Source organism: Aquila chrysaetos, chromosome 4 (assembly GCF_900496995.4).
Source record: "Aquila chrysaetos chrysaetos chromosome 4, bAquChr1.4, whole genome shotgun sequence".
NCBI classification, from domain to species: Eukaryota; Metazoa; Chordata; class Aves; order Accipitriformes; family Accipitridae; genus Aquila; species Aquila chrysaetos.
The window spans coordinates 60338554-60626911 of record NC_044007.1 but is presented as its reverse complement, the minus strand read 5'-3'; the positions used below and the strand labels follow the sequence as shown (position 1 = coordinate 60626911).

At 36.6% G+C, this 288358-nt stretch overlaps 1 protein-coding gene and 1 long non-coding RNA gene across 9 annotated transcripts; both read left to right on the top strand.

Annotated features, from left to right (window-relative positions):
* Positions 1 to 26125: 26125 nt before the first annotated feature.
* LOC115340679 lies at positions 26126 to 39999 on the top strand. The gene is made up of 3 exons (XR_003923127.1): positions 26126 to 26146; positions 29173 to 29281; positions 39858 to 39999. It is a non-coding gene; the product is annotated as an uncharacterized LOC115340679 (long non-coding RNA).
* An 82288-nt stretch (positions 40000 to 122287) lies between these two features.
* On the top strand, positions 122288 to 242696 carry CDH19 (cadherin 19). 8 transcript variants are annotated; one of them, XM_030012407.2, is made up of 14 exons: positions 169766 to 169977; positions 180609 to 180700; positions 189266 to 189335; positions 201670 to 201896; positions 204507 to 204801; positions 212220 to 212339; positions 212985 to 213149; positions 213893 to 214077; positions 215332 to 215585; positions 218599 to 218735; positions 226847 to 226968; positions 234860 to 234977; positions 237090 to 237341; positions 241600 to 242696. In XM_030012407.2, exons 4-14 carry the CDS (start codon positions 201699 to 201701, stop codon positions 242088 to 242090), a joined length of 2337 nt encoding a protein of 778 aa, XP_029868267.1. In that variant the 5' UTR covers positions 169766 to 169977; positions 180609 to 180700; positions 189266 to 189335; positions 201670 to 201698; the 3' UTR covers positions 242091 to 242696. The 8 variants fall into 8 exon arrangements, 7 of the variants coding, with proteins under 7 accessions (XP_029868266.1, XP_029868270.1, XP_029868269.1 ...); XM_030012406.2 differs by lacking the exons at positions 169766 to 169977; positions 189266 to 189335 and adding an exon at positions 122288 to 122392; XM_030012409.2 differs by lacking the exons at positions 189266 to 189335; positions 241600 to 242696 and adding an exon at positions 239731 to 241367 and having other exon boundaries at positions 169763 to 169977.
* Positions 242697 to 288358: the final 45662 nt, after the last annotated feature.

The following is a 288358-nucleotide window of genomic DNA, read 5'->3' as shown; positions in this document are numbered from 1 at the left end:
TAATTAAGCATATATATATATATATATGCTATTACAAATTACTATCAGCAACCAATAATACAGTATCAATCAGTGGTATGGCAGTGATCAATCATACAGCAACAACCAAGTAGGTACATACTATTACAGGTTACTACAAACTTATCATTAGTGAAGCAACTTATCAACAATGTAACAGCAGATATATTTATGATAGATTACTTATGTGGATATAAAATAGCAGTATCAAGCATATTAGATTTTAGAAGAAGCCAAACCATCCCAGAGGAGAGGACAAACCAATTTCAAAGGGGGACCCAACCATCCCAGACGTGGAAGGACAAGCCAAACTAACCATGACCCATGCCATAGAGTCTCGATTCAGCCAGGCATTCCTGATGAGAGTCCATGATCTTGTAAAAAGTTTGTGAGAAATTCAGCCTGTTTAGGTCAGGAAAGGTATGTGCAGCATGGGAAGCTCTCAGAGAGAGAAGCTCTATTTTGGATAAAAATTAAGTCCTTTTCATATCATGAAGACATAAGAGGGCATAAGACACTAGCACTTCGAGCAGGCAATAGATGCTGTTAATGCCTTTTTTTTTTTTTTTTTACCTCTAACAGCCAATAGGTGATTATGATTTCTGTTCTTTCAGATCAATTTTTTTCCCCAGACTGTTTCCACCTCCACAGATGATAAGTTGTCATTACAGTCCCTCGAGTTTTGTGCTTACCTATGATATCTCAGGATGCCTCTGGTTTCTAGGAACCCCAGCTATACTTCAAGGATGTCAGCTGCACTTTTCAAGGATGTTTTTGGTTCCCAGGCCTAGTTCCCAGGCTGGCAGGCATTTTCTCTGTCAGTATTTTTCAGCAGACTTTTTCTTTTGTTCAGTAACTTTCCCCTTCTAACCAGGCCACCTTTATGGCTGCTTGTATCACTTATTAACAAATCCAAATCACTAGTACACTGGAACGGTGCATCTCCAGAGGGTGAAAAAATCCTAGGCTGTATCTGATATATTGTCAGACTGCCAATAAGTCTGAAGGAAGCTTTAAAAAAAAGTACAGGGACACATTTAGCTGTTTGTAGATGAGGAACAATCAGTAAATATTATGTCCGCTATGTTTCTGTTTACAATACTGTTTAAAAAAAGGGAAAAAAACCCAAACTCTAAGGCAACAGGAAACAGTAAGATAAACTTTTCTTGTTGTTCTTGATCACTTTCAAACACACTTGTAAACTAATACTTTCTTAGAAAAGTCTGGGTTTTCTTTCTTCTTACGAGCCAAAGCAACTAAAATGTAGAAGTGAAAATTTTTCCACAGGAGTTTCTGTGTTATTTCATCAAGTAGTTTTACTTCACTTTTAGAGAAAAAGCCAAACTCTTGAATGTAAAGGCTTCATAATATGTGCACATTAGTTAGCATAGTAATCCAGACTAATCTATAAAACAATATTGTGGTTTAGAAAAAAACCTTAACAGCTGGAGCCTAGTGATAGATGCTTTCAGGAAGCCTCTGCAATGAGCACGACTGTGGTGGGCTTGTGTCACGTCCCCTTTTCTCAGGATGACGACCCAGGTTCGCCAATTCCCAGGTCCGGGTTAAGGTGAAACGACGCCAGGGATCCTCTGACTCACAAAACTTCTAGTCGCTCACAACAGGAGTTGGCGGGAAACCACCTCAGCAAACGGTGTCACCACACGCGCTAACCGCACGTCACCCAGCACGCCCCACGAGCCCTGCTTCTCTGGGGACCAGCTGAGGGGAGAAGCTCCGGAGATCCCTCCCGCCGCGTCAGGAGGGTCAGAGCGGAGCCCCCCGCGCTCCAGGCTCCTTCTCAGAGAGGAGCCCGGGGGCGGCTGGACCCGCTCCCCGCCCCAGGCTCGGTCAGCGGGTCCGTCTCGAAAGGGGCGAGCTGTGGGGGCTACGGGCAAAAAGAGGGAGAAAACAGAGAAAAGAGGACGACTTCTCCCGCCGCCCGCCCAGCGCTCCACCGCCGGAGAGCGGGCGCCCTCAGGGGGGCCTCCGCTCGCGCCCTTTCCTCCTCTCCGTGCCCCTCCGTCGGGCGGGCCCTCCGGCTCACGAGGCTAATCAGGCGTCCCGGCGGTTCGCGCTCCCGGAGCCTTCGGGAGAGGGGCGGGCGGGCCCGGGGGTCCTCTGGGGAGTCCCTTCTCCCTCCCTGCAGGCGGGACCCCGGTTTGAGCTCCGGCCGTAGCCGGGGAGCTGCCCCGCTCCGCCTGTCAGCAGAGGGAACTGCGCATGCTCCCTGCTCCGGCCTCCGCGCCCTGCCGCTGCTGCTGAGCGGCCTCTGCCCGGCGGTTCGGCCGGGCCCGGCGGGCGCCGGCTTTGGGGCCTTGGCGCTTTCTGTCCCTCGCAGCTTGTGAGGGGTGAAGTACAAGGGAAAACAGGAGAAAGAAGAGTACCACTGAGCTGTTCCTTAATTTTCGTAAGAGTTTTTATTTTATTGTGAGAAAGAGCTGGTCATGATAGAGGCAGTACATGAAATCAGGCCTGCCCTGACTAGTTATTAAAAGGGCTGCTTGGTTCCTTCTGGCAATGTACAAGCTGCAGAGAACAACAAACAGTCTCATCTCATTGCTTCCAGTAAACTCAAAATAATGTTGCATATTTTTGTGTGCAGATATATAACTATTTTTGCAGAGAAAAAATATTTTAGTAAACTGATGGACTGTTGACATACACAGACACCTCTATCTTGGATAGATTTTTTTTCTATAATAATTAATATTGCCTACTTCAGTGGAGCCTTACGGGCAGGCATGAAAGTTAAGGCTGCACACCTGGGAGGAAATATTTCCTAGGCATTACATAGAGGAGAGAAAAGCAGAGGAGATGCTGGAGAATGGGACTTAAGTACTCTATCCTTCACCTGAATAAGCAAATGAAAAACTAAAGGTGGATTTCTTTTGTAGGCAACTTTGCTCCAGTAACAAACTACAAATATAATCTTGGGAAAGGGCAACTCAAAGTATCAAAAAACATGAAGGACAGTATATATTTTTATCTTAAGAAAATACTTATTTTTTTTATAAAATAAAGAACAAAGCTGAACTGTGTTTTCATCATTTTTTCATTTATGCTCATTAAGAGACATGAGAGTATAGGATTTCAGCACTGGAAAGTTCTTCTGAAAATTAAGTAAACTCTTACAAATGGGATAAAATCAGTGTGTTGTCATAACATTTAAGTTCCAAGTAATCAGCCTTTTTTTGATGAAAACCCAGATTTATGGGAAAATTTTAGGTGATTGCCACTGAATATATCATCATGTAGAGAAATACAGTGTACCTCCCAGCTCCCTGAGAACACAGCTCACTTCTTCCTCAGCAAGACTAGCTATTAAACCACAAAGGGCAATACCATACTGAGATCTTAGTTTGTAAAATTTGCATTCTTTAGTTACTACTTAAAAAAAGTTCTCTTTATTTGATTATTGTCAATAATTACTTTCTTGTCAGTTGCACTATAAACAAAGATTAATAACAGTTAAGACAAAAATCACAGAACTTATGAATTTGAAGGAGATAATTGCACCTGCAAGCAATCATGCTTTACATTTGTGAAGCCATTTCAATTCAAAGATCTTAAAGACATGTGAAAACATTCATTAATCCAGCCTCACAATCCTCCCGAGAAATAGATCTTGGAAGTAAATTTCAGGTATCACTGTCAGAAGTTCTACACTAGTAAGAGTTTTGTTGTGGCAGACTCAAGCTATGTACTCCCCTATGGCTGCAGAGAAAAATGTAGAGTAAATGAGGAGACACTGACTTTGCTACTGGGAGCATTCAGGAGAATAGCAAGTTACTAAAGATTGCACAACAGAACACGCAGAGAGATCACATGATGAGTTAGTGCCAGAATAAAAACTAGAAGAGTGGGAAGTCCGAGACACGACTAGGCTGGAAATTTAATATTAAAGTGGAGTTTGTGGTAAATTTGATATTTGTGCTAGTATTTAGGAATGTATGAAATTATTTGTGTCACATAAAAGCATTACTGGGATTTTTTTTTTTTTTTAAATCTTTTTTACTTTACTATCCAGTCTCAACTGTGTGCTTAGTATTTTCATAGATACATAGGAAGGCCATTTAGAAATTAAGTACATCTCTTTATATTTGTATGTTTCCACTTTTTTGCCTGCCAATCTATACTAACTTATTTCTAAGATTTTTATAAAAGTAAGGCTATGATTTGTTATTGATTTTACCCTCTTCTTGATCACTGTCCTATCTTTTGTTGTAGAGTTACGTCACTATTGGATGCAATCATCTGTAGTGCACAAATATAAAATACAAAGTTGAAAAAATCACTCTGAACTAAAAAATACAAAGATAAAAAAATACAAAAATACAAAAATACTAAAATACAAAGCAGACACACTGATTCATGAAGAAAAACATTTGGCTTATTAAATCCAGTGACTGTGCTTTTAAACTAAATATACTTGAAATCATAGTCATGTCTATCTAGCAAAGATTTTAAGAAAACACCACTGACAAAGGAAATATTTTAAACATGAATCACAGCAAATATCCTAATAAACAAAACCAACACATAGCATTTTAGCATAAGAAAATGTTCTTATGGACATACTACAAAAAGTTTGAGTTCTTCTTTGGGGACCTGTCCTCACCAAGATTATTTTGAAGGACAAGAGAAAAACACATTGTTTTGGGTACACAGAAATTTCCTTTATAATCATAGTCTTACTAGCAAAGTTTTTTCAATATGTGGCTTTTTCCTTTTCTGAAATTGAAGGACCTGACCAGTCATACATGAGGAGCATGTAACTTCATCTTAAGAAATGCTATGACAGTCTCCCCTGCGTCTACTAGCTTTGCATGGGATTTTGGGTCTGTACATTGTGATTCTTCCCAGGATTTCCCCCTCTTATGCTGTGACTGTGTTATTTCACTTAAATCGGGCACCATTAATGGGCATGGCTGCAGATTTTATTTAATGCAGGTGTGGTTTTGCACAGCATATGTGCATAAAAACATCCACCTGTTCATTAACAGAAGATTTAAATATGTTTTGATACTTGTTTTCAGCTTAACAAGTTAATTGAGAATCCAATACTGATGCTGTGCCAGCGTGGTCTGAATGAAATACTGAACACATGATATCACTCTTGTTCTTGCCAACAGTGTCAACAGAGTTTATTAATGATCCAGTGATAACCTTGACACCTGGACAACTGCTGAACAAAAATGGAAATGCAATTATGCCTGAGAGATGTGCTTACAAAACAATATTTCTGACAAGACGGTAGTTTTCTCACACAGCTGTGATTGGTGCCCTGCTTGAACTAGTCTTCTGGAGCTACACAGGAGTTTCTTTTCTTCATACTGCATTCTTTTTTGTTGTTGGTTTTGGTTTTGGTTTTTCCAATCAGCTTGGTAGATATATAAATACATTTAAAACATTAATTTGCAAATAATGTATATTTCACTTACAATTAAGCCCATTTCCACATATGACCTCTTCCCATTATGACTGACAGCAATTGGCCACGGATTTACTTCATGCATATTTCACTGTTTCTCTTTATGGTTTCAAGGGCTGAAGGAAAAAGATACACTTAGTTTGGGTTGTTAGCACAAACTGAAAATGAGTATGCACAGTACTAAAACCTTTACTACTTCTATTAGCTAAGTACAGCTGCCATACTGGGTGGATGACAGACCTGTATTGGTCTGTTTAAGCCAGAATGCTTCACTGTGAGAAGGTTCATTCGTATTTGCTTTTTCAAGCTGTTCCCTGAACTGGAGGACTGCAGAGAATCTGTATTTTTTCAGCTGTGGTTTGAAAAGGGAGTGTCCTCAAATTGTACCTTGAGGTTTTCCTGTCAGAAGTTTTGTACAAATTGACTGCTGGAGGTTGTGTCAGAGGAATGACAGGTTCAAAGGTGGTGACTCAAAAAATATGAGAGCACGCTAAAACATATTTCTGCAATTTCTCTTAGCACAGGTCAGGAGAGTGAAAGAAAATTAAATACAGATTCACATACCATCACATAGAAAAAGTAATTTTAATAGCAGCTTTTCCTTTCAGAAGAAATTTCCCCAAAGTCATGAGAAGATAATGTTCTAATGTAATGTCTCTATTTATTTCTAGTTACAAGTTTTCCTCCCCTTTTGGAAGCTGTCGGTTACATGTGTCTCACTCTGCCATTTCTCCTAACATTTTTCTCCTGAAGTCACTGTTCAGCAATGACCTTACAATGAATAAAAGGCATTCTCTAGTGAAATGCAGCATTTATACTTTACAGACAGGTCTTCCGACCTGCTGCTTGGACATCAAATGGTTACAGCAACAATAGCTACTTAGAAAAGCATATCAAACCATTATCAGTTGTTGTGGTATCCTGTGGCTAGTGGCCAAAACCTGATACCTTGGAGCAGGAAACTGTATAGTGCATTTTTTTTGCTCTCAGTAATGAACCTGGGTATTGAGTAAAGGGAAAAATGAGACAGTATTTCTTGACAACTTTACAGTAAAAGTTTGGAAAGGTACACCTTCCAAAACCATTTTTAGTATGAAAATTGTTACTTGATTTTTCTGGAGTGAGAGGAGCTTCAGCACTTCAGACATATTCTGGCACTTTTAACATTATGGGTAAAATATATCCAGGACCAAATGAATTGGCAGATAACCCCAGCTTAGCACTCTTAGTGATTCCACTTTGTGATGACAGATGTCTGTGTCTCCTTTACAGGGACAGCTTTTTGTGCCCTTTGCCTCTCCTCCTGCCACTGGGCATTGAACAGAAGAGTCTGGCTCTGTCTTGTTTATTCCCTCCAGTCAGGTATTTATGCACATGGATAAGATCCCCCCTTAGCCTTCTCTTCTCTAGGTTAAAAAGTCCTGGCTCTCTCAGCTTCTCCTCATATGACAAATACTTCAAGCTCTCAGTTGTCTTTGTTTGTTGGACTCACTTCAGCAGGAAGGATAACCTCCCTCAGCCTCCTGGTAACACTTGTCCTAATGCAAGCCCAGAGTACTGATGGCTGCCTTTGCCAGGAGGGCACATTGCTGACTCACGGTCAGCTTGTTGCCCACCAGGATGCTGGGCGCCTTTTCTGCAAAATGGAAAATCCCTTGGGAGCAGTCTGAGTATGGTCCAGATGGACCCTGTTCTAAAGAGCTCTTTATGGCAGTTTGGCTTCTTGGGAACAGGGCCTTGAATCTGTATTTTCCACATCATGGATTTCCTAACCCCATGCTATTGGTTATTTTAGGATGAATTTACTTGTGTAATTAATTACGGTTTTCTTCATCCTAGAAGACTGCTTTAATCACTGACCAATTCTTTCCCTGTCTTTTGGCATTGATCACCAATGGTGTTTGGTAAGTTATGTCATACGAAATTTCAAGCTTCTGCTTCCTGTTTCCACACTAGAAAGGAATCTGTAATATCCACTGTTCTGAAGTCCCTTCTGGGCCAACGGTGTAGCTACAACATTATCTTTCAGATCCATTAATTACCTGGGAATTACCTCAGTTCCTTTGGGAATCCAGCCTTTAATTAGTAGCATGCTCTGTTTGCAACACAAAGTGGGAATATCCAGCAATTTTATGAGCTATTCCACTGATTAACTAAGATAGTGACCCTGACAGCTTTACTGAGTTTCCCAGCTTGTACAGGTTTGAATGCATGCTACTTCCTCTGCCAGCTCCAATGGAGAAAGGAAGTGATAAATACTATAGCTTATTTGTATATATGCCATGGGTGATTTCTCTGTTACATTCTCATTGGGAGAAAACTGTACACTCGCGTAACAGACATGTGGGATCTTTATCTTTGTTTCCAACATACACATCACATGCATTACTGTTTATGAAAAAGAAGACGAAGATGTATCTTTTGCAACAATGCAAATGATGCCATGTATTTAAATGGCCTGCATTTCCTACACAAGTTAGTTGCACATCCTTTGATTGTCTTTTCCTAGACAGTTCTTCCTCTCCAAATTTCTTCATATTTTTCAATTAAAAAATCAAGTAGGGAAACTTTGTCATCTTCTCCTGCAATCCCCATCATCTCTCCAGAGACATGTAGAGTTAATTAACTTTAGTCTTTAATTTTACATTTAAGGAACATTTCTCAGGTGTGTAGTCCATCATGCCTCAAAGCTAAGAATCAAAATTAACCATATACATGCATTGTTTCCTGTTCAGCAGAGGGGATTAACATTCTGAAGAAGAAAAAAAAAGTCTTTTTGTAGTAAGAAAAGAAATTTATATTTATCTTGTTATTTTATTCATGCTGACAGTTAAAGAAAACACATTATGTATTATACTGTATATGTGTATATGTTCAGCAGTTTTAAGGAGAATAGCTAAAATGAAGGATAAAGTATGGCCAGGGAAATAGTAGTGAAGAAAAACGGCACATTTATCAACATTTTTGCAGGGAACTTTTGAAAGCAAAGTTATGGAATGGGCAAAAATTGTGTGATAAACAAACACAGAAATGTCCCAACTCTTCAGTCATTCTGTTTTTATAACAAACAAAATGTTAATTTTATCTTCTAGTACACCTAACTTCAGCATTACTTTATATTTGGATTTCAGAAACATTCCAAGAAAGGTATTCAGTTCCCACCTAATGACACATAATTCAGAAAGGGGGTGGATTAGACTACACTATTACATTCTTGAAAGTACTGTTCCTGTCACCTTTTAAATAAATGCCATGTAAAATATATCCTACTGTCAGAAAATCTAAAAAGATATAAATTTTTTACACACACACACACACAAAGTAAAAAACACGAAATCCATCAGATAGATAGCCAACATAATGAAAATCACAATTCACTGTGCACTATCTGCAAAAAGTGGAGAAATGTGCAGGGATGTGAAATTACTGCCCATGAACCCTTGAATTCTAGGAAAGCATCTGACTACTGATGCATTAAATGTTATTTTCAGCTCTTCCTTCTTGCTACTTTTAGTTAGCTACTTTATAAGAATAAAAAGCTGGTTTATAAGAATAAAAAGCTGGTCTTGCTTTAGCAGAACTAACTTTAGGCATGCTTTGTTGGTAGGCAAACTCATTTCTTAAGTGCAAATATTGTCTTATATTTTATCTCTTTTAATTCTTAGTCGTATTGAAGTCCATTAGGTTAATTTATCTTGTGTGTATGAAAAAGAATGCTGTGAACAAGAGTAGCTTTATATGAGAACAAATGATTTATAGTAACAATTTCAAAATCAGTCTGGTTAAAAAAGTCAGTGATGGGAAGTTTTGTCTAGTTTTTTGGGAAAAAAAGCAAGCTCATTTTCATAAAATCAATTTGAAATGAATGAGCTGATGATTGTGGCATGACTAGCTACAGCTAAGAAAGTCATTACAAAAAATTCTATGGTGGATGGTGCCATCATCCTTGTACATCTTTTGCCTTTGAAGAGATTATAGATTTTTCAGATTTCAAATTATGATTTTTTTACAAACTGTTCAAGAAGTATTGTTCTGGGTATCATTATTTAAGGTATTGATTATGTCAGTTAACGAGATGTGTGGCCTATAACCAAAATTATAAGAAGTGTTGTGATCTAAGTGTATTGTATGATGTACGTCTCTCCATTGGAATACATTGACCAACACAGATCTGAAAGACATTTTCAATTGTAACTTTCCTCTACACAATTTGCTACAATGCAAATGGTTTAGTAGTGAATTTATGAAAAATTTCTGAATCAATTAATTCAGTTTATCACTGCTCATATGAACTGCTCAATGCTGCCCATGTAATTCCAGTTCAGGAAATCCAAACAACACACTGAGACTTCTGTGCTATGTTAACTTGCAAGATACTTTTTTATTTATGAGCCAGAATTTCCTCTGCGTGCCAATCTTTTTGCATCACTCTGACAATAAAAAGAGGCAGGAAAATCTCTGTGCACTTTATGGCCAGTTTAGAATCCATCATGCAGATTTGGTACACGTATCAGAGCTACCCTTCTGCGTACAGTGAAATGATCCAGGTGAAGATCTCTGTCTTTGCTGCAAAATTATTTGGCAATAAAAAAATCAATTTGATTTTGTATGAGAAATAGTATTTGCAAATATTTTTATATGGATCTGCTTTCTTAGGAGGATATTAAGTAACTTAGGCTAAGCCCAGATTAATTTGAATAAAGTGTCACATTCACCATTCTACTTGTACATGTGTGAAAATTCAACACCAGGTATTGGATCATCAACACTGTGTGTATTATTATATAACTACAAACCCTTATACAATCTTTAAATCTTCTTGACCAAAAAAAACCCCAAACCAAAAAAACAAAGCAGGTAATTCAAGCAACATTAACTGAACCATGTAAATCTTTTGCTGTAGCTTGAAATAGACTTTGTTGTTGTTCTCTCTCTTCTCAGAATATAATGAAGATTGCAAAGATATAAAGAAGCATATATATCTCCTTATCAGATGATTTTTTTAGGTTCATATCTTTCAGAAATTTGCATATATACTATTATCCATCAAGATGTCCCACTTAATAAGTCAGCATGAAGCATGTGTTACACAGTTTTAGTTCTTCAGGGAATGGTAAGACAAGAAATAAAGGAGAAAACAAATGACCATTGTTAAATATAAAAAAGCAGATCATTTCCATTCTTTAAATAACTGTTTTGAAGTTGTCTAAAATAAGAAGCTGATATACATAATCATGTCTTTATAAAGAACTCTGTGTGTGATGTTCCTGAAAAATGATGGGATTATTTCTTCCCATCACAGAATCACTGTGATCGAGAAGATTAAAAGAAATAGAAGATTAAAAGAAATACATACATACATATAGTTCAATGTTGATCTTGAAAAATTGTGACCTGCCAGCAAGCTACAGTGTATCATATTCATAATAACACAGTTAAAAAGAAATATGCCTTTCAGATAGCTTTAGGAAACAACAGACTTAATCTGTGGTACACAGAGGAGGCAAACATCAGAAATTAAATATTTGCTCTTCAATTGATTGTTAGCAGCCACTCCTTGTGTATCTCTAGTGATTACTAACTTGAACTCCCCAGCTTTGCTCACTGCAAATAGATGTGTTTTCCTAGGATCTAATAATATCATGAGTATAGATCAGAATCATCACCTTGGAGTGAACGTGAAAACTTACAGTACATACTCTGGACAATTAGCATGACCTTGCCTTTTGAGATTACAATGATAACTGTTAGAAAAAAAACACAACAGAGACCCAAACCCAACAAACCTTTCAGTTAATAAGAACCATGAAGAACTCCTGTTTTGAAAAGTAAGATAAATGGAATAAATCTAGAAAGCACGTATAAGGAGTAAACAAAATGTGTCATTTCTTAATGTGCCTTTTGAGTGAAGACTGATCTAGGAAGCTACTGTATAGTCAATGCACTGCTAAGTGGTGAACAATGAAAGGAGGGCTGGTGGGCTAACAGCATCTATAATTCTGTAAAAAAAGGGAGGGGATGCTATCTACTTGTTGTGGTTTCATTATGATGTCAATCAGTGTCATGATTTAACCCTAGCCAGCAACTAGCACCTTGCAGCTGCACTCCATCCCCCTCCGCCCCCCGGTGGGATGGGGAGGAGAATTGAAAAGAAGTAAAACTCGTGGGTTGAGATAAGAACATTTTAATAATTGAAATTAAATAAATAAATAAATAAAAAGATACTAACCCCTTTGGCTGGTTCAGGTCAGCTGTCCTGGCCGTGCTCCCTCCCAGCTTCTTGTGCACCTCCTCACTGGCAGAGCATGGGAAAGTGAAACATCCTTAAGATAAACACTACTTAGCAACAACTAAAAACATCAATGTGTTACCAACATTGCTCTCACACTAAATCGAAAACATAGCACTGTACCAGCTACTAGGAAGAAAATTGACCCTATCCCAGCTGAAACCAGGACAATGAGGTATTCAGAGTAATATTAAATCAGTCACAAATTTACCTAGTGGGTCACGTCTAGTTGTTAGAATACATCATGGGAGTGAGAATATCCTGGACTTGTGGATCAGATAAAAACATAGGCCAGATTGTTTTGTCAACAAGATAATTCTATCAAAACTGGTATTGTGGGGTAAGAACTGATACATTTCTATAATAGCCCTGTTTATTTACAAAGTCCTAGGATGAGCAGGAAGAGAAAATGGGGCCAGTGCAATGTAAGGTTCAGTCACACATATAAAGGCAATACATGGAAACATACACCATAGCTGACTGTCATGTATTTGTTCTTACAATTCTGCTTCCCATAACTGTTTATTTGGACATTTTTATAAAGAACAGGGTGTAATCTTAATGCCTTATGATTTTGAATTAACTTTCAGATATGAGGATCAGTCTTGCATTCCTTCTAAGTTTCACTGATGTAAGTGCATAAATAGGCAACATTACCTGTCAGAACGTGCAACATTAAAGGTAAAAATTGCTTCATTATGCCTGTGTGCTGTATTTATTTACAGATTAGAATGTCAGGATTTTACATCTCCAACTGCAAGACCTGGCTTCAGATGTCCTAGAAGAAAATTAGGACTGAGCTCTGAAAGCACCTGAAAACTTGAAAACAGCTTGATTTTACAAGTCTGGGATGTGTTTTCCTCTGAGGTACATGGTACTCAGCATGGAAGGTAATTTCTGAATCTACCACCAGGATCCCCTGTGCCCCATATAATTTCTTCTCTTTAATTCCACAAACAGTGTTTCTGGAATCCATGGAAACCTCTAAGCAATGGCAACTTTTGGACATGAGTTATCTGGGCTACCTTGGGTAATTCTGTTCTGAAGGAGTGAAGGCTTTCAGCAGTAGCAATGCAATCTCATCATTACTTGATTTTCATTTGCCATGGAAAGGAGTGATTCTCTCTCAGCTACAAATCACCTGCATGACATTTTTGTCCCAAGAAAGAGTTAGGAGGGAAACTTTTCTGTACTATTCATCATGAGACTTCCTGTAGTGTAAGAACACAACCACCTCTTCAGGAGTCATTAACTGCTTTCAAAATTATAATTTTGAAATTAAATGTGGGTATTTTTATGGAAGAGGTAAGCTTTTCCATCCTGCTGGACCCACATGACAAAACCACCATTCTACATTTGTGTGTGGGTTTGTATATATGTACACATATATATTTTAAATGTTTGAACTCCAGAAAGTTAGGAATTATGATTCAGAGCCATCTGGGTCAGGGACTACTGCATCATTACTAATCGGGATTTCTAGAATATGGTCAAATGCTAAATTCTCCATATTTCATACTGTTGTGTGTTCTTTCAAGTTTAGTTATATGTATATATATTTTTTTTTCCCCTGCTTGGAAATGTCATGTACATATTGTATTCAACACATTATTTGTGCCTTGCTGGTAAAGTGACCGACTGGCCTGGCTAATTGTGACATAGCAAACATTATTTTGTCTTTTTCTGCAGTTGTTCTTTATGCTGGAGTGCAGATTCTCGCATTGACATATCCACAACATTTCACATTTCATTAATTATAACATTTAATAAGGTGGGACTGGTAGCGGTAATTATTTGGTTACCAATAATGTCAGAATAAAAATAGATGTTTGCACACACATTAATTTATCTTGACTTTACAACTATCTCTTATGCTTGTATGTTATTTTTCCTTTATTTGTTCTTTTTTTGTCTTGGATTTGGTTTTAAATTTTAGGAGCATCCAAAGGCCTGGCAACATGTGATGACACTTTCAGACACAATCATCTCAGTTATAAACATGTTCATCTTCATTGTCACTTCACCATCAACATTTTTTCTGCAGTAATTTGTCCAAGGAGCTATACAGACATGCTACCAGCTGACTGCTTTCTAAGGTGGAAGGGGTTTTGTTTGTTTGCTTGTTTTTTATATTTACTGTGTAAATTAGTCTGAGGTGGGTTCTCCTCTGAGGTATATAGAGTTCAGCATGGAAGCTAAATTCTTAATCTTATCACCAGGACCTGCAAAGAATTTATTCTTTTTGAGTAATAAACATTATATTAATCATATCTCCATATATGTTCTGTCTTTTGCCCTAAACATTTCCAATTCTTTACCTAGTTCTGAGTTATCAATTTATACCTGAGTCTGCATATCTTCTGAACTATCAGGAATATATTGCACATCGATGAATCATTGCATGCTTGACTTATAAAAACAGAATTTTCAAATTCAGGATAAGATGCTCCTCATAATATGTCTCATGTTCTATCTTATGATTTTTAAAGTAGATGTATGTAACCTGGAATTTATCATAAACAGAATTAAATGACATTTAACAATTAGCAAAGCAGCGGGGGTGGGGGGTGAGGGAAGTTTAGTGGTTTTGAAGTAAATTACTAAAAACCCAAGAGATATTTTTCTTTTTAGAAAACCAAAAAGTAAACACAACAATTCAAGTAAACACAAAGAATTTTCTGATAACTTTCCCTTTAGCAATAGATTGTGACAGTAAGGTGCATTGAAAGTGTTTCAAAAGGTGGATGCATTTCTTTTTTTTAAATATCTAAGATCAAGAACTTAAACTAAGTTAATTTCTAGGGTCCTTCCACCAAACAGAAAGAGCGAACATGTAGAAGGAGATTTTCTCATCTTAAGGCAAGGAGTATGGGAGAGAGAAGATGAATCATCAGCTAAAAATTCTAGTTCCTCACTATTGACTGCAGTGGAAACCTAGATATTTGCTGTCACTAAATGCTCAACTTTTAGACTGCTATAATTTAGGAGAATTGAATGTCATAGAAAGTGTCTTGCAAATCCTAAACCACCACATCTCAGTTTTAAGTATTGTGCAACTATGCCATGCAAATGACTGCCTAGGTTTACAGCATCCAGTGACTGTGATTTCTGCAACACAGTTCTCTCATCTCTACTGATACTTGTTTCACAGGCAACACAAAAGCACTGCACTGAAAAAGACTGTTTGAAGAACAATCCCTAGAGAAGCTGCAGGTAAGGTTAACTGTTTCAGTTGATCTCATCCTTCTTACACCTACCCAGCCATGACTTCTGTCTCCAAAGACACTTGTAAAAGTACTTGGCAGTATGTACGGCACTAATAATTTTACATTCCAAATCAAATACATAAGACACCATGCAGTTATAATGAACACCATTTTTATCCATAATAATCTATTAATAGTCTGATAGTCCCTTGTAAACAAACAAACAAACAAAGAAACAAACAAAAGCAGAACATGGAACAAAATGAGAGGAACAATGGGTTCTAGGGAACACAATCTTTGTGTGTTGAAACCCTTTGAAATATGAATGGTTTCTATACCAGCTAAATTTCATCGGCAAAGAAGAGTAAAAGACAACCCATAGGGGATCTGATTACTGGGGTTTCTTTGAAAACTAACAAGATTAGAGTTTTTACCCAACTTGATTATTTTACACACTCCCTCCCTCCCTTCCTCCCTCCCTCCCTACCAGTATGAAACATTAATTTAACTCTTTTTGAGATTTCTTGTCTCTTGAGTAGCACTGTTATCCATTTTTCTAGACTTCAGAATCTATACACCTTGATTTTTTTCTTCCCTTATGACTATACTCACAATGTCAGATTGATTTTGAGATGAGACCACACTGACAGAAAGATAATCCTTTCCAGTACCTTTGCAGGGTTAAGTTCTTAATCTCTTTGTATGTAATAATACTGACCTATTTTTGCTTCTGAAATGTCTAAAAGTTAAAAGACTTAGTTTTTCTCCTGAGTATGAACCAGTTTTCTACTGAGAACAGTACTTTCTAACAAGTTTTCCCATTCTTCACACAACCAGCCATTGAAAGAACAGCAAGAAAAGAATTATGTCGTATTACAGTTTTCATAGCTAAAATGCCATCCCTGAAGTGAAGTCTGGGAAAATCACAAATCAGGAAAAAAAAGTTTGCGTGAAAAGTTTTGAACATAAAAACAGTAAGTTTGGAGCAATGACTTGGATTAAATCCTACTTTATCCAACAAGTTCACTGAATTTGAGACATATCTGTCTTACAGAAGTACAACATAACTATGATTAATCATATATGATATTTCCTAGGTCTATGGTAACAATTTCATTTATTTTTTTATAAACTCTCACTTGAAGGTAGGTACTTCTATTTATTTTAGTTCTGAAAAGAAAATCAGGCAGTAGATGGTCCTTTACGTTTTGTTTTCCTTTGGCAAAATGTAATAGAAATACCTTAATCCATTCTTCCCTTATAAGTAGCATTGATTTCAAAGAGGAATCCACATGGATGTGAAGATCGGTCCTGGCAGCTCCCTTGGCATAGGAGGAACTCCCAAGGGTTTGGCTGCCTAAGCTCAGGGCCTTTGCAAGAGGAAAGCCCAACACTGGAGAGAGGAGAACAAGTTTTTCTGTTAAATATCAAATTTTCATAAGAACTGAGTTCTGATAAAACTGAAAATATTTCTGAATTTGTAAAATATGGAAAAACAGTAGAAAAAATTAGAAGGGACAATGTCAAAGCACTTCTTCATTTCTAAATCTAATAGTTTTGTTTTGGGTGTGGCCTTCTTTCCTCCTTAGCCACATTTCTTATTTAACAATTGAGACAAATTTAAAGAAAAAAAGTTAAAACAAAAGGATTAAACAACCCTGAACCTAAAATAAAATGCCTTGTGCTTCAAGTTGAATAAAAAGTTTCAGACAGCAGTAACAACTTGGAAGTCTCTCTACGGAGTTATTTCATCTGAATAAAACAAACTGGGTTTCTGATCCTTGTATTTGGCCATAATCAGAGGAACCGTGTTCTGGCATTCTGTTACCTGAAGCTGTTCTCCAGACATCTCATTTACCCATATGAGCAAATGACCTGATTTGATCAAGCTTGTTCCAAAACCAAAAGGGAATTCCCATTCACATTGAGATTCTCCCATGCACTGAAGACCCACTTAAAAATCAATCAGGACTCAGTCAGAAGATATTTGTCGTTGACTGATATTTCTCCTGGTTGACAATCTAGCTATATTAAATCCCTCTGTTTACCACTTCTCCCAGTAATCTGTGTCCTTCAACACTGTATGATATTTTGTGAGTGTTAGAAGAAGTTTATTTGTGCTAAAAATGCAGCTGACCCACAAAACAACCCTAATGCTTGGAAGTCTACTTAAAACCTGAGTTATAAATTATGTTCTGACGCTGTTCTCTTGCTCTGCCTGAAAACCTACTTAAAAAAACCAAAACCAAAACCTGTAGGATAGAGCTGTTTTGTAAAGTAAAAGAAAGACATAAAGCTCTCTAACATATTAAGTAGATTTTAAAAAGTTTAATTTTATTTTGCAAATTCAATGAATTTAGGCTACCCTTAACATATGTATGAATTTCTCTTTCAATTACATTCTCTTTGTCTCTTTTATGTCAGTAATTAGGTACTATCTCTTGTAACTTTTACAGAGAAACATAGCAGTCTGTTAGGATTTCCTCTGAAAGTTAAAGGAAGACATCTTCAGGTTTTATGAATAAATCAATTTCTGCCAATTTATCTTAATCTATTTCACCATAAATCAACAGAACTTAAGTGCTTAGAAATAAGATCTTGATGTAGGAAACTATGAGATAGATTAGTGTTCAATTTTCTCTGTGTTGTATGTCACTTTCGCCATCTCTGAGGTGAAAAATGAGTAATCTCTGGTGTATAGTTATTTTTAACTAACTATTCAAACAGGCCTTTTAGCTAAATACCCAGTTGTACCCAATTTTTAATTAATTTATGCAGGTTTTATGATCTGGGTCACAACAGTGTCATTGAAAACTCAGACTCCATTTGCAATCAATCTAGATTAAGTTGTTCATTGTAATAATTGACCTTTTATTCCTATACAGACCGTATGAGTCTCAAAGGATCTCCACATTCTTATCATCTTACAACTGGGAAATATTTTAAAAGCAACCAACCATTTTTTTTGTTCATTCTGATATCCCATTTTTGTGGTCCAGAAATTCAACAGTGATACTGGGTGAAGATAGTGGATATAACAACTTACTGGCTACATATCAACTCACAGAAAGTTGGAATTCCAGGGTGGATCATATACCACTTTGTCCTGTACTCTTTCCTAACTACAAGCTAACACGTATCAATCGCTACAGATCCCATACAAGGTACATGTTTCTACAGTTATTTCTGTAATTAACTTATAAAAATATTTAATCATTTTCTGTTCCTTAAACAACAAAATATTGCATATCTTACAATGATTTTCTTTAATACAGCAGTATATGTCCTTGTCTTCATGCCTTCATTTATTTCAGAGAGAAAACTTCTGGCTTTTCTGCTGTTGCCCTTTGATGCCAACTGCGCAACAAGCTAGGAGAAAATTCAGGGATTTGGCACATGTATTTGAAGCTGAAATTTAGCATAAACTGAGTCAATGTGAAGAATACAAACAAATATACCATAATACAGAGCAGGAACATAAACCTAGGATTTGTAAGTATGTAATACTGCAGGCATGATAAACTTCACAACTGTCAAAAATAAGACCTTTCTTTTGTGGAGAAAAAGAGACGGAAATGGAAAACAGTGCACGTGTGAAATTTGCCTATATTTTGATTTAATTGCAACTTAAAATTGCCATCAGCTTACATGCAATAAAAAGCAAACCTAAAAATAAGTACACAAACAGACAGAGGCATGGGTCTGAAAACTTCATGTGAGAAACAATAGGTTCAAGTTCACACTCCAAATCTGGCAGGTTCTTGACTATGTGCCTTTTTATTGCAGACCAGCACCCTGAACGCTGGGAGAGTCCCATCACTCTCCAACTTCACTTAAAATATTATAACCCTCCCTCCTTCTTCTAGAGGAAGCCCAGTAAAAGTGCCTATTTGATCTAGCACTGATTAACCCCTAGAAACTTCAGAACTTTTGGGAAAAAACATAATAGCCAGTATACAAAGTGGTAAAATTTTGTTGATCTATCAGAGGGTAAATGAAGGAAGCAGCACAGTAGGATAACTGGACTTTACCCTAATTAGAACACATGAAGGCAACAAATGTCAAACTGAAAATTGAAAATATTCCTGTATACGCTGTATAAATGAGCTGTGAAATTCACCATCAAAGTCTGTAGGTTAGATCGAAGCTTGGTGGGACACAAAGGGAGACTAGATTTTTAAAATGAAACACCATCATTTACTTTGGCTAGACCAAAGCACTGATAAAGAATATGTTCCGCAATATGCCAGAGGGGAAGCAAAAAGTGTGATTATATGGAAATGCCACTGCTTAAGAATTGCTTTATGACATAGTTTTGGACCATGACAGGAGACAGCTACTATATTTCTCATCATTTGCTTTTTATTCATAAAGATTTTCACACTTTCAATAGGAAGGGGACAATTAACAAATAACATTTGGAACCACACTGTGAAAGCAATGAGATTTCATCCTCCCTCCCTCTCCTCCTCCCACCTCCACTAAGAATTTGCTCGGAGAAGTTCACAATTTCAGGGGGACAACACTGAACCTCTGTCATTTTAGTTGCTATCCAAATTAGGGAATAAGGCATTTTTCTTATATATGGCCTTTTTAAATTGAAACAAGTATATGATAAACATCACTGTATTCCTTGCATATGAATCGAGGCTTTGGTTTTATGGCTATATCAGTTTATTGTCTGTGACCTGGTTCACTACCCTGACTGTAATATGACTCTGCTTGTTCTTTACCTTCATATATACCTAAGAGTTTGAATTATATACTGTAGATTCATTGCTGGGGTAGTAATTAAATGATGCCAAATGTTTTTGTCCAACAAACCTTTCTAATCTTATTATTCTAAAATATAACATCAATAGCATCCTAAGGGTTCTGTGTTTTTTCCAGCTGTCTCTAGCTTTACAAGTATCTCACAAAAAACTAGGACTGTAAACTAGACTAATGCTCTCCTTACTTTCTAGTGCATAAGATGCAGAATCTTTTATTCTATTGCAGAGGATGGAGCCAGGCTAGAGAGCTGAACAGAAACATTGCAGCTATTTTAATATGCTGTAGATAGAGAGACAGAAAAGATAAAGAAACATGTTTTTTACCTTCCTGACCTCTCTGCTCCTTCCTAAAAATATGTAAGTGACAATTTTAGGTAGAAACAACTTCCCTGTCACTTAAAGGTTCTTCACACCACAATGCATCTTCATACCATTCTCAGTCAGAATGCTGACTTTAGAGACTGACCTATGACCTTCTGTCTGTATTTTTATGCTTTTGTGGAAGTCAGCCCGTTCTAACCTGAAACATATCTTAACGTTTACAAAGCTGTGTCCAGATTTATACAGAATGTTGGTTTCCGGAGTAGTGTTTCCAATTGATTTTCTCCTAAATTCATAGAGTAGATAGAAGAATTTTCTGAAGTTTCTGAGCAAGATTCCATACTAGATGAATATAGGAAGACTGTGGGCAGACATTAGCACTACCAAGAAAAGACGTACCTTAAAGATATCTCCTTAAGGAAAAGAGAAATAGCTCTTTGATTACAAGAAAATCAATAGTAAATATGATCCACTATCAGTAGGAAAGTTAGTTCTGAATAAGGTAAGTGTTTGCTAAATAAGACAGTTGGTAAGTATACCTGAAGATTTCAGATACTGCTTTAAAAAGACAGGTGTTAAATTTTTCACAGGAACATCCCATCAATGTTTCCGTAAACATGAGAACCATTGAAAGAATTTTTGTAATAGTTGCTATTTCCTGCTGCTCTTCAAAAAATTGTCTTATCTATTGTTACTCAGCTTCTTTTGTTAAGAAATCTTAATGTGCAACACTATATAGAAATTATTATTTATATATACTGTATAACATACTTAGAAATAACTTCTATCATTCATAAATTTGCTACTTCCAATACTGAATGATATTTCATAGAGCTGACGCTGACTAGCCCAATTTTGTGTAATTACTATAAATTTGATACAAGAAGCAAATAGACATTTCAGGTGAAAACAAGTTCCTTGCAATTCCCCGCACATGCAATAAATCTAAATTATGCAAACCACCTGGGAAGACATATCAAAATATTTTCTACTTATTGCAAAGACTGAATATTTCAGGACTTGAATTTTACAACTTTCATATGCTAAATATGGCAGCAACTTTTTAACAGTAACAGCATTTACCATCCCCAAGCGCTCTGCATTAGGTAACAATACGTAATGCAATCTTCTTGGATATATCTGTCACAACCCTTGGTACTTCTGTCTGCATTGCACCTGCGAATTGACTTATTACACAGTCTCACCGAGCCTAGTCGGCATGTAATCTGTGCCACTCCAGATCCACAAAATATCAGCTATTGCAGTTGCAAAAGTTTAGCTGCAGCTTCAAGAGGCAAGTCAAATGTTATGTTCTTTCCTTTGGTCCATCACTTGCTCCCATACCACCTTTGCACTGCTGGCCAGTCATTAGTGTCACGATAGAAGTGTGTAAATGAAAATATCCATACATTCTATTTGTGTCACTCCTCGTTCCAACCATGGTTCACCCATAGGCTCCAACACAGAGCAAACAATGAGTCCTCTGGGCAAGGAACCTTTCGTCCTCCAGTGCCCACTTGCAATATCCCCACCTGAGGGTATAAAATGATCTGGAGAAGAAGAGATGCTCTCTGCCGGCATTACTGGCCACCTACAGTGCTGAAGTCAGGCAGGACTAAACTGTTCGACCAACTGAAAATTACATCCTGGTCACTAGATTAGGGCAGAGATCCTGTCTTTGTCCATCTATTAACTTCTCACTAAGATAGAAAGAAAAATTACAGATTGTCAGCAGCTCTGTCTGTCTATCTATCCGTCTATCTATTTTTACTCTTGAGCAGCCTAGTGATGCAGATACCCTCAGTCAGGCAAAGAAGTTTTATCTAGCCTTGCAGCTTCATCTGGCCTTGTAGCCAGGCTCATAAGTGAGTTTTTAATGAATTAATTAATACATTTCATAAATAAAATAATATCTATTTCATACCATGATCAAAATCTATTCAATATTTCATGCCGCTCTTCTTTAATTTACTGTAGTCCAGCTTCTGCCAGTCTAATTCAAATTGACAGTACTCAAAGGCTGACCCTATTTTTACTATATTTTGAATATAGTTGTAGCTAAAATTCAGTCTGAAAGAGAACCATAGTTTCCACAAATTCTATAGCTTATACTTTCCTAGTATGCATTTTATTTTCTTCCTTTTCTTAAAGGAATACATACACAGATTATGATCCTTCTAGTTCTCTTTTTTCCTTTTTTCTTTTTCTCCTAACAAATTATACTATGAAAATAGAAAGGATGCATAGCTGTGCAGACTTAGGAACTTAATTCCTGTGTCTTTGAAAACTTCCCAAGTGATCACTGGTATTTGTGATGCAGTAGGGAAATTCACCACTGATAGCTGAACACCTTAACACCCTTACTGACATTAAATGTAATATATATGTCTACAGCTGCAAGTGTCTGTGCTATATTACTGGCCTGCACAGGTGACCATAAAACTCTTCTGAAAGCCTTCTTAAATTTCGTAGCATTCAGGTGTATAAACAAGATATTTATCATTAGAATTACTATGGGATATTTATTGTTTTATTAGTAGGAAGTCAGAATGTTTTTGATAAAGTAAATATATGCATAGGAAGATCCACTGAACTGGTTTAAGCAGGAATATACAGAAAATAATCAAGAGTTAAGAAACATCACAGTCCAAACATAAGTGTACAGTCCTATGCAATTATGCAACACCATACTTATAAAAGCAAAGAGCATAGAATACACAATGTCAATTTATTTATGTAAGTACAAACGGCTTATGTCATGAAAGCTAAAACTCCACAGTTTAAAAGTAGTGAAAATTCAATCCAGTTGATACCAATTTATTAAAACAGTGTGTTAAACAGCAGTTGAAAGAAATGGACTTTCTTGATAAAATTCTTCTACCAAAACCACTGCAAAGGGATATGCTCATTAAAGAAAGAAAACATAAGCTAATATTAGTATGCATGAGGATAACTTGGAGGTGTATGACCGCTAACATGTGTATTGATCTTAGTTGAAAGCCTTTTCATTATTTTCTGAAATTTCACTGATATAGAAGGTTTCAAAAGTCAAATACAAGTGCTGTGTCTAACTACCACATGCTGTCAAAAGGAGAGAAACCATAATGTCCAAAGGTACTTTTGACAATTTTACCCAGTTCAAACTGAAAATCAGTGCAACATACCTAAGAATTAAGCTACTTAAATGTACTTGAAATTAGCATGCGTCTTAATTAAAGAAATCCCATTCATGTATGTATCACAGGTAATGGCAACCAAAAGAGTACTTATGGTATGTTTATAAATGGAAAATCTTGTTCTATTCCAGTCAGTTATCAGCTGCTTTGTGCCCTAAAGCTTGATGGTTTATTCCTATTATCTTAATTTTTCTGCAGGAAAAAATACCTGTCCGTGTATGTTTATGTTAACCATTTTGGCTGACATTGTCCAAAGAGCCTAAGGGAGCTGAATTCAATCAGAGATGAGTGTCTAATGCCTTTAAATCCTTTTGCAAACCCTATTTTTAAATGTCTAGTCCTTTTGCTGAATATAACTCTTGACCTACTGGTATCCTGTGGTAAGAATTTTTCATATGTTCCTTTCTTCATCGTCTTTCTCAAAATAGTATAACACGTATATGTAAATATAATATACATATATATTAAATTCTAGTAGAAGAGAAAGGTGAAAAGATTTCCATGGCAAACAAAGAAAAAAAAAAAGAAGTTTGGTACCAAATACTTTGTATTTATATTTGAGTCTAATGGACAGTGTTTCCCTTATCAAGTCAAGAGAAGAAAAAAACAAAGAAAATACTATGAAGGCAAAATGATACATGTTTTACTCCTTCTTATTAAGTTTAGACATACAAAGTTGCCATGGCGACCTCTTTGCTTTTGCATTAGGCATGATAGGTTTGAATGTAATAGAAAGTAGATGACAACAGCCAAAGCAATTGTCAGGTATTCAGGTGATGGTGTGTCATTTGGAAAGAGTTACTGTATATAGTCCAGATACGTTCTTCATTTCTCCTGACAAGAACTGCTGAAAGGAGCAACCCGTCCTTGGGCGGTCAGACTGGAACAGGGCACTGTTTGCTAGCCTTAGAGCTGAAATGACAGCGTGCCTTTTTAATATGAGTGTTAAAGAACACACATTTTATTTAAGGGGTTTCATGTGGGTGCATACATCCGTATACAGGCAAAAAGAATGTGTCTTACTTTAAAACCTGGGAGCACGCAAATTGGCATGCCAAATTAGCTTCTGTTGTGACCTTGTTCATTCCTATTAGCTGGATACTAGACAAGAATCCCATGCCACCTTGACAAGGGCTTTTGTTTCTATTATGCTGTTATTGAATCCTATACAAGTGATGGATGAAAACAGTACATGTCTGTGTAAGCAGGGGGAATCACCCTAATGAATTCTTTTCTGCATTGCAATACGCCATGGATGAAATGACTTACCCATTCCATATTAACTGATGTGACCGCTTCATTTCAACTACTTTTCATAGCTGCCATCGCTCAGAAAGGTTGGTGTTTACGGCTCTCACAGGAGGAATATTTATCTGACAAACTGTGTTGAAGGTATGAAACTTAATGGTAACAAAGCAGAGCCATAAGAATGTGCATATCAGTAAAACACAGCCCTGGGATCCTATTAAGATTCCAACTTTTCTTCATGTTTGAATTTATTTGTTTCTGTTTTATTTTTCCTTAGGTCAAATCAGCTCACTGCAGCATCTTATTAACAATCACAGCCTATTAGATTTAGTCAGATAGTCTAACTGGACTCATTCTTATACTCCCAAAGATTTTCTGGTCACCTTAATCCCATTTTAATACTGATGCTTATTTTGTCATATATTATGTGTCTTAAACTATAAACAAGCTTGGGATTTTTTTGTTTTGTGGATTTTTTTTCTTTAAAATCATATTTGTTTACAAGCAATTTATTCTGCAAACACATTTTATTTCCTGTGATCTAAGCCTATCTTTCCCTGTGTGTTTGCAGTCTGTTTTTCAATATGCTGTCCCTGTTTGCACATTTCCCTCTCTGTTGACAATTAACTCTGTTGTCAACAAAGTGAAATAGTCCTTTTGATGTAAATTATTTACAAATCTCAGTTAAACCCCCCAAAATCACTCATGGCTTGTCAACATTGTATGGGGTTTGCAAGAAGACAATTATTTGAAAAATATTCTACAAAAATTCATTTTTAAAAATGGAACACAAATGGATTTTAAACAGAAGGCAGCAAAGATTTGAGGAATGATTTGTGTATTTAAAGAACAGTTGGAAATAATAAGAAAAAATGACAGTATGCCCTAAATTATATACGCATATAGCCATTTAATGATAATTTAGGTCTCACCAGAGTCTTGTGACACATTGCTGAGCTAGGCTATCTCAAGGCAATGCTGGGCACCCCAGCCAAAAGAAGAAGAGGAAGTCATTAGTTAAATCCACACCTGATATAAGATGGCACAGCTCCATTGACTTTGATGAGACTTCACCCTTCACATTGACTGAACTTTTAGTGTACTTGTGAAGAGTTAGTCATTCTCTGGATAAGAAGGAATGCAATATCCAGTTCTCCTGTATGGTCACCATGTCCTTAACAGGAAAAAAAGTTTGACAGACAATACAAAACAGGAATGGAGTCAAGAGATCCTTACAGATAAAGTTTTAAAATCATGCCAACGGCTATAAGTTTTGGTGTAGGTTTTTTAGAAGATCCTAAAAATATCCTACACTAGGAACTTTGTTCTCTCTGTGATCAACAAGGTGCTTAAAAAAAAACGTATTCAAACATCTCTGAATTCTGTAGAATCTCTGTTCAAGACAGACATACCATAAGGACATTGTGGACATTAACATTGCGCAGGCACACCTTTCATGGAGCTAGTCATAACTGTAGTCAGAAACACCGCACTTTTCATCTCCTATCAATGAGAAAAAGAATCCTTGACATTAGGGTGGGAGTGTTATTTGCCCCCCATTGTTCATTATGCACTATTTTATTTTTATTACTTTTTATTTAGTGCAACACAAGAAATAAATGCATTCCATTAACTTGTTATTTTACACTTTTTTTCTGGAAGAAAAGGTGTGCTGCTTCTAGGTCAGTACTTAATTTTTATGTTCTGAACTTGAATTGATCCCTGTCTACTTTATACCCACATGAGTCCCAGTGCTGTGAAAAACTGTGTGGTAACTGTCGTGTATGTTTGAACAGTAGGAGAGTTCCTTTAGTGCATTCTTTTGGAAATTATTTGTACATAAGCATCTCACCATTTTACTGGATACAGCCTACCTTGAAATCCCTTTTCTTTCAGAAATTACCTATTGAAAATCACATGCAAAAACTTCTAATATCTGACTGTCTGCTGTTAATTTGTGCCTGGTAGCCTGCTGAGTTGGAAGTGCTTCCATTGAATAGTCAAGACCGCAGAATTATTCATCTAAGCATGCCATGACATGTAAATAAGGCAGCCCAGTAGAAGGAATTCTAGTGCTGATTCATCAGAAATCTTGAGATTACTAGTTCGACCTAAATTTTAGAGCCTATACCCATTCAGTTGAAGGAGTTTAGTGGTATCACAAATAAGTATAAAATTGTAATGGAGATATAAACGCCCTTAGCTGAACTTTCTGTTTAAGTGAGAAAGAAGAAACCAATAACTCTGTCAGTACTAGATAAACTATTCCAGAAGGTGAAGATACAGTTCTGATTTGGAGAGAAAATGCAATTATGAGGAGATTCAGTAAAGATTTTCATACCTGCTGTTACGGTGGTGCTCTTACAAGAATTTGCTGCTGGCTGCCAAGTACAGAAATCACTGAAGATTTAGATTCTGTCCTGTCCTGCAGGCTACTGTGGAGTCATGGAAAGGAAATGGAAGTGCTCTAACTGCTGGAAAAATGTGCCGCTGGAATAAAAAGAGGCTTCTTAGAACTTGAGAACAAAATAGCAATATCGTTTGTATGCAATGATAGCAAGAACAATGGTATGCAAATACATTGTGGAAAAATTAGGTAATTTTCATAAGAATTTGAACACCTTGTAACTCAACCATTTTGGAAACATGTCCATTTCTATCCTTCTTCAACTTTGTACCCTCAACTTCTTGAAGGCTAAGTTAATCTGTTTACTAAGCCATATATTTTGTGAAAGTTATGTCATGTTCTACACGAGCCACACACTGTAAAATTATATTGCAACCGTGAAAATGCCAAAAATCAAATACTTATTTCATTACAGATGAGCACCACTAAAATACTACAATTCACATACATATTGTCTTAAAGTATTAGAGCATTCATGGTGAAGCCCTTCAATATTTGCACAAAGCCTTTCCTAGTTATTATGGTTTGGAGAGCTATTATAACACAATAATAACTTATTACCAGGATAATTTGCTGTCCTGCCTCTGACTCCTCCCTTCTCCTCCTACTAGAAACAGACAGACAGAGTAACATCCTCAAAACCAGCGTACAGCACAGAATCAAAAATTGACAAACCTTAAATTTGGGGGAACAAAAGTAAAAAACAACCGAGAGAGAGCCATATTTTTCATTTAGTTGAGAAGGAATTTTGCTTTGATATCGCTGAGATCTGAAACATTTGGTAATTATTCTTTAATTACAATGTAAATTCATGTTTCTAGATTTTTAATGTGTATATTGAATTATATTAGAATTAAAACAGAGTTTTAAAAGGTGAAATTTGAGTTCCTAATTGGAAGACCATATTTGCTCATATTTTAGCTTTAACTAGAAATGAATATTGGCATTTGCTTAAAGGCAGATTTGTCCATTTTAAGTTTATTGATTTCAGCTTGGTAAGCATAGGTTTCATTATGACCTAAAAGAAGCAGCAGAGGACAATACCAGAGTATAGCAGGATATGAGACACATCAGTGTATCCAGATCTTTCAGTACAGAATGCTTTTAAATTAAAACAAAAAAGTACTAAGATAATTGGTTAAATATACAATATCAATATTAAATATTACAAATAAATAATTACAATTAAACAACAACAAAACCAGAAACAAACAAACAGAAAACATAACCCAAGAATGTTCTCTAAGCCTTCTCTTTTCCTTTCCATCAACCATCAGGAAAGTTCACTCAGTTTTCGAAGTTCATATTCTCTGTTTTATTGATTGCTGTTGTTTCAATTATCTTTTTTTCTTTTTTAATTGAATTAAATTAAATCTGCAATTAAGTTTTATAAACAATCATATATGAGTTGTTATTTGTTATTTCACAATAATTATGAAATCAATACAATTAGATGATGGCAGCATTATCTATAGTATTTTTGTAATACTGTAACAAGAAATTAGGAGTTTAGACCAGAAAACATTTTCCCCATCTCCTTTATTTTAGTCTTTGGTAAAATCAGCTGTGTCCAAAGAACTCTCATGCAAAGCAACCCATAGCTGCTCAGCATTTAAGCCACTCACAGAGTATGTGCGGTTTCTGTTACAATAATGGACACAGCTGTGATAACTTCTTACTAAATCAGTATGTGGAGTTCAAATCAGAAAAAAAAACAGTCTTTATTTCTATCATCATAGAAAGTTATTGTTTCCCAAGCTTAAGAACTAGCAATGTGGCAACAAAACAGTATTAGTGAAGTATTTGACTGAAAACTCTGTTAAACTGATGTCATTCATCACATCTAGGTTAAAAACAAAACAGAGATACAGAGAAACTCTTTTCCATGAGCCACAACATATTTTTGCAAGACATAGCAAAAGAAGATGTGTTAAGACACCTTCATCTTTCTTCACAGCAGCTAATATGTATGCTAATTCACAGGCGACCAGACCATGCCTGGTCAATTCTCACCATAAGGAAACTCATAGTGAGATTAGGATTAATTTTAGTTGACTAAAGGCTGAAGTGGGACATTGTATGAGCACATACATTTGTTTTTAATATGCCCGTGCAGTGCAAGTGTAGAATCAATATTTACTGAAGCTGACAGTCTAGTGCATGTGTTGACAATTTGACTTAAACTGTTTGTGTTGTGAAAACTGAAATCCTTGAGCAGTAGTGTTTTGAATACCCCCCCCCCCCCAAAAAAAAAAAAAAATCAATGCAGGGCCACCTTCTCTCTTCTTATACCGTTCACAGGAGGAGGAAGGCAGCGAGTCAAGGAATGTCCCATTTTTCAACCACTGACCTTTTTAAGGAAATGAGTGGGGATACAGGTGCAGAAATGGAGAAGAGTGCAGCCTCTGAGGTAAGAGGCTAATTGAAAAGTAAACTTTTTCCTTTGAAAGTCTGTACTTCTCTGTACCTGATCTCCCTTGACTGCACAAACTTCTTTTTTCCTATTACCTTTGCAGCAACACAGAAGAAACACAGCAATCTAGGGAAGACATAGCAATGGGGATTTCCACTTATTTTTCTGATTCCACTCTCCTGAAGTCGGGACCAGGCTTATGTTGCGAAACACGCACACATTTCACTCAGCCACGTCCACTCCCTTAGCCCTGAGCAAATGATTTTGGGATGGAGCTTCCAGCAAATGGAGAGCCCTTCTCAAAAGTCAGCGCTTCCCTGTTTACATTTCTCAGGGCTTTTGTATCTTTTGTTCTTTCCCTTGAATCCCATGGGACAAGAGCAAAGGTTCCAGTTACAACAAAGAGAAACAAGCAGCAGTTACCAGAATTTGTCTAAAAAGATAGGCTGTTCCTATTGTGTCAGGGAGTAACTCCTCTCAGTGAAAATTTGGGAGAAAACACCAAGTTGTTTTGGGGGATGAGGGAAAGCTGTACGTTCATTTTAGATGTTAAACTTGTCTGAACATATTACTGTTCTGTTAAAGAAATTTAAGTATAGAAAAAAGTCATCCATGTGACTGAATTGCAAACATTATCTTCTAAATTTTTTCCATGTTTTATATTCATATGAATTAATTATTTTCAACATAATATGCAAGCTAATTCCAGAACCAAATCGTTAGGGAAATTTGATGTTAATGCATACGTGTTAATAGACATATTTCATCAATTACTTGGTGAGTGTTTTATTACACATATAAGCTTGAAAACAAAATGTTCTACAGGACCAAGCTGTTCTGAACTAACACTATAAAAAGTGATGCAAATGTAAATCTGTCTGCTTTTGGCTAGCAATACTTTTCTCTACTTTTTCTTCTATTTTGTTCTACTTTTTTATAAACTAAGAAATCAAATTTCAGCTGAGAAGTGCTTCATCAAGCATGAGTTATGCTGAATTTCTTTTCAGCAATATAAGGTAATATAGAGCCAATATATTGTAGAGCAAAAAGACATAACTTTTCAGCAGAACTACTGTGCAGCAGAAAACCAGAAATTTGTCTTAGTACTTTTTGGTTTCCAGCTACTTTTTCTATTTCTCAACTACTTTTTTAAAATGCTCAATAAAGTAGATACCGTATAGGAATAGGGCATACAAAGTGAGTCCATGTTCTTTCATTTTGTCACCTTATCTATTCATTCCAGGAATAGTATTCTCAGTATAGTCAGGAGCATTTTATGCAATATTTCCCAAAATTAACCATTACAAGTATGCAAGCTTTTTACAGATTGCTAGGTGGATAGCCGCCACCATTTCCATAAGCTGGCTGTGTACAATTTCAAAGCAAATTTTATAGCCAAAGCAGAACTGATACACTGCTACTGTTAATATCATACCTGCTGCCATCAAAATTGCCTACATTATGACTACTATAAACTTGACACATTAGTGAGATTAAATTATGTTTCTATCAACAGTACTGATAGAAATTTGGGAGAATGTTGCATCTTTATAATGCAATATGCTATGACATTTGTATGACCCCTATAGAGCTTTGAGAAGTCTAGTTACCACAGTGGCCAACTGTCAGAATGTTATTTGGAAAAAAAAAAATTAAAAAAGAAGAAAAGAAAGTTAAATAACAGAGGTGAACCACATACAACAGAGTACTATATATATTTTGTAGACATCAGAAAGTGATTTCTTAGCCTGATTATCAAATTTCTATCAATATTCCTGATATTTCAGGCTCATAAAGAGAAAAATATGTACAACTTCAATTTTTATACTGAATTCATCAGTGTAGGATTTTGCTTCAATCACATCAGGGCCCAGACCTTACAGTAAAGACAAATGCTTGTACCATTTTTATTTCTGATTTGCCATTTCTTCCCATTCTTTCCTCCTTTCTCTTCTGAGATAACATATGGTCTGTCACTCTGAGATTCACTTGCTTTTCCTAAGTAACAACACCACCTCATTCATATAAATTTAATTTTTTTGTTCATCTGCATGGGTTTTTTTGTTCTGTGTTTACAAGTTGCTGTGATTTAACCTGGGTAGGCAGCTCAGCCCCACACAGCTGCTCGCTCACTCCTCCCCAGTGGGATGGGGGAGAGAATCCAAAGGGTAAAAGTGAGAAAAACTGTGGGTTGAGATGAAGACAGTTTAATAGGTAAAGCAAAAGCCATGCATGCAAGCAAAGCAAAACAAGGAATTCCTTCCCCACTTCCCACAGGCAGGCAGGTGTTCAGCCATCTCTGGGAAAGCAGGGCTCCATCACGCCTAACGGTGACTTGGGAAGACAAATGCCATCACTCCGAATGTCCCCCCGGCCTCCTTCTTCTTCCCCCAGCTTTATATGCTGAGCATGACGTCATATCGTCTGGCATATCGCTTGGGTCAGTTGGGGTCAGCTGTCCCGGCTGTGTCCCCTCCCAACTGCTTGTGCCCCCCCAGCCTCCTCGCTGGTGGGGTGGGGTGAGAAGCAGAACAGCCCTTGGCTCTGGGTAAGCACTGCTCAGCAACAGCGAACACATCCCTGTGTTATCAGCACTGTTCTCAGCACAGATCCAAAACACAGCCCCGTACTAGCTACTGTGAAGAAAATTAACTCTATCACCTCAGCCAAAATCATCAGGCAAGTGCAGTCATATTTAAAATGAAGTGTAAAAGAATACAGTGCGTTCTCATTTTACTGTCAGTTTAATAGCAGATATCAAAGTAAATGTGGTACTCGTGTATGGGCAAACATAGGAGATGACGCTAGGTTAAGTATATATCAATTTAGTACATGTTGGCCCACCTCCTTAGCATCTAATAAAATCTCAAAGATCTTTAGAATTTCCTGTGTTAAGCATACTGTATTGCATTTTTTTCACCCAGAAACTAGAATAGTCTCACTTACAGCCAATGCTAACCTGCTTCCAAGCCCCACGATAAAGGATTTTTTTTAAAGCTTTTTTTCCTAATTTTGGCACTAGATGGCAGTAAAAGCGCAACTCTGAACATTTCCAGGCAAAGTCCATAAACTTAAGGCGAAATCCGAGGCAGGAGAAAGGCTATCACTGTAAGACAGCTTGCCTTCAAAGGTTAGCCAGAAGCAGGATATGGAATATCGTGCAGAATCGCTACATAACATAACATAAAAAAAAGAAAAAAAATCCAATAGCTAAACAAAAATAGCATTAAAGAGGGCAGAGTAATGGGAAGCTTTAAGTAATTTGAAATACCAGGAGAAACTGACTTAATATGGTTTGCTTAAATCTGCCAAAACAGCAGATCAGTGATCTGCAAAAGTAAGATATAAAGGCAAGTGTCCTACCAGTGTGCCAAAAACATGATTCATCTCCACGAAAAGCTCTAAGAAAGGAGCAGGAGAAAAGCAATCTGTACCAGATTTTTTTATTCATTACCACATGGAATTGTATTAAATCTCTGAAATTAATGCTGTGAAGAGTTGTATTCCATTACTTTTAAAGTGATTGGGTCCATACACTTGGTAAGAATGCACTATTAAAAAGAGGAACAAGTTTTCTGCCTTCCTTTTTTTTGAGACTGGAAAATTATATCCCTTCCAGCAGAATGTATAAAGCTGTCTTCTGGGGGTTCAGCCTGACAGAACCCACTTGCAGGCTCCGGTTTCTTGCTGCAGTGCTGTAATACTTCAAGCTTTGTAATAGACTGCTTTGTAAGCACCTAAATCTGTAATGCACAGGGAGAAAAAAAAAAGTAGAATTATATAGAGAAATTTCTATTTAAGATCTTCCTATGGGGACACTTCCTAACTATTGGAAATATGCCAAAGAAATCACTGGCAGTGGCATCCAGTTCAAGTAAGCTTAAACTAAAGCTTTAATGGCTCTCATCTTGTTGCACATAGAATCAACAGAGTGAATTGGATTTAGAACTACAAACTAAAACTGATTCAGGCTCTTATAGCAGTTTTATAATCATTATTTTTAGTGACCTAAAAGTGACTGGTGCTATGCTGGGATACTTATTACAGAAAAAGGAAGCACATTTTCCATCTTCAATCCTATTCAAGATATACAAAATATTTTAGAAGACATTCCAAAGCCTTTACAGCTCCAAGATGCAGATAATATCCATCTATCTCAGAGGCTGAAGGTACGAAGAACTTCTTGAGATCCTGCTGACTGTAAAAATAAACCTATAGGTAAAAATCAGAAAGCTCAAAATTAAATCCTGGTAGGAGAGTTTGCGTTTATTTTTTGTTCTGTATGATATCTTATTGTCTTAGAAACTTCTCTCAAAGAAAGTGCCACTTTTTATTACTTCAGTTGAAATTTTCTTTCTTTGAACATAATGTCAAACTTTTTTTAGGATATATTCACATACTGTAACACTATATGGCTCTGGGTTTGATGGAAGCAAACATGCATAAGTTAAAGTTTTGAAGTTTCTAAGTATTGAAATATTTAGGGTCTAAACACAAGTAAATGCACTGAATGTTTATATTATCTCTTCTGGGAAAAAAGCTCCTTGTTCTACCAAACATTAGAAAAGAGAAGCTGTGCTATCAGAATGCTTTTAGACACCTTTTCCATCTTTTTTTACACATCATTTCTTTATGATACCAAAAATATTGCCCCAAGAAAGTACTTGTATTTTATACTCAACCCTCCACACATATGGTTTCCTTAAGGGAATACCTTAAGTAGCCAAAGAGAACACCAACTTTCTTTGTTGCCTATCACCAAATTGATGTATGACCTTTGGCTCCTACCGGATACACTCTCACCCTGGTCACAAAAAACCCAATATTGGTGAAAATACCTCCTTCCATCATCTTCTAGGCAGGGGAATGGAACTGTTCATTTCTGAGAGCAGAACATAAGTGACTCATCCATCACCACCAGACCACTTCTGGGTACTCTGTGTGGTGAAAGCTAAGCAGATGTATGTCTGATAGAATCTTTTGGACAAGAAAGGCTTTAGAAAAAAGTTTATTCTGGGTCTAGAAATTCTTCCATCCATTTTATTTTATTGTTTGTGGTGGTGTTGGGGTAGTATCCCACACATAATGCTGTAAAATCAAATTATTCTCACAAAGCAACGGGTTCTCATTTACAATCTTCTGTTGCTACATAAAAGTCTTCCAGATAGTCTAATCCAAGAGATTTATGAATAAATGTGCACCTTAAAATGAACTGATCACAAAACAGGAAATAATCTCTATGTTTTGGAGCACATTATCCATCAAGGTTAGTTAGGAAACTTAATTCTGTCTTAGTATTATTTCATGTTGGACATGTGCCAATAGATTCATCAGGCAGAAAAGGTAAAAATGAGGCTCTGGACTTGATTAATCTTAGTCTTCTTGCTGCAGGACTCCATTTTGCCAAAGAAATCAGATTTAATTATCCTCCAAAACCTTTTGCAAGCCTTCGCTTCTCCTGACTCTCGCTGAGTCATTTCTACAGTTTCCGTGAGCTGTCACCCTTACTGTGTGCTACACGTCTGTCTAGGCAAACTCATATCACTTTTGGAAAAAATATTTCCTGAAAATTCAGAGGCTTAAACTGCAGCCATGTATCCTAAACATCAGTGTTTCTTTAGGCAGTGAGTGCATGAGCATTTTGTAGCATTAAGAGCTCATTGTAGGCAATAATGACATTAGTATTTACTTATTATTGTATCTCCTCCCCTATGTATAAAATCAAATTATTATTGTCACATACTGTAAATATGCACTATTTTCAAAAGAAACTCAGCATTTAAAACTGCTGTTTGGTTTGTTAGTTTCCCTTTTACATCTAGAATAATTATTAAAAAAAAGAAAAGAAAAGAAAAAAATATTTTAGCTTATCATTTTTGAAACTGGGAATTTTGCCCTTGCAGTAGAGTTTGTTTGCAGAGGAATATCTGCACTTTTCTTGGTTTCTTCTCCAGGACTGAGTGAAATAATAAGTATAAATGCTGAGTTTCCACTATTAGAGCACCAGTAGTAACTTCTGATTACTAAACTCAAGCTTCAAACACCTCTCAAACCAGCCTTCTCTTTCTCTTCCTCTGTCTTCTGGTCATTGGCAATATTTCTTCTAAACCAGGATATCCTCCCTCCAGAGCCTTACATTATGGGTGTGCTGCGATCTTTGACTGTATGTGCTGGAGCATAAGCATAAAGAAATCTGTAATTAGACAGGGGCACCGTTGCCCTGTCTGTGCAGGAGAAACTGGAGGATTTTCATGGCACGCTCCCTATGGTGAGATACAATTGCTGTCACAGGAGATCACTCTCCATTAAATGTAGTTTACAAAAGCAAAGTAAACACAGGCGACCCAAATGACTGCCATCCTTGTGTGCTCAATAAATTACTGGCTTTACTGACTGGATTAACATAAGCCTTCAGGTACAGGGGAGAAAAAAAAAAAAAAAAAAAAAAAGTCATTGAATCTCCCTGAAAATCTTGCATTGCAGGGATTTTACATTTGAGCCCAGGATGCTCTCCAAAAGTCTTACTAGGATGATTGTTAACGTCTCTGGAGAGAGAACCTTTTACTTGTTTTAGTGGAAGAGTAGTCCTATTCTTCTGCTAGTAAAACTTTTGTAAACATAGGATTTCACAATAGAAAAGCATTCTTGATCTCCAGAGAATTCTGAGTATCACCAGCAGCTTTTGCTTTTATTCTCTGTTGAGGTATCTTCACCTAAGCCTCTGAAAAGCCTGTGTTAACAGTTAACCCCCTACCTGTAGATAACTATGAATATAAGCATTCAGTATTTAGGCTAAAGAAAGTGATTTTCTTGATTTTGGGGTGGTTTTCTTTTGGTTGTTTATTTTTGTTGCTGTTGTTTGTTAGGTTTTTTCCAAGCTATACTGTGGCAGAAAATTGTTCGGTTGATATGTCTTTGGAATTAGGGTTTTCTTATTTCAAAAATAGCACTTATATAAAGCAGAGCAGAATGAACAGCTGGTATAATGTTTATTTGAACCTCTATATTCTTCCAGAAAACTGTTATCTATTATATTTGAAACAAATAAAATATGATTTAGCTGATAAAATTTGAGCACTATGAAAATGAAAACATTTTGAATAAAGCATCTTCCACAACACAGGTTTTCACATGTATTGCAGATCTACTTTGACAGATCTATGATCTGCCATTATATGCTAAAGCTTTATTTGAAGTTTTTTTTAGGGTAAGATATTTTGCAGGCTACAGCAGACCAAATGATGGATATCAAATACCTCTGCATATGTTATGTCTAGAGCACTCAGACAGCAATCCATCAAGAATGTAGTAAAAAAATAAGGAGGGAATACAGTCAGTGTGCTCAGGCATTTCAAACTTCAGCCTACTTTTCATGTAAGTATAAGCCCAATTTTTTTTTTACATTTTGAAAAGTTGAGGTGTAGTCATCAGTACCAATTTTGAAATGGCTCCAGACTGACTGAACTGCCAAGGCCCAAATGGTCTTTAAGAACATGTAAATATATAGAAATTGCTATAATGAGTCAAGCCTCTGTCTATTTATTTCATCGTCAATAGCCAGGATTGAATACATCAGAAAAAGACACTAAAATCTCCATTGAAAAATCTGCCTACAGGGAAAATTTCTTCTGAATTCTTATTAGATAGTGCCTAGCTTATATCTGAATGCATGAAGATTTATAGCCCTCACTTTTTAATCCAAACTAATGTAACTTGACTCCTACTTAACTCTTGGCCTCGCTTATGCCTTGGGGCAGTAAGTTCAATGGGTTTATTATGCAGTAGGTAAAACTTTTTTCCTTTTATTATTTTTAGATTTGTTAAATAGAAAATGAAAATGTTGCCATGAATCTCCATTTCCCCTACTCTGAGACTTCCTCAGATTTATACTAATCTGGTCACTTAGCTAGTTGTACCGTAACAATATTTTATGGTCCAAAGCTATAAATTTCAGAAATTTCACAAATTTCACACCTCTCTGTAATGAATAATGAAATACTATTTTCCTATTATCTTCCTTCATTGAATTTAAGGGGCTTCAATACTGAAAAAAATGACAGGTGGCAGCCACTGTAAAGAGAGGTGTGATACCGTCTTTTCTCTGTAGCGATCCAAACTCAAAGCTAAAACTGGGAATACTCCCAGCTACCCTGGTTCAGAACTTGAGAGACTAAAAGGGACAAGTGAGTGTCTCTGTAATTAAGACCATGCCCAAGCTCAACTGTAGGCTTACTAGTTAGCCTGTCTTTAAGGCTAACTGAAAGACCAGAAGTCTGACATCAAAAGCATTATGCTTCCTAAACCAGCTAAGAAAAACTGGGCACATTGTTCTTAACTGAGTATGTACTGACACTTTGAAATGCTGTCATATACAAGTCCAGATATATAATTTCTCTCTAATAATTCCAAATATTTTACAGCTCCTTTAAATTTCTGTATAAAAAATCTAGAAAACTTAAACACTGACAAAAGAAGAGTTGGTTGTACTTCAACAGCTGGACACTCCACTACTTAGCCTTGCATGAATAATGTTTATGTTTGTATTGTTCTGGCTCCAGTTGTGAGACAAGATTCACAAGTCTTTCTTTTGAAGAAAGATGGGAGCATGTCTTTTTGCAACTGATTTAATCAAAAAGACAAGCAACATACTCCTTCATGTATACAAAGAATAAAAACAGTAGATAACTTCCCCAGTTAAGTTCAGTGCTAAGTTCTACTTCTCATCAGCTTTCCTGGATATCATCACTGTCTTTGGCTCTATGACAAGTACATCACTTTTGAACTCTCTGAGTTCTCTGCGCTCTGATATTTCAAAGAAGACAAAGGCCAGTCAAACACTGCTGCTGAACACTTACTCTGCCTACTGCATGTTTAGGACCAAAGCCACTATTGCATCAGTAGCTACTAAGGCAATATGTAAATAATTTTATTTTGTTTAAATGCTGAGAATTTAGGATATGCTTATGTCGCAGCCAAATATAAGAACAATATGTTGTTTCTGAGTATATTCTTCTGCCATCTTTTCTCTAATTGTTGTCTTCTCCCTAAAAACTCCCTGTGTGTTTTGTACAACATATAGCAAAAAGGGGTCTTAGTGACTGCAGTAAGACAAACAAAGAACATGATGGATACACAAATCAGTGCAAGATAAAAAATTAGGTCCTAGCTTCTAAAGCTTCACTGCTCAGTATATGATGAGATGTAGGGTAAAGCAACAATTTAAATAAGGCTTTTATGGTTTAACTATGAGCACTAGTGACCCCAACAGAACATGAAAAATGGAAGAGTAGCTTCTTTCAGTAATCCAAATACATGTTTTATATCCTTCCAAACCAGACTTTTAGTTTTAATTTTTCTCTTTTTTTCTGTTTCCTTTTATACATCTTCAGTAGCTTGGGTTTGCATACACACACATACATGCGCATATAGTTAACAAAGCAAGAGAGCGCAAGGTAGGGTGATTGTTCAATACACTTTTTTTCTGCCTTTTACCAGAACCTGTGGCAGGTGATGCTAAAACTTGCAATACTTCCTTCCCTGTCTCTGAGGGGTATTGAGCAGATTAATTAGTTCATGTCTGTACAGCACTTTGAAAGCACTCAGTGCTATATAATTAGTCCTATATATTACTAGGATAGCCTTGAATATCTTCAGTGACTCTGCTTCACCAATTTCCCTTGGCAAATTATGTCACTCTCTAATTGACCTTGGTCTTTGAAGTATTTTCTTAATGTCTAATTTAATTTTCACATTTCCTGGATTTTGTCCGCAACACAATGGTTGGCTGAAAAATTTCACCTGTTTGAAAGATATTTTTCAAGCGAGAAATACGCACAGAACAACTGATTAACCTTAGCCAGTAGGAACTTAAATAGCAATTTTAAAAAGTTCCTATTATAGCAAGTATCAAAATCACCTTAAATATAGATTTTAAAAAGTAGACATAAGAGATACTCTGAATAATTTATTAAAAATCTAACACTCTTATGAAATTCAAGGTCTACCACACTTTTACCAAACTGCCTGCAAGTTACAGAAGGTTAGCTTCACTCCCATACCTTGAGATGCTTCCTCAGCATTTTTTTTTTCCTTCCCCAACGTACTTATTAATCCTCTTACTATGCAAGTACTTAATCACCCACACCTACTCGTTTGATAATTTGAGGCATTCTTTTTGGTGGAAATGTCTTTATGATCCTTACATATATTGCATGTTTATATGCAAATAGAAATGTAAATATTTATACAGTCAAATAAGTTTGCAGTCATTTAGTATTGGATTAAAGAAATGTGACAATTTATTGGCTGAAAATTTGGCTGGCATTGAGATGGGTCATCTCAAAAAGGCAGAAGAGTTGAAGAAGCAGCCCCAGACTGGCATGCAAGACGGAGAGGAGGGAAAGACATGGCTGCCCCCTTTATTTCTCATCTTGTCCTTGGTGCAAAGGTGTGTACCAGTGCCCTCCCCTCACATCTGTGAATGCAAGAAGCGGCCAAAAGAGTAATCACTGCTCTCTGGTCTGTTACCAGGACAAGACATCTGACCTGGGAAGTTATCTTTTTCCATTTCCAGGGAGAAGGACTTCTGGAGCCATCAGGGACAGGCTGGAAAACAGGCTTGGAGGTTTTCTCATGGACCTGCAGCTGTCACTTGAGTATTTCCTGCTACTTGCTGACTGCCGGCCTGAATGAAAATCCTCCGCGTGAGCTTTCTCTGCCTGTAAAACCTGATGCTTTCTACAATCCTCTACTCTCTCCTCCAGCTTTTTCCCTAACATTATTTCCTGTCAATCTTTCCTGTCAATCTTCCCTGTGTTTCTTCAGCTAACCACTTCCCATCAAAATCTCCCTGAGAAATAAAGACAAAGTGAGTAAACAGAGGCATTAAGATTTTTTCCCCTATGTGATTACTGTACTTTCTTTTCTTCTTATTTCTCTTTGCTTTTAGAAGCACTTTATAGTTCTTGTCCTCATAGATTTCTTATTTCTCGGTGTTTGTAATCATGCATACTACAAGAAGGGAGGAATTTCATCACTAGCCTCAGGCAAATTATAAATGGTACTGCTAAAGAACTGCAGTATGGGACAATCCTCAGCCGCATAGGAACATGCAGACAGAGAAATGTGATCTAACTACAATTATGAGGTACAAGTCAATGCTTTTATCCAGGGAAGGCACCACAATCTTCCTGGAATTTCTGCACATCCTTCTTCATTTTAATAAAGCTCTAGAAAAGATAACAGAAAATAGTACAGTCATCCTAACCCTTTGTCCAGTCCTTGAAATGACCCTCACCAAAAAGGAATATATTTTCAATTTCAGTTCAGTTAAAGATTTCCACTGTAACTGCAAATAATATATTGTGTCTCTCATAGCACAGGCAATCTGTGTTTCCCAGTAACTGGGCTTCACACAAGTTACTGAGGTTGTGGACAGAGAAAAGATCTAGACCTTTCAAATAGAGCAGCTGTTCAAATGTACTACCTTATTTCTCAGCTTGAGTGCTGCTGAGATAGAAAGAGCCAGTGAAGCTATAACAGATAAGTTCATGTGTAATGGAATTTGATGGGGCTTTTCAAAAGGTAATGAAACTAAAACTGTTACAAATTCACACTCTAAATGGGAAAAATATAAGTACAATAATAGAAATTTTTTTGACGTTTTCCTGAATTGCTTGATGTGTGAACTAGTATTCATAAACACAAGCAGCTGATTTTGCTAAGTTACAACCCTCTAATCTAAGAGGGTTTGCTGGTTTTTTTCACTTCCCTTTTTTTCCCTGGTGCTTTTATTAAGGTGAAGTTTTGAATTATGGTCACCTGAGAACTGCATTGTTTGCAGGGAGGTTGGCTCTTAGCCTGACATCTCCCAGGTACTCCTTCCCTCCTGTACCTCTCAGTGTTCATCTTGCACTGTAGCACTCTGACACCGATTCTTTACTGTCTTCTTGCTTCAGATATTTGAGGTCACTTGGCAAGTCATGCTGAGCATTGTATTGTCTCTGTTTCAGACAGGTACACAAGGGTCTGTTTTTAAACATAGATATAAATGCACTGACATTGCATCCTTAACAGTTTCTTCAGCAGAAATTTTGTTTGCTCTGTTGCTTTAATTTGTGACAACAGAGGGTTTCCTTGTAAACATGGTTGTTTGCAAGCTCTTTCTCCCATGTTCAGTCATGCTCCCTCCCTTCCAAATATCTGTTTAGTATGATCTCAAATAGTTCAAGTTCCCAAATTACTTAAGTAGAAAAAAAATATTAGAGAAATACATAGTTTTTCATAAACAGGGAACACAAAAATCATGACATAACAACCAAAACCAAACATGCCTTGGAGAAGAGCTTACTTTGAAAATCTGTTCCTCTGACAGTATCCTATGAACAAATGAAAAAAAAAAAAAGGGGGGGGGTTGGAGTTATGCATGTATTAATAGATGTGGTGAGCTCATTCCCAGAAAAATTTCAGAGATCTGTGGAAATAAGAGTGCCTGCTGGATTTCCCCAGCAGTGCAGGAATGCTCCCTAGAGGACAGTGTCTACTGCTTTCCTCAGATAAGTTTTATAATTTTTCAAAGGATGTCAGACTGCGGCACTAAGCTTCACCTAATTGTGTCCGTAAAGTGGCAGTGTGCAGCCTCTAGCTCAAAAGTTGGAAGAGACCCGGCGGGCATATTGCTTCCAAAAAATATAATGTTTGGAGGTGGAGTCCCCTGTGATCGATGAACATGTCTGGACTCTCTCTGCTCCCACTTCTAGAGCAGTTTGGCTGTGCCCAGGGGAATGACATACGACTTCAGGCCTACCAAAAGTTATCCACTCTCAGCAGCTATGACAGGGACAAGGTGCCATTTTCCACGCTTGCCTGAATGCCTCATCTCGGTGTCCATTTGTGTCAGGATTGATGGCTTTGTGAGTGAGTGCAAAGATCAAACTGTTTCATAGTGCTGTGTCAGTAAATTCTCAAACTTTAGCACCATTCTGAGCTGGGGATGTGCCCTTGGTGAGTGTCCCCACTAAAATAAAAGCCAAACAGAAGAATACAGAGCCCTACACATCCCTCCATTATTCACTTTAACATTCTCTGGGGAAGAAAAGAAACAGAGACAGATTGTCTTCAAAATCTGTCTGAATTCAGCAGTTATCAATAGAACAACTTAAGATGTTTAAGGATGATATAACTCCTGAAACGTTAGATTATCAGGAAAGATGTGTTTCATTAGTCCTTAGACATTTAACATTTCATATAGGAAATGGTAATTAGCACAAAGATAGTCTTTAGTCCCACGAGAAGGTGTTGGCCTTCACATAACCAATAGCTGTGCCAAGCAAAGGTTACGGTTATTTATTGCACTGCTTTCTGTCTTCAGTAAGGTTTTACTCAATAAAAATTAACAAGATCGCTTTTCCTGGTACGTATTTTGCATCTTGAAATCAATTAATTGAAAATACATGGTAAGTTGTCTGCTCAAGACTAAAAAGGCTGTCTTACCTTAAGGTATATGTTCTGCTCTGTAGTGTGCTGAGCTTGTTTAAAGCAATAAATATGTTGCTTACCCTGCAACACTGCTTAGTCAAAGAATCGCTTGGGAGCTAAGAGTAGGAGAAAGGGCTAATTACTTCTAATCTACATCTAACCAGAGTATTGCCTGGTAGCGTGTAATACAAAACATCTCTACTAGGTCTACAAATGTTGATAGACAGCACTGTTTGAGTGCTAGCTCTCGAGCTTCTCCTTTGAGCATATTGTGCAGTTTTCTGCAGAGGATGGAAGTGGAAGGAGGGGAGATGAAAGGTTGTCTGCTAAAAAAAGTCCTCTAACATAGGCAAACAGGTGCTTTTATCTTTTTTTGTTTGCCTGTGTGAGACCATTCTAGTGTATCACATCTGTTGGGGGTTTCACTTATTTTCCATACGGACATGGGGTATATCCTGGGATACCAAAGTATAAAATCCATAACTTTAATTATTCTCGTGTGGAGGTATGTTATGGATGCACAACTAACCAAATCCAATAGGTGTTAAGACTCAGATTTATTCTTCAGCAAAAGTTAGTTAGAAGTCCGGTAACATTTTATAAAACCACAGGCTCAATGATGTAAAGAGAATTAATACTACACGGCCAACTTAAGAATCCCCAAGATTTAAAGTGATGGCTCAAAACGCGCGTCTCACTCACCTAAATCTGAGGGGTCTCTCCCTCGAGGAGTTACCTCAGGCAGTGCCCCGACCCGAGGGGGAGTCCCCGACTGCAGACCCGCTGCTCCGAGGAGGACTGCCAACGCGTCCTCCAGCAGGACGCTGTTTTATACCCCTGTCGAATCTGACCTGTGGTCATTTAATTCTATTGGCCAGGAGGGTCACTTCAGCGTACCTGGTGCGTCTCAATTGGCCAGTTCAAATTTCAATCATCTGCAGCCTCCAGGGTTTCCTTCCCCTTCTCCCTTCCTGGAGAAGTTTCGTTTCCTGCTGGCGGGACATGGGGCGGGGGGGGGGGGGGGGGGGGGGAATGTACTGCCACAAGGTACCTCACTGGGATAGTTGTGAAATTAAGTGCAAGAAGTCTGGATTCTTTGCTTTAGAAGTTTCAGCCTCAGTTGCTGTGTGCTGACCCATGGGAAAAAAAACCCCAAAAACAACAACAAAAAAAACCCAACATCCAAAACCTGAGATTATTAAAGACTGGAGGTTAGTTGGGAAATTTATTTCCAGGTATGATTTTCTTTCAGCATCAGCTGTGTTGTTAAATTTTCCATATTTGTGCCAGGAAAGAATAACATGAACAACAAAGATCTTGGACGCAGGGCCTCATTTTTGCACTGCAGTATCTGAATGGCATGTTTAAAATAAGATCTCCTTTCTTATTCCTCATAAAACCACTGCCATATTGCTATTGTATTGGGGTATTTCCACAAAACAAATGCTGATAATGCCTGAGACCTTGAGAGTGTTTATCAGCCAGTTTGGTGTGTTTTAGTTGGTTGCTAGTCTTGAGAAGATAAATCTAATGGAAACTTCTGGCAATATAAAGTTAATATCTTTAATACAGCTATACCTGGCATAAAATTAAACAAATTGAGCATAGAAATATGTGAAATGACATAAACAGTCAGAATATTTTTAAATGCCTGTCAGTCACAGTGTGATTGGAAGTGATTCAATTATTTATACTTTCATTTCACTGGTGTTTTGACAAATCATAGAAAATTTGCTACATTTCAAATTGCTATTCCTTCTCTTAAAATATATTTTTTTAAATGTGAGTCTATGGGGGGGGGGGGGTGTCCATCAGTAAATATAGTCATTTTTTCTGTTGATAATAAGATAGAAAAGAAAAGCCTTTTGTTTCTAGACATTTACAGATAGACTAGTCACATCAAGTAAATTTATTATACAGATTTAAATTGAGGACTGAGAAGCATTTAGGAAAAGATTATAGCTATGATTAAGTATTTCAGAAATCTTGTATGAGGTTCCCCGTACAGAATACTTGAGACAAAAATATATGATGAGTTTGAAGCAGAAAGCTAGCTTTAATAGAGTTGTCCACATGTTAAATAAAGTTAGATCATAATGAATTGGGGCCTGGATTAGAAGGTGAATTTCAGGGGAGTGCTCAGATCCTTCTCAGTGATTTCTCATGTCCCTTGGGGCCAGTGTGTTATAATCTGATTTGCATTTTGTACTCCAAATTTCACAGCAAATTTCACTATTCATAAGATGGAAAGATTCCAATGTTCAATTCAGGTCCAACATACAGAATGCAGAAGTTCTACTGCTGCTACAAGTTTCCAAGCCGCAGGTATAAGAAGTTTGTAATTTCTGTTGCTGACAATTTCAGAAAAGAAATTAGAAATTAGGGGTTTGATAACTGCCTCCTATAAAACCCAAGAGGTGCAAGAGAAAAAGAGTCAAAAAGTTGAAGAAAGGATCATGAATTGCTGAGCACTGTCAATTCCTTTGGAAAGTTGATGCACTATCCAAAAAACCTGTTTGTTCTGTGCACAGGATTGAGCCAGTTCTTGCTGCGGAATGGAGTAATTTAGTCATGCACAGCAGTGTTACTCTTTAATAGTACTGTAATTGATTAGAATAAAACCATACAATAGTCATCTAATAATAGTTATCGATCAGCTATTGCTGTAAAAAGCAAGGATAAGTATTATTCATGCTGGGAAATAAAACTAAGAGTAAATTAACCTGCTTTAATTAGAAAATAAATCAAGATCTAGTCCAACGTATTAAAGCCTATCTATAAGTATTCATCTAAATCTTTTTTTAATATGCTATATATGAATTCCATGCCTCTGAAAGAACTTTAGTTTTCTAACATCCACAAGGAAAATAACCTCTTTGTTTTAGTTTATATCTATAATTTGTACTTGGACAAAAATATCTAGAAACATTACAGGCTTTATATAGATAGATAGTAACTACTCATTAATTCCCCCTTCCCCAAGTTTATAATGTCAAAATATCCACATAGAAATTATAGATTTCTTTATTTGTATGAAAGTATGCTAAAAGATAACATTCAGTTCTGGAGCACTGCTCTGAATCTAAAAGATTTAGTCTTTCACACCATTTTTCTAACAAACTTGTCTGTAGTGGCTGTCAAACCACTGGAGTAAACTACACAATATTCACACAATCTAAGATTATACCTTTAAAAGATAAAAAATGACAATAAAAATTCCTAGAATAAGTTACAAATAGGTCAGTCAATTCTGACTTAATCCAATGATATGTGGAGAGCAAAATAAATATTCATTTTGAATTAGCCACTAATTATAAATATTACCTGCACATCACAGATATCCAGATCACTAATCTGTAAACTAATTAAGCAGCAGCATCTACATACAAATTAGCATGTGTGCTGTAGGAAACAAAGAAATAAAGTGTTAGCCAATTTCTGTAGCACTCAGTGAATAAATACAGAATTATAAATAGGGTTTATCTGATGTTTATTTTCATCTCAGCATACATTGTACATGTATGGACACATATGTTGATAAACCTAAATATCCACAAGCCTATGGAAATAACATTCAAACACTTGTTTAAACAAATGTGGTATGGCTCACATCCTGTGATTCACTACTGTGAATCCAAATAAGTCAGATATTGGGAAACTCAGAGCTGTAACATAACCAGGCTACAGGAAGGATCAATTCACCAAGAGAATAATGCAACACTCTCACAAATGCTGGCAATTTAATTTTGCCCTTAAGGACAGTGAAGTGTCCTCAGTTACTGAATTTTAGTTGCTTTGAAGTAGGAACTCCAAAATAGAGACTCAAGGATGGGCTTAGGGGGTTCTACGCACTCCTTTACTTATAAATAAACAAATAAATAAATAAATAAAACTTAGACTAAACAAACCATAAGGATTAATTGATTTTCAACAAATTCCCATTACTTAATGTGAGATCAATCAATACTAAACAAATCCAACACCATAGCTACCCATTGACACATCTCCCTCTACTTTAACTGTTTCTCCAGTGGAAGCTCCCAAGTGACGAGGGAATAATCAGTCATGCCTTCAACTCAATCAAACTTTAATGATGGATACATCTATTATAAGACTTGATGCAAGTGCAGCACTCCTCATGGAGCATAGGCCATCCTTCAGAAGCAATTAATTTTCTTCAGTGACTGTCATGGGGATCACCCGAAACTTGGCTGATTTAACATATTCATGACTGTGATAGTTACCTTTGTGTTTTCATGAATGTCAAAATCAACCTGCAATTTTCTAATGGCTTCAATAAGCCCATTTCTACAGAATCTGAACTTTGGCATATTTTTCTTTAGATGTGAACCAGTCATCCTCTTCCGTGCAGCTGAAGCCAATGCTTTCAGGTGTCAAGCTAGATAAACATGCTCTATGTCCTTTTAAATCTTTATGAAGGTCATCATTCCCAGTTCCAGGAAATTATGTTTATGATCCAAACACACTTCTGTCTCCAAGTTAGCTTGTGTGCCATCCTGTCTTATTTTCTAGTAGGAGCTATCATTGAGCCTCACTGTTTTATTCTTATTTGGGAATATATGTGTAATGAAGCTGGGTGACAAAAAAAGTTCTATGTTTGTGTCCATGTATAAGAGCAGGTGGTATTACTCTTGCTCATCCATTTGTCACAAAACAATGCATTTGCACTAGGTAAACAGGCATGCTTAGAACAAGCTAAGTATGTCACTGAGTCCCTTTTCCTCCTTTCCGTTATTTGTAGGAGCAGCATTGCACATATGCACAGCTCTATCAACAGCACCTGAAACTCTTTCACGTGAGAAATTGTTTACATAGGATACCGGAGTCAATGATCTGACTCATTAAACCTGATAGAGACAAAAAAGCTTACATATAAGCTAATACTCCACCAAATGGCAATGGTGAAAGCTAGCACCTGTTTGGGATGGCAGAACTTCATACTTTATCTGAAAGTTTAACACTAGCTTGATGTAACAGTTTGAATTGTCTTTGGGAGTTGTCTTGAACCTTCACCTCAGCCTCAAGCTTTTAAGTTGAAGTTATACTAGAGAAAGACCAACCAGTAATGTGCTTTTTGCACTGTTTCTCTATATTGATCTTTATACAGTACCTTATTTATTAAACTGTGTCTTCCGATATGAAAAATGCACTTTATCTTTTTCTTAAAATGTCAGGTGCATGCATGGCTGCTGAAGATCCCAGTGCCCTGTGTGCCAACCCTAAGTGGGAGTCTGCCAAAAGTCATCAAAGCTCTTCTTCGCTGTGCTCAAAGGCAGGTTTCGGAAGTTGAGAATGCATATTGTTGGTTAGAGGAAGAAGTTAGCCAGATGGCGGTGAGAGCAGATGTCATCCGTAGCTTCTTAGCATGCATCAAGAATATTAGGGAGAAATCTGGAACACTGGGGTCTGCTGGGAACAGATTCCTCAAGGGAGAGTCACCGGAGCATTTCTTCAGTTCATTGACAGCTTGCAAAACTTTTATGTTGATCACAAAAATTGTCTCATGTAGCTTTTATGCCACTCAATGGCCACAAAGCTCTGTTTTCCACAGGGCTCTGCTACTTTCTCTAAACTTGTTTATGACTGTCTCAGGCCTTCCATCAGCTCCTGTTCACAAAGTTGTGTTTTACAGTATATCAGTTCCACACGCTGAGCCAGATGATATCCTTCCATCCTATCTTACTGTCATGGTTGTCTTGATCTGTAAAGTTAATCTTGTAATGGAAATTTGGAAGCTATCACACTTGAGATTTTAATGAAGGCGTATTGGTCAAAAAGAGCTTTAGAGACTGATTCAGTATGAAGACTAGAGTTTTCAATTATTCAAAAAGGAGCAAATAATTTGGATATGTCAGAAGATTTTGTTCATATCATTTAAACAAGTTTTTAATTTCTATATTAAACCAGTCATGTTACAAAATAGTTTTTCTACTGTTCTCTGAGCATGAATATTGATAAAAGAGTTTTTAAACATTTTATTTAGTTTGGTATCATCCACAGTCTTTGAATTAAATGAAAATTTTATATCTTTGCATTTTTAAAAATTTCACTAAGAATAACCTTTCCTGAGCTTGGCTACCCTTTACAGCTGTTCTTTGGATTAGCCAAAGAGTATATGTTTTTCCTAAATATAATCAAAATATTTGCCATACTTTATGCATAATCTGTGAAGTGTGAAACTGTAAAAAACAATGAAACTGAAGAGTGGTCAAGGTCAGCATTAATAATCCCACTCTCCCTTTGAAACCTACTGTACAACCTCAGTAAAACTATATAAACATATGTTGAAAAACATTAAAATTAAGAAAGAGTAATGAAAAACTATTATCAGTGTAGCTTTTTTCTGGGGCTCAAGGAATTTGTTTCAGCACTTTCAAAATGGTTTAATATACTTGCTACAAAAACTTAAGCACATTTATTTAAAAAATGTTTAAAAAACAATCCTGCAATTTCTTTCCTCTCAATGTAAAGAACATATATATTTAATATATATATTTATATGTATATAAATAGGTTTACATCTATATATACAGATAAGTGATCCCTAGATTTCTATACATACAGCTGAATGATAAGTTTTTATTTCAATTCTAGTTTCTGTTCAGCTTTCAGTTTACCACACTGGGATTTTTTAGTACTTCATGTTTTTTAATTTACTAGACCCCCATTTTATGTTATAAATTAATTATTGTGAAGTAATTTATTCTTAATGTTTTAGATTTAAAATAATATTATAAAATAATTATTTTATCTATTTTAGTTTCTTTTCTCACTTTAACTGCCACTCTTAACATCAGAATGCAGAACAACTTTGAATAAAGTAAACAACCAATTTTCAGGTCTTTATTTTCTTTTGTTTTTCATGAAAGACTCTCTAGGTTTGGTTTTTTTTCATATAAGAGTAATTGTTTAGGAAAGGCAAATCTAAAGAAATAGGTCTTTTTAAGCCTAGTAGAAGAATGAAAGGACCCTAAGGCTCTAAACATAAAGTCAATACTTTATTTAGGATGCTGAACACACAGACTCTTTAGCTGTCCTGAACTATCAGTTATGAATTGATGACGCTTAGTGCTTCTGAGCAGTGTTTTGCATTAATTGGACTGATTGCAAGTTACTTCATTGTTTGGATGAGGTGCAGGCTTTGTTGTTCATGGAATGAGTACCCAGACAGGACTTGCGAAGATGATTCTGCTTTAGTTCAATGTAGAACTGGAGGGCTTTCTTGCCTTTCTGGCTAGAACAGGTTGGAGTATATTCCAGTAAAGCTTCTGACTACAAAAAACAGGCAATAACAGAAGTCTCTTTCAACATGTTCATTGTGATTTTCTGATTTGGGTCCATATTTCTCATGGATTGATTCTTATGTTTTGGAAGATTTCCCATAACACCCAATTATGGTGTCTATAGACAGTGATATTTTAACGGACACAGGAAAATAAAGGTATGTTTATATGTACAGAATACAGACCTTCTGATGCTCAAGTTAAAAGAGGGAATTTACTGCCACAGTAAAGAGTACCCACCAAAGATCCTGTAGCAAGAAGAAGTAGATGCAAAACCTTTCTCTACAACTTAGTACCTCTCAATAACTTACACACACAAGCTCACTAACATCCATGTCATTGATATTCCTAGGTTTTTTAACAAAGAATCCAACTTGACAGGGGTTGGGGGAGAAGTATCTGTTTGTTCTTAAATTTTTACACTCTTTCCAACTGGCAAATGCTTCTGTTATTGTGATGACAAGAGCCAGATATGAGTAAAAAGATAAATAGATTAGTTTTTTTAAAAATTTAAGTATTTTGACTTTGCAGTTAATAATTATTGGATCACTCACTGAATGATACCTGTAAACCATCAACATTTTCTACAGTACTTGTGCCTGTACTCCTAACTCTACCGCCTTTCCCTTTAAGCTTCTCAACACTGAAATTCTGCTGTGTCCATCCTCTGTAGGGCAGATGGAAGGAAACTATCAGTTGTGAGTAGTTCTTCAAATCTCTTGGTTTGGAAAGAGCAGCCTTGACCTTCAGAAATAAAACAGGTTATATAAGTGTGTTCTCAGTGGCTTTGGGGAAAGAACTTTTCTATCTCACCCCAAAATAATGAAAGAAAGCACTGAAGAGAAGGGTTACTGATCTGTAAATTACTATTGATGCCAATTTTGGTATTATTTTGTATCATTTCTATTCAGTCCTTCCACCTCTGATATCTCTGGGCCAGTATTCTTGCTCTGTTGTTGGAACAGTGGAAACTTAGTGATAAAGCAGTGTTGTGCTGAGACTGCTATTAGAGGTGACTAATGAGATAAGGTCCCAGTTAGTCAGAGGCAGACTTTGCTATAGTTGGTATTAGCAGCAACTAACAAATAGGCTGGGGTGAGCAGTAGTGGGTCAAGGTCTTGAAAAGTTCCAATAGTGGTCAACAGGAGACAATCATCTGAAATAATTCAGGTAATGCATATTACTTTTTATCTCCCAGATGACAAACAAATCTTTTCATGGAGTAGATTTGTTTTCAATGATAAGACCACAAAGATGAAAGTCTAGCAGGAGTTCCTCAGAAGGACAGTCAGTTTTGGTCTGATTATTTCCAAATTAGCACAAGTGCCTAGTAAGGGACCAGGCAAACCCCCTCACCTCCTTCCCTCAGTCTCTGAAACTGCAGCTGGCGCTCAGGGTTAGATTATGAGACAAGGACCTGGGAAAGGGCCGATGAAACAGAGACATCATTCTAACAATACTTCTGTGTGGGTCTTGCACATTAATATTAAATTGTTACTAAACCTGGAAAAACATACAGTTCTAATTGGAAAAGGAGATAAAGCATGACTTTTTTGCTGACTTCAAGATCATAGAGTATGAAAACTGCAAATAATTATTTTTAGTCAATTTGCAAAGCCATAATAAACCATGTCTGGTATTACTGAATACTAATAATTACCCTGAAATTATTCAGTAATAATGTCAGTAATATAATATACTATAACTTATACAATTTTGATGTTTTTAACCAGCCATAGATGTGCATTCTTTTAGCAGTTACTGAGGTTAAAATATGGATCTGTTTTTTTCAAAAGGAAACTTACTTCTTGATAAATTAGCTGGGTAATTGAGAAGGTAATTTGAAGGTCATCCATTAGCATGCTAACTGACAATAGACATTCTTCAGCAGGTTTTTTTATAATAATGTATTTTAGAATATGTAACCATTTCCAGAGATTTTCCTTATTTTTTCTGAATTCCTACCAAGTTGAAGAACTGCAGGCACCTCCAGCTTTATTTTTCTGCAAATACCCTTTCTGGGTTTTGTTGGGTTTGTTTTTGGTTTTGGTTTTGGTTTTTTTTTTATTTTATGTAAGACCCATCTCATGCACAGCACTTTAAAGCTCTTTCTGTTTCATAAGAAAAAACATTCTAATAACAACTTTTGCTATCTCTTAATTATACATTTGTTCATGTCAGAATTTTGCTGTTTTATGATAACAAAGCTGTGCCCTAGAAAATGGAAAAGCAATTTGGAAAACCAACCCTCAGAAATGCCAGCTGGGAAATTCCCATGGACATCATCAGTGAAGATGAGAACAAAGTGTGGGGTTCAGGTTATCTATAGGAATACTGGCATTTATGCCAGCTGATGACTGGCTGCTTAGGTAGGCAGTTTACTTCTCCAAAACAAATGTTGCACAATTCTTGTTCTGTTTGTTTGCTTTTTAACAAAGAAGAATATTTCTTATTCAGGAACAGCTCTTGGGTAGATTGTCATAACACCACCATGGAAAAAGAAATACTATTCCAGCGAGAGGTCCCAGAAACTCTGTGTCTACAAAGAACTGTTATCAGGGATGTCATGGATGAGTGATACGAGGAATGATGATGGATATGAAGATGAGGAATGCAGCTAAGGAAGACCAGTGCCCTTTTAGTAAGTTACTTCCACTATTTGAACTACACTGATGGAACAACCTCTAAAGTCTCTGAGAAATTGCTGTAGCACTGCTTAATTCAATGGACTAGATGACATGTAACCACATAAAGAGACACGTGGACTCTACATTCTGTGTAGAGAGCTGTGATTTTCTACAAGAGGAGGATTTTTATTATTCCTCCACTTGCCTTACTTCTACGTGTTTGAATGTAATTTGAAACAAAGTTTTAGCAATTATCAAATCCTATTTTTTCCTTAAATAAGAAAGTATGCATATGCTCATACTGTGTAAAATTACATTGTCAGTCTTGTGACTCAAATTTGAACATTATTTGCCAACATCTGTCCAACCAAAACACTGATTCAGAGAACCATTATCTGAGATGTAATTATAGTAAACTCCACCTCAGCTAAATGCAAAGTTAATTTGTCCTTGAGTTGTCACAGTCCTTTTGCATATGTAATGACCCTGCAAAATTACTTTACAAATTACCTACCTAACCATACTTATCATGATAATACAGAAAATAAAATAAAATAATAATAATAATTAAAAAAAAAACCACCAGCTGATTTATTTTTCATATGCCTGGCTCTGATAGTGTCTTTTTGCTGCTCTGCACCTTAGTTTTCCTTGCTCTAAAATGAGTACTAAACTCCTTCGTAAAGTAAGTGCTCTGCAATCTCCTAAAATTGTTCTGTAAGAGTATGATATTATACAGCTTTATTATTGTTTACCTCAACTGTTAAAAAAATCCTCTCATAACAGAATCAAGTCTTCTGTAAGGATTGATGAAGGCAGTTAAGGAGAAATTCAATATTTGGTTCAGAGTGCATAGAAGACCAAAAGAAACTATGTAGTAAACCCCTATAAAAGCAATCTGATGCAATCATATTTAGCTGTTTGGTACAAGACTGTTTTGTTTTTTGGTTTTTTTCCTTTTTGTTTTGAATTCAGGCTATCAAAATGGTTAATACTTCATGAAAAGGCAAACTGGACAGAAAAAAAAAAGCAAGAGTAATTATTAGAATAATTGCAAGGTGGCTGCAAGGAGCAAACTGTATAAAAGATATTACGGCTGAATACAGATGCGACATTCCTTAAAAATGTTACTAAAGGTTTTTCAAGCTCTCACCTTGAGTCCCTGGAGATGCGTGGGGGGTATGTTTGCTCTTACTCTGTTTAATCTCTGTTTTTTCTGTTTAAATTGGGTAGTTCAGAAACCCAGTCTGTCAACAATCCTCCATTATTTGGATGATTTTCCTTTTCTTGCCACAGAGTGCCAGAAAGCACATCCATAAATCAAGACTCCCTTTGAGCACAAGAAATCAAATAATTTAGAAGTTACTGTAGAAAGCAAAGATATTGCTGATGTTAAGGCACAAAAATGGGGAGTCAGGACGTGGATACGGGTGCTATTTATAGTTCAGCTCACAATCCATGAGTAATGTGGAACGTAATCCCTCAGGGTCTCAGTTTGCAGCTAAATATCACAAGGATAAAAATAACAGCAAATTTTATTGAGGCTTGGGGAGATCAAACCCATGAATGTTGATAGCAGCTATGGGGTTGAGTGATAAAGGAACTAGAGAAATAGGAAGAGGTGAATAAAAAGGAAGGAACAATTTATTTGCTGCAGAGAACACCTCTTTAAAAACTCCATTTCCACATTCTTAAACTGTTCTTCAGGCCTTGGTAAAGCCTCCAGAATGGAGTTCTGCAACGGAGCTTTTAAAAAGACACCTTCTTAAAAAAGGAGAAATCCAATTTCCACTGAATTCCAGTATATTCTCAGTGCCTAACTTGATACTTCTTGAAAATCCTGTCTCAAATGCTTCGCTTTTTAAAAAGTGAAGGGACTGTCTTCATGGGTCTCCCTTGGCTGCTTGAAGAAAAGCTCTAGTGAAACTCCTACCATAGGTAAATTCAGTACAGCTAGTACATGTTACAGCTGATCCATGTTTGTATTGTGTTCACTTTTAAGATATGGAGCTTTAAGGACTATAGACCTTAGTTCTGAACCATTTCTCCACCTTGAGCATTCAGCTTGATTTGACATAGCTTTTTCCTTGTTTTTACCTGACTGATGTACAAAGAGGGCAGCTCTAGCTTCTTCAAATATGCATCCAAAGGATAAAGAATCTTGTGTCACAACTGCATATATTTGGAGTTCTGCCCTCATTAGTCCCTAAATAAAGGAGTGGTATCAAGAACCATGATACCATTGTTTCAGCAGTCTGCAGCAGGATATTAGCTGGAGTATTCTGTTAGTACCACCTGCCTTAGTCCAAAAAATAGAGGAGAACACAGCCTAGAGATGAAGTCAAAAGACTTGTGGATTTCAGGAATTATTTTTTCACTGACAAACTCCTTGAGCAATGACCTTGAGCAAGTCATTTAATCTCTTTGTTCCAGATCCTCAAAGGTGCTTAGGTATATAATTGCCATTAATTTCTGTCAGACTAGTGAGGATCTATGTGCCCCAGTACTCTATGTGAAAAATAGAGCTTCTGCTTCTGTACGTCACAGAAGTCTTCTGTGTATCTTGTCAAAATGTGTTCATTAATGTACTTAGTTACTCTAGTGATGATGGTTCTGCCTAAGACAAAGTGATTTAATTCACTAATTGCCACATAATACCACTGAGACCAAGAGCTGGAAATTACTCAAAAGGTAGAAATATACATAGATAAGAAAAAAGAAAAAAAACCCAAGAATTTTTACAGTAAAAAAATGCTTTTCTTTCAAATGTTGAAAAAAGTTTTTCATCTCAGAAAGTGCAAGACCACTGCTAGCTGGTGGAGAAAAGGTAGGGGGGTTTCCTCTGGGTGAGTTTTTCCAGAACTGCTCTCTCCAGAGGCTATTGCATCTTCCTGTGTAGTATCTATCTAATAGTCGCTGTTAGAATCAGAGTATCAGTCCCAACAGAATCCACTTAAAATAAATGCCCTCTTTTTCCCCCAGACATCAAGTAGGAGCTGAAAGGATAATTGATGCACTGTTTTTTTAAAAAGGAGGGTATTTAAGATGGGATTTTTCAAAGAATACAGGAAAGTGCTGAGACCTTTTTGGAATTCAACAGAAATCAGATTTTTTTACTCCCTTAAAATGCCTTGGAGAAGTTCAGTTGCAGAAACTCTATTTTGAAGCCCTTGGTGATGCAGAATACACAGAAAAGTTCCATGGTTAAGGGTCTTAAGGACTGTATCTATATGGGCTGATAACTTTAACCAGCATGTGTTGACCTGAGAACTGTTCCATGCATGAAAACGCCAGCAGTGCAATGAAGATGTAGATTTTATTGGAGGCACAGTGGGCTCTGCTCCACTTCAAAGTGGGGGTTAATACTGAACACTGGTTCCCAAATTCAGAAAAGCCAAGCTTAACAGCATGTGTGCTGTTCACTCTTAGCATGGATCAATAGTCAATTTTGAACACTGCTTGGAAAGTATTCAGAAGGCAATTGTATGATTGCAGAAAGGTGGGAGATTACTGCAGACAACTTAGTATGACTGCTCTTCGGCTGAAGAATTTGGAGAATTTCAGGCAGTGTCACGTAGTCAGCAAATTTGAGGGCAGTAGCTAAATTACAAAAGAATTCTACTGTTCTTGAGAGTTTGTTTTTTAGTGGAAGAAAAGACTAATTGTACCATACTGCTTTGAATTAAATACCTTGTATTTACTGGGGATTTAGCACAGTTTTGGGGGTCTAAGAATACGGAGCTGAAAGAGCTAGAATAAGCTAGAAAAGAAGCCAGGTTAATAGCTTAGTGTTTTCCTTAAAAAATTTACTGAAATCGCAAAAATGGATGCATAGACCAATATTTGGACAGTGATTCCTCAGCGAGATCAAGGTACTAATTATAGGAAATAACAGGGCTTTACAAATGTAAACAAGAACCCTCTGTCCTAAATCATTACAAGCTCCCGTTCATTTCAACAGAAGACTCTATATCATTTATGTTAATTCATTGCCTGGATGAAGGAGTGTTAACAATGCCTTCTAACCTTTCGAGGATGGGTGACCTAACTAAGAGCTAAAGATCTTCCTGAAGAAATTGCTAAGAGAACAGTTTCTGAACCATACTGAAAAAGCAATTGGTACCATGTTAAACTGTATCTGGAACGTTCCTTTCTCTTGTTTCAAACATACTATTAAAGTCCTATGAGTTTCTGTCTTCAAACTAACATTGATTAGTGTTGATAGTACAGTTAGAAAATGATATCAAGTCTTATAAGTCTAGTGCTTTATATTTAACTTTAAAAATGCATGGAGAAGGTTTATCTCCAAATTTCAGTTAAGCACATAAACAGAATTCATAAAGGTTTAAGGTAGTGGAAGCATACAGTGATCAACTTTTTCATGAGCACTAATTCTGCAAATACATTATAGTGGTGATGATTCTTCAGCTGACTGTGAGTGGAAAAGGAGTATGGGAATGGAAGGTTATTAAACAACAGAAAACTCAACTGTGTGGTATTATTAACTTCTTTTCATTACTATTTTTTATTATTATTTTGACTTGTGGAGATTAAGGAGTAGCCTTCACTTTCAATAAATCATAAAGATGTAAGCTAATAGCTTCAAAGCACTCATTTAAAGGATGAAGAATTTTAAACAAAGTGCTCACATACTTCATTCTCGTTGAAGTTCTTAACTTATTTAATGTAACTTCAATATTTTACAAAAATAGCTATGTATCCACACTTTTTTTCCCCTAAGACAACTTCTTTGACAATGAAGAAGCTTTGCAATAGCTGTATTTTTTTTTTTTCTTGCTTGCTTTCTTCAATTTTCTATAGAATGGTAGAAAAGTAAAGTACATCTTGTTGCTTTAAGTAAGGCGTGTTTGTGATTATTCATTTATCTAGCATAGTAATTTCAGATATACCTGTTTAGAGTGCGTGAGTGAATATCCAAAGGACAGCTAAAGGTACCATTTAGCAAAATACTCATGAATAAATGCAAAATCAGATCTATCAAGATAAATTATATGTGAATTATATAAAAAAAAAAAGAAAGAAATATCAGATCCCTATTTGAAAATTATGAAAATACAATCAAGTTACTGTTTGTGGATCTGCTATTGATACAACTGATATTAGATTTAAATTCTGCCATTATTGTCATGGCTGGTTCTGCTTTCTTGTGGATTTCTATAAAAATGTATATTCAAAGAATATTAATTCTCTTTGGACTTGTGGTTGAGTATTATCTTACAGTAAAGTCTGCAGGAAGTCTATGCATGCAATCTGTAATCTTTGCATTTTGATAAGATAAAAAAAGGAGCAGAAGTTTATATTATCTAAAAATTTTAAGTCATTGTGCAATGAATTGTATTTAAATCATACTGAAACAGTATTTAATTTGGCTTTTCAGAGTCTGGGAACGCTGTTAAGTTATTTATCTCCTTGACTTTTAAATCAGACAAATTATTTAAATTCATTGTCCTCTTTAAAGTAAAAGCAAAACTAAAATGGAACTAATTTCATCTTCTTAATTATTTTTTCTAAGAAATTGAGATTGTTTTATGTAAAAATCTGTTTTCTGATAACAAATTTTGTAAAATCACCTCGTAGGAGCTGAAATTTGTCTTATACTACAACATAGTTTCTGCTATCCTATTGCAAGGATTTCAGCAGTAAACCAAGGATGGTAGGTACTCTGACTGGAAGAATGAATTCTCTTAATTATTTCAAAAAAAGGGATCTTTTCATAGAGTTGAAGGAGACTATCCCTTTTCTGTTAGTTTGAGGAGTACCAAAACCAACTGAAGGTGTTATATTGCCTACATGGAATATTTGCCTTATCCCAATAAAATGACGGATAATCTGTGTCATAAACACAGAAGAAGGAACAGTTTATAGCACCTCTGGGCAAAAAAAAATTGATGTGGTAGAGTCCAACATTGTGTGCAACATCCTGCAGCAGTTTTCTTTTCATACCAGCAAAGCTATGCATAGCAGTGACAATACACATGTATCAAAATTCAAAGTCCCACAGCCTATTCTGGAGGAGAAGCAATGATCCTAAAAAGAAGCTGATACTGAGTCAGACTTGATAGCCCATATACTTAACATAAGAAATGGATCATATCCCACCTGTAAACGGCATAAGGCTAGAAAGGTTTCTCAAGCAAATTTTCAAAATGGCATCCTCAGAGCTATCCCTTTGGAGTGCATCTCTTGACAAAGAATGAAATGTTATTATTAGTCCCAGAAAGGCAATGGGCTGAAGTATTTCTATTGCCTTTCCTGATAAAACCTCCTCTTAATAGAGACTGATGAGATTTGACATACAAGGCTGGCATCTCTCAATCACTGGCACCCATGAGTTTTCACTAGTGGACCTCACATTATTGTCACACAGAACCTCATGTTTGAACCTGGCTTCCTCGTTCTCCTGGCTGCACCTCTGTGCTCAGGTCTCAGTTTATCTTTGGACATGTGCTGCTGGAGTTTGGACACAACTCAGTAATCAAAATATACATCTAGATCACTGCTACCCAAATGCCACAGTATGTACTTATTTCTTGTGGATTCTTAAATACCTCTCTTTCATTTCTCTATGATTATGTTTTAATTATAGCAGCTTAGAACATGTTTTGTTTTCACTTTAGATAACAAGAACCAGCTCAAACCTGAGTCTGCTAACTCTTGACCCTGTTAGTAAATTTACAGTGGTGCTCATTTTGGTTCTGCGTCAGATTAATAGAGTATGTAGGTATTCTTAGATTTTACAAAAATGAAATATCACAAATAACATGTTTGATTTTCTTCTCAAGCTGAAGCTTTGCACAAGGTTAAAGTCAAGTATCTGGGAGGTGAAGCTCTTTCATGCTTATATTTCTTCTATTATGACTATTACTGGGACATATCCTTAAGTCCTGGTTCTAACAATTGTGTAGCATTTTTCCCGAAGTCATTTTGTGTACTATTAATTGTATATGCCTTTTCCATCAAGATCATAGGACTGGGAAAAAACAAAAAACCACCTCATGGCTTTGATCACAGGAAATGAGAAGTACGTTAGCATTTATTTTATGAGTTTTTAAATTTGCTCTATTCATTGACATTTCCTTTCATTCAAACGAAGGAAGTGGGGTAGGAATCACACTGTAGCTAAAGGAAGAGGTAAATAATATCTTGATTGTTTATGTATGTCTTAGACCCCCATTCAGCTAGACTATCACAAACTAATAGAGTCTGCTTCTTCATCTCCCTCACATCCAGCAGCCAAGGATTTTAAAGCACTTCCAATGCAAGCAAAGAAAATAAAGAGAAACATTTTTCCAAATTCCCAAAAGGTTTTGCTCCAAAAGACTCCTGCTTCCAATTTGCTGCCAAAAGATTAATGTCCCCTGTATGAAATTCCTTTTATAATTTCTTGACCTTACTAACTTCAGTTGCAGACTGCTTCAGCTTACTGACTCAGCCCATCTGGCACTAGAACAGTTTAATCCCCTCTCTTTCACTCTCTTCTCTCTATCGTCTCTACTTCCCTTCCCCAAGTCCTATGAGAATCTGATCAAAATGAAACTACTGATGAATTAGACAATATGATGTATTCTGATTCTGAGCTTAAACTCTCACATGCCCACGAGAAAGCAAAGTAATAGCTGAAGAATTTCGGAGGTAACTAAGCAGTGAAAATTTATTTACTGAAAATTAATCCTGAGTAACTTTCTTTATTTGCTTTATGTGGTGAAGTGCTGCATATATGATAAATTACTAGAAAGAGAGGGAGGACAAAACAGACTGATACACAGCAATGGACACAAAATACACCACAGAAACTTGAATATGCAGTAAAAAAAAAAAGCTAAAAAGCTCTTTACTCCATAAGCATGTCACTCTTGCTATGCATTTTGAATGCAGTGCAGCAACTTTCATACATTTTTTTTCAGGATTATTTGAAAATTGTGGAGCGTGGACCAAGACAAATAACACATGTTGCCCATACCTTTAGCCTAGGCCCTGTTAAGTTATCTAACGTTAGGGATACCATCATGTGACAGCTGGGAGGAAATCATCATCTCATGATGGCAAATACTCTTTCATTCATGGTGGGACTATATTACTCTTACTTATAAGCATAAATTTATTACCTTAATTTAAAAATATTTTTGCATGGGCTGGATTCTCTGATTAATAAAGAAAAGAAGCTGTTTTTCTGAAACCATATTGAAGACCAAGGGGGGAGAGGCAGGAAAACAGGAAGGAGAAACATAACATGAATGATATTTTTATCTGTGTCTCTAGTTCTTTATCAAAACTTATGTTACAGTATTTTTTCCTCTGACATCCACCACTAGGAGTAAACATATCAAAGGTTAATTTAAGATTTTTATTCTGCTTTTTCTTTCTGCTTTCCTTCACAAGGACATACCCTTTTATGTTTGCATTTAGTCATATAACACTATATTCTAGACTCTGGCCTCAAGAGGAATTGTAGTTCACCCTTAGAAGTTGTTGCCTAAGGTGCTTACTGTAGCTGGATTCCAGGACTGTTTATTTAATTACTCTTCCTTGGTGTACTGCCAGTACACAATGAACAATAATGTAGTCTGTCTTTCACTTTGCTCCATGCACCTACTGTCTTGTAACTAACAAGCTGAACTAAACTTGAAAAAAAAGAAAAAGGAGCACAAGAAAACACTTCCAATTAAAAATGGATGAAGTCTATGCCCCCAAAATACATGTTCTGTGGAAAATAAAAAAAAAGTTAAGTAAATAAAGCTTTATTTGAGCTGAAACTAGGATTATCTGGAACTAGGATTTAGTTAACCCAAAATAGAGTTTAAATTAAATAGGTCCAGTAGTGCAATCCAAAACCTCCTTGTTCAACATTATCTCCCTTACTCTGAAGGTGCCTTGAGGCATTGTTGCTTGACAGAATTTTTGCCCTTGCATATTATTCTGTTTTTGCATGTGTTCAAACCTTCCCCAGTCTTAAAAGTGTAGCAGCTACTCACAACCTAAGCTTAGGCAGGAGCTTAGCTCTTCTCAGTAGGGTCCGCTAAGGATCTCCATCTAATGAATATTCTCTGATCACACCAAATACATGGCAGTTATAAAAGACTCTTCATAAATGTATAGATGAGGTTACTCTTTTATTATAGGTCTGTTAAAGGAAGAGATGGTTGCTAGAAGATACATCCAAACTGATGTGTAATGCTCTGACTTTTATGCAGCAGCTTGAATATTAACATGGCATTCAGTCCATCAGAATTCAAACCCCCACCTATCTGGGAAGGATTTGAATATGTAGCTCCTATCTATTGAGACACAGAGACTTGTTGTAATGGAGCTCTTCTAATCTATCCAACAAAAACATTTCTGACTAAAAAATTTTTATGTCATAGAGAGAGCTTAAGAGTAATCCTATATCTCTATGATTAGATCACTCTTTTCATGAAAGCGATTTAGTAATCCATGGTTCTTTTAATGCTGACATTTTTATATGAAATGCACAGCCAGGTCTTGAAGTCCTTTTTATGATTTAGAACCTATTGAAACACATGTAACAGAAATTGTAGTGCTGATATAAAACTAGTAGGAGGAAGCATTTCCTACTGCTCAAATTCATAAGCTAGGTCTATGGGAGTCTTTTTGTTAATGCTTCCTACTGTTACACATAATGTACTGAAAAACAGTAGGTATTAGCTTAGTAAAGCTATTGTGAAGTATTGCCAATGACTAAATGGAAACAGGTATAGAACTTCCCTCATAATGGCATTATACCAAGTTCTACATGGCTTTGTTCCTTTGCATAACCTTCTTCAATTCAGTGGAGCTATCCAGATATAAATATAGGGAAAGGCTTGTGTATAGTAAGGCTGCCCTGAAGAAATACAGATACTCTAGCTGAATACCAAAGCATTTGCAAGGAATGAGAGTCACAGAATTAAAGGTTACTTTGTTCTTTAAGGGATAGGAAAATAAAGGAAAATTGTTTTATTGTTACTGACTTTTTTCTCTCCCCCCAATTCTGAATCCATTTTTAAAGCTTATGGATTCCCTTAGAGTACCCCCAAATCCTGCTATACTGTGAGAGATTAAAAATGTATGGAACTAATTGGTAGAAAGCTCTTAATTAAAATAAGTTTCTTCCAGACTGGTACAAAAAAAGGTCAGAATGCCCTGCCAATTGCAAAGTTTTAATCAACAATGACAGCAAATGCACCATACATAGGAATGAAAGAGCACAGAACAGATGTGTGGACAACTAAGGCATTGTCTTGAGCATGACTTATAGGACTGGGTGGGAGGGGCTGACTGGTAAGACAACGCAGAAAATGCAAATATCATGCTTAAGGAAAAATGCCACTAAAATGCCAGCAAGACTAGCTCAGACATGTCAGTGTCACCGTCTGCTACTGCTAATGATGCCTGGACACTTTTCATGTACAAAGTCTTTTACAAAAAAAAAGTTGCAGGGACCTCGATTTACATATCTTTCAGAATTAAACTTTTTTCACCTTTTTTTTTTCTTGCTCTTCTCCCTGTGATTTACACAGGTTTAGTATTTTAACAGCCTAGGAAATGCATTACCTTTGACAGCTAAGATAAAGATTGATCCTGTGAAGAGCTGAATGCCCTCGACTCCTCTTGACAGCAAACACTTCATTGGAGGGGGACCAGAGGTGTTACTGTTGAAGAATAAACTACAGAACCAGCATTTTATTTATAGCAAGGGATATAAAGTAGAGATGAAATAGAAGAAGATAACAAAGACTGCATGGAAAGAAAAAGTAAAAAAAATAAATCAGCTTCCTATGAATACATATGTCAAGACCATGAATAGAGCTAGAGCTGAATGAGAAAATATTCCCCATTGATATAGATTGCATATTCAGGATGAAATTTATGTCCAAAGGTTTAGACAAAAAATTTCACGTCACTCTGAGGGATTTACTGAACTTTCATGGAAGGTCAACGAAGGCTGATCACCTAATTTCTGAAGCCACCTTTTGCCAGCCCTTGGCAGGATTTTAATAACTTATTCTCTGAGACTCTTGTTATGATCTTTGTCCGACTCTGAGGCTAGCCTTCAGGTTATTCTGTAGATTTTTGTTTCAGCCAAATTAAAAAATGTTGCAACACAGGATTCTGTCATAAATGTCAAAAACCCATCAAGGAAGGTGCTGATCGTCACAGAAGATGAATAGCATTTTACTTTGTGAATTGATTCACAAAAAGGACACTAAGATTGAGTTTTTGCAGTTATATTTTGCATTGGGCACCAGGCTTAGATTTGGAAGTATATGAAAAATAAGGCTAAAATTTTCACTCCAGTCTGATTCTTTGATGGAACATGAGTTTCTGAATGAAATAAATTTTTAAGGTAATGTTTTATGTTCATGTTCCTTTTTTCTTCCCTGTAGTCCTTGCTTCTTATCCTTTGTGGTAAACAAAAGTGACACAAATCTCTATGGTCACCTCAGCTCTCACTAAGAGGGTAGTTTGCTAGAAATTGCAATCCAAACGGGAAGCTGACACCTGTAGAACATGGGATATATGAACTACAACTCTCTTGAAATACTGCAGTAGTCTGATATGAAATAGGAGCTTTTGGTGGTTTGGTGAAGCAATTTCTTATTTAAAAAAAATTGTTATTTTTTCACTAAATCATACTTTTTTTTTCATTAAAGGTAAAGGAAAATAAAGCTTTTGTTTGTTTTGTTGTCATTCCTCAAGCCTTTGTATAGTGTAAAGGTTTTATCTGCATGGTTTTTTTAGTTTTGTTCGTTTTCCCAAAGCAGGTGGCCTCAACTTACTATCACCTTAATTAAAGTTAATCACTAGCCAAAAATTATTTCCTCCTCCTCTTCAAGAATTACGTACAAGGTAGGAAACTTTCTAGCCTATGCTGTACCCAAACTAAGCTCATTTTTGTAGCCAGTGTTCTAGAGATTTGGGGCAATTTTTTCACAATTATTCATTTTCTGTTCCAGGGATAATGTCATGGTACAGGTCTGGGGTACCTGCATCCTGGTTGGGGTAGCCCTGTCAGGAATGGAGATAAGTCTTCACTATTACTCATTACAAGGGGTTCACAGTCTACTTCAGAGACTAGTATTTTGCACTTCTGAAAAAGTACATACTACTTCAGCCATAGTGAAGAGAAAGATCTCAGTCTTCGTATTTGGGTATGGATGAATGAAGCCTTGGGATGATTTATTTCATTACCAAAGGGAGGAAAACAGATGATGTCTAGACTTTGAGTATGCAGGTGATAACAATATCTGTCGGTAAGCAGACCTGTCACAAAGACTTCAGTGTGAATTTATTTCCACATGAATATGCTATTCAATATACTTAGCAACTCTAAAATATCATATCAATTTAATTCCCCTAAAATGGGAACCTTTTTTTCTTTTTCTCGTCTGTACAACTGCAATTACAGGATATTGCTCTGGTGGAGAGATTTTTGGCAACCATGCTAAGACAGATCAATACTATATCAAGCTCATTGTAGTGTAAACACTAATTGAAAGAGTGAACATGTTTCTTGCAAATGCTTCTTATCAGTAATCTTGGAAGTCAGACAAAAAGCTGACATCTGATATATCAGATGACTACTAACTATGCTAGATTATAAAATACTTGCTAATTCATGTAGTTTTCATTGGAAAAGAATAATAATTAATTAATTATTAGGAAGGATATTATCACCAAGACAAAAATTTGCTGCTCTATAATGACATGGTAACATCAATACTTGCAGAATAATCTCAGCTGTTGTGGAAGCCACTAGGAAATAAGTCTGAGCTCCTGCCAGGAGACACTGTAAACCCTGTTACATCAAACTGGATGGATATGTCTCTAATGTGAAGTAAAAGAGGACCTGAGATATGTCCCCATCACAGAGGTCAAGTGACATATATTGACTCATGTCCACACCGTTCGACTCTTCTCCTTTCTACTCTACAAAATTCTGGAGGATGATGGACAGTGGAGGAAGCCACAAGATACCAGAAGTGAGTGAGATACAAGGTGATTGGTGCAACAGCCCCAAGTGAGAGTAAACTGAAATGTAACAGCTAGCTGAACCGGTTCGAAACAGAGTCAGAGGGTAAGCCATTTAGCACTGTGGATGACCACGGGTTCATTGCAAGCTCAGTTCCTGGCCCTTTTTTCAGATATATCCTATTTTTTTGGAAAGTACAAGCACAAACACCATGTATCCCATAGAAGCCAAACCTTCAAGACACATCTAACGTATATGAATCTGTTGCTGACCACAGAAGCAAAAAGGCCTGAAGGACTTTATCAGACTTGATGTTGGAAAAATTGAGCATGAAGAGGGCATTTGCAGACTCCCACACAATAAGAAACAAATTTTATTTTGTAAGCTACAAGTAAGCTTTAGTTTTTCACTTGTAAATTGCTGATCTAAGTAACTAGAAATATAAATTGATTCCCAAGTTATTTTTATTTTGGAAGGCATAAAAAGTTAGGCATAGGGGGGGAAAGGAGGAATGAGGAAGCAAGGTGTTACCAGTCTGGATGTCTAGTATGTGCTGTATTCTACAGAGCATCTTAAAAAAAATGCTATGCTATTTCAGATAAGGTGTAACTCTCCCACCTTTCTCCCAGCAGTCTCTAGTTTCCATATTCTTAGTTCTTTACATAGGAGAGTACTGGATGATAGAAGGAAGAGCCTCTTTCACCTGTATATTCTTTTTTACAGAGGAAAATTCTTAGCTATTTTTTAGCTTAGCTGTTGATTACTTTGCAGACACAGATTTATATTTTATTTATACATTTTCTGTCTTAAAATAAGGGGAGTTAGTGGCAAATGATTCAAATACAGTTATGATTAAACAAAATTATATTAAAAGCTATAAGCATTATTCAACATTCAGAAGAATCACTGATGATAAGGATGTGTCAGCTAAAAATGCTTTTCAATATTTTTCATAGTAATACTGCGGGATCCTGGGAACTACCTTTCTCTGATGGAATTGCATAAAGGTGCTGGATACATCTGTCTTGATTTACTTTCCCTGTACTGCTACACACATACTGTGACTTCATAAGACTCTTTGTTGAGAATTTAATAGCCTTCACTTTCTCCCTTAATCTTCTTGTAATGGTCATGTATCATTTAGGAACTAAAATATTTCATATTTTAGAATGCTCTCAGTTTATGAAATGACTGTGTTTTAGCATTGTGAGGGAGGCATACAATTCTAAGGGGAAGAGAGAAAGGTAAGAGGGTTCAGTAAAAGAATTTTTTAGATGAGTGTAAGAATGGAATACAGAAATGGAAAACATTAGTCTGAATGTTTGAGAAGGACAAAAAGAGGGGAAAAGAAAAATAGGTTTTGGAGTACATTGCAGCAGATATTGATCAGAAATTTCAAGCTTTGGGAATCTAAACAGTGAATTAATGTAAACCGGTACTTGACCAAGATGTCCAAATTGCATTGTAGAAAACAGGCTTTCACCAGACATGACTATAGTATTCAGCGGAGAACAATAACAGGGATGTTTGTTTGTTTGTTTAATTGAATATTTGAATTGGTTCTTTGAATTTAATATTGCTTTGAATAACCAATTCACTGTAAGCAACTGTGTTTCTGCTCAGAGACAGCCCTGTTTTCCCAGCAGAAGCATTGGATCCAGCACAGAGGTAGTAACGAAGGTCCAGAAGCTGTATAGCTCGAGTTGCACAGGATTTATTATCTCAGGCTTAAATATTCCAGTTTATACTTTTACATTGTCTCTTACTCTCCGGCACTCTCTAGCTCTGTTGCTCCCAGTTCTGGAAAAAAAAAATAAATCAGTAGACGGATGTTACAGAGGTCATGCATTGCATTTCATGGTGCTAATGTTTCTACTTTCAGGGGACTAAATACTGGGATCCTGAAGTGACTGCTCTTTCAGTCATTGTGCAGGCAGCATGTTTGCTACAGTAGAAGGGTTCAGTAATCTCTGTTGCCTCGAGTTACAACCCAGGTCTGTTTTTATGGAGGGAGGATGGGCTGTTGAGACAAAATTCAACAGCCGTGATGTTACATCTGTAATTTCAGGCACTTATGTGAGGCAATGTTTAAGTTAAAGTTGTGGTAAACTCAAGGCAAATGGGAAAAATTAAGAAATGTAGTCTAATATCTAGCTAGGCATTGTTTAAAATTGTGCCTACAAAGTCTGCAAATATTTATTGACAAGAATGAATCTTTATCATACAGGAAGTGAAATTTTGTTTCTGTTAGATTTCTGTCACTGAAGTCCCTGCAATGAAGTTATGTGAGTGCAATTGAGTGAAAAGTATGGACAGCTGCTTGTCTGAGCACACATTTACATGTGCAATGGTTAGGTGCCACACACAAATAAAGTATCCTTTCTGAACCAATAACCAATATAATCTGTACTGCATTCAAGCAAAAATGCAAGAAGAAAAAGCTTATATAAACCCCAGCTTCTCAAAAGTACAGGAATACAGATTGGTATACAACTAAATAAATTGTACAAAATCACATAGTCTTCACTGTTAAAAATGTAAAGGAAAAAGGAAAGGATTAAAAAATAAGTTTTCTTTGATTGTGAATTTCATAAACTAAGCACACTTAGCAAAATCCTTGTGGTTTTCTGTCATGATAAGTAGTAAGCTCAGCAACAGTTCATCACATTTTGCTATGTTTCATGTGAGCTATTCATAGTCATCTCCCAGGAATATGTCTTTGTGACTAAGTGGATATCATGTTCAGACCAGAGATATGAAAAACTTCCTATATTTGTACTCTCAAAATACAAAATACTTTGTATTTGTGCATTATTTCCTTCTAGGGGATTATGTTTCCTCATTTAATATTGTGATATTCAAGTATCATTTTGTACTTCTTGGGCAAGATTTTTTTTCCAAATGGTGGGTTAGTTTAATATGAAATAATTTTCTTTTATATATACATATATTTTGCCCCCTCTCCCCGTAGGGACATATTTGCATTTGAGAAATTGCAACTTTTCTCGGAACCAGGAATTTGACATTAGCAGGGTGGTCTATTAATTTCCATGTCTGTGATGCAGACTTGATTCAGCCCTCTTCCTCTGTAATTTGTATCCATAGCATTAACTACAGTGCCAGTAATGCAGTAGAAAGCGGTAAGTACACTTGAAGCTTGTGCAGAATTCATGCTATAAAGATGATAAGAGCCTCCAAGGGAATAAATGCCTCACTACAGGGAGTGCAAATTGTTTGGCATCTGGTCTTTGTGTTGTCCTTCGCTTTCTTGCAACCAGTTGACATCAGTACACATTAACAGCAAAACTGGTCAGCTGCAGAGCCAACAGTTTCATAGTCATTCATTTTCTTCCTAAACATATTAATAGTAAAATAACTGAATGGCTCGCAGAGTACTAATGGGATATAGAGCATTTGCATTCAAGTACTCAATGTACATTCTAGTCTAGGTTTTAGGAACATGTTTAGAATATTTCTTCAAACAGTTTCTATTATTTCAGTGAATGTTTATTTCAGAAGTATCTATATTGAAATAGCTTCTGCATCAGAACAACGTGCTATAATCCTTTAAATATATTTGGGAAACTCAAAGCAACTGCTTACTAGAAAATACTAAGTTTATGAAATAAAACCACAGAAAGCAAAATTAAAGAAAAAAAGAAGGGAAGGGAAGGGAAGGGAAGGGAAGGGAAGGGAAGGGAAGGGAAGGGAAGGGAAGGGAAAGGAAATTGTATGATCTGTTGGCTGTCACTGACTGTGTTATTGAATGGTATTACTATAATGGCAGCTCAATGACTCCTGCAATAAGATTACATTCTGTAACCTTCAGAACTCCTATTGTCCTATTTATAGTTTGGTTTGAAAAAGCAACCTATTTTTTAACTGAAAAGATTTATAGGTATTGTAACTATCTACATATACATATGTGTGTAGGATTGTGTGTGTTTAGTGATCTCTCAATATGAAGAAAATTGTACCCATCCAAAAGGTATCAAAGCTTTCTAAAATCTCTTCACTTCACTGAGATTTGCCTCATTTCTACCAAAACCCCTCCTACCTCAGCTATGGGTTCCTGCAATTGTTTCATACCAGTAAACTTCTACCAAGACATAAATCTCACTGAAAATAAATACTTTTAAGCACTGAAGTCATGCAACAAGACAGAAAATGAAATTTAAGTGAAAGACTATATGAAAGATACTATCCTTGCCAATTTTTCCACTGTGTGCCATATGAGGATGTTTATGATGTGCATCCTCAAATGTGTACATCAATTCTGTAAACATGAAGTAAGTGTTATGCTACCACGTGGGATGAATGTTTAATATGCCACTGTAGTAGCAGCAGTTAAATGCCAGTGGAGTGCTGTTACTTTACCCAAACTCATAAAGCTGAGGAACAGAAATCTGGAATCTTCCCCTTCCTGTAACCACATATCAATGGCATCTCTATGCAGAAGAAAAGGAGATTGAATTGGAGTTTTCATCAACAAGTATATTCCTGACCAGATGTACTATTTTATTGCAGCCCTAATCATAATTTAAGCTAGCAATTCAAAAAGTATTTTCAGCTAATGGTATAATAATACATGGGCAACTTCAGGGTAGCATATGTATTAAAAGAAAGAAGAAAAGTTTTGTTAGTTTAATTTAATTAGGTATTTGAATACTTAAGCTTGCAGTCTGCCAATGCATGGAGTTTGAATTAACATCAAGTTCCTTCCAGTTCCCTTTCTTCGTCGCTCACTTATGTTCCTCACCATGAGATACCAGCACCCTCAATTGTGTCTACAAAAGAGTTGCTTTTGTAGATTGCCTGTCTGCATTCAAACCCATAACAACTAAACCCAAGCCCAAGCATGGACAGACTGGATGTTGCTAGATATTCATAAGTGTAAATTGTAAGTGTTCTGATCATTACAGTATTTATCACTATGTACTGGTAAATTATAACTAATATCCATTGCCATCCCTCTTTAAGTAATTGCTGTGTAACAGACTACACAAAATTGGTAACAAAGAAAGAAAGGTTAAAGAAAATGCGTAAAGGAAATGAAACCAAAAGTACTAGGAACATTTTTAAGTGATCTGTTCATCAGCTTTAACAGCCAGTCCTCAATGGTGGGTAACCAGAGCAAACTCAGTCAGCAAAGCCTTACACCAAATACTAAGCTACAGTTTCCTTCAGTGACAACAAGAGAGTACATGTGCATGTAACAGTAGAGTACAGGATATGAGTGATCATTTCTGCAGAACAAAGTCCAAAGAAGTGACACCAACATAACTAGCTGTTTTCATTGCAGACCTTTCTGTACTTTTAAAGCCATTTCCATTAGGGCTGGCAGAATGAGCAGCTTCATTAGCTCATTATGCAGTTCTGCACCAGTAGCTGGCCATTTGTGTAAACATATGGTATCTGGTGTGACCTTGCTCCTGTAGACTTTCAAGATCTTTGGTTTATATCCTTTGATGGAGGGTTGCAGGTGAAGTTGCTGTGGTCTTATGATCATTCACTTTTACATAATTGTTTTTCCAAAGTCCTTGATGTGTTATTGGTATGGGGTAGAATTTGGTTCTTTTCAAGTTATAACAGATCCTTGCATTCAATAATATGCTAATTATTACCGCCTTTGGAAAACCGAAGTAGCAACATTATTGTTAGTCTTTACTAGTCTAGTTTAGTCTTTTGTTAGTCTTTTATTATTGTTAGTCTACCATTCCAGCATTTAATTTACACTTCTATTAAATTAAAACTCTACTAAGTTGCGTTTGTCTAAGTGCTTTAGTAGTTATTTGACAGCTTTTGAGTTAGGGTATGAATGCTGGTAAAGCTGAGAACTGAGAGTTCTTTGCAGGAAAAACAGGAAAGGAAAACTTTGTCATGCTGAGGAAGAGCTGTGAGAAAATTGACAACTTAAATATTTAATAATGATGGACAATAATTGAACAGTGTTAGAGCACAGCTCCCAGAGTGCAGTTAACAGAGGCAGCCAACAGATGCAGATGCAGCAGTTTGCGCAGCAGCCTCTGGGTTCTGCTTTGGGAGCTTCTGGACCTTTTGGGGACAAGGTCCAGGAGCATTGGGGAATGCCTGGAAACCTGAGAAACTTGAGAGAGTGCCTGATGCTGCTAGGTAACGATGAGGTGGGGAGAGCTACAAGGGTGGGAGCCTGAGGAAGCTCTAGTCACTTCTAACAAGCTCGATCAGCTGCCCTTAACCCAGGGTGACTGGAGCCTTCATTGCAGCTGCCCTCTGATTAGGGAGAGTCAAGTACCCTTTTAGCCAGTGCTCAGGAGAGGCCTATATGAGAGCCAGGTCCAGAGCACAGCCAACAGACGTAGCAGTTTGTGCACGAGGAAAGGGCTGCCTCAGGTAGTGGAAGCCGCTGTCCAGGTCCCAGGCTGCCTGAGGCCTCTCTCTGGTGCCAGGAGACATGGTCCTATGTCCTTCAGGAGGTGTGCTGTCTTGATGGAGCTGTGCCACTAAGTGGAGGAGTTATGGGAAGAAGTATGCAGGCTGCCCAGCATCAGAGAAGATGAAAGGGAGATAAGCAAGATCTCCTCTGTTACTCAGCAGCCTGAAGATCCCTGGACCTGAGCTGCAGTAGAGATGCAGGCAGTGTCCACCCTAGCTTGATAAACTTCTATGATTAAATGATTGGCTTAATAGATGAGGGTAGAACAGTGGATATCGTCTACCTAGGCTTCAGGAAGGCTTTTGACACTATCTCCCATAAGATCCTCATAGACAAGCTGATGAAGTATGGGCTGGGTGAGCAGACAGTGAGGTGGACTGAAAACAGGCTGAACAGCTGGGCCCAAGGGAGGTGATCAGTGGCACAAAGTCTAGTTGGAGGACAGTAACTGTCAGTGTACCCCAGAGGTCAATACTGTGAGTAATCCTGTTAAAGATCTTCGTTAATGGTCTGGATGATGGGACAGAGTGCACCCTCAGCAAATTTGCTGATGACACAAAACTGGGAGGAATGGCTGATACACCAGAGGGTCGTGCTGCCATCCAGAGGGGCCTCGACAGGCTGGAGAAATGATCTGACAGGAACCTTGTGCAGTTCAGCAAGGGGAAGTGCAAAGTCCTGCACCTGAGGAGGAGCAACCCCAGGCAGCAATATATGCTGGGGTTCACCAAGCTGGAAGGTAGCTTTGCAGAAAAAGACCTAGGGGTCCTGGTGGACACCAAGTTGAACATGAGACAGCAATGTGCCTTTGCAGCAAAGGCGGCTAATGGTGTCCTGCACTGCATTAGGAGTATTGCCCACAGGTTGAGGCAAGTGATCCTTCCCTTCCGTTCAGTACTGGTGAGGCCACACCTGGAGTGCTGTGTCCGCACTTCGCACCACTAAGATGATGAAAGACTGGAGCATCTTTCCTATGAGGAAAGGCTGAGAGAGCTGGGATTGGTAAGTCTGGAGAAAAGAAGGCTCAGAGCGGGGATCGTATCAATGTGTACAAGTAGCTGAAAGGAGGGTATAAAAAAGATGGAACCAGCTTCTTTCCAGTGGTGCTCAGTGACAGGACCGGAGGCAATGGGCATGCACTGAAACACAGGAGGTTCTCTCTGAACATCAGGAAACACTTGTTTACTGTGAGGGTGACTGAGCACTGGCACAGGTTGCCCAGAGAGGTTGTGGAGTCTCTATCCTTGGAGATACTCATAGCTGCCTGGAAATGGTCCTAAGCACCTGCCTCCAGGTGTCCCTGCATGAGCAAGGGGATTAGAACAGGTGACCTCCAGAGCTCCCTTCCAACCTCAACTATTCTGTGAGTCTGTGAACTTAAAATAGATAAATCTTAGTCTACTCAATTTTAACCTTGTAAGAACTGAAAGCAAGCTTGTCCTGAGGGGAAATCCCTGCCCAGAACAACTCTGGCCCAGGCTTGAGACTTCATAGTTTCAGTGTCAACTTGATTAGACATTAAATCCAGGTTTTCAACCCAAGCATCCTATTCCACTCATATCTTACAGATGATTCTGGATATATCTACACATGAATTCCAACCTGGCAGATACAAGCAAGCTCCCATAAAAAATTATACACCAGATTGCTCATAGTGCTTAAGCCATGGCAAATATAATCCTGCCTCTTATCTAATATACCCAATGTTAATAAGGTACTTTGATTTTGCATGGTTCACAGTATGCTTTGTCAGCAAATATGCAAGAAATGTTTAAAAGTTATGATTTGTTTCAAAAAGTCTTGTTTGAAGACATCTATTTTGAAGTAAGAGTCATATGGATGTATGTATGCTATTTTGTATGCAGAGCATTATATTTTTGGTACTTGTTTCCATTACAGGAATGACAATACATCAGTTACTCAAAGGCATTTCTTTTCGGTATCATACAGTCTCTTATATAGTGGTCTAATAATTTTTTTTTTTTTCCCCAATTCTTAAATAATGAACATAGGACTAGGGAAGTGATTGTCCCCCTGTACTGAGCACTGGTGAGGCTGCACCTCAAATACTGTGTTCAGTTTTGGGCCCCTCACTACAAGAAAGACATTGAGGTGCTGGAGCACGTCCAAAGGAGAGGAACAAAGCTGGTGAAGGGTCTACAGAACAAGTCTTATGAGGGAACAGGGGCTGTTTAGCCTGCAGAAAAGGAGGCTCAGGGGAGAGGTGGTAGCGAAGTGGGTGTTGGTCTCTTGTCCTATGTAACAAGCGATTGGACAAGAAGAAATGGTCTTAGGTTGCGCCGGGGGAGGTTTAGATTGGATATTAGGAAAAATTTCTTCACCAAAAGGGTTATCAAGCACTGGAACAGGCTGCCCAGGGAAGTGATTGAGTCACCATCCCTGGAAATATTTGAAAGACGTGTAGATGTGGTGCTTAGGGACATGGTTTAGTGGTGGATTTGGCAGTACTAGGTTAATGGTTGTACGTGATGATCTTAAAGGTCTTTTCCAACTTAAATGATTCTATGATTCTATAATTTACTTTCAAGGAAATATGAAACTTCTGAAAGTGAAGAAAGACATTTCCTGGATATTTTGTAGGTCTTTGCAAAAAAGCATTGCAAGTTTTCAATGTTTTATAATTGCACTTTAAATAAAAGTGTGATGGCAGTTTCTAACTGATACTGGATAATTCATTAGCTGTGAATAAATATGCATCTTACTGGAGAATTTTAGAGTTCAAAATATACAATTAATTTTTTTTCCTATGTCTTAGTTTCTCATAAGATTTAGGAAAAAGGCATTTGTGTTTAGAAAGAGATTCACTGGGAGTAAAAGCAGTGAAAAAAGAAAAAAAAAAAGAAAAACTGCAGAGACATCTTAAAATTCTGATTTTATGTAACTCAGCATGTTGTCCTACAAATGGGGTCTGTTTACCTGGTGTGCAAGCCAATAACACACAGAATTGAGGTAGTTTTAAATTAATTTTATTGAAGTGCATGAATGGGTGTCTTACCTAGACAGCACACCTTTGTTTAAAAAATTCCCACATTTATATACTTAAGTAATAAATATTCATTATTATTTCCCTTAATGATTGGTTCTTTCTTCTTTGTCTCTCATGTAAATTAGTACGCAGACTCTGTCTTCTTGGATTGGGACACTCGTGTAAATTAGTGCGCAGACTCTATCTTCCTCCATTGTCTTCTTTTGAGTAGGTAGTATCATTTGAGTGGGTGGTGTTGTGGTTTAACCCCAGCCAGCAACTAAGCACCACGCAGCTGCTCACTCACTTCCCCCCCTGCCCCCCCCCGTGGGATGGGGGAGAGAATCAGGGGAAAAAAAAGTAAAACTCATGGGTTGAGATAAGAACAGTTTAATAGAACAGAAAAGAAGAAACTAATAATGATAATGATAACACTAATAAAAGGACAGTAGTAATAATAAAAGGATTGGAATATACAAATGATGCACAATGCAATTGCTCACTACCTGCCGATTGACACCCAGTTAGTCCCCCAGCAGCGATTCCCCGCCCCCACTCCCCCAGTTTACACACTAGATGTGACGTCACATGGTATGGAATACCCCGTTGGCCAGTTTGGGTCAGCTGCCCTGGCTGTGTCCTGTGCCAACTTCTTGTGCCCCTCCAGCTTTCTTGCTGGCTGGGCATGAGAAGCTGAAAAATCCTTGACTTTAGTCTAAACACTACTGAGCAACAACTGAAAACATCGGTGTTATCAACATTCTTCTCATACTGAACTCAAAACATAGCACCGTACCAGCTACTAGGAAGACAATTAACTCTATCCCAGCTGAAACCAGGACAGTAGCCAATGAGTCGGTGGTTGCAATCTCCCCCCTGTAGGAATTACCTTTTACCTACTTCTTACTCTGTCTGGGCCGTTCCAAGCAGTTCTTCAAGCTTGGTTGATCAGACCACAATCCATTACCTTTTTTGACATAAGCATTCCACCTATTTACAAAACCCCGTTGTCTAGTAGTTTGTTCCTAAACCCTAAATCATATCTAGTTATTGTTTCCCTATTTTAAATATTAACTGATGGGGGGGTGCATTGTGCACAGGACTTCAGCATCTCCCTGGTTGTTTCAATCATATTATACATATTAATTTATAACAAGCACTGCAGAATAATAATCACAGTCTATAGGTACAAGGGTGAATAAAGAATATGAAAAAGCTTTTCGGTAAATAGATACAATCCTTACTTAAGCACTACTCGGCAATGGACTATTTTTCAAGGGTTCAGTTCACTGAATTCAATAACAAAACATTATGGTTCATTATAAATGCAAGTCCAATATTTAAACCTCTAAAGGTCCTTGGGTTGAAAAAATAGAAAATTATGTTAAAAAATAAGCTCTATCTTGAGTCTTTATATAGTTAGTCTAGTCATATCTGTTCAAGGTGATTTGCATCTGAATATTATTTTATCTGTGTTGCTACTCTGCCCAGCAACACAAAGCATTTGACTGAAAAATTAGACAGTTTTCTAAATTATAAAGAACGTCTAGCTGTCTTTATCCATTTCTTGTGCACTCTGTCTGAAACTGTTCCAGGTTATTCAACTGGGAAACATTTTGAAAGTCACCCCCTGAAGAAAATGTTGTTCTTATCATACTGGCACCAAACATTCCATTCCTAGCTGTTATAAAACTCACTTGCTACTTTTGGCAAATTCAAGGGATTAAGGATAAAATATTATAGATAAAAACATTGATATTTTCTCTCTTAAAATGTAGTTTAACTGAGTTTTTCTATTTCTGTGTACCAAAATGACATAAACTTATCTAGCCTTCTCCAAGCCTCCTAAGTTCCAGCTGATTGCTTTTAATAATATTTATTCATCCAAAGATATGCTTATATTCTCTTTCACCACAAAAGCCTCCTCTTGTCAGCCTTTTGAGAACTGCATTTAAGAAGGGTCATGTAGAAAACATAATTTTACTTCTGTGAGAACCCATATTAGAATCCCATTTTTAATTCTGAATGTTGTTTTTAATAACCCAAAAGAACAAAGTCTCCAAGTTTTTGATTTCACATAGCATACATACATACAAGCATGTGAAATATATGGTTTTTATGTATATGTATGCATTTCTATAAATACACATATAATTTAAAATATTTATTTGTGATTAACCTCATGGCTGCAAAAAATAATAATTACATACTAACTTTTATACTTAGATATTACTTTTCATTGGTCTTCACCTTGTGCAGTCAGTTATAAACTTATGGACTCACAACTATACAGTTAATACAAGGAACTTACCAAACATGATCACAGTGGAGTGGCAATTTCATGACATACATATGCTGGAAAATCAGGGCCATAAATAAATTATCATTAGACAAAAAAAAAAAAAAACCAAACAAACTAGTATATGTCAGTAAAGTTATTTTATGGATTGATTAAAAAGTCCATATATGCAGAAGAGTTATAGCAATCTCTGGAGATGGATATCTTTTATTCATTGATGCTTACCATCAAATAATTTTACTTTATGATCACCTGTGTAATAAAAAAATCATTTTCTCCATAGTCATAAGGTCATCTCAAATGATCTGATCCATTTTGTTGTCTGAGTTTTTAACAAAACCCCTCAAAACACATTTAGGAAAAATAATATATATTACAGTACCCTGAAAAATTAATGTTTTTACATTTATCATAACCAGTGTTTAAGACCTTGAGAATTCTGAGTACAAGACAGCAGCAAAATGAATTTACAAAATACAAAATAGTATTGAGCTTTTTCATCTCATGTTTTTAATTTGATCTGAACTTTATTATAGCTTCATTATCTGTACACGCACAAGTAAATCTAAGTGCTCCTCTGAAGCTCAAGCAATGTGTTCATATTTCATGTAAAGCAGTATTTCCCCACTGAACTGCTCCTGCATTAATAATGCACAGGTTCACTAACCTGTCAAGGCCTGCTAGTATCATAAGCTCAATATCATTCAGCTGTGTTGGTTGATACAACTTCATACATAAAGCATTTTATCTTGCAGATATCAACTGATTAGTCTTGTTGCATTTTATACAGCAGTAGGCTAAAGGGGAACACATTTCCAAGAAAAAAACTGAACAAACAGAACAGAAGCATTAGCTTGATATCTTTACTAAAGGAACAAATAAAACAATTTCTGCATAAAGATGATGAATTCACCTTACTCTCTATACTTTCAAATAAGAATGCCACCATTTGGTGATTATTCCAGAACTACCATAATACTCCTGATTATTTTACATCATTCTTAGATAGTGATATCTAGCTTTAAATATACTTTCATCATACTAATTTTCCTTCTGATACTTGATAGCTGCTAGATTCTAGCTCTCTTTTTGCAGGACTTTTTTTTTTATTAAATATGTTTTAACTGGACAGAAAAATATAAAAATATATATTTAAAAGCAGAAAGCTGTATCTACTTAGATAGTTTTAGACACAGACATCATAAAGCGGAAAAATTGTATCATTTGCATTGTAGGAGATGAAATGCATGTTAAAATTATAGTCTTCAGTCTCAACGTATTGAGTCTGAAAACAATTTATGTTCATAGGCATCTGGACAGGTAATTATTATTCTCTTACCAAAAGTAATTTACTGTACTGGTCAAAATCAATGAATTTTTAAAAAAACACAAACAATAGTGTAATTTTTTGTTCCTTGACCAATATAATGATAAGAACAGAAAAGCACAAATTTTAGGAATACTTACAGATTTTTCACTTAAATTTCTAATCCCAGTCATCTAGGTTTCTAAACTTCATGGTGAAATAGACCAAAAATCTAAAATCATACCTATATTCTACATAATATCAGACATCTGAAACTTAAAACATTTGTAAAAACTAATTGCATTCAGAAAATGTAAATAATCTAATACAGCTCATTGTGATAATATTTAAAATGAGATTTACATTACTTAAAAGAGATTCTATTTCTTTAAATATTTCTTGCATGTTGCATTATTATAATATGACATATAGTATAGATTTTTACTAATTTTCCTTTGTTTAGCTGTTTGTTGAATTTTTTTTTTTAATTCTTATACAACATTAAAAAAACCCCACAAACTGAAAATATTTGTAAAAAGCTTTTTTTTAATCTATGAAACTTGAGCCACCTTTTAGCTTAAAATATCATGCTACAAACACACAAGCACATCTGTAATGACAGTGTTTGAAATTCAGGGGAAATAAACAAGGTACTCAAGGCTTTGCGGGGGCAGGGGGAAACTGCTCTGCACATTCACAGTCTCTCACCTTGCAGTCACAAGTTATCAGGTGTCAGCTGCAGTAAAAGGAAACTGCTGTGAATTGTCCTATGCATAAGCATTTGCCATTTAGTACCCTCAGCACTGTGAAATAGACTGTGACCCCAGATCTTCATGGCAGTCAGTTTCACATGATTTACAGTATTATGGGAAAAGTTTGCTTTTATTTGTGTGGAGGGAAAAAAAAAGGTCTGACACCTAATCGAGGTGCTTCATAAGTGCTATAACTAACACATTTTCACTCCACAAATTTCCTTAAGTTTTAAAACACACAGGATGACCATTAACCAGTAACACAATAGTGGCATCAACAACAGGTAAAGCCTCAAGATCTGAATTTAGGACCTAGTTTTGCCTACTTTAGGTACGATTATCCATGAGTATCAGAAAACAGAATTAAATCTATTCAAAAGTAAAATGAAACAAGCAATTTTCAATTTAAAAATACTGCAATTGTTATGAACTATATGGGCAATAGATCCCATAAGCAGAATATTTTTCATTTTAAATTTAAAATATACTATTGATGTTCTGAACATTAAAAATCAAGATTAAAAACAATATTCCTAATTTTAAAAATGACTTTTTTTTTAGCTTTAAGCTGTAAAACTGCTGGGAGTGTGATCACACATTAGTATTGTTAAATAAGAAAAGCCAATAGTGGAGATTAACATAAAAAGGAATAAAAGTTGAGATGATACAAGTCAGACAGACAGTCAGTACTTGTAATGCATTAGCAGCTTAAAATATAGCAATTTGACTGTATAGAAGTGTAAAATGTGGTCTCCATCTACATGGCTAAATTCAGAAGTGATGTTAGCTGGTTCTCTATGGAAAAAGGTCAATGGATATTTGGTGGGAAGGCTTTGAACTATTTCTACAATAAAGATGACTAAAATTTTCAGTGTCACATTTGAGGACTCTAACACCATAGGAGAGACAGCAAAAGGAACAACAAGGCAGGCAGGAGTAAGAAAAGAAATTTTTTAGAAAGAGAAATGTGAGGATTAATAGCTGTAAGAGGTGGATGCATGCCAAACCGCTGTCTTAAAATGAAGGCTTTGTGTTAAGGTACCTACTGAATTGCCCTATCATAAATATCTTTAGTTCCAGCACAGAATATCTGAAGATACTAAGTCTGGAGGTTTACTATACATAAATTATCCAGGGACCACACTTTTCCCTGATGTCCATGTGATCAAGTAGTTCTGCAATTTTTCAAATATAGGATGTTCATTTGGATTTCTCCTGAAGTCTATTGGACATCAATAGCACAGGATCTATTCATGAAATGAGGGGGAAACAAAATCATGTCCATAGGACACAGGTCACCTCAGCTGCTTTTAAAGCCTGCAGTCTTTCCTCTAAAAATGATCCAATGTATTTTAATGCTACAGGAATTTAATTGTGTTGATCATTGTGTCGATGTAAAAATAACCTTAGATTTACTTAGAGAATACTTAACTTTGTTACCTGAATAAGTCTTAGCAGTTTCCTAAATTTTATTTCATGAAAAAATATGCATCAGGAGCAATTTTTATTCCTTTTCTCAATTCTTATTCAATTCTTATCACAACTTTCAGTGGTTATTGGATAATACTGTAAAAAGTGTAAACACTAAGTCCCTGTAATCAGGACAGTCTTTGCATTTGTGTACTAACTCTGTGGAACTCTAACATGAGCTTAATGCTAAGTATGCATTGAAGTGCTCCATAACCAGTAATGTATTTCTGAATGAAAAGTAAAGTGAAATAAGTGAGAGCTCCATCGTATCTGAATAAAATTAAACTAATGCATCTTGCTAAAATCAAATGGAAATAAATTTCATAGACCTAGAATGCAATAACTAATTGAATAAAAATAGTATCTAGAACTGAAAAACAATACTCAGCTAAACTCTAAAGAGGAATGACAGGTACCTTTAAATAATCTGAACAAGTAACTTGTAAATTAATACCAATTAGAAGCTAAGAGAAGATAGTAATTCTTTTGGGGAAAGCATATGCATTCCTCAGTGTTAGTGCCTTGGAAAATTCCTTCAAGAAAAAATAATAAACATGCTGACAACTTTAAGTAGAAATTGTAATTTATGATTACCATTTTGTGCATGAGAGCAAAATAAATATACAGACAGGAACAGGATGTTGCTGTAACTGAATGAAGTTTTTCAAAGACACTAAGTATAGGTTAATGATAAGATTCGTTTGCTTCCTTAGAGTTTCTGACTATTCAAAATGCTAGAATAAAACCAGCATTTAAAGGATGAAGTATTCTTTTGCTACTGTTGGAATATTGTTAGTGTTCATCTACTTCTGAGCTCTGCATGCTCCACATAGCTTTGAAGTCTTCTGTTTGCAGACTAGGTAGGGTCTCAAAAGTTTAGTTCATAATAAATAAGAGAGCTCATATTAATTTTCATCTAGATGTTACTGACAACCTGATGGCACTTGCTCATCTCATGAGACCTCCAATAGTTTCTCATTCCTTGCTCAGCATTTCTTTGGATTTTTCAATTAATTCATATCCCATCCAAATTGTTACCAAACCTTTCATGGCAAGGATCATTTTCTCTACTGCCACTGTGCTAAGGTGAAATGAGCAAAAAGAGCTTTTCCAAAGAAAATTCTGCTCTGGTATTCTCTATCCTCTTTCTTGGTTTTAAATTAATGTATCAAGCTATTTCCTGCTAAGGATAAATTATCATCTTAAACTACCTGATTTAAATATTTAAAATCCTTACCAATTTTGAATGTAATAGACTTTTAATCTTTTGTTCTTTCTTCACTGATTCTATATAAAGCTATAACAAGATGTCCTTTCTCACATACGCTATCTATCAGTTATTTGTAAAATTTCTCAATTTTACTTAGTGATATATTAAGTAAATGTACAGGATTTTATTTGTTATTTTTAAAATGCTACACAAAATGTCTGTCTTGGGTGCAGGTGCCCAGGCGCTGGCAGTGGGGGCTGCAGGGCGGTCTCTGTGAGGAGAGGCCGGGGCTGCCCTGTGCCTCAGCCAAGATGGTCACCTCTGAGAAAGCATATGTCAGATAGGATAAAAAATGCCATGCAGCAGTGAGAGGAGTGAGGAAAAAATGTGAGAAAAACAGCCCTGCAGACCCCAAGGTGAGAGAAGGAGGGGGAGGAGGTGCTGCAGGCACTGGAGCAGAGATTCCCCTGCAGCCAGTGGAGAAGACCATGCTGGAGCAGGTGGATATTTCCTGAAGGTAACTGCAGCCTGTGGAGAGCCCATGCTGAGCAGGTTTATCCTGAAGGACTGCAGTCCATGGGAAGGACCCATCCTAAAGCAGGGAAGAAGTGTGACGAGGAAGAAGAGGCAGAGACAAAGTGTTATGGACTGATGGCAACCCCCATTCCCTGTCCCCCTGCACTGCTTGGGGTAGGCGGAAGTAGATGAGCTGGGAATGAGTGAGGAGTCAGGATTGAAAGCTGAACCTGGGAAAAGGGGGTGAGGTGGGGGGAAGGTGGTGTTTCAATTTGTGTCTCATCATCCAAATCTATTTTAATTGGCAATAAATTAAATTAACTTTCCCCAAATCAAGTCTGTTTTTCCCCTGATGGTAATTGGTAAGTGATTTCCCTGTCTTTATCTCAGCCCATGAGCTTTTTCATCGCCCTGTCACTTGAGGAAGTGGAGTGAGAGAGTGACTGGGTGGGCATCTGACAGCTAGCTAAGGTCAACCCACCACAGCATCATAGTATAAACATGTATAATGAAGCTTCAGATTAATTGAATATGTCTTCCCTGTAAAATAAGACATCTGTATAGAAGCCCTCAATAATAGGAGTACCAGCTATAGGATACCCTGATGAGTCTTCTTTCCATGAGCTAATCTAACACATCACTAGAAATTCTCATTCAGAATGTTTTCAGTGTAATAGCTGAATTCCCCCTTCTGCTTGTCTAAGACTCACAGCATAGATAACAATATTCAAGGAGGAAAAAAAACAGACAATACTTTTCAACTGAAAACAAACTTGTACCTCTTCTTTTTTTTACCTCCTAGGAAAATCTGTGTAGCAAAAGACTCATTAATATCTTTCACAAAATTATCCACAAAGCAAATTCAGTTGGTGAAACAAAAGTGGGTACACAAGGTTATGATTCTCTTGCTTCAGGTTTTTTACTGATAGACAGGAAAATAGTAATGAATTACCAGTCACTTTTATTAGCTACTTGACTTCAAAATCATTAGAGAACATTATTTTCATTATAATAACAGTTTATCATTCATCTTTTACATTGTGTGAAGGAAATGCTCTTCCAAACACTAAAAAAAATCCTCTCTATGAACTATGCAATAAAGGAATACCTAAGAATGTACTGTTCTTTTTTTCACTACTGATACGTAACGATTACAGAAAAATGGAAAAGTAAAATGAACCTCTGATCTATAATATCCTTTCCTTGAGACAGATTATTAGCAGCAGCTTTCTCTTTGTCCCATATATCTGTGTTCTCTATTGTCACCTACTGTATTGAAGTTCAAGTACTTCTGTAAATCCCCTCTATAGTCTGTCTCTTTATACCTTCAGGCTACAAAGTGATTGGCTGAGTGCCTGGACAGTGATGCCAAACTTGAAATATCTTCTAGGACTGTTAACTGCAACACACTTGTTTCCATTGCTGGAGGAATGCTTACATGTTGCCAAAAGGCAGTGTTTTCCCCTTTTTCAGAGGAACAGCACAGCTCTTACATTTTTGCAAATCCATGCTATGAACAAGAACTAAAAAATAGGTATCTGGAGTCTAACCATTACTTATTTTGATGAAGAACTGAAAAAGAGACAAAAATATTTTGGCAAATTGCCATTGCTTCAGTCACCTGAAAAAGAATGACCTTTGAGGCAAACTGTACCAGAATCACTAATTAATTTGCTCTGTATGTTGTAAATCTAAAGCACTTGACTGTGTAAAATATTACTTATTAATGTGCAAAAGCCTTTTTGAAAACAAAGATTGCCCCCGCATGAGTGTAATCATTGAAAGTCAAAAGCATGCACAGCCATTTTTTTGAAACAGCTTGCTTGCACCAAATGGAAATGAAGCTGTTCTTGTCCTATAATGTTGTCAATAGGCCAAATGTCACTTAAACCACTCCAAACATAGCTCAAGATTTCAGTGTGAATTTAATTCTCTTTTTTCTCACCCAAAGATTAGCTGCTTCTGCTTAAGTCCCCTCCTTTTAATCTTTCTTTTTTTATGGTCGTTCTGTTTTGGTTTTTTTTTTCCCCAGTTTCTTTTGAATTGAGAAGATGTAACCTTTGAGAAGAGGGTTGCTCTGTCTTTCAAAATATTATGCTAATAATATAAGATTGGAGAAACTTTCCAGTAAGGATTCAGTGATAAAAAGTTTACTGATGGTGTAATATAGTTCAAGGTCAGCTTCACATTATTTACATGATTCTTGGATGCAATTCTCTTTAAAAAGTAAAAACCTTTAAAAAAATGAAGAACTGATACCAGAGAATTATATTTGTTTGGAAGTGGTACTCAGTATCAGTATGAGGGTCCTTACTGTTATGTGAGCTGAGCTGATGAAAGAAAAGCTGACAGTAGAAGGCTGCTGTCTTATGCAGACTAATGCTCAGAAAGGAATGAAAAAAGCAGTGAGGAATGTATTTGTTAGAGAACCTTTTCTGGCAGAAAATTAACGTAGGATCTCATGACTTTGCAATCAGTTGCAGCTGTAGGTGGGAATAGGCCAAATGAAAAAACCATACCTCTACCCCTACTTTTCCTGTTTTATCTTCATATAATCCTATTTTCCTTCAATCCCTTCTTCTGTCATTCTCTTGAACTCCTTGGATAAAAATTCGTCTTTTGTCCTGTGTCTACACTAATGCATTTTTGAATTCCCTATCAGCAAATAGCTTTCCTCCCTACTGATTCAGCCATTCTACTTCTCTCTCAGATAACACAGTACTCTTTACACCTACTTCTTATTCACCATGCTCTCATTTGTCCCACAAATTCTCTATCTTCTATGTCCTCATTCTTTCCTCACTGTCCTGAAGCTTTCAGGAAAGGAATTAAATCAAGAAGAAACATATGTCTCATTTTTCAAGCCTGTGCTCATTAGTCCATCACATGAAGCAGTAGAAGTTCAGGTCAGTTCTGGCTATGGCTGATTACTTCTTTGTGGGTTCAGAGTTGTTCAGAAAATAGAAATTGTATGTCCTCACTGGACCACATGCAACTCAGCTTCAGAGTTTAGCAGCAAATCTTTAACAGGTCTCTTCTGAATGTATGTCAATTATGTCATTGGATTTGAAGCATGTGATAGAAGCATGGAGTGGCATTTTTTTTAATAAGCAGAACTGGCAGGAAAGTTGAAAAGCGGTAAAAACAGTCTGAGAAGAAGGACTGTCTGTTTCAAAGACCTCATTCAAATTATAGACATGCTACTATCTCTTAAGAAGAGGCATTCATACCCCTCTTTCTACACAAACAAAGAACATATTTTTCTTTTTCTTTTTCTTTTTTTTCTATCTTTTTTCCTATTTTTCCCTCTAAACACATTTTTGGAGATTGTAGATCCATTTATGTCAAAATTTGTAATCAAGGTGATGCAGCATGTACGATTCACTCCAAATGCCTAAAGTTTGGCAAAATTATCAATAGCTGAGAACAGCTTCAGAATAGGAAGCATTAGCCAGCCTGCATTCTATGAGTTAGTATCTGCACCAACTATAATTACGATCTGTAGCGTATAAATTTTATATGAAGCACCATCAGGAGCTATATGACCTTCTAGACACTTTTTTTTCAAATCCAGTTATTTCAATACTCTGTCCTTCACATACCCACAAATATGACTAAGTGGTCTATTCTGAGCACTCCTACATTAACCAGGGCCAAGATGTGTGTTAAGAAAAACCATTCATAATAGCAAATGCCTGTCTACAAATTTTAGTGAATATTTTGGACAGAAAGGAATCATTTGCCTGCAACTAATGTTTATGCATTTTTGGAATTGTTAGCTAAATTTGTAGGCCCCAGAAGTATTCTGACACATGCCAGGGGTAATGATCGAGGAAAATTGAAAAATGTGATACTGATTAGGCAAATGAAAAAAGATATCTCTACTCTGCATGAATCATTACCAAAAGGTTTGATAATGTACTCAAAGCATTATTCAGCGACAGACATTTTCCAATGGACATTTAGAAGGATAAAAATAGAGGAACAAACAGAGCTCATAGTTTTATAAAAGTAGTGATAAGTTTCCTACTGAAGCAATAATAAAGGAAATAAATCTGCCATCTTGCAATCTCACTGAAGTGGATAACCCTTTCATTGAAGGAAGATGTAAACAGAAAATTATATTTATACTGAAGAAGCTGTGAGTTTCAAAGACTAAAATGAAAACTGACTTTCCATTTTGGCAATAACTTCATTGGAGTCAACATCTTTCTCCACCCTTGCTGTCTGTAGTTCAGTTGCTACCTAGTTACCTGCAGCTAACTAGCAGCAAAATAAGATAAAAAAATCTCATGCAGATAATTGAGTATCTTGTGAAGAATGGAAGGGTACAGGCATTACTGTATACTGTGACCAATTTCCCCAATTGTAGACAGTACTCTAGCAAACATTTTCTTGATTCTTTCTAGAAGGCTGAGTGAAGGAGCAGTGAAGAAAAAGATAGGATAGGATAGGATAGGATAGGATAGGATAGGATAGGATAGGACAAGACAGGATAGGATAGGAAGCATAACTTGTAAGGAGTAATATCTTCTTAAAACAGAGATGGAGAGGAAAAATTCCCATAAATTGGGGAAAATAATTCTTCAAACATAAGTGGAAGAAAATCTAAATGATCAATGAATCAAGTTTGGGATAATGTAATTATAGTCAATATAAGCTTCTAAAAGTATTAAAACATGACAAAGCAAAGTCACTAGCAGTAACTTATAACTTTATTAATTAGATGAATTTATCTTTGAAACCCATTAGAAACATTAATTTTACTTCAAGTATACCATTTTCTGTTACCAACTCACCTCATGTGAGGCTTAGAATAATTCTGTAGCAAGTGCATTAACATTATTGCCACATGTAGATTTTGTCTTCCAGCTTCAAATGAACATTACCTAACCAACTCTGTGGGGAAAATGTTTCTTTTGAAAGTCGTGGCTCTGTAAGCACTGTCATTGGCAGTGTTGTTGCATTGCAAAGTACTGAAATAAAATTATATTGCTGTTTCGGAAACAGTTATTTAGGGTGTGTTTCCAGAGAGATGTTTTATTATGGCAGGATGACAGCTTAAAAGAAAGGTAGGGGTGCAGAATCTAGGCATTCCCACAACTCATTATCCTGCAAATACATGGATTACCACAGCACGAAAGAAGCAACTGTATTCATGAACAGTCAACAAATCTCTGTGTGAATAGTTACTGTGAGAGGCTTGAAATGAGGAAAGTTGAAAGCGACTTTTGTGCTGCTCAAAGACTCATTCAGGCATGTAGGGGGTGAAGCTTCATCTCTCCAGTTTAATAAACTGGTTCATTTTTAATTAAGAAATAAGGTATGGTAGGGCATAAACTGTACTGCATTAATTCATAGTTAGTGTGCTGCTGCTAGCCATGAGCCTGAAGGATAAGTCACCATCAAGGCAACTAGGCATGAATTACCACCACTGAGTGTTCATTTTGGAGTGTCTTATGGCCACTGTAAAAATGTTATTATTTTGAAAATTATATTGTTAATTAAAGGTGTGCACAAATACAGTTTTCTTTTAAACCATGCCCAGTTTATTCTATTTTTTAAAGTCTGTAAGTTTCTTTAGCAAGGGAGGAATTCACCTCTCCCTGCACAAAGCCCATTTACAATGAAATAAGTGGCAATAGGGGAAGGGAATAATAACTATTGTTTTCTGTTCTGTTATTCATTGTTCTGTTATTCCAGCAGCTTCAGTTCCTTTCTGAAGGGTTTGTATGAAGAATTATCACAAATGTGAAATAAAAAGCTAGTGATTAAAAAAAGAGTTTAGATAAATCTTGGAAGCTGAAGATTCTTTTTCCTGTTTTGCTGCTGTAAATACCGAGTAAATCCCTTGCAGTGCAGCAGAATAAGTCCCTTTACTTCAGGGAGCTGCTATGTATTCAAGTAACAGACCATTCTGTCCTAATGACTCTAACTAGAATATAATGAATTTTACAGGGCATTTGCCTGCTCCTTGCCTGTTCACCTATTGGAGATTTCATGTGTGTCACATAGTGGAACCACAAACAAGCTCCCATAAGATATGCCACACACAAGCTCCCACCAGCCCCACTCTGAGTTAAATCTCAGCCGGCTTTGGTCCAACAGTACTGTGGTCCCATCACCATGGGAGAAAAATGAAAATCGACATTTAATAACGTAGAAAAAGGCATAATGTCCTTAGCATTCTTTCAATAAAGCCCTTACATTTTATTTTAAAATACAGACATGCTTTACTAAAACCAGAATTTCAATGTAGATTAATGATGCAGATGCACAGACAACAACATACTAACAGGACAAACAAAAATGTTAAATAAAACTTTAAATATCTTTCATCCATTCTTACAAGTTCTATACTAATTATAGTTCCTTTCATTACTGTTCTTCCTTTCCTTGTGTCATTTTTAACATGGTTACTACCCAGTGAAAGAATTTCTGGCTTATTCTTCATTTTGAAGAGGGCACGTTAGCACCAAGATAGGTCCTAATAATATAAGCTGGCAACAAGTTCTGTGTATATTATCATCAAAAGTCAATTTCTCTAATAATATGAGACCAAGTGTATGGTTTATGCTGCATTTGGAGCACATTGCATGATTAGATTTCTTTATGCTGCTGAAAACCAATTAGCAACACAATAGGATATGATACAATGCAACCACCCCATCTTGTAACAAAGTAATTATTGCATCTTTTCCAAACATTACTTCAGGATTTTCTTCTCCATATGGTATATGAAAGACAGTCATTGGCAGTGTTGAGTTGCTATGTCTGCCAAAAGTGCTCTTTGGTAAGCAGTAATTCAAGGAGCAAATAAGTTTTCATGTATGATTAGCAAATTGAATGACCATGTGAATTAGGTAAATTTTATTATTCATAAATAATTCATATCTGTGAATATACTGTTGCTATTAGTTTTGTACAAAGTACTGTTTTTTGAGATAATTAAGAAAGATAGGTATCCTATTTATTAATAGTGCCAAAGTGTAGAAAACAGTATAGAAGTGCCACAATGGCTACTGGCAGTACCAAGGTTTCATATGGCCTGAAAACTGCATGTCGTGTTGTGCACTCTCAGGGGTTAAGCAATCCATTTTATCTTCACAGAAGATAGTAGCAACTAGAAGTAGGAACTTCATTAAGGTAAGAACACTTATGCGCTCTCTCAGGATCACCTGGGCTGGAAGTGTCACTTATCACTAGAGCTCTCATTCATAGTGTGAGTTTGATGTGTTGACCCAATTTTAAATAAACACTGGATTTTAACTAAGGCACAAATACACTGGACTTTTAAATGATTAAATATCCTTTCAGGGAAAAGGAAGGACATTGATGATTTTATTCTATCTTCTAAGAATCTTTCAAAAGAACCAACAAAATTTCTGCATAGCTCAGAAATGGTCAAAAGCTAAACTGACTTCACATAGTCCTTAACAACCTAGTCATCATTAATTTCTCCTTGTCTTAACTGAAACTTTAAAAACCCCCAAAAGCAATTGTTTTTCTTTTTCTGTATAAACAGCTTTAATACTCAGCAGCAGCAAGGAATGACACACCAATAATGGGTCTATATTTTATTGAGAAACAGTTGCATTTTACTGATAAAGGCCAATTTATCCTTTAATATTTTATGAATATGTGTACAGTACAGTGAAAGGCATCAGTACATCTCAACTGTGTGATTCTCACATGGTCAACACACTAATGTTGATAATTACTTCTAGTCATAAGCAGAATACACAACAGTTACCTTTCTAAGTTAACTTAAAATTACTATTAGAACCTCTGATGCATTTTATTACTGATAGACTGATAGGAAATTTTGTGTCAGTTTAACAATTTCAGATGCAGGGGTTTATTTTAAAAAGTAAACAAAAATATTTTGGTTTGAGCTAAAATCTAAATGTGGTTTGTAAAGAAGGCATATAAGCAGATACACAAGTAATGTTCAGCTAAATATGCTGAACATAACATACTTTTCATCCTGGTTAGTGTAGATATTTTAGACTCTAGAAACTTCAGAGATAAAGAAAAAATCTAAAGAAATAAATTACAATTTATATGTTTGAAGAACAGGTTAATAATCTCTAGTTCGGCCTGCTATTATAGTTCATATCTCATTCTCAGATTTTTTATCAAATTCATTTGCCAGTATCACTAACAGAAAGTCAGAACAGTTTTCCTGAGAATATTTTTGTGCCATTGTCACACAAATCTAAGATAGTTCTACCACCTATATCTCTGTACTTCTAACTTTGTGAATTTTTAATAAGCTTGACTGGCGCTCAGGCAATTTGTTTATAGCCATAACAAGGTTTGACTTGGTTTCTTTGTTTGAGAAGCGTAACAATGTGGAGAAAAACAATCATTGATAACCAGCCTTGTAATGACAGTGGCCCAAATAGATATTTGAAAATCAGACCTTTCTTTTTATTATCTATGGTCTTTTTATGCCTGACATAAGACAAAATGTTTATGAAAGAATACTAGATTAATCATACCTTGTGATTGCAAGAAGAGAAAAGTAAGGGGGAAGGAGATAGAACTGAAAACAAAAGAAACCCTTTGGAATTCTGAAACAATCACGTAAATTTTAATAAAGGTGCAGAGAGTCTAATGTGGCAGAGATGCTTCACAGACTCTTCACAGACAAATTTGCCAATGCATGCAGCATGGTACACTTCTGAAAGGCTGCAGAATAGCCACATTAACATCCCAACATCTTTAAAATAAAAAAATCTGCAAAATTATTCACTTGCCATGCATATTGAATATTAATGACATTTAATACTGCAGTTTATTAACCTTTTACATTAGTGGTCAGAAATGAAACACGCTGGGAACAAATGCATGACAGAAGGGAAAAATGTTTCTGACGGCTATTGGGCTCCATTTGACAGTTAATAAAAACCATCAAGTCCATATTATGTTAGATTAACCAAGATCTGGATTCCACTTGACAAGTCATTATTATTAAAGGCAAGTGGAGGGTATTTTCAAATACACCCTGGAGTGATGCATGTTAAAATATGTATGGCAAACTCTTGAATGTCAAGGACATTTTGTGCAGTGTATAATGGAAAACTGCATGTAATGTGCAGTTTGGGAACTATTTTATGTACCTCTGAAGACCTCAAAGCATCACAATGAATGTTTTATTGAAAGCTGTCATACTCGGTGCTGGGACCAACTGTATTGCAGATATTTATGAACAGCCATCAGTTTGGTAACTCAGTGCTTCTGCTAAAGAAGAAAAAGAGCAGAATATGTCTAAATGGCCCACCTCTGCTTTCTGCTTACTGTTCATTTCATCACCTGTGTTATTCTAACATGTTAATTTAGGACTGTGACTTTCCCCTTAATATTCTTGGTTTTAAATACACCAAAAGCTTTCTAATTTTGGTCTCAGTGTTGTCCAAAGACGCTATTTTCCAAAAGCCTAGTGGTCTCATCATCTATTTTCTGGTCTATCTCTAGGGGTTTTTTTTATTGAAGTGAGTTATTTTTATTTTGCCATTCCTTTCCACTACTGTTTAAAGTCAGGCTAGGATTTAGGGAGATATTTATTGGTGAATCTAAAATTAAAGAGCAAAGGCTATGTTGCAATAGTCTAGGATCTGTAAAGTTATACAGAAAAAACTGATTCAGCTTTGTAGTCAGCGTCTTGAACAGAGAATCTCCTTCATATTCATTCGAACGGTTCTGTTTTATCAAAGGAACAGTATTACCTCAAACGTAATTGTTTTTACTATACTGAAAGCAAGTTTGCAACACATGATCTCCTGTGATGTGCCCACTGCCTCTGACTCTCCTCTCAATATAAAAGTAACATCATTCCTCTGTAAGTGGTAAAATAGCAATGAAAAAAAATCCACAGATTATTCTACAACACAGCAGTATTTGATGTCGATTTTTATATTTTTCAGTTTCCTTTTTAATTCCACATGTTTTAACCTTTATCAGTCTCCAACTCACTGTGATGTAACAAAGTTTGTCAGGAGAGGATGTTCATTTTTGAATGAACCTTTGTACTTTTGGTGCCAAATGTCATCAGTGTATGCTTAGACTAGGACATACTGAAATTTAAAAAGTGATGAGCAGACTAAAGACCGCAAGTAAAAATGATTGTGAATTAATGTGCATCTGGTGGCTTCTATGTCTGCTAGAAGTAATAAAGGTGGCAAGGCAGAGCACAGAAAAGTGCTTCCTCTGCGTGAAAAATGTGAGATTGTAATGATGATTTTTCAACATGTCCACAGCTAATTCTTGCTTTTATCCCACCTTTTATCATGTCTAGAGATGGATCATTAAAAGGACATTAATATTATCCTTTCTGTGTATGGTAGTGTCGTCATACCTAAATTTAGATTATTTCCTGTAATTTGCCACAAATTCTGCAAAGCTGTTATACCAAGCTTATTGATCTCTGTTACAATCATGAAAAGATCACCTTATCTGTGTAATGGGAGAGGAATTAAAAAAAAATTCAAATGTTTTATACTCACTATTGTGGTAACAAAGTAATTGCCTTACTGCACTTATTCTATTCAGTTTAGGATTTACAGAAAACCTATCTATGATACAATTTACTATACTGATAGGAAAAAGTACCACACTGAATGGCAGCTCTTCTTGAATCAATTTATTCAGTGAAATTTAATTTGGTATATAAAAGACAATGGCACACATTAGCCAATAGGAAATTATGTAACTTTATTGAAATAAATGTGCTTGTGCCAATTCAGCACGACCTGAAAATGCAGAGTGGTATCATACTTCATACAGAGTTCTCATAAAATTGGTAGAAATGCTGGTGAATAAAGAATCTAGATTCTCCTACTGAGCAAGCCTTGTAGGCCTAAATTTCTCATTCTATGAATAAGGCCAGTGGAGCTGCTTTGCTCTGACAGCTCTTAAGCATAACCATTATCAACTGGTCCTAATAATGTTTACTGACACCTGACTTTGCTGTTGCCCAGGTGTAGGAAAGAACTGAAGGTGTACTAGGAATGATGGACACTCAGTCTTGCCTTTCTAACTTGATTTCCATTTTTTTACTAAGCAGAATTGTCTGAAACTATGTGTAACATTGTAATTTATTAATATTCCTAGGTAAGAAATGGTAACATTCAGATTGAGATAGCAAAAATAGTTCAAAAAGTGTTTGAAGAAGATTTATAATTACCCCCAAGATAATCTTTATCAATCCAGAAAAATAATTTTCCAGGTTAAAGCTGTAGGAACAGGCACACAGTGACAAACCATTTAGTCTAACACCTTATCTCCCATAATGGCTTATAGTAAGAATCTTAGAGAAAAAAATACAAAGCTGAGAGAAACTCTAGAGAGATCACTCTTCGAACTTTCCTCAACTGATCACTTAGGAACATTGTCAGTAATAGGTTTTGTCTGGACAATTATACTTAATGTCAGGGGATCTATTCCCCATGAAGTTATTTAATCCCTTTTTTTTTGTGCTTCGCAATGTCCTTCAGCAGACAGACCTATAATGTCATTATTAACTGTATGTAAAAAAACCAAAACAAAATGAAACAAAAACCCTTTTGTTTGTTTTAAAAGCACTGATAAAATTATCTCTTTTCTCCTAGCTTGTCTGTTACGCATAATAGAAAGTAATCTTTCTTTATCCACCTTTTTCTGATAGGCATGGTTTTATACACCTTTCAAAAATCCTCCTAGGTCATTGTTTTCCAGGCTAAAGAAAACTTCTCTTATGGAAGCTATACCATACTTCTAATCATCTGTCTTGCCCTTCTCTGTACCTCCTCGTTCTATACTGCATTATCTTTAATAGGAAGTGACCAGCATTATATATGGCTTTCAAGTGTGAGCACAGTATAAATTTGTAAGTGATACAGTGGCAATTTGTTTTCAAGTTCCTTCATACAATTCCTAACATTCTTTATGACTGTTGTTTAGCTCTCAGCAGTGCTTTTTTCATGGAGCTATAGAGAATAACTCTAAAACATATTTCCTGGGCCTAAATAGTTGATTTAGGCCTATCCCATTGGTCTGTGTATATAGCCAAGATTTTTTTGTTTTGTCATGTGCGTTTCTTTTCATTTGCTGGCACTGATTTTAAGGTGCCATTTTAATGACCACTATAATGAGACAGTTTTTAATAGCATTTTTATTTTTGCAGGGTTTTTTTTTAAATTATGTTAAAAATTGTATTATACAAAATATTTTTTTTATCATTAGAAAATATTTAGAAGTCAACATTCACAACTTACTCTGGATCACTTAGGAGTTTATTAAATAGCTCAGGTTTCACTACAGATCTTTTTGATATTCTGGTGGCAATGTATTTTACACATAAACATAGACTATTTGTATACCCTGACCTTTTCTTCTGGTCTTTGTTTCTTGTATGTCGACAGTTATTAATTCACAAGGATGTTTCTTGGTAATTGATGGTGTTATAGTATCTTGAAGACTTTTCATCAAAAGATCTTTAAGAGTTTTTGAAAAGCCATATTTTTTATGACTATTTCTAAGTTGTTAGGTTTGGAATAATTCTGGTCTTTCTCATTTGCAAACTAGCAGGATATTAAAGAGATATTTGTGTGAGATTGATAGCAAGACATCAGGGTTCCCTCTATGTGTTCAAGATATTTTGATTTAACATGAACTAACAAGTTCCTGATGAGTCATATTTTCAAAGACCTTGCATCCTTTTTTTTCCAAACTATAATTTCTAGGTGCATGATTACAAAATGTTAGTAAAAGATTTAAATATACTGCTTTCAGTTAGACATTAGCTCTGTTCTGTCAGGTGCTCTACCTGATCCTCTGTGAGGGAACATTTTTTGTCAAGACATTGCTCAAAGACCACGCAAGTCCCCACTGAATTAATCACTTATTTCTAAAAAATCAGAACAAAAATTCATTAAGTACACCGAGGGCTAAAAAATTTCCGTTTTGACCCCTGCCCAATGCTAAACCAACATACCAATTTTTGTATTCCTTCTCTTCAAGCTTTGAGTCCCTGACATCCTTCTTTTTCTCATCTAATGTGTTACGCTTTAAGGTTTATGAAGTCACACAGTTCTCATAGTTAGTAGGTATTCAGTAACCAAGAACTATACACTTTAAAGAAGATTATAACAACTGGACTGGAGATTCAAGCTAAGTCTTCAAGTTTAATGAATAATACAAATCAAATACAGCAGTGTCTCATGACTGTCATCCTCAATTACAAGTACAGTGTGAACAGCTAGTATCCTACTCAACTAAGATAGCAGAATGATGTCTTGATACTATACCAGGATTCTGGAAAATATAATGATGTGTATGCGTAGTTTATGAAGTGCTCTGTAATTTAAGGCATTCTGTTGTAAATATTGTACAGAATACTTCGTCTTATCAAATATGCAAGCTGCCCCTGGTTTATACATTTGTATACAATTTTTCTAGACATTTACTATATGAGCAGAATAAAGTAGTAGATATTCTGGATATTTTTACTCCTTGAAGAGTTTATAAGTATTTGCAATTTTCCCATAAATTATATGCTTACCAATTTTCCTTGTTTAATTTGTTCCTGCTAATACTTCAGAATAACACTTCAGATATAACAAAGCATACCTGATTATTTTTCAGTTACAGTGACTTTTTTTTTTTTTAGTTGGCCCCACTATCTCTTAACCAGTCACAGATTCACATATTTACAATCCTTTATTTTAACATAACACAGCATTTTCAATATATAGTATGGCTCAATCAGCTCTATTGCTTTTAGAATGTATTTCATATATGTACTACTCTCTATTTTCAATCTATTTTTTAAACTTTTTTTTTTGGATCTTGTATAAAGGACACCTTTTTTTAACACCCAATACATCATCTAAAAATAGAAAATTACTGTCTAGTTATATATTTGCATATACATAGACATGTGGACACGCAGATTATATACCTACAATTATATGTGATTTAATATTCTGTTAACGTTACTACAGTTTTACTTAATAAGCATAAATAGTGTCTAATCTATTTCCATTTATGCCCAGATGTCTTTTCAGGAAGACACTACTGTCATTTCACATAATCTCTCTTTTTATTTTTTTCATGTTTTTTTAGAAATAGAAACTTCATTTCAGTGGGGAACATATGCTTTTGCATGTTATTTTTCTTGGAAGTCACCAAAGCAACCTCATTCTTCACTTGTTATTTGTTGTCATAAAAGACTAGTATTTTCTCATGGCATTTCAAAATATTAATTCTGTCTTTCACATCTCAGCCATAATATGCAAAAATATCAAAAGGTAGTGTCCATGGGGAGCTAGGTACAGACACAGGCAAGTATTTTACTTCGCTACTCTGTGCTTGGACCACCCACAAAGCATCAAAACTGGCCATGAACTCCTGAAGCTTTTAACTGGGAAACAGAAATGTCAGCTTTCTTTAAATCCGAAATTCAGAAAATCCTTATCTTTGCTCTGTGAAACTGTATATCTACCAATTTGCAGTGTTTGCATGTGGCAGCATTATTTATTTTTTTTATCTAATTTTCTGTAATATTCAAATTTATCATGATAAAAGACCTCGCATATTAGCACAGGTTAGGCTCTGATGTTAGATAAAAAGGAATGATACCAGACTAACAAGTGTAACACTAAGATTGTGTTAAAACAACAACTCCCTTGTCCGTCCTTCAAACTGTCTTTGCTGTATCTTAGGTTTTCCATAGTCTTAGATTTGACCGAGCTGCTGCAGTTGTGTGCACTTCTATTAAACACCTTATTTCTACAAGTTATTCATTCAGTACCGACCTTTGTAATAAAACTCTTAAGATGAGAAATGCAGCACATACTGAAATTACAGAGCTGTTATTCGTAACACTTCAGTTATCTTATTCAGAGATTTTTAAGGAGCATAATAGACCTTAGATTGTCCAGCATGATTCAACAACACACAAAATACAGAAATATTAGAAAAAAAATGAAAGAAGGATTTTTCTTCAAGGATGATAAAATAATATTTTACTTCCATTAAATTGAAATGCAGATGTAAATGTCTTGAACTTTATAGTCATTATAAATAGGGTAAGAATCAATGCAAATATAAAAGAATAGAAATATAAAGAAGTGTCAATATAATGATAACTATGAAAAGTTTTAAGGTTGAGTTCTCATAGACTTTTTTTCATTCCATGGTTAAAAGAATGGCAATTGCATGGTAGAAATAAACTGATTAATTTAGCATAGTCAGTATTCTCAAGATGTTGAATAATAGCCTACTCTAAGCTTCATTAAAATTCTTTTAATGAAGGGGAAAGAGTTGCAGTTCCTTCCACAATTTAAAGGGCTTCATTAAAATACTTTACATGTTATGTAATTTTCTTTCTTTAAAATCCCTACAAGAAATAATTTCAATAAAAGCATTGATATGTCAATATTCCATCTTCTGAGATTGAGTCTTCTTAATCAGTAACGTGTCCTGAAAAATCAGGGAGAGTAGCTTGAGACCAGAACAGAATGTAAAAATATGAAAATATTTCTGGATCAGTATGAGACTAGACACCAGATGAAATACATGAAGATCCTTGCTTTTGAACTCTGCAATACTGATGACATTTAATCTGTGCCCTCTACATGGCTTGAGCATTCCTCATATGAAGCTTTCAAGTGGGACTACATGCCTGGAATAAATACTGATCATACCAATAGCTCTCTATACTGCACACTAAAAAAATGCTGGAGAAGAATAATACACTGTAAAAGCAGACTTTTTCTGAGATTCAAGCTATATATTAATGTTTATATAAAAATTTATTTTATAGACACAGCAAGATTTTTTTTTGCTAGTGTTGTAAAACAGGGGGACAAACAGTGTGACAAAAGAACTAAGGTCTTTCAAATATGGTTCTTCAGCTGAAATTGGCTGAAAATTTGAAGAATTATGATCCAGCCAGGTAGTTTATTTTCATCTTGAAACTGTTTGATTTACAATTTCCTGTACATATACGAAAATACGAATTTAAATGTTTAGACTTTAAATTCATTTATCACATTATAGGCAAAACCAAACCACAGAGGTGAACAATGGCCAATTTTCATGGATTGCTTGCACACACATTCCAGGTAAGAGAAGAGCTTTGTCTAGAGTTTGGTACATATCTACTCAAAGATTTTATGTATTCAATTTTGGGTTTTTGTAGGTGATTTAAAATCACTGTCTTCAACATTGTCTATATAAAATAGGGAAAATCCCTGAAATTGCTTCATATAAAGATGCATAGATAAAATTGATGACTTTGAGCTCAGCATGGGATGAGGAGATAAGAGTGTGCTGAATTCAAAGTTACCTACCATTTGCTGTTAACTTACAGAATTAGTCTTCTCTTTGATAGTCAGAAGACAATTAGCCAGGGATAAGAGAGTCACAGTGATTTTGTTTACTATTTAGATTTTTGGGTTTTTTTCCAGTTAAATAATTTCCAGATAAATTCTACCTACAAGTGACATTTAAGGCTCAGAGCAGGATCGGCAGTCTAACTTGATCTGTAGCTCTGGTAGTGTAAGAGAAAAAGCCTGGGACTTCCAAGAGAACATTCAAAGCTTCCAGCTCCCTGCCTGTGCCTTTAGGTTTTTTTGCCCTGGCACCAGGATTGCTGTAGATTGTCATTACTCACTTGTCAATGCAAGTCATTCTCCTGGTTTTGACTTGACACAAGATGTTAAGAATGAAGAGATGTGACAGATAAGCCTTCCTCTGTTTTACACACTTGATTACGCTGTTCCACCATGGACACTATTACCTTTTTTTTGCCAGAAATTTTCACCACCTGAAAATTTCTTGCTGTGCAACTACTACTACTCTTTAGTGACTGAGGATGGATGCTGGGTTGCTTTTGCCAGTGCAGTGAGCACTTACTGGGAGAAGACATGCTATGTGGTGGGTAAGACAGGAATTACTCAGAGATAAGGAATCTGACAGATCTTGGCTTCATTCAGTTCCTGCTGGGTAGAAAAGGCAGTAGCACTTGTGTTGATAGAAGACTTCATAATAAGCTACATGCAAAGTAAGGTATAATACTTTGCTGTTACCTGTGTTACTGCTATTAACGTAGCATTTCTAGAAATATAAAAGAATGATGATTTAACAATGAAATACTCAGAAAAGAAGTTAATTAAACAGGTATAACAGGATATAAAACTCCAAAGTTTCCGTGAGAGTGAAGAAAGCCATCCCATTTCAGAAAATCTTCTAGGCATGGTGCTAAAAGGAAGCATGTTGAATTCTCTAAGAAAATAGACATTTGCCACTACTAACAATACAATAAGGTGTAAGAGGAGATTTCCTTTATTATTTATATTCATTTTTCATAATATTTACATGAAGAAGGAGGAAGACAGCAGGGAAAGACAAAAAAAATTGTGCCAGCTACTAAAATGTCTCAACCAGCTCTGAGAAAAAGACGTGTTTACAGCACATTCCCTTGTTCAGCAGACCATACAAGGCTGTAAATATGGAAACAGATAACACAGCAACTGAAGAAAAGCTGCTAGCAGTTTTTGAGTTGATGAAAAAAATAAACACGTGGTTTGGTTTTTGGTAAAAAAAAAAAAAAAAAGGCATGTTAATGCCAGGTTTCTGGTTTCTGAAATCTGTGACCTGTGATAGCAGTTTCCAAGTGATGTCACAGACTGAAAGCAAAAATGGAATTCAGCTGAACTGCACAGGATCTGAATCTAACCCAGCAGAGAACTGCGTGATATCAGGGATGCATAGGCACAGTACACCAGCCAATTCCAACTGTTTCTGGCAAGAGCTCCTTAACAGTACACTCTTCTGTAGCTTCCTTCTTCAGAAGAAATAATCATAACAAATAGCAGTATTAAAATACTGATTCATTTAATCCTGTAAACATCTTACTATCAGTGTTTCAGCATGTCTGGTACTGTCACACAAACCTACTGTGCTCCACAGAAATATTGCAGCTCTGACACCTGAGGGCAGCTGGACCAGTCACTCTGACCGTGCCATGCCCTGGAGTTTTATCTGACTCCATCATGGTGGTTTCCTCCTGGTTTTCAGGTGACAGAGCCTGCCAGGAACGTGAGAAGACATCCGGAGCTGGAGGACTGCTTTAGATTTCAAAGAGGGGCAAAGATCTGTACTCATGTACACCCAGGTCGGTACTGCGGTCACACCTCTGACACTGGCAGGAAAACGTAGGGCATATGGGGGAAGTAATTTGGCTGGAACCACCTGTTGGGGTAATTGGCCTGAGGTCATCATCGTTTCTGGTCTCCTGCGTCTGCAAAGTGGAAAGACCTAAATTCATAAGTGCCAGTGTCTTGGCCTGTGATGTTAGCATATGCCATAGACTTTAACAAAGTGCATGCTGTCATTACTCATTAATGACTTTCTAAATGTGTCTTCCTTTATTTTCAGATCCTTTCAATTCTTGAATGATCTTCATGATTATTTTTAGTTTGAGTGGTCCAAATGATGAACGGGTGGCCAGGAACAGAAAGGTAGGAATCCCCTAAGCTTTTCTCATTTCAAGGAGAAAAGAATTCTTTATTCATTGTCTGTACATGACCTGATCACAGCCTGAAAAACGAGTAAAGTGGCACAACATTTAATGTCCAAAATTGAGTACAGAATTATAATTACTTGCATTTGGACAAATTCAGGAATGCAGCAAAGCCATTACAACTGATTAATATCTGTAAGTAACTGAAAAGAGTCATTATTGAGTTTTCCGCTGTGGGAATACTGGGACAGTTAGAGGGCAACCAGTAATCTTTTTATATAGACTTTGTTAATCAATCAATAAAATATTATTAATATTTTCCATAGCCACAGGTGGTTTAGTAAAAATCTTTAACCACTTGAAAATACTTAAATAAACCCAATATGGAGATGTTGAATTTTTAAAGCAAGGCAAGAATTTCAGCAGTGAATTATTAGATAAACAAATATAGCTAAAGAAAAAAAGATTAAAAAAAAGTTACCCCTCCCTGACAAAAAACTCTGGGTTTCCATTCTAAGGCAGCAGCAATTTAAGCCAGTTAAAAACAACTTTTCCTGATTGTGACTCAGATGTGCTATTTTTGTTTGTGTTTTTTTCTTTTCTTCTTATTTTTCCTCTTTATTTTTCCTTTGTATTTTCTCTTATTTTCTCTTTTCCTTTTTCTTTCTTCTCTTGCCTGTCTTATTTCTTTTTGACTTTTTTCTTTTTTTTTTCTTTTGCTTTTTTCTTTTTTCTTTTTACTCGGGGGGTGGGAAGTGGTGATATTAAAACCAATGTGATATTTTGGTTTACCTTATATCCCATTGAATGTGACATTGGCAATGTAGTTTTATTGTGGTTGCAGGAAAGATGACATTTCCCTGATTGCATGGAATTTGCAACGGAATATAAAAAAACCCAACCTGATTTACCACAAAAAAAATCTCAAACTCTATTTTGCAAGGTAGACCAAGACTCAAAGTCTCATAAGTATATATATTAAGATGACAAATTTAGGAGAAGCATAAGAATAATGGCTAATACTTAAATGTGTTACTTGTTAAGTTCTAAATGATTATAATATAGTGCAACATTTTTAATACATTCATACAGATATTTGTGTGCACACATACATATATATATATAATTAACACAATTTAAAGTCGCTTCTCTTTCTTCAAGGGACATAACATTTCTGAACAGAAGTCGTCAATGGAGATGGAGCAATTCTTTTGGAAATAAACAGTCAGATTTTGAAAATTATGTTGTAACAGTTCTTTTAACAAATTATATCCTCTCTTTATGACAGCCAGGGTCTCCAAACTTACAGCTGTATTTATTACTTTCCTTTAAACTTTGCATATTTTCTTCTGTTGATTTTTTTTTTGACTAGAAAAAACCTCAGAGCTGTTTTTGAAATCCAGATGGTTATGATATTACTCAACTTTTTACTTGGTGCTTGTTTAATTCTTCAAAGTTCTGACTTTCCCTAATGTGTGACAAAGGAGAAAGAAAATCTGGTCTTTTGAAAGCTTTATCTTAGAAGGATTTAAATCCTTACTTTATCTTGTGCCTGAGATTAGTACACACTATAAAAAACTCTATCTCTCCCTCTACTATTGCCCCTTTGGGCTTCTGCATGTGGACACTGAAATTTTGTAATGTACAAAGAATCATTTATCAGATTTAAGCACAGAGTAGCTTCCAAATGTTATTATAAAAGAAATAGGGTCACTACTGTAAACTCTGAGGCCTTATTTGATTTTTCAATAGCTCTATATTTAATTTTATTGTTGAAAATTTCTTGCCCATACTTTCTGATTATTGCAAAGGATAAATGCCTGCCCTCTTGAGGTTGTATTTTTTATTATCTATTGTGCCAATTTTCCTTTTTTCTAGCATGGTCATCTGAGAACTTAAATCAAGGAACAGAGTGCCACATTTTCAAGTCTTTTTTCCCCATCGATCTGAATCCCTTTTCCCCTGCAGTTAAGGAGAACTGCAGATTATCTATTGGCACTTAAAACCTCCAAAAAGCTCCCAATACATTTATTCTCATTAACGGTTACCTCTATATTCTCATTATTAGAGATGGCCCACTAGGGAATCCTTCCCTCCAACTGGCAAATTCAGTGAGAAAAAATGTCAGTTTTATCATTTTTATTCTGAACTCTACTCATTTTATTTATGAATAGTTCCCACAGAAGTCATTTACAAATGGTGTTGCCTATAGGACATGTATCCCACTGCTGTTTTTTAGGATTCACAAATGGCTTAAAGGGATCCTATTTTTACTGCCTTTCCCAGCAATTTTCATATCAAACATTCTTAAAGTACAGGCAAAAATCTATTTAAACTCTTTGTCTCCTGCCAGCTCTACTTCAGCTCTGAGAGCTGAGCTGCAGTTCCTCTTCATTTATTAGTACTCACTAGTAATAAAATGATAACAGTTTTACACCACAATCTATTTGCTAAATTTAATTGTCATGTTCATGTTTATGGATTTCAAAGTGGTACTAAGGTCCGTGTTGTTCATATAGTGTACTTGTATCCTTGTATCCACATCTTTCAGAGGCAGATTTTATTCTACTTCTTAAACTTGACGCTATGAGGTAATTTAACAAAGTGAAGGAAAGCAAAATAGGGAAAGGTAAGGAAAAAGTCCCAGAAGCTTCTGTACCCACCCCTAATTCCAGAGAAAGAAAATAGATGCACTGGCTTGGATTTTCAAGGGACCACAGCTGATGGTGCCTCTCAGCAGCTAAGCAGGAACACAGCCACAGACTCCTAGCCAATGTACAATTAGCAACAGAACATTAAGATCTCTACCTCTCTCTCAAATTAGGCTTCAATTAATCAATGAGTTCAAATGTGATTGAGGTGTGAGAATGGGAGGGGGCAGGCAGCCTGTGTTGACTATGTTACTAGATAGGTCCTATTTTCATCCAAAATCAGGTTCTTGAAATGGTAAAAGCATTTGGTGATCCAGTGAAAATAATTAAGAATAAGACAATCTTCCAAATGGGTGAATGTGCTTGAACTGAAGAAAAGAGTTGTACTGCATTGCACAAAGATAGCAAAGAGAAGGAAATCTATTGATGCTTACTTGAGGAATATGACTTATTCTAAGTCTGCCACAAATGTATTTTATCACCTGGGTATCTCTTAGGAGCCCAGTGTTCTTTAGAAAGAAAGTACCTACCATTCTTTTTCAAAATCTGTAGTAATAGGACTTTTTTGAAAGATCATGGTACTCTTTGAAAATGGAGGAAATGGTTAGAGACAGTCTTTTCTTAACCAAGGAGATGTAGCATGATATCATAGACTTTGTTTCCATAAGGATGTAAGGCTAAGATTCCCCCATGTTTCACTAAATCAGAGGTTACAGGTACATTTGGCAATAATTAAAACAAAACCAACCAAGCAAATGAATAAACAACAAAAAAAATGAACAAACAAAAACCCTCTGTGCTTTCCTTATCCTTTACCTCTGCCTATAATAACATTTTATATAATCAGCCATGAGAACAGGTGGCTAGCACTCTGTATTTAAGTCTGGGAAAAAAAAAAAAAAAAGAAAAAAAGAAAAAAGATCTTTAAGCTCTGTAAACAATCCCTTAACCTTTTTTTTCTGTCTTCTTAGGAACTTGTTTTGGTTTCTAGACAAGGATATTTTTCTTTTCTCTGAAATTAAGCCCTCACCTTCCTTGTACAACTGCTAAGTCTATCTAGTCTCAGTTGCAGTAGATTACCTCCTGACAGCAGAATTTTATTGAGCTGGCTCTGAAAGCTCCTACAGAGATATAACAGAAAACATCAGTTTGACTAAAAAAGATCTCTTCTCAGGTTACCAGGTGGGGAAGGGACTACCTCATGGCTTTAGAGAGTTCTACAGGGGCCACTGAATGCTCTGGAAAACCCACAACATGCTTCTGCTCTGAAGAATTTACAGTTACAATCTCAAGGTCAAATTCAACATCAAATTTAAACTCATAAGTTTATGTATCTGCACATAAGTTCCCACATGCACTAGGCATCTAAGCTCCTATTATAGTTGTTGCAGATCTATTTTCCAATGTTTTGAGCTTGTTTTGGGCAATGAAAATAAGCAATCTATTGGTGAGACTACATTGTAAGTACCCTTCAGAGCCATTACACAGAGGATATAACTTCCCATAGCCCCCGGTAACAACATGTTGACCATTTTGCTAGAACTGTAATAGTTTATGATTTTAGTTCAGGAGTTCATTGGTTCAATTCCTATTATGTCAGCCAAGAGAGCAGCTGCCATATCTGTATTAAATAATATGCCTCATGAATTTGGGACACAAGCTACAATTCAGCAAGATTACTGATACAACCCTGTATAACCAAATTTAATCTAACAGAAATGCACAGCTTACTGAAAAGGCAATCAACTATTAGCAAACTTTCTGATTAACTGTTAGTTTAAGTATCCAAAAATTTCTAATTTGGATATAGGAGGGGAAGATATTATATTTAATTCTGAAGTATACTGTTTATCAAATTGGAGGAGAGCAATATAAAGTGAATAAGATGCAGACCCAATCTCTGTGAAAACTCAAGTCAAACTTCTGGGATAATTTCTACTTCAATCTTCTCTGTATTTCCTGGATTAACAAAGAAATAAAAAAATTATAATCTAGTTCCTAAGACTAAAATATATTAGGAAGGTTAAGGTCTCTAGTCACTAAGTTCACTGTTGGAGTATTCTCAGTTAAATGCAGATAACCATTAACATTTTGAGAGACTATTCAATCTCAGTCAACTTCAGTCTTGACATTGAGATTCATCCAGCCTTAATCAAAGAAATGTTTATACTATGCAAAAGGATAGTCTAGTATAAAAATCACAGCATGGTATTTTTCAAGGAGGACACAGAGAGTGAGATTACCTCAGGCATTTACAGAAACAAGTTATCTTAATGGAGCTAAAATAGTCTATGATATAGTCAGAAAAAGAATACCAAACATTTAGCAAGATTTATGAAATTAAAGAAACCCGTATGTATGCTTAATAATTACACAATGTATATTATTTGCACATATCTTTACAATGTTTTGCCTCTAAAAGTTTTATCAATGGATGTGTTTAATATTATTTTATAATCAGCAATTAAACAAAACAATCACTTCTTGATAGCAGTCTACAATATTTCACACTGAATTCTAATTATGCAGTTAGAATATCACTGCACTGTTTTATGAGACACTAATTTTGTTCCAGAATGGGTAAACTATAAGACCAAGGGACAAATAGACCCACATGATGAAGAGATAAAAATTATTTCCTCATAAAACAGTGCAGAGGAGTTGGTGTCTCCACTACACTGAGAGGCAGTATCTTTTAATAATGTATATCCCTGACAATGCTGGGTCTTTTGTTTCTGGTTCCATAAGATGACCTACGTATGTCCTGTCACAGCTTTGGTGCAAATGTTGGGCAGTGACCAGGACACTGTGTTCTGTATGCCTGCTATCTGAAAAAGAGAGCCTTAGAGCCTGCACATTTGTTGGACTTTTTTCTCCACTAGTATCAATCAGTTTAATAATAAATATTTTTCCATTCAAACCTGAACAAATAGCACTACAGTTCAGGTATCTCTAAATCATAGATTTGATTTCTTTTAGGCTAGATAATAAACAGAACTAATGCTGCTCATCACAGAGACAATTATTTTAAAACATTAAAATCATTTATATAATATATGCTCTGCTGTTGCAATTTGAAAATAAAAAGAAAGAAAAAAGGGTGGAGAACTAAAAACATGAAAAAAGAAGAGAAATCTAGTCTTTCAATGTGGTATTTGTACTCTGAAGAGCTGTGGGATTCGGGACATACCTCTGCATTTCCTTGTTTAGCTGTTGCTGATGGTACCTTTTTATCTGTAGCAGCATTCTTAGGAAATAAAGCATCTTATTTTCAAATAATTTTATCCTCTCATTATATCTTGGAAAACACTGAAATCTCACTTTCTGCTTAAATTCTGGCTTCTGTTCAACAAAAGCCTTACAAGACGCTGCATTGGGGCATTGAAGGTCAGGGGGGAAAAATGCTTTGACTTCCGAGAGGCTGCTGGCTGTGATCATTCTGTATGTTTAGGTAGTTGAGATGTTCAAACAAACAAACAGAAGGGTTTATTAGATGCAAGCCTGTTTTCGAGCAGGAATAAGTGAATGAATTTTTCAGGAAAACCTATGAACAAAAGTTCTGATGACTGAAAATGTTTTGACAACTCCACTCCTTACCATTAGCTATACACTAAAAGTGTCAGGAGTAAAATCCATGTAAATAAGAAAGAGTTGGAGATGTATTGGCACTCATAAATTCACATTTTCTGAAGTTCATCTGCAGAAAATATTTTTGCATGACATTTCCTAAGCTTTTTGTTTTCTATGTTTAAAGGACAAAACTATAGGTGATGTTGTTATTGCTTTTAACTAGCTGGAACCTCAAACTTCAGAAAACTATCCAAATACTTGAAGGTAGGGCATGTAGGGTTCATATGGGGTTCACGTTGCTCTGTGTTTCTTGGTATTTTTTATCTCTAAAAATTTGCAGAGTGCTTTGACCAGGCATTTGAGCATCTCTGCAGTTAGGTAATCCTCAACAGGGCTCGAATTTCTGCTCTAAAGCGTACAGGAACCATGTCACTTCTAAACTGCTCTGCAGACTCTCTTACCCCTACTGCACATTTCAAGTTCCACAGGGACTAGGTGAAAAGTCAATGGGGGTTTATAACTAAATGAAAAACAATGAAAGGCCCCCAGAGAATGCATTCTGGTGTAATTACAGCAGTGAACTGTAGTTCTTAATCAACATGATTAAACATAAAACAGATAAAACAAGGACTGTTCCTTCCATGCCAACTTCTCAGTGCTTGGAAATGGATGGGATATTAAAAAGGTATTTCATTACTTTTATACATTACTATCACGAATAAGAGAATGATTAGTCTGAAAAAAAGAAGCCCTGTGTAACCTGTTTGTAACTAAGCAAGACACCATGACTTTCTTTAGAGTGTTGCCCAGAAGTGCCAGTTTGCTTCTGTATATGTACAATACAGGAGGAGATGACTGTAAGCAGGGTCGATGGTCCTAGTGTGAACTAACTTGAATATATTTCAGAATTCTCAGATGCTCAAAATACCGCTTGAGTATAACTTTTATTCCAAACACGTACCTCCTAACACAGGGCAGGCAAGAAGGTAACTTACATGTAATTAGCAACTGAAGGTCTAGTCTTTCTACATAGTTTTACTTACATGAATAACAGACTTGTATTTGTTAGTCCATAACATGTTACCGTCCCCATCTGATGTCAAAGAAATTCTTTCATTAATTTAGAATTGTAATATTTATTTATCAATGACTGTATTTATTCTCTAAACATTTTGGGGAAGTGGGGGGTGGTTGGTTGTTTTAGTTTGTTTCTGTTTGGGTTTTTACTGCAGGGTTAGGTAAAGACCAGTGTGCTTGAAATCTAAGGAAAATCTGCCACATCTGAGACAATGCAGTAGAGGAAAGAGAAACAAGAATAGTTTCACCTTCACTGATTCTGTTTTTTTTCTGGTGAAATCAGAAGAGATCACTCTTTTAAAATATGTTTTACAGATAGAAGCTCAAAATCCATAAAGCACTTGTATCCCATCAAGCTTAATTCTGTTTGTACATGATTAGAAATCTGAGCTGACAAATCATTGTTTCACAAAATGTCAATAGCACCTGAACTGACCCATCAGCTGAGTACTGAGCAAAATTTCTTTTCAACTTGAAAATTGTGTAAAGAATGGGAGAGAAGAGGAATAGAAAATGAAGGCATGACATATCTAGTATGAAGACTTGCCCTAATACTGTCAAATAGAAAACTGTGATAATTGCCTCTAAATCTGTTTAAGTACTTGTTTAATTGTCCATTTTCAGGTACCAAGCATCATATATTTCTGTTACCTCATAGGGGAAAATGTTGCTCACATCTTTTGCAATCTAGGAACAGCTATGGCAATCTCTCCACTTAAGACATATATTTAAAATTATTGACAGCATTTACCCAGATGATATAATTTACTTCTACAAGGCACATGAATAAGTATTGTCTTAATCTTCCCCTCTCATGAATCTTCAGAATATTTGCAGAGTCAGGGTTGCTTACAACATTTTCTAAACAAAAGGAAAATTTCAGAAGTGAGCTGACAGGAAGTTGTTATTTCACTTTTAAGCAAGAATAAGTTGAGTATGTAATTTTTTTTTTTATTTTTAGTATTTCTTAGTTTCAATAAAAAAATAAAAACTTAGAACAAACACAATCCATGTTTCCCATTTTTATTATCAAATACTACAAAAATCTACAAAATGCTTCCTTTATATTTGTAACTGAAAATGTTCATTACATTCAATCTATTCTAGGTAGAAGAAATTCAGATGCACTGTAGATCAATACTGTAAATGGTATATCACTAGAAGAGATGCAGCCTTCAAGAACCTGATACAAACATCAAATTCAGACTAGAAAATGTTGTGGTATTTAAACTTCTTTCCAGAATTTAGGAAAAATAGTCATTTATTAAAGGGCCATTATATTAGTCACTTAATGGTTACTACAGAACTTTAAAAAACACTAGATTATAATAAAGATATACTATTAAACCTAACTTGAGGTTATTTGAGATTAATGTTCATCCTATTGAATTAAGAATTGATCATTAAATTAAAAACTAATGATTGCTGGGTATATATGATTATGGTTTAATTATATTTCCAATACAAAACTAAATACATATATGTCACCAACAGATACAATTGGCATTCTAAAAGATCACAGTTTCCAAAAGCTGAAAGCCAAGTGGTTCCATAAATATCTAGGGGAAAATGGGTATCCAAGCAGAACTTATTATAATATTGTCCAGGAGACCTTTATGGAATAATTCTAATGAAGTCACACATAACCCTGGCTAAGAAGGGAAGTTGAACCACAAGTATTATTAGATATACAGTCTGAATGATGACTCTTTTACTTCATTTCTAAGTTTGTACTTCTGCTCTATATTCTTAGAGCCAAGAAATTAAAAACTCTACCAAAGAAACCAAAGAAGAAAGAAAGTAAAACAAATAGCAAACTTCAAAACCACAGATTTTTCTATACAGTTATGAAGAGCAAGTTAAAAACTTAAACATTTGATTAGTGTTTGGGTTGAAGCAGCTTGCTTGATGAGTTGCATATGACCTGTACTTATGGCCGAGGAGTAAAATAGATGCAAAACCTCAGTCTGCCACAGTTTCATATACACATGAATGACCTTGGTTTTGTCCTCGCATTATTCACCCTGTTTTATTTCCTTCCAGCTGTGGCCTGCAGACCATAGTTATGATCTTAAATATAAGATATATGATAAAAATATAGTATTTATGATATATGATATAAATATGATATTTAAAAAGCGCTTAGGTCTCATTGGAAATTTAATTTCAGAAATACTAGAATTTCTGTGCTTTTACTGCTTACTGCTTAATCTTATGTGTCATGGTTTTCTAGAGAAAACTCTTTTTTTCCCCATATATATGTATAAGGCAAGCAAAGCTAGATATAGACTTGTATTCTGCAGTTCTGTGGGTGTCAATGACAATTGACAAGCTACATTGTATGATGTTTAAGATTGAGAGTGCATCCTGTGTTTATGAGCAATTTATTTAAAGTGAATAATAATGAAATTACAGTTCTCATAGTTTCCCTAGTGTTACAGTTTTCCACTGAATGTGCAAGAATTATGAACTAAATGTACATTTCCTTGGATATCTAAATCCAGTGACCTTCTTTAAGTTTAATACTGCCAAACTCCTATTCCATTTTTGATTGCATATAAACAAAAAAGGGAGTTTTAGTCAAAAACTACATACATCTTGATAGAAACACAAATAGATGTTTTCATTTCAGTTAATTTTCAGTGTATATTTTCCAGCACTGTTTCATTCTAAAGTATCATTTCAGCTGAAGTGCATGGATTTCAGATGTCTTATATTACACTTTTAACCATGATGTCTTCAATTCTTACATAAACCCAGAAATTAATTTAAAGAACCAACTCATATATAATCATAGGCCAGCCATGTTCAGATTTTATCAGTTGGCTCAGATGAACTAGATTTGGTCTAATTCAGGATAAATCCTTCTCAGCTTCTGTCTCTTGCCTTTTTGCAGAGCTATTGTCTTCCAATTCACAGTAGGTCTTAACTTACATTCCTTCTCTTTTCCAGTCAAATAAGCTTTTGATCTCTTTCCTTCAGTTTGTGATATACTGTTTTCTGTCTAACATGTAGAGGCCTTTGTGGGGCCACTTGCCTATTTTCCAAAGTGCTTTCCCTCCATTTCACGTGATCATACTTTGATTGTTCTTCTTAACTTACAGAAGAAGGACTCCCCAACACGCTGAATTCTTGTTGATATTTGCAATTCTCTGACAGGTTGGAAGACCACTAGAAGGCAACATGAAGTTAAAGATGGATTTGATGTGGTAGAATTTATGCAGAAGGCTACTTCCTCTGTATATAGAAAAGAAATAAATTGATTTGGATTCTAACAGTAAGTAATTAGAAAAATTGAGAACTGGAAACACTCTTGATTGAAAAAGAGGAAGGGAAGGAAGTATTTTATTTGGTCGTTATGACACAACCATTTAGAAATTTTTGTTTATTAAAATTATTTGGATTTAGATGCATTGTCAAGGAGTAATAGAGAGGTTTTAGTAACAGAATTTTATGCATGTAAGTATCCCTTGATTTTGAACTGTGCATTAAGCAAGTACAAACTTGTACATTAAGTATTAAAATTCATGTCTATAGGAATTCAATATCAAGATTCATCTTGGAAGTGTATGTGTAATTATACATACCTAGATAATATACATTCAAATATACATATGCACACACACATTTTCTGTATGCAGGAAGCATTGAGTCTTTTGTGAGACTGATGCTTCTTCAGAGGAAGAAAAAAATTATTAAATAATTTAAATAATTAAAGCCTGAAAAATGCATGGTTTGTTAATACACAGAGGAAATAAAGAACAATTTATTCTTACTGGAAATTCTGAAGATATTATCTCACTTAACAAGGCACTGTCAAACTGATATATAGAAAATAGATATGAAAATTATTTTCAGGTATTGTACATGCTAGTTAATCTCTCCTTCACCTTTTGTGATTTTAGAGTGATGATTTCCAACTCAAATAATACTCCTGCCTATATGAAAGCAGCAGAGAAGCAAGGGAGCCTGTCTAGCAGGCATTACACAAGAAACTGAAACTGACTGCAGATAAAGTGCTATGAAATGCATAGAGTAAACACACTGAAAGAAATTAGATTATCCTCTGGTCTCCTTTCTTTATAGAAATATGGTCTGTTTCTTGTAAGTTATAACAACACACGTTATAGCAAGCACAACATTTTCAAACAGAAGTCATTTTTGGGATGACAGTATTCCTTAAGACACTGATCTATTTGATTATATTATCTAACCCAGAAAAGCAATCTGCCACTGCTTCAGAATTGCAGATGAAAAATATCAACACTAGAAAATAAGAATGGACTCAGGAATAATAATAATAAAAAACAAAACCAAAACATAACCTATTTTCCTAAGCAGGGAAACCCACAGGAGGCCAGAAAATCTGCTTTGCAGCACAGAAAACACATATATACTCCACTTCTTCCTCCTAGCAAAAGAAATCAACTACAGTCAAAGAAGTAATTAACTTGTTCTTCTTTCACAAAGAGAATTAGAAGGAACTATTAAAAATAATAATAATTTAATACTTGAAAATATTTTAGAATATTTTTTTAAAAATGTTAGTGCAGATGAAAAAGTACAGTTAGGCAAATGATTCATAAAAAGATAAAAACAATGCTTTCTTTCAAGCCTTTAATTTCCAGAACCAGACTCTATCTGTCTATGCAACCACAATTACTTGTACAGAAAATCAGAATTATCAGTTCTTTTAGTGGAAGTGATGTCAGCCTCATTTGCTGTCACGAAACAGAATGATCAGAAAATAAAGTCATCCAAAACTGAAAACAAGATTGCTTTCTTCCCTACTTTGCTGTTGACTCTTAGGTGCTGAACAAATGTGTGAGCAACACTAGAAAAATGAGGCATTTGTCATTTAACAAAGACTCAAAGTTTAAGAAGCTGAGGGAAAGGAAGGAACTTTGGAATATGTGGCACAGCAAGTTGAACAAGAGCTATGGATAACCTTGCATGCTCCTAAAGCAGATACAAAAAAAAAGGTGTGGAAATATTTCTGGAAATATGGGAAAATATTAATAGTACAAGATAGCAAACTTACTGTGAGACAACTACACTTAGAGGTTTCTAACACAGGGAACTTGTATGTGGAGGGGATGGATTCATGAAGTGATAGCACTTGTAAACCACAAGAAAATAAAATTAGAGCAAATAGAGTACTATTTTTGCAAGATAATCTATACTCTAAGAGTTTGAGAATTAAGGTCAAAAACCTTATTCTCTAACAAACAATGAAGATGATATCTTATCCTTGGCTATGCATGCAGCTTCATTTTCTACAGTGTGTTATAGGATCAGAATAAAAGAAAAAAAAATTATCTTAATTTAGAGACATTGACTAACTTGCAAAATCTCCTCCCCCCCCCCCGAAGTTAACTACGTTTTAGCTACAAATGCAGTGCTTATAACCTTATTGGTTAAATTATAATATAAGGGATATGTTCTATTTCTTGCTCTTTCTCAGCCTTTTATCATTTAAGGAAGCCATTCAATTCTTCTAAATCTCTAAAATGAGGGACTGATATTTATGTTACCCACAAATATTCTCCAACAGGGAGATAGATTACAAAAGGACTAGACAGCATTACAGGTAGACAGTGTACAGGTAGATTGTACTCCTTCAGGTAGACCTGAAGGTTTTCACATTACCTGTATAAAATTACTGCAGTGTGTTATACTACACTTTTGGTTTATGACCACCTTTTTAATAACATTTAGAGAGCGTTCGATTCTGTGGAACCCACCTACATGACTGGCATGTCTAGGCAGTCTGACAGCATTATTTATGAACAATAGCAACAGCAGGGGACCATGTTATCTTGCTTTATAAGGCTACAGCTTCTACTGCTCTGAGTAGCGAGTAATACCCAGCGTTAGTGAAGATGCAAACATGTTAACATTAAACAAGGGAAAAGACAAAGGGAAGGGGAAAGGCACACAACAAAATGAAACAAAACAAAACAAAAAGTTCTGTAGATTGGAAAACCAGGGCGTAGCACATTAAGCTACAGCTACTTTCTCTGAACATTCTGAGTATTGCATTTTCCATGCAAAGGATTTATAACCTCAGAACCATGCTTCTTTCACCTTCATTAGGTGACTCTGCAATGGTTTAGTGTACAGTGGGGATCATTTAAATTTTTTTTTCAGTTTGTCGCAAGAAAGGTCCTTCTGGGATTTTCATCACAGCAGCTTTGTATCATTTCTTGAAAGGATGTGTCTGTGGTCAAATGTGTGTTGCAAAATGAAGAAGCCTAAACATAAGCAGCAGTGAAATTCCAAAGCAGTATCAAAAATATTGCTTCGAGCTGTCAATGGTTGGTCACTGGTTTCCTTCATTTGAATTTATAGGGAACAAGATAATCTAAACCAAAATAATCTTCCATCAGATAAAAATCCCCTAAGCTGGAAATAAAGAAAAAAATTACTATAATGAAAACTTTAGGTAGGAATGCATATTTTACAGTGATAACATCTTTAGCTCTTACAGAACCTTGTCAAATTAGTAAGATATTGTTATTTTATGAAGAACACTTTAATACATGTAGTCCAGTGGAGTAGGGAGGGTCAGAGATTTTTTTCTATTTATTAGTCTCAAGGCTTAACATGAGCAGACCTAGCAAAGTCATAGCAAAAACTCAGAATTGCAGGGTGACTGACAGGTGTCTGGATCAGTATGAAGTTTGAATCTTAATATCTGCTTTTTCTAGCAACTTTGCCATGGTTCATATGCAGACAAGAAATCTGCTGCCCTTTGAATATGACATTAAATATCACAGGAAACAAGTTGGCATTTCATCAGTTCTCTTCATATCTCTCCTGAATGTTTGGTAATGGACTGAGATACCAATGACGACAGTAGTAGGGGAAGATGATACTTTCCAGATCTCAATTCAGAGAGTTTTGCAATTATCTGGGCAGAGTTTGAAATACTTACTGTGCACAGCCTTCAGGAAACACTATGAAAAACAGATGTCTTCTGAGAACTTCAGGCATTGAACAAACAGTGATTCGTATGCTGAAGGAAAGTTAAAAAAAAAGCAGCAAGATAGAAAAATGAAGTAGAAGTTGATTTAAAGCATGTAAAGAGCAAGTAAAGAACTTTTTTTTTTAAAAAGTTTAACTGTTAACTAGACGCATGGCATTGTATAGAATGAAGGCAAGAAGATTTTCTCAATTCTGTTCTAAATCTAACACTTTCCTTATGCAGTAAAGTATCTTATTCAAGCTGTAGATTTTAAGGCAACTAAAAATTATATGCTCCTTTCTCAAAGCTGAGATCTTTAATTGGTTTGGAAGACTAGTCTTGAAGCACTTTTTGACTAAGATCCTTCTATTTGTCTATGCCAGAGTAATATATTCACCTTGACATATCCTGAGATGTTGGCTGAGAAGACAGTACATTTTCCTTTTTATAAATGATAAACAGGGTAGAGATTCATGTGAGATATATATGTGTGTGTGTCTGTTGCTCAATATATCTAGAAATTTAACTGAGTGTTGACATGTCAGTTATTTAACATGGAAGAATCACATCTGAAAATTCTGCAGTAATGAATTTTCAGAGACATCCAGGAAATAACTCACAGTCTTCACTGTCCTGACCACTAATTCTATTACCATTACCACAAAATAAAGTACAATTTTCTGTGTTCAAAAATCAATATTGTTTGTCTTCTCTAACATGGAGTTTTAGCCTGAACTTGCTATTATGTAAAAGAGCTCTGCATAGTAAATGTATGCTCAGAAATTCAAAGATAAGGCATTTATTAAGTCAGACTAAAATAAAATTGGCCATTACTTATTTTTTTTCCTGCAGTGTTGGCTGTGGTATATTTAAAGTTTAAAATGGCTTTTTATACTTGGGATAAGCTAGGAAGGAGGAAAAATATGAAGAATCTGGTGAAAGTACTTACTGTGTAAGAAGCACTGCAGTAATACTAGCTTTGAATTTTAAGCATATGACTAAACTTATCTACAGCGGTCAAATAGCATATCCCATTAATCACTGTAAAAAGAACAAGAAACACTTTTAACATGGTCTCTTCATATACAAGATTCAGATGGACAGATGCAGATGCTGCTGAGGCCTAACTATTTTAACTTATTTGCTACTTATTCATATATAGTTACAGGAAATTTCTAAAATTATTTGAGTGATTAAAAAAAAATCATAAATTTGATAGGACTTGGGAAGATTTCTGTAGATTTCCATGAATTTTAAGAGCCATCAGAGCAGTCACTTGGTGAGAGAGGTGGAAAAGAGCAAGCCAGAATCAACGGGCCATGAGAAACATAAGGCAGGAGTTGCCAAGAAACCCTCATTTTGCATTAGCATCGTGTAGCAGCAGTACCTGAGTACCCTGGGATCTCTGAAGGAGAGATCAAATAAAGGAGAACAAAGATCTGTGAGCTATTAAATCCAGACGAAAAGGCAGAAAGCTTAGAGCCAAACTACTCAGAATAAAACCATAATTACTCTCAAGACATAATGTCTACGTCCAAAGTAGCATTAGCTACAATGACTATGAGCTGTTGGCTGCTCCCTTGTTTATCACCGTATTTAAACTGGCTGCAGGAGCAGGTCTCCATACAATATGCTATATAAAATGGAAGACTGTGACAGTGCTTCATATACAGTCTAGTAAAGTAAATGGGATTGAAAAAAAAAAAAAAGAGTGAGAAGTTTATAAATAGCACAAGAAAATGAGTGTTCAGTGTTCCCTGAGCCTTTAAATACAGCATACTCCCTGCTGAAACATCTCCCATTTAGTGTTTCGGTTGGGAAGCAGCATGTTACAATTCCTCTTTTGCTGTTTTTTTGTTTGTTTGTTAGTTTGCCTCAATCTAGAATAAAAGTAAATCAGCCTGAAAAAAAAGAGGTTTGCTCTGTATGTATAGCAACAAAACCATGACAAAGAGATTGATGTCTCTATTAAAGAAATAAGTGAGGGAAATCATATCTTAGTTTTGCTAAGGCTCTGCTTGCTGTTCTCTTTCTAAATACTTCACTTCTAATAATAATACTTCAATCCTTTGGTTTGAACCAAAAAAAGGAAAAAAAACATTAACCCCTTCATCTGGCAGTGGAAAATTAAAGCCACAAGCAACCAAATAATCATTTAGCTTTGTAGATCAGAAAGAAAATAGTAAAGTATTCTTGTCAACACCCAGACTCCCAACAGACTATAGCTTCAATGATCAGAACCCTTCCATGCAATTACCTGACAGCCTCTTTAAGACATTGCAGAGGATAAAAATGGCCTGTGGGGGTGGTTTGTTTTTTTTTCAGTAAAGATGACCAACAAGCCATTCTCTTAATTCTCTTATTCTCTGTTGTCCCAGAGAAAGCTGCAGCATCTGTCATAATGAACAACTGGGAACATTCTGGGTATCAAAATTTTTTTAAAACTACTGATAAATACATAAGGAAGACATCAGTGGTGCAGTTTAGATGGTTGGTTACACATACCCTTCCTCTTTTTGCCAGTACTTCAGCTTTGCAACAGCCACTCAAATGAAATCATTGAACCTGACATTCACTTGCAGAAATGTGGAGGAAATCTCTCCAGCGAAAACCTTTTAACATTTGCCTTTTACCACTTAAACTCTTCTAAAGCAACAGACTTTTAACAGATTCTGAATCTGAAATGAATCTCTCAAATGAGTCTGAAAAGAAGAAGAAGAAAAAAAGAAAGGAGTCCTAACGGGGAGTGAACCTTGTTGCAATTTTATAAATTAAAACAGTGCTGGGGGTAAGTCATAAGAAGGAAAGCAAATATAAATTAATGTGCAAGTAAGCATTCATTTGTTACTGTCAGTGTACTCCCTCTATCCCTTAGACTGCAAGAGCCTCAGAGACAGAAGGTCAATGTGAGTGAGCAAAGCTGCACCGCACTCGTGGTTTACAATTTGAGGAACAGTAAAACTGTTGGTCTGATCAGACTGCCTAGCTGAGCCCACGTAGTTCAGACACGTTTACATATAGTCATGATGCTCTTTTGAACTGATTCAGGACTTAAGCACACTTAATGCTGGTAAGGTCAGGCAAGCAGACAATGTTCAAATGTATTTCTTGCTCTGCTGTGTCCCTTATCAGTTTAAGAATGAGGAATTGTAGGGGTCGTGAATTGATTGTCTTATATCTGTAGAAAACTTACATGGGTGCTATGTGTTCATACAAGTGTCTCAAGCATTTTGCTTTGCTCGTGAGCCAACTGGTTTTTAACAATAAAAGCCAGGTTTCCACTCTAGGCTCAAGGGCTCCATTCAAAATTACTTTCAGAGATGGTAACACCTTGTGGCTCAGGAATGGTATTTCCAAACCAAATTTAAAATACTGCAGCCTGGAGTTTTTGACTTTTTGTGTATTCTTATTAATACTTATTCTAAGTTTTTGGAAAAATCAAAACTGTGTAACATAAGGGGCAGGGCACTAGATGAGCATTTAAGGGACCTGTATCTGTTCCTGTCTCCATGGCTTGGCATGTGTAAAAAGTCCTTTTTTTCCCCCTCCCACCATCTCTCTCTCTTGTCCATTTTTTCTGCAAACTTCCAAAGGCTAGGATGTACCTTCCTGTGTGTATGAGCATCCTTGCATCCTTCATTATAATAGGAGTGCTGTTATGTTGTTTTATTTACTATAATATAAACATGTTTTGGAGTATTGCTGAATAATACCAGTAGAAAAAATGCTTAATAAATGGTGACTGCTGAATAATATAAAGGTGAAGTATGTATACATCACACACAAATTGAAGTTTAGAAGAAATAAAACTTGCCCGTTAGAACTAGTAAAGGATAACAGTCATCTCTATCAGTCTTCAGAAGAAAAAAAAATAGCCTCTAAACTATTCTTCCAGGAAAAGTATCCAAGAGAATTTTCTCAGGGAGTAAATCCAGGTTCCAGATTCTTAATGAGCCATAGCTAAAGGCAGTAATTTTTAAAAGCAAACTGAACTCTGAATCTGCAATAAACCAGAGTCATCTATAAACCATTTTATTATCAAAGAAGACAAATGTGGATAAACAAGTATTGTAATTATCATGTCTCAAAAGACTTTTTCCTTGTTTTTATTAACACTAATGTCTAAAGATTAGTATTGCATGGTAAATGCTCATATCACCAAACTGAGCCTGATCTGAACTGTACAACGATTTTTGTATTTTTCACATGCAGGTGATGATACAAAATGTCTCCACCAGATGTTCTCAATCTCTGCTACCATTGTAATGATTCTAAAAGCCCATAAACCCGTGAAGGAACTGCTGGAATTAAATGATTGTTCTTCACTGACAATAAAACCAGATTCAAATTTCTACTTAATTAAACCTTTTTTTCAGTCTTTCTTTCTTTTCATTTTTAACAGATGAGTCTTGTGGAATATCAAACACAGGTATAAACCAAAATCCAGCAAGCATTCAATGTGTATTTCATTGGAAATAATGAACTGTAAAAATTTCTGGTCACAATATTTGCTAGATGTTGAAACACTGAAGAGCGTTTTTGTAAGAAAACACACCCACCCCAAAAGCCGTGTTTCTATCTGTCTTGAATGATAGTAATATCTGAGCATGCACTGGAAACTTGATGCTCATCTATTCTCTTCATTACTATCAATACCTATCAAGTCATAGAAGTTATTTTACTGTGCAAAAATCAGTGTCTTATGAAGCAATATTAGGTCCACAGAGGGTTAAATGAAGTTGATGAATGTCAACAAAACTTAGAAATAATACAGGCAGGGGAAAGGGTATAGCCATTTTCACAATTAGATTTAAATTCTACATCTTAATTGGACTGCTGGTCACCAAAATCTACTTCTGTGCAGTGGGTTTGCAATGTTCTAGATGGGAATCACTTCTTAAAGCCTATGATGACAGTATAATTGTAAGCATCTTATTTTAGGAATAGTTCCTCCTATACCTGCATAAATCCCTATCTATTTGTCTATCTTATTATCTATCTCATTTTATCATATAAATGGTAATCACAAGGCTTCCCACTGCACTTAGTATTAAAAAAACACTTGACAGTTTCTGAAATAAATCAGATGATAAATGGACCTGAAACTTTATCTAACCTGCCAAGACTTTAGATAAAGCATGTAGCTCAAAGGTGGGGGACATGGAAACTGCACCAGATTGCAGAACTTGGTATCACTTCTCGGTTGTGCCCTGGCAATGCCTCAGGGCAAGGCTAAAGCATCTACGGCCATGGCCTTTCATCTGCACACCCTGGAAAGAAAATAAAGGGGGGGCAATGCAGATATAGCAGCAAACTGGCACATGACAGATGACTGATGGACCTATGTCTCAGCAAATATACAGAGATACAAAGCAAGAATGAGAAATATCCTGTAGTTAAGCAGAAGATCTGTTCTCTTTGGTAACCTCTTTTTTGGTGATTGCAGAACAGCTATTGAAATCCAAGGTAATAACAAAATCAGCTCAAAAGAACAACATTGTAGCAAGTATTTTGTTGAAGTAATGAAACTGGAAACAAACAAAGGGAAAAGGGCCAACTTTCTTGGACCTGCAACAGTTGGTATTGTCTTCTCATCAACTTCAAACTTTTAAATTAACAGAAAGAGTCAAGCTCCATTTTTTGACAGATTCTTCTACAGTGCAAGTGTCTTTGAGCAGCTGTAAACCCAACTGCTATGTCAGGTCCTAGTCATCCCATTTATGAAGATACTAATAAGCTTCACAGTGTCAATGAAAAAAGGCAAGTTGCTCAATAGAACAAGCAGAGTGTAAGCCCTTAAATTAGGTGCTTCAACACAATTTTTCTGATACCATTCTAGCTTGATTTTCATTCTAAGACTTTAGTTTTATTATCCAAATCATTCAAGTAAGCATGCATATTTGAGGAGTCATCGGATCCCACCACTGAGTGCTGGCCTCTGTCCTCCACAACTGTCACTGAACAGGTAAAGGTGAACACAACACCTCTGTGACCTTGTCTGCCAAAACATATATTTGTAGTTTCCATCTAGGATGCCTCCAGAAACTCCCAACATCAAGGACAGAACAGAAATTGAGGAATTACTCTGCCGCCTTAGCTTTGGATGCATGTGACTCCCAAACAGGGAACACAGAGATCCTGAGGCGGTCTCCTTCTTATAGATCTCAGCTGTTTTTCTTGCTGTCACAGCAGCCGCAGACAGCTTGCTTGGACAGCATGGTGAGAGATGAGTCAGACCTCTCTATGCATCGGGAAGTTTCCTCATGCCCAACACTTCTGAAGATTGAATGATACAGATAGGGTAGTTTGTACCAGAGGAGTTATCATATTGCAATACAAAACTATGTAGATAGCTTTTGAAGGAAAAAATTGCTTCTACCAAAGTGCAGTGTGGATGGAATTGCTGTCAGCAATGTATCTACAATGTCAGAGCCTCCTGGATCTGAGATCTCAAGTCTGAATTCAAACCTGACCACTTAGTGCAGCAGTATCTTGAATCTGAAATACCTGACTCTTTCTCTTGACTGGAAAGTTTAGGACAATAATGGTCTTTCCTTAGACACCTTCTGACAATTAATAAAGTAGTGTCCTAATTTGGACACTCAAAGAATATTAAAACTTACCATGTTACTCATAGTTTAAAATACAAATTCATGTAAAGATTATAGTTAGTATGTTTGCTCTCTGCCTAATATTTATTCAAAACACTTTCCCACTGCAGCTGGGAATGCTGTTTCTAACCACCAAGGATGAGTGCAGAACACTGGGGATACAGAACAATTGGCATTGTTAAAGGTAACAGGGAGAGCTTTCATCCAAAACATACTATGTATCCCACAGATGCTGGTGTAACTCCCAGTGCTGGTAGTGATAAATGATGTACAAAATGAGTAAATGCTGAGACACAGCCACACACAGAAAAAAGAATCCAACAGGAATTCCTTGACAGCAAGAGACAACTGATTGTATGAAGAGAGCAGGTATGGCATTTTTTTTTTCCATGCACATCTGTCTTCCTACTCTCTAAACTTTGGGACTGGTTTTTGACTCCCTCAGGGTACTCTGTTTCAAGACAGAGTCTTGGACACTACAGCAGTAAATCCCTAATTTCCTCGTGTCTAGGAAGGGGTAATATAGGTATAGATGGTGATCAAGAGCATGTAAAGGTACTTTTGTAAAGGTGTTCTGCGCTTTTGAGAAAGTGGTGTGCACATTCAAAAGGTAGGTTTGATAATCAGAAGGGATCTGTGGTTCACTATGACTTACTGTTACTCCATCAGAATAGCTAGCATGTTCCTAGTTCTCCTCCTTTCACTTTATTTGTTCATGTATTTTCCTTAGTTTCAAATTGTCTGAGTTGTCCTAAAGAGCATCTCTGTTGTTTGAAAGGGTGTACGGGTTTTCCAAACTAACCTGTCTCATATATTGAACTGTGTAAAGAACATTTGCATCTAACTGAAAACACGCATACACTTCACAGATGAATGCCTCAGTCATTATCTTTCAATTATGAATCTTGGCTCCCTCTATTCTTCCATACCTGGTTTTGAAACCACCTTCAAACCCTGGCTGAGAAGCTCAGTAGCTTGTGTAAGATCTGGAAGATGAAGAACACTTTGAGTTTTGGCTCTGTACTATGTCAGATCCTATTTATGGGGAAACATATATATTGTAGTCTACACTGACCACAGTATGGCAAATATTTAATTAGAATAGGCATAATTGTCTCTGAAGCACCAGAGTGTGAAAACAGGAATCAAAGAGTTTGCAAAATCTTGTGCCAGTCTCTGATCTATCCCAAGCAAAAATAGGAGAGTTTTTAAAGGAAATCATAGATCTTTATTAACCCTGCTCTAAGGTTCTGAACCAAAGAGTGACGAGTATTAAAGTGTGACTCACTGACATTGATCCAGGAGTCACTGAGGACATTTTAGACTGACTTCAGTATAGATTATAGTTGATCCACTTTATCAGAAGTGGTAGCCTTCAGCAACCATGAAAATATACAGATTCCAAAACCTTTAAATATTGCTTGATTTAACATTCTTGCTGTTGGTGTTAAAGTGTTTTTCTTAAAAAAAATGTTTCTATTTATGCAATTGCTAACAACTATATGGAAATTTTCTATTGAAAAAATTTTTCTTTTTTTGAAAAAAGTTTTGTTGAAAGCAATATGAATAGATGGAGAAATCCAAGTATTCACAAATTTCTTTGTCTTACACAGGAAGAAAGAAAAGACTTTTATATTACTAAAGTGTTATGCTTTAACATTTTTAAGTTTTAGTTGCTTGTTCAAGTTTAAGTTATTTGATTGAAATGACCTTCCATTGGGGAATTTATTTCATTTTAGGAAAAAAAGATACAATTAAAATTAATTATTAATTGAACAAATAAAAAATGTTAGCTATTACCAACTCATTATTTCTTTTTATGTTTTATTTTTATTTTCATAGAATTCAGGATTCTTATGGGCAAGGGAAACAAAAAATATATATTTAAAAATGATTTACAGCTAAGAATAGAAAAGTGAATATATTAATCAAGACTTTTCCTACTTATTTTCATAGACTTTATTTCTCAGTTCAACTTTATAATATAAACACAGAAAATGTTACCAGTCACGATATGCCTCCCATGATCATTATGACTATGTTTGGTTTAAAGGAAAATTGGGTAGGTACAAACTAGTCAGAAAGTAATTTGGCTGGTCACTGGAAGAACAATACTAATCATCAGCAGATAGTATATTCTTTTACCCCTATTCATTCTCTCACAATTAGTTCTAGAGCTCAGAATTATACTATGGCCAAGGTAGTCTGACTTTGAGCAACAAAATCAATTAACCCAATTTATCATTGATCCATTTGATCAATGAAAGGTGTGATATAATAGCAGAGTACAGTACCCAATGATTCATGTATTTTCTTTCAGTCCTTAGAAGATGAAAACAGGAATATGATTTTTCTGTTCAATTTCTACCAATAATTATAGGCCTTTATGCAAAATGTCATACTAGTTTTATCATAATTGACACCTTCTGCTCTTCTAATGCTTTTTGAGACTAAGAAGAGGCTTAAGTATTTACCTATTCACTCCTTTCCCTTCAGTAGTAAAAAGGGTGACTAACCAAGAAAAGACTTCAGCATTCTGGTTTTGGGTCATTATATGGCAGGCAGGCTGGTCTAATTACCTCTCCTATCCTGGCCTGCTGCAAGAAGGGTCATGTTTTGAAATGTATAAGACAGGAGTAAAAAATCCTTAGTTCTTTTCCTCAGGAAAAGATCATGAAGGCGACTGGGAAGAGTAATCAGTATCCATGTTTGCCCTTTCTCTTCCCTACTGTGGAATCACATTTTTATCCTTGCATGACACAGAGCTTAGAGGTTTGCTGAATTTTGTAAGGCTGGGATGCATTTAACTCTTTCCTTCCGTAATGGTGGTACAAAGTCCATCTCACCACAGTAATTGTTTATGATATCCTAAAGAGAATTAAGCAACAACGAGTGAAACTTTATGGCCTCTGTGAAGGATGAAGTATTTCTATGCAGACAGCTGTGGGGTGGGGAGAGCTGTTTGCATATTTTCCTATGGACTATGCTATGAAATAGCAAATCTCACAGAACAAGCAACAAAAAATTGTGATTCGCAGTCTAATAGTTGTTTTTCCATAGCCTGTATCTAGTGTTATCCCTCCCATGGAAGCAAACTGAGTTGTATTTTCCTTTGCAAAATTGGTTTTCTTCACACTAGCTGCCTAGCTGTGCTTAGTCTTCAGTTGGTTTACTGGTTTTACTTGCGTATGAGATACATACTAACCACAAATCTTCATTCTTTGCTCCCCTTCAGGGATGTAAAGAAAGACCCACATTCCTCTTTATCAATTTGTTGAAGTACAGGATGGCTTAGTTGCACCTCTGTAAAGCTTATCTGTCTAGAAGCTTTAGTATATTACAGTTCACAAAAATTGTACAACTGATCCTACAAGGACATTTATGAACAACACATTCAGCAACAGTGCACACAGTGGATGTGATATAATCCCACTTTTCCGACAGAAGCAAAATATAGCCATCAGCAGAGTTCAATCTGATGCCTGTGTATACAAATCTGAAACCTTCATCTATTTTCCTAGCAATAGATTGATGTGAGACACCAAAAGAAATAGAAGTCACTGCCTTTCCAGTCTGTGAGGTCAACGATCCACAAATAAAGAAGCATTCATGCCAAGAATTAGAATAGATTGGAGATCTGTTTCTTTTGTCTTCAGTGTACTTGAAAAATAGAGCCCATTATGGAAATCTGTGTATGGATTGGCTTTCTTGGTTTGTTTTGCTTTTTTTCTGGTAAGAAATCCATTTTTTCAAGATGTTCGTATCTGCAAACACAGACTTAATATACCAGTGCAGTTGTAAAGGAGATATTGAAGTACGTCAAATGTACACAATATTTTAAATATTAAATGTATTTTACTGACTTATAAGTAAATTTTTACATACAATTATTTGAATGATTTACTACAAATCTGTTTTTATACTTGCACAACATATTTATTTGAGTATAGCTCAGGATAACCAAATGAGATTAAGGAAGAGGAAAACTCTCAGGTAAGATAAAACTGTCTTTCATTAAGTTAAACTCTGGTTGTCATTCTGCTATGTAGTAACAGATCTGGGACACCGAAGGTCAGTTCCTAATAGGAGAAGTCAGTAAAGTGAAGTCTGGTATTTTCTTAGTATAAATTGCTATATTTACAAAAGTGCACAAGTATATCCACATCAGAGGTAGATAACAAGGAACAGAGAGAAGTTCTTGTTGGGGGTTTTGATTAAAGTATTAATGATAACTCTCTGAGAAGTAAAATTATATAAAAAATTACTCAAACAGAAAAAAACTTTTCAGGCCTTTGCTACAAGTCCACTAAAACATTTCCAATACAATATTGTCCTTCTTCCATTCTTCCACAGCTATAACCCTGCTTGTGTGCTGCAAAAGAGAAATGACAAAACAGTTTTTACAAACACAGTCTATAGGCCTTGTGTGATGATATCTTTCCACATTTAAACAAAATAACACATGATCATTGACCTTTTATACAATAACAACAAATCTTAACTGATACAACTTGCTGTATCTAACTCTGCTAACTCTTAGTAGTCAATTTAAGCTTATCGTAAAATCACATTTCTCTATTAGAAGTACCTTTATTTGTGAAAAGAAAGTTTGCATATTCCCTTTCCTGATATGTATCTTAGACAGACCTTGCTGGTTCATTCTTAACTCACATAGACTCTGCAGAAGTAATGTGACAGGTCCAACAAAAAGATCACAGAAGACCCAAATGATTTTGATATAATAGAACTAAGTACCTTTTCCAAGGTAACTAGCAGGCTAAATTGCTTAAAAGATCTCCTTTAGTGGCTTGAAATACATATTACTTAGTCAATAAACAGCACTTTCATTGTGTTATATGAAGTAATGTTTAGGGAATATCGTTTTTGTTTGATTTTTCTAAACAGTGAGTGTAAATATGTGTGTGTATGCGAGCATGTGTGCATACATTGTTTAATTTTAGCAGTATTTATCTCATACTTACACAGAGGAGTACTGTTTGGCCTCGTGATGTTGCAGGGGAAAGAAAGGTACAGCTACCTCTCTCAACTTGTTTCATTTTTTCCAGTTTTAATTTTTGAGTCAACAATTTTGTCTAAGCATGTCTCATTAGACTATGAGCAAAACAAATATGATCAACATGGGATTTGTTTTTTCATAAAATTCATGAAGTTTCTGTCAGAAAACACAAAAATATAATCGCTAAGTTAAACTAAAAAGTGAGGTGTCGAGCCTTTGAATATCCAGCACAGATATAGACAAGACAATAATGAATAAAGCAATTTGCAGTGAGAACTATTCCTTTTGAGTTTATCCAGATTTACCAGCTGCTGACTGGAACCCTTCTTAGATTCTGGGTTTCAAAGGTGCTCTTGGTTTGTGTGGTCTCTGCCACATTGGATGGACAAATTGTCTCATCATGGTTTAATTTGTCACATGCCACTTACTTACCAAAACAGGGAATAGAATAGTCTGGAGGATACTTATATATACTGTTTCAGTAATGAAAAGAAGTTCTTTATACTCCCAGTGTCCTCTCCTTTTAAGTCTCAGATATGAACCAAATAACCAAAAGTGGTGACAGATGGATTCCAAACATTTATGATTATTGAAGCTGTTGAAAATCCAACTACAATTTCCTGCGAATAGATGAAAGCTAACCAATTTGTTCTTTCTGTGTTTAAGGCTTCAAAATTTTTACTACTCCTTTTAAAAACTTAACACCAAAGAGCCATTGAATATCTGGTTGAAGGCAGGGAGTATTATAGAAGGAGGAAAAAGTGGAGGAAAAAATTGTCAATACGGTTTTATGTGTGTGAAACACAATCATCTTTATGGCAAAAAGAGCACCAAGCTGCAGTAAAATAATGTTGATGACATGGATTGGCTATTCTAGGACATTTACTATCTGATTCCCAAGGCTGTTGTGGCAGACTCACTGGGATCTTAAAACTAATTACTCCAATTTCAGATAAAATTGAGAGAAAAAAAGGGGTAGGGAATAATAAAAATATATTAGAAGATCACAGATGCAATAACAAATTATGAGGCTTATGTCCATCTTTAAATTGTACAATGCATTTTAAGTGAATTGTATTTAATAGATTTTATCTTGTTTTGAATGTTTCAGCATGTTTCTGGGTGACTTTTTATACTAAAGCTAATCAATATTATTTCATATATGTGTGTGTACATAAACCTATATATACATAACAATAAAATATGCTTTATGAACTTGGGCTGCTGACCATAAGTAGAAGTTAATAAACTGGACTGACAACTGTAACTGGAAGATACAGTCAGATCACAGGTATAAATACAGTGCTTAAGTTAGTATACAATGTCTAAAATTATGGAATAATTCCACAGTATAGAAAATATTTTTCAGAAAATTTTGGGGGATAGTTTTATAGGAAGATAATGCATCAGTCTGTTAACCCTTTAATATTTAATATTTGATTTTTATAACTGTATGAAAAATGGAGGTTTGACATCATGCAGCCACTTGCTCACTCCCTCACGCCCAGTGGGACGGGGAGGAGAAGGGAGGGAAAAAAAAAGTAAAAATCGTGGGTTGAGATAAGAGCAGTTTAACAGTGGAATTAAAATACAATATAATAGTAATAATAGCAACAACAACAACAATAATAATAATGAAAAGGGAGATAACAAACAGAGAGAGAAATAAAACCCAAGAAAGACAAGTGATGCACAGTGCAATTGCTCACCATGTGCTGACCGATGCCCAGCCAGTCCCCAAGCAGCAATCGGCCCCTCCCGGCCAACTCTCCCCAGTTTATATACTGAGCATAACGTCCTATGGTATGGAATATCCTTTTAGGTAGTTCAGGTCAGCTGTCCTGGCCATGCTCCTTCCCAGCTTCTTGTGCACCTCCTTGCTGGCAGAGCATGGGAAACTGAAAAATCCTTAATTTAGGAAAAGCGCTACTTAACAGCAACTAAACCATCAGTGTGTTATCAATTTTATTTTCATACTGAATCCAAAATACAGCACTGTACCAGCTACTAGGAGGGAAATTAACTCTGTCCCAACCAAAACAACAGACAGCCTGGAAGGTGGGATCACTTGTGATGAACCACTACGGACATTGATAGCTGCTTTCACTTCTCACTCTTGCAGAAATACTGTAATTAGCATTGCCTCAGCGTAAGAATTCCCTTGAAACAATCAAATGTCACTTGCAGTTAACTAAGAATGATATTGAGAAAAAAGTAAAATAGTTGTAAAGTCTAGTTGGCAGCATTTTTCACCACTACTTATCAAGACTTTTTGCCATGATGCCACCAAATTGGTGTGCAAGCAAGGACCGGGTTGGAGTTTCAAACATTTGCTTTTGGAAAAGCACCCATGTGTGTCTGAGACAATCTAGAAGACTACCCCTGTCTTTTTAGGTAATAATTTTGTGGAAGCCTGTATTGTAACCAAGACATGAGAGCAGGACATGTAATTATTATTTGTGTATTTTTCACTAGCTGTCTTGAACATTGGATAAAGTACCTAAACCAGCAAGCTCAGGGATCGCTACACAGGCCTCATGAGCAGAAACAGGTAGTTGTTTCTCAGGAATCTCAATGCTGTCAAAACTAAACTGTTACTAAGCCATAGAGTTTAAAGTTAATTTTGATGTATCTGCATGACCCATATCACAGTATGTGATACAAATATGATGCTAATTCGTAGCTTGCTTGACTCAGGCATTTTATAAAGGTAGAAAAAGAAAAAGAGGAAACAGAGCAACTATGATCAGCACTTGAATAAGCAGAAGAGAAATATTTGCTTCATTAAAAACTTTGCCCAAGTTTTTAATAAAAGCATAGTTTATTATAGAAATCAAAGCAAAATAACTGTGCTGTGGTTTTGATTCAGTGTAATTGTACTTGTTTGTTATGCATTTTGTTCTTTTTTCTTTGCTTAGAAGACAAAATCATGAAATGACAGTATATAAAACAAGTATGGATGTGTATACCTGCATCGTGTAAGTGAAAGAAACAAAACAGTTTCCATAGCTAATATTCCTAAGCTTCCAATAGCATAATTTCAGTTACAGAAAAGGGAGATTTTGTTTACTAAGTTTGCTTTGACATTTGAGTTCAGTTATTGCCATGGTAGAAGACAAGCCGATTAGGTCATTTGCATCATCTAAATGGAATTCTGAGTAATGTCATCATTCAGTGGGTCATTGAGAACAGAAAAGTGATTGTATCCCATCAAACCAGGCTTTATAATCAAGTAAATAATACTTGGAATGTATCGTTAGTCTGTGCAGATAAAAAGTCTGATTGGCTGATATTCAGATAAGGAATATGGACCTTAAGTTTGAAAAGGATACTTAAGAGGGGGAAAAAAAGAAAACATAAAGAAAGAGGAGGAGAAAAAACCTCTCAAGTGAATCCAAATTTACAGCCAAACTTATTCACATTAGACTGATTTGAGACCACCTTTAAATATTCTGTGATATAGCCAATAATAAAATTATTTTCAGTAATAAGTTAATTTAATTTATAGGCATTATAGTTGGTTTAATCTGATGGAGACAGTGCACTGGGTACCTTTCACGTATGTTTGAAAAGTAAAAAAAAACCACAAACACAAAAAAAACCCAAACAAAACACAGCAAAAAAACCCACCAAAAACCAAAACCCCTCAAGCCCCCCCCGATTTTGTGCAAAGTCTGAGCAGTTTTCTTCTTATCTAACTGAATTAATTTCATAACTCTTACAGCTATGAATATTCCACTTACTATATATGTCACCAAGTGAATAACACACCTCAGCAGGTGTCGACTATTGTTTCTATAGTGGATTACATATTTTCTGATGTAGAAATGTTCAAGACGAACAGCAGGGCTCACTATCCAAACCAGCTTTAAACAAACTTGTACAGAAATATTTAACTTTGGCTGCCTGAAGCACTTGACATTCAATCAGCCCCAAATGGCTCAAGTTAGTCCAAACTGTAAAATGCACTTTCATTTAAAATGTATACCAGCACTGGAGGTGTGTTGAATCTGTTGCGTATTAAGTTAGCCTTTGTCAGCAGAACATTACAGGGATTTAAATGTGTGTTAACAAATTACCTTCATTCAGAACACCAACTTGACCTGAATCTCCTGAGTTATAAAATTCAGCATGATCAGAAAAGAAAGGAGAGTGACAGTCTAGGTTAGATTCTTTTGGAATTGTAATGTCCTCACTTTCAGTACAACTGACAAGAGTTTTAAGAAAGTGGAGAATGTCTTTTATTGAATGGAATATGAAGTAATCCTGAGAATAACACTCTATTTAACCTCTATGCTATAAAGAACATATATTCACACTTCTCTGTATACCTTGCCTTAGGCCAGTGTCAAGGAAGAGAGGGAGTTCAATCCTGTAAGGTACTGAGTACCGTGGCTGTGATCCAGCAAAGCACTCAACTATGAGTTTGAATTTAAATACATGGATCACGCCACTAACTTCAATGGGATTGTGCTTAAAGATAAACTAACCTGAAATGCTTTGCTGGATCACAGCCACAATGCTCAGCACTGGGTGAATGCAAATCCAACCTGAGAGGAGCATTTTCCTCTCTACGTTTCCAGAGAGAGCTCACAAAATACATACAAAGTTCCTTTCAGGAAAGAGAGTTCACGTGATAGCCAGACTGAATAGGTTCAGAAGGGTGGGATGATTTATAAATCTTGGGATGCTTGTGTTCAAACAAACGAACAATACTCTTTGACTTTCCCAGGTTCAGATATTCATTTATTCATTTAACACAATGACCAAGTCTGGACAGGGATATAGATAAAGCAGAAGAAACTGAGTGAAAGAGTAGAAACACAGGCAAACAGTGTTGCTTATTCTCCTTTGCCAAATTTCTCTCTTGATTTTAGCTGTGGCCTCTGTTACTTCTGTAATTGAAAAGAACAAGAAGTCTCTAAGTTTAAGAGTGTATGAATACCCTCACAGAATACATGTCAATTGAAATCAGACAATACAGTGTATATAATTAGACATAAGTGACATTCTTACAGGCCTGCTGCTGTTCCAGCTAACAACAGGAAAGTGAGCTTAGGAAACAAAGAATATTTCAAAAAGCAAAAGCAAGCCTGTGCTTTTCAGCATTATATATTAAGATTACTAACTTTGTCATTTGGTATGCAAGTTTTGAACTTCCCTTGGCTACCACTAGCGTAGAGAGGATCTGGTGAGAGCACTGGAGCCTGCTCAATGAAGGCAGAGGAACCTTACTTGTCTTTCAAAAAGTGAAGGAAGTGAGAAGAGAAAGAACAAAGCATGTGTACACTTCCAGCACTCACCTGTTCTTGATGGGTGGCAAGAAAGGTTTTGCAACAATTTTTCTTCTCTTGTTAATTATTTTTAGGCCAGGTTACCAACTCATTGGGCAAACCTGCAAGCTTGTCTTCGAACAGTAGCTGTCACAGCAACTACACACAGATGGTGAAAATGTGCTGTGCAACACCGTTTTACCAGGGTGATGATGTGACTTGAACAAACATGTAATAGTTGCTACATCCTGGACATCTTGACTGCCAAAATGAAAACCAAGCTACATTAAGCCTCCTGTAAAGCGAAAAAGAGAAAATGTCCCCTAAAATAGCATACAAAAACCTAGGACTGCCTCAGCAAACTTGGCCACATGTGGCTTTCTCGAAGGCTTGAATCTTATTTAAAAATAATACGCAATACACACAATAGGGCTCCATATTTCAAGGGAAATAATTAAAGACAGCATTGCACTTTCTAGCTAACAGCTCTCATTGAAGCAATGGGCAGCTCTGGCAAAAGTCTGCCACAGTGCACCCTGCAGTACGATCAGATCAAACTGATAAAGAATTCTATCAGAGGTTAGTGAACATGAGACACTTTTGAAATACAAAGTGCCCAAGCAGCTCAGCATGTGTATTTTTTTTTTCCCCTAGGTTTATCTTATTCCCACAATTCAACTTCTCACCTTTTCATCATATCCATCAATCTTTTCCCTGTTGAGAAACAATTGTATCCTAGGAATCTCTTGAACTCATTTATACTTTTTCCTTTACTCTCATTTCCTTGAACTTTGTTCTATGGCTTTAATATCTTTTATATAAGCCATGCTCCAATTTTCTATTTACTCCTAGATCCGTAATGCTATAAAATGTTCTTCAGTTTCGAAATCTGTCACCAACATGTATCAGTTCCTTTCATAAACTGGAAAGCTTGATTTTTGATTCACCTCTTGAAATTTGAAGAATGTTCTGTAGTCATGCAGGTACATTTTATGCTTTCATCAAATATTCATAACAATATTTTAAAACAGGATGTGTTTTCTCAACTATATTCCCATAGATCAACCTTTCTAACTGCATAATCAAGTCAGTTAAAACCATAAACAGTGAACTGCCTGATATCCAGTTCCCATTGTACACAGATTTTTATCCTTCAACTTATGAAGAAAATAGAAAAGAGGCTACTAGTTGTATGCAATATAGGAACTCATTACCTAGTCTTTTGAAATGCATTTGCAGAATAAACCCTGCTCTAAATATACCAACAATTTTAAAAAAATACCTTAATTTTGTTTGACTGAAAATTCCATTTGGCTCCAATACATGGATAGATTTTAGTCTGTAGTTCACTGATCCCTGTCTAACTAAGATCAAGAGATACTTACACTTTTCAAAGTCCAATATCTCTTCCATAGCACATGTAAAATGACTGCAGTGATTGTACCAGCTCATTTCCTGGGAGGCAAGTTTCCATCAGCAAATCCATCACGAGAACTAGCATTGCTTGGGAACTTCATCAAAGAGACTGAGAATTAAATGCATTTGGAAAGAAAATTTTCTTCTGGGGTTAGATTTAGGTCTGGATTAAGGTATTTAGGTGAAGTTCGCTACTGATTTTTTACTATTGCAATGCCCTGCTGAGGCCCACAGCAGCTGGTAGAGTTTAGGATGATCTCAAGGTTAGTCCTTTATCCAGGCTCTTGGTTTGTTTTCTTAGTGATGTTAACTCAAGTTTTCAACAGTTAAGCGAACTCCTTTGCAAAGTCACTGCACGGTGTTCGCAATAACAGTACACAACAGCTGAACTCTTCATTTCGAACCCAGAACGTCACATGGGCCAGCTAGCTCAACCTGAAGGTGCTCATTAACTCTAGTGAGAAGTCTCTAGCTGTGAATATGCATGAAGTTAAGATCAAAATGAAAGTTAAATCCTGAGTTTACACTTCAGTAGAAGAAGAGACACTCAGATTTTTTTTTTCCATTTATCTTTTAGAGTTTACAAGGGAAATGAACGAAACAAATTTTACACAGAGAAACGAAGCATGTTTAAGCAGAGAAAAGTAGAAGATTTCATCTATTTTATTAGTGTGTGAATAACTTTGCTGCAGGCTTCTGTCTGTATCAGTCTTGTTAGGTTAGGGATCTGTTACTGCAGTGTAGTTCCTCTAAACCCAGTAGGACAACTAAATTAAAACTCAGCTCTCAAGAAAACCAGCAAATGTCATTCATTTGGGAAGGCAGTGGGGATATTTAAGTTCTGTTGTTTGGAATTAGTGACTAAACATAAGCACAGTTCAGACTTCCTTCTGTTAGTAGATAAGTGTTCTAAAAATTGGGAAATGGGAACTTACATAGTAAATAAGATGTGTTACCTATGTGGTCATTTAACCAAAAGTACCCCATATTAAAAACTGAAAGTGAGAGAAAATACAGTCATTGGCTATGACATAAAAAAAAAGTTAGTCTATTCTCTGGATGCAGCTCAGTGAGACAACAGAAACAACCTGACCGCTCTCTGCTGCTTCAAGGGTTTGAGGTATCTTCCTCTTCTTCCTTCCTTAATCTTTCCTCTCCTCTCCAACTTCTCCTTTCCCACTTCATATCTGCTGTCATCTCTGTGCAGCAATCCCACTTGTGTCTGCTCTGACACATCTGCTCTTGAAGGCACATGCACATCAGAGTCTGTGAAAGCAAGGGGTCAATAAACCCATTAGACTTGCCATAACAACACAAAATTACTTGCTTCTCTTGTATCTTTTTTTTCTTTTTTTTCAGCCAGTTTTAGTTTATTGACTTGATTTACTGCACAGACAATGCTTGAGATGGCTCAAGTTTGGCAAGGGTTGTACAGGGAGAAATGTGGAAGCAGCAGAGGTAGGGGAGTAGGATATTGCTATCTCTGTTTTGAAGGTAGCAAGCTATTAAGTCATGTCAGTTTCCTGTGTAACTGCACCACTAGGATATGATAGTCTGGAAAGGATAACAGGGAAATTTGGTGTGGCAGTGCCACATACAGACCTAAATTAAGGTCTAACTTTATACATCTACTTTAAATGCCTGAAAATGGAGCTGTGACTCTAAATATGTTAACAGATTTCTCAGAGGATGATTCAACACTCAGCAAAGAACCTAAAAGCCTGCCAACTTCTAAATCAGATGCCCAAAGTTAAATGGGGCTAATACATGAATATTTGTTCTAGCACAGCCCTGAGGGCCTGGTGCAGAAACAGGGATCTTGAAGTTTCTCACAGGGCCCATGTTTTGTAGTCTATGAAGAAGCTGAGGGGATTATTTCTGACCTTGCAGAACAGAAAACTGCAGAGGTAGGAGTCTCTTACAGAGAACACTATGCCAGCAACCAATATGCTTTTGCTGAGAGATGAACTCCTTTGCTGCAAACAAATTGTAATGCAGCCGACTGGCTTACTGTACTCTGTGATGGTATAGGATTTTAATGGAGTTTTCCTGACACAAAACTGGAATAATGTAGTACAAACCAGTCCTGTACTGAAAATGAGAGTCAACTTATAGTAACACACTTTCTCATACTATTCTCTACCCTCTCGTAATGGAATAAAAATTATTAGCTTTTCTGAATGCTTATTTGCATTGAGACACCAAGTTCAACATGCTGCCTGTGTTGATACATAGATCTTTTTCCTGCTAGGTTAAAACCAATTCTAAATCTATTACTTTATATGAATTCGTTTTCCTCCTTGGTAGGTGTATCACATTGCTCTAGACTACAATGAATATAATTTCCTGGCGTGTCTCTTCTTTTTTGTTTTCATGTAGTCCTGCTGCCTTTCATTAACATGCACATGGGCTAAGCTTGTGACACTTTCTTTGACTTCAACTCACCCTCTTTAAACCTCCTAACTTTTTTTCTTCTCTGCTTTAGTTGTGAAGTTCCTCAGAAACACTTCTTTCTTAAACACTTCTTTCCCCTATAGCCAAAAGAGGTCCTCTCCATTCCCTTCAGCTTTTTTGTTGTGATTGCTGGGTAGAGCTACTTGAGTTGCTCTTGAGTTTGGATTTTGTTTGTCCACACTTGGGTTTCCTTTTTACAGATTTCCCACTGTGCATTATGTGTCAGAGCACAGTCTTTATGTTCTTACCCCTTTCTTACATTTGCTGTCTAAGGCCCAGTAGTACTGCTACCATAAATGTTACATCTTGCAATGTTATCTACAAACACAAGTCATTCTGGTATATATTTTGATACTGCATGATCTGAGGGTATGGTTGCATTAGCTGCAGTTTGGAAATAGACTGGCATTCAGACTACCTCTTAAGAAATAAATAGCTGTATTTCTTTGTGAGTAAAAGTTCAGATATTTATGGTTTGAGGGTACACAGGAGTTGATCTCTAGCTTGATCTAAAGGCTACTGAATCAATGAAAAGACTTCCACTGGCAGCAGCTAGCTTTGTATCAGGTCCCTTGTGCAGTATCTGTCCTCCACTAGTGACAGATACCTTGTCCTGTGACTCTCTCAGCAAAGAAAAGGAAAGAGCATCTTACTTAACAGCTGATATAGGATGCATTTCTGCTAATTCAGAGCTAAAAAATAGCACTTCAGCAGAAGATGTAAATGTATTTATAAAAGCAAGAGTAAAATTACAGACCTTTACAATTAATTTATCACTGTTCGCAGTTTCCAGTCCACAGCAAAAGAAATAACAATAAATATTTAGCAAAAGAAAGTGAATCTGCATTTAAAGCATTTTAAATAAATGTTTGAAAGAAAATCAGCATAGATCACTTGGCTCTGGCTAACACTTTTTTATCTTCCATCTGTCTGTCTTTGATGGATGTTGTTCATGCTCTTTAGTTTACAGTAACAAGCAGGTTTTTAATTTTTCTATCTTCCTTCTCTCTAGTGCCAGGCTATGATGGATGATGTGACAACGAAATTCATCAGTAAATTCTAAATCCTGAATACAAAATAAATTAGTAATATAAGAAGCAGATTTGCATTCTCCTTTGACAGCATTGCAACTGCATCTCAGTGTTCTCATTTTTCCCTTTTACTTGTTTAATCTTGATCATAATACGAACTCAGCATAGGGATATCTTGCATTTTTTAAAGTACATGAGTGTACAGTATTGTCCTAATATACTTTGTGTCATTAGTTCAGCCACGGGGTTTGGATTTTGTATTGAAGCAGCAGCAGCTGAATCATAGGCAACAATCTCAGAATCAAGAACTGGATTTCAAATGAACTATGTTCCACTCTCTCAACAGCATTTCTCAAATATTGTGATACCAATTTGCCAGGTACCATGTTGTTCCTATAGACATAATCACGTATGGATCATGTACATCTCATTGTTTTTCTTTGACTCTCCTGAAGGACAACATTCACCTTAACAATTGCTTTCCTCAAGTTTAGGGATGTCTGGGTTCCTAAGAGGTCTGCTGCAGCTAAATGATTGCTTGGAATCCTTCTGGGTTCCTCCATCCTTTATGTAAAGAAAAGCCAAGGTTCCCTCATTGCCAAAATGAACAGCAAGAGCAGTGATAGAGGAGCTGAGTACAATTTTGATCTTTTATTCCATTCTAAAGGTATTCTTTCTTGCATACAATTTCTACTTTAGAAAAGAATTTCATAGTTAGTTACTCCTGCATGAGACCTCTGTTAGGCACAAACAAACACACACACACACACACGAAGAAAATTGTGAAGCTTTCCTGAAGGAAGAAATAACTATTCAGGAACTTAAAAATTGATACTTATGGAAGTCAGGCAGGACTAAAATAAATTTATACAACTAAAAAAAGTAACTAGCTAAAAATCAACAGTGGGAAGAAAGCTGGATGAATTTAAAATGTTCCTTCTTACATATACCATATTTTCAGTAGAGATATCTCAACATTGCAGTTACTCACTCTTGCTGAAAAGCTACTTTAAGGTCAATCTGAGAAGTGGCTCAGATTGTCTGCAAATAAAGCTTTATTTTTATGGTGTGGAGGGCATCTTCTGCAGTGCCTTTTACAGCTCTCTTCAAAGGTAAGACTGACTACGTTAAAAAGAGATGGCAAAGCATCCTTATTCTGTAATCAATTTCACGCCACTGGATTAGACTTTTTGGTCACTTAATTTAACCATTTGAATTGCAAAGGTGACAGATTTTCTCCCATAATTCTTATATCTGTCTTAAGGCTTTACATCATTACTTAGTACTGTAGTATGTAAGCATAGATAACATCTGGTGGAGCTACAACATTTGTTTTAGAAAGGTTCTTAGTCTTAATTTAAAGACTTGCAGAAACAGAGTTTAACAGCACATTGATTATAGGATTTCAGTGTTTAATTATTGTCAGTGTGAAAAATAAGACTCTGATTTCTAACATAAATTTTCCTCTTCTGGCTACTGGATTTTGTGGTAAGCAGGAAAATATCAAAACTCCCTTAAACAAAACAAATCTAGCTGCATAATTTGTGCTTTGAATGGCCAGGAGTGAGATATGCCAGGAGGGCATACTTTGAAACATTGAATTCTATGCACCTCAAACATCTAAGAGGATGAAGCACCCAGCAATCAAAACTTCAGCTCACCCCCTGCTCGCCCAGCAAACCAAACAAACCTGACATGCTAGCACAGTATACGAGGTCAGACAGAGGTTCTGAAGCTCCATTTATTTTCTTTTTACCTGTTGTATCATTGAGTGTTTCAGCAAATGTGGAAGCTCCTGTTGGCAAAGAGAAGCTGAAACAAATCTTTCTTGGACCAGAAACAAACAGATTGTCATGCCTGTGTTCTCATCAGGCAATGGTGATGCCCTTGGGAGTCAATATGCTCTCAAAGAGATTATTACAATATCTGTCTCAGTGGGAATATAACTTTTGTGGGGCTAGAACTTGAGCAGTGAAAATTTGTAAGACAATGGCAAAAAGACATTACTGGGGAAATAAGACAAAATGGTTAAAATCTACAAATGCACAGAGAAAGCTTTGCAAAGGAAAGGAAAATGATTGATTTCATGCATTTGGGAAATTATGGTCTTGAGGTAGAGAGGAAGTAGAATGCTACTCTGGATTAATTATAGGACCAGGCATGACAAGAGAAAGGGTACAAGTACAGAAGATATTTGATTTTACAGAACCCTTGAAATGCAGAGGATACATAAAGTATGCTCCCAGAAGTAACCCAGAACACTTCAGAGCAATGGGACCACTAAGGCAAGGAAGGCTGTTTTGTTGTTTATTGGTTTTGTCCGATACTTCTCAAGTAGTCTGACATGTAGTCTGACAGCAATTTGCTTTCAAGTATAAACAAAGTGTCCGTATGTGTAATACTCATATCTGCCACAAATTCTTGAATTCATTAAATGTAAAGCTGAAAGAATTTCATTTTCAGCCAGAGCTGCTGGAGATGCCTGGGAAAGGCAAACCTTATTTCCAAGACCTAGTCGGTCTGGGCACTTTGGTGCCAAAGGATTATCAGAGTTGCTGGGGGAAGCTCATATCTTATGTACCTCAGGCAGGGACAGACAATATCCATATACAGCACAAGAAAACTCACAACTTATGGGAATCAAAGTCTATAAAATCTCTCACAGTGGTCCTGCGGGGTTCAAGCAAGGGTGCTCAATTAAATCTATGACATATTTTGTTTTCCTTCCTGTGCCAAGTTTAGCACATTCACAGCGGAGAATTTAGACTAATTTGAACAAATCTTTCAGATAAAATGCATTCAAATCAAATTTATGTTCTGTTTGTAAATATAATTAAAACATTCTTTATTTTTTCACCATATGTATCGTATGGGTGCAAAAAGGAACACCTACAAATGTCTCTCCTTTTTCACTTTCCTTGGAATCTAATCTTTTTTACCTCTGAGGTACACCACAAGCATGATTCCTCAACTTTAAGGAGTGTTTCTCAGTCCATAGAGCAAATTAGCACAGTTTTTGCCTTCCACTCTATATGTTCATCACTGATCCCTCCTGATAGTGTTCAGTATCAATGAGGAAACTGGGACACCATATCTGAAAACACATTTAGATGTTCCAGTTTCAGTGGAAAATAACCATCATTCCAAGTAATATTTGAAAACACAACCTTTTTGTTTCACAGTAATTCCAAAGGCATAGCATGAACTGTTGCTATAAATAGCAGTGGTTGCCGAAAATGCTGTGGAGTATATTACAAATGTGTTTGAATTACTTTACTAGTGCTGCATAAAAGGCAATACGAATATGCAAAAACCATGCTGGAGAATTAAAACCAGAGGAAAACTTACGGGATGCAAACCAAGTTACAATCACCAGTTCACCCATCCCTTTCTGCCCCTTCAAGTTAAGATCTTCTCATTGAGGTGAAGATAAATAAATACTAGAAACGGAGAATAGAGAAATACAAGCAGCATGCTAAAAGGAAAACTTACAAAGGAAAAGCTAATGTCCTATGGAAGTTTACTTTTTCCTTTCTTTAACTGAAAGATAAGGAAAAAGGGAAGAGTATACAAAACTCACCAACTAACCCTTTTAGGTTACTTCTAAAACTCTGGGGAAATAAAACATACCCACTTATTAAGACTAATCTCAGATCTGTGTTAGGAATACATTTAAGACATCTAGTCATAGTTTCAGTCTGTCTTTCTCACCAAAGCAGGTAGGAAACAATTTAGCTATCACATACTGGGACACAGTTCGTCGCTAACTATTCCTTGTTTTTAAAGATTTAGCCAAAGAAATTGCATTAGGAAGAAAATAATATCTATGAAATATTATTATAAAAATGATACCCTTATCTGCTAAAACCAGAAATATTTTGGGAGGCTGAAGTTGTCCCTTAAAGGGGAAGCTATCATACTTCAGGATTTTCCAGGTTCCTCGGAATAGGCAGATTTAAAACAAAACCAAATTAAAACCACCCAAAGCAAGCAAACAAACCCCCAACAACACAAAGCTTTGAATAAAAGCTTTATTACATTCCTCTTGGATCTGATCACCAATTTTGAAAAAGTTTGCATTGCCCTCTTTTTAAGCAGTTGAAATTTTCACTGTACCATTAGCTGTGTAAAACGTCATCGTGCACTACTTCACTCCTGACATGCGAAGTTCAAACAGGTAAATGAATTTGCAAAGGACCATGATGGAAGACAATTCTTTTCCTTTAGAGGTCTGAGACCACTACACATAGCGAGTGGCTGGCTGGGTCCTAAAGACATCCATGAGAAGTTTCCCTCAGAGCCTTGACTCCAGCTGGACAGTGCACAGCTCCAGGGCTTAGGGAGCCCTGAAGAATGGCTGTGTGACACACGAAAGAGGTAGTTTCTATCACGTATCATATTTTAATACCAAGTGCCTGAGTCCTTGGCTAGTGCTTTAACAGCTGGGAAATCCCACTTTTCAGGTTACTTTTCTCCGAGTGAGGAAAGTAAGGCTCTTTCAGTAACACCTCCCAGTCAGGTCTGAGAAATGGGACCCATGGGATTCACCACTGCATTCATGTACATCTGTTGTCAGATGAGAACTAAAGTTTTAGGAGGGTTCTTCATGGCACCCAACAGCTTTGCTATATTAACATGAAATCCAAAGGCTAAACCTTGTTATAAGTAGTATGCCCTTGAACACAGAAAATTAATTTGTCCATTTTGAAGAAGTTACCATATTTTTATCCCATGTGGCAAAGGCATGGTACATTGATTATGTCAGGTCTCAGAATTCCTATTTTTCATACTGAGGTTTTAGCTAAGTAGTTAAAGAGACTGGAAATCTGTCAGTTGCAGGCAAGAGAGAGCTTCATATAAATATTGAATTTAGTCAAGAAGGTTTGTGTTCTGGATGTCAATGAAGGGCACAAGGGGGAAAGGACAGAGTGGAACAGGGAGCTCGCGTGAATGACTTCAAGCCTGTGGGTGAGCTCAGGGCAGACCCTGTGCCTATGAAATCATTTTCTATTGTTAGCCTGCACAAAATGTTTGGCTGTAAGCCCACAGCGAAACTAGGCTGTTTTTGTGCCAGACTACTGGTATGAGGACAGGGTCTGATTGCTACTCTGCACATACAGAACAAAGAATTACAGATTTGTTTTTTCTTCTCCGTGAAAGTCAGCTTAATAACCTTTATTGTAATTTTCTACAACAAATCAGTAGAAAAACCTCCTGTTCAGGCAGGTGTGTTTCTCATGCACTAGAGAAGGGAAACCTTGACTCTCTGTGTCCTGAGAGTGAGGGGAGAGTTATTCCTACTCTTGGAAAGGTGACCTGCCCCTGAACATCTGAGCTGAGATTTTCTGCCTTGGCGTTCTACAAGCCTTTACCTTTGCCTGCACATTAATCCTGGCTATCCACCCTACTGAATCAGAAAAATGTTTCTGCATGTAAAGGCACATAGCTTTAGTTTTCCCTCAGAGAACCAATGAACTCTGAGCATATAATGGGGGGGGGGGGGGGAAAGGAAAACACTTTTAGAAATATATCTAGTAATAAAAAATGAGAATAATTATAAACCTGAAAACATCTTATGATCCCATGTCTCAGTAAGCTCTGCAGTACAGTGTTCTAGTAAGAATGAGTAACAGATTAATGTAAAAGTTCATTCAACATAATTTTATGTTAATAAATTAAATTCATTCCTTTCAATCCCTGCATTTTAGCATTAGCATCTGAGTGTGACACATCTGTTGAACTGTATTTCTGCATTACTGGTTGTAATAACTACTCAGGTTCGTAATCTTAGTTTTGTATATTGGTGGACAGGCCATTTTGTTTTAGGTCCAGGTTACACTTTCTGCTCATTGTCTTTGGATCTGAAAGTGCAAGGCTATAAAAACAGACAATAGAACGTACTTTTCACAGGTCATTTGATTCAGCTTTGGAGAAAAGACTGTTGTGATATTGATCATGTCAGGATCTCTTCCTCTGCTCTAACCAGACCAGTTTAACATTAATTTCAGAGCATTTAAAAGGCATCTGTTTAAAGGGGACTAGCTGGGAGGAAGGTTAGGTGAAAGAACTTAATAAAGTGCTATCTTGGTTGACATGCATTTTGAACAGTAAAGTGTGTTATCAACCTTGAATATGATTCATATTCTGTCAGCATGTTCAGGAAGTGGTAGGTTTCTTTGCAGCAAAAGAAAAATAAATGTCATTTTGAATGTGAAATAAATACGCAAACCAAGTATCCTAAAACATAATTTCTCTAAGGAAGTTGTCACAGTCAAAAGTCATGAAATGATTTATTGTAAAGGAGACCCTAGATAGTTTTGCTACTCTCCTCAGGGCTCACTGACATTAATTATTTGCAGGAATCTGTATATTCCAATGAAACAATAAAGACAAGGAATATTGACTCTGAAATAAATAGTTCCATTAAGTAAATGCTTGTAGGTAAAAATATGCCTTGTGAAATGCAACTCTCTTAAAGCCCTATATACACTTGTGCTGACACTGATCCTAAACTGAGGTTACATGAGTACATCCAAAGGTTAATAAATGAACATAGCATATCCACCATGTTAAGATGTTTTTTCTTAGATTGAGCTGACCATTAGAGGACTTAGCATTTACTTTGAGATGTCATCTGAAATTAAGACTTTTGTGTTTTATAAACAAGTTATGGTACAGCTTGTACTAAATAAAATGTAAACTCCTCAACTTGGTAACTGCTTTACCTAGCTGAAGTCATAGTGCCCTTTTAAAATCCCTTAATCCACCAGTGCTTGCCAAATTCTGAATAAACAATATTCATAGACTTTTGTTGATAATTCAGGTGGTTCATCATACTAATCCAATGCGTTGGCAATGGCCAAATGCAGCCATATATCAGCTGGTAAATGTCGCTTGGTAGAGTCACCCTTTGCATCGGATGAATGGATAAACAGATCATATCTGGCTAAATTCAGTTTTGTTCTCTGTATTTGCAAGTGTATGGTTAGCCTGACTTTTTCTGGCAAGTAAATATTAGAATATACCTAATAGTGGAACTCTTAGTTTATCTTTACCACAGTTATTTTTGTGAGAAAAGAAGTGATGCAATCTCTGTTAACTAGGTCTCGTATATCAGCTCTGGCAGTTTTATGGATTAGCACCTAAAATAGTGGTATAAAGTGGGAGGATTTACAATAAAATTCCACCAGAACAGGCTTGCATTCATCTTTCTAGAGATTGTGCCCAGCCCCACAAAAAATAAACAAACAAAGCAGAACAAAAAAACTAGTTACAGTGATTCAACTTGCGGGTTGTACAAGCAATAATCTCTCCATAATGAAGTCTTCATCTTAAAGCGGAGTTTGAAATCTTCTGGATAACTGGTAATGAAAGATGTTTTTTTCTAACAATCTAGATGATGGGAAAGCATTTACCAGTCTCCCAACAGCTTTTTAAAATACTGTTGATCTGTTTGATAACTGATGTCCTTCAGTATCAAGGGTTGTGTTGAGAAAACAGCATCATGTCTGCTTGCAGATGATGTAATGAGAAAACACTGGCAGATGAGAGCTAATACACAGCAGGGTGAAAACTTTGTACCATGACCCTATGAACTAAGTCAGTAACATGTTATTCTCATGAGATCACAATTCTGAAAAATTAAAAATTGCAATTGACGATATAAAAGAAAGAAAAAAAAAAGAAAAAAAAAAGAATTTGCTATTATTGGGAGGGTTAAGACAGTTACTCCATGATCAGTGATGGATTAATTTTACAGTGTCACTGGAACTCAACTTTTACGTCCTTCAATCCTACTCAATCTGCACTAAGTGCAGTTCTTCCATATCAAAGCATGAACAAATAGCTCAACTCTGTTTAAATGGTACCTGTGGTATTCTTAAGGATCTATTTTCAAGGGCTTATTTTTTATATTATAAAACTATTCAGGAGCCCTCTATAAGTGTATAGTAGTCAGTCAAACAATTGGCAGTTTGAGAGAAACAGTGCAATGGATTTGAAGTCCACGTAACTCGGCACTACAAGTGAAAGGCATCATCTGCTGGCCATCACCCCAAGAGCAAGGTGTCAGAGACGTGCCAGAATAGGCTCTCAGGCTGAAGGTGAGATTTGTGCCTGAAGAGGATATTTTTACAAATGCTGAGTTAACAGAGGGCAGCACAATGTCTGTGATATTAAGAAGATGATATTTCCTATTAATGGAGCAGGGACCTTGCTATCGCACATACAATTCTGCTCAAGCTCATCAAGACCCATTTTTTCTGCTTGAATGAAAGATCACAGCAAGGTATATTTTGTAAAGAAAGCTTATGTAATCAAAATGAAAATTGAATTCTTACAGAGGAAAGATTTTAACAACGAAAGCTGTAAAAGTCCCCTGAAAGTGAGATTCAGTCCAATTTGACACAATAAATTGTTTTACCGTTGAACAGAGTCCCACTAACAAGTATAGATTACATGTGTAAGACCTGGTTTTGCCTGCAGCTAATGTACCTAGAAGATGTATTAACTGTGCAGCTCTCCCGTTTGCAAGTAGTAGAAAGAATTTGATTCAAGTATAGGAGGAAATGGAGAGGAATATGAACACTAAAGCTTAAAAATGGCCAAATATTCAAAAATATTTAATATCGGTAGCTGACTTAATGTTCCAAATAGTCTAAGGAGGCTACAGCCTTATCTATAAGTAAAATATGCTTTATTATTTACTGGAATACAGAATAAAAGGCAATTACATTAGCCACAGATATTAAAATGCCAGGTGGGGGAAGGGGAGGCATGCTATGTATTCTGCAGCATGCCTCCTTGGAACTGTTAGTGCTTCATGCTGTAACAGGCTGAAAATGAAGTGCAAACTCATCAGTGTAATTATTTCTTCTCTTCCTTTTGTGGAGGCTGTGCTGAAGGATGGACATCTTTAACTTAATCACTGATTACATTTGTTGCTGTATGAATCTGTAAAACAAGTGTAGCAAATCTATTGCTACGCTGAGACGTTGGGAGCCCCAGTTCCTGTTCACAAATTTGTAGCTCTGCTGTACAAAAAACAGAAAACCCACTTTTCCCTGCTGGTGGTTTGAATTGCTCTAATTTGTTCTGGTAATGGTGCCAGATGTCACAGTATAAAAGGAAGCCCGACCCGGCAAAAAAGATTGCCATTCTGACCTTCTATTGAATTCTAGAGCTCTTGCCCTTTTTTGTTTTCAGAACAAACCCAGCACTCACAAACATGCTGAATGGAGTGGAAAAAGCAGCTTGACTGGTGTGAAAGAAGTTACAAGCAGAGCTGAGATGGCTGCTTGCCACTTTCCCTGTCATGGTGACATCTGCCACCGTTTGCTGAGCTGCTTTTTTGGGGGGGGAGATGAACCTTCACCGCAGCAGGGCTGGCCCTCTCCCCCCATCCCTGCACTTTTGTCACTGCTTCTTTTTTTCCAGAATGGTTGTTATTTTTCCTTCGGTCTTTGGAGTCTGTCTTCTAGGAGAGATGAAAGCTGTATCTTATGGGGCTTTTACTTCTTCAGCAAGATCCTGATACCATTTCTTTTCTCATACAATAAGCATTTAGTTTATCATATTTACCACTCCGTTTGTCTTGGTAAAATGGTTTTACATCTGTAAAAAAGCCCAGCACAGTAAATCAAACTGAATACAGCCAGATGCCTGCTTGCATTGATAACAGTCCACTTTCATGATAAAGGCAGTCAACTTCCGCATGATTCATGCATCTTAGCCTTTAAGCCATATTTTTGGTTAACTGATCTTTGCCGTGTTCAAGATAATCTGTGTGAAATTCTGTTTTCCTGTTTGCCGGAAGAAGTAACAAAGCTTGGCAGTATTGATTTTGGAAACAAATAGGTGTGCATATGTGTATGTACATGGGTGTGTATTTCTGTGTGTCTATACATTTCCAAGGTCTCGGCACTTACTTTACTTCCATAATTCTTATTTATATAAGCCTAAACATGGCTCTGCCACAAAACTGAATACAGAGCAGGATATAGTTGTAGCTCTCACAAGCAGAGAAAGAGTCATTAAAAGAAAAATAAGAGAAAAGATTCAAAGTCTTTGTCTGCTTGGTGAGGGTGTAAAAACCCTTGGCAAGCCAGAGAGAGCATAGATTTTGATCTGTCCTCCTAACTGGCTCAGATGCACTATTCAGCATCCTCCAGGGCAGAGACATGCTGCTTGGCAGAGGGCATAATCTCCCAGTGCTACACGAGGCTGCCTGTATCCAGTGAGTGCAGAAAAAGAAGGAATAACCACTAGAGAGAAGAGCAAGTGACAGTCAAAGATATAAGGCACAAATCAGCCATAAGAACATTTTAGAACCGGACTATAGCCCTTGCTCACGCTAATTCGTATTTGCTCAATTAGAGAAACCCAACAAGTATGTACAGTGCTTTATGATTATATTCAGCAAGCAGAATTACATGGATAGGTATTTTGTTCGTTATAAAGTGTTCAAGTGGGGAGCCTTTCTTTATCTGAAATAAAACATTCTTTGTTTGCATCATGTCCAAGAGAGTGAAAAGCAAGACAGATATTAGAGACTAAAATTAAAGCAGGCTGAAAATAGAAAGGATTTTAGAATCTTAACATTAGAACCTGTCTTGGACATTAAAATACGGTTTAGCAGTGACTGTTGAGTTCTGATCTGCCCCATGAGATTTCCTGTAGGTAGACATGGGACATGAAAATACTCTACTATAGAAGAAATGTGGAGTTTATTTTATATCTTTATATCTATCTTTATATCTTTACCTCTTTATCTCTTTATAACCATCTCCAAATCTTTAATCTTTATGTCTATATCACTGCATCTTGTTAACACATTTTATCATCACTGTGTACTTCATTAAGCTAGGTCATGCATTTTGGGGTTGATTTCAATTTACACAGAAGAAGCAATTAAATATTCAGGTCTTGAGTTGTTCTTTAGTTGCTGTTCTGGTTTTAAAATGGAATGCAGATAAAAATTATGTCAATTATGGGGTTTCTAGTTTAGTTCAAAACCACAACTGATAGAATAGACAATGAAGAAACTTGGTACAATGCTAGTTATTCACTCATCTCCCAACAATTAGCAAAGCAAGTTTCCTTTTCTTTGCAGACTATTGCTGTGCATTGCTAAGGTATTTCTTTGTTTGACTTCTGTGTTAGAGACATCTAAGTGCTGAATTCCATTATTCTTTCATCAGAATCATTCTTATTTTTACAATTCAGAAAGCGTGGTAGGCTGTACATAAATGTGAAATATAGTTTTTGGCATGAGGATGAAGCTTCATGAAATTGCACATACACACACACCAAAAAAAAAAAAAAAAAAAAAAAAAGAAAGCAAGCTCACTAAATAAGACACTTGCTGGGCCAACAGTCCTTCTCCAAGGATTCATGCTGTCTGGAGATCTCTATCCAACTGTCTTCCTGTTTTCTCCCCTCCATTCTCTTCTACTTATCATCAGTCCACTGGTTCTTTTTATTCTTTACAGCAGTAACTGACACCTACCAGCAACAGCAAGTTGAGGTCACTAAGGCAAGTGCCTGTGTCTTGCTAGAATTGATCGTTGATCTGGGGGTATGACACACATATGACAGAGCAAGGTCACTCAACTTCTTTCCCTCCATTTTTCATTTCTATGCAGGTAGCTACCACTTCAAGGTTCTTCCTCCCAGCCTGTCATGTTGTTTCTTATTATACTACCGCATGAAAAATAGAGAGTACTCCAACCTTTATGAGATATTATCTCCTAAGTATTGCTCTGCTAACAGTTCAGAAACACACTTACCACTACAATATGTCACTGAGGTACACTATTTTAAAAATACGATTTTATCTAGTAACAAGTGCTACTGTGGGAAAAAACTGCAAAGAAAGAAATAAGCCAACTCATTAGGAATAACCTATTAAATCTTAATGAAAATATGTTGTAGAGGAGTCATATATCTGCAGGGAAGACATAAATAATAATCCAATGTGAAGTAAAAATTCACTCAAATACCTATGATAGTAACTTTTGTTGATGTAAAGCACTTAAGGATATTCCGTAAGTGCCACTAGGCTATTTATCTTCGAGCAAAAAAAGCAACTGGGAGTTGTGCAAAGTCTTATATTTAAAATGGATAAACCTGTATATTAAAAATAAACCTCACGCTCTGGCATTAGTACTCCACTCTCAAATGTTTAATGTAAAAATACATATATTTGTGTGAATATGAGAAACAAACTTCCTGGCTTGTTCTTTTCTTTGGTTGACTTGACAGGGTTATTTAATTGTGTGTAGGAGTGAATAGCACATTCATTGACAGGTTCCTAAAACTGTAATTTCTATCTGACCAGGGTTTTAAGCCTCAGGAATGTTTTTAAATTAATCCTAATCCAGAAGTGAAATAACTTCTCTGAGGGAAGAAAAACTATTGATTGTTCTGTTGCACTGATTTTCAAAAACAAAGATTGGATGTAAACATAAAAGTTGAGGTCAGGCCTTGCTAGACTGTCTTCATGACCTAGAAAGGACAGAAGGCATTATGTTTTGACAGATCTTCTAATCAACTCAGAATAGGGCCAGAGTTTCAAATGAGGTCCAGCTGCTGTCGTCACTAGTGCAAATCAAAATCATTGTCCTTAGTAGTTTTGATGCCAGACTATCTGATGTTGATGAGAGCTTACAAAGGCACAAGAACGGGAATGGAAAAAAACACGTTTCTGAGGCCAATGACATGAGAAGATTTAAAAGATTCCAGAGAATTACAGAGAGGTAAAGTTTAAAAAAAAAACGGTGCTTCCTTCCACATTTCATTCAATGAATTTAAAAACTACTGAAGACTGAAAATGTCTTCATCCATGCAGTATAAATCAATCTCAAAGTGATGGAAAATAGGTAGAAGAATTGGCTAAGGACACTTATTACATTGTTGAAAACTGACTTTTGGAACAAATTGTTCTGACAAACTTCTGGTATTAAAACCCATGATGTTAAGATGACCTCATATCCAGGGGTCAGAACCCTGGAATCATAAGAAATAAAACTGGGGTGGACCTTAAGGCATCATTAGATCATTCTTTTACACAAAGGCAGAATCAGATGAACTTAAAACATAGGTGATAGATGTTTGAATAGTCTGGTCTAAAAGCCAAATGTTATTACACAACTTCCCTCCTGCATCTAGACCTCCATCACCCTTAAAATTTTTCTTGCTACATCACATTGTAAACTCCTGTATAAATCACCCCTATCTCAATGCCTATTATTTTATAACCAAGAAATAACACTTATCTATTCTCACTGTTAGATTTTTTACCCTGGTATCTATCCTCATGCTTTCTTGCTTAGAATGACGTTCTTTTTTTTTTGTCCTACCTATGATGATCATGGTGAATACTTTATCTTATTCCTTTATGTTTTTCTTTTCCTTTCTCCTATGTTCTTAGCAGATTTCAGTATATAAAAAAAAGTCATATACTGTAATATACTGCCCTGCCATGATTAAGCTGTTCTTTACTAAACTCCACAGTAACTGGGTAGGTCTTTCAAAATTTTCTGCATTGATGAGCTTTTCCTCTGTTCTGTAGAACAATTGTCCTATCCATAACAGGATCTTATTACCTGGGTGATTCAACAATGTTCAGATGTAATGCTCTTTGTCTATCTATATCCATTTGCTTGAAATGTTACCCTCATTGTGATATTTTATTTTCCTTTAAAATAGCTTGCTTTTCATCTACATTCAAGAGTCTGACTCCAATATTTGCTCTCAATGACATTTTACCACACTGCCAACTTATATCTAAATCATTGCACTGTTTGTGTGAATGACCAAACTTGATATTATTTAGTTGCGTGAGGGTCCCAGACCAAACTGAGGAATGCATCTTTGCTTTATATGTAAAAGTATTAAACTGTAACCAAAGTAACACAATTAAACAGCTTGTGATAAACTACAGATAGAAACGTTCAGGCCTGTGAAGTTGTGCAGCTATAAGAAAGCAAATATACCTAAATGGCCAGGTTTCTCAGTCTTGCCTCTGAGAAAAAGGTACAGGGGAAAAAAAAAAGAAAACATAGATATCTATGCCACATAGAAACAGTATGTACACATAATGACCTCCATATGTCCATGTTTCTATAGGCTTATAATGAGTGGTTTAATTTCTGATAGTTCTGTCTCCAGATGGTGATACATCCAAGAATATCAGCACAGACTTATAATTTGTCATGTTTCTGTCCAAATTTGTAAACCTGCTCCAGTATCACTGTGGAAGTAGTGCACCCCCGCCCTCCCCACAACATCCCTTGCACTCCCTGCCAAAGGCACCATCGCTTTAAAACAACAGCAATGCCCACTGTAGCTGAATGACAGGGTTTACAAAATGACTAGAAATTATGTGAACATTTCTGCTTAAGAGAAATTTAGTGAAAAGATGAGTTTGCCAAATCTGAAATGCTTTGAAGAAAGATATTGATAGTTATTGTCATTGGAAGCCTACTAAAGGCCAGAGCCTACATTTCCTCTCCAAAGGAGCTTCCTCTATCATTTGCTGAGTTTCAGACTAAGGACCCTTCGTACCATAATTTGCAGTCTGAAGGTAGGGCATATTGTGCCTGTTTTACTTTTATTGATGTAATTTCTGTCTTCTCCTGTCCCTCTTTGAAATATCAGTGCATGACCATTTCCGACATTGTGTTAAACAGAACTGGAAAAAGAATTAGTGGGGAAAAGAAGTCAGAAATGTTTGAAGACACAGAGAAGATACTCTGCAGACAATAAATGAGAGCATCCTAGCAACCTTGGAAACAGTGTTATAGTAAATGACGTATAAAATGGTAATCAGAAAGTACCATGTGTATGATAAGTATTAAGAAGGAAAATAGGAGAAAAGAAAACCACCCTAGAATTGTAGTTATGGCAGAAAACAGGTAAAATAAATAATAATACAAAAAGGTTCGTTGAAGTCTAAGGCACTGCTGAGAGTGGTAGAGCATTAGATGCATGATTGGCTAGATTGCCTTAGAAGTAACTAAAAATACTGCAACAAGAAATAAATCTTCATACAAGTAGATCGAAGAACAGAAACAATATTTTGCATTATACATACCTGTCTAGAAAAAATGAAAAAAAGAAAAAAAAGAAATCTGCTGTTCTTTGAGGATCTAAATGGTAGTTCACTAATAAAAGATGAGATGGCAACTATCACACGTAGCTTTTGTACCATGTAAAACAGAACTATACATTGGATTGGGATGTTAGTGCTAAAGTCATCATTCACAGCAGTAACATAAATAATCACACCACCTTGTCAGTTTTTCCTCTGTAAGCATGAAATAAAATTCCTGAAGCCTGAAGTGAATTACTTATCTCAGAAGGTGGTAATAGCAGTAGCATCACCAGTTACAGGAAAGGAAATCAAACCTTCTGTTGTCTTAATCCTTTGGTGGCTAGTCCTGCTGCCTTGTGCCCCTCCTCCCTGTCCCTGGGGAAGAAAAACTGTCCCACCAGTGCCAGCGCATTGCGGCAGAGACCTGCCCCTTCCTCGCCTCTCTCTGCGCGTTTCCCCTGGGCGTTGCTCTGCCATCCATCCGCAGTCCATCTCCTCTTGCAGGAGAAGCAACCTGGGAGGCAGGCAGACCCTCCCCAGAGCAGGAGAAGGGACCAGAAGCCATCCCCTCACCTTGAAGTTTCAAGAGCCTGCTGATCAGTGCCTCTTTAGTACTTCAGAAGTGGGGAGTCACGTGCAAACATGTGGGGCTGGAAGGACTAATTTCTTTTTATACAAAGTCCTGCTTTACCTCTGTGTTGGCAATTTAAGAGACTTTCAATTATCCTCAGCAGAGTGTTCACGCATACAGCTTCCATAAGTAAAATAACTGAGTGTAAGCGTGTTTTTTTCTGATGGATGTTGTGGTTAAGAGGACATGACAGTGAGCTGCAAGAGTCATTATCTATTAATTTTGCTAGTTTATTTTAGTAAGCAATTTATAGCTTTTCCAGAATGTCTTTTACATTTTCCGCTCATTAATTGAGTCCCATTTATACTATTTCTTTTGCATTAAAAGATGTATTGCACTATTTAAAGTCTTAATTTAGCCCATATGTCAAAACTATATCTAAATGAGACACTTACAGCACTTTTGTATGAATTACATTATGTAAGTCTCCTCTCCTGTCTTTTTTATCCTTGCAGATTCAATTTCTTTATTAGAAGGTAGGAAAGGAACAAATAAAATACAAGTATAATAAGCAGCAATATTAAAACACAAATTTGGGTCTACCAAGTCAAGGTCAAGCTGTAGAAGATATTTTAAGTGCCTAAAAAAATTGGTCCAGAACCTTGCATAAATGTACTTAAATTAGTGCTGCTATCATCAACAGAGAGAAGGTGCATACCTTCTCAAGATAATGTCTTCCTTGTAAACCAGTGGTAGGAGGGAAAAAAAAAAATGCAGAGTAAGGAGGGAGAATCAAGGCAGACCATTATCAGAACTTCTTTTGCAAAGCTCTTCTAGTATTCCAGCTTCTGACAGTCCTTAACTCTAGGAAAAAAAATAAAAAATAGACCAAAAAAAAACAACAACAACCCCCCAGCCGTGGGATCTACCCCAGAGTTACCTAGGCTAGGACACATTCTGTCTTTAAACATGTTTTTTTTTTCTGGAAACTCTTCCGGAGTTTTTATTTGTGTATTTGTTTTCTGGCAAGTAATTTCTTCGTGTTTCATATATTAGCTACCGATGCTGTGAGCTAGATACTTTACTGGTTTAAATTTTCATATCTTTCCTTTAATATCTCCATTGAATGGCCCATTGATTCCCAAACTGTATTATTTACAACAGGTACAGGGAACGTCATTCTTTTCCTTGGTTGGCTAGCAGCAGGCAGTGACATCTCCCACTGGGAGTAGTACCTTTGCACTGTTCAAATGTGCGTATAACTTAGATGCTGATATTGATGTTCACAATAATGATGTTTGTCATCTGCTCCATTGCAGATGTCAGAAGCTCTTTCCCACTTAGCACTACATAATAAGGTGTCACTTGCGTGGTTCTTTATGCTTCTTTCTTTAGTCAGAGAGTTTGGTGAACTTTATTTCTACTTTCTCTTTCTATGAGCAAAGTATGACTTTTTTAGATTATTTAAGGTATATGCTATATTTTTAAGATCTCAATTAACATTAATCAAGACAGTTTTTTGCCCTAAAAACTGTGACTATTTTCAACATAGATTTCCTTTTGCTCCCACAGTATTTTGTGCTAATATATTGCTTATTATAAGATACAATGTTGCCAGTGGTTATAATCATGATCTTTAACATCTGTTCTTTGCAAATACCAACTGTTCCTTAATTTGGTGCCATATTTAAAAATAATTATCCACTTTCAGCCTTCCAATTTAATATCAAGTTGTATTTCATATCAATGTGTTTTACTAGGTAGATGATTTTGTTTCTTTTATTGTATAGTTGATTCTTAGCTGATCACAAATTACTGTTTCTTTCACCCTGGATAAATTTGGTAGAGTGAGTAGTACTCCTTATTACCTGCTTCCATCAACAGCTTTCTTTTGTTCTGGCAAAAAAGAAACAAACAATCACAACATATTACCATGTTATCCTGAGAAGGAATTTGGATGTACTAGAATTTGGAGGTATCTGTACTGCATATTTGATAGTGTTGCTCTTTCCTGGTAACTACTCTTCCACACAGAGCTGAGTATTCTTTTTTTTTTTTTTTTTTTTTTTTTTTTAGCTATACTTTGGAAAACTATGCATTTTAGCTTTTACTATAAAGAGATTTTTAGTATAAGGGAAGGCACCTTTATGATAATTTCTTTACATTGGGCTTGGAAATCCCTTCAGACCCTGGACTGCTAATGCACCTGCTCCAAAAACAAGAAATAGAATAATTCTGAACCCAAATCTTGAATGTTACACATCAGACAGTGAATTCTGAGTTATGATTTTTTTTATATATTAGAACCTTGCTGAAGTTATTTGCTCAGATCCTAACTTGCCCTCCGTTTCTTCAAGAAGTGCAGCCTAACCAGTCCTTGTGCGCAAGCAGAGTCCCTCACCCCCCTTAGTGGGTATCATGACACATGCTTTCAACTTACTCATTTTGTGGAAAGGCTTCAGTTATTCAGGCCAATGATGTGCAGTGTTACCACCATTGGAAAAACCTGAGCTCTCTTCCAGATCTACCCTACTCTGTAGGAAACATTTTTTGCCTTTCTTTATCTGCAAGATAAGGTTGGAGAAACCTGAAACCACCTAAGGACTTGATCAGGCTCTCGATACGGATAGCTCAGAAAAAGAAGTGGGAATCATGTTATCCCACAATCACTTACTACAGCATTTTTACAACTTCCTGGACCAGGTTAACATTACTAACTGTTGAAGACTGGCTCCTATTCTAGCTAGACCTTAGCCTCACCCAGTGTGGCTATTCCAACATTTCTGCAATGAATTCCATAGTGATACTGGATCTATTCTGATTTTCCACTGAACATAACTTAAGTAATCTTGAAAGTCATGGACATAAATATTCTCAGAGGAAACTATGGTCATGCACAAATATCTTTAAAGATTCGTGTAGGTGGTTATGCCTGTTAAGTTTATTACAGTTTAGATAAAGAAGGCTGGAAATTACATCAAGTTATAAATAACATAGCTTGTAAACCTGTATAAGTGACCAATATAGCAGAAATGCCGTCAAATACAGTCAAAATGCATTTTATGTGTATTAAAGGCATAGATAACTTTTTTTTTTCTTACAGACAAGGAAAGTAATTTGAATTAATCAAGAACTGAATACAAAGTAGACACAGATAGACAATTTTTTACTTTTAAAAATATCTGTGAAAATCTAAACTTCTAGTTTTTATTTGTACTTATAGCTATACTTCCTGAATGGCAAGACACAGAAGCTGAGATCTCAGAACTTTTTCTTATTGTGTCTCATCTGCTAAAGTCACTGAGCAGAATATTCAAAACCTTATACAAACATATGCTCTTGGAAAATCTCCAGCTTTTCAGACTCACAGATACTGGACAGTTCAAAGATGACAAGTTCATTGCATTGAAAGTGCTCTGTTCTGAACACACAAACTTTTGCAAGCTTTATTTTTACTGTTGATAGAAAAGTCCATTTTCTGTTGTTTTCCTGATTATACTTAAAATGAACAGATCATATACAGATGATGGATTATTTTTTTAATTTATGAATATCAGACTTAATCTTTAAAAAGAGCAGCAGAACCTCTCATTTTTCATTGAAATATTTAGATTACATTTTTTTTTGGATGAAGGAACTTAATTTTTTCACTGTATGTACAGTACCTAACACAATGAAAATGCTATTTGTTAAAGTCTCCTAGACATTACTGCACATAATATGAAAAACTAGTAATATTATTAACCTAGTGGGGTAGCACTTCAGAATAAATTTATTTCTTGAGCTGTGCCCTTAATTTTTACAGAATTACATCTCTAATGCTTTGAAGGATTTATGAAATAAAATCAAGTGGTAAAGATGTAATACGAAAGAGTAAGTTGTTTTGTGACAATGTATTGGCTTTAGAAGCAGCAAGGGTAGAAAGTCAAATACAACTAAAAATGAAATGTCCTATCATTGACCTCTAGAGAATGAATATTATTCCTTGTAATACGGAATGTTAATTTCATTACTTACAAATTATGTTTTGAACAGCTCTACATTCTCTTCCTATATTGCTTATTTTAAGAATGATTGTAAAATTTTAGGTTGAAAAAAGTACTAAGCGATAATATGTAAATTTTGTGTTATGTGACATTAAAAACAGAAGATGAGAAAGCCTTACTACCTTGTTTGATGAATCTTAGGATATTATTCTGAATACTTTGTTTCTGTTTTTGTTGAAGATGGCCTTTGTGAAATAGCCCTACTGGCATATAATACTTTACATACCCACTGTAGCTGGTAAATCAGATAAATTCACTGAGGAAAATTAAGCTGTGATGTTTGTATTAGAGATTCTTTGGGCATTTAGGGACAAAATCATCTAACTTTCACTGGAAATATCATTACGAGACTACAGGCTGAATTTATTTACTGTGTTAAAGTTAAGTAGCTAGTGATACGACGAGAGGAAATGGCTTCAAGTTGCAGCAGGGGAGGTTTAGATTGGATATTAGGAAAAATTTCTTTATTGAGGGTTGTCAGGCATTGGAACAGGCTGCCCAGGGAAGTGGTGAAGTCACCATTCCTGGAGGTGTTCAAAAAAGGCATAGACATGGCACCTCAGGACATGGTTTAGTGGGCATGGTGGTGTTGGGTTGACGGTTGGACTTGCTGATCATAGAGGTCTTTTCCAAACTTAATGATTCTATTTCTTTTTCTATTTCTATTTAAAGAAGAAATGTTTGAATGCTAATGTTCCTACCATGTAGGTTCCATAAAGTTTTATGAACCAGGAGAAAATAACCATTCTTACTTCAATCAATTGACGTGATACATTGTTTGCATCTTGTTTTTTGCAGAACTTAGTTTATTTCTTGTAATAATCAGATTAAAGTTTACTAAATTAATGAAACTTACTTTTTTTTCTTCTAATAATAGAACATGCAGAGTATATGCTTTGACCTAGGAAGAGACTGCAAAAGTGAAGCTATTAATATCTTCTCAAATTTTCCTCTTGAATCTCTTCACTAAAATGAGAAGGCAACATTGTCATCTTCATTTATTATCTATATTGTGTATTTCTGTGTGTATACTAAATCATTTTTTGCTTTGTTCAGAATACTGAACAAAGTCACATAAATAACTACTCATAAGCATTTACTTTTTTGCTTGAAAATCTAAAAAACTGCATGCTACAGGACAAACATTAACTCATCTGATGAACAAAGAATCACAAAGTCTGAAACACTCATACATGCATACTTGTGCTACCAGTTTGGTGCATCCAAGTTGTAGGGTAGGTTGCTTGGATTCCTCTGAATTAATTACTCCCAAATCTTGTTATAAGCAAAGGGCAATGAATACACTTTATCTTCAAAATCAATTTGTTACTCTAGTTGAAATCTCAAGAGTCTAATGAAATAATAATAATTATTAGCCCAATTACCATCTTAATAAGTTGCAGTTCAAAATATATACAATTAAAATTAATATGCTCAAATTTCCTAGTATGGTCCCCCTTTCTTTAGTGAAGTGTTCACCCCCTCTAGTGCCCTGCTGGGTGCTGAGGTCAAAAGCTTCAGTGTGGATTGAGGGAAATTGTACACTGAAACTTCAGCATCCCTAGCCCTTCACTGGAAGGAGCTAAATGTTGATATGGATAGCATCTTCCCCCACACGACCTGAGGTGATTTTTTTTTACATTTGTAGTACCCTGCTCTTTCTTCATTGGTCTACAGGACCACGTCACATCCAATGCACTATATATGGTATGTTTTACATGTTTACTCAGGTTATCAGGTTGCATTCTTTTCACAAACGGTGGTATCTCATCTCTGGTACCATCCTGTGCCCATAATTTTAAGGCATCTGCTCCTATCCTGCGCCTCCCCTCCTCTATGCAGCATTTCATTCCAGGGTCATAGATAGTTCATTCTACACCAAAAAGCTGCTGAATATGAATATCAAGCAGCTACCAAAATGTATATAGCTATACACACAAACATATATGCATGTATGTACATAGTTACACAATTTTGGAAAGCTAAACAAAGATAAAATAAAATCAGATAATTATTAATCTGATCATTGGATAATTGCTTTTATGGTTAAACAAACTAAACAAGATCTTCAGAGATGAATCCAGACAAAGCCTGGTAAGTCCTAAAGCATGTGTTATTTTGTCAACACAAAGTCTGTAGCCCATTACAAGCAATGATGTCAGTCTACTGAGCTAGAAGGCTGTGCTTGTTTTCTTGAAAAAGATGGTCCTAAGAAGATGCTTGAAGTTGATTTATAGGAACACAGTCTGACTGATCAATTTTTCAATGCTGGAAGATACCAATGCTGGAAGAAACCAAACTGGCAAGTCCATATAATGTAGTTCAGAATTATATAGCTATGGGTACACTGTTTATTAAATTTAGCTCTGATATTCCTTTTTATACCAGTTTCAGTGATCTTCCGTACTCCAGCCAGGTAACCTCCATCACTAGAGAATCCTCCACAGCATCCAGGGGCCCTGCATACCAGGACATGTTTAGCTTTCTAGCACATACAACACTCATCACTGAGACGAAGTTGAGGGGTAAGATAAAGAGCTATACTTATTACTACTCCAAAGTCTGTCATTTTATTGCAAAGTAGATCAGTTTTATGAGGGTGCATACAATCACATAAGCTCAGAATTATAACCAGGCAGATAAATCCTGCCTTTTGGTACATTTGGTACATTGGTACCTATGAAAGAAGCTACATATATATATATATCACTGTGGATCTTAGTTTCTAGACTTACTAACTCAGGTTTCCACTATCTCATGCATCTTTGCACAGTTTTATGGTGTAAACATTCAGATTTCAAATCTGCATTTGGAGATAGTCATGGCATTTGTGTTGAAGAGAAAGGAAGATTTAACCTCTACAGTTTATAAAATATTCACATACAAAAAAACAAGACATGGAGAAAAGTTTTGCCTCAAGGTCAAATGTACTATTTTGGGACTGCAATTTAAGCATCATTTCAATTTGTCATTATTGGAATTAAAACAACAGTAACACCAATAAATTACAGTACTATACTAATGAAAGTTATGCCAGACTTTTTATCTTAATAAACACTGAAAAATGTTTCTTTTTTCTCCCTGTGAAATAAAGATTGGATATTTTCATTAGTTTAGTAGCAATAATAATATGAATGCTACTTTTAAGTTCTCTAAGGAGAAGTCAAATTTGAGACTGGGCCTATAATAAATGTTACCGGTGATCTTGGAAACACTGGGCAATTTGAGTAAATAATATTGTATTTCTTTTGCAGTTCAGAAGGCAAAGTATTTGGCCAAGGTCAAAAATAGAAAATAGAGCTTCAGTGTTCTGTACCAAACAACAGAATTCAAGCAACCTCTGCTGCATCCTTGCTAGATTTAGCTTCCCCTGAATCCCTAAACCCTTTCTGAAGAGTAGAGTCATCCACTGGCAGCGATAGCTCCTTCTCCTCTCAGCCTCCTTCCCTGTGTGAAACCCCACATCCTAGCTGTTTGCACGGGAGGTGGGATGGCTCCTGAAGGCAGTGACCTGACTGCTGCACGAGCTGTTCCCCATCTGCCTGTGGGTGAGCTGGCTAGCACCCAAGGCAGGGCTGACCTTGCTCCTGGGCTACCCACATCTTCATCTATCCGGGACCTTGCCGTGCTTCTCATAAGTTGCTCTCCCCTTTCTCCTGACTGCCAGAAAAACTGGTCCTCCCTCTGGCTAGTGTCCAAGCTGATCCAGTCACTGTTTCTCCATCTGGTTTATTCTTGGAAAGGTGAACTGGATGTTCTTAATTTAGAATAGTCAGTCTCTCCCTACCCTCCTCCCCAGCCAACTTACTGCATCTACAACATATTTAATTTTGGCCAGATTTCTGTGTAATGTTGGAGAGGAGGCCTGGCTGTTTCCCTCTCTCGCTCTCAATCTCTCTTTTTTCTCTTTTGTCCTTTGCTTTTTTCTATTCTCCAGTAGCTGGCAGAAAGTTTCCTAAATACCGTGAAATAGTCACTCACAAGATCGCTTCTCCATATCTACACAGCTTTCCTGTTTATTCTCTGCTAGTTTTTAAAAACAATGCTGCCGCCTCCCCCCCCCCCAAAAAAAATAGAACAGCTTAAAATCTTTATAGTTTTACTGTATTTTCATTGTCCTTTTGATACACCACTATCAACTACACACATATATCCCTTCGTCTCTCTCCAGTGGGTAAAGCCCTTTAACAACACACATTCATAAAATTTAATTGTATATGAACATCTTATATCCTTGGTACCAAATGGTAAAATGCATAAACAGACAATGGGTTCAAAAGGAAAAGCCTCCATGAATATTTTTAGTTTACTATAAAATATCTGAGTGAAGCTAGGCTGATTTTTCTCCTCAGATTTTATCACACAAGGTCCTGTTTGTTGGTTGACTGTGCCGCTGACTCTTAGAGGTCAATGCGTTTCCATGCTGTTACTCATGTAGCATTCATGTCAGGGGCTTCAGCTGGTCTAATTGGCGTAGACTACACAGCAGTCAATGAAGCTAGCGAAGTTTTCATCTGCCCATCCTGCTCACAGATCAAATAGGAGCATTTCACAAGCAGCAGTTACTCAGTCCTATCTATCTATCTGACCTGTCTTTGACATTTAAAGATAGGACAGACTACGTTATACCAGCTATAAATCTGTGTTAGGCAATGCTGTGTTAACTCTTTAGTAACAACTATGGTAGCATTTTAAAAAAATAATTGTTTATGAACAATTCAGTATTCTGATGTTTAGCCCGCATAAACTGATTTGCTGGTTTCTTTAGGGCTTCCATTGATTTTAGTGCAACTTCAAACTGTTTTTTTAGACAGAACATGCTGTTAATACTTACAATTGTACACAGATATTAAATAGAGGAATCTCACTGGATATTTCAGTGAGAAATACAGAAAAATAAATCACACTATAAGATTGATTTCAGATATTTTATAGAAGGTAGAGTGAATTATTTTAGCTGAAGTTATTAATTTGGCCCTCTTTTTGGGAGAGTAAAATGCCTTAAAGTCAGATTTTTCTTTGCTTTTTTTTAAAATAATTATTTTTTTAACTAAACCAGCAATCCTTTCAGTCTGCAATAGGTATTAATATGGTGCAAGAAATCACAAACCCTCTAGGTAAAACCAAAAGGAAACAAGTTAGGATTAGTGTCATTATAATGACATATAAGTTGAGGTTAAATTGTTGTGCCCAAAATGCAACTGTAAACTCTGTATTAAATTCTCTTGTGTCAAGAGCCTACCTCTGAACCTCAATGCAAAACACAATTTTCAAAAAAAGGAAAAACTTTTTTTCCCCCAACTTTTTTCTTTCTGAATTAGAACAAAAAATAAAAAGAGGGGGGAATTCCTTAAAAAAAAGGAGGGCGGGGAGTTGGTGTCAAACAAAGCAAGGTTCTTTCTGGCTGATTGACTTTTTCTCAGGGTGTAACTGAAAACCCAATTTTTTCATTTTAGAAAACCAGAGAGCTCAAAAAAATTGCCTTACTTCTTTCCTTTATCCTGTACCTAGAAATCAAAAAAATGTAGAGAGGAAGCGTGGTCCATAGAGCACAGAGTGAGGGCACCTTGTCCTATGTCACCTTCTTAGCACCCATTAACAAAAAGAAAAAATGTTGGCCTTTTGTTTTCCTCTCCCTCTTGGCAGGAGGGATGAGATTTGAATCTTTTCCTTACCCAGGTGCTCATCTCAAAGGCTTTTCACTGTTCACAATTGTCTTCCATTTAGGCTTTGCTGGTGGGACACAGGATGAAATGTTGACATTATGAAATTATTCAGACAGGAATCCTTTATTTTATTTTATTTTGTTTTATTCAATTTAATTCATTTTTTTTTGAATGGAAATGTCATGGGGATTAATTAAAAAAACAAAACAAAACAAAACACATTGACATTTCTGAAATTGGAATATTTAATTTAGTTTTGTTAAACTAATCCAACAGGGCTATTTTTCTGCCACTGAAATTTGTGCATAAATGTCTTTTCCAAATTAGGCTGACCTGGCCACGTAATCTCTATACCAATTCTCATACTAATCTCTACACTAGTTTTTATACTGAGAGGTTTTAATGCAGCAGAACACTGGGCTGATCAGTCACAGCTATAGATTTGGTCTTCATAAACTTGCATTTAATAATTCTGATATTTCTTCTACCTTCATGCTTCATTTTTTTCTACATGTAAATGGGTACACTAATATTTACGTCGCTACCTACCATAGAGGTAGAATAGCCTTCTAACATTTGTAGCAGATTGATCACATATGTGAAAAAGTGTATGAGGGTTACACAGCTAACCAAATGGAAAGAAATATTTGTCTTGTTATTCTTCAACACATTTTATAGTAATTCATGACTAAATTCTGACTTGTGCTATATATGATTTGTATCTAATAGCAGTTGCTGTTCTCTTTGCAGGAGACAGGTGGAAGAATATTAACTAGTTACTTACAGAAATCAGCTGAATTCAGGTTCTTCTTAGGATGTGATCATCAGCATGAGTCCTTGGGCTAAAGACAGAGAGAGATGAGACAACATCCCCAATTTTGTTCAATCTGTATCTAAACAGTGTGTAACAGTAAGAGAACAAGGGAGCTCCATTCTTTCAGGGGATCACCTTGAAGATTTTCCTGCTCTGAATTTGATCTTATTGATTGCATCTTGTGATGGGAATATAAACAGGAAAAGATAATAAGGTGCCTGCGTATTATTTTCCAAACACAGTGTATTCTATCATAACAATATTCACTGAGAAAAGGGAAGGGAAGGGAAGGGAAAGAAAGGGAAGGGAAGGGAAGGGAAGGGAAGGGAAGGAAAGGAAAGGAAAGGAAAGGAAAGGAAAGGAAAGGAAAGGAAAGGAAAGGAAAGGAAAGGAAAGGAAAGGAAAGGAAAGGAAAGGAAAGGAAAGGAAAGAGAAAGGAATTGTCTTTGGAAAGGTCTGATTACAGTGTGGTATTCAGATTCTTTTAATTAAGAAGGTTACGCACCATTTCCGCAGACTTTTCACACATACTACTAAGTACACACTTATCTTAAGTAATTATACTTTGCTGCAATTCATTAAACTTCTTTCCCCTCTGGGAAAAAAAAAAAAAAAAGAAAAAAAAAAAGAAAAAAAAAAGAAAGAGAAAAAAAGAAGAAAAAAATGGATTTCATAACACAGAAAGCACACAATCATATGGAAAAATGCAAAAACACTCAAGTTGATCATTAAATACTGAAACAAGACACAAAGATTTTGAAACTGATTCCAAATAATTCCATGAAAAAAAGTCTCCCCAGTATTGTAAATTAATCCATGCATTTTTGTATTTACAGTGCCTCGTGTGTAGCTTCTAACTTCTGTTCCAGAAGCTGTGATTTAAAACATATTTTAGTGGGAACTGAATTTTAGTTACAGTGGAATTATTAAAGAAGAAGTGAAATTAAAAGAACCCCAATATTTATTCAATAAAATGCTTTCATTCAGTGTAGTGTATTTATTCTGTATAGTGACAAGATATTGATCAGGAATGCAAAAAAAAAAAAAAATTGTATCTCAGCCTATTCAGCCCTCCAAGCCCCACTTCTCCTTCCTCTCTTGGTTCCACTTGGCTCCTCTTGGAGCTATGCCTCCCTTAAGTGACAATAAGTAAGACTCACTTTGGGAAAAGCTGCATATATGAATCTCCATAAAAAACCCATCTAGAAGTGGCAAAGATCCCAACAATAAAAAAAAAAAGGCAATACAAATCCCCCAAATTCAGTATTGAGTCCACAGAGATGAAGATATTATGTATGCTCTTATTGCCCTTGTTCATACCCCACTGCTGCTATTTTCACAGCAGCTTCTCCACCTTTTAGCGGTGTTGTGCTGGATGCTTATCTAGCCTGGAATAATTCTGCTTAGTTTGATGCAAATTCCAAACACAAGAGCCATGATTTGGGTATAGATGACTGGGGAGGATCATCCACCTTAAAATCTTGAGTTCTGTCCTTCTCCCTCCCTGTCCCTCACTGAGTAAATTCAACTTACTCTGATATCAGATCAGTATTTGAATAACCTACCTTATTTTCTCCGGGATATATTTGCAAAGGTTATAAGCTGTTACTTGGAAGTTGGAAATACCATATGTAAACCAAAAATAATCAAATAAAACTTTGCTCTTCTCATATTTCATGCCAATGATCTATAAAAGTGTAAAAACATAACCTGCATGATATTCAGAGATCAAATACGGGGATGAATATCTCCTCTTCCCCCCAGTTTTAGTTCACAGGAACAATGTATTCCTGTGCAAAACCGAGGACAGGTCTTAGTAGAAAAGTGTTTACATACATTGCTTTTATATAGCAGCTTGCTGTAAAACTCGGCAGATGCTTGACTAACTTCATTTAACTTTTTCCAAAATATGAAGCTTTTTAAACTGCTTTTGTTTGAAAATAATCATCTTTGTTTGTAGATGAAACCATGGCTTCTTATTCTCTGCAAACTAACATACATGCAATTTATTCATTTGTTTTTTGCCTTCTAGAGACAAATACCTTCAAAGAAAAAAAAGTAGTTTTGCTTTGGTTATAAAGTTTTTTCTTTCTTCCCTTTGTTTTATGAGAGAAATCCACCCTTAGGTGGATAGAACGGAAATCCCATCACTGAAATTCCTCTAAACCTCTGCCTTGCATAAATGCAGCCCACGAACACAGTAAAAGAATAATTAAACAACAAATAAATGAAATAAGAAGCAAAATATGTGGGTTTCCCCCTCCCCCATCCCTGCCTCTCCTTCTTTTTTCTTTTTTTTTTTTTTTTTTTAGGTTTTGTTTGTCTCACCTTTTGGTTTGCTGAGATTTTTCAAGAAAACTTTTTGCCCTTGCCAAAGTATCTGTCTGTGTTTTGAATTCTCCTCATACTGGAAAGTGATTAAGGGAAGAACTGTTTACCTGTAGTCCCACCGAATGAACCCAAGAGAGTGAAACCTTCTGAGATCAGTTCAATTAAGCAAGTGTCAAAGATGAGGATACAATCTCATTTATCTCCTTGAATGACAACTGACCCCTTTTTAATCCTTTTTTTTTTTTTTTTTTTACAGTGTTCTTTATTCTGTTTAAAAATAAACAGTGCTCCTCGGGTTTCACATCTTTATTTTTTCTTTAGTTTCTGGAAAATGGAATAGGTTTTCCTTAAATAAAGATAATTAACTCTACTGAATTCTTAGGACTGTCTTTCTTCAAGTCAGTATAGCACATACACATATAACCACAAAATTTGATTGGTCATTATATTTGAACAGAAATTTAACTTTAAAAGAAATTAGTAGATGTCATATTACAATTGACTGATCAGTAACCAAGTTTTAAATTGTATAGACATTTTCATTCCAATTTCATTATCATGTTCTTGCCCACCAGCAAACACCTAATTTAAGCTATAGCTTTTGGATGGATAAAATTCCTATTTTTAATCACAATAAATTTAATGAAAAAGGAAAGGTTTCCAAACACTTTAACTGGAATTCTGAAGTTTCTCTCTCAGTCCACAGTGCCTATACGACAACCCATTTTCATTTATTTATTTTGGTAAAATAAAGTTCACTCAACTCTTCCAAACCTCCAGCAAGGTTTTCTCGGGCAATGATTAGAGCTCCTCACGTGTTCCCTCAGAACTGGGTTGCGCAGTCATGTTGATTGTGCTACTAAATCTGCTCTCAGCAAGCAACGGGTCTCCCCCGTGGAGCGAGATGATGTTAAGCTTTTAACACACCTTGGAGGGAAGCTGTGACAACAGTCAAGGTGACAGTGGCTGCTGAATGCTACCATATCACTGAGATCCCTCTCTGCAGGAAATAGCAAGGTCTGTGACATCCAGAAAGAGCTAACAGTGTAACTCTTTTCCTTAAAATGTGACAGTCCAAAGCATTTCCTTTCAATGTTAGTACCAAAAAGCCTGTCTGTCATTAACAGATGCCTAGACAAAGAGAAGCGGAGGCTGTTTATCACATGAGAACACTGTACTGGGAATAAGTATGTGTTTTCTTCTCAGTTGAGAAATGTTTTCTCATAATTTTGTGAATTAGCCTTCTTATTTGACTTCTTTTTTAAGATGCAGACTACACAACTGATTTCTTTTTTTTACTTATTACTGTGTGCTATCTGTACCTTGTCAGAAGTCCCTCCTATTCTGGCCAGTTCGCCTCATCAGTTCTTCAACAAACATTCCCAAGAAACTTCCATTTTTATTTGCTTCCTACTACTCATTTCTGTTCCCTTCACATGGCATATATTATTTAGATTACATCCTGTGACAAGTTTCAGCATTCTGGGTAAATAAGCATATCTTGTTTGCCAAATGTTAGCAATGGTTGTACCTTTTTCTTACACCTATGTCTGATTAATTCTGACTTGGTGAATGAAACATCACCTCTTCTGTATTGCTAGAAAGCTGGTGAGAAGCAGCGTCGGTAAAAAAAGCTGTTTTTCCAGGTGGTAAATGGTAACATATCACTGAATTCCAGTAACACTTCTTCAGTTTCCACAGGTCTTAGGAGAGCGTCCTTCTCCTCTTCCCATTTTTCCATTTCACATCAGCTCTACGTCACCCTGTGCAGAGCTGATGTCAGACCATGAACAAAAAGTAGGATGCGAGCATTCTTACCACATAACAGCTGTCTCCAAACATTCCTGTTTCTTAAAGAAACAAACAAATAAAAAAAAGAAGCATGATAAAAAGTGCAGAAGACATGAAAATGTGATCTGAGTTTATGTTGGTTCCCTCACTCAAATCTAACATCAAGTTTTAGACAAAGAAATCAAGTTTTGCTTAGCACAGGCAAAAATGTTTGAGGTAAGAGCACCAGAAAGAAATCTTTGTCGGTTTGGTTTTGATATCCAGTTTCATAAATAATTAAATAACCATTACTAAGAACACAGTGTTATCAAAGAACCTTAAGCTGTATAATATTATCATGTTTGCTCTGATTTGAGAAAAAAATAACAGCCAATCTATCTACTTCTTAAAGCTGAAGCTGTATATAATTTGATAAATTGTGTGTTCATTTCCAGTCTGATACAGAAACTATTTACTTATACTGAAGTAGTTAGGAGGAGATAATCCTAAAGAATTTACCAAGAGATCATCCTCAAAAAGTTGAGAAGTAATTATGAATAATCTCAGAAAAATCCAGCTGCTCAGATAGTGTACACAATACTTTTCTATGGACTATAAGGCTTTCTGATGGTGCCATGATGGGCGCAATGGATAGACAGTTTTCCTGTGTTAACTTCAAGCCCATTCATTTCAAGTTTTAAGGTCTGTGATACTAGGGAGGTTTGTATTTCTTTGGAACCAGCTGATTTGTCTCTGACACGTAGACATAAATACAGTAAACAGTGATTCAGTGTTAGCCAAGGTACCAGAGCTCACTTATGCATCAATCATCAGGACTGTTGCCTTTGCAGACCATGTTCTGCTCTGCTGTTGTTCTCTGAGCTGGCAACACTACCTAGTTGTGTTTTCTTATAGCATTACGTATGCTGAAGAATCGTGTTTCCTCATTCACCATCTTTTGTGTTCTGGCCATGAGATTCCTGAATGACTGAGTAAGAGCTGCAGGGCTGGTCAGAATTTACTTTCCTTCCTTTCCAGAAAAAAGTATGATAAAAATACATGACAAAAGTACAGGCAAGAGTTTTTCAATCTCCACATAGGAACAGTTGCTAAATTTTCCTAGACTGGATGACGAAGAGGAAAGAGGGAGAGGTAACTTTTCTCAAAATGTCAAAATTTTCTGTTTAAAGGAGGCAGTTTCAGGAGAAATAAAAAAATCTGTCAACCGAAGGGATATTCATTCCTTAAGCGACTAATTTCATAGTGGAAAATCTAAAATTGTTTTAGAAGTTTTTGAGGTGGTATTTTTTTTCTTTTTTCAGTTTTATCATTAACAGGATACATTAAGTCTGACAAAATGTCATGTTTGTTGTTTTACCACTTAGGACTTCTCAGAAATCTTCTTGGCCTGGAGCTAATACTGCTGTAGCACTAAGCTCTAAATTATCTCACCATGAATATGTCTTCCATAATAATGACAGAAGTGTTACTGTAATCCACAGTTCTTGTTTATTCCCCAAATATCCTTATTTCTTTTTGAGATCACAAGGAATGCACAATGAATATTTGAATTTGTTTTTTGTGTTTTGAATATTTGTTCAAAATTTCCTAAATTGACTTAAGAAAAAACTTAATTTCTATGAAAAAATTGTAACCTGTTGCATAACTATCGCACAAGATTTTGAGTGTATTATTCTTTTTTTAAAATGAGGATTATATTTTTTTTTTATATTTTTCAGTGGACTATAAAAACCAACGCTAGCTAGTAAACAAAAATTAACTTTTGTAGACAGTTGCAAGAAAAATAAACTGATGTATTTCATGTCTCTCAAAGTATGTAAGGACATAAACCAATACCTTGGGCATGTGTTTTTTTCTCAGTGTGAAGATTTCATGATTCTTAAAACTAAATTATTTGGGGGAAAAAAAAGGCTGGAGGGCAAAAAACAGACTGTAGAAACTCTCTCCTTTGACTAACTTTTGTGACTATCCTAAATTGATCACTTGTTTCCCAGACTAATCTCTAAACAGAGGGCATATCCCTTTCACTTGCAAAATACTCTCAGACAAAATGAATTACCTTCCCACCACCTTGGTTACTTGCCAGGGAGTACTTTATTTTTCCACTAGGAAAAAGAAAATCAGCTAGTATTTTGCTTGCTAGAGCCTTCTGCATTTTAATTCTGAACTCTGAATGAACATCAGAGAGGCCTTATGATGTTTTGCACAAAAGTGCCTGTGTTCATAGTTTTACTCAGGGCACCCAAAATAGCATGCAGTAAGCAGTGTCATACTGTGAGTTTTCAAAACTAAAAGCAGAAGTGACTTATACTGGCAGGAAGCTGTAACTCCTAAAGCTTTCCAAGGATCTGTGAAGTAAAAGAGAACTGCTTACTTCTCTGCATCAGATGTTTAATTCAACTTTTACAATACCCATTTCTTTAAACCTAGAAGGCCCTGAGGTTACACAGGTAAGATCTCTATCTTTTTTTTCTTTATTATCTTAAAAAATCAAATTTTAAACATTTAGCTGTGTGTCTCCAGTGCAAAAATCACAACAGGCGAGACAAACCCAAAAGCCACTCAAAACCTCCAGAAGGAGAAATCCGCTTTTGTTGTTTTCTCACAGTCCACTAACTAACTTCTATAGCTGTGGAAATCCAACTTTCTAAGTTGGATCTACCAGAGGAAATACTTACTATGCCTGTTTTGTGTTCAACTGGCACATTAAAATATTCATGCTGATTATCTGTCTGTTTTTGCAAGACCCCCACCTCTGACAGACTGCTTGCAATTTCTTCATCTACACTCATGCAAGTGATTGTCACTAAAATGTGCTTACAATTTCTAAGGGTGATATCAAGAAGAGTGAAAAGTCTCTTGTTTTACAGCAACACTTAGAAGTACTCCCTGGCTTGCTACTCTCCATTCTACTGTTGCAATAATAATAATATATCTTTTTATATTTTGTCTTAACTGTACGTTCACCTTTCTGTTCCCATTTCTCTTTATAATCCCACACCTAGCAACTGCAAAGTCTTTCAGACCACAAAAAAAGGGATGCTTCTACCTTTGTTGGATGTCAAGTGTAAAATGGCAATTTGTTAGTAAATAAGATGTTCAAAGAGCAAAATATTTGTATTGTATGTTTCTTTCATAAGCCTTCTATTAGGAGGTATAGCTACAATTTATTTTTCATGTTCAAACTCTATGATTAGACTGTAGTCAAGAAACAGCCAGTAGAATATAGCCCAGAAATATTTAATAGCTGTTGATTGGGTATTAAAATGGTGAATGTCTGTCAGTTTGTTCATTTCTACAAATTATTTTGGTATGAAATGGGTAGGAATTACATGGCTTTTGGATTATATTATTTTTTAATAGATTGTAATTTAGAATCAGTTGTGGTTGCAAAAGCACTCCAGATAGATAAACTACTTTTAATTTATATGGGGATAAATCTGCACTAAGGTGCAAAAATTGATCTGCGGACACAATTTTAGGAGTTACAATGATACATTGAAATGTTCAGCATTTTTCTGTTAGAAGTGTTGAACCAAGCACTTACATCAAATGAATATAGGGCTGTGTCTGGAGTTCAGGCTTTCTGCATTTTTACAGCCTAAAAAATGCATTGGTGTAAGAGCTAGCAGACAATGAAAATCCATTCTTGGAATTATTTTTATGTAAAGGAGGGAGGAAGAAAGAAGGGCTTGCCCAGAAAATACTCTAAGTAGCTTAAAATTGAAGAACAAAATTACAAATCCACTATGGAAAGCCATGCATTTTTAGAACCAAAATGTAACTATTTTAACCTAGTGTTAGGTAATTTATGAAATTATAATGCACATTTTACATTCTGAACTGCTAGTATGTAGAATATTTTAAAAATGAACTCAGTATGTTGCCTTTCTGTTTCAGAATGCTTTACCATTACCAACCTGAAGTAAATATCAGACAATATCAGCACATTTTGTTTTTGAAATAAGAAAGCAATATGTGATATGCTGTACAGGCAGATTTTAATGATGCTCATGGTTTAAGCTACCTGTTGCTTTTCATCATTGCCCGGTGTTTTATTTGCTTTGGTACTTTATAACTCTTTAGGGTGAAATTACCATGGTGTAGTCTTTGCATCACGTTCACTATAAATGTACTTGGAAACTTGTTGTTAGCTTTATCAGAAAGATTTGGCTATTTCTTAAATCATTTTAATTCAAACCAGGTAATTTTGCCAACAGATCTAACAATACAATAGATAATACTGAATTAAAGCATTAGCTCTTTTGTAGGTGAAAACCATTATTCTCTTTTTACTCTGCAAGTCACAGAAAGTCTTGATTTCTACCACAGGCAGCAGAAATGGGTTCCATCACAGTCCCTTAATTTTTTTCCCTATCTCAACTATGTTCCCAAGCCCTTTTGAGTCTACATGATGCTAAAGGAAGAAAGGTGGAATAGAATGTCTTCATTATCAATCCTTTCAATCTTCTTAACCCAGAAAAATACTTGTTTCTGAAGACGAATGAATCGAGAGGCCAGAGAGTGTGTCTGGCAACCTCAGCTACCCTGAGTATTGCAGGAGGTTTCATTCCAGACCTTACTAAGTAGACAAGGTACATATCCATCACAGAGGAAGTTGATGAGGATGGAGCAATGTCAACGAGACCACATGGGACGGACCTGGGAACATAATTGTGCTTTGGATACACAGATCCAGGTCTCGTCTCCACAGCTGCATTGCCTGTAGCATAAAAGGAATTGCTGTTGCTGCTGCTAACAAGCTGCAACTGTTAACAATGTTTGCAAAAGGACATTACTCCCAGGCTTTCTATCAGGGACACAAACATAGTGAAGACCTTGTAAATGGAAGGTGATATTAAATTAGAATCCTTCATTCTCAGGCCACTGACCTAACTGTTAAATCAAACTCCTTTTTGAGACAACAAAATTAGAAACATTCAAATAAACAACATAAAGGATATCCCATTGGGAAAAAAAAGAAAAAAGAAAGAAAGAAAACCTCAGTAAAAGACTTCATGTCTGCACATATAGTACTGGAACTAAAAATACGATAATACCTGAAATAAGGTTACTAAGACTATATTAAGGGAGAACTCTAAAGTATATATTCTGATGCAATGTTAAATTTGTGGAGGACAACTCTTTTTTGGATTGGCACTATTTTTTTTTTTTTTCCAACTTATGAGTGACAGTTGTTGCAACCTTAAAATTGCTAACTAAACATTAGAGGAACATTTTCCTGGTTTACTTTTTACATGGAGTCATGACACATTGGGAGCCAAAACACATCCCAGTAGAGTAAATTAGAAAATATAAATAACAAAAGAATAACTGAATTCAGTGTGACTGAGCCCTATCTTTATGTATTTATCCTGATTCAAATCTAGCCAGGATAAAATCTCTCTGCAGAATAAACTCTTTTTCAGTATTTTACAGAGCTTTAAGACAGTCAGTGGTAAATAACATGGGTAAATAAAATAGCAAATTAAAGTTCTTGAAGTTTTATTTTGCTTGACAATTTTCTCTTTAAAACTGTTTTTACAACTATATAAGCAATATTGTATATTGTTATTATATTAACAAATATTTAAAATGCCCTGCCCTGTGTCATGCAGTATAAAGAAGGTTTGTGGCTTTTCATTGTTAGAATTCTGACAGTGTAGTCAAACTGTTGAGTTCTCTTTAAATACAAAGACTACAAAAATTAAAAGGGATTTAAAAAGACAATGCTTGGCAAATGGTAAAGACACTATGGTTACACATTTCTTTCCCTTTAGAGAATCTTCTCAGAATGGTGAATAGGATATGTAGAATATGTGGGGAACAATTTACAAGGCAACATAGTAAATTTTTCCTCTTGCGGTGATAAGTTGAAGTGAGATAATGCCATCTGTCAAAACCAGTCAGAAAAAAACGGGATCAAAAGGCTTTGCAAAGAAAACTGTATTTAGTGTCTCTCTAACAATTTAAAATTGTTAAATGAGATCTAGATATTCAAAACAGAATTTATCAGGAGATGGAACAAGGAGCTTTGTCTTATATTGCTTCGTAAACAGATTGTGGTTCACTGGATGTGGTCACAGGTGAACAGAGCTCACTTCCTAGGAGTTTTACCCATGGTGACTAAACACGGGAACCAAAACCCGAAATGATGTGAATCTTTGTTAAATCATTAATCTGTGATTTCTGGATGATTGGAAGCACTCTGAAAACGTCAAGAAGACTGCCAACAAACTTCGTAAATAAAGCTGAGAAAATGATAACACAGCAGCATGTAAGAACTTGTATAATCCAAAATACTCTAAATATTCTCTGCATATTTTTTGAAATTTACTAAAACCAGTCATACAAGCATACATGCCCATACACAAAACCTTGCTCTGTGTTACACGTTGACATGAAGAGTATGAATGTGCAAACTGCAACAGAAGCTCCCTAGCACCTTGATGCATTTGCACATATTTTTGAGAAGATGGACACAGACTAGGAGTAGTCCTAACTTTGGTTGCCTTTTGACTTATCCATGACATTTCAGGTGCTAAGAAATGACATTTTTTTCTCTAAATGGTGCAAATGCCTTCTCTCTTTCATCCTTCAGATGAAGAACACAAAAAGAGACCATTATCCAAGGGTCCATGAGATGTGACAATGGGTCGCACTCATGAGGCCCTTCCCAGGCACCTCAGCTTCCAGTGGAGTCCACAGAAAACTTGAGGGAAAGAATGAGGGAGAAGAGGACGTGTGCCAATATGGTGCAACCTATAAACCCCCCATCTTTGCTAACAAATTGGAAAACAGTGCTAGTTTCAATTACTGCCCTGTTCATCTTCAAACAGCTGATCTCTCACTCTGTCTCTCGCCATGAGATACAGATAGCCGTCGGAGAAGATTAAGGGCATTGCTGGTGCTCTTTTTATCTGTCACTGTGATATATATTGGCTGGACCAAAATTTACCCTTAACAGTAATTCCCAATGGTAGATGAGCTAGAATGATTTATGCTACTTTATATCCCATGAGGTACCCCTGGAAAATAAAAAGACATTTCCAGACAAATTAAGATGACAACCAGACTTACAGAACGAAAATGTGGTAAGTGTATTGGTTTTCCCCTAACATCAAATTTAACATATAAATTGAATTGGTTTCAAATGCCAGATCATTAGATAGCTGGCATACACAGCTATTTTCATAAAAGACTGACCCATGAAATGTATTAATAGCATTTGGAAATGTCACATAGAGATAAACTGTGCTGATTGCTCAGCTTTTCATATGCGCGCTTTCAGGAGTGTGCAGGTGTTATAAAATTAGACCCATTTTCTGGTGCCTTACATATAATATTATTCTACTCAATTGTTTATCATCTCAGCTATTTTTTTAAGTGATCATCTTATGAAAATATTTTTTCCCACTTAAAGATTACAGGAAAACAGAGCCTAGACTCAAAGACTGTCACAGTTTGAGACCAATTTGACAGTGTGGAGACTAGATGGGCTCAGTTACCTGAACATTTTAATCACAGCTAGATGAGATTTTTTACAGGGGACACGACTCCCCTGACCTGCGGAGGGGAGATGGTGCCCTCCAGGAAGAAGATCAGACACGTCAGCACAGCAGTCCCTAGTGGTGCACAGTCTGGGATGGGGCTGTCTCTGGGGGGGTCCCTCTCTCCAGTTCCCTCTTAGAGTCCTCCCACGGGTACCCAAATAGTTTCTCCCCCTCACATACCCCTGGGGTCCCTCCCCCATGTACCTCCAGGGTCTCTCCCTCAGCGATCCCAACCCCATCAATTACTGGTTCCACAGGCAATATCTGACTGGGATCCCCCATTCGAATCCCCTCAGCACCCCACACCTGCCCAGGGATGTGGCTGTGGTTGTGGCCGGGCCCCTCTGGGCTTTTCTTCTCTGGTGGCAGCTCCCGCAGCCATGGGGAGGCTGACTGCGCCCGAGGTGTTTCGTTGTTCTGGTGACAGGGCTGCTGCCCTGTGCCGTGGGATGTGCATCCCAGCCCTGCCAGGCCCAGCCGTGCACATACGGACGGGTAGCAAATTTCTCAAGAAATACATCAGTAGGAGCAGCTAACGCAGAGCAGCACTCCAAGCTGCATGCGATGGGAGCACACCAAGGCCGGATCCTGAATCGTTCTCTCTTGATGGGCAGAGCTAGTTCCACCACCACCATCTGAACGACCCAGACAAGTAACTGCCTGCTCTTAGCAACCCAGCATTAATGAAACCAAACAAAAAGTTCCTATTACACTGAGTCCTTAAAACCAAACCTAAGAATTAAGTTACATTAAAAAAAAAAAGCTTTTCTCAGTAGACGATATTGTTTATTTCCCGCAAATGAAGCTATTCTGTCAGAAGAAAAGAAAATTTAAAGCGAGAACTTACCCCCAAATATAGTGTCTACGAACATGGGTTTGTTGCCTGTATGAAGTATTCATAGAAACTCTGAAATGTAAATTTATAATCACATTTTCCAGTTATATTATAAAAACTGGAAATGTAAATAATTCAAAGATGTGAAAAACGTACATTGTCATAAATCATGGATTTTTGCTTTTCTGTCTATTGGGGTTTTTGTTGTGTGGTTTTCCTTTTTTTTTCCTTGCTTTTTTTTTTTTTTTTTTTTTTTCTAATACATAGCCTCTCCAGAATAACAGCTGATTTCCAAGTGGAGAAATACTGCTTAAGTCTGACCTACCATAACCTGATTCAGTCCATTTTGTTTCAAATGAAAACAAGTATTGCTGAGTATTACTAATCACAAATGTCAGAGAGTAAAAGGTATACTATTTCAGTAGGATATCTGAAGATAAACTCTGTTGGAACAATTTCTGTGGCCTTTTACAGTCAGCAACTTTAGATTTCTAGGAATTTGTAATTGTTGTGTGTAGGCTTTCTTTTTTTAAGTCTGGGTATGTTGGAGCAATGCTCGCTATACCTAAACCGGGGAAGTGAGATGAGCCTACAGGCCCACATAGCAGAACCTATTGGAGAATGAACCGATGTCACTAAAAGACTGAAATCGTATTCACCTATAATGCATGAAAAATGTGAGAGTTTCAATATGTATGTCACAAAATCACAGAAAACAATAAAGTGAGGAAACAAAGAAAACTTAGGTTTGCTTTGATGTGTTTTCACATCCAAAAGAAACGTTTTCCTTCTTTCTACACTATCACATAGTATCTATGATTTACATACTGTAGTATGATACCATAGTAGTATGACATTATGGTCATATAGATCATAAATCATAGTAACCATACAGAGGAAGAGCATTCCGGTAATCAGCTGTGTTAAGTAAGGATTCAAAATGTGTGAGAAAAAGTTTCGTGAAGACTTTTTTTTTTAATATACTGGAAAACATGAAGAAATGTCAAGTCCTTTGGATAATATTATTCCTCCTGTCCAATCTAGAGACAAATGGTTTCTAAAAAGTGTTCCTCTTATAATTCAAAGTAACTTGTACCAAGAAGACATATAGCATGTTTTATAAGAATTTCAAACATTATTTTAAGCTAGTTAATCTATGAAAGATCTTTGTTCTGGTCTAATTTCCTTTACTGGATTCATCTATCTCTACCTAAAATGCAAAACATATCTAACAGAGGAGCTGTAAGCTATACTCCTAACTGTAAATTAATACTTACATATTTAACAAGATGTACCTTGATCCTCACTAATATTAATATGAACTCAGAAGTGAAAGAACTTGCTCAAAAATAGAATATTTCTATGGGGATGACAATAAGACTAAGAATGTAGTTCATCTGACCTGTTTGTAGATGTCTTTTAGGTAATTTATTAGCTTAGGTTAATTGTCAAGATCTTCTTTAGACAGAAAGAGGGTGATTTAGACTTTGTATGTTAGTTATCTTTCTTACAACGCAGTAAACCACAGATGCCTTTCTCTTTCCATCGACTACTGAGGGAGCCTGCACAGGCATGTTACGCTAGGTCTTTAACTTTCAGGTGCTTAAATTAGTAAATGCAGTCTTAAGGAAACATGGGAGCCTCAGGCTTTGTATTATTAAAAAGAAATATGTTATCTATGCCATAAAGAATAATCATTCACAGGCATGGAAAAAAATTAGATGAACTCTTAGGTTATTAACAGGCCTATAAAATCTATGAGTCCACAATAAACACTGTAATATTTCATCTTGTAGTCACAATTTTTCAATAAAAAGGAACTTTATTCCATATTATGTTCTGTTCTTCTGATAATACAATTAATTTTTCTACCTCATTTAGCAGTTGTATTTAGCAGGCAATGATTCTAGGAGTAGAATTAATTCACACAAACAGTACTAATAAAGGTACTGTAATAAAATAATAAAAAAGTAACAAGTAAAGCTAACAAAAAAAAAGGGGGGGGGGGGGGGGATTAAACATTTTGGACATTGTAACTTTGGCCAAGGCTCTGATGTATCTTGTCAAAGTGACAGTGGATAACTGTGGAGAAGCACTGGATGTTTTTTACTCAGCAGAAACTGTGAATAAGTTTGATTCAACTGAGGCAGAGAGGCTGCAAATTGATTTCTTGATTCATTTAGGACACAGTCAGAGGTAGCATATAGAAAACCCTAGAGAGAAGAGGACAGCATTATTGTTTCCTTCCTTAATAGGTGTAAAAGGTTGGAACTCTGTCAAGTGGTGGCAAGTTCATCTGTGTAAAAGACAATGTAAGGTATTTGCCCATCAGACACATCGATTGCTTGATGCAAGGGAGAACCAGAGGTGACAGCCTCAGCAGCCGCTGACAGCTTGCTGCCTCCCACATCTGGGGGAAGGAGATAACCAGGGGATGCTGAGCCAGCCCAGCCCTGCTGCCAGTCACGCTGCCAAGCTCGGGCATGCAGGCTGCAGCTGCAGTGCTGACAAATCACAGGAGGTTTATTAGTCATGGCCTGCTCGGCCTTGCCCCCTACTGCTTCATGAAGTTAACAGTTAGTTAAAAATCAGTTCGAAAAAATCAAATTCAAAGTTATATATTCTTACATCCCTCTATCTTGAGAGGAAATGAATTTAAAGAAAACAAATAACCCTTTTCAAGCTTTGAAAAAATAAAATACTAAACTATGGTTTTCACATGCAAAACCCACCATTTTTATTTTTAAACACCAACATATTTATAAACAATGGGCATAAAATACCATGGGCACAGTTTTTAGTTTTTAAAAAGAAGTTTCATTCAAGTGTCTTGCACTGAAGTCACAATGACTGAAAACATTTTTAGAGGGCATACCTCAACAGTAATTGCTTTAGATCTTCAGGACTTCTCCATTAGGTAGCTAGCTATAGATATATTGGTAAATTTGCATAAAAGTCTGTGCCTTTACCACTATTTACCATTTATTTAAAAAATAAACTACATAGATAAAAAAGGAAAGAATCTAATATCATGTCCATTAAATCACACATAAGCTCCTTAATTAGCAAACATAAGTTGGGGTTTATTTTTGATCATTTACAAGGCCACAACCTGGTTGTACAGCAATAGTCCACCAGTGATATTAATGATGTGTTAAAAACCCATCCTTTTTAGTGTTGGAAATTATTTTACACTTTGAACTTCTGAAATACTTCTAACAATGCAGTAACTGTATATATATTTACTTTATGCTTTGTTTTCCAATATTCATAATGCCTTTTAACTCTCCCATTTCTAAATCTGTGATAAAGAAAACAAAAATTATTATGCCTTTCTCTCGTAACCATCTTGCAAGTTACAATTACAGCAGGGGAATAATTTACCACTTTTTTAGATTCATTTGCCCTTTGCTGATAGCCTTACGCAAAACCCATGGAGTTCAATTTATTCCATTAAACTCAACCCAGTCAAAGACCTCTTTCTATAAAGAATGAGAAAGCCAGGAAGAATCTTGGTTATCGGGTGGGTAAAGTGATTAAGTACTAAGTACTTTCTATTTTGCACTGATTCTTGTATTGAGCCAATCTTTGTGATATTTATGTATCAGTTAGGAAATTGTGCTAAAATCTTATCAAAAGGCATTATCTTGAAATATTAATTTTCTTTCCATTCTTTTCATCCTTCTGTCTCCTACACAGAAAAAACCCCCATTGTTTCAGGGATATTGTCTAAGCATTCTAAAGAGGTATGAGCATTTGGATTTGGATTTAGATGTAGTGAGGTTGGAAGTAGTTCTTAGATATTGTATTAAGATGCTGAACAAACTGAACACTATATAAGAAAAAGCGCTGTGACATGAAGAGATTAACCTTAGCCTTGAAAAGAAACAGTACCATCTTTACTAAGGAGATGAAGCCATAAACATGCTGTAAGCATCCAAGCCACTCTCCTACCTTATCAGGCATTTTCTCCCTTCAAACCTTCCCTTCTATTGTACAAGTAGTAAATAACCTAGCAAAAAAACTTTTTTTTTTTTTTTCTAGTTTGTTCAATTCATAGCATACAATTTCTCCATTCAAACAACAAACAAGAGGGGTTGACCAGGGGCAGCAAAAGTGGCTGGTGTTAGAAGAGAGGGAAAAGGCAGCCTAAAGTCATGGTGCTACTGAAAAAACTTATGTTAAACTATAAGCTATAAACTATAAACTCTCCTTTAAGAGGATTGGAGAAGAGCAAGGTAGTACTCTGAGGGGGTAAAAAGGGGACTTCTTACAATTCATTTACCATTTAGCACAAAAAGAACTGAATTTTTAATAGAGAACAATGTTCTACTGAGAGCCGGTGGAGGAAGTGCTCTTCAAGGTGAAGTGCTTTCATTGTAGATGAATTATGTGGCCTGTATACTGAATCAGTTGCTGTTTCCACAAAGATGGCATTGTAAATCCAAATAGACCGAATTGCAAGAATCCTGATAATAGATCATATTTTGCTTTAAGATTGCCTTTTCACAAAGCCTGCTTGGTCTCTATTTGATCCCAGCTGCAAATAGTTCAGCATCCAGTTTGATATCACTTTGAAAAAAAAATCAAGTGATGTGATCTACAGATAAAAATGCCCTCTCTTCCTGTTTATATGAACCAACTGGATTTGTATGAGATAACTTTTTTTTTTCCTTCTGATTCTTTTTAACAGAGAAAGATATTCTTTTGAAGCATTTCAGAGAATTTGATCAGCTTGGAATTTTTCAACTTTGAAACAGCTCAGAGTTCAACCATTTCCTCAAGGTAAAATATTTTTTTCAAGCTAATCAGTTTTAAGCAGTAGTACTGTTCTATTTATTTATTTTGAATATTGCTCTGTGTGTTCTGTAAAAGTCACCTGATATCAAGTAGAGAAAATGGCAAGACATCCCAAAAGGCAGATTCAGAAGATCTAATAACCCTTATCTATTCCCTGTTCTAGCTGCCACGTTACCTCTTTTCTTCTGGGGGCTGTGTGTGAATGTTTCATACATTTGTTTCTTTTAGTTTTACCTAATCCTTCTTGACACTATTTCAGCAATGAGTAGAGTCAGCACATTAGATTTATTGGTTAATCTACACAGTAGAGCTTATTTTCACATTCTGCGAAAGCTTGAAGCCCTTGTATTTATTTGTTTGTTAGGAAAATTGTATTTTCTAGCCAGTGGGGCATTTTTATTTTGTTTTCACATTGCTATGCTACCGCTTTTTGTGTGGATAACAGCCCTGGCCCCTTCCCAGAGTGGGGGATTTCTGTGCCATTCTTAAGATGCCATAGTACCATGCCAATACCCTGTCCCTGCTTCTACCCCTTTGTTACCGCACAGCTGTGAGGGTGAAATAGTACAATAACATAATCAGCATTAGCGACGCACATTTTGAGTCATATTTCAGTTAAGGGCAAGGAGGTCACAAAAGTAATTTGAAGGAAAATGAGAGTGAAAATGTACAGAATTTACTTTCCTGTCTGACAGTTGTTGGTAATAACAGCAGGAACTCGATTAAAATATTAGTGCTCTTTTGTACATCTGTCTCTATAGCAAAACCGTGAGACCAAGGAGTAATCCCAGTTTATCTCTACACGAATTTTCAGCCAGTTGTCTAAATACTTTAATCTTATGATTTTTTAAACAAAGTGCTAGTGAAATTATGATGCACTACTGAATGAAGTTTCAACCCAAGGTAATTGAGAACATCTCTGTATTTTGCAAACACCCTGCACAGGAAAATACCCTTGCATTCATTACACTGGCATATGATGTCCTTTGTGAAAGCAGTTAAATATATTTCTGTGATTTAGGCACTGATTTTCAGAGTGGCCTTTTAATTCTGAGTGTCCAGAGGACAGATATTTTCTTTAAAATTAATGTTTACTGTTGAAGGGTAAATAGACAGTAACACGCACAATACAAAGTTCATATGCTCTGTAACTGTCTTTGAGGGACAAAAAAAAAAAAAACCTAAGCAAAAAAACCCCCATAAAAACTAGTTGTATATTAGAAGTCCTGAATTATAGGACATCTAATAAAAAACATTTTCCATAAGAGACCTCTAAAAAGTCAAAATGCGCTGAACAGTAGTGAGCTTGGGAAAGGGAGATGAGAGGAAACTGATCATTAAGGAAGCTGCCTATGTTATCTCACAGCTCATGAGAGCTTCCTGGACAAAGCAAAACTTTCCTAAAATCACAAAAAAAAACCAACCCTTCTATTATTGTATGAGACAACAAAAGAAATTTATGATAGTGGTGTATCTAACTGTTGCTTGTTTTCTTTCACTTTTGTTAACAATCTTCTTCTTATTTCTCTGAATAGTTTTCCACATCCTGTTGGCTCTCCTGCCATTTATCCACTATTTACAAGTCCTGGGCAAGAATCTGTAAAAGGACCCAAACCAGCTGGAATTATAGGACATAGCTAGCATGACACAAAATGTGAATCTATTGATAAAGTCTGATAGAATGATGAGCAGTGGAATTCCACCTAGGGTGAAATAGAGGTGTCAGTCTGCTCTTTGTATTAAATGTGCAGGGGAAACTTTCAGGTTCAACATCCTGCTGAAAGCTGGCACTAGAATTAAAATGCAAGAAAAGAATGAAATAAAGCAACATAAAATACAATAAAGCTGTACTGGCAATTCCCATCTGGGCTGTTCTTTTCACACTTGCAGGATTAAAATGAATAACTGATGTACTCAGGAATCTCATGAAAAAGAGCTACAGAAATCATTAATCTAGGGAATTAAATTATATAGAATTGGTTCTCTAAGACACTGAAGTTATAGGTAGATTCAATGATTAAAATGACCCTATACATTTACTAGTGCAAAGTTCCCAAACAATGTTTATGATATTTATATTTACCCATGCTATTTAGGAAATTTGCAGTGCAGCAGGCCTGTTTTACGATTTTAATCTGCCCAATTGCTAAATGTTGCATAAAGCAGAAGATGGGGGGAAGGAGGGCAAAATTAAGCAGACAAAAAGAAAACTGTTATTGTTCTCAGAGTTAGTGGGTAATCTCAAATCAATTCAAAGTAAAAGACTTTCAGTTCGTGATCAAGAAGCTGAGAAGCAGGGAATTATCAGAACTAAGCAAATATATAAATACTTTTTGTTACTTAATTTTGTCACATCCATCTTGACACCACCCAGCAAAACAGTTGACTATGCCACACTTATTTTAATCCAAAAGAATGCCCATGACAAAATGGTGTGATTCATAACCCATTCTATAAGAAACTTCTCCTTCAGTCTTGCTCTTCCACATCTTTCTTGGTACCTGAGCAGTGTCACTGCAAATTTTATCTGTGGACTGGGAACAATAACAATTGACTCTAGTCCCATTGTTTTCATTAGATTGCAAAATTCAGAGCGTGCCATCCTCTGTTACTGTTAAATCCACACAGCTTTTATGGAGTTTAACAGCTCAGTTTGGGGAACTTTTTCGAAATAAACTCTTAATAAATTAATACTATAACTCATAGTATCTTTTAACATGGAAAGCACTACTGTTACCATATGCTGGTTTCTTGTTCCTTTTCATTCCCCTTGACTTTTTGATTGGCTTACTATCCAACACACAACTACTTCTGAGAAAGCATGGAGCTATCAAAGCCCATTTTTCACTAGCTAAGGAACTGACACCTATTTATTAAATATATATATATAATCCATTAACAGTGGACTTTATAGACCTAAATAATTTAAGACCATTACTGTCTGCAGGATATGAGTTCTGGCTTATATAAACTAGTGAATTAGGTCTTTGTCCATTCAGTTACTATGGCAACTTTATGGACTTCCCAGTTTCAGCTGGCTTGCAATGAATTAAAGTCAGAAACTCTGACAGACTCCTGGAAGAAGGGGAATTATGTGGATGAAACTAGTTTTAAAGAAGTGAGATATCCATAGAAACCTATTTCAGTAACTTCTTTTGTAAGAACTTATTTTGGGATCAAATTTAAACAATCTGATTTAGTGAATCATGGCATCTTTGAGAACTCATGCATATTCATATCTTTATCTGCATTGAATTTATTCACTCGGCTGCGTAGGAACCAGAGAATGCTCCCAAGCCTGGCAAAGGAAAAGAAATGTCTACAAAGCAGGCATGCTGATGGCCAGGTCCAAGGCCAAAAAGTGGCTTGAAAAGTATCCACTCATTTCAATGGACTTTGAAGTGCTATTTCTTCACTACAAATTTTCATGAGCCACGATGAAGGGATGAACTTTGAAAGAAGTACCCAAAGTCTTACACATCAATTTCACAAAAAATATGCCTATGTCCATGAAGAGGTCTCCTATGTCCTAGCCTGGGATTTTCTTAAAATATTATTTCCTAGAGGAAACTCCCCCACTCCTGTCACAAACATAGTAATTAATGCAGTGAGGTTTGGGAAATACAATCCATGCTTGTTTTTCCTGCTCTTCTTCATGAGTTGCTAGCTGAATTTACAGAGACATGTAAAAGTTACCAATATAAATAGTAATAAAGCTTACTGAAGTAGTCCTGGTCATATTTTGCCAACTAAACACCATAAGTGCCTAATTTTTATAGGCGCGTTTCCAAGGGCAAGCATTGGTTATGTTTCCTTCTATTTGAGAAAATTAATACAGATAATGGTATAAAATTAGTTTTAGAAAGTCAATTTTACCCATAATATACTTTAAAGTTTCATTTAGTTTGGTGTTCATTGGTTTTGGGTTTGGTTTTGTTTTTTTTAAACTTTACCTTGTTACTTTGTTTTCTTTATTCAGAAAATTTATTCAGGAAGTTAATATTTCACCTTTACACATTCTTATTTAAAAGAAACACAGAAATCCTGGAGCTGTTAGCTCTTCAAACATGCATCATCTGCGGATAAGTTTGCTGTTTGCAAAGGCCTCACATTTCTTCCTTAGTTCAACTGCCAAGCCTTCTGTCTCCTGCTTTTCAACACAATTCTTCATGGATCTTTGAAATCTTTTCAGACTAGTTCTGCCTTCCATAACCTCTGCTCCTTTCTTGACTGCCAAACTTCTTTTGGTAGTACATGTCTGGCCGCTTCACCATCAAGGTCTGAAAACAATAACTTCTATAATAACTTCTGAAAATAATAACTTCTTCTATATTTTAATCCATTCTCTTACCTCCTTTGCTCCAGAGAAGCTACTTTGACCATGTGCCGCGCCACGCTGATGTCACAGCACCAACACCAGACTTTGATGTTTTAGTTATTCTTTTGAAACAACTGGGAGAGTACTTAATAATTAACAGAGCTCTCTGCTGCTTTCTAACAGACATGGGGCTCTTGCACTGAATTTCTGCAACTCCTACAGATTTCAGCTGAAAGGACACAAAACCATTCCAGAAGTAATATTTCTGAATAACTTCAATTGAGCTAAACTAGATATATCTATAGATTTTAGCTAAGTCTGGCTTTTAAAGCTGAGGAAAAAATTGGAACGAGCAAAGGACCTGCCTGCTGGTTTCCCCAGCCCGGCTGTACAGTGGTCTGCGTGGACCAGGAGGCAATTCATCCTGTGAATGTCTCCTGTGGACTGAAAGACCCCTGGCCCAGCACACCTGGTGCTCCTTTCCAATGCAGGTCTGACTCTGTCTAGCTTCTTTCTTTCTTAATCACTGCATGAAAACCAAGTGTTACCTTTTAAACACCAGGCTCTTCTAGTCTCTCACTTCTTGTCACTTACCACTCAGCGTGATTCCTACCCTATTAAAGTCATCCTAGCCAGGGTTTACTTTTAGTGTGAACTCCTCCTATTTCTGCCTCTCCTCCACCTGCTTCTTGGCTTAAGTGAAAGAAAAAGTAAGTAATGAATTTGAAAAGTGTTGAGTTTGATTGTGCATTTTAACGTTCCAGTAATACATAAAGTACTGAGAATACATGCTTAGTTGGAGATACAACAGCTAAGGCTACAAAGTACATAAGCACTCTTGAAATAGGCAAAATTACCCTCTGAATGACTCACAGGGACTCTGGCTCAACAATATAATACAGCACAATTTATTTTTTACAATAGGTTTCTATGAAATAAAATATCAAAAGAAATCTGTACAGAGAGGCCTGATTGAGAGATAACATTGAACAGAGAAGCAACAGAGGCTCACACAGGTGATGGGGGGATAATGACACACAAAGATTAGAGAGGTAAAAAACTTGGATAAAGATGCAATAAACTGTTATTGCAGATAAGTTACAGTGGTGGGGACAGAACTGATGGTGAGTAGGTAGTTCATTGATCTTAGGTGCAAACAGAAAAACAGTTTTTAAATGAAGATTGGGAAAAAAGTGGGGAGGGACCCTCAGTGGCTCAGCTTCTCGGTGAGAAAGGAGAATTTGATGTAGGCTAGGAAAAGGAAGAATCATGTTGTAGTAAGGTAAAAACGGGCTGGAAAAAGAAAGAAATGAATGAAAAGTTAAAAAAAAACAGAACAGAAAATATGGAGAAATAACAATATTTTGCCAGCTTCAAAAAGAACTGGGTGTCTGGCTTTCTTCTATCAGGAGTATTAGTCCAGAAGATAAGTAATCTTAACAACTAACAATAACAATTAGCTGAAACAATATCAGCTGAATTTTGGGGGTTGCTTTGAAGTCTTTAGCCATATTGAATTTTTAATCCAATTTTCCACTGCTCTCACTGCTTTTTTTCTTTCTCTTTTCCTTTCTAAACTACTGTAATACACTTCAAGAATGACCAGAATTTAAGGACCTGAGAAAAAAAGTGTGTTAAAAAGACAGCATTTTGCCAGAAGTATGTGTGGGTGTTCATGGCACCAAATAATAGCTAGGAACTTTTCAAAAGCTATTTCCTACATAGATACAATACATTGTAATAACCACCCAAAACCACAGTATGACCTGAACAATGACTTTTAGAAAGGCAAGTTTCAACACAAATTCTAGTGGTGTTCCTGACTTCCTGATTAATGGATTTTTAGTCAAAAGGGAATTTATAATTAATAAGAATGTCCCAAGATATCTTAATTCAATTCAAGGTAAGGACTATGTTGAATGATAATGGAAGTATAAACAGTATTTTCCCCCTTAATTTTGCAGGAAGAGATATGTTGCATGTACCAAATAGCAAGATGATAGGAGAAAGAGGAATTTTATTTTATGGATAAGCATGAAAGTGACGGACAAAATTTATGCTCTGAGATATTATAGGAAGAAAAGGCAACTTGACTATGAAGAGTGTCAAGACTTAGGTCCCAGATACAATGCAACTTAGATTTTTTAAATTTATTTTTTTTTTACCTAAAACTGCTCTCTGATGTTAGGACATAGGAATATCAGAGGGGTCTAAAGTAACTCCTATCCTTTAAAAATAGGTTTAAAGTCAAGAATTTTTGGAGGATGCAATATCAATAGCTAGACAAGGCATTCTATTTTTAGGATTTTTTTTATGACTCTCATAAAATGTGATTTCATTAAAAAAAAAAAAAAAAAAAAGCACAGTTTGCAAATCTGATGGGTTTTGTTGGAGTATACCTGGAATATTTTATTCCACACCTTGAAACAGAACAGAAAAGAAAAGAAATCCTTTTTGAAAATCTTTTACATTAAATTGATTATACAACACTCTTTAGTTGGCCTGGATGACCTAATGCTCTGTTCCTATCCTGTTCTGAATACCTTGGCACCTGGAAAGTGCTTACAAAGTTTAATGGAATCAAATAAGAACGGCACTGGATTAATACATCTTTGGTATATGAGACAGATTAAAAAAGGATATTAGCCTTTAATGTAATTAATAGAATAAGTGAAGAAAGAGGATAAGATTTGTTCCTGGTAGCGGAGCAGAACAGTGAAATATTAAAAAAAACGAATATGGAAGAGATAAGCCTCTGCACATTGAGACCTAAGCAGAACTGAAACTAAGGTTACTCCATTGCAAGAGATAATGGAAGATTCATCAGCTGAGAACTAGACTAAAAGAATAAAAAGGCATGAGACGATATTATATTTTTAGCAAGTTTGTCAATTAAGTATTTTCCATCTCTACTCCCTATTCTGAAAACTACAAATACTCTTCAGTTTGTTGTCTCTACTGAAAAGCAGGCAATTTCTACCCTTTCCTGTCTGATATTATTGCAGCCTTTCTGAGGGAGGTGCATTCTTTCAGCATTTTTCCAACTGACTTCCACTGTGGTGGTGCACAGTGTACATGTACATATGTATGCAAGAGACATTGTCTGTTCATGAATTTAAATTGTATCTTTAAACTGTATTAGGTATCAGAGCAAATTTTATAACTTATAATGAAAACTCTTAACACTGTTAAAAGTAATTGTTCCCTGTTTTATTTACCTTAATGTGTTTCATTAATAAACAGATCACAGGGTAAGTTAATGAAAATAAAAAATTATCTTTTTTTCTTTCCTTACTTTTTTTTTATGTGAAGGTATGGTTTCTTTAACTGCTTGTAAGAGACTGGTTTTATGATTATTTATTTACTTTACAAATGAGTCCTGGTAAGTTCTCTCAAATATAAGCATTTGAATCTGATTTCAGTCCAGTTTCCCATTGACATAGACTTGATGATTTCATTTAAGGGTGTTTCTGATTTACCTCATTTTATGTGGAAAATTGACTCTAAAACCAAAACCACCTGTTTAACAATAAGTCAAATTATAGCAAAAAGCATCTGCTTAACTGAAATGTTGAAGCTTCTTTTTATCCTTGGGCATTTCATGTTTGGAGGAACTAAATCTCCTCAAAAACCATGGGAGAGGTGAATTCATTGCACTATTAGTTTTAGTGTATGCAAAGAATAATTATGAATGAAAGCAAAAAAAAAAAAAAAAAAAAAAAAGGAATCTGAATCCTAAAGAGAGTTTTGGAGCATTTCATGAAGTGCCTTCCTGAAATTCATTTGGCAAACAGATTCAAGTGTGAATCACGGAATGTGGTCCTTTACATCGTTATGCTGACAAGTGGTTCTTCAGTACTGAGTGGTATCCTGCAGAGCCGAAAATGTTCCAGTAGGATTTGCCCAGTGAATCAAACATCTTGTAATTGGATTTGCTACTTCTCTACGATAAAAAGCAAATGCCAGAAGGCAAGAATTTCTGTTTTTACTGTGTACATGTGTTAGTCTTTTTAATCAGCAAAATATTTATGCTAAAAGACGTGGGTTTAGTCATAATTTTCTACAGTGCAAACTATCTTAAAAATAAATAATAGTCATAGTTAAGGAAAGCTACAATTAAAACAAAACATTTACTTATTTTTAGTGTAGAGAATGCAGTGTACCACAACTACTGGCATAACTGAATCTTTTAGCGTCTCAGCATCTGTTTACTAAATTGATTTTTTCATCAGAAAAAAATTGCTGAAGCTATTGAATGACTGCAGAAAATGAACATAATTTTTCATAAAGTTAAGTCCTAAGGTAAGCATTTCAATTTTTCTTTAGCAAGTAAGCATCTGGACTGAAGTAGGATGTAACTGTATGGCAGAATAGTCTGTGAAAAAGAACTAAATATAATCATTAATCCACCAGTGTTTAGACAAGAGACACAGCTATACCTACTTCATTTTTCTTTTCTTTTTCTTCCTCACAAGAAAGTGAAGTGGGAATATCTGTGTCTTTTGTCTATGAAACTATTCATCAAATAACTTCTATTCTTCAGTTAATAACATGCAGAAAAGCAATGCTTCCAAAATAAGAGAAGATACCATACCAACCAGGGAGAAATCCTCAAGGTTTAATTACCTCTGGGGAATCTGCTGGAGCTCTGCATGTGTGTCAGTGTGATGTGCTCAGTGATACCTGCTGATCCCCTTGGGGGATTTCAGTAGACTCCCAAAGAAACTTTTAATTTTTCTTTATTACTTTCTGATGTTCCAGATTTAATTTTAATATTATCTTGGTTCCCGCTGAAAAACAGTAACACAAGGACTCACAGGGAAAGTTTACAGTAATATCAGATTGCCTTTTGTTCCACCAATATGCAGTGTTGACCTTAACCAGCACTCCAAAGTGTCACCTCTGCATAACAAAAGCAGTCTGGCAGAGTCTTGCCCACCAGAACTTTATCGTTCTCCATACGCTCTATTCTGTTGATAGGAATGGTGTGGGTGACTCCTTCTTTGTACCCAGAGACTTTTTAGATGGGTTGGGTCATCTCTATCAGGTTGTTTCTAAAGGAGCTCAAAGGAATTGCAATGAGAAGACTTGAGTCTCCATCTGCCTTGGACATGACTGAAGTGTTTGAAGCTGTACTTCGAGCTCTGTGTAATATGATTGATAACAGTGAGTGAAATAATTATTTCATATTTCCAAAATCATGAGAAACTTTGTCCACAGAGTCACAGCAGTGGCAGCAGTCACCTAAGGGAAGCTGAACATAGGAATGCTGAACAAACCCAGAAATATTGAGCTGGTCCCAGCTACATGTATCTCCAGCAAATTGCAGATCAGCAACCAATTGCTTTGTTCTAAAAATACTGGTGGAACAGGGTTGAAGAAGGCAAAAGACTGGCTGTCTCATCTTGTATGCTCACATCCACTAGGAAATAGGTATTGTGCAGCCAGTTTTATATGACAAAGTTCAAATGGAATAGAATAGCACCAATAGTCACTGGCTTTAATTCAGGAAAAGGCTATTTCTCCTTGTTGGTTTACTCATGTCTTTTGGTGATTAATATAACTCCAGTAACGGAATGAGAATGACTAAAATACTGTGGCGTGAGGTTGTAAAACATACAATATGTCACCCCATCCTCTATACTATCTCCTTTGGCTTGTGGGCTGAACAGGGAACAGCTCTACCACTTGTTTTCTTCAGTCACTGCAGGAAATCTCATCCTTCACCTTTGACCCCTTTCCCCTCATTTAAAACAAATGTCCTACCTTTCCCTACAGTTCCTATAGGTTTTTAAAGGGAGAGATAAGATTTGAAGAAATAAATATCACAATTTGATACTGTAAAAGATGTTCTGAATCTCTAGTATGGACAGATTTCTGCCTACTGCTTTTCATACTCAGGGTTTCTCATCTGAAATGGCATCTCAGCTTTTTTCTACAGTGCCACAGGTATTCTACTAAAATACTACAGTCAGATAATATGTGTCAGTGTACTACCTGGAAAGATAATCAGTAAACCATTACAAAACAATAGGAATGACAGGATTTCTAGTCAGTCAGCTCTACACTGATTAAAATCCACAGACTTAAAGGCACTAATCAACTAACAAATTCATTTCTCTAAAGCTGTTTAGTCCATGTATAACTGACAGATAATTACTCTGGCAATTCTATATAATAGTTTGAAGGTCTTCCCTAATGGTACAATAGCATATTTACAAAATGAAGAAAATAATGTACCAATTAGAATGAAGTCAAATTTATATCACATTCATAACAACTAAGTAATTGCTTTCCATGTAAGTGAAGTGCTGGGTGACTAGTGGAGACACATGCAGCCGTACTGTGTTAATATGCACTACCAGTCAATACAATTTGGTCAAATGTCACATCAAGACGTGCATTAAAGAAGACACTTCTCAAGGTTAAGTAGTAGCTTTTAAAATAGCTAGTTGTGCAACAAACTAGCAAGACTATTGCTGATATAGCTCTAATTAATTGACCGAAGATATTATTACATTTTAGATGTTAGTTCTGATAGCCACGGTATAAATAAATTCAGCATACTCGTTAGATGTGGCAGTCCAAATTTATTAAAAAAAACTGTGTGAAAGACCAGAAAGTAAAAAAAGACTATATTAAAATATTTATATTCAATACAAATAATAGCTAAAACTAAAACAATATTAAAAGCTAAACTAATCATAAAGAAAAGAAATCAGGCAGATAAACATAAGCTGAGAGGCATTACAGAAAAGGCGACCTGAGCTACAGCAGGACTAGTATCAAATTTATCCATTCACAAAAATCAATCAATCAATCAATCACACAATATGTATGTGTTATACAACAACTGTGATATTCAGTAAAAAATGTTCAAATAGCAAAATAAATTCTTTCAAATTTTAGTCCTTTCTTCCCACTGTTGCTTTTATCAACTCAGTTAAACATTACTATCACAATAGTGACTTCTGTGCCAATCTGCAATGGTAGTTATCAATGGAACCAGAGGGCAAATCCAGCATAGTTGGAGCCAAATATGCCATATTTATTCCTTAGAGGTTTAGTATGCCTTTTTCTCCAAATAAATTACTTAAAATACATGAAGAATGGAAAACTTACATAAAAAGTATCTTGGTACTGATTGCAAAAGTTCAAATCACAGCTAAAAATCAATGAAAATGGTAATGCAGGGTTTCTAACACACCAAACCTGTAAAAAATATTATCTGCCTCTATGTGAAATTCAGCAACAGTAAGAAGCAGCAAGAATAGGACAAACTCAAACACAAAAAGGAAGCCTACAGACGGTGGAAGCAAGGACAGGTAGCCTGGGAGGAACGCAGAGAAATTGTCCGAGCAGCCAGGGATCAGGTTAGGAAAGCCAGAGCCCTGATAGAATTAAATCTGGCCAGGGACATTAAGGGCAACAAGAAAAGCTTCTATAGGTACATCAGTGGTAAAAGGAAGACTGTGGAAAATGTGGGCCCTCTCCAGAAGGAAATGGGAGACCTGGTTACCTGGGATATGGAGAAGGCTGAGATACTCAATGACTTTTTTGCCTCAGTCTTCACTGGCAAGTGCTCCAGCCACATCACCCAAGTTGCAGAAGGCAAAGGCAGGGACTGGGAGAATGAAGAACTGCCCATGGTAGGAGAAGATCAGGTTTGAGACCACCTAAGGAACCTGAAGGTGCACAAGTCCATTGGACCAGATGAGATGCATCCGTGGGTCCTGGGGGGACTGGCAGATGAAGTAGCTAAGCCACTATCCATCAGATTTGAGAAGTCATGGCAGTACAGGGAAGTTCCCACTGACTGGAGAAGGGGAAACATAACCCCCCTTTTTCAAAAAAAGGAAGACTTGGGGAACTGTAGGCCAGTCAGTCTCACCACTATGCCCAGCAAGATCATGGAGCATATCGTCCTGGAAACTATGTGAGGGCACGTGGAAACCAAGGAGGTGATTGATGAGAGCCAACATGGCTTCACTAAGGACAAATCATGCCTGACAAATTTGATGGCCTTCTACAACGGTGTTACAGCATTGGCGGATCAGGGAAGAGCAACAGAAGTCATCTACCTGGACTTGTGCAAAGCATTTGAATTGTCCCGCATGACATCCTTGTCTCTAAATTGGAGAGACATGGATTTGATGGATGGACCACTCAGTGGATAAGGAATTGGCTGGATAGTCACACTCAAATAATTGTGGTCAATGGCTTGATGTCCAAGTGGAGATCAGTGATGAGTGGCACTCCTCAGGGATCGGTATTGCAACTGGCTCTGTTTAATATCTTTGTTGGCAACATGGACAGTGAGATTGAGTGCACCCTCAGCAAGTGTGCTGACAACACCAAGCTGTGTGGTGCGATTGACACTCTGGAGGGAAGGATTGCCATCCAGAGAGACCTTGACAGGCTTGAGAGGTGGGCCTGAGCAAACCTCATGAAGTTTAACAAGGCCAAGTGCAAGGTCCTGCACATGGGTTGGGACCAATACCAAGCACAAATACAGGCTGGGCTATGAGTGGATTGAAAGCAGCCCTGAGGAGAAGGACTTGGGGGTGTTGGTTGATGAGAAGCTCAACATGACCCAGTAATGTGCACTTACAGCCTGGAAAGCCAACTGTATCCTGGGCTGCATCAAAAGAAGCGTGACCAACAGGTCCAGGGAGGTGATTCTGCCCCTCTACTCCGCTCTAGTGCCCGATCTGAAGTACTGCATTCAGTTCTGGGGCCCCCAACATAAGAAGGACATGGACCTGTTGGAGTGAGTCCAGGAGGGCCACGAAGATGATCAGAGGGCTGGAGCCCCTCTCCTATGAAGACAGGCTGAGACAGTTGGGGTTGTTCAGCCTGGAGAAGAGAAGGCTCCAGGGATACCTTATAGCAGCCTTTCAGTACCTAAAGGGGGCCCAAAAGAAAGCTGGAGAGGGACTTCTTCACAAGGGCAGGGTACATTTAGATTACATGTAAGGAAGAAGTTCTTTAGTGTGAGGGTAGTGAGGCACTGGAAGAGCTTGCCTAGAGAGGTGCTGGATGTCCCATCCCTGGAAGGGTTCAAGGCCAGGTTGGATGGGGTTTTGAGCAACCTGGTCTAGAAGAAGGTGTCCCTTCCCAGGGCAGGGGGGTGGAACTAGATGATCTTTAAGGTCCCTTCCAACCCAAACCATTCTATGATCCTATGATTAATTGCACTACTTTGCACAGTCTGGAAGATTTTACCATTGTTCTGTACAGATTTAAAAAAAAAAAAAACAAACCAAACCACAAAACATATGCATTAATTAAACTAGTTGATATATATATATAATCATAGAATCATTCAGGTTGGAAAAGACTTTTAAGATCATTGAGTCCAACCTCAAACCTAACACTGCCAAATCCACCACTAAACCATGTCCCTAAGTGCCACATCTACACGTCTTTTAAATGCCTCCAGGGGTGGTGACTGAACCACTTCCCTGGGCAGCCTGTTCCAGTGCTTCATAATCCTTTCAGTGAAAAACAGTTTTCCTAATATCCAATCTAAACCTCCTCTAGCACAACCTGAGCCCATTTCCTCTTGTCCTATCACTTGTAACTTGGGAGGAGACTGATCCCCACCTCCCTACAACCTCCTTTCAGGTAGTTGTAGAGAGCAATGAGGTCTCCCCTCAGCCTGCTTTTCTCCAGGCTAAACAACGTCGGTTCCCTCAGCTGCTCCTCATAAGACTTGCGCTCTAGACACTTCACCAGCTTTGTTGCTCTTCTTTGGACATGCTCCAGCACCTCAATGTCTGTCCTGTAGTGAGGGGCCCAAAACGGAACATGGTATTTGAGGTGTGGCCTCACCAGTGTCGAGTACAGAGGGACAATCACTTCCCTAGTCTTGCTGGCCACACTATTTCTGATACAAGCCAGGATACCATTGGCCTTCTTGGCCACCTGGGCAGACTGCTGGCTCATATTCAGCCGGCTGTTGACCAATAGCCCCAGGTCCTTTTCTACCAGGCAGCTTTCCAGCCACTCTTCCCCAAGCCTGTAGCATTGCATGGGGTTGTTGTGATCCAAGCGCAGAACCCAGCACTTGGCCTTGTTGAACGTCATACAATTGGCCTCAGTCCATCGATCCAGCCTGTCCAGATCCCTCTGTACAGCCTTCCTACCCTCAAGCAGATCAACACTCCCACCCAATTTGGTGTTGTCAACAAACTTACTGAGGGTGCACTCGTCCAGATTATTGATAAAGCTACTAAACAGAACTGGCCCCAGTACTGAGCCCTGGGGATAACACTTGTGACCAGCTGCCAGCTGGATTTAATTCCATTCACCACCACTTTTTGGGCTCAGCCATCCAGCCAGTTTTTTACCCAGCAAAGAGCATACCTGTCCAAACCATGAGCAGCCAGTTTCTCCAGCAAAATGTTGTGGGAAATGGTGTCAGAATCTTTACTAAAGCCTAGTAGATAACATCCACAGCCTTTCCTCATCCACTAAGCAGGTTACCTTGTCATAGAAGGAGATCAGGTTGGTCAAGCAGGACCTGCCTTTCATAAACCCATGCTGACTGGACCTGATCACCTGTATGTGCTGTGTGATGGCACTCAAGATCATCTGCTCCATAATCTTCCCCAGCACCGAGGCCAGACTGACAGGCCTGTAGTTCCCCAGATCCTCCTTCCAGCCCTTCTTGTAATTGGTTTTCACATTTGCTAACTTCCAGTCAACTGGGACCTCCCTAGCTAGCCAGGACTGCTGAGAAATTATGGGAAGTGGCTTGGTGAGTACTTCTGGCAGCTGACTCAGTACCCTTGGCTAGATCCCATCCGGCCCCATAGACTTGTGTGCGTGCCTAAGTGGTGTAGAAGGTTGCTAACCAATTCCCCTTGGATTATGGGGCTTCATTCTGCTCCCTGTCCCTCTTTTCCAGCTCAGGGGGCTGGGTACCCTGAAAACAACTGCTCTTACTATTAAAGACGGAGGCAAAGAAGGCATTAAGTACCTCAGCTTTTTCCTCAGTCTTTGTCACTATGTTTTCCCCCACATCCAATAAAGGATGGAGATTCTCCTTAGCTCTCCTTTTGTTGCTAATATATTTATAGAAACATTTTTTATTGTCTTTTACGGCAGTAGCCAGATTAAGTTCTAGTTGGGCTTTGGCCCTTCTAATTTTCTCCCTGCATAACCTCACAACATCCATGTAGTCCTCCTGAGTTACCTTCCCCTTCTTCCAAAGATCATAAATTCCTTTTTTTCCTGAGTTCCAGCCAAAGCTCTCTGTTCAGCCAGGCCAATCTTCTTTCCCACTGGCTTGTCTTTCGGCACATGGAGATGGCTTCCTCCTGCACCTTTAAGATTACCTTCTTGGAGAATGTCCAGCCTTCCTGGACTCCTTTGCCCTTCAATACTGCTTCCCAAGGGACTCTGTCAACCAGGCTCCTGAACAGGCCAAAGTCTTCCCTCCAGAAGTCCAAGGCAGCAGTTCTGCTGAGTGCCCTCCTTACTTCTCCAAGAAGCAAAAACTCTATCAGTTCATGATTGCTGTGGCCAAGGTGGCTGCCAACAATCACATCACCCTCAAGTCCTTCTCTGTTCACAAACAACAGGTCCAGCAGGGCCCCTTGCCTAGCTGGCTCACTCACCAGCTGTGTCAGTAAGTTATCTTCCACACACTCCAGGAATCTCTTAGAATGTTTCATCTCTGCTGTATTGTATTTCCAGCAGACATCTGGTAAGTTGAAGTCCCCCACAAGAACAAGGGCTAGTGATTATGAGACTTCTCCCAGCTGCTTATAGAATATTTCATCTGCGTCTTCATCCTGGTTGGGTGGTCTATAACAGACTCCCACCATGATATCTGCCTTGTTGGCCTTCCCCCTGATTCTTACCCATAAACACTCATCTCTACCATCACCATCATTAAGCTCTAGACAGTCAAAACACTCCCTAACATACAGGGCTACCCCACCACCTCTCCTTCCTTGCCTATCCCTTCTGAAGTGTTTATAGCCATCCATTGCAGCACTCCAGTTGTGCAAGTCATCCCACTGTGTTTCTGTGATGGTAACTATGTCATAGTTTTCCTGCTGCACAATGGCCTCCAGCTCCTCCTGTTTGTTGCCCATGCTGCGTGCATCGGTGTAGATACACTTCAGCTGGGCTATTGATCCGCCAACTTTTTGGGAGGGAGAAGCCCTAATTCCTACATGACCATTCTCAGGCACTTCCATGGTTTCTAACACATCATAAATATGACTAATTCTTTGGGAATTCTAGAAGTAATATAGCCTAGATGTCTACCATATTGTGTGAAACCTAAACTGGTCAATGAAAATGAGTTCATATACAGTCTTTTCTGGAAGGAAAATGGAGCAGCAGCACTATAATACGCTAGGATTATCAGTAATCAGACATATAAAATGCAACTAGGACAAATAGCCAGTAGACATAGTACAAATGAACAAATGTATAGTTGAAATTATGAAGGTTTCTATCCATTCAAGCTTTTTCTAACACAGTAATCCGAAGGTGTTAGTTACAAATACCCTTTCTTCTTTATCTTATTAAGTGAAAATTAAAGATAACAACATAGAAGAGAGACAAATGTCACTATAATCATAATAATACTGATACACAGAATAGAACTTGCAACTGAAAAAACGTCATGTTAGGCCTCTACTTGAGATAAGAAATATGTTTCAGAAGCTGCATATTAATGAATTAGATTGGCTTGCATGATTTTTTCCACTTTGTTGCTGTTGTTGTTTGCTTGATGTTATTAAAACAAGCAAAGACAACACCAAATTCCACAAAAGGAATGTCTTTCAGTCTGGCATTTTTGGTTCTGCTCGGTACTTTCAAGGACAGAGAGATTTGTTTTTCTCAGGAGTCACTGTTTCAAAATCCTACTGTAAAGTAGGATCAAGTACATATACGAGATGGTCCTAATGGTCTCTAGTTAAGGAGTATCTACCACAGCCCCTGTTACTGTGCTCCAGTGATTTGTTACCTCCTAATTAGAAGGCTTTACTTATCTCAAATTATGGGGGGGTTATTACAAAATTAAGCTGGTTTTTCCTTATTCTTCAGCTAACAGAACTGGAACAGAACTTATCCTCACCTTCACTGTAATCTTCTATTTTTGGGGGGCGAGGGTTAATGCTTTAGAAGACTCTTGTTTTGTCCACCCTTGGTCTTTTATTTTTTCCACCAACAAATACATAACTTCACTGTATCTCAGAGGCTGTATTTTTTAAACCTCTTATTCTTCCCACTGTTATTCTTGCAATGCTGGGCAGTAACAGTTATTATTTTGTAATGACACGGTCATAATTTAAAATAAATTACCAGCACACCTAAAACTAATACTCAGTTTCAAATGGTAACAGGGTATCACTTGGTGATTGTTCTAGAACAAACCTAACAAAGGACTTTGCAACTTTGTGTCAAGAAGGTAAATCTGTTCCTAGTCTACAGGAAACTTGTGATTTTCATTGGGTATAAAAGGAAGATACTGCTTTAAAAGCTGTAGCTGCTTATTACAACTGCAATTGATACTCTCATTACTCTGTTCTAAGTATCAGTCTTCACTATTGCAATCCAATGCAAGTGAGAGAGAGTAGAGACGTACTTCCTGAAGAATAGGACAGGAGCAGAACAATGGTACCCATTTCTCTCAGTCCCTTGGGAAATTATTAGTGATAGCTCATTTGCTCATTTCTGAAAATATATTTGTCTTTTTTTTCAATGAGAGATTATTCTATTAAAAATTTATCTATTTGTGCATATTACTATAGCACCTAAAAGCTCTGTGCTTTTACTAATCCTCCCTTCTGCTGCATATTAGAATTATAACACAGAGTACAAGGTCATTTCATTTGCAAAGACCTTAAAAATTAAGTGTAAAACAAGAAGCAAGTGATGGATAGGAAAAATCAGAGGAGTACAAGGGAATAACAAGACAATACTGGTCACTGCGATAGGCAGCAGTCTTAGCACAGAACCACTTTAAACACTGTGAAGACTTTTTTTCCTTTAAGTAGGTATCACTGAAATTTAGATTTTTTTATGGAAAGGCTAGAAATAAAAGAGGGAATAAGAAGTTAGTTTCTGGATATTTTACAAGAGCTATTTCTGAGCATAAGTTACAGTCTGTGGAACAGAAAGAAGGTGATTGTTTCACAAGGGAACAATTGGATTTATAAAGAATGGCAACGTGTGCTGGCCAGAGGCTGGAGGCAGTGTCTCAATGCCAAATGAGTAGGAGGACATTGGAAGCAAATATGCTTTGAAAGATCCTGAAAGTAAAGGCAAATTGAGTATGTCTGATGTGACAGAGAAGAGAAAAGCAGAAATACATATACCACTCAATTCCATTACATAGCTTTACGTGTTTTTTTACAGTAATTTACCTACTGGTTGTGTTTTCAAGTTAAAGTCTTTTTATACTCCTAACAGTGTGCAGTGTGTCAAAATCTAAAAATGTTTATTCCCCCCTAATTTTTCCAAGACATGACGCTTGAATCCGTGTATCATAGACTATTAACATAAATTAGCAAAGAGGAGACACTGAAGCGAACCAAAATATTAATTATGTCCTTTAAGCTGTTCATTGCTGATGGCTAACTACTGAGTGCATTGCTAGAAGGTGGCCAACAGTAGACCAGCGTAGCCATATTCTATACCCTCACTATGTTGATGTGTACACATGGTGTCTGTCAGATGAGTTTGATAATGAGCGTCTGTTTGGCACTCACCCTGCATGAAATACTGCCCCACAAGCCTGAAATACTTGGTTGAACAAGGTGGGCAGTGTCAGAACAAGCGGCCAAAGCACCAGCTAATGGTTAGCCAGAAGCATTTGCTATGGCCCAGACTGAACACCTGTCTCCTCATTTAAATAGTGATTGAAATAAATTTCTTTATGATTCCTCAGAAGGGTCTCTTTGACTATATCAGCTTTCATTGTTTGAGTTGTCTGTCCCTTGGTGTGTACTGCAATAAAGTGAATGTTCATTTTCAAGATCAGTTTCTGTGCAAATTACTGCTTAGTGTTAAATACACCTGTTGTACAGAGAGACTCTTGAAGGCCTTTAGGCCTTTTAAACCTCACTCAAGCTTTATTTGAGAGCCAAGTTGAGCTTTGTTAGCCTTGTCTTCCATGTCACAAATATTATTCTTGCAGCTTTAGGAAAATAAGCAATTTTCCAAGGAAAAATGAAAAGAGAGAGTACCTAAGTCACATTCCTTCCATTCAAGTCTCATCTTGCACTATTACAGCTTTACAGCTGAAAAACAGAAAATGTTAAGAAATTAGAACGTGCACTTTAACACCTACAATTCTATATCCCTTAGGATTAGAACTGCTTTATCTTTTTCTCAGTAAATATACATATGCAGGTTACGTTTTAACAGAAAAATGTTCAACATCATGTTTAAATTTCTGGAAGGAAAGAAATAATTGTCTATATGACCTGTCTGTCATTTTAAGCAATTACGGCATTTCCCTTTGCCTAAGAATGGGTATTTATAACATTATTATTTAAATAATGATCTTAAAATACATAAATTCATATTTTATCTTGGACAGATAAAAGGATCATGGATTTTTTCAGACCTAAAGTAATTGCAGCCACATATTTTTTCCCACTGTTTTGTACAAACTGACTGTCATGTGATAAATTCATAAACCAGACTGCTCCTGCATAGGAAATGTTATTTTTCAAGGCTAGAGAATTTAAAAGAATGGTTAATGCCATTGCCAAGTAAGGTTTTAAGACTTGAAATGCGTGTGGTAAGGATTTTCAAAATTTTCCTTTTTTCCTCATAGAAGATGGCCATTCTTAACGAGCATTGCACTTTATTTAAAATTCAGTGTTTCATTTATTGTACCAAAAATCACTGAAAAGTCAATAATAGCATGTAGTTTGTGCAAAGCCTTCATGTTCTGAAAGAATACTTTGTGCCAATGAAACTAGCTGCAGAAACCTACAGCTTTCAAGATGCATTTGCCCTTTGTCTATTTAATTGAAGACAAGAATGTCAGAGGTAGTAAAATCAGTTAAGACAATTTCTATTGACCAGGAAGGAGAGAGTTACACATTTTTGCTGCTTCTTCATGGTAACCTACCACCTTTGGCATTTTTGCAGGCATTTTGCTGGGTTGGGAAAGAGGGAAAGAAGAGGTTAAAAAAAAATCTGCACAGCTCTGTTTCAGCTGTCAGTCATCAGGGCCACTAAGGCTAGATGTTCACCCTTCAGGCAGTTCTGTGACTGCAGCTCAAAATGAGCCCTGTCTAAGAAGAAACATACAATTATTCCAATCAAATTATTCCTAGGCTACACAATACAATTACCCAGCTTAATTTGGAAGATGAATTAATTGAAGGATGATTTTCCTTTTTTGCATAGAAAGTCCCTGTGTAGGATATTAATAAAGGGAAGTTGAATATTTGACTTTCATGCCAGAGTCTCCAAGAGAATCTCTATTTTAATCAGAAAAAGACTTTGTTTCAGCTCTTTCCTTTTAGGGAGAGGAGGAGGTTTTAACACTGCAAATCAGCTCTTATATTAGCACAGAATCAATATGTAAAAGCGGAAAGACAAAAGTGTTGCTATGTCAAAGCTGTTTTTTTTTTTTTCTCCTCTTCCGCAGATTAAAATTGATTGAAAGAAGGGTCCAGCATGAATTGCTCCGCATTGCTATCTCCCATACTGATGCTGGTTCATCTTTGGCCTTGCTCTCCAAGCACGCAGACCCACAGCGCTCAAAATACAGATCAGTCTTTCACAGCAGTTCGAAGAGTGAAACGTGGCTGGGTATGGGAGCCACTTTTTGCAACAGAGGAACAGACCTCTATGGCGCCTGTGTATGTTGGACAGGTATGATAAGTAATGATTCAAGGACAGTACAAGGTTAGATTTAATGTCCTGATTAGCAGCTTACTATCTTGACTTGGAAGACAAGCATCTCCAGTGACCTGGAAATATCAAGAAGGGTAGAAAGAGGAGCTCAGGGAGCTGTAATTAGGCAGCACAACATCACTCCTTTCCTGTGACCTGACTCAGGGTCAGAGAACTCCAAGTGCTGGAGGTCGTGGCAGTACCAAGGACCTTCCTTCACCTAGGTCTACTATCAAGGAAATTCCACATTCACTCTGTTACTAAAACTAGCTCCATACACAGCAGATGAAGGTATGAAGCTGAAGAGTTCCTTTCTGTCTTCTGAATGAAAGTTGAGGACCCATTTATCAACATCTGGCAATTTGCTTGCGCTATTTTTGGCACTGCATCAAAGCAGCCATACTGAGTGCAGTGTAGTTTACAAACAGTATTTAGCATGATTTTCTATTACACTAAGTAGCAGCTGATTTACCCCTCATTAATTTTTAATGAAGCAGATTAATACTAAATCCTTTCACTACTGAGAAACTACAGGAATCTGCATGGTTCATTAGATTAACATAGGTTTAGCACAACGAGCAATTATTTTTCACCCTCCTTTAAAAATGTGTTTTAAGATAATTGTCTTAATGAGGCTTTATCTGCCCCCTTCTTCTCTCTCTGCTTATTATTATTTATTACTATTTTTTATTTTTGTATGCTAGAAGTAATTGTAATCTTGAGATCTAGTTTTTCTTTTCTTTAAGGCACTTTCTAGACGAATGAATGGAAATAAGTTTAACTGCTAATTAACTAGCACTAAAATTTAATTGGGCCCAAAGGGTGAAGTGCTCAAAATTCATTAATTACTTTTTCACAACCTCTTCGAAGTAACTACTATGGAAGTATGATGTCTCACTTCTGAAAGAACAAGTGTAAACATACTCATTTTTAAATTATTATTAATTTCCCATAGTTGGAAAACAGTTTCCTGTAAAGAAACTTCATAAATGTCATGTATTTTTATAAGCTTTAGAAAAATTTCATAATCTTGCTTTTCTATTTCTCACAGGTAAAATATAGTGATTTTTTATTGAAGATTATGTTTAATTTATTGCGGTCTAATCATTGTCTAATCAGACATATTTACTTCTGTCTTTTCACTGAATAGAATATGCTGTGCTTTCAGTAAATAAAGTGATAGTCTATGATCAACACACAAAATTTTAGTAAATAAAGCCCTGAAGGAAATTGCATCAACAAAAAACCAAATGTAGACAGTCTCTGTTTTGAAGTCACTATTCCATATCAATGTCTTTTCACAGTCAGATTCAGAGCTCAATCTTCAAATTTCATTTAACATAGACTTATGAATCCTTTCCCGTTATCATGTTTAAGAAAAAGAAATGTGTCCATCAGCACTGCAGTGGCAGGTGTATGAAGGCAAGTACATAAATTCTTGTTCCCAGTTCTCATCTACAATGGAAAGACCACTTATTCTTTTGTGTCTAGCATAATACAACAGGTAAATTGAGAACCTTCAGTATGCTTTCTCAGCAAATGTAATCTGCAAGAGACCTCTCATTTAACATGGTCAAGGTCATGAAAATCTTCTGGGATAAATGATTCTGAGTGAAGTGGTTCAACACAGGTTATGTCTAAACAGCCAGTCCGAGGCATGCTTCCAGTCTCTAAGGGTTTGATGCACTCTGTGATCACACCTGAACTCCATCTCAGGTTAAAGAACTAGAAATTCATCACCTTTCCCATGCCCTGGGGTTCATGACAAGGAAACCAAGATTTACAGATCACAATAAGTAAAGAAAGAATTAGAGAATTAATGATACAACAGAAATTGTTCCCGTAAAATTTAACCGTGGGTGTTTGACATGTTAGGAAATTAAGTTATTGCTATTAAAAAAGTACTGTTACGTATTGTTGACATTAACAGAACTATTTGTTGGCATGAACAAATGCAGCTGGACAGCAATGGTCTCCAGGGCTCAGCTTCATCAGAGGAACCATCATCATAAAGTTCATCTTAGCAAGACAACAGAGGATGCAGATCATCCTGGAAGGAAATGGAAAATGTCTATCAATTTATTTCAGAATAAATAATACAGGCTTATACCACAGAATAGCTTTTCATCTCTTTAATATTTCAACAGAAATAGAACACCACTGTCTCTCATATTTACACTTAGTATTGCTGAGTACAAAAAATATATATAAAACTTACAAAGTACACTTGTTGTTCATAATAATAAAAAATGTAGATAATGTTTAATGACCTTTGCATCATTTTCAGCAGAAGTTTATGGGAGTTGATAAAGCAATGAACTAAAGTAGGTACATTCCCTTCACTTCAAAGTGGCTGAAGCATCTTTTTTCAGGTTTACCATGCATTTATATGTCTGTTACATCAGCACGTTAAAATTGAGTCATGACTGGCTGAAAATGTAACAGTACTGTCTTTTAAATACTAGTAACCAAGAAGGCTCACTAGTGACAGGGTTCACTATAGAATGAAAACAAACAAAGCCTAAAAAGAATATTCCAAAATTTTATTCCTCCCAAAATGTGGCTTATTTCTCTGTTTTGTGCTTGCAGCTGAAATCAGATTTAGACAAGCAGGATGGCAACCTAAAATACATTTTGACTGGCGAGGGAGCTGGAAGCATTTTTATCATTGATGAAAATAACGGCAAAATTTATGTGACACAAAAGCTGGATCGAGAAAAGAAAGCCTTCTACACTCTAAGAGCACAAGCAATTAACAGGAGCACTCAGCTTCCTGTTGAACCTGAATCAGAATTTATTATCAAGGTTCGAGATGTCAATGATCATGAACCACAGTTCTTGGATGGACCTTATGTGGCCACTGTTCCAGAGATGTCACCTGAAGGTACGCCATGCTGTGAACCAAACTCTTCATTTCCTGATTTTTTTTAGATAGCCTTGTTGATATAAAAACTTAATAACATATTTTATAGACTGCCTTTCAGTGAGAAGGAAGCAAACTATTTTACAAGCTTGGAAATTTGCAAAGGTATCTGCTTAAACTGAAGGTTGTGCATACGTCTACTTCACATCCTTGCCTTTAAATATTTAGGTACCTACATGTATCCAAGTCCTTTTACAGAATCTGGATACATGCTTGGATTGACTATAGAGAGTTGTCTTTCTTGTCAGTGATTCAGCCTTGAAATTGGTACTTGTTTAAAAATATAACATTACCATTCGAAATAGGTAGAGTACTATAGCCAGTTGATACTGAAAAGGAGATTTGGGGCTGACAGATTTCACTACTTTTTCAATCAGTATAACACCCTAGTCTCCAGAAAATTGTTCAGTGTATGATTATTGTTACAACCTGTCAGTTCTTCAGGCTTCTACCAATCTGAAAGAAAAGTAGTATGCACGTAAACTTTAAAGTCCTCTGACATCAGTTGACTCTTTGAAGGACATAAATACAAGCTTGGCTGAACTGAAAAGTACTCAACAGCATCCTTCAGTCTACTCTGATTCTGCTTAATAATTAAACAATATGTCTTTATTATAGCCTCTGTAATATAAATCATATTGTACTGTAACTGGAAGACAATCACATTCATATCACAGGCACTCACAATTTCACCCCCAACGATAGGGATAGTTTCCTTCCTATAAGTAATGGGTTCAGAACAGGAATGGTATGAAGCTGATGTAGGGCTGATGTGATCACCGCCCTCACACCATGTATGATGCCTACCTCTTTACACCGCCAAGCCTCTTTCCTATCAGTCAGCTTATCTGTGTCTCGAATAGATGGTGTGCAGTGAAGGACTGCCTTCTGATTTCCTAAGCACATAAATTATAATTTTCTTGTCAAGAGGAACAACTTAAACCCTGCACTTCTTCTTTCCCACCTCCACAAGATCAAGTGGACCTGTACTAGGATCTGTCATGTATCTGGAAACTTAATACAACAAATACAAAGCAAAGTCAACATCTGACAAATATAGTTGTATATATACATATATGTGTACGTACACATATGCATATATAATGTGTATACATGTACATTTAAATTCTTAACAAAAACTCAAAGTGTGAATGCGGCTGACATAAACAATCATGTTATAGATACTGCTATCTCCAAATAGCTATCTTCAAAATCAAAGGAAAACTGAATTCTTTAAATCTTACAGAAAGAATCCCAGTAATCTTTTAAATTCATAGCCCTATCTCTTTTGGTTATTTCTATTGCAAATAATATTGAAAAGAAATTCAAATATTGTGCTACTTAAAACTGTATGAATTAATGAGGTCATTAATGTAATAGCATCAGTGATCATAAAAGGTAATAAAAAATCTGTTTCATTCAGCATTACCCATTCAACTTTTAGGGCATTTTCAGTGAATCTTTCACAGGGAGCTGTAAACTTTATCTTCTTCTGCCAGCCTGGATAGCAGTTGCAAGAAAAGGATATTCATGCCTGGGGTTTAATCAAAAGTGGGGTTAGTATCCTAATTTCTGCCAGGAAGCAGTAGCTCACCATCACAACCAGCAATAGCTACAAAAGACATCCATTTAATCAATTTATTTCCTAGTCACCCTGCTTATACCACCTTCTACCAGGGTCTCGTGGTTTAAGCCCAGCCAGCAACTAAGCACCATGCAGCCGCTTGCTCACTCATTTCCCCCCCTACCAGTGGTATGGAGGAGAGAGTCAGAAGGAAAAAGGTAAAACTCATGGATTGAGATAAGAACAGTTTAATGGAACAGAAAGGAAGAAACTAATAATGATAATAATAGCAATAATAAAATGAGAATAAAAATAATAGAATTGGAATATACAAAACAAGCGATGCACGATGCAATTGCTCACCACTTACCGATCGATGCTCAGTTAGTTCCCAAGCAGCAATCCCTCCCAGGCCAACTCCCCCCAGTTTATATACTGGGCATGATGTCACATGGTACGGAATATCCCTTTGGCCAGTTTGGGTCAGCTGCCCTGGCTGTGTCCCCTCCCAACTTCTTGTGCCCCTCCAGCTTTCTCGCTGGCTGGGCATCAGAAGCTGAAAAATCCTTGACTTAGTCTAAACACTACTTAGCAACAACTGAAAATATCAGTGTGTTATCAACATTCTTCTCATACTGAACTCAAAATATAGCACTGTACCAGCTACTAGGAAGAAAATTAACTCTATCCCAGCCAAAACCAGGACACAGGGAAATCACTTTTGAGTGTATGATTGTTTCTTCACTGCCACTTTCTTCCATGCAGACAGACTTATTTGTCTCAAGACTTCTGCATCTGAGCTCTTGGTCAAGTAACTTTTTCTAACATAATCAGTTGCTTGTTCAGAGGGTACTTCTTTATAAGTCTTTACATCTTGCTCATTCACTCAAGTTTGGAGATGACAAGTGCCTTGTCAAGGACCTTTGCATTTTTTTTTTATGTGCTCACAGTAGTAATGGGCATACTTCATTATCTGGAATTATCTGGGTATTTTTACCTGGGATTACACAGATTTAAAACTTTGACAATGCCCTTTTTTTTTTTCCTTCCCCCCCCCCCCCCCCCCCCATGGTAAAGTATTGTTTATGAGGCACTTCGTGTCTTACAAAAATGGTTTTAAAATAGATAATAATTTAGTATGGCTTGATTTATACTCACACAGACCTGTAACCATTCACAGAAGTGTATCAAGAATTGACTTATGGATTCCTTCTATTTTATCTTCCTGTCTTAATGATGAGCTCCTGTCTTAATGATGGCTATATAGAAAAAAAAAAGAAAAAAGTTAGGTAGGACAGTAGTTATGGCCAAAAACAACAGTAGTAATCTTTTCCTGTATAATTCTGTTTCTCACCTGAAACCATCAACAAGCAGTTGACAGATGAGAAATTTCAATCTATATTGACTTGAGTTGGCTATAAACATACCCTAAAAATGAAAGGTTCAGCAGTCTTTATGCAATCTCCTGTGTCATCTATTATATATTTAAATTCCTAAAATACCATATCACTTCAATGTAAGATTAATTAAACTGCAAAAAAATTAATTTATTTTGTGATATTCCTGTAAGACTATAAAGAAAAGATTCCAGTAAAATGTAGAAATATATGAAATGAAAAAAAAAAAAAATCAGAAGTAACGCTACGTCCCATTTATCAGAATGGGTGAGAAATAAAACAAGATGCCTGTGTACTTCCTCCCTCAGACACAGACTACCTGAAATAGTAAACTCACAGATTTGCAATCATCCAGTGTATGATATATGAATCTAAGTCAGTCCTATGGATCTTGAAATATTTTCTACACTGCTGCTTCTATATTTGACCTCTCCAGCACTAATACCATAGCTATTTTAGGGATCATTCTTTCACCTACTTCTTCCATGTAGACACTACTAGACTACTGCTATATTAATGTGTATATCTGGCATATAGAATGTAAGTGGAATGGTATATAATAGTATATACCTCAACAGTGGTCAGCTCCAATGAAACAGCTGAGCCATACCATGAAGTCTTCTCAAAGGGTAGGGACCACACTTCTGAGGTGAAACCTCTTTCAGTGCACTTACTAAAGCATCAATCCTTACAAGGAAATTTCTAACCTCCCAGTAGATAAAAAGAGTAACCAACTAAAATTTGCAGCATTGATACCATAACAGTTCATTATATCAGTGCTTTTCTCCCTGTAAAATAGAACATCTTCTTGCATAGTAAGGGTTGTAGACCAGAATTAGTTTAAATGATACAGTGCAATAGAGAGACTTGGCCTTTGCTCTGTTTCGGCGCTCTCTAGCAGCAGTTCAGCTCACAGATGCTAGACCTGGGATCTCCTGGTAATTTCCTCACAGAAAACACTCTCAGGAAGTGTGGTCAATACTTGGGAAAGCAGTTCACTTTTAGTGAACATTTAGTCTGGAACTAAGAAAGCAAGGAGAGAATAATTCACAGCCTGCCACTTGCCTCAGAGAACCATAGAAAAACAGAAAATAGGCACAGATAATTTTGCCTAAAGTTAGGTACAAATATCTATATATATATATATATATACACCAATGTGCCAACAAATTAGAATACATTTTAGTTCTTTCTTAGCTCTCTTTTATCTTCACTACTAAATTTTATTAGGATTTTATATGCAAGTGTCACAGTAAATGAAAAGTGTGTCAGCAAATGTACTCTCTTCTGAGAACACAGGACTGTGGTTTTCCCTCAGGCATTTGGTACAATTTTACAGTAAGTGTCTTCCATATAGCTGTTAAACATGTACAAAGGCAGTGTATCTGATGGAATGGTTAAGAGTCAGATGTAATAATGTATCAGTACTTAATGTTTTTATAGATGTCAAGCTCTAGCTGGAAAGATGAATAACTATTTGCCATTTGAGGGCCCTATAGTTTACCTAATGGGCTGCAATATGTAAGTGGCACTACTATGTGTTGCCCAAGAAGGGTAAAACCAAGGCTGCAGGAATACAAAGAAAAAACTTATACAGCAATCACCAAAGTGTAGTTTGCCTTAAATAAATCTAATAAAAAGAAAAAAATGTGTAAGCATGTTTACTATCCAGCTTAAGACATCACTGTGTACATAAAACACATACTTGGGGCTAAACTTTATATCAACATCACACAGACTCCCATATTCAAAAATGCATGTTTGAAAACTCACAGACATATTCAGTTAAGTTGTCTCTGCCATGATATCCATTTTCATGTAAATGTGGTGAAACTGTATCATGGTTGGATTGTCAATTATATCATGTCATGGCTGGACTGTCAAGAGGTGAGGTTTGGGGGTTTTGTTTGTTTGTTTGGAGGGGTTATGTGTTAATTGATTGTTTTAAAATATATTATTTGTATCTGATCAGTTATTCTTCTCCCAGCCATGGAGTTACAAAAAATGGCTTTTTGGAGTTTTTGAGTACATAATATGAACATTGTGATTTCTATCACTCAGATACAGATGTCTGCGTAAACATGATTCCATTCAGCAAATGGCTGGCTTTGTTTGCTGCAGGTTAAATGTATAAAGAAATACAGGCTTCATGGTAGTGAAAAATTAAAAACTGAGAAAGTATTCTAAACCCAGGATAAAATTTTTCATCTGCTTATTACATAGTCCATATTTAATGTAGAGGTTCATATAGTGATCATGAAATCTTTGTCCTAAAAAAATGTGAAAAACCATAGTCCTCTCTTTACGTGGTCTCCTGCCACCCCAGTTTAAAAATAGTCTTCCTCCTGAGATTGCAGGAGGTCTGTTCTTTCTCCCCCCTCCCCCAGCCGGCTCCCTCTTTACCAGATGCCCCTTGCCTGCTCACCTTTCCATTATATCCACCAGCTGCATCTCACTGAGCCCAAGTGGGCATATTCCATGCTTCTGTCTTCTGCTATACTCTGGAAGAGTCAACAGGCAAGCAGAAAAGTAAGCTGGGCCTTAGACAAGCAGCAAATGCTGCTTTAGATTCAACATTTCTTGCTAATGGTTAGAAACTGTAGAAAATAAATCTACCTTTAAATGAGTGAGATGCACAAAAGCTGTAATGACAACTTTGCAGTCCTATATATGTTGAATTTTGTTTCTGATATATTAAATATGGTGCTGTAAACAAGTCCATTTCTAAATGTAGTTGTGGGCACCTGGGTTTATTTAGTAATGGCATTTAGAAAATTTAGTTAGTTTAGAAAATTTAGTTAGTTTAGAAAATGGCTTTTATAACAGACTGCACCTATTGGATTATTCATAGCTCTTGATCTCTTCCTAACTAGCACTCCATTTTTTTTTTTCAAAGTAACTGCATTCTAGTCATGCTAAATTGTCTTAGAGGATGGATTTCGTGTATTAGTAAGAACGGTTTCCATAGACTGCAGCTGATATGAAGTTAATGGTTGTGTAGCTGAAGATTTCCTTTACCCTTCAGTCTTATTAAAGAATACTGTTTCTGAAGCACATATATGCTCTGATTAAATATTAATCTGCCATTTTTATCTTTATCATTTCTCCAGAGCAATAGGGAGCAGTATATATATGTATACATCTATACACACACCTAACACACACCTAAATGTCAGAATTTTGGTATTGTAGGTACGTTTTGAAGGACATATAACTGCAAAAGTTGGTGGCAATTAATAATATTTTAGTGTACCTCCACTCTGAGAGAAGATAAAATGCATTATGGAATCACTTGAAGTACTGCTGAATAAATTGAGACAAAATGCAAAAAAATATTTTTTTAAATAATCAAAATATTTCATTAAGCCTATCCTTATATAAGAAAGCCTTTTTCATTTCTGTTTAAAAATACAACTAATGAACTGTTAGAAAACTCAGAAATTAATATACTTGTTTTATTGGGGATAAGTATTAACTTTGAGTTTGTCAAAAAAGGTGTTTCTGGTTTAAATCCTTGCACTCCATTGTTTCTTCTTCTTTTCTCCTCCAGCATAACTATACAGCTATATTGGTAAGCAGGTGCAACCATGTGAACGTATGCCAGAAAGTTTTAGAAAGTAGCTTGATTCCCTGCTGTTCCTCATGAGAAGTGATTTTTGTATTCTTATGCAGAACCTAGGTGAGGAAAAAAGACAAAAATAATGATTACCTTACAAAATGATGCTACTGTGAATATTTTCTTTTAAAGGACAATCATCACTGACAGTACCATGAGATTGCTGTCAATCTTATATCTAGGATATAACCAGCTTCCAGCCAGAGATGAAATCAAGCTCTGCAGATTGATTCTGCCATGTTTTTGCATTGGGGATTCTGCCGTCGCTCTTGCACTGGGACAGGCTCATTAAAGACTCAAGGATAAAAAACATTATCAGAGCCTTGTTATACTTCTTGGCTGCTTTACTTGCTAACAATTAATTTCTTTATCACCAGTGGGCCTACTAGTGATAAAGTGGCTGTGTTTTCTTATTCCCATGGGAAACTTCCATAAAATACTTTGAAGAATATACAAGGGGAGGAGAAACAATTTGCTGGACTCCATTCACATATCAAAAAATAGGGGGAAAAGCATAAGATATGTAGTATTTTAAGCAACATAAATATAGTGTTGAAAAGTCATATGCTATATATTTTTATTTTTATTGACAATTTGAATGCAACAAGAATAGTTGCTGAGGAAATATTTTCCCTTTTTAATGATGAATTTTAGAAGGTGCCATTTGCTCCTGTAAATTTTCAGGACTGTTTGCTAATATAACTGGTATGTTAAAAGCTTTTTAAAGAGTTTATGTTTTGTAATTATGAGATAATTTATACAAGAAGAAAATAAACATAATCTATTTTATTTTTTCCTTGAGGTACTTCGGTTACACAGGTAACAGCTACAGATGGCGATGATCCTTCTTATGGGAATAGTGCCCGTCTGCTTTACAGTCTCATTCAGGGACAGCCTTATTTCTCTGTGGAGCCAAAGACAGGTACTACAAATGATCCTGTAATTTGAAAACATCTATAAACTAACATAAAATGGATGCAAGCAAAAATGTCTTTCTTCATTTCAACACAAAGATCAACTGATACCACGCTACACTTGTACATCTTTGCATAGTTCCTAGATCTAAAAAAAAATCAATTTCTTTCCCATGGGAAGCTGAAAATCCTTCTGTCTCAAGAATCAGCAATTTATTTAGCAAATTATCTTGCTAAAGAAAAGAGTTGGATTCTGAGTACCCCATCCAACAAATGGACCTAGGAACACTTCTGGGTTAACAGCTCTGCGACTCATTATGTGACATTCCTATCTCTATGCTGGAGAAACCACAGATATGTGACATCCCTCCAAAATCCTGATTTCTGGGAAAGATAGATGATTATATATGATAGAGGAGACATATGGTGTGCTCTGCTCCCCGGAACTCTAAGGATGCAGAATGGATCTGTCATACAGCGTAGATGTTGCCATGAGTACTAATTCCCAGTATTAGGACAGTCATGCTGTGCGTGGTCTGGAATGCAAATTCATAACTGTATCCAATGATGCATTTTATACACTTATTATATGGTCAGATGTTGGGAAAAAATGGGTCTATTATATGATATGATATTATACTTTTCATTTTTAGGGGTCATCAGAATGGCTTCCCAAATGGATAGAGAAACAAAGGATCAGTATTTGGTCATCATCCAAGCCAAAGATATGGTTGGGCAAACAGGGGCGTTTTCAGCAACAGCCACTGTTACCATCAACCTCTCCGACATCAATGACAATCCACCTAAATTTCAACAGCGTGAGTATAGGCTACTTACAGTAGTTGAAGTCTTGAGGAAATTTAGATCTACTGTAGCTCTGTTAAGTTCACTGGTGGGTCTTTTCAGAACAGGTCTGTGCTTTGAGTTCAGCTTACAGATTTAAAAAATAAAATGAAATAAAAAATTCCCCCACAAAAGCTCAAAAAAGAAGAGGGGAAGAAAACCTGTCATTACAGAAGATCTCAAGCTTGCTGTTTTTTTCACTAGGCTTTGGAGACAAATGACTTAGTACACTGCTTTCCACATAGTTTGCTCTACCTAAGCCTAAAATCTGGGCAATGGGATATTTAGCACTGTTTTCACTCACCTTCTTTCTTTTTCTCCTCTCTTCATTCTTTGCTGACAGATACTGTAAACTTTTTGGCAAAAGATGTGGTCTTCTCTGTCCAGGGAGTTTCTAGCAGATGTGGGAGCTGCTAGCTGGGCTGTCAGGAACAACTAGTGAAATGCAGTTGGGAAGTGCTGCCCTCCACTGTTTTTTCACCCTGTTGGTTCTCCTTGGCTCTTTATTCACTGCTAAAGTGGGGCTGAGAGAGGAGGACTCACAAGTGGAAAGGTTGTCATCCCCTGCCTCCAAGATCTAGCCATTGCTGGATTAGATCCATTGCTCTAATAAAAGCTGGGGGCTTTCCCCAACTTTCTGAGAGCCTCAGGCCATCATAGCTACAGCAGTTATTGACCGTGGCAGATCACTAAACTGTGCCAGTATTTGTTTCTTTAGGACTCTACTACATGAGCGTCTCTGAAGAGGCTCCTGTGGGCACAACTGTAGGCAAAGTCTTCGCAGAAGACAGCGACATAGGGGAGAATGCAGCCATGAACTATTTCATTGAAGGAGATAGTTCAGATGTTTTTGACATCATTACTAACAATGAGACTCAAGAAGGAATTATCTTATTAAAAAAGGTGAGATATTGGAAACCTTAAAAAAACCCTCTAAATACTGGAAAGAACCTTCTCAAGCAAGCTGGATGTTTAAAGAAGGCCTATTGCTTTGGATTCTGCTATCTTTTCTTTCTTCAGGCTTTGTGATTTGATTGGAATATTAGGGGAATAAAAAGAAACAATAAAAAGAAAGCTTTTCTTTCTGTTTACTTTTTTTGACTCATTCTTATTACTGCTGAACACAATAGTGGCAGTCAAAGTATCTTAATGTTATTCCTAGCTGTGCAACACAGTGTATCCCATTGTAAGAAAATGTTCTATCTTTTCTGTGCATCATCTGTAAAATTTTTATCAATAAATTGTACACAATATTTCCTCACTTGCAACATGTCCTGTTAAACTTAACTGAAGCCAGACTTTATTACAGTATTAGATAGACAGTGGAGTTTCTGTTATGACATAGCTTTGAAAAGACACTAAATACAGTAAAAAACATACCAGTTTATGAATGTAGGTATTTAAGAGGCTTTAATACTGTGTGATTTAGTTTGGAATCACATAGGAAGATTTCTGGGTCATCTGGGTCATCATCTGAAACAATGACAGAATTTGATAGTCTAGTGAAATCCAGGACTGAAGAACTGAATATAAATTGGGGGTGGGGGTGGTGGTGGGTTTTTTTGTTTGTTTGTTTGTTTCTATTTGGATTTATTACAATTCTGGAAGGGTTTTTTTTTGGGGGGGGGGGGGGAGACTTTTTTTTTTAATTACAGAAGATAATGACTATCTAAAATAGTAGTGTAACTATTCATTTATTAAACACTCATTCTTGCCTTCTGGAATTTATCTCCTTTAGAGACTAAATTTTAACATACTCAGCTTAACGCCTACAGATTTACTGATTCACATTGTTTATGTAAGAGTTAAGAATGGTGTTCACTAAGGTTACACCTATGTTGGAAATACTAATACTAATAGAAGTTCTTTTTCTTAGGGCTGGCATTCTATGGGAAGACTTCTTTTACAGTGTTGTTCAACTGTAACATTAAAGCCAGCTTACATGTGAAAGCAAACAATGGCATAGCGCAGTTTAATTTTAAAGTGTTTTTAACGTAAAAAGGAAGTCTTAGAAGTAAGTACTAAGAAGTACTTTTGAAACATTCCCAAAAGAAGGGTAAAACTATTTTGTCTTTCATGTCACACCACTTATTGAACTTTATCTAATTTAAATGTGACGAAAGAAATAATTTCACATCTTTCTTTCTTTCTTAACAGAGAGTGGATTATGAAAGCAAGAGGAGATACAGTATTCGAGCAAAAGTTGTGAACAGGTACATTGATGACCGTTTTCTGAAAGAAGGACCATTTGAAGACAAAACCATCGTCAAAATCAATGTGGAAGATGCTGATGAACCTCCCGTTTTCACCTTGGAGAACTATGTGATGGAGATTGCTGAAGGGGCTATGAGTGGCTCACTGGTGGGCATTGTAACAGCTAGAGATCCAGACGATGATGACTGCCCAGTCAGGTACCTAACCTAAAATGTGAACCGGCCCTGAATATAAATGTAGTTGGGATTTCCAAAGGCTTTTTCTGTTTCTCACCTTGGCTCATGATTACAGTTAATCATGCGTTCATTGCAATAGCCTAGGTTATTCTTGGTGTCATGGTTTAACCCCAGTAGGCAGCTAAGGACCACACAGCCACTCCTTCACCCATTGGGATGTGGGAGAGAATCTGAAGGGTAAAAGTGAGAAAACTCATGAGTTGAGACAAAACCAATTTAATAATGAAAAAAAGAAGAAACAAAGGAAACAACAAAGGGAAAAAAAACCCACAACAAAACGCCAAGAAAAACAAGTGATGCAAAACAATTGCTCCCCACCAGCCAGCCGACACCCAGCCAGTCCCCGAGCAATGGCAGCCCCTCCCAGTTTTATTGCCGAGCATGACGTCATATGGTATGGGATGTCAGTTGGGGTCAGCTGTCCCAGCTGTGTCCCCTCCCAACTCCTTGTGCCCCCCCAGCCTCCTCGCTTGTGGGGTGGGCTGAGAAGCAGAACAGCCCTTGGCTCTGGGTAAGCACTGCTCAGCAACAGCGAACACATCCCCGTGTTATCAACTCTGTTCTCAGCACAAATCCAAAACACAGCCCCATACCAGCTACTGTGAAGAAAATTAACTCTATCCCAGCCAAAACCAGCACAGTAAGTTAAATGCTAGTAGGCTTGTGCATTTTTGCAATCACTTTGAGATGGGGTAATATTTTAAACAGTAGCCTGGAAGAGACTGTGCATAGCAGCAGAACTAGGTAGCACAGCCAAACCTGTAAGCGCCTGCAGGTGTTCCGGTCTGTTCCCAATAATTTCTGGAGACATGAAGAGATGGACTTATTGCTGGGAGGGAGATACAGAACAGCTCCACTGGCATCTGCTCAGCTCAGCATGACCAAAAATTTACCAATTCCCTACATTTACCACAATTGCCCCACAGAGATATTATATAAAAAGAGTCCCCCAGACTTTTAAACTTGAAAAATAATTTTGCTGTCTCTTAAGGGAGAAAACAGGTAATTAAACTTTAACATGGGGTTTATAATTAAAATAGCTTCTTGAGTTACTTGACATCACTGTGTACTGTGTAATTTAGACAAGCTAGGATACAGGGACAAATGGATTAGACACAAAATAATCTATGGTGTGTAGATTCCTAATAGCAGAAATATATATATATATACACACGTACATACATTGTTACCTATAGTTATGGCTTCAGAGGTTTAGTTAATGCAAGGCCATATTTTGAATTATTTTACATTCATTTACTGTTATTTAGTAAGCTAGTCATAGGTTAAATTAAATAAGAATAAATAAAAATATATATGTACTACCCCCCCCCCAAAAAAAAAAAAGTCTTGTTTTGTGGTTTATTTAGATGACTGCAACATCTCCTATGAAACATTTAACCATAGTGTATATCTAGGACTTCTTATTTTGAAATATTTTGACGGAATTTGCTACAAAGTGAATATGTCTTCATAGTCCCAAAACAGTGACACATATATTACATCACTGAGTTTCTTTAAAATAGAGTATGTCACTTCTAATGTAAAGATATGTTTATTGCACTAAGTGCAATGCATATGAATCTAATTTTGAAACTATTGCTATCACAAAAGACAGCAGTTGCTTATAATATAGAAAACCAGCTGTGTTGCCTTGTGCACCCCAGTTTTCAAAGTAAAAAAAGACATGCAACAAAACCTCACTACATCAGTAATAAAATATAACTAAAAATATCTAACATAGATTTTCTGAAAATTATATATCAAGAACCAGATTACCAAAAAAACACCCCAAACAGAACAAAACACGAATGTCAGAAAACCCTACACAAGCTTTGGATGCAGAGGATGAGGAATACTCACATAAAAAAAAAAAAAAAATGAAGAAATTGCATTGTAAATCCCTAAAATAGAGATTTATAAATGTCAGACCTTTGGCTCAGATGATAAGAACTTTCACTGACTGTGTTGTGCTGGTTCCTTGATTTATCCTTCTACTGATTTTCAACACAGACAAAATGTAATTATAAATAACAAGTTAGAGAGTCATCCAACTGCTGGCACACAACCTGAGCTGGAGTCATAAGTGCCAACAGGAGACAGAAAGGCTTTGTCAAGCACAATTAAAGTTACAATAAAAGAGGGACTAGTTTCATGTGGGATTTCCAAACCGGAGTGGTAAGAACCTTTCAACTCTTCAAACAGTTATTATTTCCTTGAAATAGACTCTACTAGGAACTGTGACATATGGTCTTTTTTTTATATGTCATGAAAATTATTAGTAAATATCCTTTCCATTTGAACCAATATCTTTGGTGTCTTTTTCAGTCCATCTCTGGCCTGTGACCAGTGGTTAGACTTTAACATTTTGAATGGTATGTATGTATGTATGTACGTGCGTATGTGCATGTCCACATATGGACATAGCATCCGGAGCCTTTCGAGTGAAAACTCAGGAACACGGGGCTCATTTGCAATCATTCCCTGTGTTAGGATTTTGTTCCCTGCCTAGGTGTCACCTCATTATAGATAGTTGTCTGTCTGTCTTTATAATGCCCGTTCCCTTGGTATCAGAACATGTCAGCAATGATAAAATAGATTTGCCATTATACCTCCACTTAGCTGTTAGTGTTATTCATTTCACAAGTGGCACTTTTGCTGTTTCTTTTCAATGAAGTCATTCACCTGCTGTGAGCCTGACTTAGAAGTAAGAATGAATAATGCATTTCAGATTCAGTTCACATTAATATAGATCTGAAACACATTTAGTTTTATAAAAAGAAGAGCTTTGATCTTGGCAGCAGTGAATTTTAAATGTTTATAAGTGTACATTTTTCATGATTTCTGAGTTGTTGCAGCACACATTTATATGTATATATGCACAGCTCTGTTTTCTCAACTGACAATAGCTTTCTATGTCCTTGCCTCTGATGGAACATTTCAGTATTAGGGAATCTCTTCACTTTTTTTGGTGCAGGTACTCTATTGTCCACGGCATGCATTTAAAGAGATTGTTCAGCATCAATGAACACAATGGAACAATCATTACAACTAAACCTCTGGACCGAGAGATAGCTTCTTGGCACAACATAACTGTTACAGCCACAGAAACAAGTGAGTAGAGAAATTTAAGGAACGTTGTGTTTTAAACACTGTGAACTGTAATTATCCTCTGAGTATGCCTTCTTTTAAGTGAAGAATACATGCTTCTTTCTCATTATATTACTGTTGCTTGCTACATTAAGGAGCATTATTAAAATGATTAGTTAAATAGAAGCGTAATGTATTTGAGCTCCAAGGTCCTGTGCTCTTTCATAAAAGATGACCTTATAAAAAAAAGAAAGGAAATTGTAATAGGATCGAGACTGTAACACTTTCAAGTTACACTGAAGCATATGAATTGCTCCTGCAGTGCAAGATCTTATGTTAAATTAGACCCTGGCTAATTTCACACCAGATTTTTGACTAGTGTGAAATTAGCCAGGGTCTAATTTAACACCAGCCAGAAACCTGTGGCTCATTAATTGTGAATGTAAGGCCTAAATCAGCTAGACTTCCCTTCAGTGGCAATTAAATCTGTGAGGCATCCTTTATATAGATTTTACCTGTCAGTTTGGTTTGAAAGTCAAATGCAGATTGCCTCTGTTTGTGCTTTTGGTGATCTGGTTGCCCTAACTCTGGGACAACACTCTACAAAATTAACAGCTACTAATTTATAGGGCAGTTTAGCAAGAATATTGGGATATTATTTTAAAAATAATCACATCCATCCTCAGGAAGGAGAAAAAACATATGAAATTAGAATCGAATCAATAAATCAGACAGGTTTTGCCAAATACTTTTAGCATGTTTTTTTAAATCCTGAATCTCAGATAAATGTTATTTATTGCTAAGACTACTTTAAACACATATTCATAAATTGCACTGTTCCCAAAAGGGAGCATTCCCTGTATATATGTAGAATATTACTGCTAGGAGTTTAGTATAGGATAGTTAGTAGCCATTTTCATTGAAGTCTTTATTTTGTGCTTGGGAATTGATGGTATTTTCTTCCTTTTCAGCTTCTCTGTGAGTTTTTAAGCATGAATGTATTTTACTTCTCAAGTTGTTGGGCAGCTGGCAGGTGTTGGTAAAATTGATCTCTGGCATATTTTTGTCATATCTTGAATGGCGCTATGGAAACACAGCAGGATGGTTGGGACTTTTCTGTTTAGTTAAACAATAAAATAGGAAAGAACCAAATGTTACAAATGAATGAGTGTCTCCTGCAGCAAAAGAAAGCAAGCCTTTCACTGTAATGAAAGTTATTGTAGAGAACCCGAGCCCTCATTATCTTCATATTCTTATTCTTTATTTCTTTAATGATGATAAGGTCACTGTCTATAACACTATATTCAAAAGCATTGAAGTTAGGTCACCTTGGTCTGGGCATACCTGAAATGATTTATAGTATGAACTAGTAGCATTTTATTCCTTGAAATATAGTCACAACATTGTGTGTATGAGACATTTAATGGATGACATTGTGGCTCCATTGAAGCCAAATCAAAATGCCATTAGAGTTCATCCACACAATATTCATTGCAGCTGAGACAGATATTGAAACTGCATTACAACAGCAACCTCCCTAGGCGCCTGTTGAGGTCCTGGCATTCATAAAGGACACAAGCCTTTTGCCTCCTTTGTCATGACAGGGATCAGAGATTAGTCAGAGGAACTTGCCTCTGTTATTGCAGACTTGTGGTGTGGATCATCCTGTCTTCATACCATTAAGATAGCATGTTTTAAAGGTACCCAGAAGTAGATCAAATTCATTGGACCTTAAATGCAAGCAGTCAGAAACTGCAATCTGTTGAGTCTTATTCCACTTTATGCCTAAGATGGTTCTAGACCAACAGAAATCAAGTTTCCTTTGATCAGTTTGTACTTGGTTGTTATCAGTTTCCACCTAGTGCAAGGCTGAAGCATAAACAACAGCATCCCAACCATGCATGAGACCAAGAAATCCTTAAGTCATCAGCTTTACTTAACACTGCTTTACTGAGTCAGATGAAGATTGACTGACAAATAATTAATTTAGAAGAGGAATATCTGCTTCAGCTTGCTCTCTGTTGAACTTTAGATGACCAACAGAAATTCCCAATGATAGCAACTGGCTTGAGCTTACTTTGGTCCTCGTTTCTCTATACGTCCATTGGAAATGTGCACTACCAGTCATAAGCAAACTTATCTGCAAGAGACAACAGTCATTTTCCCACTGGATCTTGCAGATGTCATTTGATAGTGGGTTCCAGACCTGCTATATGACTACAGAACTTACAGCTCTGAAGGTTTTGGTCATGGATCTATCATTAATTCAATATTTAATTGTCACCCCACTTTGGTCATATATACTTTTATTGACAGACTTGTAACTTTTTAATTAGTCCTTTTAAAAAAAATAAAATCATGTCTATTTCCTTTAGGAAGTAGTGAAATTTGCTTTAGCCTAAATTATAATTATAATAACAACTATTGTTATTACTATTACTACAAGTTTCTTTTTACTGGCTGATGACAATGACAAGTTTTCTTTAATCCCCCACAAGTAGTGAGTTTTATTTTGTCTCTAGAGATGGTCACTGCTTTTCTTTTCACACAGCTCCAAAATAAGCAAGTTACTAATTTTGGTCCCTAGTAATTAAAACATCAGCTTCACTCTTCACACTGATCCAGCCTATTGCACTTGATATCTTGTTTTCTTAGACCTTGTTTTTCAAGTTCTGATCTCTTTCATGGAGATTATGACAAAGAAATTTTCTGCTTATTGAAAGATCTTTAGCCTAATGTAGGATATGAGTACAATAGCTGTATTCAAATTCTGACAACTATTTTCCCGTGAAAGGGATAAAAGACAGAATAAGTGTTGCCTACTATCTTCCCCAATTGCAACCAAAGGACTCACTGTGCTTCACCTAAAATCTTCATTAAATATTTACCAGACACTGATTCCAAGAGTGGCTTTTTAATGTGTTGCTTCCTCCCAATACAAAACAACTGTGATTTCAGAAAAATTAAAAACTTCCATACTGTTATCTTTCAACAGCAACATGAGAAATGCTCTTCCTTGTCATTTAACCATATGCTGAGGAAAAAAAAAAAAAAACAACTGAACCAAAACAGCCACAACACAACAACCCAAATATAGTAAGGAAGAAGAAACAAGACTATTACCAAAAATAAATAAAAAAATAAGGGTTATTTGGTGAAAGAAAACAAATGTGAATGGCAGCTCTAGGCTGAAAGGTGCTATCTAAATGCTTGTGAAAACAAAGGGTACGCTTTAAAGCTAATATAGTATCCAGGATTCTTACCAAGAAGCAAGTTAGGAATGGGCCAAGGTAGTTGGGTCCTTCCCATGCCACTTTGTATACAACTGAAGCCACCAAAGGTGTTCCCTGCCTCCTAATAAGTGTTACAAAGTTTTCCTTTCTATGTCAATCCAGGCAAATCTCTGCCCTACACATCCGATTCTGACGTAAGTAAAAGACATTAAGTCCTACGCTCTCAGTATTATTTCTGAAAGGCATGTGTGCTACTTTTAATGTTTATTTAAAAAATAAGCCTAGCACTGTTTCATTGCCTATTGTATTATTATGGATGTTGAGATTCAACAAGAGAAACGTCATCCCACAAAGAAGTGTTTTTGAGATGTCTCTGACAGATCATAAGCTTTGGTAAATTAGAATGGCTCTAATGATTTCACAGAAGGAATAGCAATATGAAACTGCTGAGTATCTAGTCCTTCATCTCTGTGGTAGTTGCTTTTGCTGCCATTTCCTTTGGCAAAAGACTCAAAGCTATCAGCACAGATTCCATAAGATCCAAGAAAACAAATGTTTGCTCCAAGCAACTACTGAATTATACATTAAAAAAGCAATGTAAGAACCAACCAAATCCGTACAGTTTGAAGTGAGACAGAAAGGACTATGTTTTGTTTTTCTCTTAAAGGTCCATTTGACTAATTTAAGAAAATGCCTTAAGGACTTCTGAACAGGTCAGAAGTAGTGACACTAATACCCATCATGAGGCGTATTTTAACCATAATGAATATTCTTGTGAGTGACATACTTCTGGTTTAGACAGAGCCGATTGAGATATTGATAGATATTTAGGTTGATAGATATTGAGTATTCCTGGAATGTCTTAAGATTATTTTATTCACTGGAAAAATGTCCTCATTATGGTCCTTAACCAACAACACGTCGAAGTTAATGTGAACATTACTGCTGCAGTGAAACCTCCTGCCTACTAGAGTAATAAATTATGTTGTGGAGAGGGCAGACATTTTTCAGAGCTATGCCACGTAAGTAGGGATTCAATGTGCTGATAGGGAAAGGACTTCTGAGAGATATTCAGTATGGAATCATAGAATCTTTAAGGTTGGAAAAAACTTTTAAGATCATTGAGTCCAACCTCAAACCTAACACTGCCAAATCCACCACTAAACCATGTCCCTAAGTGCCACATCTACATGTCTTTTAAATGCCTCCAGGGGTGGTGACTGAACCACTTCCCTGGGCAGCCTGTTCCAGTGCTTCATAATCCTTTCAGTGAAAAACAGTTTTCCTAATATCCAATCTAAACCTCCTCTAGCACAACCTGAGCCCATTTCCTCTTGTCCTATCACTTGTAACTTGGGAGGAGACTGATCCCCACCTCCCTACAACCTCCTTTCAGGTAGTTGCAGAGAGCAATGAGGTCTCCCCTCAGCCTGCTTTTCTCCAGGCTAAACAACGCCAGTTCCCTCAGCTGCTCCTCATAAGACTTGCGCTCTAGACACTTCACCAGCTTTGTTGCTCTTCTTTGGACATGCTCCAGCACCTCAATGTCTGTCCTGTAGTGAGGGGCCCAAAACGGAACATGGTATTTGAGGTGTGGCCTCACCAGTGTCGAGTACAGAGGGACAATCACTTCCCTAGTCTTGCTGGCCACACTATTTCTGATACAAGCCAGGATACCATTGGCCTTCTTGGCCACCTGGGCAGACTGCTGGCTCATATTCAGCCGGCTGTTGACCAATAGCCCCAGGTCCTTTTCTGCCAGGCAGCTTTCCAGCCACTCTTCCCCAAGCCTGTAGCATTGCATGGGGTTGTTGTGATCCAAGCGCAGAACCCAGCACTTGGCCTTGTTGAACGTCATACAATTGGCCTCAGTCCATCGATCCAGCCTGTCCAGATCCCTCTGTACAGCCTTCCTACCCTCAAGCAGATCAACACTCCCACCCAATTTGGTGTTGTCAACAAACTTACTGAGGGTGCACTCGTCCAGATTATTGATAAAGCTACTAAACAGAACTGGCCCCAGTACTGAGCCCTGGGGATAACACTTGTGACCAGCTGCCAGCTGGATTTAATTCCATTCACCACCACTTTTTGGGCTCAGCCATCCAGCCAGTTTTTTACCCAGCAAAGACTCTACCCGTCCATACTATGAGCAGCCAGTTTCTCCAGGAGAATGCTGTACCTGCAGATCTTCCTTCCCTTGGTTTCAGGTGACATATTTAGAAACATTTTTATTACATAAACAAATAGGTTTTTCAGCCTAGTCTACACACAACTTTTGTACCATGAAACAAGTATAGTTAGGTCTGCCTTTTCCTTGTTTGCGTTAGTTATAGCAATATAACCTTGTGTAAATGCAGTAAATGCGGGAAAAAAGTGCCTTATATTAGCAGAATTTATTTTCCTTTTCTTATGGGAATAAGCCATACTGACATAGCTTTTATATCTAAAGCCACAGCAATAGAGTGGCTTTAGATATATACAGTCATAGTGTATACTTGTATAACAGAAGCAGTACAGTGAGTACAAAATGCCTAAGAATTAAACCTGTTGTGCAAATAATACTTGGAACAAAACTACAAGCTCACTCTATGAAATCTGTCAACAGTAATGCCTTACACATGCCTGGGCAAAATCAGACTTCTTTGTAAATATGTGTTTGGAGGCCAGTGGATAGAACAGCTCTGTTTTTCCAAATTCAAAGTCTCAGCTTTCTGCCTTGGCTAGGGTTGGGTATCCATGTCCACTGCAATTTCTCCATGTCTACCAGTGCAGAAATATTTTTAAAGCATGTGAATTTTGGTGAAATTTTCTCCCAAAGATTCAACATTTCAAAATACTAAAGAAGAGGAAGAATAACAGAATTTCTTAAAGGATTGTGACATGGGTTTGTGGTATCCATGATGTTAAGTGATGTAAGAAAGCGCAGCCACCTCCTCCAGCTGCTCTGGCCCAGGACCCACCTGCCTACCCTCTGGAGCCCGGCCAGGTGCCTGCAGACCCGAGGCCTCTGCTCAAGGATGTGGCTGACGCTTTCCTGTTTGCAGGTTCAACCCGTAGCAAAGCTGAGCACATGTCCCAGAGATGCACAAACACACAGACACAGAGACAGAGGACACTGACACGGCCGGTAACGCAGACTGCCACAGGGAAGGCACTGCCTTCAGCAGCACCTACATACAGGACTCACATAAACCACATGGACAGACAGCCAAGTCCCTTCCTCTGCTTTGGCTGGGGAGGCAGAAGGTTGCTGGTGCAGGCACACACACACACACACACACACACACACACACACACGACACTTTCCAGGTTCACAATCACACATACATTCATGGATCCCTTCAATACCTGCATGAACCCTCTGTCTGCCTGGCACTCTTGCCTGGATCCCAAGTCCTCTTATGTGTTTTGTGGATGCCCAGCTCCCCAGCTAGTCCATGCTCAATGCTCACTGGCAAACCCGCAACACTCACACGCTCGTCCCTCATGCACCCCACATTTGCAAGTCCCCCCTGAGTGTAACAGCATAGACGCCCCCCAGAGTGCCTGGCCTGGACCCAAGGACTGCCTTCTCACTGTTGAGTCCAGCTTAAAGTTTGCTAGCGAAAACACACACACCCCCCATGCACACCTAGTTTGGGAAAGATACAGTTGTCCATTGCACCCCCCACTCACTCCAGTAGCTGCGGCCCTGGGCCAAGCGTGCCCACCCCCCATCTGACTCCAGTAGCTGGCACCAATTTTCACTCCCACATACACAAGTCTCACCAGTGGCTGGTAGTTAGTCCCTGCAGCACACGTACGCATGCAATGATAGTGAGATTATGCAAAGCAATAGCAAAGAAAAGATTTAATAAGAAGATATAAGATGATAGGACTGGTGATCAGGCACAGGACTCAGCCAGACAAGTGTTCTGACTGGCCCCTTTTACGGTCCTCTCTCTCTGCCCCCTCTTTGTTCCTCCCTGCACGTCCCCCATGGGTCTGTACAGCTCCAGTGATTCCCGCACCCCTCCAGGTCTGGGGGTCTATCTGGTTTACAGCCTTATCAGTTGCAAAGTCCAGGTTGATCTACCTGGAATTGTTGCCCCGTGGTTTCTGGATAACCCATCAATTATCGTGAAGTTCATTCCTTGTCATTGTCTCCATGTTTGCTTTGTCAGGTCTGTGTCTTGGTATATTTTGTTTCTGTTTTCCCCTTTTTTTCCCTTGGTTTCCCAATTGTCAAGGTCCCCAAACTGATATCCTCACAGGAATAAACTTTCTCACACTCTCCCATGCCCCCATCAGTTAGTGCGTCTGACCAGGTTTGGTTCTCATCAAGCCCTCCGTATCATTTGTCCCGCAGGTTTGCGTCCCTGTATGTTCTTGTTTATGGCTTCCTCTTTTTCTTATTAACTCTTGTTGCACTGAATAAGGTTCTTGACCAGATACCCTTAAAGGAGCAGGCACTCTCCTTCCACATACTATTACATGACTAGCATAGTAAATTGTTCTGCATGAGAAAAACCTCATTTAATTTCTCCAGATCAGATTTTATTTTTTACATTTAAATCAGTTTCTGATGTGGTAAATGAAAGAGTGAACAAATCCAAACTTTTACATGAAATATCCTTATATATTTCAAGATATACTATTATAACTTAACATGATGGATTGGTGAAAAAAACAAAAACAAATCCCCACCCTTTTTAACAACTTTTTTAAACAGAACCCCAGCAAAGAAAGAAATTGTCCTTTTCTATATGTATAGGATATATTTGAACTCATTAAAAAGATTTAGTATAAAATGTGTCTGTAGGTCTCTGCAGAATATAAGTAAAATTTTCTAAAGCCTACATTAGTTTAAAATATGTAGTAGATCGTAGCTTTTGATTTCTGTCTTTTTTTAACCATTAGGAAATGCCGAAAAAATTTCAGAAGCAAATGTGTATATCCAAGTTCTCGATGTTAACGATCATGCACCAGAATTCCCTAAATATTATGAAACATTTGTTTGTGAAAATGCAGTTTCTGGCCAGGTAAGTGTGAAGGAGTCAGCAATCAGTTTTCTCATTACAACAAAGATTTGGTCTAAGACGTTACTATTTCCTTTAATACTGATTATTTCAGTACTGTGAGTACAGGCTGTATTTTGTCTATTTCCAAAATTAGTTCTGTTGATATATGCATAGTTTGAAATTCAGATTTCAGAAGACTGTTGTGTATTTTTCCCCCTTTAAAACAAAATCAATACATCTCCTTGTTTGTCTACCGAAACAGGTAATAGAGAAATACAGACAGAAACTTCTGAAAAAAAACCCCCAGCATAAAACACAGATTTGATTCATGTTCATGTCACAGAAGTTGAAACTAGGGCTGTTATTGACAGCAGTAGTATAACATAGTGCAGAACAACCAGACTTAGATCAGATTCAAACCAGATCCATGTGTTCTTTGGTTAGAAACCATTTATTGTGAACTGGATTCAACCCCTATCTAGTTCAGTGGAAATCTGAAGATCTTTAAGTCACAGCCCTTGCAACACCTTCCCTAGCTGGCAGCTTATGGGATTGTCGTATTAAGCATCCTTCCCTGGAGGTTTTTTTGCATTTCCTACTCACTCCCCAGGTGAATGGGGTCACATCAGCCAGCTGCCCTAATCCCCCAAGTACACTGCTAACTCTCCATTTTCCTCCTGCCACTGTCCTCTACACCTTTATTTTTTTTTTAAGTGATCAGTTCTACAGCCTAAGCCCTAAGCTGTGCAAGAAGTGTGTCGCCAGGCTCCACACAGGAGTCTAAAAGAAAACTGCAAAAAGAAAAACAGGATATGCAAAGTTAAAAAAAAAAAAAAAGGTACAAAATGAGCAACAAAAAAAGCAACAACAAAAAGCTATAGACAGAAAGATCTGGATTTTTTTTCACCACTTTAAAGCATTCTTTGGACATACAAAAGAGACCTTTGGGATATTTGTGATGGTTCCATTCAAACGTTTTGCTATGTTTTGATTTCTGAATCACAGAGCCTTTCTTTTTACACTAGCTTGGTTTACTTTGACCTTGATTAGTCTGCAGTTAAATAAAGTTTTCTTTGTAGCAAGAGTAATTTCTTTATAGTTTTTGCATCCATTTATATATTTGTCTATCAGCAGTTGGTTTGTTTATTCTGCATTCGGTAATTTTCCACTCTGCAAAGGCTACCTCTGGTTCAGAGGTACTTGGAGCAAGCCATTTCTTTTGGTCTTTGGGTAACTCATTGACAGATCAAAGTACAGGCATTAAAGCAAATGTCACTTCATGTTCCTTGTCTTCAAGACACCATGAATTAAATATGGAAGCTTATAAAATGGATATTTGTAACCCATGTTTTGGACTTGCCTACAATATAAAAACCCAGGTGATTTATTTCCCAAGGTTTTTATTATTCCATAGTTGCTTACTGATAAATAACCTCTGTATGCCAGCCTATTAATGGCTACTTTTCAATAACAAATTACGTATATATATATTAAGTATCTTGAGAATCACTGGAGAAAATGACACTATAAAGAATAGTAGTAGTAACAATAACAATAAATGCTTTGAGCACAGGATATAGAATTATTCCTGTTTAACATTGTAATACCTGAATGAGGAATGAGCAGGATATTTTTCCCATTTCACAGACAGGCAAAATGTTACTCTAGATTTTCCTTTTTCTTTTTTTTTTTTTATTTTTGAGAGTCACAGGCATCTTTAGTTTAGCCTTTGGAGACCATGATAGCAATGTTAAATAATCTTCTCATTAACAAATGATATTAGGAAGAACAACAGTAAATTGCAACTGAAGTGCATAATTATCACAGTCAAAGTTTATGACATTTTATTCAATGTTTATGATTTAAAACAGAATTGATAGCTGATGTATCTCCTTCAGTGCTATTATTCTTTTTTTTACTTTTTACTCATGGAAAAAAAGGTTCTTTATTTTCATCAGCAAGAAGCCAAAATGTTCAAAAACGATTTTATAGATGCCCTGGTTGTCCACTGAGTAACACAATCTACATTTCAGAAGAATCAGTTTAAGCAATTGAAGGGCTTAATCAGGACATTACATACCTTTTTCCCTTAGCCATATTTCTGCAATCAATTCCAAATGGCTCAGGAATCCGCTTACATGTTATGAGTTGAGATCAAAGCTTGTATAGATTCTATATTCTAGGCTTTGATAAAGAATGTGAAACACATCATGAACAAAACTAATTGTTGTCCTAATTATCCGAACTCCGAGGCAGTTAACGGTAACTTCAATCTAGAGAAGAATGCTTGTTTTGAAGTTTGGGGTTTTCTGAAACATTATAAAAAATGCTTTGTCTGCTTTTATTCTGTGAGTGTTGACCTTCATGTCCCTGTATGGTGGTTTTGTGAGAGTTACAGACATGTTTAGCTTAGCCTCTGAAAGACATTCAAACAAAAGGATTACATTTCTGTCTGTGGGACTATAATTTGAAATTTGACAATAAAAATGGAAGTAAAGAAGGTAGATATGTGGTTTTTGACATCATTATAAATCCATTCATTATGTTTGTTAGACATTTTTAATGGATTTTTTCACTATCCATTTCATGTTATAGTTCTGTACTCTCCTATAATCCAAGTCAGCTGTATACTAACCACAACTAAAGTTTTCTCTTGCACATTGAAAAGCCACTTTCACTGCACCACCAGTATTAAATACATTCTTTTCAAAATAACTTGAACATGAAAGTTGCTGTGTAAAATAGACTTCTATTCTACTACAGCTATAACTAGTATCAGATCAAATAGAACAATATTAGTAAGACATCCAAAACCAGGATTCCCTTTTGATTATATCTTTTGACTTTATAACTGTATGTAGACATGGTAAATGATGACCACAATGTGGTATTAATTCTTTAGAGTTACCCTTTATGTGTGTATACAGTACCTAGAAACTGTTGAATTCTAGAGGCAATATTCTATAAAAATAATCAGGACACAAAATGGTCCAAATCTGTCCCAAAGGTAACAGTAGAGGCATCCCAGCCAGAATTGACTTGACCTAGAAAGCATAATTCCCAAGGCATTAATACATTAACTCAGCCTGAAACTGAAGCTTGAAAGTTTGAAGTAAGTTATATCAAATGTCTTACATCACATGTAAGCAAACTGACCATCCAGAATATATCTATTTTTATGCATGGTAATTTCAATCCTTTTTGTGGATATTGGTCTTTATTCATATCGTGCAGGAAACAGATTTCAGCTGAAGACAAGCTGCCCTGGATACACCTACATTCTGAATTAATGCTTTCTTCTCTGTTGCATATGTATTCTGGCAGTTCTGAGTTCCTGTAATTTGGAGATCACATATTAAGTGACTTTGATGTTGTAGCTTGCTTAGTAATTTTTATTAGATCTGAAGAAGTGACTGTGTATGCAGAGCACTTTGTATTAAAGATAAGAAAAAAACCAGATTTATTTACTCAGTACTTAGTATATAATAAAATAATGATCATTTTCAGTGAAAGTGAAGAGTACTCATTTGATATTACTTCTCTACATAATAAAATGTTGACAGAAGAGGGGAAATCTTTAACCATATTCTAGGGGTATACGATTAATGTTAACAATGAGCAGTTTGCTGAAACAGATCCTTTCTAACAAATCACCATGTAAAATGATTTTTGGTAACAAAAAAGTGAAAGTGATGGGTTAGTAAGCCAATTTTTATTATTTCATGTTGCTAAGTTCTCTTCATCATTTACAAAAACCATCTGAGCAGTAGTGATAAGAAAATAAAAAGTTAAAAAGAAAAAAAGGAATGAGGGCATCCCTTAGAGTACAAAAACCTGGTGAAGCTGTGAAAGCACCATCTATTCTAGCAGGGCCTTACTCTAACCTACACCTGCAGATGCACTGAGTGTAACTTGTGACATTTTGAAACAGTGGGCACAGTGGCCCATGGAAAATTCCTTTTTCTGTTTTATACGGATTGTGATTCAACAACTTTATCTCCTAGCAGAAGGAAACAGGGAAGACGAGTTTATCAGCATATGCAAACAAACATAAAAAGGCATCTAAGTGTCATCTCATGAGCTTTGTAATCATTATTCCTTTGCTGAGATGTATACCATTTTATTTATAGCTGAGCAGAAACATCTTACAGGAGATCCAGAGAAATCAGATCAATATTGTGCTAATTGGCTTTTCAAAAAAGAAATAGAAGCAGTCAAAAGGAGAACCTTGGTCTTGAGTTAGAAGTTCTACCTGTAAAATGCATGTATTGTCTATAGTAATGAACATTTTAATCTTCTACCTGCACTAAACTCTCACTGTCATCAAACATTATTAGGCAATGAGAAAAATCCTACTACTTGTAAGATCTCTGCCAATTTGAACAAAACCTGTTCTGTACTCCCAAAACAGGTGGGTGATCAGATCTTTTATATGCTAAACACAGCAGAGCTCCTATTGAAGGATGTTGGGGGGAAAACAAAGCAAACGAAACTAAAGCAGAAAGAGAAAGGTGGCAAATCTGTTCCTACTTCCTTCCATCTGTCTAATGGGAATGGTAAAACTGTAGTTAGGTATGGGAGCACACACAAGGGACTCCAAATTACACACTCTGAGTACTCTAGCATCAAAATTAATGGTACTGGTGGCTGTTCAGATGGACAGTTTATGTCTTACGCTGAACTTGTTAGAGAGAAAGCCCTTAGAAGCAGAAAAGACTAACAGAGAAACTTGATTCTTTCTGTTGGACATCTCCATAACTCCAATTCAGTGCAACTACTTGGGGTTGAGGAAATAAATTTTCAATGAAATTTCATTAGGAATACCAGGCAGTCAACTACTCCATAGTCCATAACTTGTTATTTGCAAGCCAAACAGCACTTAGCTAGACATTCAGTCCAGAATGGTTTGCAGAAATTCCCTTTTATACAAGCTATTTAATCAATGAGAGATCAGAGCTGTTACTGATATCTTAGACTCCCCCACTGATTATATTTATCAGTTGAAAGTGACCACTAATCAGATGGGTGGGGAAGTTGAGTATAGCAGGCCACATCTCTTTTTGTGACCTTTGATCGAAAGAGCCCATGCTGTTCCCAGCAGTGATCTCAGTCTGTTTGGAAAGAAACAGTAAATGAGGCCCACCCACCATGAACTAAAATCAGGTTTCAAGAAAAATCAGGTGAATTAACCTCAGTTTTAAAGATATGCACATTTTCAAATGGACTACTGGATTATTAAAGCTTCTAGATTAATGAGACTTGAAATAAGAAATTTTATAGCAATTAAATTTCAGCCTAGTCAATACAACAACTGTTATGACCTTGCAGAAGCAACACATCATTCACTCTATTTTCTTTGTTTACATACTAAAATGTAGGGTTTTTTTAAACCTTGACTCACAAACAGTAAGTGCAGTTTTTCAGTCTGTGATGTCAGTTTCCCTGGTGAAAGGCTAGAATCTCCTAGGTTAGATGTACAAATACCTAGGAAACCAGAAAAAAAAAAGAAACAGTTTCCTTCTCTCTGGGTGATTTTTCCTTTAGAGTCAGCAAAATCGAGCTGCCTATTCTTCTCTGAATATTTTATAGACTCATCTGGGTTTTGCTGAATCTTAGTGAAAGTGATACAGTAAGGAATAAACAATAAGGGTTTACCCTGTCTTTATGTTCCAAATATTCCTCTGTTTCTACGGTGAATCCTTAAAGGCATGTGAATATGCCAAGAATAACCATAGGGGTCTTAGGTTTGTGTAGAAGAGCACAGTACAGATCAAAACAAGGGAAGGTGGGTTTTTTTTTCAGCCAGACACATACTCCTCAAAGTTATTTTAATAGGATCAGATATAGATAAATTTTATATGGGTAAATACATTCCATATGTAAAATAATGGAAGTTAATAATGGAATAGCAGAACAGTATCTGATTCACAACCGAAATAATTTTATGACATTCAAACATGATAAACTCCTACAAATATACTCTCCAAAGACATTGCTAATACCTGATTAAGTAACTATTAATCAGAATGAAAACTGGAAGTATAAAAGTCACATCTATAATTAATGTGGGTTTTTTTTCTTGCTAGGTAAGTAGGTAGGTAATTCTTCTCTGCCAAGTAACTAAACTAAAAATTAAAAAAATAAAAAAATTAGATGTGGCTAAGATGTCTTTGTAAATTACTATATTACTCTGCATATTCAGTCTAGCTTGACAGACCCTGAATTGTATGGAGAGACATACATCCATACAAAGCTTTTTCTCAGCTGCTGCCTTGGAGGCTTTACTAGCAAATCATCAGCAAAGGCCAGCAGAGTCTTTTTTCATTTTTTCAGGTATACGTTAGAATATTATCATGAAAATGTGCCATTGTTTGTGTTTTAGACTGGTTATATAGTTTTGTTCTCTATTGCTGTTCATATTGACCATACTCTGAGAACTATATTCCCTTATAAAAATGAAGTCTATGATTTATTATCAGGTAGTATTAGGGATCAGTTATTTCTTTTCACTGATTTCTTGACCTGCATGCCTATACCTGTATTTGCATCACCTTAGCTATTTTGATTGCTCTGAGGAAAGGGAAAAAAATTTCCTCAAGAAGCTTCATCCTTTGTACACTGTCACCAGGTATATCACTGAACAATCACTCCTCTCATTAGTGGCAATAAAAAAATCTCAAGGGTCCTCATTTTTCCATAGAGTGAAAATATAGATTTGAAATAAATTTCACATATAAAAAGGGCAGAGTGCTAAGAATACAAAGCTTCTGGGGTATGAGCCACATTTTGCACTCTGCTGTCGTGATTTCATCAAACTTAGCTTGCTTGAAAAGAAAAAGAATGTCTGCTGAAGTCTTAGATCTTTGAAAAATGGTTTAATCGGGACAGAGTTTTCAAAGGCACAGATGGAAGGCTGTAGTCACTTCCACTGACTTACTGCTTTGCTTTTAAAGCACCACTTGTAGCATTCAGATGCTTTCTGGTCTGAGGAAAGTTGAGGCTTCAAGTCTTTTGGATACAAATATCTACAAGGCATAGGATGACTGATAAAACAGAGACCAGGTTCAAATCGGACACTTTTCTGAAAGTTGGTGGACTTGCATCAGTTTGCTTTCCTCCTGGTTGCCAAGGTTACTCACCAATATATGCTGATGCCCAGGTCTTTACATTTTTACTGATAAATGTAACAAATCTAAGCTCTTTTTAAGCAGAACTATTGCTAATTATGTTAACTGTAGTGTGGTTGTTTATTTACAGAGATGAAAGATACTCTCTTGAATGATAACTGTTATTTTTTATCTTGCAACGACTATCTGGTTTAATATATTTGTAAATGAATGTTATTCTGCTTTCTTGAGAAAAAGCAGCCAAGAAGTTCCATAATCAATCTGTTATAATATCCAGAATCAACAATTCAGCACATGAACTTGTCACCATATACTCACTTACTGGAGCTACAAAATATCAGCTGAATGATGTCAATGTGTTTGTGGGCTGGAAGAAAATGGGTTTTGTATAGAAGGATTTGTTCAAATGTAGAATGATATACTTTTCAACTTGAAAAAAAGGGACAAAACACTATACATATGATTACTTTTTTTCATTTATGGAAACTTCATTTACCCTTTGTCTTTTGATCCGGAAAATCTTTTACATTTTCTCAAGATTTTAATGCCTGTCTCTCTCAAACAGATGAAAAATCAAAGCAGAGTATTTGCAGAATATGAGTCTCGATGAGACTCTTTGAGTATAGGAGGTGTATATTTGTGACTGCGTAAGGTGCACTTAATGTGTATTCACAGATCACATCTCTAGCATCAACAGTTTAACATACTTGACATGTCCTTTTATTGTTTTAAAGGACAAGTAAATACTTTTATTCTTAAACAATTCTGTTTATCTCTGTTTCCAGCTAATTCAAAGCATCAGTGCAGTGGATCAAGATGACTCAGCAGAAGGTCACCATTTTTACTTCTCATTGGCTCAGGAGGCCACAAACAACTCACGCTTTACTGTCCAAGATAATCAAGGTGGTGTCATTCGTGTAGCTCTTTAAGACCTTCCTAATAAAAGGTGCATGCTTCTAGTGGGCCTCACATCACCAATTTTGTAAAAATTTCCTCTTAAGTAGAAATTGTTATATAAGATATGAACATGTCATGAGGTACATTTCAAAACAATAATTCAGTAATACGAAACAGTTTATTTCCCTTTTTCAGCTAAGTAATATAAACAACAAAAGACAGCTTTATTTCAAAGAAAGAAAAAATGCTGAGATGAAAAATACACTGGTATTCCTTAAAATTTATTTTCTTAACGTAGGATACGGTGGGAGATACCAACTTTCTTGTTAAAATTACCTATTTGTCTAAGAAACAAGATCACCAGAAAGAGAAGATTCCTGTTAATACAAGACTGTTGCTTCATCACTTTAGCAAGACCAAGATTATAAACACTGATAAATACAAATATAATCTGATTTCCCAATATATTTTAAATTGCATATGCTGATTAATAATGACATCATAAAATGTCTTCTATATGTATTTTAATGTTATTCAAAACTGATATTGTTTGAGACTCTTACAAAGAGTGATATAGAGTGATATCAAGCAAAACCAGTCTGAAGTAAAAATGTAGAGTGCATTACCGGTTGGAATTGCAGGGAGGATGACCACTTAGAGTCAGCCTGCTGAGACTACAAAGACGAGCTTCTTCAGACTCAGCTAAAGTACACATCACTCGTATTGACTGTGCTAATTATTTGAATGTTCTGGCTAGGTGAATAAATCAATGGAAATAAGTTTTGGAAAGTTCAGACAATGTTAAACGGCAAACTACTTCTCTCAATATCTCCGAAGTTAAAGTTAATGTATTAATGTGTGTTTCAGTTCCCAGCTTCATTAACCTCACACTCAGTGCCAGGAAGAGATAACTTGTTACATTAAGGTCAAACTGTGTACCAGCCGCGAGCCTTTCCCACCTTTGCTCATTCTCCACAAAGTCCAAGCAGAGCCACGCACAAGGCATTGTATCCCGTTCCTTTTGGTGGTTATTGATGGGGAACAAAAACAACCCACCTTTTACAACATGGTAGGGTCAGCCCTCACTCTCTCCCTTTCTGCTGCATTTCACAGAAATGGTTGGGTGAATTGGGATAGTCCTAGGCAAAAAGCAAAAGTGAGTGTACAGATCTGGAGCATTTTATCTCAGAGTTATCTTCTGAATTATGAGGGAAACCTAGAAGAGCTTAAATGTGAGGGAGTTAACTTCAGTAGACTGTTTGGATAGATGTGTCATACAGATAATGGTAGAAATACTTTCTTTTTTTCTATGTACATGTATGCACACATGCAGTAATTCACCCTGCCATGATAAAAAATTCTGACATGTCAACATTTATAGATGTTTCTCCTTTCCATTATACACAGATTTTGACAGGGCTAATTTGTTTTGTGGCAAGCTAAGTTTCAGATTTGAATTAGTTGATATGCAGCGGGAGCTGAACTTAAGCTGCTTACTGGGTTTTGTATGGAACGGATTTCTAAACCCTAATAGCTAAATACAAAGCAGGGGGAGAGCCTCTAGCAACTTTTCCCTAATTTAGATAGCAGAGGCTCAGCTAGCTCCAGTTTTTTGACTCAGGGAAAGAAATAAAAGACCATTCTAGTGGACTTTTTTCTTGCTTTCTCGTCTTTCCCTTGCCGCCTGCTTTCTCTGTGTGCTGCCAGATACACTTTTGAAGCCTTTTGATTGGTAAACTGTCTATATTTCATCTGTGAACTGCTGGATTGGTAGCAGCTGGTTACATGGAACCATTTTAAGAACCAATTAGTTAGTCTAAGCAGGTGTCAGGTACTGAACACAGTGGGATTTTTTTTAGCTCTGAACATTAAAAACAGAGCTCCTAGGTCAAATTTTATTATTGCCCGTGGAATACATATGTCAAAAATAAATGCAATTATTCGCGATTGACACAAAAAACCCACCACATGCCAGTGTCTGGTTTTTCTTTTTTAACTTTATTAATATGTAGCTTCGTGCAGTACCATTGTTTTTAAATAGGTCAGATTCCACTAGAGTTTTATTGTTGTTGTTAAAAAGTGAGAAATGCATATCATGAATAATAATTTATCTTCTAGATAACACAGCCGGAATTTTCACAGCAAAAAGTGGCTTCAGGAGGCAAGAGCAGTTTTCTTTCTACTTACCAATCTTAATTCTGGATAATGGAACGCCACCGCTGACAAGCACAAATACTCTCACTATCACTGTCTGCGACTGTGACACCGAAGTTAACGCCTTCTACTGTCGATATGGAGCTTTCATGTATGCCATGGGTCTCAGCACAGAAGCTTTAGTTGCTGTTTTGGCTTGCATACTAATACTCCTAGGTAAGTATGAGTAAGAGAAATGACTTTGTTTCCTTTTACAGTAGGCTTGATTAAGTGACGAAGATGTGGTCCCTTGACTGGAAGCCTGGAAGCACTGTGCTATTGAGAAAAAAATGCAATAAGGCACATGTTTCATTTCTTTTCTGTTTTCTTAACTATAATTCCTCTCCCCTTCCCCCCCCCCCCCCCCCCCCCCCCTCCCCAGTTTTCAGTAAAATCTGAATTCTAACACAATGACCTAAAAGCTGGCTTTAGTTGAGTCATGGTCCTACTTGTCTGTATTGGTTGAAAGTCTGTATTGAGCCCAGGTAAAGCTGAAGACAGCATTATACAAGGAAATTGGCTAGTATAAGAATATATTAGAAGGAGCAGTACCCTACTTATTCTGCCTTAGGTGTGCCAAATGTAGAGCTACGATCAATACAAAGTAATAAAAGAAAAAGAGAATTCGATACTCTCAGAAAGCAGCTCCAGAAACAAGCAGGAATTTTCTCTGTTGGTTAATAAGGTTGCATCTCCAGACAGCCTTTTCTCCAAATGTTGGGCATCTCCTTTTTCCTCTCATGGGACACCAAATTAACCTCCATTACATTCAGGAGCTTGTGAATATAAAAAGTGGGTTTGAGAGTGTTTTAAATGCACAGAAGCTGTCCTTGTACTTCTGCAAAGGGTCACACATAGCTGGCACGTGGCGCTCGAAACCAGACCAACCACCCAAGGCTGGCTGCTCCTGCACTGCATGGGGCTATGGCTGGTGCAAGACGTATTGGAGTGACAGCACTCAGGGAAACAACTTCTTCACCTAGTGAAGCATGCAGCTATTGCAGCTAAAATGCATTGCCTTTTTTTTTCAGCAAAAGGGTATTCCTGCAATGTTCAATGAGTGCTTTGATGATACTGACACATTGTGACGGCAGGCACACTGTACTTAATCATTCCCGAAAGGCTAAATATCCATCCTGAAACTCTGTACCTGCCTGAGTTAGTGAGGTTAAGGTATGGTAGCTTCTGAGGCCAGGAAAGAAAGAGAAGTGCTGGAACCAGGTAGGTTTGTTTTCCAAGGCAAAATGACTGACCTTAGAGCTTGGTCATTGATGGTGGTCATAGGCCTCAAGAGCAAATTCAGGCTGATGCCAACAAAGCAACAGAGAAAGACTTCCAAATCCCTGTTGCCTGTGGAATAGTATGGCACATCCATATTATGCCATAGAGCAGTATATTTCATAAAATGTCATATCTAAAAATGCCACAAAACAATTGGTGGATTATATTAGTAAAACCATTTTTCCACTAATGAAACTACAAACAACACCAAAGTAAGAAAATGAAGAGAGGATCAGGATTTCACTAAGCTGTGTGATATCAAATCATCATTATAAATTGTGAAAAACCAGCATAAATTGTTTTTCAACAAAAATTCTAAAGAAAAATAAGGAAAACTATACTCAGAATCAAAATAAGAAAACTGCAGTATAATATCTAGCTACACAAATATAATGTCCAGAAAGAAAGGAGTAATAATAACAGAAATTACATTGCCTTAAGAAACAAAAACTTTCATTGAAAAATATTCTCTTACTGTATTTCTTAATGAGAGCAAATACAATAGTAATATTTTTAAACTCATCTACTGAAAGAAATACAAGACAATTTTATGTAAACCATACTTTTTTGCCATATGAAGAATATCTAGGTAAAGAACATTATTTTTTCTACCTTCATTATACAATATGACCTCTACCAGTCCATAAATAACAGCATATAACACTAAGCATATCATCATTAACTACAAGAAAGCTGACGCTTGAAAATAAAGGCTTGCAGCTTTATTCTGATGCTGTATTTTGATCCGCCAGAGTAGCAACAGAACACAAGAAAAACAAGTCCAATAAAGCTAATGGAATTATTTTGACTTTACACCAGTGAAAAAAGAAATTTCACAAGTTAAAAATGACCCATATTCTGCATTCTGTCCACAAGGTTATGGTATATTTTCCTTAGTGCAAGGAAGAGAAACTGGCTCTAATTATTTCCTGTTGTACCTTTGACCTCCTGACTGAATCTCTTGGTGAGAAGTCATTGAGATTTCTCCTCAAATGGAACCTTATAGTTTAGTCCCATGTAGTTAAACAAGATGTCCAGAAGCACCACGTGTACCTGTTAATTATAAGCCAGCATCTTCAAATGGCTTTGGGGTCTTAAAATTAGGTGACATGCAGGAAACTGCAGAAACAGAATGGCCTACAAAAAAATACATGTGTTTTTATTTATCCCTGTGAACACACTGAATAGATAGGGCAAGGATGAAAACAATGGAAGGGTACCTTATAATTATTGTGTCTAGATGGGAGTACTCTTGGCCAGACACTAACCATTCTTGACTCCATAGCGAAGTCCAAGGATTGCACCAGTTCCCCTACTTCCATCTCCTGGTTTCCAACAGAGAAAACAGGTACATGCGATTGGATTTGTGGTTTCTAGACTTGCCTGCACTCCCAGAGTCACCTATTTAAATCTGAGCCTTCGTTGCCCCAGGCAATCTTCAGTAGTGGCACGGGAAAGCAGCCCCCCTGACTGAAGTCCCTGCCTTAGACCTGGCAGTCAGTGTGAGCTTACAGGAAGGCCAGTGTGCATTTCAAATTTTCTGTGATCATCGCAGGCTATCAGAACCTGGTCACTTTGTGGTATGCACTTATGGGACTGAGGATCAGGCAAACTATATCACTGCATTATCCAGGCCATCAGTGGAATTATTCATCAAGGTCGTCTCTCCAGATGGAATAAACCTTTGGTGTCTCCTGGGCCTATGCATATAACAAAAGTCAAAGCAGGGATACAGATAAATATATTAATGAGAAAGAAAAAGAAACTAATCTACCACGCTCTTTAAAGACACACATATTTTAAATGCATTAAATCTTCAAATGTATTTTTGTGATTATTTAAAATGAAATAATAAAAGGTTCTATACGTAATATGTTTGGCACATATCTGAAACCAAAAGTTTGATTTTTTTCCATTTTCCTATATCATCGTGTGCACCATTAGAAGAGTTCACCATGCAAAGGGTTTGGAGAGTTGAAACTATCGGGGGTTTGTAAACATATAATAACATTGTAGAAATTCTTGTTTCCAGTGCTTTCAAGTTTGGGGTTGGTATCTCCCAGTCAAATGAAATTGTATACAGTAAATATGTAGAAACAAAGAACTACTTCAGGTCCCTCATATCCCCAAGTGAGGTAAAATCCTGTCATTGTTGGTAGTTGTATCATGTTACGTCCTGAGTAAAAAATTACAGTCCACAAACTACTTACTTATTAGATAGAACTTCAGTAAGATTTAGTTAAAAACTGAAATCATTAATCTCTGTGAATGTCATAGACTATTTCAAATATCATTCAGCTAAAAATGAAATGAGGTAGGATCAAAAAATAATGCTTTAAAATAAAATTTTAAAAAGTTTTCATGTATGAGAGAAACAAGCTGCTTTGATTCATAGGCCTTGCTGGTAAGCACTGCTACAAGATCACGCAAAATTTAGTGATAGTCTCAATTTCCAAACCAGCATCACGGAAATAATTGAACCACACCCTGCATAGTCTATGAATTGAATGGTTCAACCAACTGAAGAGGATATCTTGCTCATTGCCTCATTTTCCATTTGATTTTCCTGGGGCTTTTATCTGAGAGAGACTGAGAGATTAAGAATTTAAATTCTGAATGTGAATTTGATATATTATGTGATAAACCAAAGCAGTTTCAAAAAGCATAACTCGTGTTTCCATCAGTTTCAAACTCCCATTTACCAAAAGAACTGCTCCATTTCATTCACCTATTTTATAAGTCCCTTTGTAGCCATTTTCCCACCACATGCTATGCTCATCTAAAACCCGTAAAATCCATAAAAATTACAGCTCTATAAATTTGTTAAGATAGCTTGACATTGCACTAGCATCGATATTAAGAAATGTTACCATTTTTTTAAGTCTTTCCAAGCACATTCAAAGTCTGTGGTTCTGTTTATTTTTTCCCTTGTTTTCCTTTCCTTTCCTTTCCTTTCCTTTCCTTTCCTTTCCTTTCCTTTCCTTTCCTTTCCTTTCCTTTCCTTTCCTTTCCTTTCCTTTCCTTTCCTTTCCTTTCCTTTCCTTTCCTTTCCTTTCCTTTCCTTTCCTTTCCTTTCCTTTCCTTTCCTTTCCTTTCCTTTCCTTTCCTTTCCTTTCCTTTCCTTTCCTTTCCCTTCCATTTCGTTTGTTGTCAGTGTTCTTTTTGGCAATTGTAGCCATAAGGCAGCAAAGGAAGAAGTCTCCCTTTTCAGAGAAAATGGAAGAATTCAGAGAAAACATTGTCAGGTATGACGATGAAGGAGGTGGCGAGGAGGACACAGAAGCCTTTGATATTTCAGCACTGAGGACCCGCACTGTCATGCGAACACACAAACCTCGGAAGAATGTCACAGCAGAAATCCACAGCCTCTACAGACAGTCTCTGCAGGTCGGTCCTGACAGCACAATCTTCAGGCAATTCATTTCAGAAAAGCTTGAAGAAGCGAACACAGATCCTAGCGCTCCTCCATATGACTCACTTCAGACCTATGCATTTGAGGGGACTGGCTCTTCGGCAGGATCCCTCAGCTCTTTAGGTTCACACTCATCAGATGCGGATCAGAGTTATGACTACCTTACAGACTGGGGACCGCCCTTTAAACAGCTTGCAGGCATGTACACTTCCCATAGAAGTGGGGGGGATTAGTTACTCTTTGCTTTGTTGTTTTATTTTCCTAAATCTCAGCAACCAAAACCAACTGTAGATTTTTAAAAAGGAGATCATCCCACATTTAAGCATGAAAAATAGAAGCCCAAGGTTGGTTTTTTTTCTGGAAAGTCTTGGACGTAGAGATCTTCTGAAAAATCACACCAGGCATGTCATGAGGTGAGGGAGCCTCCCGTTTGAAAATCTCATGGCTATTTAGGTGCCTGAATGCAAACTGTGCTGCTTTGGATATCTAGGCTCTCTTCTGGATATTGAAAACCTGGGTCCTGTCAGTACAAAAGGAGGAGTAGAAGCCATAAATGGATATAGTAAATATTCCATCATCCATAAGCTTTAAACTGTTTCCAAAGTTAAGACAGACTTTTGCTGTTGTGGTTGAATATATTCATTAACCGAAGTTAAACATGCATATTTGTACAATGCTTCATTATATAAATATACTTGCGTGAAAAAGTAGACCCTAGATATTCTAATACAATTGTTAGAAGTGCTCACAGAATCATCTATTTATTGTTCTTAGGATGATAAAACTAAAACAAATGTCTTTTCCTATCCGTGTAAAAATAAAGACCTATTACAACATCAGCAAGTATTTGCTGCCATTTTAGTTTTTAATGGAGCTATTGGAAAATGAATAAACCAATACTTAATTTAGCAAATAAGATAGAAGAAAAGAAATCGGTTAAGTTAGAACCAATATTCAATGTAAATACTGCAATTGTCCACATTATATATTACTGTACTTAGAACAAAATGCTATCCAAATACAGGCATTTTTCCTTTTATTAAGAGTTTAAAGGATGACTGATTTACCAGCACAGATTTATTTTTTTATTATGGAATATAAAATTATCTGCAGTAGTCAGTTTTATTATAACAATATTAAGAATCTTTAAAATGCTAAGCTGATGGTTATAAAACTTTATGTATAACATTAGATAATAAGATAATAAAATGTTTTAATGTTAATCCACTTCTGAAAATGATCTTGAATCATTCTGCAAGACTCAAGTCAGACTTCAAAATTAATTTCCCACGGTATTTTTTCCAAACATTCCATAATGAATATAAAGCTGTCTCAGAATATTTCTTTACTCATACCACTACCCAGCAGCAATTTTAGATCTGAGGGTCATCAAATATGTTCAAAATGGTCTGCCTGGAAAAAGCAACCTGCCTGGCTTTTACTCACCTCTCTTCCATCAGGTACTTATTTTACAGAAATTACATCATGTAATCAACTGATACATTTCCACACCTAAAAGCTGGCATCAGGATAAAGAAAATTATGCAACATGTTTCTTCCCCGCCCCCCCCCCCCCTTTTTTTTAATAAAATTTTAGGTAAGTGCTACTGAATTACAGAGTACTGAACAAAGCTTATGCAAGAAAAATAATAATAATAAAAAAACTCACAAAAAAACCCAAGAAACAAAAAAAAGCATGTAACATACAAGGTCTGCAATGTTTGCTACAATTGCTGTTCACTGAAGAAAACCAAGGCATGTAGGCTTAGGGGAAAGGTGCCAGTGCAGAGTTTAAATTCCTGTCAGCTAAAAATAAAACATGTGGAGGAGTTTGAAAATCAGGAGAGATTTCCAATGTGAGGTCTTGTAAGGGCAGAAACATTATTCATGATATTCATAGCTGGAAAAATGCAGGGCAGATCATCTGACCAGGCACAGATGAAGCAGCATCTGCTTCATAAGGAAAAATTGGTTCTCGGCAGTCTCATGCTAGGATGCCAGTATGAATGAGCAGCTACAAAACAGCTTTAAAAGATGCACAAGTGAAAACACTGTACTAATGACTCTAACATTTGAGTTCAATGGCTCTCAAACAGATGTGACAAAATAACTTTTATTTGAGTTAATATTGTACATATTAGTAATTTTCTCCATGGAGAGGAATAGAGAAAAAAAGAACACCTATATGTGCGCTGTTTGTTGGAAATGGTGAAAAGTACATTTTTAGGATTAGGTCTATAGATTTATGCAAGTTATACCCTAAGCAAATCCTTATTCCACAGATGGCCCCAATGGCATTAATAGAATTCCTCATGCTTTCAGGCTGTATTTAGTACAAAAAGGATAACAATGTGTGATCCTTTCTCAATCCAGAGATTTTGTCCATTTATGTGGGGAAATAGCCTTGAACACTCAACCATATTTGCACTTATAATTTCCTCTTTTTACTGTAAGGAACTTTAACAATAAATAATTTTTGTAACCAGTGCATACCACTGTCATGTAATTTTTGTAACCAATGTATGCCATTGTCAGTAACTTCTATATGAAAAAGAATAATGGCCTACAATGGATCTTAAATGATCTTTAGCTGAAAAGACATAAGATGGTGTTTGCCCAGCAGAGAAAGGGAGTGTTTTGCTCTGAAGTAAGAACTTATTCCTAGCTGTTACTGGGACACATCTTATTAGGCTCCTGGTATTCAATCTAAGTCAAACCTGCCAATTTATTTCCACATGTGAGGAAAGAATCACTGAACTGACCTAGTAACTTCACACTTCTTTTAATATACTGTGTTTAATTTAGCTGAACAATGTCTGCAAAAAGGTTTTGAGGAAGTGTCTGCTTGTTTGAAGGAAGTAAACATTCTGAGGAAGCCAAAATTAAACACATAAGAGATATCACAATAATTAATAGTATGAAATTAATAAAGGATAAATTATAAGCCAGAGTTCCTGATGATGAGATCTATTAAACTGTGGAATTGTTGTCCCAAGAGAATCCTCTGTTACCTTCATCTTTTAAAACACCTTAGTAGCTAGAATTAGTTATGCTGTTGGCTGAAGCAAAGAGTGCAAGTATGGTACCAAATGGTAAATATATATTCAGCTGTTCATGACCTGCCTGAGGGAATATGAGGAAGACTTATTGCCTGGTCAAAGGAAGTATGATCATACACATTGCTTTAAAGAGATGTTCCTGTATATTTCTTTTTCTGTAACATGGTAATGAGACAGGTTAAGAACTGGTGAAATACCTGACAAAAGATTGGCTTCCTGTTTCAGTCCTCATTCATAGGGATTCAGTACGTTGTGTTATTGGTTTTATTTAAAAGCCAAGGAAATGAAGACTATGCATATATTAATAAATGCTTAACATTCAGATGTTTGAAGTTAAAAAACAAAAGAACAAAATCACTTGACAGCACATTGCAGCTTCAGACTCATTGTTGTGACTGGAAAAGGCTATTTTGTTTATCCATTCACCCCAAATAAAATGTTTTCATTTGATTTTCATTTTGTATATCACGACGTAGGGGTTTTTTTTATCATAACACTGAGAAGCAATCCTGCTTGCCACTGAGGATAATCTTAGTCTTTAATTCACAGAATTTTCCTACTGCATTTTCTCATAGATACTGTCATTACACTCCTAGCTTTGCTTTCAAAATTTGCATTGGAAATGTGGTTGTTATAACACTCATTCTTAATTGTATGGGGTAACCCTGTCAGATGAGAGTAAAAATATTTTTGAAAAGACAGTGTGCATTTTATGCTTCAAAGTCAGATCTAATATATGCTCTCTGAGGAGTAGAAGTTGAAGGAGATTATGTGATTTTACATTTTGACAAAGAATACATTTTACCCTTGATCCAGAATATGAACAAATAGAATAGAAGTTATACGAAAAAAATCAGTAGCTATTAGTAAAGTCTGTAAGATTTCTCTACCAGAAAATTAGTAAACCTATATTTTATAAAGAAAAATAAATTGCATGAATGTTTATTAAAAAAGTTGACACTTTTTACAATAGTAATTTGGATGGTCTCATATTTATTCAGAAAAAAAAAAAATTCTTCATACATGGGTCTGTATCAGCCTTATGTCTCATATACAGAGTCCAAGGAACAGTAAGATTTACTTATAGTGCACAGAAGGATAAAACATACATACAGAGAGAGTGCTTAGATCAATATGAAACACTTTACCCACAACAAATAGATAATAGTAATAATCAGAAATGTGCATAAGACTCAAGAGGATATCTGCCAGCAAAGACAGTTAGATAAAAGGCATTAAGAGCAAATATTAATAAATACAATTAGAAACCATCGCTACTTCACAAAACTCTCCAATAGCAGAAACCAGAACAGGATATCAATGACTTTTAATTTCCCAAACATTTTAATTGTGATTTAGGTAATGCTTTAATAATATTGAAGTTTTTAATTTAAACAATACCCCACATGTGGAGGTTTAAATAGGATTGGTTTGTAGAGAAACGATAACATCTGCATACATATATCTGACCAAAAAGATACAACAGAAGTTATTGGATTAAAGCTTAAAAGGATGCAAACCTACCCAAAGACATATGATGCATCCCTTCTGACATTGTTATGAGTAAATTAATCTCTATCATCACAAATTCCTCTGAAAAGAGACTTTAGACAGTGCGTCTCAGACGAGTTTTAGTAGCTTAGGAGCTGGATTAAGAATTTTTTATATACTGACTCTGTATGTTGGACTTAAAAATGTCAAAACTATCCCCCATTATTAATATTACGGATATCTGAGTTATGAGCAAGAACTGGATGGCCTCGAAGACTGGAGAACAGAAAATGGATAAAATGTAATGGCAGAAATAAAGATCATCCACTCTGGAAATAGTTCTTAAAAAAAAATCTGCTATTATACTGGGCATTTATCCAGTAGAGTAATTAAACAGGACAGGGATATTCTAGCTGCTAAAATAACTATGAACTGCCAACAAGATTCAGCCCAGAAAAGCCAAAAAAAATCAAATATGAACAAAAGCTGTACTAGACAATACAATAGACAAAAGAAAATGTTGACCATGAAATTAGATTGAGGTTAGATTACCTCACTGTTTAATTACTTGACAGCTCATTCTCTTTTGTCAGACTCTGACCAGCCACACCAATATTGTTTCTGAAAGTCATACATTCATTTAAACTGTATTGCAGAGGTAGTTCCAGTATTAATTATTATTAAAGCATTTTCATAGGACAAAATCTTCTTACTAATTTATTATTTATTCCATGCATACAACCTCTTTGGCAAGGCCAGAGAAGGTGTCCAACAGATGTAAAAGAGCTGATAAAAGAAGTTATCCTTAAACATCTGCTTTTATAGAGTTAACAGTCTAATTCAATATGCACACATTTCATTGTATATTCGGTGATCCTCATTTCATTGGTTGCAAATGCCAATTTACTTACATCACTTATGAATTCAAAATATCATTACAATGACTTTACAAATATTTTATGAGAATTCTTAAAGATTACAGTGTCTTTAATAATACTTATCTGGGTTCTTGTTGTCAAAGAAGCTTATTCTCACAAAAATCTTACCCTGCTTTTGCCATCACTGAGTATGAAAACATCCTAGTTAGCTTCTGAAAGCATTTCCACAGCAGTTCATCTCACCCAACCTTAGCCACCTAAAAATTGGTGTAAATTATTCAACTTCCTTCCCATCCTGTGTTGCCGCTCCCTCGGACATCCCAGAAGTTCAGGGCAGGCTGGACATTCTCTGAGACTGCAAAATGAGAGAAGCATCCTTACCTATGAGACTGACGCAGACATGGTAGACCTTCCGCAGCAAAATTCCTGCTAGTACATCTCCTTCATGTCACTGAGTGCTCCAACCCACTGATGAATCACCCCCAAAGATTCATCTGCTTTCCCCATCCTGATAGGGGTATAAGGATTCTGCTTTGTCTTCTTACCTTCACGTACATTTGGGTTTATTTTTAAAAACCTGATAAAATCTTTTCTTTGACGATAGTTCTTGTCGGTCTTGAATGGTTATTATTGTTTTATAGTATTTTACTAACAGCTAAAGGTTTCCAAGTCAGCTCCTTGTGGAAATAACTATTTTGCAATCGCAAATTTCAGGAAATGCAGAGAAAAAGACATGAAATCCGGGTTGAGGGAGGTCATGTAGCTGGTCAGCTCCTGAGCTGATACAAGTTGTAGATCCTGAAATATTCAGTCCGCTGCTCAGCTCCCTGGACTACAGTTGAGTTTTTGCAGCTCTGCTTGTGCTTTCTTGGTGAATAACAAAGTCATTTAAAATAAAGATGTTATGTTCACTTGAGTTGGTCTGTTCCAGTTTTGTAGGTCATTTTGAACAACTTTTTGCATGTGACCATTGTCAAACCAGATGAAAGTAATGCAACTTTAGTTTTTTGTTTATGATGCTTTTTCCCAATGTAAACTAGACCATAAGTCCATAAGTAGCTTTAAAAAAAACCCAAAACAACAAACAAGTGAAGAGTACATCTCAGGGAAACACTTTATCTTGTCCTCTCCCTGGTATATAACTTATCTAGACCCACCTTTGCCCTGCTGTGCCTTAAAAGAAACAGAAAGCCTTAGCAAATGCAGGTCTCACAGTATTCTTTAATAGGAATTTTGTAAGTAACAGTCTGTGACTAAGATTCACAGTTAATTGTGGTGAAGCAAATGGAAGTTAGATAAAAGAGAGTTGAAGTGTTTAAGGAAATCACCATTGACTTGTTACCAATTACTTGCAGCCAGGTTGGAGGGTAGGTTGCTTGAATACCCACCAATTTGTTAGACACAATATCTTGTTATAGAGAAACAGTTATATTCAAAGGTAAGAATTTACTGTTAGTCTGATTAAAGTTATTACTAGTCCCATTGTTAAAACTCATAGTTCAAATTATATACAGTTAAAGTGCTATATAATCAAACTTTTTCCTCTCTACTCCTTTTTTTTCTGGTTTTTATGCTCATGCTCGTAAGGCTTCGAGTCATCAGTATCACAAGTCCTTTGCCAGGAAGAATGCAACACTGATGTTGATCATGTCTTACTCCTTGCTCCAACATTTGCTTGGGGGCATTTTTATATGTTTGCTAACATTCTTTACACCTTAATCTTTCTTCGCTGGTCTACAAGTATGAATATACTTTCTATGGGTTGTTTTACATAGGCTGAATACTTCTTTGTTCTAAAGTTCATTTTACCCAGCTCCCAGTATTGCATCCCTTTGGTGACCAGCACTGCTAAGCTGTTTGTACCTCCTAGCATCCTGTGCCAACGGCAGCATCCTGGGCCAATACTTTCAAGGTATCTTCCCATTCTGTGCTTTTATTCTATGCTGCATTTTATTCTAAGCTCATAGGTACATTCTACAGCAAATAACTCTTTCACATAATTAAATACAAAAATAGATAAATAGATATATATAGTCACACCATACAATTATACAAAGCTAAGCAAAGCTAAAATTAATTAGATAATAGTCATCTGATCATTAGGTAATTCCTTTTATCATTAAACAAGCCAAAACATATCTCCAGCCAGGCCAAGATAAGGCCAGGGAATAGCTGGCAGGTCCTGAGGCCTGTGTTATCCTCACTCTAAGCCTTTTACAAACAGTGGCATCTCCATGCCTACTACCTACAAGTCTACAATCCCTTGAAGGTTGTCAAAGGGAAATCACAATCAGAAACTGAGAATTAACTGTCGCCTACAATTTCAAGTATTTCTGGAAGAGTAATCACCTCTGAAAGAAGGAGAGGAGAACCCTGACCTTTCTGTTGGTCTGTGTTGCCAGAGAAAAAGCAACCAACATTACAACAAATATAATTTGAAAGCATTTGCCAGAAATGTGTTTTCATCCTTGCTATTTCTTCAGGGTATATTTGCAATAGGAAATTCCTGACTGTTCACCACATGTTTTGGTTTGCAGGTCCTTGCCCACAGCTAAAAAGTTTCTCAGCCTTCTGCTGTATAAGTGCTCCTATGTGCTAGACGGTTCAGATTCACTAAAGAATCCCAGCCAACCAACCAACCAACCAACCAACAAACCATAAGCAGTCTGCAATACTTATTGCAACAGGGTTGTAATATTTATTTTCCATTGTTACAGGAGAGTGGTAGAGACAACAAGGACCTCATGATTAGGGAGAGAATCTTCTAAAAAAGATCCACAAAGTGAATGCTTCAGCTATAAACTTGCAAAATTTTGAAACAGCAGAAATACAGAGAAGAATCTGCTTGGCTGATACTTTCTTCTTTGCTTTTTTTTTGCTGTCCAGGAGAAGAACTTTATAATGCAAGTCATTGTGGGGACAATTAAAATGCACCAAATAGCCGTTGTAGCAGGCCACTCTGGAGCCCCACTTGATTCCTTGGGGATGAAGTAGACCTTTGCAGGCTGTTAGTGATGTTGATATCATGGATTAGGCCTGAGTAGCAGGGTAAGTGGAAAGGAATTATACTTCTGGACACTGAAAATTGCATCCACTTTGTACCACCTTTCTAATTCTCCTTTGCAGTGTCCAGGACATAAATTAACTATTCCTGACATTCCTTGTAAAATTCACACTTTTTTGGTTTACTCCAAAGATTATACAGAACAATTTTAGCTTTCCACGTTTCTCCTCCTTATTGATTTACTGGCTTGTAGGATTCTGACAGGTATGTACTTTTTGCTCTGAACATTTTCTTGATGTTCCTTTTTGTGTGCTCCTTTTTAAAAAAATAAAAAAAAAAAAAAAGAAAGAAAAAAGGAAAAGATCAGGAGGGAACCAAAAACTCAGCAAGCAGGTAGAAATGCCACTGTGGAATATATGGAATGTAGTTTGAAACACAATCAGAAATGGATCTTACCAGGAATTCTACAACTTAAACTGTAATAAAAGAAGTATTTGGACCTTTATTTTCCCTTCGCAGGGCACAAAATACCCTTATAGACACCTAACAACATTCCTGCTATTGCAGAGACCTGGGACATCAGAGATGCTTTCCATCATCTTGTTCTCTTAGTGTGGCATGTTATAGATATTTTACTGTAGCTCTTAAGCTCTCAGTAGTGTACTGGGAAGCATTTTGTAACCCTTACTAGGGAGTTAATAATGGGAAAGATGTTTCTAAGGTAGATAAAACCAGGATGGTTACATACAGATGATCTGATCTCATATTCCTGTTGGTTTTTATTATTACTACTATTTTCATTTTAAATAATTTGACAGTTGAAGTCTGACAGTTTAAAAGAATGTATATTCCTTGTCTACAGGAATTGTTTAAGGAAAAGACAATCAAATCTTTATGCCAGTTTGCCCAGAAAAAAAAAAGAAGACAGAAATCCCATTGGTTCTTATAGTGGACCTCAACCACCCGAACATCTGCTTGGAGAGCAACACAGTAGGGTGCAAACAATCCAGGATTTTCTGGCATGCCAGGTGACAGCAGTTTGATGTACAAATTGGATAGGCCAGTTACAGTACTAATCCCATGGGCTGGCTAGGAGGTACTCTACCTGAAGTAGGAAAAGATCAGTATGGTTGGATGGGTGGACTACAATGTGGGTGAGAAACTGGCTAGACCACTGGGCTCCATGGGTTGTGACCTACATTTCACCAGTGTCCAGTCTAGTGGTGTTCCTTAGAGGTTGTTACTGAGCTTAATACTGCTTATAGTCTTCAACAATTCCCTAAGCAATGGAAGGGAGCACACCTTCAGCAAGCTTATGGACAGCACCAAACTGGGAGGAACATTTAATATGCTGAAGGGTAGGGGTGCCTTCAAAAGGTACCTGATGACACTAGAGGCACAGGCAGCAATATGCCAAAATGGTGGGGAAATGTTACTCTATGACTGTTCGTAGGTGTCCTGCTCTGACAAGGGTCACTTATTCATATGAATGATAGAATCAATTTGTTAAGATTTAAATAAAAAGAAAAACAACCAAAACAAGAGGTGTCCAAATACCACTAGTAAACTGGAAGATGTAGCAGCTGTTTAAGCGTGGAGTTTCACATGCTAATATGATATTCACTGTCATGTCTTTTGCTTAGCTAACTCAGAAGGGAAAGCAACATGTTAGCCAATTTAACTTTAGGGATAATGTTCACCAAATGTAATAGTTACATCCGGAAATGTTCTAGCTGGGAGAAAGGAAAGGTAAGAAATAAGTAGCGTAACCATCTGCTTATCTAGAAAGCTATTAGTACACAGATGAGCTCAAAGTATAGGCTCTCTCTTTGGTTTTTTTTGATGATTTAAGAGGTGCAAACAACTGTTTGCCAACACTGTAATATGCATTTGTAGGTAGACAAAGCATACAAACTCTGTTTTCCTAAATAAATAACATTGTCCTAAAACCCAACAATTCTTGCTTATTTCTTTGTTTGATCACAGTTAGAAGCAATAAAACATATGAGAATCGCCTGACTTCCTGGGAATTTAATATTTCCTGCCATTTTTACAGAAGTTGGCATACCCTAAAAAAAGTTAGATTAATTCCAGGTATACCTGAAAGACCTTTTGTATTCCTGCCTCCTTACTACTATCTCTCATAGTAGCTGCTGAAGGGAACCCCTACAGGCCTGCACCTTAGAGAAGAGCATGGGAGGACAAGAAGGAAAACGAAAGTCAAAACAAAACCAAAATCAGAAATTCAGTCACAAGTCATCTTTGCTAACAAAAAGTAAAAACAAACAAACAAAAAATCTTTTACGGATCTTGAAAAGCCATTGAAAGGTAAGCTTTAGAGATTAATCTGAGATACAAACATCAATTTTCTTTCCTCTGTGATTGTTTTAAAATGACACTATACCTCTGATCCATCCTCTGAGTTTTCAAAAGTACATATGTGGCAACAGTGTAAATATAAGAAAACATCATTTTCTGATAGAACAACTATTTTCTTCAATGCTGTCTACACTTCAAGTTTTTAAGTTAATCTTTGAGCACATTCCAGGCAACAGTCCAGCTCAATCTGACATTACAGTTTTCAAAAACTTCCTTCTTCTGGTCTCAGATGCCTTTTTTTACTGTGCATACTTCCTCATCAAAAAAAAGCTAATTATCCAATTTACAACACATGTTCTAAATCTCTACCACCTGAAATTGATATACTGAAGCTCCAGTGCATACTTAACCCTATCCTATGCAAAACAAGTAGAAAATAAAAAAGTGACTACTGATTTTCTTAGTAGGTATTTTTCTTTTTACTGAGACAGGGTTCTCACCCTGGAGCAATCAATCATCCATACAGTGAGAAACCATATTAGAAAAGTCCTTAAAATAATGTCATTGTGGGGATATTTATGGTGATTTTTTTTTAAAGTCTGGAGCTATTTACTGGTGGTAATGTTTCATGAAGGTTTGCTTAGACTAATGGATGGGAAAAAAATCACTAAACAGTTACACTGCTGGAAATTCTGAACGCCTGTAGAAGCAGGCGCATTAAGACTGTACTCATATGTTTTAACACTGAGCAGTTTTATAGGCTGTTACACTACTGAAACAATTCTGAAAATGTTTGCCCAACACTTTTATATTAGTGTTATTCTGCATTGCTGGACTAGACAAAAACTTTATTAAGAAACTTATCCGTTGTCTATTAGCTCTCTGCACCTCAATGCAAAACATCAGAATACAGTGGTAGGACTAAGCTCTTGGTTTTTGAACCACTACTCTAATACGTCTTCATTGTTGCGGTATGCTATTTGCAGTGTTGAAAGCTCTCATCAACTGAACTTATTTTGCAAAGTTATTGAGATGATCCTAATGAACTATAGCTAGGTCTGCTGGGTTTATTTATTTATTTATTTATTTTTCTGCTGATTGCAGAAAATAGTTTTTCATCTATTTAAGTAGTGATTTTTTATTACTTTACAAGAGACCTGAAGAGCCAATGCTTACTGAGAATTACTGCACAAGCAGCTTCCACTAAGTAGATGATTATATACATCCTTTCATGCTCCTATATTAACTTAAATGCTGATTATTGTGGTTCTTTTTCATTTTCATTCTTTCTTTTTCTTTTTTTTTTTTTTTTAACTTAAGGTGGTTCATATGGGTTCAAGTCTTAGCATGTAAATCATAGAAGTGCTACTGTAGGGTCTACTTTATATACCACAGAGCTTATTGGTAGGAAAATCCTGATATCCAGGATTAGCTTCACACTGTGATTAACTTTTCAGTGGCAGCAGGATGGGATTTTTAATTCTAGGTTTTAATAAGTTTATGTCAGTTATCAGTTGAACACTTTGGTTAGAAATACACTATTCTCGTATGAAATGTCTTTATTCTACATCCTTTTCTTTTTTTCAGCTTCTCATAAACCAATTCTGCAAATAATTCTTATTCTATCTTAAAGGATTCATTTCAAAATAGACTCTGCAAGGCTTTCAAACTTTAATATTTCAGTTATTTTCCTTTCCAAGTGATTTTTCTGTCAAATCACTCAACTGTTAATGCAGCATCCACTGTTAAACAAATCAGGCTTGTTTGTGGCTTACCTGTATGGGTTCAGCTGGGGAAGGAGAGGAGAAATATAGTAAGTAACAAGGGCCTAAAAGTTACTAAAGGTCATGTCACAGTTTTGGGAAATGATTGGCTTAAAACCTGTTATTGACTTTGGGACATTAGAGAAGTAAGAACAATCATGCTCAGAAAATGTCCACCTATACAGTTCTAAGGGTTGACTCTTGAATCTCAAGCTGACCAGCCATCACCCGACAGCAGCCTGTGGCACTGAGTCTGTAAAAGGTGACTGCTCTCTGGTTACGAGATAGAGATTTTATTTTTTATCTGCATTACTATTCTGTATGTGATAGGCTAAAGTATTTGATGCTTTACAGTGATACTCTTGAAACAGGTATGGATCCATTGGAGAGCTCTTAAGGCCTATATAATCCAAGGTAGCTGTGTTATTTTGTCTCAGAAATGCCCATCAATTCAGTTTGATTATAGGATATTCAAACTCACATCCTCTTTCTTTTTCCCCATCTATCCCATAGTGGGGTTAACATCCATCTGCCTCATGAGCTGCTTTTACCTCCAATTACTAAAAGTATACTCATAGTAAAGCTAACTGTAAAAACAAATTGATAGTCTAGATATTGATCCACACCCTTCAACAGCAGAAAATTATTTACTTTACTGCATACATAGATAATAAGGGCTTCTGTGAAAGCGACCAGGAAGGCTTGATGAGTTCAACAAAAATGCTGTGCAAAATGATACTCAATGCAGCATAGTCATGTAGTATGCTCTGCTGTAGGAGACACTATTGGGAAGATGGCAAGAGAAGTGTGGTACAGGTAGGAGTCTGCACAAGAGATGTTCCGCTCCTGTGACCCCGGTTCATGTGTATGTATGTATGAATAAACAGATAGGTGCAGAGTATCATGTCAATATTCCCACCATCCCCTGAGCTGTCCAGATGCCAGCCAGCTGTAGATATAGAAACCGTATTATCATTCAAGCACAGAAATAAACCCTTATTAGGAAGAAAGTATGCTAACTTGGTCTAAACCCAGCTCCAGTATGCAGCTCCAGAATCATAACTGGCATACATGTGGCTGCCTTGACATATCTACACCTGCCTTCCTGCACCTCTCTGCAGAGAGGTGCTCTAATATTAGCCTAGCCCTGGCTTATTCTGTGAGGATTATTACACTATTAGAGGTCAAATTCAAAAAAGCAGCTTCTCAGGGGAACAGGCATTAGTATTTTGTGAGTTAACTATTTTAACAGCATCCAATAACACTGCAAATTGCAGAAGTGGACCTTTCATTATAACTCACTTGTTTCTTCAAGTGGTGCTCTGTTTTCTAATTAATTGGTCATATAAGACTTACAGTAACTCAGGGCCAGAAATTGCTGAAAATTATGGGAGAGTAGTTGAGCACTTCAAACCAACCATGAAAGGACAAAGGTTAAATTCTGCCTTTGAGGAGTACTCATGTCGGGCAGACTATAGCCTGGAAACATTCACTTTATGAAATAAACTTAAGCTATTTTTACTCTGCACAGAGCATGGAAAGCCAGATAATTTACTGTAGTCAAGCAGATGCTTGTTTTGTTTTGTCATTATTGTTATAAATAAAAAGAATGAAGAATAAGCAATCTCAGCCAACGGAGAAATGTTATTGCTATAAATGAAGAGCTTCGAAATACTGCACAGATTGAGAAATCAAACAAAGAGAGAGCATTACTTAGAAAGATCTCTAAGAAAAAAGAATAAAGGAAGGATTCTTATAATAAAAAAAGAAGGAAAGAATAAAAGACTGAGCTTTCTTTGTTTCTCCACCACAGTGGGTCTCCTGTTGTTTGGGGGCTGCAGTGATTTCTGTAGGAGAGCCAGAGGCCAGGGAAAGGGAACTGTAAATGAAATAACCATTCTTAAAGGAGGCAGAGCTTAGGAGTGGCAACAAGCACACATCTCATCCTCCTCATTGGTAATATGGTCAGAGCTTATGTGAAACACCTTGCTCTGAGCAGCGCCATCCATAAGGAACAGAGATGCACGTTCCTACAGCACTAAGGAGCACACGGTGGCAACTTGTTACCAGACTCATTCTATAAAGTGATAGACTTCATAAAATAGGGACACTTGTTTTGGGAAGGGCAAGGGAGGGGAACCCACTTTCTGCATGATGGGGATAAATTTCTACGTCTGTGTTCTATATGAAAAACCTTGGTTGTGTTTTCTAGCACTACAGGAACATGGTTTGGACTATTTCTACTCTATTTTTCTAATTTTATATTACTCTATAAAGAGTGAGATTTGTTCTTTTTGCATACAGTGTTTTGCCCTTTAAGAAAGGCTAGAGAACAAAAGCAGAGATTATTTAGCCTAGTGACCTCAAGCTGTCTGAAGACTATGTGGTTTTCTGAATAAACCTCACTGCCTACGCAGTGGTTTGCTTGGCTGACAGCAAGTTAGGCTTGATGATTGATCTAAAAAAACCAAACCTAGTACTCAAAAAGTTAAACTGATAGCCAGAAGGAACATGGTTCCAGACTGAACTGCCTTAAAGCATGATGAGTTTTGCCTGTACTGTCTGTGTGAGGGGAATAAAAAAAATTCCCAAAATTCCAAAATGCCATGTAAGGCAATTCTGATAGAGGCTTCCATGCAGTTGGCATCCTTTCCCCTTAACCTGTTTTACAAAATCGTACATGAGGGGTCCATTGAGTCCATCAGGTTGCTTGGCTGACATCCCAGGGCAGATAGTTGGCATCAAATTTTGGTTGTTCAGTGTGTGACAGGATTTTTATCACCAGCTACCACAGCTGATGGCAGTTGCTCATTCAGTTTCATTGAAATTATTCTTCCTTTTATTCATGTTCTTCTTAGTAGAGGTTTCTGGGGTGAGATGTTTTAAAGCTATTGTATCAGCTCCATATATATACATGTAATATGTATATGTCTTCATAATGAAAATTTGAGACAATGACATGACATTCACTTGCGTTTGTCAGGTAAAATGGGATTACAGCATGAGCCCAGAAAAGAGCAAGCCAGTCTTAGTCTGTGTTAATGGTTGTTTTGCTGTGTTTTTCCTCCACTCATTTTAAGCTTTCAAGTGTTGGCTTCAATATTAACTTCCTCCTTGATTGCTGTCTTATCATTTCAATTGGCATTGCTTTTATAAGACATTAATATTTTTGTTCTGTTATATATTAACATCCATCTGTAGGAAGCAGCTGTCAAAGCAGTATTTTCATTTTCTTTTTAAAACTAGATTAAATATTTAGATTTCAAAAATAAAACATTTTTAAGGACAAACCACTGAAAACTCAAACATTTCAAAATTTTAAACTACATACCTGAATATTTTTTGTACTTCTGTTGGCTTTTAAAAAATGTTTTGATAAGAAAAACAGGAAAAAGATCACTAGAAATGAAAAAATCCTCCAGGAAAATATTAGTTTAAAATACAAAAAGCATTTTTTTCTTTCTAGTTATGTGTGAAGTCTTAACATATATCTATACTTCATTCTTTTCCCTTTGAAACTTTTGTTTCAGTTCAGTAAGTTTCTCTGAGATTTTGCAACATTTGTTTTTACATTTCACTCATAATTTTTGACTCTTCTACTATTTCTTTGAATGAATTTTTTTTAGAAGAATGATTACTACATGCAGCACTCCTTATGAGATTTGTATTATTTAGACATTGCCCTACACTGCCATATCTAGTGAAGGTGGGGTAAAAGCTTTTATGTTCCTCTCTCCCCCCTCCTCCACAGGCCACCTCTAAAGATCTGCATGAAATGCTGAAAACACTCTCATTCTGGTTCATAAAACAGATATTTGAAACTGATTGTCATGCAGTGCTATACTTCCACAGAATCACAGAATGGTTGCTGTCAGAAGGGACCTCTGGAGGTCACCTGCTCCAACCCCCCTGCTCAGGCAGGGTCTTCTGGAGCCAGTTGCCCAGGATAGTGTCAGCTGGCTTCTGAATATTTCCACAACCTCTCTGGGCAACCTGTGCCAGTGCTCGGTCACCCTCACAGTAAAAAATTGTTTCCTGATGTTCAGGGGGAACTTCCTGTGTTTTACATTGTGCCCATTGCCTCTGGTCCTGTCACTGGGCACCACTGAAAACAATTTGGCTTTGCCTTCTTTGCAACTTTTCTTCAGGTATTTGTACACATTGCTAAGATCCTACCCCTGAGCCTTCTCTTCTCTAGACTAACCAGTCCCAGCTCTCTCAGCCCTTCCTCATAGGAGAGATGCACCAGTGCCTTCATCATCTTTGTGGCACTTTGCTGGACTCTGTCTAATAGCTCCATATCTCTCTTGTACTGGGGAGTCCAGAACTGGACACAAGACTCCAGGTGTGGCCTCACTGAGTGCTGCGTTGAGGAGAAGGTTCACCTCCCTTGACCTGCTGGCAATATTTATGCAGCCCAGGATACCATTAGGCTTTTGTGCCACCAGGGCACATTGCTGCGTCATCTTCAGCTTGGTGTCCACCAGGAGCCCCAGGTCCTTTTCTGCAAGGCTGCTTTCCTGCTCGTCAGTCCCAGCATATACTGAGGAGGTTGTTCCTCCCCAGGTGCAGACCTTTGTACTTCCCTCTGCTGAACTGCGTAAGATTCCTGTCAGCCATTTTCTCCAGCCTGTTGAGGTCTTTCTGGATGGCCGCACTACCCTCTGGCGTATCATCCACTCTTCCCAGCTTTGTGTCATCCACAAACTGGCTGAGGGTACACTGTGCCCCATCATCATTAACGATCATTAATGAAGATGTTGAAGAGGACTAGACCCAGTGTTGACCCCTGGGATACACCGCTAGTTACTGGCCTCCAACTAGACTACATGCCACTGATCACCACCCTCTGGGCTCAGATGCTCAACCAGTTTTCAATCCACCTCTCTGCTCATCCAGCCATACTTCATCAGCTTCTATATGAGGATCTTACAGGACACAGAGTCAAAAGCCTTCCTGAAGTCTAGGTATGCAATATCCACTGCTCTCCCCTCATCTACCCAGCCAGTCATTTGATTGTAGAAGGCTACCAGGCTGGTCAAGCATGGCTTCCCCTTGGTGAATCCTTGCTGACTACTGTAAATCACCTTCTTGTCCTTCATGTGCCTGGAAATGGTTTCCAGGATTTCACTATTTGTTTATGCTCTGTGTTCTCCTGCATTGAAATGCCAGTCTCACAGTAAAATCTCACGCAAGTCAACTTTCAAACCTCTAGAGGAGTATTAGTGACTTTGAGACAATCTTGATTGATTTTCTTATCTGTAAAACAGGCTAAATAATATTTTACTCCTTCATATGGAACAGAATAACTTTATTTTAAATTAGCTCCTGAATTAAAAGTATTCTGCAAAATCCTTTTTTTTCCTTTTTTTTTTTTTTTTCTGACACATCTAGTCAAGTGGAACAGCTTTATCAGCCTTACATCAATTAATTTATTGTACAATTTGACCTGATAATATGTTAAAATAGTGCATAATATAAAAAATTTAGTATATTTAAAATACTCTTTTCTGTAGCTGCTTGATTGTAAAAGTGTCATATTCTAAGCTTAACAGAATTCTGGAAAATTATATGGGATTTCAAAGAAAGAAAATAATTAGTTCTAACTTGGCATTCATTGAAATGTCTTTCCAGTCATTTATAAAGGCGTTGATTTCATAGACTAGCTTCCAAATTCACGTTGGCAATAAATTGTTAGCACCAAATTCTAAACATGAGAACCAAGTAGTGACATCACTAATCTACAGAGAAGCTGGGCCATTTCCAGTAATTTATTTGCAAATTTCAGATAATTAATTTGATGGAAGGCTTGTCAGTGTTCACTTTTCATATCAAATACTGGCTTCTATTGCAATTGTCTATTTTGGAGCACTTCATTTTTTGCCTATGCACCATCACAAATAATAAGGGCAGAGAGAGGGTTTTTTTGGGGGGTGGGGGTTGGTGGTGGTGGTTTTTTTTTCTCTCCTGGCTTCCAATAAATAACATCTGACACTTGTAAGCAGTAGTAGCCATTACTCTAAAGATGTTTTCATTGGCACCTCTGAAATTACCATGTAATGGCTAATACTACAACTATTTGAGGAATAAACTGCCACATATTATTTCCTCTCCTTCCCTCCATTTTTTGTCAGTTTAAGCAGTTTTTAGGTACATATGTTATTTTCTAAAGCAAAGAAGGCTTTTTTATGCATCAACTTAAAAAAGTAACATAAGTATTAAAAAACTATTACTGTGTTCTGCTTGAATAATAGTTGGGAGAACTGTCAACTATGTGTTTACTGCACTGTCTTTGGAATTTTTTAGAAGTTAGAAAATACACAGCTTGACTTTTGTATGCCTGGTGGCATATATGTATCTGGTGGTTAGAGGAGGCAAAACCACTAAAAGAAGCTTCTGATTCAGAGACTGATGAAGTCTAATACAGAAATCACACATAAAAAACAAATGTGGAACTCAACAATGCCAACTTTGTTGTCAGTGTTTAGTGTCCTTATCACTCAGATCTTCAGGAATGTCTGAAATGGCTTCTAATCTCAGTGAAAGAGGCTACGCCACCCAAAATTTGCTCTCTATGCCATCACCGTAGCTATACCAGAACTAATTACACAAAATGTGAAAAGCCTATTTGTTAGTACATTTTCAGTAGTATATTTACCTTTTTGACTGGAGGATTTCTGCCTGCTGCTTTTGCTTCTTTTATTCCTCATAAGGAATTCAGTTTAGAGAGGGAACACAGCTCTCCAATAAAACCGTAATAAACACTATTGCAAACAATCTAGTAAAGGCAAAGAGATTATTCGATATACTTCTCTTTCACCCGTTTATCTTTTCCACTAGCTCAGACTTCTAAAACTTGAGGTTAGCTTGTGATGAAACTAAGCCTAAATCTATAGTTTTCTCTACAGCATGTTCAGCATTTTTGTGTTAGAATTCTTGTACCTTTTTTTTAATGTTATTGCCTTGTTTTTATAATACAGTTTAATTGAAAGAATATTTTCTCCCTTTTTTCTCCAACTTTGCTTTTTTCTTCAGTCCTTGTGTTGTGATTCCCTGGTTGTTCATATTTACTTCAAACATATTATTAGCAAGACTAGATGAGAGAATGAGAAAGATTTCCATAACTGCTTCTCTTTTTTGATATTCCTGTCCCAGGTAGTCTATTTCTACCTTTCTTTTGTCTATTTTTTAAATTATGTTTATTCTGATGCTGTGATATTTGTAGTTAAAAAAAAAAAAAGAATTAGGAAAACTGTTTATCTGCTTATTGGTAAGATCAACCAATTGTCACCTACCATATTTAACTTGAACACATACAAATTTTTTTTCTTTTCAGGAAAAAAGGATGTGTTACATTTGCAGAGCTGTGGGTTTTAATCTGCATTTGGCATTACTTTCAACATTCTGGTCTCAATTCATGTGCAATTAAGTGTGTTCTATGCAGCAGCAGTTGTATGATACATGTGCAGAGATAAATTTCCATTTTATAAATGTACTTTTAAATGCTTTATCACAGCGCCTAAAAGGCCTGTCATGGCTGAGTTCCTGTTGCACTTAGTAGTAAAGAAATTGTGACCCAAATGACAATGTCTGCTTCAATGACTTCGCATGTTAACAACATTAAAAAAAAAACCAAAACAAAACATTGGCTATATACATACAAGGCCTTCAGGTAAACAAGGAGACAAAATGTTGGATATATCTTCTGAGTCTTTTGTGTGATATTTCCTGTGAAGTGGTCTTATCCTTTGATTCAGGCCTAGATTTTACTCTGAGGACAACTGAAATGGTGCAAACCAGGGCCAAGGAGAGAGCTAATGATTTTGCATTACAGGATTGCTTCCTGGCTTTTTTTGTATAGTAGTGCACCATTAGAGACCAAGAGGAGTATGTGCATCTTTCTCTATGAAAATAAGCTGTGTTTGAAAAAAAACCCAGAAAATTTTACTTTCAGCATGGCTACTACACATGAGAACTCAGGCTTTCCAAACTGATAGAGAAATAAATGGCATACAATTAATACGTATTTTTTTCTTAATCCAAGTTCCTGTCCCCAAGGAAAAAAAATAATTTGAGCCAGGCAAAGTGATCTAGTCTCTTTGATAGAGGTTATACTGTGAGTCAGATTATGCATCAACACTACCACAATTTTGTCTCATAATTTAGAGACTCTGTCCCTTTGTAGAGATGCCACTTTGCTGCCTTTTCCTTCTTTATGCTGTGATTAAAATGCTGTGTTGTTTAGACTCCAAGTCATACAAAAATGGCAAAGCATCAAGCCTTGTAAGAGTACTTCAGAACTTTGTCAATGCAGATTTTAGGAAAGAAGGTGTGTCTGCATCAGGCTGTCTGTAGCTCGGAGGTGTAAACTTAATCTATAATGTCCTGCACATATGTATGATCTATAATGTCTTGAGGCATAAACACTGGAATTTTATGGGATCCTCCTGCCTGAAGCTGGCCATGCAACAAGGTTGCAAGACATAATAAGTGCATAATGACTGAACCTTGGTGACAAGGTATGATTCATTTAGCCAGACTGAAAAATAAGTTCTGTTTGGTTTTATATAAAATTACCATTCTGCGTTCTGTACTCTGTGGCTGGAAGTTTTCCGCAAGTCTGTCTCTTAAGCCTTATTTCTGTCCAACCAGTGTAGGTAAATGTAAACTTGGCCTCAAGCACAGTCTTGAAGGTAATATAGATCTGGTCTTCAGAAACAAAATAGTGATCCATACAGGAATATTTTAAAAATCTATAGAAGAATGAGACCATAGGGAAGGTAAATACAGCTGAATAGGTCATAGTTACACAATCTTTTCTGGTTTTCCATTACATTTAATTTTCATTGACCCTTTTTTTCCAAATAGAGTTAGGCATAAGACAATTATTTTAACTTTTTTTTTAATAGGAGCTGCTATCTTGTGTCCATTGTAGCAGTTTGTCTATGATTGTATTCCAACTAAACACACTGATACCAGTTACATTGGAAAAAAGCGCAAACAAACAAAAAGGACTTAAAAACCCAAGCAAACAAACACTGTATTTATTTCAAAGTTCAGCATATGCTTATGGTCTTTTTCTAGGGGGTGAATGAATAAAAACTGAGACAATCAGATGGATGTTATTTATTGGTAGGAACACTTAAATGGAAACTAAAATTGTTTGTGAGTAGAAGGCTAGAGGCATAGTATTATTAAAGGAATTGTAACTCTTTGTTGGACTCAAGAGACCAAGTCCCCAACCCCTTTGAATTTGGAATTTTAAAAAGTCTGGGGAAAAAAAAAAAAGAAATTAAAATATTAGAAGGAACACTCATCTAATGTTGTTCAATATTTTGCTACAGCTCAAGGAAGGCCCTGTGGCTGAAGCATTACTTCTAATGTTATGTTCCCTTTCTAGATTGTATTTTATTAATGTTTTCTTTTGTACCACAGTGTGAAGGGACATAGAGCTTTTATCTTTTATTTAAAATTAATGAGGATTATATTACTTTACTAGGAAAGGGCATCAGAAGAAAACCTTTTCCCTTAGAAAAGGAAACACAGGTTTGTAAGCAGATTTGATTTTCAGTTCAGGATCTTCCTGGCTTGTTAGGTGACCTTCGACAAATTCTTTAAAGTGCTTGTGCTGAAGTTCCTGCATTTTTATGCTATGCTGATATTTGCAAAGTAACCTCTTAGGTTCATTGCACGCCTCCGTTAAAATCTACATTGTGACAGCAAAAATTTAAGATAATAACATGTAATTTTTTAACTAATAAAAGGCTCTTGCCTCCATACCTTCCTTTCAGTTCAGATGTGCTGAAGCAGTATCTTGTAGCTAAAAGACATTGTCTTCTAAAAATTTTAGACAATGTTTGGTAATTTGAAGTTAATGGCTCTCCAGCTGAACCTGAGACAAACTCAGTTTTCCCCTTAAATATTCAGTTTTGGAATATGCTTACCACTTCACATGATGCTCCTTTCATTACTGGATAAAAATGTAGGGGTTTTCCCACACACTAGCACCTGGGAAATACCTCAGAGCATCACAGCTCTGACAAAAGGAAACCCTATCATGCAAGAGATCCCCAAGGCTGGCTGAAGTAAAGTGTTCGTCCTATGAAGATTTAAAAGTTAACCAGACTTTCTCTAAACTTATCAAGTGACTTTCTCCTGTGGTACAAGGTGTTTGAAAACCCTCTGCACTCTCCTGCAGACATCTGAGACCCTGGAACTGTATGTGTGAAATGTAGGAGGCAGGTCAGCAGCCTGTCCTTCTCACCTTCCCTCCCCACCACCCTTTCGCAAAGATACTGTTCTTGCCAAAGTCTCAACACTCCATGAATTTCTCAGGACCATTAGGTGTTCATAAAAAGTATGTTGATTGAACAAATAAACTCTTTATTTCTATCAAATGGAGCACTCAAAAACTTAGAAAAGCTCTAAACTAAGTATTTTGACTGATTTTTTTTTAAAGTACCCTATGCATTTAAACTAGTCTATTTTCTAACTTTTTTATAGAAGTCTCTTTCATCCTGAATGATGCAAATACAGAATGATATATTTATTCAATGCAGCAACACACTATGGTCTTCATCACAATAAAATTTGGGGCAACTATATTTAAGGGAGATTAATTCTTACCTATGTGATAAAGGTAGCCAATATGTACTAACCATAGGTTAACAAAGCAAAGACACAGAGCAAAGCAACCTGAATGGGGGTAATAGGAAAACTACAAGATGAATTATTGTCCGCATGACCATCTTCCTGAACCACCAGATAGGAAACAAACCGGTTCAAATTAAATATGTTTGCAACAGTTCGTTACCCCCCAAAAGATCAAGCAGATTGTTCTTTCCATATGATTTGCCTGTTTGAAGTTCTACAGCTGTAACTATACTACTCTATGTGGCACATACCACAAGAAAGCCCAGATTCTTCACTCACTCATCAGAAAATGGATAGATCATCACAAGTTGTCCAAACTATGTTTTATTTGTGTGGGAACTGAATTAATAACAAAGAAACGTAGGAATGATACATAGTTAGCCCCTCAGCTGATATGGAGTCATGACATGTGGGTGAAATCAGATTTGATAACTTCAGAACAGATATACTTTACAGTGCAGATGAAGGCTAGCACAAGAGATTCAGCAATCTTATGATTTAACAGAACTCATATTAATTGACTTAATTTCATTATGAGTTTCCACCTTAACAAAGTTAATTACATGTTTCCAGTTTTCCTGAAGTGAGGGCCATAGCCCCTAATTACTACAAAGATGAGAAGAAAGCTGCTCATTAACAAGGTCCATTGGTATTTGGAATGTCTGATTTCACTGTATTGGGAAAAAAAAAATAAAGATCCAGCATAGGTCAATATTCAACAGAGATTTATTCAAAGCATTTTGTATAATATAGTAACTTTTCATCAGTTTCTTTGGAAAACAATAATAACAGTAATAACAAGAAGACTTTAACTGTATTCTCTGTCTGCACAGTAATTTTTTTTTACCCAATTATATATGGTACATACATATGTTCACGGAATGACCCTAACATTATAAAATGCAGTCATGTAACTTCTCATCCTCATTCAGAATGGTTTTGTTCTTTTTATCAAGCAGGCTAGTGTCAAATGTCTGAAAATTGTTGTTTTCTAGTCTATTGGCAAAAAAATTATAGGTTTTTATTCTAACATATAAAGGGAAGAAAGTGCCAGAAACCAATTTTTGGGATACTATAATCATCTTGGTTTATCACTGTTCTTATTAATCTAGACGCTCTTGTTATTTATTATTCTTTCTTTTCTGAGTTTATACTTCAAAAAACCATTGCAATTTATTGCTCACAGAAAACTGATCTTCCAATTTTCTTTTCATGTTTACTTGTTTTGTTTTTGTCTTCGTTAAATACTAAGCCATATTGAATCATCTGACTCTTCTAGGTTACTTTACCCATCTCTTTCTACCCAGCGTGAAACTCAGCAGGGTTTACAAAATAAATGGAATCCCAGGAGAGGCTTAATCTTTTTTTCTTGCTTATGTTGTTTTTCATACTTTCTGATTATGTAATTATTATAGATATTTTTTCCCTTAGGATTTTCTTTCAGTTTGCAAAGGGAAATATTGCTTAGGATCACTCTGAGAGTACACCTGAATAAAGTCTGGGTCTTCAACATATGTTTAATTCAGCCATTTACTTACTTAAAGGCATATCTTACAAAGAGAAATCCTTAATAGCCACTGCTCAAAAGCATCTAACTGAAAAAAATTACAAAACCAGCTGAACCAGTCCTCTACACTCCTTGGACACCGGTAGTTTGATACACTCTTTCAAGATGATGTTTATACTACACGTTACAGTATATGAGAAAATGGAAAGCAAGCAGGTTTTAGGTATCAGGAATTCAGGGGAGATCACTGACCATTCTAATCCAGAGTATTTTATCCATTTGTGATAGACCTTTCTTTTGTTTGTGAAGAAAGTAAGTTTATTCCACCATTCAGGACACACACAGACACATGCTTTGTTGTGCTACTGGTAGAGTCTAGTGAAGACAACTGTGAACAGGCAAAGGCTTTCTTGAGTGACTCAAAAGACTGATGTTAGTAAGAATTTCACCAGAACAAAAATTCAGCAATTAATTTAGGGATGGAACAAGAATTCTGAAGACTTTTGAAGACATTACAGAGGTACTTTTCAAATGTGGAAAACCAGTGAAATGTCCAAGGAATTAAGGATTCCAAATGAAGATCACATTTTATGCTTTCAAAGTGATTTTTTAAAAAACTTTTTTATTGAAGACTTAATCTTCAGAATCCTTCTAAAATAATTTACTCTTTTACACTCCTCATAAACCTGAGGACTTCACCCATGAACAATATTAACCACTCAAGTGCATTTATATGCATTTTCAGTGGTTTTACCTTATAATTCCAAATGAAATACTAGTTATTAATAGAACTGTGGAAAGGCAAGTATCATTCTAGATTTATAATACTATAGGGTATTAAGGTATTCCCTCATATATATTTGGTTGCAGATTTCTACCAAAGAAATGGAGGAAGTTTAGATCTCCTTTTGAAGGGATGAGAAGCATTTGGAGCATCCCAGAAGAGCAATAAGAGCAATATTATTATTATTGGTTTATATTAATATTTTAATTATATTTGGGGATTTTTTCCTTAAAAGAATCACATGAGGGAAAGGACTCAATCCTCCATTATATGAAGTCTAGGAAAAGTTAATAAAGAGGGAAAAAAATGTGGTAGACATATGATAAAATGCACTGAAAAATTACATCCTTTCTATGGCACCTTTTGAGATTTTCAGATTTTTAGCAGAAAATATTGTCCATATAATTCTATGGAATTTTCAATAGAAGATCAGAGCTCATCTGCACTGTTGAGAAATATCTAAGTTAAGAACAACTACCTTTGGAGAAAAAAAGCAGTATAGTGAGGTCAGAAAATCTTTAAACTAATGTAGCCTGGACTATATTCTATTAGTGAATCTTCACCTGCCACAAAACCATCCACGTTTTCTGTGTGCAGGTTACACTACCTACAGCACACTTTTAGACTTGTTCTGAGCGTATAGGTGATCATCCTTGTACCGCTAGTGTTGAATTAAAATTTCAAACATTAGACTCGCTCTCTGCCTTTCCACTGAATGCGTTCCATGACAAAACAGTGGTGTTTAACTTGACCAAGAGCAGTGAACCAAAAGCAGTCAAGACTGGCCAGAAGTAGTGTGGTGCAAGTTGTGGGATTATTTTTATAAAAGTCTTTTCCTATGGCTAATTTAATCTCCAGCTATTTTCTTTGTTCAATACAAACAGTAAACATTTCAGGTACCCCCTGTAAGTGAATACAAAGGAAAAACACCATTTTCATATTCAGTAGCATAGACATTTTTTTTTTCACCAAATATACACCAAATGACCAATCTACACTGAGTGGTTGATGGCAATTACTTCTGCAATTAGAAAAAGATGTTATTAAACTGGTGAACCTCATTAGCCTTATTTGCATGAAGTATAAAGTAACTATAATCTTAGAGAAACTCAGAAAGGAACATATTTACTTGGGATTGCATTAGAATAATTTCAGTGTCATGCATCAACAAATTATATCCTTTTATGTAAGTCAGTAAAATATGGGAACACCACTGGTGCTATTTTGCATGTGCTATATCTCCACAAGTAACCAACAAGTGCATCGTATTTACTAAATGAAGATGTGTAAGCAGGTGCTTTGAATTGTTATTTTATGAATAAGACATTTTAATAATGCATTGATTCATCTCCATTTATTGTGTAAATACATGGCAGAACATTATGTGTACAAAGGAAAAGCTTCACACTTCTTACCAAACAGAGCTACAAAGACCCTGCTGTTATCTGCAATCTTAGTAACAGTTCAGGGTATGCCCTGTGCTGAAGTCATGCCTGTGCTTCAAATGCTCATTATTCATCGTTCTCTTAGCAGAGCAGAAAATACTCTAAAAAGGCACACTTTTTTTTTTTTCAATTTTATTTTAATAATGTGAAATTGTAAGTAATTTACTAGGTATTTTAATGAAGACAGACTCCTGTACAAGAAGCTAATAAGAAAATGTGCTTTTCTTTGTTATTTTTCTTAAATAATAACCAGCACCCTCCCAGTTTGCCCCCCGAATTTGCAGGTTAGGAAAAGAAAAGCCCAGTTTCTGATCTGAGGATCACTTCAGCATATTCAGCGGCTTAAAGACAAGTATGTACAAAGACCGTGTGCAGATTTAACACCTGGGGGATCCTCCTCCAGGCTCAAACGCCAGTTGGACTTCCCTGGCTCCATGGGAAGACGGTGCTTGCCAGCCCCAACTCACGGCCAGGTTGTCAAGCTGTGCCGTCACCTGAACGATGCCGGCGTGCTGGCAGGCTCTCACGCAGGGGTGTGGGGAGCAAGGCGCCGGCAAGAGGCACGGTGGAGCGGGGCGCACACAGACACAGCCCTGTTGTTCCTCTGACAGAGGAGTCTCACCTCGAGGATGGGGATCACCTGTGCCTCATTCTCATTCTGCTCCAAGGAACGTCTAACATAACTTCACGGAAATGCCTAATTTCAATCCAAGGACTCTTTTTCCAGCTGGTTAGGTCCCTTTGCCTTGATGCTTATGACACTTTTCTAGAGGTTATTTGAACTGCCTGAGCAGCAAATTCAGCACAGCTCTCCAGTTGGGCTGAACAGACTTTAAACACTGGCCTCTTCCATTAAACCATGGCTCTTTGAACAGGTCTCTGCGAAAAGACGTGTTAACTCGTGCTGCAATTTGGGTAGAGCCCAATTTGGCAGAGGTGAGTGGACCCACATGTAAGAACAAATCCCTTCCTGAGCCTGAGATACAAATGCTGAGCTTGCCTGGGAGCAGAGCGGCACGTACCTCAGGAAATGTCATGCAGGAGATTCAAATGCTTTTCAAGGTTACGTTTGCAACAGATGTGCAACACTTGAATGGGGACTGGGTACATACAGACAGATATGGGCCCATCATCCTTAGTTGAAATGTGCACTAAGGAGAATACCTGTAAAATTCCCCTGAACTTTTATTTTCAGTGAGCTGCAGGTGCCACTTTAAAAATATTAAAAAAATTCTTAATTCAATTGCATTTAATATGTTTGTGCTGACCATTATGTTATACACAGTAAATGAAATCTCATCTCTTGGCTAGAAAAAATCCCCACACCATAAACCAAGCAAAAAGTAACAATATTAACCCTAAAATGACATCCCATGCAACGTGTCTGAGTTTGCCTCTCTGCATGTAAAGCACTAGGGTGAGCGAGACTGACAAGCATTATGCATAATTCTGTTTGACAGATAATAGTGCTCCTCTGTGTGTGTACAAGTGTGTGTGTGTGTGTTATATCAGTTGGAAAAAGCAGGAAAGCAATTACTTTATCAACAACTCAGAATTAGTCCTCTTTCCTGTGTTTCCAATTTGGCTGTTTTAAATAAATAGTTAATACACAAGGACAACTTGTTCCAGATACTTTGCCGCAGAAAACCTTTCAGACAGTTCTCTTTTGTATTTATGCTATTTAGTACTATGACACTGAACAATGAAATGAGTTCATAATTATCCAGACTTTTTCTAATATCGTGCCTCATCACTTATAGGCTTTTGGGTGATGGTTAAGCAATTATTTTCAATCTATCAACATGCAACCGTTTTGGTACAATGAAAAAGCCACAGAGGTGTCTGGTTGGTTTGTTCATTTTTTTGTTTTTAAAAAAAAAAACTAAAAAAACTTATCAGCCTCACACTATGCAGCATGACTTGAATAGCATAATACTTCTGTGTTAGTTTGAAGGACTTTGTACTGAAGTACCTAAGACATTGAGAATACGAGGGTTTCTTTGTCCTGCCTAGAATAAAGAAAGATACCAATAGCACCAAATACTCCAATAATGTTTATCTGTCCCTTTCGCTTCTTGGCTTTCCCAGTGTCAGGAACAGGGAGACAGTCCCACCCTGCAGCTGTCGGATACAGGGGACTTCTGCCACTTCTTGGCCTCCTCCCTGTTACACCATGCAGTGTAGCACGAAGAATCAGACCAATTCACAGAGGTCATTCTCATGATGCTTTGGACTTGATGGGATGTGTTACTTGTCTGTTGTTTTCAACTGCCTGTTTGCAGGCAGTTCAAAAGCAGTGGGGGATAGTAAACGCAGAATGCCTTTTCCAAGGCTCTGCTGGCTCTTTTCTATTTACACAGTTTCTGTCACACTTATCACAATGGCATCTAAGCACTTTTCGGTGTTAAAGATGACAATTACACTGACGGCTTTTCAAAACCTATTGAAGCCTGCCACCGGTTGGCACAGCTTCCTCTCAGCTGCTAGATACGGGCTAGGAGATTGCCAATAATTTCAGAGGCTGACAGACCAGCAGTGTTTCAGCCCAGGGATTACCCAAATGTATACCCCTTTGGCTAGTGTCTCAGTCTGTCAATTAGAAGATTTCATCTCAGAATGCTTCTACATGCCAATTTTAATTGTTGTCAAAAGCTGGTGTGTGTAGATGCAGATGCATAACGCTGTTACAGTTTACAAGACAGCAGACAACAGTGGGATAAAGTAGGTGAAATGCCAGATACCTGTGGAAAATTTACGACAGTATGAAGCTGCATTGAGTTTCTATAACATTATTTGAATACAAACAAAATAGACGTGGTAGGACCTTCTTCTTCTCTTCATTACACTTGTCTTTCAAAAATGAGTAAAAAAAATAGCAAATTATTTGTAGCCTGTTAACCATCTTTTCAAATTGCCACTCCAGGTATGTTAAACAAATTTGTCTTTGGGGAATGTGAACCTTTTCATGAAGAAAACAAAGGGAACTTTTCCTTCTCTATTTACCTCCTGCATCCATCATCCCTGTACCTCAGTAACAGTATTCCAGTGCCATTTAGAAAGTACATTCTGCTAATCAAAATGCTGATTTCCAAATGCTATCCTTCAGAGATTCTGAAATGTCTAGTTATGGAGTTAAGAAGTTCATCTTGCCATGTAAATTTATGTATGAGAGCATTCAAAAAATCTCTCTCCAAAAAGTTAATGATCCAGACAATGACAAGTTAACCTTCTTCACTCAGCAGGGTATGGAAACATGAGGAAAGCAGGGGTTTAGTGCCAATGGGCTATTGTCTTATCTTGTATAAATTTGCATGGCTTTATGAAATCCACACTTACTTTCAGGATCTGAGGATATTGAGCAACAAGTTAAAGTTAGATAACCCATTTCAGCTTGCATAAAAAACCCCACCCAGAATGATAACATAAACAAGATCTCATATATCATTAAGTGTATTAGAAAAGCACACTGGATAAGCCAATACAGGCATTTTTTAGGCATCTCAAAACTCAAATAATATACTTGAGCCTTGATTTATTAGGAACCTCTCCCATTCACCACGATCATTCAAAGCTTATTGAAAGTGGCCATGAAATAACATCAGCCAGCAGCCTCAACCCTCAGGGGTGCATCCTGCCCAGCCCATGGACTTACGGGTGTCCAGTTTGCTTACGTATCTATTTGTTAACCTGATCTAACCTTTTTTTTTTAACTGCAGTTAGGGTTTTCCTGTGTTTACAGATATTTGTCCACAGCAGATTACTCTTTGGGTAAAAAGACTGGCCTTTGTTTCTTCTGTTTCAAGGCAACTGACCTTCCCCAGAAATTGCATCGGAAACCAAGGCTGTTTACTCAGGACTATGGATGCAGTAGGCTGCAAGATATCTGAAAGACATCTGCTGCTATGGTGAGGAAAATAACAAGTACATTTTAAGATTTCAGAATGCATCTAAAACCTAAACTAAGACCAAGAAACAGAAAGTGTATTGTGGCTATATTTTAATGTACTTGACACAGCTGCAGTATAATCTTTGTAATAAATATTATACATTAAATTAATTTATTATATTTGTCACAGACACCAGCCCAAATACAGTCAAGAGAAGTGTTGCTGCCAGATTACATGAAACTAGAGTTGCATCTTTTGTCTTTTGTGATCAAATATTTCTATATTCTGTGATGGGAGAAAGACAACAAGAATTAGTGTACATATCCAGAGAAATACCTTACTTTTTGTTTTTTGTCTAGGCAGATTTATGACCTGTGCTATCCCTGAAATGAGAAAGTTCAACCTTCTTAGCACTTAGCATATGCCTACACTGCTGGTAATACCATGGTTTTCAAAAATGTCCTAGATATGTCACCCTCAAACTTAACGCCATGAACTCCCACTTGTTAATCTGAACTACTGAAGAGATGATGTCCAGCTAAGGCTGGAAAAAATAATAACCCTATATTGTTAGGGTTGATTCATATACACATACATATACAAAGAGTGTTTTCTAAGGAATAAACCCTTTATCACAAAAATTGTCTATGTTCTTCCTACTTATCTTCCTACTGTCCTACCCCTAATGTTTTTAGGGGTGTAAGGAAAAATTTTTGGCCAAACAAGGAAAGTGTAGCTATGTTATCTTTCTGGTTTTTTTTTTCCTTGATAATTTTTTAGTATAATAATTGTTGACACCAGAAACAACATGTTTTGTGATATTTTTGTAGTTTTATTTTTATAGGAGCAGAAAGAATTTGAATATTTGTTACTGAATATTTTCAAAGAATAATTTAATATACTACTAATCCATTTTAACACTTCTACAAAGCACATGAGATTTACTGAGAATAAATTAAAAATGTATACCATATTTTCTTCTACTCATCCATGCTGTTCAGTGTCTGAAATTCAATGCTTCCTTGTTTTTGTGGTAATGGGGTATTTTTAGCTGGTTTTATATTTTAATTACAGATAGTTGTAGCAAATGAGTATTTCTTGGGACTTTAAAGATTTGTCTCAAGAGAAGGGGCACAGAAACAGTGCCTAGAGACATTTTTGTTTAAATTATAGTGCAATTAACTTTCTTCTATTTTGTAAAATAGAAATTGATTGAAATATTTAAAGAAATAACCATTGTAAAGCAGTAAAAAAGCCCAGATAATTATCTCTCTGAAGATAAATATATAGCACTATTTTTGAAACATTTTCTGAGGAGTATCAGTATAGTACTTTTCTGCAAACTAAAATAGTTGTATGTAGAGATTATTAAAATTATATCGCTACTTCATGTATCTTTTGCTACAGACATGTAATTATAATAGGAACGCTCTCTCAGAAGTACACATTTCATATTCAGGTGGTAGGATGGTTCAGTAAGACTACTCTAGTTCAGATTAACAGGTACAGAACAAAATGTACAACCCTTCAGCAAGAGGAATTCTGGAGCATTAAACACCCCACCCCCTCCCCACCCCACCCAGTTCTGGATTGCTTCAGAGGTTGGAGCTGTTCATGGACCATGGTGTGCAGTATAATTAGGGTCTTTTCAATGTCTTGTAATGTCTTCCTGACTGACCCATCCCGACTCCTTGTATCCCTTTCTAGACCCCATCTCACACTGAGGGGCTGTTCTTGAGCCTTTAAACACTTCTGTCATTGTCCTGCTTTAAGCCCAGCCGGTAACAAAGCACCACACAGCCGCTCGCTCACTCCTCTCCCCTGTTCCTGCTGGGATGAGGAGAAAATATAAAGAAACGCTCGCAGGTCGAGACAAGGACAGGGAGGGATCACTCACCACTGATGGTCACGGGCAAAAGACAGGCTCAACTTGGGGAAAAAAACAATTTAATTTACTACCAATCAAATCAAAACAAGGATATTAGGATGTAAAACCCAACCTTAGAACACCTTCCCCCCAGCCCTCCCTCCTTCCCGCCTCAACCCCACTCCCGGTTCTCTCCACATCCTCCCCCCGGCGGCGCAGGGGAACAGGGGATGGGGGTTGGGGTCAGCTCGCCACACCTGGTCTCTGCCGCTCCTTCCTCCTCAGGGGGAGGAGGACTCCGCACTCGGCCCCTGCTCCACCGGGGGGTCCCTCCCATGGGAGATGGTCCTCCACCAACTTCTCCAAGGCGAGTCCTTCCCGCGGGCTGCAGGTGGGCATCTGCTGCCCCGCTCCCCTCCATGGGCTGGGGGACACAGCCTGCCGCCTCACCACGGGCTGCAGGGCAAACCCTCCTCCCCGCCTTCCTCCTCACTGACCTCGGTGTCTGCAGAGGGGTTCCTCTCACATCCCACTCCCCCCGCTCGCTCCCGGTTCCCCTTCCGAAATCTGTTCTCCCAGAGGCGCTACCGCCGTCGCTGACGGGCTCGGCCTGGGCCAGCGGCGGGTCCGACTTGGAGCCGGGGAAGCTTCCAGCAGCTTCTCACAGGAGCCGGCCCTGCGGGCACTCCCCAGCTACCAAAACCCAGCCACACAAACCCAAAACAGTCATGATCAAGAAACACTGAAAAAGTACAGCAATGCAAAAGGGAAGCTGGCGATTCTTGCTATGGTTTTTTTCACTGTGGGTTCCAGGCTGGGAAAGATTGTTTCTCAGAGAGGTAATAATAGGAACGTAGCTTATTTATTAATAACCTGGGTATTTTAAAAGGGTTATTCACTTCCAGCTCCTTTGAAACAATTCCCTACCTTTAGTTTATGAAACCAAGCTGTATTTTAACCCTTCTGAAGTTAGGGAAACCTGCTTATGAAAACAGACTTGCTTGTAATTGCAGTGCTAGCTGCATAGTATTTTACTAACAGTGTATGTTGGCATGTTTTATGTTATTATTTTAACTTGAAACCTATATCTTGTGCTGTTTTGTGTCATTAGGAAATGATGGACAGAACTGTTTTGCCACTTGTCAAAACAGAGAGCTGTGAGAAAGTGGGAAAAGTGGGATTGTGTGTCATCTAGACCTGGATTCATCTGGTCAAAAAAAAAAGACAAACAACAAATAAAGCAAAATGTGGATTTTTTAACTGAAATGTATTGCAAAATTTTGTATTTCTTGGCTTTTTGTGTTCCTTTCAAAAGCACTTTCAGTTGTAGCTTTAAGAAAATTAACTCAATAGTTGAGGAAGTTGTTGAGAAAACTTCTAAAAATCAGTAAGGAAAAAAAATATTCATCTTTCAACACTCAAGAATAGTCAGAACAGCTAAAACAAGACTTGAGTTCCCTCCTCCATCCTCTCCTTTTGCTAGCCCATGGTACTGAGAAGTTCAGTAAAGCAGGCTGTGTTGGATCAGTCCTCGGAGTGCTTTGTTGAATGGATGACAGGGCTGAGGCACCGCCGTACAGTGGGGGCACTGGTGGTTCTTCCACCTTTGCCTATGCTGCAGGGGTGTTTTCCTCATCATCAAGAGCTCCCTAGATTTCACTGATTGTACTTCATCACAGTCTGGGGATAAGACATTTGGAGTGTAGGAGTCTCTTTGCCCATGTGCAGAGATTCTCCTATAAATCTGTGCTGCAGTTCTTAAATCAAGCCAATCTTCCCCACTAAGAGCTCTTCAGCTAAGCGCTGGTTGCTGTTAATTTACTGTGTTTACCATTTACCTAGTGTTTCTCCAGGGAATCCACTTGTGTCCTTCCCACAGCATATTATTCATTACCTATTTCCATGTTAAGTGTTAAAGGGAATTTTTATGTAAAAAAAAAAAAAAACAAAAACCCAACAAAAAACCCCAAAGCAAAACAAACACTAAAAAAGAAGCTATAAATCTCTAGAACAGATTATATACATTTTGGAAATCAGACCTTTTGCAGCCTGTTTTCTGCAGGCATTCTGTAGAAGTGTACATCACACTGACTGAGGCCCAACTTCAACACATTCACCAAATTCTAGTCAAATATACATATATGGGTTACAGTATTACTGAAAACAGATGTGATGGCCGGTATGGTAAAATAGAATATCTTAATTCTTCACTAAATTTTAGCATTTGAAGGAAATTGCCTCATCTCAAAAGGTACAATTGTGTTTGATACCTATGAGGGAACAGCTTGGGAAATACATTTTGAGAAGAAAATCGTTGTTGTTAAGATATTTTTAGGTCCTATTGTAGATGAAGAAAGAAGAAACAACAGATCAGTGATGTCCAAGGGGCAAAAATACAGGAATTCAATATATTTTTTTCACATGAGCTTCAATGCTGTTGAGAGAATAAATGCTTAAGTGATATACCTCCTCTCATTCATAAATCTTTTTAGGATTTTTCTAAGTTATTTAAGTTTAATTAATTCAATTTATCGTGAGAGTTTTAAATACATTTTAAGTACTTAACATGAGGTTTTCAACTTTGAGAACGTTATTTTGGCAGTATAAATAAAGAATGTAAGTGCCCATACTAAACATTCTTCCCCAAATCATACTTTATCAGAATAAATCATAGATATTCAAATCTGACAAGTTTTCATTAATTTTAAGTAATACCTACTAACTTGTTAGGAACTTTTACAAGACTGTAGTTCAGTAGGTATAAATCAGGATAGTTCTACTGCAACGATGTTGATTTATGTCATATGAAGTTATAGCCTATAGACTTACCTTTCTAGTTTCACTCTTGCAAAATATTGAGTACCTGCAATTTCCACAGAAATCAGAGCTAGTTAAGGGGGAAAAGGATCTTATCAGATACCTCAGTAGGTTACAGAAATGGAGTTCTGAGCCCATGGGCTATAATCCATGCTAATGAAAATGTTATTTTGCACTATCTTGAATGGATGTCACACCATAGTTTAGAAGGTAAGGACAGTGAGTATAAATCTGGATCCTATTCCTGGCTGAGTCATTGATTTACTGCTTTTCTAGCACACAGAATATAGATCTTAACAACCTTATCAAAGTCCTGGTCATCTCATCCGGGAGGCAACAGCTACCTTTTGGTTTCTACAGAAACCGGGATAGGTTAATTCTTATCACCCAAAGGCTTCCCTCAGTGTGGCATGAACCTGCATGCTGGAGCTTGGAACATTGCTATAGGTATTAAAGGCATTTCTATCAACTCAGGTGGGTCCTTTCGTTACTTCGTGCATTTATTTGTTTGTCTATGAGGTTGGGTTCATGTCCATGGAGTATGAATAATCTCCTCTGTCTATATGTTTGCATGTTCTCTATCAAAAGAGGTGACTAATCTCAGTTGAGAGCTCTTTATGCTTTTATAAAATAAAAAAGCTACAGCATAATTATTTTAACTGGAACTAATTGCATAGGTACAGCATTAACATCTCCAGAACACTTTGTTGTTGTTTTCTGGCATGTTACAAAAGATGTGAATATTTAGTCATTCTGATTTGCTTTCTGCAACTGCTGTTCCTAACTAACAGGAATGTTAATTGATTTTTTTTTTAAAGAAAAAATAATAATTTAAAAAAATGGAATTAATGAATACTCATCATGACGACCTTTAAAAGGATACAGAAGCCCTTTCCAAGGTTGCAGTTACATGATTTGTCCAAATCAAACAATGAACTTGAAGTACTGGACTCAGTTTGTTCATAATGTTTACTAATTGCTTTGTAGCACTATAAGTGAACATGACTATTTTTATCCCCTGTTTGCTGTGTACTTGACCTGTGTGCCCACCAGGTCAATGTGCACACCATTACACAGTAAGTTGTCTGACTTACGTTTAACCCGCTTATGTGATAACATCACATACACGTCAGATGGATCTGACTGAAATTATCTTGAACAAATAAATAGGTTCTAATTACGACTGCAGGGGCCGCATCTGCCATATTGAGGGTGAAGTACATGTATAGAAAAGGAGAATTCTGTATTTATCAAGTAAAACTGGAAGGATGCCACAGATAAGATACTATCTTACTACAAGCCAAATCCTTTTCTTTTTGAAGGCAAAGACAAAACATCTGTCATAATCAAAGAACATGAATCACAATTTTAAGGTATTTTACATGTAAGCAAATTCAGTTAAGAGAAGAAAACAAAGCTTTAAACTTTTGACACAGTATCACTTAAAGTTGTCAAAAATGGTTATTTCCATTTTTATCTAATTGAAATGCTTTTCTGACATTTTAATTGATTTTTATGTTCCTTAACAGAAAGAAAACACTTTATACTTTTTTAACTTAACTCAAAGAAGCTTGTTAGGAAAACATACAGTCTAATTTAATTGAAATTGCAGCCACCCTGTCTCATTATAAAGTTCAAAGCACTTCAAATAATTTTAATGAAGGAGATTGATAGTTATATTGAAAATGTCAGCATGAACATTTGTATTTGTTATTAAAAATAAAGAATACAATTTAAAAGTAATTTTACATTGCCAGCAAGATCTTTATATTGAAAGGTTGAAAAATATTTATTCTTATAATTATTGAGCTTCTTCATCTGAGACCAACAACTTGTGTTGACTATTATAAAAATACATAATCAGAGCTTAAAATTCATTTTGATGAAACAAAAGTCAGTATGAGGAAAGCAGGCAAACTGTATTCCTCAAAACCTTTTGTATAGTTTGGGAGAGTCAGTAACAGAGTACATACCAGAATGTGGCCTGGTAAAAATATTAGATTAGATTAGATTAGATTAGATTAGACTGAATTTTATAATTCTTTGATTTTTTTTTTTCCCAGCTTGTGAAACCTTTTTTATTTTATGCAGTTCTCACTATTTAACTCTCACTTATCTACAAACAGGTCATTTTTACTGACAATGCTCTTTGCTTTCATGAATTTTGCTTTGCAAATTACAAAATAACACAGCATATTTTCTGTAGAAAGAGATTTCTAAGCTGCCTTAGAAAACATGGTTCTGATGGTTTACAATTGGTGAAAGTTATTTTTGAAAAATTAAATAAAGTGTTAGTGCAGTTATGGATGAACAATTTAAAAATCCTTGAATTTTGAAAAATTATATTTTATCACACACACACACAAAGATGAGTTATAATAATGACAGAATAAACACATCTCATTTAATTTCAAACAAATATCCAAACCGAACATAACTTCTGGTTTTCTTTTTCACATCTCTCAAACTCACTCCATACTCCTTTAGGCAACAGACATCATCAGCTCTTCAGGTCTGAGCTCGCACTCTTAATTTCACGAAGATCTGTTGGAATGGAGGGTTAGTTAGTGTGCCATTATCATTTCCTAAACCTATTCAAGTTATGGGCATAAATTTTGTAGACAAAATATATTAAATATCAGTGACCAGTAATAGATAGAGAGGAATGAAAAATAATACTGGCCACAAAATTTCATTACTAGTGTTGAAAGAATTTAGGGTCGTCTCATATCTAAAACTGAGAGCAAATGGCTGATTTGATAGAACGCTTGGCAGATCCCCTGATTACATTCTTTTCCCATTGAAAGGGAGAAATATGCTTGGAAAATGCCTTTAGCTTTTGGAAATACTTTCAGAAACTCAGAAATTTAGTTTTTATTGTTTATTATATGGCCAACAGCTTCTAGCACAACGGAGTCAAGGAAAACGGGTGTTCAGCTGCTACTGCAATATTAATATTAAATAATAAAGATGACTTTTTGGGGGGTATTTTTTGAAGGAGGAAGGGCTTTTTATTTGCTCAGTCCCTAACTTAAATGTGCTTAGGAGTTAAATTTATTGACTTTGACATTAAGCCTGTGAGTTGAAGGGTATCAAAAGATTATTTAGAATGGTGTCATCCTTCGCTCTGGGCTCAGCACCTGCAAATACAAAGTTTTGAACATATATAAAGAACTCTGTATGGCATGTGCACTGGTCATAGTTTTCCTACTGACATAATATAAACTCCTCTGTACATTCGTAGGTCAACATTAAACATAGAAGTTTCAGCACGTACAGCAGCCCATCCTTTCCTTTTCAGCTATGAGGCATCCTTCAAACCAGATTCCTTCCCTTAAAAGTGTGTTGCAAGGGCAGTTCCTGTGGCTGGTCTAGATTGTTGCACAGATGTAGAGACAAAGAAATACTGCTCATCATTTACAGGTGTCTGAAATGCTACATAAATATGAATTGATCGAATCACATTGCAGACCCTGGTCAGCGAATCAATTACTTATTTGAGTTGTAAAACAGCTAAATATGCGTTCCCAAGTTTTTACCCTACTGTACATTCCAGAATTGCCAATTTACTTGCTTTTTATGATCTCAAAGAGAGATTGGGCTCACACAGAGAAAGCAATTCTGATAAATACACACTTCTCAAACTGCACTGCCTTATAAGCCATCAAAGCAATTTGAAAATCAATTTGATGTTTGACAGGGAGCCAGTGTATTCCCTTCAGGATACAACCAACATGCTGAGGCCACTTACTGAGAGGAAAATTCTGACGATACCATTTTGCCAGAGTTGGAGAATCTGCAGTGTTTTCTCAGGAAGTTCATAGAATTAAATATGATAAGAGTCTAACCTAGAGGTCAAAGTTCAAAACATTGGTAGCTTTAACACGTACCCTCAACTGACACAGCTGGTTTCTGACTAGATGATACCATTGCATTCTCTTTTTTTGTCCTTACAGATGTGATAGGACTACCAAGGGATGTAGTGAGGTGCTCATGAGTTCCCAGGCATTCTTTATTAAGCAGTAGGCATTAGCAAACTAGACAAAAATTTCATTAGTCTGTTGGGATCATTCACTGATACTTTTAAATCATTTCTGCAGGGATGACACAAAACACTAATTCTTGAGAGCAAGGATTTTTGTCTTTTTTTTTCATTTGAAATGGTCAATGTGTATCAGATTACTGGTAATCTTAAAATATTTCTTATTGAAAATGTTGCTTTGTTTTTCTGGATTATTTTGCATAGCTATTTTGAATTACATCAATGGATTTTATTCTAGATCTCCAGCAACTCAATATTTCTATAGTTATATTAAAATCAGTGGTATTACTTTGAGTTACATAAAATGAAGTATAGACCCATTGTCTGTGCTTTTAGTTGAAAAGTTGCAGCAAGTATTTTAGTTTCAAATGGAAAAGGGTGGCAATATTCTCACAAGTTACAAATATATCTATTTTGAAAAATAGATTTTTACCACAGGCAAGAAACATGGAATTTGTAATATTCTTTTCAAAGTTATAGACAAGATAATCATTGTAAATGGTTTAAAACCAGAACAAGTATATATTACTTCCCAAAAGACTAATCAAACAAGGATTGTTCATGTCACCATGAGATAAAACTGCCAAAACCTTACAAATTAAAATTGTAGTTCAACAGACATTCTCCAAGATTGATCAAAAAATCTTTTTAAGAAAATTTTTAGTCACAAATTAACAAATTATGAACTTTTATATAAAAATTAACAAATTAACAAAACAGTGGAAAACCTTAGAAAAGCTGTAAATATGTCCTTATTGAAAGTGAACTTACCTGTGGATGACATTGGCAGTCTTGACAATATTAATTTATCTTAGTCATCCATAGATCGCAGATAAGAATTTTAATGGACACACTGAGACATGGAACAGTTAAGGCATTTGTTCAAGGTCACATGGGAAGTCTCTTGCAAGGCTAGGGATAAAACTGCTTCACCATCCTATCCTTAATACTATTTACCTTTTAACTAAGTCATTCTCCTGCCACAAGATGAATTGCTTTCCTGTTAAAAACCATAAAAACAAGTAAGGATCACTTTGGCACCAGCTGGCAATGGGGGTGAGAAAAGGATAGTGTGTCAGCTACTACTCTGAATTTTCTTTCAGCTAGACATGCAGCATAACGCCATTTGAACTTCTGTTGATTTACTGATATATATTTTCTCCTATTCATTTCCCATAGTCTGACATGTCATGTGGGTAATTTATTTCTTGAGAGATGTAGCTGTTATTACACTTGGGGCCATCTAGCTGTATTTTTCTTTGTCTTTAATGCTTCTGTGCTTAGTTATGCTTACAGAACTCCTAGGAAAAGATGGTGTACTTTGTCACAAGGCATAAATCTTCTTCGCAAAGCCTTCTTTAAACTATGAATACATTCTTAGGGAAGGGAACTGCATCAGTAGTTTAGTTGTACACCAGGTAACATAGTTAGCACTATAAGGCTGCAGCAATTGTGATTAGTCCTACCATTGCAATAGTGCCTGAAATGTTGCTATGCAACCCAGACCCAGAAAAAGATTTGTAAGGAGCAAATGACAAAGTGTGAGCGAGTTACCTGACCTGTGGTGCTGTTCTTCATTCTGTCAAAAAGAAAAGGCAATGAAAAAAGACAAAGCTTTGCTATATAAATACAATATAAAGCAAACTGATCTGGATAATGATAACCTATTAACTACAGAGTTTAGTGTGCTTTTAACAAGTGATAATTAAGTTTTATTTCCCCCATTTCCCAGCCTGGATGCAGTTTCTCCCTCTTGCCTCTTCAAAATCTACAGTCATTCAGTCGGGTCAAGTTTAGGCCTGCAGATCAAATTATTGCTTTAGTAAGTCTTACTGAACTAGATGCTTTCACCTTTTGGTCTTTGTGCTAATGCGTTCTCAATGTTCGTATTAATTTAGGTGAGAAGTAACTCATTCTGCTAGTGCAAATCAATGCAATTTCTTTTGTTTAACTTTACATACAAGCAGCCCAGTAATCAGTGGCAAATGAACAGATCCCAATATTAGAAAAAATTAGCTAATACTATGACAGCTTATAATTTCACACAAGGTAGGGGTGAACAAGAAGGCAAAATATTGGCAAATCATTTAAGTAGAGAGTCATCTAAAAAGGAACAAATTTGTGTTCACAAGTGAAGTATAGAACTAAAATACATGAGGCAGTTTGTATGGCTCAGAAATTAGTTTTTATAATCAGTGTTCTAATGCAAATCAATAATCTAGTTCTTACCCATTTACTTCTGTAAAAAAGAAACATATTGAATATATGTATTCCATCAGGGAAAGTAAAAGTGATGCAAAGCATCCTCAACATAACAAAAAAATATCAGGTCAAATCCTGAGATACCTGTATGTACAGAATTAAAGTACAAGTAGGCTCCACAAAGACAAACCTGTGCAGTGGGATTTTTCGTTTGCTATTTTACGTGATAAAGAACAAGACTTCCTAGCAGATCTTTACATAAGTAACAGCACATGCTGTGCATAAATAAGGGTGAGGTCAGTAGGTCAACTTCCAATAAGAACTACAAGCATAATCCTGTCATGGGAGAGCAGAAGAGAATATCAGTTGCACTAAATACTCTTTCCCCTGTAAGGCAATCAGTAGTTCTCCAGGTAGTAAACCTGCAATGGTATTAGCTACAGAAGTCAAAGAAAGACCCCTGAGCAACTACAGAAATGACAGCTACTAATAACAATAATTTTAATGCTGAAATGCTGGAATGCTTACCTTTAGCCCTAAATCAAGGTAATTGCACTGTCATTTTCTTTGTTCGCTTTCGAGCCATTGATATTCAGTATGAAATTAAAACTGAAATGTATGTAGTTAATGAGGAGATATTATTCAACAAGCACCAGAGCAATCTCATTTAGTACATTTTTAACAAATCGCAAAAAAAGTCAAGGTTTAAAGGAAGAGCCATGAACATGATCTCTTATTATCAGTTACTGTCAGGAAGACCCTACATGACTGCCAATCACCTGGACAATTATCAATATAGTAGTCTCAAACTGAGGGTCAAAACCTGACGTGTTGCAAGTGAAGAATTACAATGGGAATGAATTGCAAGTTCAAAAACACAAAGGTATATTGCATTTAATGATGAAGTCTTAACATCAGGTATCACCTTTGTCTATTACCAGACAAACATTACAATTTATTGAGAGAAAACTAGATGGCTGTTACAGCACGTAATGAGGAAAGACATGATGGGAAGAGATATAATTCCTTCCTGTTCTCTCCACATTTCTTTCCTTCCACCCTTCAAATAACATTAGGAGTAACAAAATGTTTTAGCACTCTTTAAGAAAGAAGCCTTTTTATTCTGTGCCACACTGTCCAGCTAGTTGGACAGCAGAAATGATGGGATAAATCAAAGATCCCTTTGAGTATCTACCTATTTTTAGGTAGGTATGTATATGAGCAAACTTTATTATTGCCTTTGTGATAGAATTAACAATGCCAAGAAAAAACATAGTCTGAGATTTAAAATCAGTACTTTTACTACATCCAAGAAAAGAATATAAGGTCTACCAAGCTGAGTCACTTCAGGCTAGCCTACACTGAAGAAAAAAAAAAAAAAAAACACAAATGAAAAAGTCCTCAGAACGGACAACATACAGCAATGAGAAGAGTTCTTTGCATCTACCAGTGGAGTTTGCTGGTACTGTTTGCTTGAGACTGCCCTCCCAACATGGGCAAAACCTACCAGGGCTGAAACAGCTGTTTCCAAAAAGAGTAAGTTGTTGGATAAGTACCTTAGTAGAGGATTCAGGATGAGAACTGAATTCCTTCCTTTTAATAACATATCTTCCAATTAAAACAAAAAACAAAGTGTGGAAATATGTATCAAAAATATTAATCCAGCTTGATCTTAGGTTGGTTCATTTATTTGGTTTCATTGATTCATCCTGGCCTAATTATTTTTAATACAGTGACAGTGAACAACATTTTCTGTGAAACAGCTGCTGCTGGAGTCCTTGCTAGCTAGCAAATTCAGCAGAAAATGTGTGTGCCAGAACTGCGCTGAGAATCTGTGTATGCCACGGCATGTCCATCTGCTATATACAACACACGCCAGACTCTTCAGTATGCGCTGGGAAGACAAGGTTGGAGTGTAGGGAAGTAGAATAATTAAAAGCAGAATATAAATAAGACATTTCATATATGGTTACCACACCCATTTATTTTTTTTTTGTTATACATCCTTTCACATTATTTCTTCTCAAGGTCAATGGCCCTATGCCATTTTCTAAGCACAAGATATAAACAATTAACTTTGTACTAAGGTGAGTTATTCATACTATGCATACTAGTACCAAGCTTTCTAAATTCCTGAAATAAGCAGGGTTAGAGCTGCCAACTTCTGCTATGTATTCCTGCTTCTGTGGTCACGATTTCTGGCATACATTTCAACAACAGAAATCTGGTCTTTGATATTCTGATATTACATGGAAAATAGGACAACCTAAATCAACCATTAAAAATGAACCAGACTCTGTAAAATTCATATACTGATGAACCTCTTTGCATCTCCATGGCCCCACTGGGGATAACTATTACTGTATATAGCACCCAAATCTGTGTGTAGGTCAATGAAGAGACAGTGGACCTGTCCAGAAAAGAACAGTCTTACAACCAACCAAGCAGCCAACAACAGCCTATTTGGTGTCCAGACAAAGCCTGCACAGGTAACATTTGAGTAACTGTTTATTGCTCTACAGCTGTGCAGTTGAGTTTGCCTGATTATTAAGATGTGAATTTTTGCTTTGTCCATCTGGGAAGCTCTTCAGTTAGGACACCAAAATTACACCTCTCAGAGGGTATATAGAAAATTCATAATGATAAATCCCCAAAAAGAGATGCAATCACTTTGGAACTCTGGCAGAAAAGTAATACAGACCTCAGCCACACCACTTAGGCACAACCTTGTGTTGTGAAACTACAATGTGTCAGAAAAAGGATAGGAGGGTATTCACAAGGTAAGCAGCTTACTGTCCTGTGACAAGGGAGCTCCCATCTTCACTGAAGGTGAGTAAAGATATCAAGAGAAGGCAAAAAGCTCTTGCTTTCCCTGTCTTTTTTTGTTCATTTCAGGGTTTCACCTTGGGAGGTTACAGAAGGTGGTGCATGTATTTTTGGTATATTTCAGTATGCTTCTCTGAGCAGCTATATTAATTTGTCATTTGTATTACAGTAGGAAACAACCTTGATGCAGTCTGATAGCACAGCTGTTTTCAGGGATTTCCATTGCTTCCTTGTGAAAAATTTTGTGCAAGAAATGAAAGGCAAATCAGTTTGGTCAGTGGTTTTCATTCCAGTGTCTGTGTTTTATGCTGACAACAGCCATTTGCAAGCAGAGCTGTATCTTTTCCAAAGGTATATTGCATCTAAAATTGAGGCCTATATTCAGTGTTCATTTAGTTCTTATATGAGAACAGTTCTGATTGATTGACTTCAGTGGGAGATTTCAGTCTAGAGGGCCTGAGTTAAAACAGAGCAATAGTTTTCTGGGCTAGCTTTTCACTTTGTCTTCTCTTGGGCAAGCTAAGCATTTTTTGTGTAAGTGTAGACAACTTGTTTTAGAATGTGAGTTTCATTTTTTAATAACATGTTCATAATAACTTCAGGTGCACATTTTAATAATCATTGTCCCAGCCCAGAGCTTTCTCTAGTGTTTTCACTTCCCAGCCTCCAGTATTGCCCCCATTCCTGCTCTTCTTGAAACTCTATAAAAAGTCCATTGCCACACTGCTGTTAACATGACACTTTCTTCTGGCATAAAATACTCAACCTAAATTTATGCAATCTTCTTTCACTGGAAATAGAAAGCCTGAATATATAATGTAGGAGGCTTTAGTCAAACATTAGACACTTTAGTTAAACTCTCTCCTGCTATTTACAGTATCTGTCGCATACTTTTTTTTACAACTTACAGTTCAACCACTTAAAAATAGGTGTGATGAATAGGCATAAAGAACTATGTCTATGAGAGAATCCAACCTTAAAAGCCTTGATCAGTTGAGAAAAATGTCGGTTTATTTTCAAAATATGATTTTTCTTAATGTTTGCTAACTTGCAAACCAAATTAAGTGAACAATGAAGTGAACAGTTATAATGGCCATATAATTAGTATTTGCTTTTTTAAATTTTATATTTTTAATACTGTATGTCACTAGTTCTTGGCATCTCTAATTAAAAAATGAAGTCCTGTTATGCTAGCTGTCATACTTGTAAGGCAAATTATGAAGCTATACATGTCAGATAGAAATCATAAACAAATATTTTTACAGTTACATGTATATTTTTGAGTCCATATCGCTCTCACACACCCACTCTTTCTTTTAATATTTTCTTTTTTTCTTCAGATTTTCCATTTGGTCTTTTGCTTGTCTCAGATGTACTGAGTTATGTTTTCTTGCTAGAAAAGGTCAGCATCTGAAAATAGGACCCACAGTGATTTGAACACTAAGTACATGATTTCTAAGAACCTTGGCATACATTTATCTTCAACTGTTTGACATACATTATGAAACCACTTGACTGTGACCTTTTTCGTGTAACTTAAAGGCTAAAATGTACTTGTTTCCCAGTTCTCTTTCCCAACTGGCAAACTCTAATGAGTGTGGAAGATAGCACAAAATGAATCCATTCTCACAAGGCATTAACAAGGAATGAGGACTAGAACAAAGGTAATCATTTCTTACAACAACCTTTCTCTTGTGATCACAGATGCTTTTAGGAGACACTAAAGAAAGCGTTTTCCAAAGCTCAGTGATTGCACTGATGTGCAAGTTCATCTAGGCACAAGAGAAAAGCCTTGCAATGAAGCACAAAAATTCTGAAATCGTAAGCAATTTCTGACAGGATGACCTTCACAACCTGACAAACTATTTCGGTAAATAGAGACTCCAAGTATGAGCAGTGGAAATCATCAGAAGCTACAAGGAATTGTACCCTACCAAGGCAATGTGACAGTCTGACC

Coding starts and splice junctions, on each gene's coding strand:
- CDH19 (XM_030012406.2), top strand. CDS start 201,699: ATGAATTGCTCCGCATTGCTATCTCCCATACTGATGCTGGTTCATCTT. Junction 204,802..212,219: donor TCCAGAGATGTCACCTGAAG/GTACGCCATGCT, acceptor TTTTTCCTTGAG/GTACTTCGGTTACACAGGTA. Junction 226,969..234,859: donor AAAATGCAGTTTCTGGCCAG/GTAAGTGTGAAG, acceptor CTCTGTTTCCAG/CTAATTCAAAGCATCAGTGC.